This window comes from Pholcus phalangioides, unplaced genomic scaffold, assembly GCF_987345545.1.
Source record: "Pholcus phalangioides strain wild (caught in Gottingen) unplaced genomic scaffold, Ppha-v1.0 ptg000014l_1, whole genome shotgun sequence".
Classification (NCBI taxonomy): Eukaryota; Metazoa; Arthropoda; class Arachnida; order Araneae; family Pholcidae; genus Pholcus; species Pholcus phalangioides.
The window spans coordinates 6,589,265-6,821,500 of NW_028301607.1; the positions used below are offsets into that span (position 1 = coordinate 6,589,265).

Sequence of the window (232,236 nt, forward strand, 5' to 3'; positions counted from 1 at the left end):
TAGTACGCATTGCCGGTACTTTAAAAAGCCAGCGCTACATCTCCGAGGTGTTGGAGCCAGTTGTCCTTCCTTACCTTCAGGGCTTGCCCACAGCCATATTTCAACAGGATAATGCGCGACCACACGTGGCACGCATTGTCCAAAGGTTCTTCGTCAATCGCCAGATTGAATTGCTTCCCTGGCCAGCTCGCTCTCCGGATCTTTCGCCGATAGAAAACATGTGGTCCATGGTTGCTCAACGATTGACCCAGATTACATCCCCAGCTGCCACACCAGATCAACTTTGGCAACGCGTGGAAGCTGCTTGGTCTGCTGTACAAATACAACGCCACAACAGGCAAATTGCCTAACGAGGTGGCTGACTTAAGACATCATGGATCCCCGAGCCCCTACCTACTACTGCCACACCACACATGCACCCCCCCCCCGCGGAACCCCCCAACGAATCGGTACATGCGGGAATGTGCGTGTACGTGTAGTGCAACCTGACGTAAAGTTTGTTCCTGTGTAATGCTTGTTATGTGTAGTGCTGTCATCTGTCCCCAGTTTTACTAACTAAGAATGAAGTGTTATGGTTGAATGATTTACCGTTGTAGGACTGTTGCTCTCTGTGGCGAGACTTTTTAACGGGGAGATCAGCTCGCATTTTCGCCTTGAAGTTGGGAACCACAGAAAACCAACTTCAGCCGACCACCACTGTGGGGTTCGAACCCGGATCCTCGCATCCCCCCAAGAACACATCCAAAGTCTCTTTGAATCAATGCCGAGGCGTGTGGCAGCGGGGATCTCCAACAATGGCGGCTACTCTGGCTACTGATTTTGGCAGGAACCACACTTCACAGAAGTCTATAAATTTAATCATTTGATGCTTCATCAACATGTTATCTACAAAATAAATATTGTTGCGATATCTCTTGTCTTTCTTGGTGTTGCAATTTGGGTGGCCAGCAGTGTAATTTCAAACTTGAATAACTCATCTAAAAGTAGACATAGTGTTGCCATTTTCGTCTCGTTTTAAAGAGGAGAAATGAAAGTTTGTGGGGAAACTATTCTGTTTGTCGAGAAAGAATTCTTCTCGACATTCGTAGCAGTCAGACGTCGCGAACAGCGCACGCAAAGTAAACCCACGATTTCCAACTTTCCTGATTCGACACGTATCCATAAACGGGATCATATCTCAAACAGGGCCAAGTGATTTTTCTGAGGCCCTACCTATCGAATTCTCGAAAAATTCAACTACTTCTCATTTTTCTGAGGCCCCTATTCTCTTGAGGCCCGGGTGGCCCATGCGTTAAGACGGCACTGATCTCAAAGGCTAATTATCCGATTCGAGTGAATCAAGTATTGTCTCAAAGATGAGTGGATGTGTTTTAACCCATTTTCAGTTACAAATCTTTACACAAAAAACTCTAATTCGAAACGTTTGGAAAAATTGCGCGATTTCCTTAAAATGTCGCGATGCGTGAGGGCAAAGTACAACCAGAATTACAAGGTTTTTGAAAATTTAGAGGCAAAGCAAAAAATAATGGTTCTTACATTTGAAAAAAAAAAACTTATGCAAAAACTATGAAGTTTCACCAGAGGTGGGGGAGAATGCTCCTGATAAAAATACGGGGGAACATTAGGATTTGAGAAATGCTTTGATGAGGCATGATCTAAGGCCGGTATTACACTGTAAAAGTTTTGTAAAAGTGCTTTGATAAAACTTGAAAAATACAACCAATAAACTGATCGGTTAGATAAGCTTGAATGTAACCCATCAGCTTATTCGTTGTATTGTTCAAGTTTTATACGAGCACTTTTATAAAACTTGTATAGTGTAATACCGGCCTAAAACAGATTGGGAGAACCACTGGTTTAGACTCAAAAATTAGTCTTGATCTTATATATTATAACCACACACTTGAAAGAAACCTCACGGGAACCAAAATATTTGGTAACAGCGTAGGTCATTTATTCTTATTTCCGTGGGGATTTGCTTTTCAAAATAAAAATCGTGTTCTTTTAGAACTCTACATAGTCAAGCGGTCAAAGTAGAGGCGTGTATTACGTTTGCTCAAAAGATTTTAATTTTCATGGTTTGTAGAAATAAAATTAAACGGATATTCCTCAAAAAAAATCTAGAACTAACGGAGCCCCACGGTAACCAATAAATTAAGACAACAATGCAATTTTAGTTCATGTACAAACATGGATATCTGATGCATGTTAACGGAAAAAACTGGCGAGATTTTACATTTTCATTTAAACGTTTCGAGAGCCTAGGCAATCGCTCTCATGGCCACTTTAGTTTTAAAAGAGCCTGAAAAAACAGATTCTTGTTTGCATCACTGGATAGTCCCTTCCATACTAGGTTTAAAAACCTGGACGGCGTTTTCATTCGCTAGTCTGAACGGCAACTTCCTTCTCAGGTTGAAGAGCCTGCACGGAAACTTTCGTTCCGATTCTTAAAGTATTGGGCTTGCACTACAATACGCACATTGTTAATTGAAGTCTAAACAGCGGCACTGTTTCACCGGCATAGCATCGACAACTTCAAAGCGCTAAAGCGACTTCACGCGCTCGCTATTCACTCCTCTAAATTCACTCCGTCCCCATAACTAGCTTCGAACTTCATATCATCATCCATTTTAATTCCCTGTCTCTCCCCCACTACACCCTCCTTAGTTGCCGAGACGCCAGATCGACGTTCATTTTGATACGGATTGCGGTTCTTCACTCGTGTGACGTTTTGTTTCCATGTCTTGTTTCTATGTCACGGGTATCCTTCATTTTTCTCGCGATCGCACTTCACGAGATTTCGTCTGATGTGATGGTTTTGCTAAACTAATTAATCGTGTGAAGTGAGCGACATCTGTACGCTGTTTTGTTGTTTAAGCACGGGGATAACCTTGTATTTGAGGTATCTGATTCTAAGCAGGATTGGTATCAGGTCTATGTTCCTTCACCGCGGCATCACTCAGATCACAAATTTACCTCAATCTTTCAGATTTTGTCTCCTGCGTTTAACAAGAATTACAATAATTTCGAAGTGGTCTTCGAAAAATTGTTTCTCAGTCAATCAATAGTTATTTCTCATCACGGAACGTAATCGTTGCAGGGCCGCAACTAGATACTTTGCCATCCTGGGCAAGCCTTCATTTTGGCGCCCCTTGTAATGTAGAAGCAGTTAAAGGTGAGAATTCGACTCCCACTTCTGGTTGCGGCCCAAGTGGATCGTTGTGATCTTAGAACTTGATTCTCGTGGTAATTTAACAACTTGTCATATTCGAATGACAACTTCCGTTATTCTCGTGTTCTTAGAATGGCTAACTCTATTCATGTGGTCTTTCAAGGACACTAAATGTATTTTATTCATAGGGCCACAACTAGGGGGGAGCAGGCAGGTCTCGTGCCCGGGCGCTGAACCAGAAGGGGGCGTCGAATTCACCCTTTAACTGCATCTACATTACAGGGGGGGGGGCTAAAATGCCGGCTTTTCCCGGATGACAAAGTATCTAGTTGCGGCCCTGTTCATATAATACGAAAATACGATAGTTTCTCCTTGTGAATATGGGATGCAATTTCTAAAACAAAATTCTCAGTCTTCCTTAATCACGATTCTCATCTACTTTGGCCACAATTCCCATGGTCTTTGAAAACAAGAATTCTCATCGTCATAGAACTTAATCTGAATGATCTTCCAGAAAATGAATTCACTCGATAATATCAAAACTTGATCGTTCCACTTTATTCAGAACATGATCTGGAAAAGGAATGTCCTGTTGCTCCAAGAAATTTATTCTCGTCGACTTCCTAGAAATTTATTTCGTTCCGAATTTACTTATTCCCGTGATCATTCACGGCAGTCACCTAGAACTCGTAGTCTTCTTAGATATTGATGCTTGAGGTCATTTAAGAAAAAAAGGGTTGTCAGTGTCGGACACACTGCCGCGGTTATTTTCGTGAAAACGTAAATTGTTTAAAATGCTCTGATGGAGGTCACGGGAACAAAATTTCGCATAAATGAAATTTCGGAATCCATATCAAAATGACAAATCTGAAGCTGGCTTCTCGGCTGCTAAGGAGGGGAGAATGATGGAGGAGAGACAGAGAATAGGAATGGATGAGGATACGAACTTTGAAACTAGTGGTGGGGTAGAATACGTTTAAAAAGAAGCGCATGAAATAGCGCTAAGATATTTGAAATTGTCGGTGCTGCGCACAGAGTAATAATACTAAGTCTAATTATATCTTAAGTCTATGGTGCTGCGACAGTAAGCCAGTAGTCGTTGTTAGTCACGCGCTAACAAAGTGCGTACTAAAGTTGAAGTGCGAACCCATCACTTCTAAGATTCGGAAAAAATGCAGATCTTTTCACCGACCCATGAAAGTGGTAGTCTGCCCGCAAGCTTCAATAAAGGCCCGAGAACAAAAGCGGCCGTCCAGGTATGCAAATGAGAAAGGGAGCATGAGAAAAGCACGACTGTGCAGAGTAGAACGAGAGTTGGGAATGAAAAAAGTTTATTGAGACACTCGGCTTCCTAACTTTTAAGTTTGGTGCTTTTCTTTGGGTTTCGGCGGGCTCGGTTTCTTCTAATTTCGAGAAAATATTTCCCTGGTTTTCGTGGGGCTCGGTTTCTTGGGAAATTTAAGCGAACGTTCTACTTGCAATTGGTTCTCGTGGGCAATGCATGGACTCATCCAGGCGAGGTTTGTTGTGGAATTTAATCGAACGTTCTCCAACTTTTTTAAAATCGTTTCCGGCCAAAGTAGTTGCAATTTCAATTTTGGGCCCCGCCTGCGCGCCGCATTGGGAATGCCAAGTGGATCCAATGGGTCTGTGTCAACCTCCATTGTACTGTCCATTTCATCAGCAACGAAATCCACAGCCATACTTGATCCAGCCCAGTCAGATGCAGCCAGAGTTGCCCGAGTGCCCTTGTGTTGCTTATATTCGTGGCTGTACTGCGCGTTGATTTTTGGCACGGCGTTTTTGATGTCATTCTCTTCATTTCCTGTTCTGTGCATTCGTGCCCAATTTTTTTTATTTTAGTAGTACTTTGCACCAGAGGCGCCGACTTGAAAACATTGAGAGGGCTGAAATTTGCTGGTCGTCCCGTATATACGGGACTTTGACATGTATACAGGAGAGGGGAGGGTACATTTTTTTTCCCTATATTATTTTATTTACTTATTCAATATTGTTTGACCGATGCCTATACAAGAGGATGCGGAAGTTATGAATGACGAAAATGATTGATGGTACAAGAAAATTGATAGTACAATCTACAATATTTGGTTTTAGGTTGTTCCAGTCGATAATAGTTCTTGGGAGAGAAACAGGGATGCCGTGGTCACACACAGCATCCCTGTCTCTGATACCACTGCAAATGTCAATCGATTTTTGATTGTTTTTTTTTCAACTGTGAAGTAACAACTCTCAAGTAAAAAGAATGAAATCAGCCCATTGTATGTAACTTCATGTACATGACACTCATACGGCTCCAGTCAACGATTAGTAAAAATTTCTTCTTAAACAACACAAGTGAATTAAGAGACAATAAAGGATTATATTCAGAGATATATTTCCTGGGTGGGAAGGGGGTTTGCGGGCTTTATCCCTAGATGGACAAGTTCAAGTGAAAGGACGTAACCAAAATTGAGTAATTGGTGATCAACAGAATATGAGTTAGAAAGGGAGAAGGGAGGCAAGGTTTGAATATAGCTCACAGGTGGCAAAGCTATAAATCGCCTCTGATTATCGCCTACATTTATCAGGATAATTTTAATTAAAAAAAAAATTCATATCGTACACACATATAAACATTCCACAATATCTAAACCTTTATTTATTTTCAGTGCCTTTGAGTAACATTCTATTTAAACACTTATCTAACGTGAATATCGCAATAAAAAGCCAGATGATGAGTAATACTCGTAGAATAACAAGTGATGCTATTTTAAACTATCATAAATTTCTTTTTTTTTTTTTAACGATACGTAGGACAAGATTTCAATTTATTGCAATTTAAATTGAATCCAAGAAATTTAATTTAAAAAGTACTACATTATTTTTTGTCATCCGTGTAATCTGTATATACCAAGTACATCAACCTTTTGCCAAAAACTTAGACGCTAATGAAAACTATGTGAAAATATTCAAACAAGCCAGCCGAAGATATGCGACTGACTATAGACATAAGATTAATGGTAATATTATATCTATGCGACTGACCCATAGTCGTCTTTCCTATTGGTGATTATATGGCCTTTGTCGGTGCTCATCCTGTGGGCATTATGAAAGCTTCATCGAATCGTCATTCATAAGCACTGTACATTTCTACCCTTGATTCTGCGCCCAACTTCTTTCGCTGCGAGAAATCCCAACAGAAAGTGGGAAGTGCGGCTTATATGGTGAAAATTAAATATTACTTTCTTTTTTTTTTTAAATTGAATTATTAGTTAATTAAATATTTCAGGTTCTTATGGAGATACTGTAGTGGTAAATGTTGGCGACTCTCGGAAGGGGGGAGGGTAAAAACTCTCGAGCCCATGGGGCAGATAGAAGTTCACCGTTAAAGAGAGGCTCCACTCTGTAATTTGGGGAATATCATACAAACCAAAAATTTTTTTCCACATGATATTGATAAGTTTTATCACAGCAAAAATCAATTATTGAACATTGCAAATTTTTAATAACTGAATTTTCAAATATAATTAAATTTTTATAAGCAGTTAAATTTTTTAATGTAATTGATATTACACTAATAAAATATTAATATCAATTGAAATTTTAATTTCGATGACCTTTCCGCAATGACACAAAATAATTATTTTCATTAAACTGCGTGTACACTTTTGTTCATGTTTCTTATTTCACGTATAAGAAAAAACCTACATACAAGCTCGCGTGGAACATGTACAGCGAAGAATCAACGGTTCGACGAATTGATTATGCGATAAAATGACGTCACGACGAATTGACACTGCGACAAACTTGTACCGCGACGAATTTGTACCACGACAAACTGAGGTGCGACGAATTGAGTGCTACAAGTTGAGTGCGACAAATTGATCGGCTACGCATCTCTCCAATTGGTTAAAAACCCGAATTTCAACTTTTTTTAGCTTGAAATTCGAGTTTTTGACCAATCTTAGACGGACGCACTATGTCTTACAGTCCTAAGAAAGGCTGACAAGGCTCTCATATGTCTGAGCTCCGATATAAATGGTATTGTTTTTTTTTGCATTATAAATTTAGTATATATAGGTGGGCCTGTGGAAAATTCTGGGAAGGGGTCCACTGGAGATCCCCACCTATGGATCAAGACCCCCCCCCCTTAAAACTGAAGTTACTCGTATTCGTTGGAAGAATCTAACAAAAGAAATATTTAAAACGCTTTGAGAAAGAATTATCGAAAAATTCCAGCACATATCGGATTATCCGGAGCCTCGAACTTCCGAGACTCTACTGTATGAGGGATAATTAGACCATAATCCACAGTTAGAAGCTAAATGCAGATGCATGTTGAAAAGCTTTCCAAACCATTTCAGTGTATGAGTAATATTCTGTTCAACCGAACGTAACCAGCCAGGACTGTACTATTCAACTCCTCTTCCCTTTACGGGATTATTGAACAAGAGCAACAAATGAAAATTCAATAGTATATCCGAAGAAGTTCGAGAAACTTGTGCTATATTCCCACTTCTTGCATTTTGATGAGCTCTCTCGAGATTCGTCAACAAGCTGAACAGAAAAACCAGCAAGTAGTCTCTCGGACGTAAATATACATCGTCATCGTTTCTTCCCAGCATTATCATGCAGGACTTTTTCACCTACAACGATTACCTGGACTCGAAGCTTCGTTCCCAAGACATGGTGATGCTCGAGGACCTGAGCGTCGCTCGCAAAGTAGCGGAGCTGAACTTCACGACCTCCAAGAAAGTCGTCACCAGGGAGGATTTCCTGAGATTCAGGAAACGCGTCGATGACGACATCGTGAAGAAGTGTCGATTCATTAAGAAAGGAGTCAAGGAAGCCAGGGTCTGTCCGGAGGGTAGGGTGCTGATGCAGGAGCTGGCGAAACGCGAGCAGTCTAACACGGGCAACATCATTCTCACCCTGATATACTTGAGTGACGTCGATCCCAACGGGCACGAAGTTTCTGGATTCATCGACTACTCGCATAGGTTAGCGACCGAGAGCTGGGACGGCTACTTCGAAGGCAGGAAGAAACTCAGGCTGAAATTCACTTCCGACCTCAGCTATTTCAACTTCCACACGAAGAACGGTTTCTTCCACGAGACTCCGAATTTTTATGTCGTAGGTGGTAGCGAGACCGTCAGGAGTGGCTCGAGTTTAAAGTTCATTTGCAAGAGGGACCATCTGCCTATATTCGTGAACCTCGGTGCGAAGGATCCCGATCCATATACCACCTGGAAATTCGTCGACGACCAGAATTATCTAAAAGTTATCTTATACGACCACGTGGTCAAGCAATGAAGACATGATAGGGTGTTCGTGAACATGGGATCGGTAAACCTCGCGATTTATAAAATTTACTGAACTTTATAATGGTGAGAAGAAAACAATAAATACTGTATACATTAACTGTCATAGCAATCATTACTCAATTAGATACGATGGAAGCTCAGGGTCACATCATGTGTTGCAGGGAGCTCAGGTAAACAAACATCTGACGCCTAGATGGCAAAGGAACATTGATGGTTTTGCCGCCTGTGGGATCGAAATTTGCTGCCCTTCCCTCATTCTAGTCTAATTTTCTTGACTACTCTTCATGGGCGGAGATAAGGGGCGCGCCCCCCCCCCCCCAGCGTCAAAGGTGGAGTCGACTGATCTAATGTATAAATGTATATATGAATTAACATCATCATCATCGTGCCCCCCCCCCCCCCAGACTTCCAAGTCTATTTCCGCGTATGCTACTCTTTCCTCGAATTTCCCACCTTGTGCTATAACCAGCTTGGGGTTTGGCCTCCACCTACTCCTGTAAGTACACCTGCGTTTCCATGTCACTCTTTTGGTCACTCCCATGCTCATTCTTTCAGTCAGTCTTGCAGAATACGAAAAGGTATCGCCCTGGCTACCGACTGACAAGGGACTTCTTCAATCTCTCTCCTACACCTGGGACCAGTACAGAGCCAAGAGACTCGTCCAATGGTCTGCATACTTCAAGAATGCCAACTACGACATATACCGTTACGTAACAGATCCTGACAACAAACTCGTCGGCAGCACGTCTCTTCAAACAGTATACAGACACTCCAATCCTGTCATGCACGTCCTATGGGATAAAGACGGTACCGTACCTAAAGCTACCATTCAATACAACGACGAAGAAGGTATGTTTTCAAAATGGCAACTAAATTCTAAAAAACCTTTCAAGTACACTCTCCAAAACACACTGTTTTGGTCATGCTTGTATACTGTTCTGGTCACCCATATGGTTGCACATTCTCTACAGGTTGCACAGTCACTCTTGGTCACTCACGTGCTTGCACTCTTTCCAAGTCACTCTTTTAGTCATTCAGATGCTTACATACTACATATTTTGGTCACTCCCATGCTTACACAGTTTTAGTTACTCAGCATACTAGTTTTCATCGCTCTAAGTCACTATTCTGGTCACTCCCATGCTCACACACTCTTTAAGTGCCTCTTTTGGTCACTCCCATGCTCGCGCACTCTCCAAGTCACTCTTTTAGTCATTCACATGCTTACACACTCCCGAGAAGCGATTACTTGGTAGGGAGGGGGGTGCGAGCCGATCTCCCGTTAAAAAGTCTCGCCTCAGAGAGCAACAGACCCACAACGGCAAAATATTCAATCATTACACGTCACTCATAGTTAGAAAAATTGATGGCAGATGGCAGCACTACACACATAACAAGCATTACAAAGAAACAAAATTCGCGTTAGGTTCACAACACGTTCATGCACATTCCGGCATATACCAATTCTTTAAAAATTCCGAAGAGGAATGTGTGCGGTTAAGTAGTAGTAGTAGTAGTAGTTGGGGGAGGGGGTGAGGAAGAAAAATTTCTCAGCAAGAGCAGCGAGATGAAAAAACGAGGAATAAAAAATCTCAGTCCAAAAACTCAGCATATGCAATATTATTAACTTTTCTGCATTTGTGCCATCCTTTTGATGTAGGTCTTCAACTATACAATGAATCGAAAATTCTATGATTTTCTGCCGGATTCTGAAAAATATTTTGCATTAAAAAAAACAAACATTTTGATACCTTTTTGTTGTGCCCCTTTACTCCTGATGCCCCTAAGCACGCGCTTATTTTGCTTAATTGTTAATCTGGCCCTGACCACTGCCAGTCTCAAACTATATTAGAATGTGGTTTTATTTTATTTCTTTATTTCATTTTATTTAATTCCTACATTCAGTAAGGTTGGGATTATACGAGATAGGTCTGGTCGAATAGGCTCAGAAAATCGGGGTCCTATAGGGCTGTCCTGAGAGCATCCTGATCCCCCTCCGGGAAAGGATTTTTCTGAGACCCCTATCTGGCGAGAAAGGCTTCTCCACCAGTTTACATGCGCACTCTCGAAAATTTTAACCAGATCTCATTTTTATAAGGCCCCCCCCTCCTCTGCCCTTGAGGCTCCTGGGCCGTGTCCGGGTGGGCCCATGCGTTCAGACGGCACTGGGGTCCGGCTGTAATAGTAAACTCCGCGTATGGAAAATTAATCGTCAACAATTCACCGATACGACAGTTCATCAACAAAGTCGCATAGTAAGTGAATGATGAACAGGTGAGTAAGCCAGTCGGAAAGTCAGTGCGTCACTGATGCAAAGACGTACGCAAAGGGGAGGGGGAAGAATTTGGGGTTTCAACCCCCCCCCCCTTATGCAGGAAAAAAACTTAACCCCCCCCCCCCGAGGAGAAAAAAATTGAAACCCCCCCCCTTGAGAAAATTCTGCGTACGCCTATGCTCACTCATATGATCGTTCATACTCATACAGTTACTCACTCACTAACTATTTCACTAGCTCTTCGCCAACTCCCTCGATCAATCACTCGCTCACATATTCACTCACTCGCTATACGCATTCACTCCACTTGCTCACTCGTCACATTTTGTCACTCATTCACTCATTTGATCATTCACCAACTCTCACTCGTTCACTCATTTGATCATTCACCACCTCACTTGTTCACTCATTATGTGATTCACCAATTGACTCACTAGCTTATTCACCAACTCACTCTGTCATTCACTCACTTGCTCAATCACTCGATCACTCTCTCACTGACTCACTCGGTCACTCTCTCTCACTGTTCACTGGTGACGAACACTTGTCGATGAATTTTTCCAGCGTTGATTTTTCCGTTAGGGGTCATTCAGGTATTACGTCAGCATCGAGGGAGGGGTTTCGGAATTGCTGACTTTTGATGACGGGGGGGGGGGGGGGGTTTGAAGGTTGCTTACGTCATCAACCACCCATTTTTGAAGATATGAAATATTCTAAGCTGCTGACGGGGGGAGGGGGGGGTCAGTGTTTTGCTGACTTTTGCTGACAAGGAGGGGGGGGGGTCAAAAATGGCTGAAAATCTGCTTACGTAATACTTGAATGGCCCCTTAGTGAATAGTTTCTCTGTGAAATTGCATATCAGTTAATTGCTTGGAGGCGAATCAACGACTTCGTTGTCGGAGAATTTTCCTATCAGGAAATTGCATGTTGGTGGATTATTGTTGGTGAATTTTCCGTAAAATCACTAAACTTGGATAATTCTTATACCTTTTCAATTAGTACAAAAATTCACCACTAGAGTTTCGAAAATTACAGAAACGAAAATCAACACGTGTTTTTCTTTTTCTCCCTCCCGCACCAAGTCCTCGAAAAAAGACTGTACCGAACTGAACTTAAATGGCTCGTGACGTCAATCTGTAAAATTATTATGATAGAGAATTTCTTTTTCATTCTTTATTTTCTTTATTTCTTACGTTTGGCTCCGCTCTAGAACCGATTTATTTTCGCGTATAAAATAATTTCCGTTTTTTTTTTCTTCTAAAAAACTCGTATTCTAAGTCAGCGGCAATTAACCGTCGATCATCGTCATGTTTTTGTGTCGCGATCGGCTTTGTTGATGTTTTGGATCGAAGTCACAGAACAGACGAGAAAAACAAAATAGGAGTCGGTCGTTTGATCTGTGAGTTTTGGAATAAGAGCAGAAAACGACACCATTCATCCATCGATGGCCAGCGCGAGTGAGAACAGTTCCAGAACCGACTTCATCATCGGCGCCAAGTACAGGCTGATCCGGAAAATTGGTAGCGGTTCCTTCGGCGATATCTTCCTCGGAGTCCACATCACGAATGGAAGCGTGAGTAATCTTGCTCGATTATAATATTATATTTTATTCGTAAGTATCGTGTTATAATTTAACTTAAATATAATTAGACTCGCGCCTACCATTGACTAGGGGGGCGCGGCGGCTAGGTTCGGTTTTCGATTCCTCCTCTTTCTCCTCCAGGAGAGCTAATCGAGCTCTAAAAAAAAAAAAAACCCCCATAGGCTAGAGCATAGGTTCCCAAGCCCATAGGATCCTATGTTATACCCGTAGCTTCTACCGCCCCCCTGGAACATTACATCGCCCCCCCCCAGGGGGCATTAATGCCCACGTTGGGAATCACTGGGCTAGAGCATAGTTTGCCAACCTTTTTTTTGTCCCATCGCCACCTTCTTCAGAAATTTTTTTTCTGCCATCGCCTCCCCCCCCCCCCCCGCCGGAACATTCCATCTCCCCCCAGGGGGCGTTAACGCCCACGTTGGGAATCACGGCTAGAGCCTCATTGCATTTTACTTTGATATATATGGGGCCAAGGCTGCACCTAGGAGGGAACAAAAGTTATCGCGGGGTGTGTGTGTGTGGGGGGGGGGAGGTTACTGCGTAAATTTCACCCTTTAACCTCTCCAAGGGAGTGCCAAAATGCTTGCTTGCCCCGGCTGACATAGTATCTAGTAGCGGCCCCTGTTAAAATTCTTGGCCAGGATTTTCAGGGGCCCTGATCACAGGTAACATGTTAATTCTCAATATAGTGAAACCTGCGTATAACCAACACCACCTATAGAACAAGGCTTCTGCACAAAACTCATGACGTCAGTGAAGACCATTTCACCTATTGCCATTGGATATAGCAGGTTGACGCGTGCTATATCTTTATATTTTTTTACAATGGCAATAGGTGAAATGGCCTTCTTCATTGATGCACAAGCTTTGTGCAGATGCCTTGTTCTATAGGTGGTGTTGGTATAACAGTACTGTTTATAACAATGTTTTCTTTGATCCCGGCGGAATTCCTATTCAATAGGGAATAGCGCAAATGCTCAAACTGTTTACAATGATGACCTGTCAAAACTATATTTTTTCTAGGTCCCTACAGTATCATTATAGGCAGGCCACTGTATATGGTTTACCCTTTATTTGCCAAGTTATTCGGTTGTGCCAAAACTGATATATCGCCAACACCAGACTCTTCTATGCAGTTTCAGATGTTATTAGATGCCCTTCATTCTTATTGTCTATTTTATTAGATGTCCGTATTTCTCGCCAGTAAACCTACTATAATTTTTAATGGTACATGCACCTCATACATATTCCTCTATGGAATTTCTAGCAAATTGGTACATGCTGGAATGTGTGTGTACATGTTTTGAACCTAAAGTGAAGCTTGTATGGTATACTGCAAATTGGGAATTTTTCGGGGTTAAATCCCTGTAACAGCTATAATATCTCTTTTGGCGATATTTGTCTTTTGTATGAAAAACACGCGGAAGCATGATGAAAAGTCTTGAAAAGTGAAACAAAGTCATAGTTTTAGACATGTTTCTTGTGAATATTAATATTCAGATTTTTTTGAGTGACCCCTTATTCTGCTAATTTTTTTTAATATTTCTGTGCATATTCATATTCTGTGCATGAGTAGAATCAGTGGTAATTTTTTCAAAACTTTTCAAAGACGTCACCTTGGGACCCTTTTCTTGTCAGTAGCCCCGTGGACCCCCCAACCCTTTCTTTGGTAAAGTAACTGCCTAGCACACTTTATATGCTTTTGAAAAATTATAGTACAAGATCTCGTCATTTAGGACCCCTTCCTGATGTAATTACGTCCAGAATGTATTATTTGGAGATGGCGGTAGAGCATTATGAAAGCTAGAGAAAATAACTGGGATAATGGATAATCAATCGCCAAGTTACTGTGACGACCAATCAATACTCCTTTGCAATACAATGGCCCCTAAATTCTTCTAAGTAAGATTACTAAATTTTGAGTCTGAGGACACAAATTTTGAGAATTATGTGGGCATATCTGCCAACATATAAAAAGAAAGGTTCAGTCACGTACAAATTTCATTCGGACATATCCTAATGAAGTTGAAAGATAATTTTTTCAAAAAAAAAACTACAAAAAATTTGGTCCTAAAAAATTTGGCTGCCACCTACATTCTTTCCTGATTTGTCCCTGATGTATGCATGCCATTGCAGAGTGGCGTTTTTCATGTAAGCCTATATCAATGTTTACTTTACACCTTTTTTTGTCAACCCCTAGGAATTTGCAGTCAAATTGGAGTCAGTGAATGCTCGGCATCCTCAATTGGTGTATGAAAGCAGGGTGTACAAAGTTCTTCAAGGTGGAGTTGGCATTCCTCATGTACGGTAAGTGAAAGAAAAGATGTTGGACTCAATTTTTTTTTCCTTCTAGGAAAATGAAATTTCGCAGTTGTATTAATAAGTGAACTTAAGAAAGGTCCATACCCACACACGCTCTGGTTTCTTTGGGACTATGCCGAGGAAGAATACAGATAAGATATTTTTCCTAATGAACTTGAGGCAACCATCAATAAATGATACCTTCATTTTAAACCCGACTCATTAATGGCAGTAAATTGCAATGTAACAATATAGCCATGGTTAGTATTTAGTGAAGTAGTCTCCACAACAGCCTTCCACTGTGCAAGATTTTGGAGGCATGGTACAAATGTTCGATAACCAAAAGAAAAAAAAAAAATCCTCATGAGTAATGTTTCATTGCATGTCTTGTAAATCATCATAACCCGTTATCCAATCTACATTATCTAGGTGCTCAGCAAATCTCTCAAGAGCAATGTATTAATAGCATGTGTGGTGTGAACTCGCCGTTAAGACCGTATAGAAAGTAACCTTCACATGCATATTATTTGAGGATGATGTTTTGGGAGACTTCTACTTTCTAATTGGTTGAGAGATGCAGAGTTATTTTATCGGTTGTTGCCATTCTGTTGCCTGGTGTTGAAGGGAAAGATTCTGAGAGCGAGTATCCATTATCTGCTCAGCTTCGTAATTTCTTTTCTTGTGCTGTAGCTGTGTTTATGCTTGTAGATTTCTATTGTCTCCCTATAGATTCATGGAAAAAAATTTATGTTTACTATTACTTGGGTTTCACTGAACTTCATGCTGAGGGCATATTCCGCTACTGACGACCGCTCTCCTTAGCTCCTTAGCAACATTTGTCTTTTATGTTGGCAAAACATTGAGAAAAAACTTAAATGACTGCCTTTTTGAACCCATTTTTATCTTCCAGTATTCTATCATGCAATGACTTGATCTGTAAACAAGCGGCAGCATAGTTGTGTTGTCAGTGCATTTAACCTTAAATTTAGGTTTTAACCTTAAAATTAGGTCAAATAAAAAAATTGAAAAAGACGTGCTTTAGTTTCTTTAATTGTAAAAAGTATATAATGATGATCATCATGTCACCAATGACTTTTCCTTTACAGGTATTTTGGACAGGAGAAAGGGTACAATGTGCTGGTGATGGACCTTCTTGGACCCAGCCTCGAAGATTTGTTCAATTATTGTTCTCGCAGGTTCACCATGAAGACTGTTCTGATGCTCGCTGATCAAGTGTGTGCCATCTTTTTTCTTGTTTTTGTGATATTCATATACTTTTCAAAAAAACTATGCTGCGAAATAGCAAGATTTTTAATTTTAACTCTGCTGAAATTTTTTTATTTTTCAAAATATTTTCTTTGAAAAGAAAGCTGATTCTATGTTTGGTTGTTTGTATTTCCAATTAGTACCGCATGAACCAAGTTGTGATAACATAGTAACCATAAATGAACATTTATACTTTTTCTCTTTGCTGAAATGTCAAGAGATCTGCTTTTCTACATCAAATTGCATTTCGAATGGATCACAATTTTTGTTTTGCCTCAATATTCCCAGCTTAATGTTATAAATATTATAAAAAATATGTTTCACTCTATTAATGTTATGACTAAGACTCGGATTTTTATGACCTAAAAATGAAACGTTCTTGCCGATAGGTTAAAAAACCTGGAACCCAGGCTTTTTTAACCTATCAGCAACAACGTTTCATCTTTAGGTTATATAAAAATCCAAGCTCTAGTTATGAAATTTCTTCCTGCATACATTTTATAGCTGCCAAATCTCCCAGATTTTCCAGGAGGCTTACAAATTTCTAATCTCCCAAACTAATGAAAAACTTATACTCTTGAATTTCAACCATGATTGCAAAAAATCTATTTGGGGGAGGAGATGTTCCCGAAAAATTCAACCAGGAAAAAAGACATTTGCTTTCATTTTTGATTCCAAATGACACATAAGCATGATGTAAATTGTCACCATTGCATCAGAACTTAATTTTAGGGAGGAGAGACATAATTTACCAAACAGCCAGTGTCAGTTCAACCTTTCAACATTTGAAATTGGCAAGATGACTTGTATGAGCTTTGGCTGTATGTTCCGTTTTATGCACAATGCCAATTTTTTGTTGGCATGATTTGATTTGAGAGTAGTAATGGCATGCAGTTCAAAGCGCTGATTAGGGACTTGACACTAATCACTGCGCCTCGTTTTTGCAAAGGAGAAAAATCCCTACTATTATACTTTTATTAATGAAAAAATTTTAAATTGTTTTAAAAAATTAATTTTATATTTATTTGTGTACAGAATTTGGATTCGCACAAAAATTACCTTAATTCTCACTCTCCAAAGTTGGCAGCTATGACATTTGGATAATAAAATCCAGGTGCAATAAACACAATTTTGTCATCTGAGAACATCTATTTCATATTAGATAAGGAAATTTTATTGTATATGACACAGTTGAGTCATATTATTATGACTACATCGTCATAAATGCATTGTGCAGGTTATACAGCAACTAGATGTGCGTGTGTGGTGTGTGATTTAGAATTAACTCAGCAAGGCATTGCGTCACAGGTACAATGAGCTAGGTAAACTTCATTGGATTTGATACTTATTAAAAGGGTGCATGGCATATGATTCACACATAGTTTTCTGGGTTTTAGCTCTTTGCAATTAGGGGGTGTTGTGCACATGATCGACCTATGGTGGATTCACAAAAAAAAGGTTTAGGGGGAACCGTAGAAATTTCTTCATAGAAAATTTTGGGTTACTAACCTTCAAAAGGCATTTTTATATTCATAGAAATTATAAAATACCACATACGAAGGTATATATATTAGTTTTTTTTTATTCACTTCCTTTTCATGCGCTTCTGTTTGCTATAGAAAATCATAGTTTTGAAAACTTTCAGGGGGGTGCTTCGAATGTCCAATTTTCAAATATATATAAAATCCTATATCCTTCATAACAGTAATCGCCTATAGAGCAGCAGGTGTCTGTTTAGCCAAGATTCAGGTCCATTTTTCTTCGTCATTTAGAAAGTTCATATTAATGAACCATAAATTTAAAACTTCTTTTGTACAAAATGAACTGGAGTGCTCTGCTTTCAACAAAATTACTTTTCACCAAAACGAAGAACATTTTCACAGAAACAGGGTTCTATAAAAAAAGTATTAACAGACCCCTGATCAATATTACTCTCTGGTCCAGATGCACTTTTCACAGTATATGTATATTCAATCTATAACAATAAATTTCTCTGATCTCTTTGAGTATGATGTAAACATTTCACTGTATTTCAATCTCAAGTGTACTATGTGCCGTCTTTCTGAATGTTTGAATCTTGTTAACATGACAGAATTTTTCATTTTTCTTATGAAATATTATACATATATGGATGTTTTTCTTCAAAATTTCAGATGATTTGGCGCATTGAGTACGTCCATAACAAGAATTTCATACACAGGGATATCAAGCCTGACAATTTCCTCATGGGTGTTCAGAAGCTCTGTCACAAGGTATGTTTTTTTTTTGTATATATATAATTTTAATACTATGTGGATATTGTGCTTTACTTTTTTTTTCACTTTTCAAAGTTTTATAGATGAGATGATTTTTTAATTACCGGCTACAGACAAACAATCAAATTGCATATACAAGTTTTAAGTCTTATTAAAATCTTCTAGTCTGAAATAAAATTATTTTTATTTTTTGTATCTTTATAGAAAAATCCCAAAATAATCTTCAATTGTGCTTTGCTTGAAGGACAAATCTCTAAAGAAAATATACTATTTCAGTCCTTGCAATTCTAGGCTGACCACGTTTTCTCAAAAAAAAAAAACAAAAAAAAAACTGGGAAATCAGGATTTCAAGTACTGAAAATAAACAATTGTTGCCACATATGATGCCAAAAGTGAGCAAAGTTGACAATTATTGTTAAAAATTGTCGAAAAATCGCCAATTCGCTTCATTAAAATAAGGAAAAACTGGACATTTTTGTAAAAAAAAATTTGGATCACAAAAAATACTGGAACGTCCCAGGAAAACAATTCATGTAGTCACGCTATGACATCCCAAAAAATCCCCAGTTTTCCCTGTTATTTGCAATACATGTTTTTTTGTTTTTGGTGTGAATTATTTCATGTGACAAACTACAGATTTTTCAAGTCTGGGAATTGGCACCTGTGTTTTGAAAATCTGTGCTGTAATTGATTATCATTTAAATTTTTTTCAGAAATAAGGAATGATACCACGAAAAATGTTCTTTGAATCACTAAATTTGAGTAGAGTCAAATTGCGCAGGGAAAAAGATCCTCAGAATGTTTGAGCTTCATCTTCTAATCCACCTGCAGCCATACTTGATAATACAAGTATTTTTCTCACCCTAACTCAAAGGCCATCTGATATTGATAATTTTTTCAGTCGTCTAGATAAAAAACTGCTTCAGTATCAAAAATATAAAAGAAGATTCTTCAAGGTTCTTCTCGATTGTCAACTTTTAATTGGAGTACTTACAAGTATTTATAGCCAGTTGCGTCCACTTTCACTATCTCTTAGCTAGTTATTATCATCTGTGGCTGTCATTGTTAAGCAGCTAAACTTTATAAAGAGAATTATATGACTAGGTGTGGCCAATTGAAAGACTCTAACTGCAACACATTCATTATGTTGAAGTGAAATCAGTAGTTTTATTTGTGAATTATTTCAAAAGATCTCTTCAAGTTTGGACAAGATGTTAAATTTATAATTTTTATATTAAAGAACACTATTCTGGTGAAGTTGAATAAGAATTGGCAAATTAAACAACAAATGGATGTGTAAAATTTTGTTAAGGAAGTAGATGACAGGTGAAGTCAGAAGGATGATCAAACTCAATTCTTTGCTACGAGTAGTAAAAATTTTAAATATTATGTTGGATTACTGATATAGGAGGAATCAAAGTATCTAACATTTGATTGGTTAACAAACATGCTCTGGAAAGATCCTGTTTTGTTTTCCCTTTGTGGCCTCTGTCTCAATACGGTGAAGTAAAAAAAAACTGTTTTCATAGGATCTTGTCGCGAAGATGCTTGAGTCAGATAAGAAGACCGATTTCAATTGGAGTGAGGCTGTTCAATTTTGTGGAGCAGAGGTAAGATTCAAAATCAAAAGAGTCTGGCTACAACATTGAACCAACAAATCTAAAATTGAGTCCCCTAAGAAACAGATTACATTGTAGGATATTGAAGGTGGGAATAGATTTTTTGATTTTTGGCTGGAGCAAAAGAATGCAAGAATCATGTTTTTGAAGCAATGTGAAGTGAAAATTTTTTATGGAAATTGATTAGGCAAATGAAACAGAATTTTTGATTTAATTATAAGTAATTGCGATGTAATTTGAATGCAACACTGGATGAGTTAAGGAAATTTTTCTTTATCTGCTGAACCCCGATATTGGTCATACTGGGCCTTGAGATTGATCTCTTGGAATACATCATTTTTATCTATCCTTCCAATTCTGCATTCCGTGAGAATTCTTCAGTTATCTGTTGTGTGGCCCCCATTTATTGTTATATACATTACACTATGTAAATCGGGGGGGGGGGGCCTTCCTTCTTTACTCCTAGGGTAAAAAATACCCAGAATCTTATTAAAAGTATTGGTGAATTACTTGCCAATGGTATAACAGGGCTATAAACTAGTGTTCCGAAGAGTTGAGAATAAGAACTGCTTAGTTGGAGGGTGGTTACAGGGTGTCTAATTAAAGTACTTCTATTCTCTAAAAGTTTTTAGTGTTGAGTCAAAGTTTTTATTGAAGAGTCACCAGGAAAGCACGTTCTTATATAGGAGAAAAAAAACAATTTGACATTTAAATGACTGGATGTTGTTTCCCTATACAAATGGTAATGCATATACATGCTAATTTCTGGAGCAGGGAGATTGATCTGTTCAATTTTCATGGCTTTTGTAATTTTCTCGAATTGATACGAACTAAAATTTCATTTTGTTTAACATAATTCATTTCTGATGTACTAGTTTGTACCTCAAACCTATATTTATGTTAAAATTTATCTATTTTTACTGTATTGTCTATTGTGCTTCAGAAACATGACACAGTAGGACAAGTGTTTTATAGGTGTACTGCCACGTCAGGCATTATTGGGGTAATGGGAGAAAATCGTCCTGTGATATAGCTATATTTTCCACGGTTTCATGCCTTTTTATTTTGCTGTAATTTATATGTATATTTTTGCAATCTTTTAGGTTTACCTTATTGACTTTGGTCTCGCGAAAAAGTATAGAGATTCCAAAAGCCGTACACATATACCATTCCGTGATGATAAAAACCTGACTGGCACAGCTCGATATGCCAGTATTAATGCTCACTTGGGCATGGAACAGAGGTAATATGTTTAAAATATACATTTTCTAAATCATGTGTTATCATGAAAATAATTGTTTGTTTCCCCATGTTTTTTTTTATGCCATACTTAAATAAATGAGAGGGTGAGAAAACCTTCTGTTTGGAAGTGGTCACACTCTCTTCATGCAAAGTCTGCATTGATAAAGTAAAGTCATTTGCTCTTTTTTGACTTAATTAGATTCCACTAGTAGCTTAATTAAACTGAGATGAATGCTAGTCTCATACTATGCTTTCATGTTCGAAACCCATGTCCTACAGTAGTAATGTACAAACTACGGCCCACACAGGTCAGATGCGCCCTACTAAGTGGTTCTATCTGGCCTGCTGCAGATTTCAAAATAATAGTGTAGAAATTACCCATTTCAGTATTTAAAACAAAATTCATTCGAAGGGGTGTTTCTTTTTTTGCATATGGAAAATATAATTGTGAGAATTTAAATAGAAATTGATTTATTAAAAACTTTTGCATGTGCAAAAAAATGGAACACATACACAATAAATATGCATAAACTCAGACCTACCAACTCTCCCGATTTAGACGGAAGACTCTCCGGATTTTTCATCCTTCCTCCCACTCTCCGGATTTGTTAAAATTTCTCCGGATTTTGGCAGAAAATTAGATTTCACGTCGTGGCGTCAATAATTACCGTTGTTGTTAGGGAAAACACCCATAGAGGACAGCCGTAGTCATTTTCATCGAGCAGCTGTAAAAAAAAAGTCTTTGTGACCGCATTTAAGCAACTGGCAAAGACTCGACTTTATTTTCGTAGCATTTATCGGCAATCATTTATCAGGGGCATGACCTTCGTTGCCGAAATTCCTGTATAATCGTTATTGTATTACATTAACAGCCGCGCAGTAAACACGTTTTTCGTCCGCAGCTTTGTAATTTGAATTTTTTAAATTGTTTCTTCCGATTAAACATCTTCAGAAAGAAAATATAAAACTTTAAGCTATATACAGCTAAATATAAAGCTTTTAAAAATTCATATAACCAAGATTATCAATCACTGATAGCATCCACGAAAGGAAATACATACTTTATGAACAGTATGTAGATGTCATTTCTCTATTCTGCATGGAAAGAATGGCATAGAATTATATTCTTCTCAGGGGCAAATGCAGAACGTGCCTGGGGGGGGGGGGGACAATGTAACTTTTTCTTAATTTATAAAAAAAAAAAAAAAATTGAATTTTTTTTTGATCGAGTCTATGAGTGTCGAGGAGTGGGGGGGGGGTACCCCCCTCGGGAGAATCTCCAGATTTCTGGATTTCAAAAGTTGGCACGTCTGTAAACTTATTAAAATGTACTTATTTATTTTTTCACGGCTTTAAAGAATAAACCATTGCATCTCACTTGCAATGAAACCGTGGCAGTCCTCAAAGTATACAACACATCCTGCCACTTCTTTTCTAAGCATAAAAATTCCAATTATTAATCAATGTCAAAATATGTCCGCCCTACATTTTTTCTGTTTTCTAAAGATTTTCTGTTTTTTGCCCTGCTTCAAAGAAAAGTTTGCCCTTCGCTGTCCTAGAGCATTTTTCTGTGGGAACAAAAAAGGAATCTCTACAAAAAGGAAAAAAAGGTGAATTCAGAAAAGGACCAAAGAGAGCAGAAATTCTGCAAATTGTAAAGGGGTGGATCAAAAATTCAGGAAAAGGCATTTGAATGATTTCAAGATATAGTTAAGTTTTTGTAGTCCAAATGCTGAAAATGTGTTCATAGCACATGAAATATATACAAGTGTATTGGATAGGTGACAGATAATTGAAACCACAAAAGTGGAGATTCCCCTCTCCCTTGCAGAAAACCCCTTGCTTCTGGCATTCCTGGCTGAGCTTGAATTAAAGTTCAGAAGAATTTTTATATGAATTTTGTAACACATTGTCCTTGAGACCATGCAGTTGAAATGAAACATAGTAAGAGAAACTTGTATAATGAGGAATGTTTTGATATGAGGGAAAAATAGAATGGGTGGAAATAAGACTTCTTTAATGGGATCCACCATATTATTGCTTTTCACGATGCTATTTGAAATATTATTAAAATCGCCTACAGCTATTCAGTGAATAACCTACGGCATGATTTCTATTTTGCTCATATGAACTATGTGCTGGCAATTGATATTTGGATACTATATACAGTTCGCTAAACTGAATAAATCTATGAATTCTCCATTGATCATATAATGAAAAGCAAATAGTTAAATATTTCTCTTTTTTGCTTTTGATTTTCAGCCGTAGAGATGACCTGGAGTCATTGGGATATGTTCTCATGTATTTCAACCGCGGCAGTTTACCGTGGCAAGGAGTCAAATCTAACACCAAGAAGCAAAAATATGAGAAAATCAGTGAGAAAAAGATGTCCACACCAGTCGAAGTACTGTGCAAGGTATTATTATCATCATTTTTCTTTTCTGTTTTACTCTTGCATGATCATTTATGCATAAAAACATGCATTACTATAGAGTCTGTGATTATTCATGCTTAAATTATAACCAAAGTCACGTACTGAGCATCAAGTATTTTCTCAGAGATAACAAGGAGATAACATTCACTAATTCCTCATGAGATCATTTCGGGAAAAAAAGAGGTTATTCCCAAAGAATTTACTGTGAAAAAGCTGTTACTTCTGTTTTTTCTTTCAAAAATGATGTCACATGTCTAAAGTATTTCATCAAATCAGGAAGAAATGTTTTATTTTGGCAAGGAGAAGACAAAACTCATTCTGTCTCTTGACATTGGAATTGAAAAGATAGCTTGTCTTGAATGATCATACATCCAGTTTTGAATAATTGTCCCATTTTTGGCCCAAAGGCCATTTTTTGTTGAAGTGATTTTGGTTTAAGTCTAGTAATGACAGGTAATTTGACCTACTGCTAGATGATAGTTGGCAAATTTGCAGCAATCAACAATAGCTAGGTGAAAAATTTTTTTTTCTTTCATTTAAGAAAAAATCCATTCTTTGTTTTTCAAAAACCATGTTCATATTTGTCTTCGTCTGAAATTCAGGTCTGCACAAAACCCCCACCCCCACCAATTCTCCAAGGTTGGTAGCTATGATATATGTATGCAAATATTATCTGTCAATCACTTTTCATTACAGCAGCTTCTTGATTAATACTTAAGAATTTCTTTTTTATGTTCTCTCGCAGGGATTTCCTCCAGAATTTGCAGCGTACTTGAACTACGTTCGTGGTCTAAGGTTTGAAGAGAACCCAAATTACTTGCATCTGCGTCGCTTGTTTCGCGCCCTGTTGCATAACTTGAACCACCAGTATGACCGCACATTTGACTGGACAATGTTGAAGCAGAAAACACCGACGTCTTCTTACCTTGCAACAACAACGACCGTCGCGGCGAAGGTCAGTAAGTGTTTTTTGTGCAGCCACAAGGACGACAACAGTCACGACTGTAAATGCCAGTGCCACAAAGGTGGTGGTCACAAATGTGATGCGGTCTGATGATTGTATCATTGACTTGAAAAGAAAAAAAAAGATATATATAAGCATATGTATTGTGTACGCAACTACAAGACAGGCTTTTGAGCAGTCATTAAAAAAAAAGCAGTGCAGCAGCAGAATAACTATTGATTTTTATATATATAGATATCATTTGATTTGAAAGCAACAGAATAAAAATTGATTTTGTGGGATTTTTTTTTTAAAATTCTGAACCATACCAAAGGTTTTTCTCAATTGTGTCGGAGATTATTATGATGAGAGATATATGATTAAAACAAAATGACGAGTAATTTGATGTCCAATGACGAGATATTTTGTTTCTCATTTCCATGAACAGTATGTCGCAGCTCATTTCATTTGTTTCTTTATGGTTAAATGTTTTTTCGGTGTGTTGAGATGCAGCAATACACGTGCATGTGTTTACTACTTCGATATTATGAGCGATATATATATTTTTTCATATTTGATGTTTTTTCTCATTATTTGCTTATAATGTTTGGAACAATGTGTGCTGTGTTGTATCATTCCGTGCTCAGTATGTGACTATATGAATTAGCTCTTGTATTCTCATTTGTCATTAGTTCCTATGTTAATGAATGTTGAAGATGTAATATTTAATGGAGGAGAACCATTATCACATATTTATTTCATGAATTTCGAGGTTTTTTTTTAAATCACTGCCTGCTGTGAGTTTTCTCAAACAACCTGTGTTAGAATTGCTGTAGTCTGTCGAACCCCCCCCCCCCATGACTTTTGTTGCATGAAAGATGCTCACAGATGTGGAAAACTGGAGGGCTTTGCATGTAAGTAAACTAACTGATGCAGCTTCGGGAAAGGGGGGGGGGCTCTTCAATGATGAGCCTTTTTCAATGCTCTGTCACCTGTAAATATTGCAATATACCTTTGTGAAAGGCGAATAGTCTATAAATGGGGAGGGAAGCAGGTGGATCTGGCACCAGATTCGCTTTTACTTCATTTTGGGCTTTGTTCAACATTATCAAAGCATGCATAGTTCAGGTTTGTTCTGTTAAGTAAGTTTTTGTGTAGGAAAAGCTTTCTAGGAGAACTGGCCCTTCAAGAAGGTTGTTCCCTTAAATTGTGAGGTGATCCACAATTGGTGTGTAAAAATTCCATACCAGACAAAAATTATTCCTATAGATAGGTGACTCCCCCCCCCCCCCCCCCAGAGTTCTGGTCGCCTACAGATTTTGTTGAAATTTTAAATGTGGCATTCTTATGCTCAAAGGTATTTTTGATGGTGTCACTTTTACTGCCATTGTCAATTGAGGGACCGTATTTCCTGGCTGTAAAGCAGTCCTAAATTTGAACTTGTACTTTTCTTAATGTTCTAATGATTGGCATCTTCAGATTTTTTGTGAAAATTGCAAGATCTTAGCATGTATTTACAATTTGTCTTGCTTGTAGGGAACTACCAAACTGTGATTGATTGGGTGTGGTGGTAGAATTTTCTGATTGGCTTGGATAAATGGTGTTTGATTGACTGCTTTTGGCTGGAGAGAATGTTGGATCGTGTTTTTCTGAACCAAGATGCAAGTTTTGCATTCTTCATTTTCCTTTCCCTGTATTGCAGTGGTTCTCAGAATGACATCACCTTCGGCTGTCTTCCATAGTCATCTTTTATCTGTGGCTCTTCAGTTAATTTAGTAAATATTTTGTATTCATAAAAAGAACTAATTTCAAAGCATAAACAGGCACTGATGTCAATATATTCAAGGACACCCGGTAGCCCTGGTCGATAAGATACTTGCCTAAAGTACCAAAGGATGTTCAGAGTTGTCGCGAGTTCGCGTCTGGTTCGTCCTTGTCAGAAAACTTTGCTGGCACAGGGGTACAACAAAAACAGTGACATGACCGCAGAAAAAATTGCTACCACAGGGTGTCCCCCATCCAGGGGTTAGCACACCAACCTCTCGATGAGTATAAAAATCAAGCCTGCTGTTCGCAATCGGCAATAAAGTGTAGGTCCTGGTCTAATTAGCCCTCGTGTGCAGAAAATGACAGTGGTGCGACAAAAAAAACGATCAATATATCCAGCTCACCACAAGGCACACTTTTGAGAAACACTGCCTTATTGTAGCTATCAAGAATTTTGAATATTTCTATTGTTTCTCTGTACATTCATGGAAATATGATAGATTTTGTCTATCAACATTTGAATATTCAAAAACCACAATACCTTTTTGATTTCATGGCCAGAAACAGTGATCGCAAATAACTTGCCATCTCCAGCAAGGGCCATCTTAAGAGCATCATGCCGCCCCCCCCCTTCCAGGACAAAGTGATTCTTCTGATGCCACCTTTCTTTACCAGGCTAGAAATATCCACTTACCAATATACATACTTTTGAATATTGTAACCAGATCTTATATAGCACTAGTTCTCCCTCCTTGTGTTAACACAGCACTTTCTCTAGCCAATCTGGGTTTTCTTCCGTCTCAGGCAATCCTAATTGGACAATGATTGCCAGTAGTTATCAAGCAATTACCGCTGAACAGTTCTTACCGAGCCATAAATAGATGCTCTGATCTCACAATTTTTAAGAATGAACTCAAAGTCTGCCCCCCCCCCCAAAAAAAAAGTATTTTGGATGAGCTTTGATGTTGAACTAGAGGAAGGCAAAAATTTATAACATCTGGAGATGTGTGGTTTTTTTTGAATTGCATTTGAATTAATAGCATCATAGGATCCATTGATCGTTTCTAGTAAATATTTGCTTGAAGTTAAATTTCTTCATAGAAAGCTTCGATAGTATACATGGTGTCCCGTAAAGACTCATTAAATCCTGCAGAAGAATCCTTGCTGGAAGTGAATGAAAAGGATCCAAAGAACCTTCATCTTTATGACTATTTTCAGAAGGAACAGCTGATAAAATTTGATATCCCGTCAGGCTTACATAGTTTGCCTATGACTTGCCGACACAGGTTCAGATAGTCATGCTCCCTCCCCAATTTAGAATTTTATATGGTGGCACTTTTTTTTAACTAGCCTTCCAAGCAGCTTGGGATCCCTGTGTAGGTCTATGCATCAAGATGGTCCTGATCATGGCAAGTAGTAAGCCATGGTGTTTTGATTCCATTTGTCAGACATGGCATTGTAAATTTTGTTTTTCACGTTACTCAAAAGCTATGTCCATGGTAATGAACCATGGTTCTTTGGTCAATTATCATTTACTCTCAGGAAGGATTCTTTTCTTAGAGTTTATCATACTACTGCATTCAAAAAGTTGCGAGACTTATTTTATTATAGAAGAGTGTGAATACAGATAGAACCTGTTTATTTGGTGTTTTCTTCGAAGTGCAATAATGCATTTTTGCCATTGTTCATACAAAGATGTAAATGCGGATTGCAAGCCTTTTTTTGTCACATCCTCCTGTGGCTTTGTCGCTACTCTTCTTTGGAACCTAAGAATCATTGTTCCCTTAAGCAAATTCTTTATTCAAGGGAATAAATGGGTTGTGCAAGTATCGGAATGTGATGTTTGACTGATAAATCTGGCACAGGAGGGGATCTGTGAGCCATCTGCATAATTTAGTGAACCACTAGCGACCAGATCTTTGGAAGGCCGTCATAGGTGCTCCATCATGACAATAAATGCTCATAGGTTCCTCCTGGTGTCAGATTTTTACCTGCCAAAATATCACATTCCAATACCTCTAAAACCAGCTTATTTCCCTGATCTTGCCCGTATGACCCTTTCCTCGAATAAAGAATTTGCTTAATGGACAACGATTTGGAGGTTCAGAAGTGCAGATCATGGCACTGGAGGATGCAACAAAAAATGGTTTGCAATATGCATTTATAACTTTGATTTTAATGGCGGCAAAAATGCATAATTGCTCAGGATGGTTACTTTGAAGGAAACACCAACTCTCTGTATTCATTCTTCCCCAATAAAATGTCAAACTTTTTGTATGAATATATACAATATTTTTTATTATAATTGTGTTCATGCCATGTTTATGTAAAGAAAATACAATAGGGCCGGGGAATTGCATTGCATAGGTCTTGACCTGAGATTGATATCGTGGTCTGACTTCATACTCGGCAGAGTATGAGTTACAGACTTAATGATCACATTAAAAATCTTCATTTTGGTATTGAAGTCTCAGTATTTCCTTTTCTTATGTACTAGGTCGTATCTTAAGTTGAATTTTTCTTTTTCAGATCCAAAATATCTTGATTGGCTCTGCCAAAGATTTATGGTGTGTGTCAGTGTAAATAGTAGTCGCCTTTGTGTGCTCAGTGCACTTGTAATATGTGTAAAATAATCAGATCTTGGGTAGTTGGGGGGGGGGAAGTGATTTTTTATGCTAAAAATTTGGGATGTAAAATTTTTTCAAACGCCTCATTAAATTTGAATTATTATTTGATGTTCAAACACCCTAAGGTATTTACACAGGTAAATTCTGAAATTATATATTTGAAAAAAAGAAAATGGATTTTTTTGCATTATCTTTTGTGTGTTTGATCTCTCAGAATATATGATAGCTTGTTGAGTGTTTGTTTTACTTTGAGCGTGCTTTTTGTGAAATCTTACTAAATGTGACAACAGCTTTCTATTCAGTGTTATAGAACAAAAAAAAAAAAAACACGTGAGTGTTAACATGTTAAAAAATGTATTATTTTTCCTTTTTTATGTTTTTCCTGTCGATATTTTTTTAATAATTTTTTTAGATATATATATTTTTTCATTTAAAAAATGAATACACGAATTCATAACTGTGTGCGTATGAATGTACATACGAAATTGTATGCCCGGGTTAAAGAAAAATGTTGAAAATGAGAGTATTTAAATAAATCGAGTAATTTTTTCTCATTTAGATCACAGTGCAATTTTCAAATAATTTGTTTTATATTGTGTTAGCAAAGGTTAATTGCAGGTGAAATGGACGACTTCAGTGACGTCAAAGCAAGGCTTTCTGCTATAGGTGTTGTTTGTACTCGCTCCAGCAGTACATATACTAAAATTGAAACGATACAGAGATGATTAGCATGGCCCCTGCGCTATAGGTGTTGACATAGCACTGGTGCCTGATTAGCATATGAACCACTCTATTATGAAGTTATAGTATGAAAAATGAGAATCATCTCAGGGCCCCAACCTGGAGGACCTCAGTTGCACAGGGGCTTCCAGGATAAGATCAGGCAGAATGATGTATGACAGTAAATACATGAATTAAGAGGTGGTGCTAAGCCCTCTTTCATTTTGCCCTATGGCTATGATGCCATTAGTTTTCTTGGATCTATATTTAAAAATTCGAGTACTGCGGAATCGCCTCTTTGTCATCAAGGATTCTGCAGAACAGTCTTAAAACTATCAAAAGGTTCTGCAAGATATTTCACGTTGGAAACCCCAGCAATAGAGCTCAGATAACTTGAGTCTTGCATGTTCGATGTTCTGGATAATTCGAAGGTCATGGAATTTTTCAAAATTCCTTTTAAAAACCATTTGCTAAGAATGTGTTTTATTTTCTCTATGAATGCCAGTAATTTTAATAAGAAATAAGATTTTTTCCATGTTGCTAAGGACTAAAGGGGTCTTGTCCCTGAGATAGGATATTTTTTACAGGCATTCATACTATAGTAAATTTATAATGTAAAAAAAAATTTCATATTGGCTCACGAGGGTTCGAGCCCTTGTTGTAAAACTGCCTGAATTAAGCTGATGAATCAATAAAAATTCACGGTGTATAAGCCTAATTTCAAACAAAAAACTACTGCTTATTCACAAGTATGCAGGGTGATTGCTCCCTTGCTGGCGAAATGTTAATAGGGCAACAACTTTCTAACTGGGTGTCCATGTCTCTCCTGAAGCTAACAAAGAAATGTTCATGCTTCTGAGGACAATATTTGCTGAGATTTGAATTTGAAAAAGTTAGGGGGAAAATTCTTTCTCCCCCCCCCCCTCATTTATATGCTGCATAGGTGCAAATGCTTCCACTTTTTCAGCCTCACTAAAATCTTCCAGTCGGAAATCAGATTTTTTTACATCTTCAAGGAAAAATCCCAGAGTCCACAAATTGTACTTTGTTTCTATGGAAAATCACAAAAAATAAAATTCCTTCAGTTCTTGCAATTACAAGCTGACCACGTTTTCTCAGGAAAGATATGGGAAATCAAGATTTCAAGTATATGAAAAATCTAATTGTCGCTAAATATGACGCCAAAAGCTAGCAAAGTTGCCAATAACTACTAAGAAATTTAAACCGTGAAAATGAGATTTATCTATGGTCACCCATTGCTATTGCAAAAGAATCCCTGGGCTTTTATCTGTGCAGCATGTTTTCTTTGATGCGAAGTATATCGTGATAAACTACAGATTTTCCCAAGTCTGAATTGGCACCTACGATGTTGTCCCCCCCCCCCAATTATTATTCTTGTATCTCAACAAATATTGCATTTAGAAATGTGGAATTTGTTTTGTTGACCTCAGAAAAAAGACGGCAACATTCTGATTGGGTTTTTGAAGACAGGGTGTCTATATAAAAAATTTTTTTTTTCAATTAACTTTGTTTTTTCCCTAGCACTATTTCAGTCAAGCTAAAACAAAATTACAAATGACTTGGTTACAAAACCAATTTTTGGCCAAAACAGTGCACTAGCAACCACAGATAATTCTTTGCTGTCTCTCCTCATATATATTACATTATTTTTTGGAGTCTTCCTAAGTGACGAGCTTGTCAACTCTCAACTCCCTTCGACAAGGCACAGCAAATTTCGAAGACATACTTTTTTTTTTAAATGACGCACCTTCAAGACCACTTTCGGAAGCACAATGCAAAAAATGTGTAAATTACAAGATCCGGCGTATATAAGGCAAGGTGAACCAGATAGTTTTATTGCGTTGCTCATCATTTTTTAAATTTTTCTGTTTTGTTCACATTTTACTGTTCAATGCCAGTGTAATCATTTTTGATAAATGAAGCACTTCCATTTCTAGCTCTTTGCTGAGCATTGTAAATATTGTTTATGCCTGTTCATGCCTTAAAAATACAGAAGACAACTGAATGCTATTGGGTAGCATCAGAATCACCAAACCTAGAATAGGCCTATGTATCCAACTGCTTTGAAATGCAAACTGTTGTTTCACCTATTTGCACCGTAATTTTGAATGATGAAAGTTACTGTCCAAGACCACTAAGTAATAAATACAAAATTATTTTTCCATCCAGACAGAAGTTTTTAATGACTACTATACTTGTTGAACCCTCAAACTAAGCAAATGAAAAATTAATCAATCAAATGGTCCACATACACCCCCCCCCCAAATTACCTTAAAAATGATATAATTTCTGCTTTGGCAGAATCATTAATTTCATTCTCCAACATTTGTAATATTTGGCAATATATCAATAATTTGATATATTGCCTATATGCAATATTTGATATATATTGTAAAAAAGTAGGACAAAACCGAGAAAGTAGGACATTTTACAACAAAGTAGGACGAGTGGGAGCCCTGAATTTTCTCAGTAACTCCACGTGTGAGGGACACTTCGAGTAAATTGTTGTTTCTATGGAATTAGACAGATTTAAGTATCCCAGAGTGAGGAGGGCCTAAGTTAGGTGAATGTGAATAGATGCCAGTTCCCAGACTTGAAAAATCAAGTCTCTCACGAGATAAAATATACTGCCGTAGAAAATGTGCCATACAAATAAAAGGGAAAATTAGGCAAGGGATGATTATGACACGTATTTCCCCATAGTTTTGGCTTGTTCCAGTTTTTTTTTGTTAAAAATGTCCTGCATTTTCGATGAAGCCGCTATACAATTTTTTATTCTTTACTGAAATCTAGCATCAAAATTATTTTGTCAACCATAATTACGACTATAAATGTTTCTCACATATTTTTGTCATGTTAAACCATATTTTGTCTCTCTTAATCCGTAATTTGCAGAACTGCTTCATTTCTTGCCATCGGAATTTTTTTTGACGATTTTAACAACAATAATTTTAATTACTTTCAGGTTCCTCTTCAGCGATAATTTCTAACTTCCAGTATTTGGAATTCCTTGGCTTAAAACATGTTAATAAGTTCCGTGCAAAAACAATTGCTCTCTATGAAAATGATTGAAAAAAAAAAGTTATAAAAATTCACTCATTAGAACATAAGGTTCGAAAAAAAAAAATTGCCTTGATGTCTTTCAAATGATCGATACACATTTAGACTTTTATTGTAATTATTAAAGAAAATAAAACATGCAGCTATATACATCAAGCCGTTTGTCTTTTGAGAATTACAACGTATACACCAACTGTATACGAAAGTCAAAAAAACCACCACAGGTACCGTGGCATGTTCTTGGAAAACGAGAAAAATTATTATAGAAAGGGGGAAATTACAAAACACGTGCAAAAATGCAGAGGCGAATCCTCGTTACTGGCATTTAATTCCACTTTTACATGAAACCAATCATATATGTGTGAATTATGTTATTTATATATGCATACATATGGCGTGTAAGTAAATGGAAGAGGTGCCTCCTCGTAAAAAAAAACAATATACAATGAAGGTGGAAAACTATACCAAATGAAACATTAAATTACGATGCTTAAAATAATCTGTCAACAATGACACAATCTGTATTGAAAATGTTCAGTTTTTTTTAAAGAGGACAACAATCAATATATCTGCTCGTTGGAAGAATGCAAGGGTTTTCGCTGCGGGGCCAAAGACTGTGGCTTTGCAAATGTTTTCTTGCTGCGTGGTATTTTCCTCGGAAGCTTGGATCCGTTACAACTCAGCATTGAGCAATTCTCTTTGTTGGCGATGCTCGTCAAGCTTGCATCTGACTGTGTAGGGAATAAATGAAGATATAAATTGTTGATTAAATATAATCATACATTTATATTCAAAAGAATAAATATAGCAATTGCATCAGAACTTACTCGCACACCATACAACTAAACTACACTCGGGCACTTCCAGAAAATATACCTGTCAAATTTTTCTCACTGATATTAATAGTTAAGTCTTAGGCCGGGATTACACTATAAAAGTTTTGTAAAAGTGCTTGTATAAAACTTGAAAAATACAACAAACAAGCTGATCGGTTACATTTGAGCCAATGCAACCGATCAGTTTATTGGTAGTATTTTTCAAGTTGTATAAAAGCACTTTTACAGTGTAATCCCGGCCTTAGCCTAATTCTATCTTCCAGAAAATGGCCCAATCATGATTGGGATGTTTTCCCAGTACAGTGTCTCATGCCACTCTATACTAATTTATTTGAAAAATAAATGCAGCATTGTGCTAGTCATAGAGAATTATCGTCAAATGGTGGGGCAAATTAACGACAACTACTATGCTCAGATCAAGGTAGCCACTACAAAAAATAACCATTGAGCCAAAAAATAAACCGAGACTGGCATATCCTACGGGATGTATGGTCATCCAGACACTGCCTGAATCTGGCTGATTCGATTGTGAAAGGTCCTGGTCGTTTTCAAAATAAAACACTTCTTTGTGGCTTGGTGCAATGGCAACAATTTACTTTAGGCATGTGATGTCATTTTAAGGGAAGAAAACACAGGAAACAGTCTTTTCTCTGGTATTCTTTGGTAAAAAATTTCCCTGTTCCCCCCCTCCCAAAGTAAGGATTTTTTCACTGACAATCGAAATTCGGGAGATTTTGGGTGATGCCTGTTCCCTGAACACAGCTATATTGTGGAGCAGAGCAGGAATACGTCATCATCGGTCAGAGATTGAGAAAAAATGGTCTACATATGAATGATTTAATACAGTGAAATCTTGATATAATGATAGTCTATGGACCAAGAAAAAAACACTGTTGTGGAGGGATTGTCGTTAGATCCGGAGGCAGTAGTTTAACATCAGACTATATTAGGCATTTCCTAACAAGGTTTTAAAAAATATAGCAGTAAAGGGAATTTATCATAATATTGAGTGTCATTGTAGTGAGGTTTCACTGTAATTAATAAATCTGATCAAACACTTGAAATTCTAACTTTGCTGTCTTTAACGATAGTTGTGAATATACAAGCGTCCTTTCCAACTTCGAACTGCCTTTAACTGTATAAACATGGTGTATAAAGAGCCTTTTTTGAAAGCAAGGTACAGTCAATGCTTGATTTTACGAATTTCTAATTTCCAAACCACACGTTTTACAGAATAGTTTTTGGGTCCAACAGTTGTCGTGAACAATATACCATTTGTTTGAGAGAATGTCTTTCCCATTTTATACCTTTTGATTTTATCAACCAATTGATTATGTCCACACAGTTTCGTAAAAACAAATATATTGTAACAACCCTTGCTGCATAATTTTTGTTTTAAAATATTGAAAGCAGAAAATGAGTGTTCATCTCACCTGAGAGGAAATAGACGAATCAGATTCATCACAATATGAATCATCGCTGTTGTTGCAAGAATTCAGACGCAGAGGCGGTATTCTATCTGGGCTGCTTCCAGTTGTGATAGACCCATCAGAACTCTCCTGAAAAAAGATGATACCCTTATACACAAGTATTCATACAACAAATGCACAAGAAAAATTATTTGTAATCAAACTGAAATTCATCTGCGTTAATAACTGCAAGGCTTGCTGGTTGGGCCATTTAAGTATGCATAAAATCAGTCATGACACGCACCAAGTGATGGAATTGACTGCTCACCGTTAAACTTGAATTAAGAGGAAGATCAACAGCTTTGGCAGTATTCTGTTGCAACTGCGACCTGAACCTTTGTAGGATCCTGTCGTGCGGAGAAGTGGCATACAAGTATCGTGGAAATTCAAAACTTTTTCTTTGAGGTGTGGCTCCTAAAAAAAAGAACGCAAATACTAAATTTTCGACTTGACATTTTTTAAATTTTGCCATTAGCATTTGGAATTGTTGTCCTCATGGACACTTCCACGCACCTGAAAGAAAAAAATTAAATAAGAAAGTTTCCTTAATGAAATTTCACCTGTCGGTACGTCTTTTTGCAGATCTTCGAACAAGAACTTCTCTATCTCGAGATCCCGGCAGAGAATTTCCTTGCCCAGACAGTCTGTTTGCTGCTGTAGCTTAGTACCAGCAGCAGCCAATCCATTCAACTGAGTTTCAACATGTGTGGTGAGATGATCATTACATTTTTCGATGACGGAATTCACATTTTCAGCCGTGGAATGCATTTTTGCCAAGTGACCCTAAAAAATGGCAACAAATAAAATATATATATATATATGTCCTATATGCAACAGTTAAAAAAACTGTTGCATATAGGAAAAAAAAAAAACATTCAAGATTCTTAACCTATTTGTCACAACCTGAACTTGATTAGCAGGGGTTTCAGAAATGAATTGTTCAAATCCACAAACATCTAGGGATTCTCAAGCCATGGGTTACGACCAAATCTTGATTTGCAGGGGATTCTGAGATGGGTTGTACAAATCCACTTACAGGCTGTTATAAATACACATATTGTGTCACTATTACCAACTCTGGTCATTATCACCAACTGCCAACTCTGGTCATATCGCATATCGCTGCGTTGCAATTTACTACCATTAATGAGTTGGGTTGGAAGGCTTGAGTGGATGTATCGGGCTCTGATTGGCTACGTGTAGGTCTGTCTAATGTCGATCAGAGCAGCCAATCAGACTGTAACACATCCACTCAAGCCAGTCAATGCAGCTCTTCTGCTGCCAATCAAGCCTCAGTAGAAGTAGATAACGAGCAACTCAACAACACGAGATGTACAAAGCACTTGTCGCAGAAACCTACCCTCAGAAGATGCCTGCCACTGATGTGGGCGAAACAAAAGGAAGAAAATGTCTTAGACCATGTCCTAATAGCCCGAAACAGCTTGTAACTCACAAAACGCCAGCCATGAAATCCTCAGACAATACTTCTTTGGGAATAATTTCTCTTATCTCCTAATGAAGTAGTCATTTTTTAGAATCACTGTCAGATTTTGGAAGAAATTTTTTTTTGGGTGGTTTGGAGATGGATGAAGGGCTGAAAACATAATTCTCATATAAACACTTTACCCCTGTATTAGTCAGCATGACAGTTTTTTCGAATATATTTTGAGGTTCTTATTCATAGGTGACAATTTGCAGACTTGAAGAATCGGGTAGTTCATCATGTAATGAAATATTTTGAACAAAAAAAAAAAAAAAAAAAAAAACCAAGAATTTTCTGGGATTGCTTAAGGTGGCCATGACCTGTTTTCACAGGTCATCCCATTTTCCTCTTATTTTTAGCAAAGTTTGCACGAGTTTTTCATTCTTCACTAAAATCGAGGATTGAAATTACTTTGCCAACTTATAATAAAAGAAAATTATGACTATAAATATGAATATTGTATCCCCCCCCCACACATTTGTCATAATTAACGTTTCTCGTAGAATTAATTTCAATCCACAGTGATTTGCAGGAGGATTTCCTGCCATTCATGACTTTGTTTATTTTAGCAATAATTAGCAACTTCGTGTATTTTGTGCATAATATTTGGTGACTGAGAAAACATGGTCAGTCTGGGATTGCAAGGACTTCAATCCTTAGGGCCTTCAAATTTTCGGGGACCCATTCGGATGCCACAACTGGCATCTTTTGATATTTTAATTTGTTTTTTTAGAAATATATTAAATATTTTTAATTTTTGATCATCTGTGGGGCGGGGGAGGCTTTCCATGTGCCTCTCTTCCTGCGCATGCCTCTGCCTCAAAGAATGCTATTTATAAGAGGACCTGCCAAAAAAGTTGTATTTACCTAGGGCCCGAACATATGAGGAACAGACAATGCTGAGAATATTAGTTTCCAATCTGAATATTTTAATAAGGCTTGAAAATCAGGCTGCTTCTGGGTAAATCAGAAGCATTGGCGCCTATGCTTATTGAACCTCATTATGCCAGAAAAGGATCAGACTCAAAATTCACAAAGCTGGCGTTCCCAAATTTTGATGGCATGCTGGCTAATACAGGAAAATACTGTATACATGCAATCAATATAACAATTTTTCATAACAAATGACTGAATATACAAGCACCACTAACTTTGAGAATTCTGTTGACATCCTCGGGCAGAGAGTTCGCTCTCGATTTTTCCGAGTTCGTATCGCCCTGAAATACTTTGAAATTCTCTTCTTGCTCCTGAAACAAATTCCATTCACTTTAATTTTAAAGTTTATTCACATAATTATGAAATCACATTTGCAAATTATATAAAATCTAAAAGTAAAGTCCTGTACTAGTTGTTGCAATGCAATGTTCGGTATAAATGTTATAATATATTCTCACAAATAAAAATAGCCAAATTCGCTCTTTTATTTACTCGACTGATAAAACAATCAGTTTCATTTGGTTCCAAATGATTATTGGCAATAGGAATCCTGATTGCGTCTTGCCTAAAAACCAGATATTTAACAAGAGAAAAAATAATTATTAAAATGTCTTCAAGTAATGACAAGAAACTTACCTTGCGCATTTTCTGGAAAAAGACGACAACTTACCTTGCGCATTTTCTGGAAAAAGACGACAACTTCCCTTTCCATGTTCATCTTGTCATCTTTCAGGTTTCGTGTAAGTTCTTCAGCCTTTTAGAAGATAAACGGAAAGCTTTGCAATATGTAGTTTAAAATGAGGTCATCATTAAAGAAAGCATTCATCAACGTTGGTTAAAATTCACCATTTATTCAATTAAAAAAAACAAAAACATACATATGTAACAGATCATCATCACGTCTTTGGAAAAAACAAGATTATATACACTGAAGAGCCAAAAAAATGGTGCACCTGCCTAATATCGTGTAGGGCCCTCGCGAGCCCGCAGAAGTGCTGCAACACGACGTGGCATGGACTCGACTAATGTTTGAAGTAGTGCTGGAGGTAATTGACACCATGAATCCTGCAGGGCTGTCCATAAATCCGTAGGAGTAAGAGGTGGTGGAGATCTCTTCTGAACAGCACGTTGTAAGGCATCCCAGATGTGTTCAATAATGTTCATGTCTGGGGATTTAGGTGGCCAGCAGAAGTGTCTAAAGTCAGAAGCGTGTTCCTGGAGTCACTTTGTAGTAATTCTGGACGTGTGGGGTGTTTGTCCTGCTGAAATTGTCCAAGTCCGTCGGAATGCACAATGGACATGAATGGGTGTAGGTGATCAGACAGGATGCTTACGTACCTGTCAGATTCGTATCTAGACGTATCAGGGGTCCCATATCACGCCAACTGCACACGCCCCATACCATCACAGAGCCTCCACCAGCTTGAACAGTCCCCTGTTGACATGTAGGGTCCATGGATTCATGATTCTCCATACCCGTACACATCCATCAGCTCGAAGCAATTGGAACCGAGACTCGTCAGACCAGGCAACATATTTCCAGTCCTCAACAGTCCAATGTCAGTGTTGTCGGGCCCAGGCGAGGTGTAAAGCTTTGTGTCGTGCAGTCATCAAGGGTACACGAGTGGGCCTTCGGCTCCGAAAGCCCATATCGATGATGTTTCGTTGAATGGGTTCGCACGCTGACACTTGTTGATGGCCCAGCATTGAAATTTGCAGCAATTTGCGGGGAAGGGTTGCACGTCTGTCACATTTAATGATTCTCGTCAGTTGTCATTGGTCCTGTTCTTGCATGATCCTTTTCCGGCCGCAGTGATGTCGTAAATTTAATTTTTTACCAGATTCTCGATATTCACGGTACACTCGTGAAAATCTAAATTTCATCGCTACCCCGGAGGTGCTATGTCCCCTCTCTCGTGCGCTGACTATAACACCACGTTCAAACTAACTTAAATCTCGATAACCTGCCATTGTAGCAGCAGTAACCGATCTAACAACTATGCCAGACACTTGTTGCGTTATATAGGCGTTGCCGACAGCAGCGCCGTACTCTGATCGGTTCCATATCTCTTTATTTGCATACGCATGCCTGTACCAGTTTTTTTGGCTCTTCAGTTTATATAGAAAAAAAGTATGATATCTGACAAGTTCAAATTATTTGCATGAGCTTGTGCGCTCTCAATACCAACATAAAATACAATAATTAAATGTCTCCACCGCCAAGATGGCGGAAAAACAAAAGCACGCAAGAATGATTTTTTAAAAAAGACATACATTTTTTTTTAGTCAGCAATTTTGGATACAAAGAATAGGGAGATTTTATCATGTATACAAATTTCATATGAAAGCAAATATACAGTAAAACCTGTCAACCAACGGAACCTGTGTTAAGTGGAAACCTGTCTTCAATGTAAAAAAATCTATCTCGTGATTTTAAAGCCAAAATACATTTAAAAAAAAACCTGGATTAAATGGAACCTGTCTAAAGAGGAAATAAAAAGGAAAATTATACCTTTTAATGGAAATTTTTTTGTAATTGACAAAAGAAACTGATAAAAAATTTGTTTTTGTTATATGTTTGTGTAGGCGTTCGCAGGATTGTCTCAAGAAAGGGGTTTCTATTTTTTTTTCTTCGAGAAAGGAGGGTTCGTTATTCACTGCAAAAAAATTCTAAAATCTTGGCTTGAGGGAAGAGCCCAACCCCTTGCGTATGTTAGTGGGCATCTGCGGAACAATAAATAAGTGCTGACAGATGAATATTCTTTCGAGCAGATAAGAAGCCAGGTGAGATGTGTGGGTGGTACAGTTATTACTTGTATAGATCATATTCATGTTTGTACGTCACTTCACGCATGTTTTTCCAGAGGTCAACAGGATACCTTAAAAAAAAAAAGCCTTGCCACAAGGAGTTGATCTAGTCCAAGCATTGTTAGATCGAAAGCTTTACTGTGAGGTCTCTTCATTGTGAACTCCATTTTTGAATGCAGTAACAGCTTTTTTCAGCAAACTGGTCAGTTATAGAGTTTGAGCTGCGGTAGAATCATTCTAATTTATCGATTATTATGTCTTGTAAGACAAGGACAGTGCTTGATCTTAACAGCAAAGTAAGATTCATGCAAGTGCACATGACAAATTGTGTGTTAAATACATTGTGCGAATGTTCAACATAGGAGAAAACTCAAATTTATGAAATTTTAAAGAAAAAACAGGACGTTCTGAAGCAGTGGCAAAACTGTACTAATGGCAAAATAAAGAGAGAAGTGAGAAAAACTGTGAATGAAGACATCAACGTGATTGCGTTGGAATGGTCTGTAAGTGTGAGAGCAAAAAATCATTTTGTCTTGGCCCAATGGTGCAGGAGTATGCGAAACAAGTTGCTCAAAAGCTATGCAAGTCTGATTTCAAAGCATCAAACAAATGGCTGGAAAGTTTCTGGAAAAGGAATCTGATAATCTTCAATGACTGTGTGACGAAGCAATAAACGTGAATACCGAAAAATTTGAGGAGTGTGGATCCACAAACTAACTTCTTTAATTGAGGGTTATAAACCTGAGAATATAGTAAATGGTGATGAAACCGGACTGTTTTTCCACGCACTGCCTAATAAATCACTATGTTTGGGAGGAGAGAAATGTTCTGGAGGAAGACTCTGCAAAGAAAGGCTAACCGTTTTCTTGTGGTTTCATTTCTGGTGAAATGGAGAAACCATTGATAATTGGGAAATAAGCGAAACCTTGATGTTTCAAAAACATAGATATGCAGAAACTTCCAGTCACACGGAGATCAAATAAAAAAGCCAAGATGATGTGCCAAATCATGGAAGAATGGTTAAAGGCATTTAACAGCAGAATGGAAAATCAAAAAGTCATGTTTTGTCGTTTTTGGATGACGCCATATGCCACCCTCATATTAAACTCTCTAACATTCGACTGGCTTGGTTTCTGCCAAACACTACAAGTGTTTCCCAATTGATGGACCAAGGGATCATACAAAATGTTAAGGTGCACTACTGAAAACGTTTGATGCAATCTCTGCTTGCCAATACAAGTTCTACATCATCCGCCCCTGCATTAGCAAAAACTGTTTCCATACATACTTGATGCAGTGATTTGGATCAGCCATGCGGTAAAGCAGCTGCTTTCTGAAACTGTAACAAAATGTTTCAAAAAAGCTGTCTTTCCTCTGGAAGTGTTGGTTTTCCAAACAGTGTGCACGATTTGCAAAATTACATGCAGCCGCTGTGGTGGTCGAGTGCCGCTGTGGTGGTCGAGTGGTTATAGTAACGGACTCGCGATGCGAGGATCCGGGTTCGAACCCCACAGTGGTGGTCGGCTGAAGTTGGTTTTCTGTGGTTCCCAACTTCAAGGCGCAAATGCGAGCCGATCTCCCCGTTAAAAAGTCTCGCCACAGAGAGCAACAGTCCTACAACGATAAATCATTCAATCATAACACTTCACTCATAGTTAGAAAACTAGTGGCAGATGGCAGCACTACACATAACAAGCATTACATACAAACAACAAAAAAACTTCACGTCAGGTTTCACTACACGTACACGCACATTCCCGCATGTACCGATTCGTTGGGGGGTTCCGCGGGGCGGGGTGTGGGCGGGGTGCACGTGCGGTGTAGTAGTAGTAGGTAGGGCTTCCAAGAAAATGGCTCGGGGATCCATGATGTTCTTAAGTCAGCCACCTCGTTGGGCAATTTGCCTGTTGTGGCGTTGTATTTGTATTTGTATTTGTATAAACTACTTTCCATGATTGCAGTGCTGAGGATTATATGAGCATTGATGACAATATACAAACTGAACCTGACACGGTAGATATTGAAACTCTTGTTGAACATTTTAGAGGAAGTGAAAAAGAAGTGGATGAAGAAGAGATGAATACTGTCATTTCGGAAGAACAGTGTAGGGTGAAGACTTACATAGATGCTGTCAAAATGTTGAAAGAACTACAGCACTTTGATTTACAGCGTAATGACTCAAACATTTTTTGTATGATTTCTGAAGCAAAACTATTGGTAGAAAGTCCGGCAGCAAAGGGAATGAACTTCATAGAGAAAATGATTATTGATTACTGGAAAAAATTAAAATTTATTAGTTTGTATTTTTAATTTTTAACTGATTATTGTGCGGTGCAAATAGCTAGTATGTATGTATATTATTTCTTGTGAAATTTCAAAGTAAATGCGTGCGTAATTTGCTTTTAATAAGTAATGTATCATATCAAGTAATAAATATATATAGTGCAGTAATTATAGAGTATATTTTATGTATATTACTTTATTTTTACGTAATTTCCATTGCTTACAAGATTGTTGTATAATTTCACACATTATGTTAATTGAACCTGTATTAAGCAGAAACCTGTCTTCAACAGGTTTGCTTAAGATGGAAAAAAATCTTGGTCCCTTGTAATTCCATTAACGACCGGTTTTACTGTATAAAAGGGATTTTCCAAAAACAAAGTATTGATTTTTTTCCCCTTTAAAGAATAGTGATATTGGCTCAACCAATGCAAACTAGCGCAAAGACGCCAAATACTTAGATTAGAAAAAAATGTCTTGTCATTACTACACTCAAATATGATTACAGCAAAAAAAAAAAATTAATAAATAAAAAAAAAATAATTGTTTTTGGGCCTAAAAAAATGGGAGATGTAAACATAAAGGCCCCCCCCCCCTTATGATCACAGACAAAAAATTTCGTCCAAACACCAGTGGAATAAATTCAATCCAGTTCTCTGTGTTCCCTTTTCCTCTTTCTTCACCATCGAAAAGCTTTATTATAACCTTATGCACCAAAGTTTTTTATCCTCCCCGTTTTTTTCCCCATACTCCCGTCAGTGATTTTTTTCCCTCCACATATAACATATAATGTATCTTTCCACTGTATACATGTAAGAGCAAAAGGAAACACAGGATGAACATGAAAAAATAGATCTACTGTATACTCCCTTATCCATCTACCTATTATACTGTTCTACCTTTTCTAACATGCTAGGACAAGGTTACCAGATTTATCGCAAATTCATCACATAGAGATCTGTTGCTAAAAGCTTGTATGTGAAGAAATTAACAGGATGTAAATGCCAATTCCAGATACATGTTATTATGCTTGCTGATTTGAATGTCAAGAGTCTGGGCTGATTGCAAATTTTGCCTATTCCTTGCCAAACTTCAGTTTGACTTAATGGCATTTTTGGGAAGTAATTAGAGTAAAATTTTTCAAGAATATCCCCCCCCCCCCCCATCCAAAAATAGGGACTTTTATAACCATAGTTGAAACTCGGAAGGGATGAGAAATATTCAGGCATCCAGGAGATAGATTAAAAAATGCTGGAGCCTCCTGGAAAATCCAGGAGACTTGGCAGCTATGAAAAAGTATAACGCTTACAATGAAGATGACTTACGTTTTTCAGATTATTGCATTGATAAGTATATGTATCTTTTGTTGCAGAAAACAATTCATCACACAACTGATCTTCAGAAACCTTCATTTCCTCGAACTTTCTAAACAGACAAAACGGCACAAAAAAACTAGAGATGAACTAAAATGAACCAATAAATTAATGCAGACACGTCAGGAAAATAAAGAAATAAGGCTGCAAAATGAGTGCAGACAAAATCTGAAATAGCCAAATATAAAAGAAAGCCGAACAAACACTTTTAATCACAAATAGAAGATAGAAATGTAGCAAATTTTAATGAAAATAAATTCCTTAATGAAATCATATAGCAGAGAGCTCACCTCTTTATTTGCTCGGAATTTTCTTCTTGCGTTTTTAAATCGCTCTCCAGCATGTCTTGCAGCTGCAATAAATAAAGTATATAGAATGAGTTTTCCACACATGTAATCCAAACAAATTTTCATTTAAGAACTGCAACACAAACAACAACAAAAAAGCATACTTTTGATGAATCACCACTCATCTCAGTGAAGTGAGAGTTCAACCTGTCCTCGAGAGAGCTGATCATTTTTTTCATTATCGTTACATCTTCATTTGCTTTCTGGAATCAGCAAAAAAACATAATATATTGACAATACATATACAAGATAAGTTTCTTCAAAAAAGGAATTTGAGTAACATAATTCATTATTGACATTTTATTGATTGGGTGCTGAACTTCGTTTAAGCTTAAACATGGAATACTTCAATTTATTATAAGAGAAACAAAAATGAATAATTTACCGTCTTGAACGCTGTTTCTCTTTTGCTCATCCCAGACACGATTTCTTTGTATTTTTCTATCTGATTCTCATTAACTGACCAAAAAGCATCAAATTCACCACTCAACTGTTTCGATAACGTCAAGTGTTTCTCACATGAACTAGAGATAATCGTCTCTTGCTGCTGGCACTGGAAAGTAAGGAGAAGGCAGAAGAAAAAAATTAGCGCATTGAATATAAAAAAAGGTTATAAGTTTGTCAGCTACTACATTTTAACACTAGAAGACAAGAAAGATAATTTTGATCGCAAACCTACTTTCACATGCGATTACACCCAAACAGTTTATCTGAAGTACTTGAAATTTCACGACTTTTCTGATTTTGTTGAGGCTCTTAAATTTCTTAAGTATTAATATTCTAGGTTTCTTAGTTTAGTGGTAAAATAAAGTTCCATCTAGAACATAGTCTCCCAAACCTTTTGTTCCATCGCCCCCTTGGACCATTCCATCGCCCACCAGGGGGGGCGATATTTCCCACTTTGGGAAACACTGATCTAGAATGATGGTAGAGGTCATTTTGACTGCTATAGAGGTATTTAACTAATATGATTGCAAAACATGCTGAAATGGAGGGTTGTCTTATACAAACACTATTATTGGGAGAACAGATGTTCTATCATATTTGCTTTTCTCCAGTACCCATTTTGTACCATTTAAAGGTAAGCTTTTGAAAAAACTTGTTGTTGCACGTTATTCCATTCATTTAGTATTTTTATGGATCTTTGCATTTGTACTGCATCACATTTGCTGGTATGTTACATAACAAAAACAATCTTTATTTTTTACTGTTGTACTCATGGACGGGGTTCCAGCCCAGAGGCCGAGATGATTCCTATTTTTATTTTATTTGTTTCTTAACATTTTAAATTCAATATAGGGGGTCCTTGAGGCCCCTCTAAAAATCCCAGCCTAAGGGCTCTGCTGGATGATATGGGTAAGCGATTATTTTACAAATATCATACTTTTGACTGAGCAAAAAAAATAAATATACAGTTGGTAAGCAGAGAAAATGTGGGTCTTGAGTACCATTGCACACACAAAATTATAATTGCAGACAAAGGAAATCTCTGCCATAAAAATTATGAAAGTCTATCGCTATACTAATGAGTGTCGTTGATGTGTTTGACAAAATGAATTCATTCAGTGCACAATGTGATCAGAATCGAAAAACTACCTTATATACAAGGGTTTATTGTAAAAATGTTTCCTTTCATTTTTTTTTTTTGTTTTTCATGTAGATGGCAATAATTGAAACCTGGCAAAGATAAATTCATAATCTGGAAACCCTGTAAATGTTGTGGATTCTGGCATTGCCGGGCTAAATCTGGAAAGTTGGTAGGTCCATGGGATTTTTCATGATAAAAGTGAAATTGTATAGTTTTCCCTCCTTTTGCAGAAAAACCTGACATTGTGCTAGCCAACAATTGTTCCCAAACAGTAAGGCACTAATAAATTACCTGCAATTACACTCAAATCAAAACGGGACTTATGTTCATCTAGGACACAAATCACCTCTCCCATTAAACTATGGAGAGGCCGAACTGATGCTTGCGAATTTTTTCTTTTCTTTGCCATAGTGAAACATTTCTTTTGGATCTGGCTCAATGACAACATTTAAGCACGTGACATAATTTGGGGAAAAACAACCAATAGACTTTTTCCTGGTAAATTATTTGGGAATAATCTCCACCCCCCACCGAAAAGATTATTTTTTCAATCTCAGTCAAAAATTCAGGAGATGCAAGAATTTTTCAGAAGCCTCCTGAAAAACACAGATTTGGCATTTATGTGATTGCAATGCAGTGTGTGTTCCATTAAGCAGATGGGGCATGGTTATTTCTTAGCTAACAGCTTTTGGTTGAATGAAGGCACAATTTTCACTTTGTTCATTGCTGGAATCGAGATACATTCAATTCTCTGTCAATTCTTCCTTCTCGTTGGAGCAGTTCTAGTTTTGCGATGGCTTTCCTGGGTATTGCAGGATTATAATTATTGATTCGTGAATAACACTTCGGCATACTTGAGAACACTTTTTTTGTTTAGGTCATAGTTTCCTAAACTTTCTGATCCATCGCCCCCTTCTTCTTCTTCAAAAAAAAATGTTTCTTCTCATCGCCCTCCAATTCAACCATTGGATCATTTTATTAAACCCAAAGCTTCTATCGCCCCCCCCCCCAAGAGGAGTGATATTGCTCACTTTGGGAAACACTGGTTTAGGTGAAGGCTTATTCTGTTGTGACCAGTTAGCCCAGTCCAGATTTTCTTTCATATCATAATATCCAGATATTTTTACTGCACCTATTGCAGTATAAAAAAAATTGTAGGAGGTGTCAAACCAGCTGTAGTTAAATTTATATTGACTCATGACCAAACAAAATCAATGACATGTTCAGTGACATTGAAACTTAACCGAGAAACAATGATTTCTCTCCTCATATTTTTAAGAATGCCACAGAAACAACAATTGTTGCATCCACAATACAAATTCAGAAAATCTACAGGGCCTGAACTCGACCTGTAGCAGCAGCACCAATTGTACTATGGAGTACGTTGCAGATTTCAGCATACTCTGCTTTGGGGACCAGGACAAGATGAAAAAAAAATCAAATTATCATGCCTCATCTAGAGAAGCTACCTACTCAAGAAGGCATTCATTACTTCAGTGAGTGAAACATAGATCAAAAACTTTGAAAAAACTATGACGTAAGTAAAAATTAAATTGTTAACTGACGTATTACACACATAAAACGTATTTGCACAGACAACATACTTTCTTCAATAACTCCTGCTGCATATTCTGGACAAGACTCTCCAGGTTACTGAGACCAGTCATTAAGGAAATACTCAACCTATTGAACGTGCTTTTGAGGAAATCCTCCTGCTTCCCCAGACTTTCCGACTACATTATAATGATAACAAAATGAGGGATAAGTAAAATAATTCATTTCCATAAAAAAAGAAACATTTAACAAATTTTCTAAATATATTAAAAAAACAACAAAAAGTACCATTGTTTGCCATGCAGTGTTCACACTACCACTGAAAAAAACATCCCTTTTCTTCAAGTCTTGATTGAAAAAAGAGCTCATCTCGTCCATATGATGCGTGGAAGTATTTATGAACTCGTTCATACAAGAGAACAACTGTTCCTTCTGTTTCTCCCAGACTGACAAGGTATTTCCTAATTTCAGCAAAACAAAAGATGCGTGAATAAAAACAAACAATATTAATTCACATATATCATAAGAAGCATGATTCACATACAGACATGACCGCTGAATACCCAGAGACCATCTTGGTATGGGTTGCACTCTTTTCCAAAGGGATGGATGGTCTCATTCACATACAGAGGCACATGGCCTATACGTCACACAAGTTACAATCATGAAAGGCACATAGAAAATCCATCATTTTGTAACGAATGGAATGTCACACTTCCGGTAAAGCAATTACTAAGGATGGAATGGACCACTTCCACAATTTGACATTAAAAAAAAGCTCATGTACTCAAACAAGTCAAAAGGGACAATGTTGTTTGATTTTAATGCGATTTTTAATTTCAGTGTTTTTTCTGTAAACAATAAAATTTTTATTCCACATGAAATACAACGCGCTGAGCTATAATATTTAATTTTTATATGAATGAATTTCAAGAATGTTGAACAAGTATAAGGGGTTTCCATTGTTTTATACCAGCAAATTTAATACAAGTCTGGAAACTCATAAGTTGGGGTGTCACTGTGCAAACTTGTTGAATACGAGAAGCGGGGAAAAAACAAATGAAGCATTTAGATGTATTAATCATTACTTGTGAAATTCTCATTCATCTTCATTTAATATTAGAATAAATACAAGACAAAAAAGCAGTGTAGGTCAGAAACACAGCTGAATGCAAATATATACTTATTCATCTCTTATTCAAGAGATTTGCAATACACAATGGCAAATGGTAAACTGGCTAAAAAAGTTCATTCTCTCCTACCTCACAGGACAGAGTATATATGTTGTAACGTATATCTATAAACCTGTTCTCTCCCTCTTTCCTATGTCCCTTACTCCTCTCATCCTCTACTCTGTGCTGGAGGGGAAAAATAGAAAATAGGGCTGGGAATCGATAAATAAAATTTTAATTGAATATTTTTCTTAACTGTATAATATTAATTGATGTTATAAAAATGTAATTTATTCATCTCACGCACCTGTTTGCTAGATGTGAACAATTATAGGAGTAGATTAAGAAATTAAGGCTGTCACTTGAAGCAATTTAATACTTGTATGTATAACATATTTTGTTAAAATCTAGAATTTCTTCATTTGGATCTTGTAGGTTCATTTTTTTAAATTGATTATTTTAAATCTGTCAGACAGTTGGTGATTTCCAATCGGCCAGTCACTGATTTCAAAACTACTTTTAGTCATACTTAAAATGGTGGTTGTGAGAAGATCAACTGATACTTCCAAGAATACAAGGCAACTACTGCTCATAGTAAAGACAATAAATTTTTGTCCTGCCTTTTGAAACTTCCATGAAATTCAATTTGAAACTGAAATGATCACAATTTTTCATTGAATGGACTTGTATTTCCCAATGCTGAAAAATTTAATCAAAATATTGATTCAAATGTTTTTAAATATGACCACTTATCAAAAATTTTATATATTGGTACAATAATTTAACACATTTAATTGGTTTCGCTACATAAATTAAGTCAAATTATTTTTTTACTCAAATTCTAGTTCGAGTAGATTAATTCAACTGTAATTTTCAACTGTTATCAACAATTGATCGATTAACTGATCCGATTAATTGCACCAGCCTAATAAAAAGAAAAAGATACATCTGATGTGATTCAGTATTAAAACTTGTGTTTTGAAAAAATGAGTGTGTCCCTCATAATGTACAAAGTCAATGTATAGTAGTAATTAACAAGGAGAAACGAGTCTGAAATCATCTCAGATATTGACAACATCTGTTGATAGAAATGAGAGTATCCACTCTATACAGGGTGTCCCAAATTGTTTCTACAGTAAATATCTCTGTAATCATTGACTTAAATAATTTTGTCCAAGAGGGATGAGAGGTATTTGACACAGTGGGTGATGAAAAAAAAAAAAGAGATAAAATAAAAACTAATAAGTTTATTTCATTCCATTTGTGTACAAACCCTGAAAATGAGATTTTTTTAGCCAACAAAAACTTCCCAAGATATATAAGTTGCCAAAATATAGTAATTTTTCAATCTTTAATCTCTCTCTGAATATTGCATTAAAAAATATTATAGTTTCTTGTAAATAACTTTTCTGAAAAGGTTCTTTATTTCACTAATGAACTTTGTGTGCTGAATCTTTCAATGAGATTTAGCACACAGGAACTACATGAAAAGTGAATTTTTCTATGTTTTCATAAATACAACTCTGCCGGAAATTTATGGAACTTTAAGTACATAACTGCACGTCATTTGAAAGAATTTTGTAATTAAAAGTATGTTTCTGAAGTCATCGGTTGCGGAGCTATTCACCGCGTAAACAATTTACAATTTGGGACAGCTTGTACAGAGGTGAACAACTCATTCCCATTAGCCCTTGCAAATTAAGAATAACACTTGAAGTAAAATGAATTCCCAGAAGCTGTTTCAGTTGCAGATAGAACTGGAAAAAGATTAAGTTAGCATTAGCATTACATAGTTTTGAGGCAGACATAAGAATTCCCCAAAGATGACACAAATGCTTCCAACTCACCAACATCATCTTGTAGAACTCTATACGAGTTCATCTGATTTTTACCCAAGTTTGATATGATGTCGTTCATGGTCAGAAGGTTTTTCTGGAAACTGCTTCGAAACATCTGAGAACGCTCCTCGTTTGTCTTTTCAACATTTTTTTTCCTGTCAATCTTTGCGTGAAGAGCAGTGACATGTGATGTGCTTTCATCCGCAACCTCGATCAACTGAAAGTACATGTTATTTTGAATAACATTTTAGGTCGCTATTATTTTCAATGCTTTATGCTTATGAAGAAAAACTTCCAGATGAATTTATCCCGTAATTATCATATCAATACATTTCAATTCATGCCATGAATTTTTAAAATGAACTATCACATAACTTTTGTGACTATATGCTTTAGTAAACAAGAGACATAAAAACTGAACGAACCTGTTGAGCTTGATGAGTCAATTTTTTTTCTGTTTTACTTTGAATTTCTACAATATACCTATTCTCGTCTCTTTCCAAGGCTGTGTCTGCAAGGACCTAGAGCAATCACAATAACAATCAATGTTTTCACAAGAATTTCATTGTGAAATAGCACTTTAGACGCGAACATATTATTCTCAGATTCATCTTTTGCCTACAAAATACAAACTTAACAAGGATCCGATTCCTCAATCATTTAATGAGCAGGAGAAAATAATGAGTCAAGAACATGGTCAACGAGGCTGTTTCTCACCAGAATTATTCATTATCTTCTTGCTGCTTTATATAAAATTCATAGGGGAGAAAAAAGGATTTAGGTGGATAAAGGGGATAAAACAGTTAAATGGATATATTTTTGCATGACCAGCCTGTTCCCATAAATAAATACAACACTGCACATGAAAAGCACGACTAGCCTCAAAATACTAATCCATCGTGTTATTTAAATACAGTAGACTCTTGATAATCCAGCCATGCACTAATCTAACCCACCCAGTAATCCAGCATTTCTAACACAAAAGAGAGATACTTTTCATCACAAAAGTTTATATTATTCAAACAGACTATTTCAACAAACTTCCAGTCATCAAGCACACCCTGATCTGATTAATGGATTAATGAGAGTTTACTGTACTCTTGATTAGTTAGATTTAAAACCTAAACAACAAATTTTTGTCATACAATGCACGATCATAATGCAGGTGGTGAGTCACTGAATGACACTGACAGGCATTTTGCTAAGACACGATGGAATCGCTCAAAGGTTTTTATTTTTTTGGATCTGGCACATGTCTTGTCAGGAAAGAAAATCCATAGTCTTTCGGCTTCCAGAGCATTCCTGTCTGCAGCAGCAGTACATAGAATACATTTTCCTGATTCATGATACCAGCTATCCCTTCTTCATTACCCAATAGAAATTAATATAAATAGAAAACCCAGTGCTTTTTGTAACTGCGTGCATAACCGATCCTCCCACATCCCCCACAACTAAAGAAACACAACTTGATATAATTTCCATACTGACGATTATACCTGCTGTGTCATCGTCAGTTCCTTTGACTTCTCAGAGAGCTCCATGGTTGTCTGGTTATACTTCTTAGATGTCAGTACAAGCTCTTGGCTCGTTTTATTCAACTTGTCTTTAGTTTCGGTGAACAGCTCCTCAATCTTAAATAAAAAAGGAACAAAAAAAAAAAAAAAAAAAAGACGAGAGGGAAAAAAATAAGTAAATCAAACATGGATACAAAAAAAAAGTAACCTCTAATACAACTTTTTTTTTTCCCTCAATAACACACACACACACACACACACACACACACACACACACAGTTTAGTTTCTATTTAATAATATCAGAGTTCACCCCACCTTTTCCATTTGTGAAGTCATGCCTTCAATCTTATTCACAAGCTCTGTAATCTCGTTGGCTTTGTCAGCTATTTCTTGCTGCATCAAACTACAAAAAATAGTCACTGTTTTAGTTATAAGAAATGCAACAACACACAAGAATATGATTACAGAGCTGCCAACCCCTTCAGAAAATAAAAATCCTGTAACTTTCTTACAAATTGGACAAAAATATATTTTCTCACAATTAAATTTTTTTTATGGGCACACTAAGAAGTAAGAACCAACACAAGTAGGTGACCATATGGCCCCACATTTTAGGGGACGTTTCCGTATATTTTGTTATTATTTTCTGTCTGGCTATTTTGAAGAAATGTCCAGTGCTTTTAACAATTATTCCTTGAATTTGTGATATTTACTGGACATATTCATAATGTTAAATGATGAATATGTCCAGATGAACATGCCATTTCATGAAATCATTATAATTCACAAGTTCTTAATAATCCCCACCCCCAGTGGTAATTTTTATATAATTATAAGGGTCACAACAGGCAAAACGAGATGCCCATAAAAAATATGCATGTCAAACATAATAAAAACACAGCAATGAAGAATAGGAGCAATTGCTATGAGAAAAACATAATAAAAACACAGCAATGAAGAATGGGAGTAATTGCTATGAGAAAAACACATTAAACTTTAGCAATAAACTGGGATTTTTGCCCACAATTGGTGATACCATTTTATTTTCTGATATATATATATATATATATATCACTCCTGATTTTCCATAATTTTTTAATATTAAAATATGGAAGAAAATATGGCAACTGACTCATCTAACAGATGTCCTACGGTCAAACACATATAGAAAAATGTTTTCAACATCAATGAATCACCACGTTCGGTTACACTCATAGATTTTGTATAGTGTACCATCATTAAAAACTGAGTAGAAGTGATGTTGGAAAACATTTTTCATGCAAGGGGTGGATTGCTTTCTTAAAGAACAAAAAAGTGGCAGTGGAAAACCACAAACTCAATGTTTCTTTTCTTCATCTTTTAATTTTTTGATAATAGCAATAATCAAAAACGGGCAATAAAATAATCATAATCCGAAAGCCCTGTAAAAATTGTGAAATCTAGCATTTTAGGGCTACATCCAGAAAGGTGGCAGCTCTATAAATATACAATAAAATTTTGGTCGATTTCAGCAAAGATTCTATAATGAGATGGTTATTTGTATTGGACGGAAAAGCTCTTATCAGTGTTCCAGATCATAAGTTGTAAAACTGTTTCAAGCAGTTGGCACAACATAGGGACAAGCATATCGATGCAGAAGAATAAATACATTGTTAAAATATAATGTTCAGGATTGGAATGAAATAGGTTTGATTTCATAATTAAATTCATTTTTTTAAGAAAAATAATTTATTATTTTTTAATACCTCAAGGGTGCATACATTCATTTTCATCATACAGAAATAAATAGGTTAATAAGCATCTCACAGAATCAAAAGCCTGTTTCTAACAAAACGATGGATAGAATAAAATATAAATTACTTATAATTGTCCAAGTCTATGTAGAATCCATTTTTATCACGCAATGCAACCAAATCTTTGCGCAATCTCTCGATCTCCTCAGTATATTCCTAGTAAAAAAAAAATGAAGTGATTATAATGAAAAAATATATATTGCGACGAATTTGCCAAACTTTGCATCAGTCTTAATGTCTTCTCCTTTTATATAGAAATCTTTTACTATACCCCTTCTTTTACTGTCTGTTTTTCCCACTTAATTTCTGGGACAAATGTCTATTGAAATAAAAGTTGCTTAGAAACCTTCAATTTTTATTAGTTTTATAAGCAGGGCTCGGATTTTCATGGCATTTGCATTTTTCACTTTTGAAGCATTTTTAGGATATTTTTACCATTGTAAAATTTTTCCAAAATAAAAAGTAGACTGAATTTTTTTAAACAAGAAAAACACATTACTTTCATCACTCGACTTGTATCTTTCTTTATAGATGACAAAGTTTAGAATCAATTCCATGTAAGTTTAGTATTTAGTAAAAATTCCAAGAGCTGGCTACATTTAACCAAAGAATAAAGGAAAGTGAATTCAAGAAATTCCTACACTCAAGATCCTACATGGCAGTGCTTCTGAACCACCGGGGCCCTAACACTAGTCACACCGGAATGTAAGTGATTTGCATTTTAATTTTCCCCATTAATTTCTCGTTAGTTGTTCGTATGACAGGGCTTTCACTTACACAAAAGAGATTAACCAGGCCACAGGCTTCCACAGGTTGAGAACCACTGCTATATGGGATTTTGAGAGAGAGAATTTTCATTATACAGTATTAAAAGGAAATACGGTATAGTACTTGCATGTGTTATTACGGGGAAAATTTAGATACCTGCAAATTCACGTTGAATGATTCTGATCCATAAGAATGTTGCATGTACCAGGATTTCATAAGCTTTGTTTTCATTGGTAATATAAAAGAACTCATGACGTACATAAGATCAATCTTCAGCATCTTGGTTTCCACCATTCAGTCTTGCAGAAAAGTTAGAAGCTTACTGAGATGCTATCGATAGAGTCAGTGTGCTAAAAGTGGGATAGGCCAATTTGCTATGATGAAAATTAAAAAATGGGGGGAAAAAAGCAAACTCATCACCCGCAAAATTTTTTTTTGATGTCTTTACGAGAATGCTTAAAAATTTTGAGATTGAGGAGAAATTAACACCATGGATCAGATCCACCCTCTCCAAATATCCCCAACAATATCTGTTGTTGAGAGAAGTTCACCTTGTCTTTTTAGCAATTTATATTTTTATGTAGATTTCCTCACCACTCATAAATTATAAGTTGTTTATTTGAAAAATTCCATTGGCGATTTTTGATGAAACCTAATGTTGAGAATGAATATGTGTGATTTTTAATAGATACTATAAGAGTTTTATTTTTCTTTCACCTTCAGTCAATATAATGACTGGTGATGTTTTTGAAGAAATTTGTTATTTTAATAGCATTTTATCATTTTTGGGGAATTTTTTCTTATAGTTTTCAATGCCAATTTTCGAATTTTTAAGGCATTTTCCAGGCCTTGGTTATGAGCTTATGAGGGCTCCCACACAAACTGTCCGATTTAAGTGATAAAATAGACAAAACAGGAATTCAATTCACTCTATTGTTTTATTTTACTGACCACACTTAAAATTAACACTGCACTCTAATGGAAAGTGCCTTCTGAGATTGTTGTAAATAAATAAAAAGTAAAAGAGGTTGGAGGTCATTTTAGTGCTCCTACTTTACCGAAACTGTTTCAAGAACAGTGTGTACATCTCCAGCATTTCAAAGAAACCTTCCACATAGGTGAAGATTCCCACACTTGAAAAATCTGTAGTTCGTCACGTGACAAACTATTTCGTTGTTGAAGAAGACGTGACATACAAATAAGAAGGAAACATTAATGATTGCATAATTTTGCCATATACCCAGTTTTTGCGAGACATTTGTTTTTTCCTGTAGTTTTGGTCATTTTAACTTTTTAAAATAAAAATGTCCCACATTAACAACAAAGCCTCTTGAATTTTTATTCTTCACTGAAACAAGTTATTACTATATGTTTTGATAATTTTATTATAAATATGGATATTTTCCTCACATATTAGTGATTTAAAATTTTTTTTTCTCATAGAACTCATTTTAATCCACTGTTATTTGCAGTAGTGCTTGATTTCTCGTCATTAGCAATTTTTCAATGAATTTAGCAATAATTGGAAATTTTGTTACTTTTGGCATCGTCTGGTGACAATTGCAGATTTCCCATACTTGGAATTCCAATTTCCTTATTTCTCTCGAGGAAATATGATCAACCTAGGACTGCAAGAACTGAGAGATTTTTCATTTATGCGAAGCTGAAATTCAGAATTTTTCTACAAAGATACGAAAAATTAGAAGAATCTGGTTTCCGACCAGAAAGGCTAAAAATATTGGAAGGCTACCTGGTAAATCTGAAGAATTGACACCTATGCCTTCACTATATTTTCCTTGGGTATTTTGCCTGTTGTGGCCTTGTATTTGCATATCAGATCCCAGAATTGGGAAAAAGAAATGCACCAAACCTTATCGAAAATTTTTTTATGCGTGATATTATCTTATTTAAATGTTTTACTACTGAAAGTACTTAAAAGTACCAGGTTAGATAATTTGTTATGTACCATCTGATTGTTTAAATAAAATATTTTTTGGCTTTAATTAGAACTAAAATGACCTACCAAATAATTTAAACACTGATTATCTCATTATAATTTTTATTTCTATTTGATATCATTATCTTGCTATACTTTTCATTTGGTAGTCAAAGGATTAAGAATTTGTTATAAGAGACGTGTTTCACATTATTTTCAAACTCACAACGGAAAATTTTAGGTTCACAATACTTTTGCATAGCCGATTTCATAACAAGCAAGATCAACTGTATTTAAATAACATGGAAAAAAAAATATTAGCCAATGCAACCAGCGAGAATAGGCATAAAAAAAAAAAGTCAAAGGCAAATATAAACACACCTTTATGAGAGCTTTCTTCGTCATTTTCTGGTTAACTTCTGGTTTGATTGTTATGTTCTTTGCTCTCTGAGCATAGTCAAGGGTACTGATAGTTTCTTCAATGTTACACAATGCAGGAGAAACTGTTGCAATAATTGATGTCTTTGTATGTCCCCCAAGAGAGTCTTGCAATAATCTTGTAAGTTTGCTTTCTCTGTATTAAAAATAATAATAAATAAATCAAAATATAAAATGAGTAAAGAGGATAATAAAACAAATACAAACTATAGAAAATAACAATAAATGCAGATGACCTTCTATTTTCCTCTGATACAGGGTGTTCTGTTAATGGACCAACAAACTCAGAGGGTTGTTAGCAGGCATCAAGAGGAACGAAAATTGCAATGGAACATGGTGTTGCCAACCATGCTGAGAGGGTGAAAACTCGAAAAACGCACGCAAACTCTGAGTCCAGAACAGATGAAAGGTGGATGTCAGTTGAACGTTGAATGTGTTCGCTTACTATATCTGACGTAAGCAGTGTCGCGATAATCGTGTGCTGGGATAGAATCACGCGTTGCGGATGCCGAAACGGACATCAAAAGCATACCTGGTATCTCTGAGTCCAGGAATCATTTTAATGCCGTTGTAAACTGAGCAATGACATCAGCAGCTGCCACTTCCAACAACTCTTGCAATAATTAATCAAATAAATTTTGTTGTTATTATTGTACTTTTTGTTGTTCCAGTGTGACGTCGAAACCATTTGTGATGTGTTTTTTGTGATTTTTACCCTCAACATGGTTTGCAACACCATGTTCCATTGCAATTTTTGTTCCTTTTAATGTCTACTAACAACCCTCTGTGTTTGACAGTCCACTAACAGAACACCCTATATATATACAGGTATTACTCACACACAGTAGTATTACATACACCGAAGTGCCAAAAGTCATGGGATACCTCTTAATATTGCTGCACTTCACCGGGTAAAAGGAGATCCCACATGATATTAAGAGGTATTCCATGACTTTTGGCACTTCAGCACTGAAGTCATGGGATACCTCTTAACATCGTGTAGGGCCTCCTTTTACTTGGTAAAAAGTGCAGCAACAGCAAGAGGTATCCAGTGCGTTTTGGCACTTTAGTGTACTGTATAATAAGGGAAGAATATAGAATCCGCTCCACCCTTTTCTCCTCTTGGGAACAGGTGTAATTTATGCAAATTCCCATCACTGATGTAATAATGACACCACGTTGCTTTTTAAATAAAAAGTTTTTGTTAACAATTAAAAGTTTTGTTAACACAGATACCAGTTTAAGATTCACTACTTCATTTATACACTGATCAAATTTGTTGCAAAACGCCTGTACAAAAAAAGTTTATAAATAGGTTAACTGAAAAACTAGAGGCCCACAGAGGGTCACTAGTTGAAAAATATAGTCTTTGTGGAAAAGATTTATAGGCCCTGATTAACATCAGTTATTGTATTAAGCATCTGATTGCTTCAGGTACAAAGCAAAAATTGGCTTTTTAGAAAGTCACTGCGCTAGGTTACCACACTTATCACTCAGCAGAGCATAGTAGTGTGCTAAACAAGAATAATCAATTGTAATTAGCAGGCCAAATATTGTTTAAAATTCTCGAAGCATTGGGAAGAAAAATATCTCCTTGAGCAATTTATTTGACATTCACAAATGGACTCAAATCAATAAGCAAACAGAAAAAAAAATGCATACTCAACCTGTATGGTATATGTGGTGCTTTTTCCACCAATGATGTGATAACACGACCTAATGTGAGTAAACTCTGGTTTATATTACCTGAAATAAAATACATTTGAGAAATAATTTTAGTATCAATTCAAGATTATGGAAAAGACCTCAGTTGATATGAAAATAACTTGATTCACAAAAAGTTTGCATAGTAATAGCAATAGTCTTCAAAGGATTCTCATTTCTTCCTGAGGCGAGTGTAAAAAAAAATTGGTTTAATTGAGAATTCTCTCAAAGCTATATGCACCACACATGGTGACAGTGCTTTCCCACATGCATAATCATGCAATACACCATGGGGGTGGGGACAAATTACCTTTCCGTAGCACACAGAAACAAACAGCTCCAGGCAGGGAAAAAAAAAAAAAAAATCAGGGGAATGTTACCTCTATGCTCACAATATTAACTGTGTAAAAATAAATTGTAATGGTATAGTACACAGGGCTCCCACTCAAAAAATGAGAAAAAGTAGGTAAACTCAGGAATTAAAAGTAGGATGGGGGAGGGTAATCCCCTTAGACAACATAATCATAGCATAATGGAAAAAATTCCCTAAAAAATTTTTTTCGCAAAAAAAAAAAAAAATAAAATAAATAAATAAAAAAAAAAAATTTTTTTTGAATTTTTTTTTTTTTTTTTCATAGCACTATTTCAGTTTCCTATAAGATTGACTCAAGCCAAAGCAAAATGGTAAATGACTTGGCTACAAATCCAATTTTTGGCCAAAACAGTGTACCAGCAACCACAGATAATTCTTTGCTGTCTCTCCTCATATATATTACATTCTTTTTTTGGAGTCTTCCTAAGTGCAGAGCTTGTCAACTCTCTTCGACAAGGCACAGCAAATTTTGAAGATGTACGTTTTTTAAGAATGACACTCCTTCGAGACCACTTTCACAAGCACATTGCAAAATGTGTAGATTACAAGATCCGATGTAAATAAGGCAAGGTGAACCTGTTTTACTGCGTTGTCCATCATTTTTTAAAGGGATTTGTTCACATTTTGCTGTTCAATGCCATTGTAATCATTTTTGACACATGAAGCACTTCCATTTCTAGCTCTTAGCTGAGCATTGTAAATATTGTTTATGCCTCTTCATGCCTTAAAAATACAGAAGACAACTGAATGTTATTGGGAATCACCAAACCTAGAATAGGCCTATGTATCCAACTGCTTTGAAATGCAAACTGTTGTTTCACCTATTTGCACAGTAAATTTTGAATGATGAAAGTTACTGTCCAAGACCACTAAGTAATAAATACAAAATTATTTTTCCCATCCAGACAGAAGTTTTTAATGACTACTATACTTGTTGAACCCTCAAACTAAGCAAATGAAAAATTAATCAATCAAATGGTCCACATACACCCCCACCCCACCCAAATTACCTTAAAAATGATATAATTTCTGCTTTGGCAGAATCATTAATTTCATTCTCCAACATTTGTAATATTTGGCAATATATCAATGATTTCCTGATCAATTAAAATCAATTACACAAATTTTGTCGATAGGATTTGGTAAAAAAGTAGGAAAAGTAGGACAAGTGGGAGCCCTGAGTACATTATATTCTAAGCAATACAAAAATAACAAAAACTGTGATACAAGTAATTTCAAGCTATCCATCCCCCCCAGATTTGTGTGTGGCATACTGCCTCACATAGAAAGAGGAAGCACATTTACATAGGTTAAAAAAATTACAGGGATATATATCACATATATATATATATCACATATTTCCAAAGGACCAGCCTGATCCATCCACGGACTTGTGGATGGATAGTTACCATGTTAGTGTTAGTAGACATCTGTCTGAATCGTGATTCGAACCCAGACCTGCACAGTTGGAGGCTAGCTCCCTAACCACTCGACTGCCTAGGCAGCTTCCGTGGTACATATGCATGCTCAGTATTGAAATTTCTTGTTTATAACTGAATTTCAAAATTAATTTTGCTAACACCCAATGGGATCTGTGTACCACCTTTTGAAAAACCTTTATTATGGACTTACCAGCCTCTCTTGCAGTTTTTTGCGATGCACCAGATCGTCCAATATTTTCACTGCCAGCCAAGTCCACCTAAAAAAAAAAAAGTTATGAAGAATTGAAAAAAAATCACCTGAAAAATTCAAAAATATATTTTGACTAACAGGATGGCAAACTCTTGAATTTTCACATTATGTATGTAGCATATTGAAGGTCTGCCTGCTCTATGCAGGAAAGCTTTTTTCAAACGGGAGAAATTCTACGATGGCGACTTTCCTTCGGGAGACTGGGGAAAGATCTCGAAGAAAAACATTAGATTTTTGTTAAAACCAACAGGACATCAACTCCTAACATTTTTTTCTTCCCCCCCCCAAAATCGTATGAAAATTGAAACCCTTTTCCCTTGATTCAAAAATTTTGTGTTGTCCTCAGACTGAGTGCAGCAGTCAGGTGAGGAAGTACAACTTGTGGCCAAGAATGAGAAGAGTCAGACACCAGGTATGTGCAGTAGTCAGACGAGGGAGCACAACTAGATGCCAAGACGATGATCTTCAATAAATGATCAATTATTATGGCTGTGACCATAGATGACCTACGACTACTGACGATGACAACCAAACTGATACGTCTAAGGTGGATGACGATATGAAAACACAGATAACTAATTAGCTGATGCTAATTTCACAATTTTACATAAGATTCTTGTATGATGAATGGCTATATGCCATCACCTTATATTAATATTGATCGCCCGTTGCCATAGTGTTTATGGCCAATTGGCCGGATGTCATATGATTTCAGACTGATGAGTGTGGATGTTTCATGACGATTATATCATTTTTTCTACCTTCATGCATCTATATTCCTTTGTTCATTAATAAAATTTCCAGATACACCCATCTTTCGGGAATGTTTCGATATCTCTCTGAGATGTGAAGCAGGTTGAGTCTTATTATTCAATATCCTCAGACTCCATTCTTGTAATCTTACACAGCAGCACATTCAAGTGCCATTACTAATATCTTTTATTTGCCACAGTGACCTGGTACCTGGGATTTGTCTAGCCATTTTTAGGGATGTGTAGTTCATGAACGAACTAGTTTGGGAAAAAGAACTGTATGTAGCTGTCTTCGTTTTAGTGAACTATCGTTCTTTAGTTCTTTACCCCCCTACACTACTTATTGGAATGCGCACGAATGATCCTTCCCTCAGTCCACGCATTGTCACTCCAAGCTAAACGTTCGAACTATAGAAACCTTTCCCTTTCAGTTCACTAGTTCATTCAGTTCAGACTAGTTCTTATCATTCTTCAAACTACGTCGGAAGAAACAAAGTCGTTCCTTGTCATTTACGTTCTCGAGCCGTACACTATTACTGAGGAAGGGTTATTTTAGTTTTAATTAGGTTTTGTCTTAAGTACTCATAAGAAAGTAATATTTTTTTCCTAAAAATTTGTAGGCTGGTAACAAATCAATGATTATTTTAGATTTGAGAATCCGAATTTTTAAAAAATAATGTATTTTGCCATTTCTTTTTTTATATATCTTGAACAGATCCAGAATTTTGTTATATAAGGGATCGTTCAAATATTATGTCAGCAAATTCGTAGCCATTTTTTAACTCTCCCCCTCCCATCAGCAAAACTCTGACCCCCCCCCCTTCAGAAACATTTTGTCAGCTCTGCCCCCACCTCCTAACGCATATTAGCGGGATCAGTAACATTCGCGGGTGGGGCAGAAAAGTGCAAAGCGATTCTACAATATTTTAGAAAAAGCTCAAATGCTTTCACTAAAAACAAAAGAAATGGCCAGAGTTAAAATTAAGTAATACCAGCACGACGGAACTCCACTTATGAAATGTTTATGATTTAGTAATAACGACCCAATAATAAGCAGCCCTTAGCCAATCCTTAAAAATATTCTACCTGCCGTAAAAAAAATCTGTTCTTAGAAATAGAAAGGGGCTCCTTTCCTCCACTGGGTTTTTTCCCAAAGAGTGAAGACCATGCGATTTTCGTTGGCAATTAAATTTTGCTTTATGATCTATCAATTTTCCGGGTTTTTATAGGTGCTCTCATTTACTGGTAGCTTCACATTCAAAATGAACTATGTAGTTCACTGAACAAGTTCAATAAAAAGATCTATCTCAAAACGAATGGTTCCATAAAAAGAACAACTTTGCCCATCTCTACCTGTTTTAACAGGGCAACACAAATCAACGGAATGCATTTTCAATGAGTCATTCTTCCTTTTTATCTGATACATAGCTTCTTCAAAGGCACAAAAAATGTTCGAGTTGCTAGTAAAATTTAAAAATAATGTGTTATCGAAAAATGCTAAAAAACCTTTTTTAAATTACATCAGAAAACAAAATTCTCTGCTTTCTACCAATAATAAAATTTATGCTTGAGGGATGTTAAAAAATACAACTATTCAGCTATATACATACCAGATTCAATTTGCCAGTCTTTAATAATTCCTCCCCATCTATGGTATTTTCCTTGATGTGAACTGTAACGGAAAACACTGTGTGGCTTCTACTCGATGTGGCATTAAGTAATGTGGCCGCTTTCTGTCTCCTTGCAGTTCCCTTCTCTAGTATGGAATAAACTTCGTCTTTTGAATTCACTTTTATTTCTTCTAGTCCCTGAATCACAACTGAACCCTGAAAAAAGAAAAAAATGAGGCATTAAAATTTTAGTTCACAAAAAAAATGCATGAAAGTGGATAAATGATTATTTATCGTAAAAAATAAAAAACCTACTTAAAGATGTGAGGTGAGAATATTCTCCTGGTTGTAAAAATTGGAGAATAATCGAGGATATTCATTTTTATTTTAAATAATTTAATTTTTTTTTTACAAATTTTGTTTATATTGTGAAATATAAATCAGTTTTAATTACATGAAACATTTACAACAAAGCAATTTTCGGTATAATCACTCCCCAATGACAACTTTTGGTTCGAGAATATTCTCAGAATATTCTCCAGGTCATGATGAGAGGTTTTAAAAGTTCGGTTATGAAGATTTTAGAAACCATTAAGTTAAAACATTAAAAAATTATTTTAAAATTAGATAAATTTTCAGAAGTAAGTTCACATCAAATCAAAGTTGATTGATAAAGGAAGCAATTATACAATCACCTTCATTCTATGAAGATACAGAACTGTTGTTTTTTCAATGCACATACACTTAAATTCTGTATCACTAACATTTCTTTAAAAGTTGTGCAATTCAGCCCTGTTGGTTTAATTTTCTTGCTTTCGAACTTTAATATTGTGGTCTACAAACTTCAATATATCCATCTTCTTGACGGGAAGAGAGACAGGGACATTCTCCGGAATATTCTCCCAAAGGACTACTATTATAAATTACTAGAGAATATTCTTATCAAAAACAATTATTATTATTCTCAAGTTATTTATTGAAATTATTTATTATAATACATGTTATTCATATATTCTTGATAATACTCTCTGGAAAGATTTCTGTAACTGAAGAATATTTTCATTGAGGAGAATGTTCTCTGGAAGGACTATTAATAATAACTTCAGAATAATTATTGTTTTCTGTAAGAATATTCCCCAGTAATAAGGAGAATATTCTCAAGGATATTATATGTAACTATATTATAAATAAGAGGAGAATATTCTCCGAAAGATTATTCTCGAGAATTTTACATCTCTAAACCTACTAAACCCCTCATAAATTTTCCAAATTTTGTCTTAAAAAAAAAAAAAACATGCATGTGAGTAAAACAAACTTTTCGTGTGGAATCTTCAAACAGTCTGAGTTTTGACAAATCGTTAGGACTCAGCAGGTCAAACAATTCTTCATTGTAAAGTTCAAGAAATGAGACATGCACAGAAAACTCGACATTTTCTTCTTTCGTCAGCTCCTCAAACAACTGATGGAGAGAACGGGGAATAATACCAGCACTGGGATCCTAGATAATATCAAATATATATATATATATACAGCAGGTTTTAAAAGAAAATTCAAAAACAACTATTAAGCACTTCAAAATTAAATGAAACGACATGACTTGAAAATTTCAGTAGCATTCAATTGTATGTAAACAAATGGCCAAATTTAAACCAAAGCTTTATTAATGACTAGCTATAATACCCAGCGCTGGCCGGGTTTTCTGCCCGGGTTCTGATGAAAAGACACAATACGGAGCGGAGACATTAATTTTCATGCTTGAGAAGATATAAATATAAGAAGATGAAATCAATGTTATTGCATGAATATCCAACTCAAAAGTAGGTCCGGGGCTAATGACTTTCTATTTAATCTCATGGACTTTGTGTATCTCTAAGCGAACTCAATATTTAAAAAATCGAGAATTCAATACAATTTTTAAAATTATTGATGTGGCGGAAAACCCCATCAAATTTCCGCATTTCTACGGTAAAATCGGCAATTTTAACACTGATTTCTTTGGGGGATCATCCTTTGCCTGACCCTCAAAGTGATGCTGATAATGATTATAGCACCTATTCAAAAAGTCTCATTACTGGGAGGATGGAAAAAGTCGCAAACCATTATAAAGGCATAAACACGTCTGAAACGCATTGCTAGGGAACCACAGTAACCAAAGTAAACGTTCGGAAAGTGATTATTGAGGCCCAAAAACCATTGTTGCCGGACAGTTTTTTTTGCCCATTTGGGGCATTTGCCCTGGTCTGACGAAATTTTAAAGTAGCCTATCGTTCAAGTCGAGTCCCATTTGGTATATATGCAAAATTTGGCGACGATCGATCTAAAATTGTAGATTTGTATAGAGAACATACACACACACAGAAAATCAATTTTATATATATAGATTTCAATGGAGTAGAATTCATACTTAAAATTTCATGCAACAAAAAGTTTTTTTAAAATCAAATGCAGAAACACCCAAATTATTTTCACATAGGTACTGATTCCCAAGTTCAAAAAAATCTGTAGTTTGTCATATGAAAAAACGTTTCGCTGTCATAAAAGGGCGAAAACTAACAATTTTCCTGGTTGATCATGACCCATTTTCACAGAAAATTCCCATATTTTCCTGTAATTTTAGCCCATTACTCTTTTAAAATAAAAATTGTTAAATTTCTTCCAGTATTTTGAACGAAGCCACTTGAATTTTTATTCTTCACTGAAATGCCCTTTTAATGCATCAAATGCACAGTATTACTGTCGAATCTAGAAAGTATCTCACAGTTCTAAATACAGCAGTAGAAATTTTAGTGTAGCCAGAGCTTTTTTTAAATAATTTTTTATTTTTTGGAATTTCATTGTTTTTCTATGAAAAGTAGCTATTTTCTAAAAATGGTTTGCAAGACACACCAAAAAGCTCACAGGGCCACATTTGGCCCATGGGTTGAAGACCCGACTTACTTGAAAAACTATCAAGTTTTTTTGGTCAAATAACAAATGAAAACTTACTTCTTCCCATGAACAGCAAGCATCGCTACGTTCACCTTCCATTGTATATGTTTTTCCTGTGCCTGTCTGACCGTACCTACGTATTTAAGAACATAAATAACAATGGTTTGATTTTGAGAAGAGAACACAATAGAAAAAAAATCCCAAGTATCAAATAAAAACTAATTATATTCAATAAAAAATAATTTTAAACACTCATCTAGGTTTTCTAGCATAGAATCATGATGTCCTATGATCTATAGCAGGGATGCACAACCTTTACAGTCCGTGGGCCAGATATGCTGTATTTCTGCCACTCACTGGTTGGAAACTTGTATTTTTGTATAAGGGTCAAACAACATGTATGACCCTTAATTGTAAGGACATCACAGCAATTTTTACCATCCGATTTTTAAAAAAATAAAATAGCCAGTTTTTATCCAGAACTTTTTACTTGATTGAGAATTTTTATTTATTTTCCAGCAGGAAATATAGTCAGAATAGATATTTATCGTGGTATGCATTGATACTTTTCATGAGCGGAATGAAACCCATTAGCCGGACTGCAAATGGCCTGCGGGCCAGAGGTGGTGCACCTTTTGCTCTAACGTTATCATACCCAGATGACTGGTTAAAAACTTTAGCTCCTAGTTAAAACAATAAGACTAATGCAGATGCCTAGCAACATATTTAGTTCCTTACAAAATCACTTTCACCAAAATTCAAAGTCGCTGTGGCAAAGAAAATTCATACAAGTTTTTGTTTTCGAGAAAGAAAAATTGCAAAAAAACCAAGAAACACATACGCAAATACTGTGCAGTTATAGCCCATCATCACTTCACGAATAAGAGGGCCAACAACAGCTTTGTAAACAGCTATCTGAAATTCGAAAGAGAAACATGAAACAATCGTCAAAGAGCATTGCATTGATTTCTGTGTACATACATACACATACCTCTGACAATAAAACACAGTAAAACCTATCTTCAACAGAATAGCAAAGGACTGAGATTTTTTCTGTTGAACACCGATTTTCGTTTAATAGAGGTTCAATTGACAATGTGTAAAATTATGTGATGATCTCGTATGTATCAACAGCTAATTGAAATTCATAATTGAAAAACAGTACAATAAAAATAAATCAATTGAAAATAAACTAATTTAAATGTACATAAAATAAAGTAATGTACATTATTTACTCTATAATTACTAAATATTTAGGTTTTCATAGCATCGGTATGAGAAACTTCACCCCATACTGTTTTTCATCTGAAATTTTCAATGAGGTCGCCAATATCTGTTGTGTCAGGTTCAAATTGCACATTGTTGTCTTGTTTATGTATTCCTCAGCATCAGTGCCGTAACTAAGATTTTTGTGAGAAGGAGGGAGGGGCAACATGATTTTGCTGCCCGACCACTGTAAAATTTGATGATTTTCCCATGTAAAATTTCCCACCTCCTATATTTTGCTACACAAGCAACTGCTTCCCCACTTCGCCTCCCTCTAATTCCGACACTGCTCAGCACTTGTAATCACGGAAAACAGCTTGCATACAATTTTGTAGGTGTTGTAGCCTATATCATTTGGAAATCTAACCATTACATTGATTTCTCCCGTAAAAAAACCTGCTTTATCAAAAACTTTTGCCACATTTTCCAAAAGCAACTGCTTCACTACATCTGGCTTTTCAAAAACCACAGCATCAAGCATGGTAACTATTGTTACAAATCTAAGGGTGGGTGAAGTAATACACGCATTAGCAAGCAGTCATTGCATCAAAAATTTCAATAGAAGCACTAATATTTTGGTATGATCCTTCGGTCAATTGGTCGCGAAAAAGTCAAAGCGTTAGACAGGGTGTTTAATCCCGGGTTTTTTTAATGTGTATTTTCGCATTGAAATCATGATTTTTCCCCGTTAAAAACAGGTTTCCGCTTAATACAGGTTCCGTTAAAGACAGCTTTTACTGTATTTTCAAAATAATAATATTGCTCTTTTTGAATAATTAATTCTGTCAGTTTTCTAAAAAGCCCCTATCACTCAATTGTGACCTCTCAATACAGCGGAACTGGTCAGATGTCATCCACCAAAATGCCTCCCCTCCTCCATAATGAATTAGCGAAAAACCCTTTTTATATGACTCATTGTATCACGGGCAGGTTATAACCAAGGCTTGACAAGCACCTCTGGTCACGGTGCATATACATGCTGTGTTATCCTACAAATATTCTGACAGATCCAAGTGCAGTCAGTACATCAAAAGAGACTTGTGCCACGCCTAAGGAAATTTGTTTGGTGGAGACCTGCGATTAAATAGTCACAACAGGAATAGTCACACACTCGAATGAGCAGAAAAAAAGAAAGAAAAGTCAAAAACACAAGTATTTTATTTAAATTTTTTCTGAAAAACTGGAGTATTTTTATATAGATAAGGCATGAAAATTGATACAGCATAGCTGCCAACTTTTGAGAATGAGATTAGGGAGGTGTCAGCAAGGTTAACAAAATTCCATACAAAAATAAATATAAAAGGGATTTTTGCAAAATAGAGATTTTATTAATGAAAACAGTCATTATTACTCCTAAATAAAGTCACGGCAACAAAAATCGCCATCGGACTGAAAACTGGGCATATAGTCAAAGCAGGTACAAGTCATCTAAAGGCTAGTGTTGAAAGGTTGTATGCATGCTGGCTGTTTCAAATTTTGCCAAAAATGAAATATTTTTTGTTACTTGATGCAATGACCTTTTTCGGGAAAATTTTTTAGGAACAATCCCCCTCCCCCCGAAAAAAATAGAGAGTCCGGGAGATGGTGAAGAATTTCGGAAGAATCTGATACACTTGGCAGTTATGATATGTGGGAAGATCTATCTTGAAAAGTAATTTAAAAAAGAAGTCCCGAGATTTATTTTTTAATAAAATCCCTCTTCTTACTTGTTTGGTTTTAGGACCAAATACTTTATCGAATACGAAGGTTTTGTTGATCATTTTGTCATCTTTGACTTTGATTTCCTTCTTATCTGTGTTGGCATCCACAACAATCGGCGAAGCTTGTTTCTTTTCGAAACCATTGATAGGCCTAAAAAAATAATAATAAACAATAACATTTTTTTTCACCTTTTAATCACAAATAAATATCACATTCAGATTATACAATACAAAATAACAAAGTGTTTATGAAGGTAAATTTCAATTTTTACCAGAACATAATCAGGAAAGAAGAGATGAATTTCATATTTTAGGTGGGGTCTGTGTACAAAAAACCTATGTGTAAAGGAGTCATATCTGTTCAATTATACTTCAGTATAATAAATTAGTCCAGATGGGTAACTCAAAATTCCCTTTTTTTAAGATACCAGTGTTTTAAAGATTCACTTTGTATGGAACTTTATGGGAATTAACTCACATTAAATTGCAGTGGGGAGCTAAAAAGCAGAGTTGTTGGGGATATATAGAGGTGTTTTCCACCCTTAATAAGTGCATAATGCAAAAATTCAAATTTTTTGCCATTTTGATCCAGGCAGTCCATACATCTCATAGGTTGACTTACAACAAAGATGGTGGGGGACAATGGAAACACTTTCTTTCTAAAAAAGGGAATGTTATATATGTGAGATAGATGGTACCACATGCTGGAATCGAGTTGGCAAGTGTGTGTGTGCAGAGGGGACGAGGAGAATGAGTGACAACGCGGTGGATGCTATAAGGATAATGCCTGTAAAACTCTATATGTAAATATTATAGTTATGATTAAATCTCATATATATGACAAATAATTTTTGCATAACTGTTATAGCTGTTCCTAAAAATCATCTCAATATGACTCAATCATGCATAAATTTTTACAAACCAGTAGTTTTGGACCATTCACAGAACAGTGGTACCATACCACTCATGATTTGGCAAGTTTCGGCGTGGCATTCTATCGAAATACTTTAACAGCTGGGATCTAGCTGTCATACAGTGAAAACCCTATGTATATAATAATCTTTTATATCTTTAGTAATGATAATTGCTGTTAGTGGCATTAATCTACAGTCCCAATGCACTTTACATAGTGTTAATACAGGGCTTGACAGGTGCCAGGGTGACTAAGAAATAAGTATTGGTGCCTGAACTTTTCTGTGTGGTTACTAAATTTGAATCCGAGGACAATACAAAATTTATATCAGGATATCTATCAATAACGAAGATGGTAAACATGTTCTGAAGAAGTCAAAGGCAATACAAATTTCTACCTGTTTTTTTAAAGGTTTTTTTTGGACCCTAAAAAATTGATCTGGAACCTAGATCTATTTTTACAATTTGTCAAGCCCTTTGTTAACATTTTCCATCAAAAATGCCAACTCTTTTATAACGATACATTTCTCCAGTCCAATGAGTATTGTTGCACAGGTGTTTCACCGTACTCGGTAATCATATAATCAGTGTTTCCCATCTCTAGTTTAAAAATGACTCAAAATCAATAGCATTATGTAAAGACTGATATTATTTTGTTAGTACACTAGTGTACTTATTTATATTCATTTACACAACTGTTGTCAAGAATAATTGTCATGGAAGTAGTTTTTTAATCCTTAACTGGCGTTTTGAAAATTCTGTGCATAACCGTCATCTAAATTCTGTGCCATTTTAACACTAGCAAGTATTAAGGCATTTTAAAATCAGCAAAAGAAATTTTTATAAAAGCAATAGGTTTTTTACACGACTTCATTCATCTGTCAATTAATTCATTACATAATTATTCATATTTCTTTAATGATTTTCTCAAAAATCCTCTTTTATTTAGACACATTTGAAAGAAATGGAAGGATGCATGACATTTGAAAAAATTTTTTAAATTATATATTAAATTTTTTGAACACAAAATTTTCATGATTAAAAAATGAATTGATAATTAAAATATACTCTGAAAATAAAATTTACAAATGAAAATATTTACTATATTTTAAAAGCACCAAAATCAGTCTTATTCTAAGTTGGAAACACAGTACTTGCAAACAACATCATGACATGTTGATCACACAGATCTCACATACAATTCACTAACAACACTATCCTCATGCTCACCTTGGATATCCGATGTTTAACCATAATTTGAAACTGTTGAGAAAACTGGCGCCCTTCCGATATGCCATTTTGATCTGAACACTCCAACCCTCAGACAAAATAAGACTTACGCAAGTGGTGTGGCCATTTTGACTCCATGGAAACTTTCATAAATGATTTAGAGGGTAGAAAAAGTAGACCAACATCAAATTTATCATACACGTGTAAACCACCAGCTTGAAAGGTGCTGAGAATAAGATGGTCCAGATGAAGTTTTCTTAAGAGGTGGCAAGGTGAATAATGCGTTGGGGTGAAAATAACCCCATCCCGCCAGTTAAGGGTTGTCAAGAATGACGTTGGTTTAGAAAATCACCAACATTTCAGTGGTATAGCTATTCAGTCAACATTCTATAGTAATTTTAAACAATTTTCTCCGAAAAATGTATTCGGCTGCCCCAAAGCAGAATATGCCAAAATGTGTGATGTACGTCGCAGAACAATCTGGAAGAATTTTAAGAAAAGTATAGAAAAACGCTATTATGTATATGTGAATTTTTACCGCAGAACATTTTCAGTCAGCTGAGGGCTCGTTGCAGAACATCACAAAACATTCTGCTTTGGGGCTCGGCTGTACTATGGTTACATGGGAAAACATGAAAATAAAGACTCAAGACTAAGAAAAACACCTTTTTTTATAATCTTTCAATAACTATCTCCCCATGCATATACGGGATGTTAGACTTAAAAAAAAGAATTTTTTACAAGACTTAGTTATTAATAATCAATACCGGACAATAACTATTAAAACAAGGTCCACCCACATTCAATTGAAAGTGAGTGTACTCATCGCAATTGAAACATCAATCAAATTCGCAAATACAATAGAAATAATACACAACATTACCTGCATCGGGCGAATACTTGAATCCTTTGGTTCTTTTGATTGTCTTTTCCACCCTCATTTTTCTTAGACATGATGATGGTGGTGTCAACGGTTCAAAGTGGGGGAGCAACGAGGAAATTCGTATCAAATTAAAAATGTAATTCACTCGATACACGAATCAATTCATGAAATTCATAAACTAATGTTCTCTAAATATCTGATAATGAGAACTTAAAAAAAATCACGTAAATAAAAGACGAAATTCAAAATAACACAAGCAAATAAAAATCAACACCAACGACGAAACGGGCTTGATTCAAAATTCTTGATCTATCCAACTGTCCAATCAGAAGCCTTGATGAGACTTGACTTGACTCACTCTGAAAACTTTTCTCTCTCTATAGAAATCTCTTTTTTTCACAGACCATATTACCTGTATTATTTTTATATTTCAACAGTGTCCGGAAGTGAGCGATATCACCCCCTAGGAGGCGATGGAAAGGTCCGGGGGGGGGGGGGCGGTAGAAGCTATAGGCTAAGTATAGGATCCTTATGGGTTGGCTTGGAGAGAGGGAGGGTGACGAAAAATGATAAAATTTGACGATGGGGGGAGGGAAGGGCGATGGAAAATAAAAAATTTTGAAAATTGTCTTAATCATAGGCGGAATTGACTTGGAAGTCTAGGGGGGGGGCGCAAGATGATGATGATGTCGACTCATTTATACATATATACATTAGATCTGTCGACTTCACCTTTGACGCTGGGGGGGGGGGGGAATGCCCCCATGGTCTTAAATGAGGTAAATAAAATAAGGCCATACATCCCGAATTTTTACCTGACACTTACAAGAAATTTCTCGTATTTTCAGGCAAGCCATCTTGAATTTTTAATCTTCATTGAAATCGAAGATTAAAATTATCTTCTTAACTCATTATATTATGATAATGATGACTAAAATATGCGTAGTGATTTAAATCAGTGAAGTATATTTAATCAGTTCATGTGTTTCATTTCGTTGAATTCATTTCACCATTAGTAATTTTTTTATTTCAGTAATAATTGGCCCTTGCTTTTGGCAATAATTAGCGGTGAACCGTATTTTCAATTTAAATTTCAGTACTTTTCTCAATAAATATAGTCAGTCAAAATATATGCCATCCTTCTTAACTCTGGAAACTAGTCATATTATTGTGTTCAAATTTATCGTAACTTGGAGATTGTTATTTTACGATTTCTGAGAGGAATTGGGAGGTTGAAATCATCCGTTGGTATGGAAACGGTACCAAGTGTTTATGTGTACACACACGCCAGCCATAGTTCACAGGGCGATGGATTTCCCTCCAGATAAGCGTAGTTAACTGAAATCGTTTAGGTTTGTAAAATGAATGGGATCCATCCCCATTACAAAATAACTGATTGCAATAATCGATCGCTGCACGGGTTTTAATGCCATCTCGTGAAATTATTTTATAACTTTCAAAGTGATGATGGAAAATCACTCCAGTATGGAGAATGTATTCAAGCAAGACTTGAGAGATAAAATCGCTGTATCCTTTGGTGAAGTTATTGACAAGGAAATAGTGAAATACAGATTATTGAATCCAGATGCTACTCTGGAGACTATTGTGTCTGCTATAGGTCGCATCGTGTCATCCAGCGAGAAATTCTTAGCTTTCAACTCGACTTTTATCAGTGATGTTGCTGAGATTTTGTATGAAGAAAGTTGCAAATTTAGTGATGTTTTCAGCAGCACATGCCAGAATGAATCTCATTTCAGTGGATCAGTGTCCAGTGTCAATAGCACTTCAATCGATTTTTTGAGCTCTGACCAACTCGGCAAAGCTGTTGAATCCCTCAGTAGTTCGTCCCCTTTGAAGCAAATGGAGGCATTATCAATTTTTTATAGACTATCATCGTTAGAGCATATCACGAAGCAAAGTCTGTGGGCGGATATCAAGATGAAATTCCATAACTTGATGTTCAGCGATATAAGTTTGTTGAGAGCTGGTTGTTTGAAGATATACGTAAAGATGTTGTCGTCACCAGACCCTCAAGTTGTTTGTACTGGTTATAGGAGTCTCTTAGATTTCTTACACAAACTTGCATCGAGTAGTAAAAGCGGCAGGCATTTATATTGTTCTGGATTTGTTGAGAAAGTTGTGTTTTTGATCAATAGTTTCCACCAGCGGATCCCTTTAAGATGGCTAAGATACCCATTGAAAAATGTGGAAGATATAGTGAAAAGCTTTTTTGATGTCATCGATGCATGCTATTCAAGATTGTGGATGATAATTTCTCGTGTGGATCCTGGTGCGAAGTGGATGTCGAGTCTTATGCATGGCAGTGCACCCAGAACTATACTCTTGAATGCATTAGCGGGTCGTGCTGAAGTGTTTCGGTTAACGTTGAATGATTGCAGAGATTTTATCAAACTTGATTATGGTGGAGAGTTCCTCATTTGCTGCGAGGATCGAAACTGTAAGAAGATGGTTCATAATATATGTTTTATGTCTCATCTTATGACATATTCAGACACCATCACGATTCCTAATGACTTCAATTCCAATCACGAGCAGGATATTTTCAGCATTGTCATGATGTGTACTCTCAAACTCAGTGAAGTGACCTGTTTTTCATGTTTTTCTGTGGTGCGGGATGTGATGTCAAAATTATGGAATAATATTTTCTATTCAAATGATGCTGCTCAATATCTAACGAAAGTTTTTGAGTGTTTTGACGTTCATATCCGGATTTCTGATTCGGTTCAAGTTACGCGGAATAAGTTATGCTTGATCTATGGATGTTTTTCTGAAATTTTACGTTATAGTCGAGGTGTCGACTTTGCATTCGCTTCAAATAGTTCTAGCAGAGTTTCTAAATATGTAATAGGGAACATGTGTAGTCACCTCGAAAGCACAGATTTTGCTTCAGAAAATTCAATTGAAGCTTGTATATGCATTTTAAGTTCAGTAAAGTCAATCATGGCTATTCCTATGATTTTTAATTTTGACTTTGACATGACAAACATGTATAACGATATTCTCAAAGCATTATTACATATAAATGATGCGTTTAGTTCAGTGTGTGAAGGTACGTCATTAGATAATATAACGGTAAAACAATGTGTGAATGAATGCAGTTCTGCAATCGTGAAATACGTGACAAAACCCTACGGATTGTACAAGTGCCTTCATGATGAATGTTATTCTGCATGTTTCAGTTCTCTTATCCAACAAATACAAATGAACAAATGTAACAGCAGCAGTTGTAATATGTGTGCATGCGATGCTCTCTCACTGGCGACATTCTTGTATTACACTTCTGCCTTTCAGATGAATTCTAATGAAAGAGTAATTTCTGAACTAGTCATTGTTTTACGAGAACTCAAGTTGTATACTGACTTGACCGATTGTTCGGCTTCCGAAAGAAATATTCTCAAATCTCTGATATTAGTAGCCAACGAGATCGTATGCTTCAGTGACAACATTGAGCAACTGGATAATTTTACTATTTCTGAAATTAATGTGTCTCAAGATGCAGATTACACAGCGATATTACTCGAAACACTTTCAATACTATCATTCAATATCCACGTTGTAGCGTTTTTCCACATTAAATTTAACATAGCATCTCTTATGATGGATTTCATTTCGCAATATATGATGGACGATGGCAACGTGATAATAGACGATTTGTCATTGCTGTCAAATTACATCATTGTAAGACTTTATTCCATTGGTGGACCTTCTGAAATTATTCTACCCCCGAAATCGTTACAAACTTCAGGCAAAGCATACGACTGGCCATTTGTTATGAACTATCCCTTGCCTCCAATTCATCACAAACACGCCATTCACGAGGAAGAAGAGAAATGTGTTTTTCAGGATCTTAATGTAATGGAGAAAAAAGTGTGGTTTTTATGTTGTCTGAAGGAAGGCAAAAAAGCAAGTCTTAAGTTCCTATTTGACTCCAAAGTTCAAGAAACTAGTGTTTGTCGGAACTTGAATAACGATTCGAAATATACTCAGTCAGCCAATGAAGAATTGAAGAGTTACCGAGCAGGAGACTGTTCACATACAGGAGTCAGATTGGAAGAATCTGGTTTTAAAGAAGAAATAAAAGCGGGCATTCAAGCCTTTATTCGATTCGCCAACACCTTCGAGTTATGGACAGAAAACTCAACTCACAACTTCATTTCACTCATAGCACAATGCATTGGCATATTTGGCACTGATCAAAATTACATCTACTTACTTATCGGAACACTTTTCATGATATCCAAGTGCAATTTCACTGCTACGCTGTCATTCATGAAAGAAAATTACAAAACATTTCCCATGGTTGGGATGGACAACAGAACCGATGCTTGTCTAATGGAGCTATGCGATTCAATAGTTCTGAAGAGCTTACCAGACATATATTATGCATTTCGAATGTCGAACATGCAGCCATCTGTGATGTATCAGTATTGGACAAGACAGTTATATTGGAACTATTTAGATTTTAATGAAATATCGAATTTCGTGGCACTCGCTGTTCTTTTCGGCAAGGATTATACCATTTATTTCTTTGCCAGTGTATTGAATCATCTGAGACAAGACTGCCTCAAAAACAGTCACGATCATGGCTTACTACTTAAGTTGAAGAGTAATGGCATTCAAGATTTCAGGACAAGAGATCATATAGATTTCCTCATGAATCTGGCTACAGAACATGGAGTGCTGATGCATAGACTTGATTGAAAATGGACAGATAATTTTAAATCTAAACTGGCTTCCGAAAGTTAAGTGGTTTACTTAACATTCAGGTGTAAAGTCCAGTACTGACAGATATTGTCTTAGTGACGCTGCAACCATGCATGTAACAGTTGGGGAGCTTGCTCATTGATTCTGCTTGGCTACTATCGCAGTATACAAATCATTAAAGGGGGTGGTAATCTTTAGTCGACCGGGCACAGGTCTCCAATCAACTGTTTGAAATTGTTTCCATATCCAGTTGAACCAGGGTTACCCCCCCCCCCATGATTTGTATATTGCTATAGTTTAGTTGAGACAGAGCGGCGGGCCATATTCTGGTTAGGAGGCCCCCCCCCCCATGATTTGTATATTGCTATAGTTTAGTTGAGACAGAGCGGCGGGCCATATTCTGGTTAGGAGGTATATTGCTATAGTATCCAAGCAGAATCGATGGGCGACCATGGTTTTAGCATCACTTGGTAAAAGACAATACCTATTATTACTGTGTGCAGAAAGCTCCATATAAAAGAACTGTACACCTGAGTACCATGAGTTTGTGTACCACTGGGTGCACAACCTCCGGCCCACAAAAGGTATTCTGTTGAAAAAAGTACCAACACACAAAACAATAAACCATATTCCTTTAGGAAAATACGGGATCCACATGGGATAACACCAATTATTGCTAAAAAAGTCAAATGCAAGTATAGTTGCCAATTTACAGCCAAAAAATTATCAAATGCAAGTGAAGTTGTGAATTATACCCAAAAAATGTCAAAAGCAAGCAGAGGTGCAGACATTTGGGAGGCTAAAAATTACCATTCATCCCATATATATACGGGACTAAAGCCTGAACGAAGGAGACAAAATGACGATTTCCACTGTGTATTCATGAATTTTGGGGGGGGGGGGGGCCCTCAAATGGTCCCAGGTTATGGTACCTTTGAAAATTATACCCAAAAAATTGTCAAAGGCAAGTGAAATAGCTAACTATAGATAAAAATACTGAAAAATCACTAGTGGCGAGAGATAAATAATGCAAGATGAATATATATGAATAATTGATAGTCATGAAAATAATATTCTTGATTTTGAAAATTCAAGTACTATAAATACTCGTGTATAAGCCAAGTTTATCGTTGAAAAATTTGTTCCTTGATTTGTGGGGGTCAACTTACACACGAGTCAGTTTTCGAGGAGAATATTGATCCCACTTTACCAAATCATATCTACATGGCCTCAGCACGGCTAGCCTGAAAATCTGCAACGTCATTGGACTACTTTAAATGGGGGTCACTAATCAGTGAAGTAATTTTTGTTTCCATAGATGCATTGTTAATTAGTAGCGTTAATACCTGGTGGACTAACGTTGATTTTACAGCCTGTTATATAATTTCAATGTAGTGATATGGCCAGAGTTGATGTTTGGTGAAGTAGTAGACTTTAGGGATTTAAGAAATTTATGGACCGAATGGATGAGTTGCAAAGATGAAATAACAAAAAGCGGTGCCTTAAAAAACTTAAAATTGACCCAGTATGCCACTGGGTTCATCGAAATCAAATCCTTTAAAAAGTGTTGTATCAGTTACGCAATGGATGGAACTGAAGACGACTTGAGAGTATACAAGTTTTTCCACCCTCTAAAATGTGCTGACTTTCGGAGGGTTGGCTTATACATGGGTTTCAATTTGTTTCGGTTTTCATAATGCTGAAGTTAAGGGGGTATCAGCTTATACACGAGTGTATATACAGTAAGCCTTGTTGAAAATAAGGGAGAAAACCAGATACTTTATAAAAAAAAGTTGGGACATCTAAAATTATGTAAGTATCCCATAAAATACAGGTCATATGCTTGCCCTTTATATGTATATATGTTTTCTGCCCCGCAAGCAACAGAAATACAACATATCTGGCCTGCGGAATGAAAAGGTTAAGCACCCTCTGGTGTAGCTCTAACAGTCTCATACAAAGGAGCAAGATTAAAGTGATGTCATTATATTAGGCTATGTAAGTCATTGCTCATCGCATGCTTAGCTTTAGGAAGCCAGTGTATCTACTGAAACATAATCACTATAACCCTCTAACAAGGTCACTCATAATGGAACTGAAATTTTTTCCGATGAATGCCAGGAATCTTTTAAAGTTCTTTGTCTGCCGTATGAGAATGCTTTGTGCATTGACTGTGATGAGTTTTGTTTTAATATCTTGATCAAGTTTAATTGTAAATTTTTGGAAGCATATGTGCTGAAATTATAAATTTACTGTATAAATCTATATAGTAGCATGTTGTTCCACCCTTTAGCTTGAATAGCAGCTGCCATTTGTTGTGGTGATTCGATCAGGTGCTACAAATCAATGATGCGAGCTTCACATCATTGATTTGTAGCAAATGTTGTACTTGGTAAACATAGATATTTTTACTCAGTAACTTGGATCGAAGCTTCAATCAAAACTAATGCTATAAAAATCTATAATAAGAGTTTACGAAAACAAGAGGAAACTCATTATGGGGCCGTTCAAGTATTACGTCATCATTGATGGGGGGGGGGGTTTCGGATAATGCTTACGTCATCAACCACCCTTTATGAAAATATGAGTTGGATTCAGAGGTGCAGAGCTGATGACGAAATTTTGCTTACGTAATACTTGAACGGCCCCTATGAACTTGCCCCGAGGGAAAATTTTATGGGTTGCTGCCTGTGGGCTTTTGCCGCTTTTTACCCATCATAGTCTAATTAGTCTACTTTTCTTGACCACTCATTCCTCAAATTGGCCCCCTGGGTCACCCCCCCCCCCCATAAATATTCCTATTTTTCCATGTGAGCAAGTAGTTTGCTTAGATGCTTTTACACGCTAGACCACTCTTTCAATCACTCATTAACCTCATTCTTTTGGTCCCTCACTACCTGCTCCCCCTCTCTAAAATTTGGCTGCTGTGCAGTCATGGTGATAAACTTTCATCACAAGGACCTGGGTTCAAAACCCCATCAACAGCACAGTAATGGTGTTGGGGCAAAGTTTGTTTTCTGTGGTTCTCAACTTCGAAGCATGAATGCGAACAATCTTTCCATTAACAAAAACTTGCCACAGAGAGCAACAGACTTACAAGGGTACAAATATTCAATCATTACACTTCATTCATAGTTCAAAAATTAATGGCAGCATTAAAATTCACACACAATACTAGATATGCACAAACAGACTATTAGGTACATGCACACCTCCAGCACAACTCACTCGGTAGTAAATTACCATTGGAGATGGAACAGAGTTGTGCTTGGTTTGAAAGAAAAGCATGCATTTCTCCTACAGACAAATCAAAAGAAGCCTTAATGAAATAAAATTATAAACACATAGATCACAAAAAATAAACAGCTTTTATTGAGCACCAAAACATGCATAAATGTATAAAAAGCAACTAATCGTTGCATTATGAAAATCCTTGACACAAGGCATTAAAATCGTTTGCGATATTCCCCCACTACCCATCAAACAACACAAACAAAATAGTTGAGATAAATATGCTATAAAGATAATTTTTTTTTAAAGGCATGTCAAAAAACAGTCGTTAATGAACACCAGAAGCTTTTAAACAATAAGGTTGGTAACTGAATGATACAGGGGTTGGAGTATTTTACTGGACCCAACTCACAGCATGAAAATCTTGCTCATGCTATAGATAAGATTTAGATGAAATTACTCCAGAAAGGTTAAACAGATGTGTCTATGTTGGCTGTGGAATATCGTGCATACACAGAGTTCGGGGCAATGAGATTGCTGGTTTTTCATGCATGACCCCATACAATTCGGTATCATATAAATGGCAGTGTCACAATCAATATATTTACAACAACACTCCAACTTACAAACACTTTTGTTCTGGAAACGTTTCTTTCGTAAGTTAAAAAATATGATATAGAGAGGGTGTAGTTCTCCATGGGTCTTCACATCATTGAGCTGGGTCACTAGGATGGGGGATCTTCCCAGGGCTGCCAGGCCAGGATTCTTCACTGCTCTGTCTACAGTTAATTTACAGTTTAAGAAAATAAAATTCATCTCAGGCCCTTGCATACAGTGAGCAATGAGTATAACTGGCCTGTTGGTTCAGTGATTTTTGATGCAGCTTAGAAAAACTGACACACATAAGCAAAAAATAACCTGCTGAGATGTCTGCTTCTGAATTTGGAAGGATGGCAGGACTTGATAAACACATAACAAGCATTCCTCAGAAAGGAACTTCATGTTAGGTTCACATTACATATACACACCCATTCCAACATACACCCATTTGTTGGAAATTCCATAGAGAAATATAGGTAAGGTGTGTGTGTGTGTGTGTGGTTTAGAACAGGACTTGATAAATCCCAGGTTGCCATGGTGACAAACATCATGTTGTCACCTAAAATTAATTATGTGTGGTAACTAAATTGTTTTATGAGGGCAAACAAAATTTTCAGACTTTGTGAGAAACGTGCATACTAACGTGGAAAGGAGTCAATAAACCCTGGAAAAGAAAAATTATCTTGGACCAGTTTACTCAGGGAAATTATTATTTTTTGGCTCTAAAAGATCTGGCTGGCACCTGGTTCATTTTTCAGTTTGTCAAGCCCCTGCTTAAAAAGTCATTCTTCAGTTAAAGCACTGGCAATTCTATATTTGATTTGATGAGTAGAAACAATGTATGTGTTGGCCTTAACTGTTGCAAATTTATTCATCAATATACACTAGGGCTTGACAAATCCCAGGTACCAGATCGCCATGGAGACTGAAAAATTAGTTATCTACCATTTTCAATCTACTTATGGATGTAGGCCACCTCTAAATTTTTCTATTTTACTCTGAATGATGCTTTTGCAATCCAGTTGATTCCAGCCACTTTTTTGGTTCTCATCGCTCCATCTCATTTGGAGATGTCTTCTCTGATGTTCAACACCACATGTGTGGGGTGCCAATCCAGAATACTTGTATCTGCTGCAATATGTGTGAACGCCATGACCATAACACTTATGGCACAATGCAAAAACTGTATTGCAGTAATATAATAACATATTAACAAAATACATTTTTTTCTAAGACCACTACAGTCCGACCTCAATATAACATCACCCTCTCTGGAAACCCAATAAAAATGATTATATAAGTGGGGTGCCCATTATAACAAGTAAGCTTTCCTTCAATTTGCTAATTATGCCAGCAAGAACCTTCAAAACTGATAATATAAAAAGTGACATTAAAAGTGATAGACGTCAAAGCTAGTTGAAAGTAAAGTGCATCCACTCTACGCTGAAAAAAAGCCTGGTAAGTGACAGCAGCATCATCTAATGTTCCATAGGGTGAAGGTTAAAATGCAGTGGTCGCCAAATCCATATTCTTTTGCATTCATTATACCTACAATAAATTTTTGCATCCCCCCCCCCCCAAGACATATCTAATAAACATAACAAAAGCTGTGTGAAATGGAATAAATTAGAGTTGAATCGAGCTTCATAGCAAGAGTTTTAACTCATCCTCAAAAAGACCTTTCATAAACAATAAGCCTAAAACAAGCGATAGTTGATCTAACCTAAATATCCTCGCATGAGCAAAACAAATTGGTGCCAGCGTGCGTGTGAAAATGGATGCTACCAAAGTTGGCAGTCAAACACAGGCCCAAAAAGCCTACAATAACAGATTCTAGAATAGGGCAGCTATGCCCTCTCTGTGTCTTCATAGATAACCCTTAATCTAAATGCAGCTTTGATAGACATTGTAAAGAGGTCTGATTGTATAACACTTGAGTACTAAATCAACTGATAAATTCGACTCATTTTTGCTGTAAGTTGGAGAGTGCCTAATGCTATGAATACATATATATATATATCCACCAGTTTTTTTTTAAATACTTTCAAAAGCGATACAAACATTAGAAAAATAAAAACAATTTTCTTTAAAGAAAAATATAGATTATTCCAGAAACAACACAGATGGCACTAGTATAAAATTCAGTAGAATGCGCATCACATCTCACTGGTTATGGCACTCCATATCATTCGTGTAACACATTGTATCATCCGGATTGCTTCTATATACAAAAGAAATTCGACAACCCGAGTCTCGAAAGTTAGAGGTTCCGGATAATCAGAGGTGAAGTTTTCAGAAATTCTTTTTTTACCCCTCCCCCACATATGTTATTCTTGCTTCCCCCCCCCCTCCCTGTCAATTTAACCTTCTAAACGGTGAAGACTCATATATGAGTTCGAAGACAACTACCGTCATTTCGGCCTGAACTCATATATGAGTCCGAAGACAACTACCGTCATTTCGGCTCGAACTCATAAATGCGTTCGCCAAGAACCAGTTCCTTCCCCCGTCTCATTGTACGTTAAGTGACAGGTACACAGTGTCGTCAAACTGCCCCTTCCTGCAACAATACAGTCCTCTCCTCCCCAAACTCATCAATGTTTGAAAAGAAGAATAGCTTATTGAGAAGAGAAGGATTACTTGGTTTGAAAAGGGCACAAATACCCACGTTGTAGTTGAAAAAAAGAAAGAAAGAAAAGGAAAGTTTTTACCAGTAAATTAGAGATTGTTAATTTATTTGACAAAAATATTTATTATTCGTATCTGAATATTCGTTTGAATATATATTCAAACCTATGAAATTTAACCACTGTTCTGAGGTTTATTCCAAATCCAATAATTCATTCATCATCCACGCAGAAAGCTACAGCTTGTGCTAAGAGAACTAGTTATTAGTTCTTTCTCCAGTTATTACTAATTATATTTGAGCTAATTCACTCGTTAGTAGCTTGGTTAGGGCAGCGGTTCTCAACCGGTGCTCCGTGTGCATTTTCCAGGGCTCGGCGACCGGTCGAGGAAAATGAAATGAATAAACAAAATATGATAAATCAATTAAAATGAAAGGCCCACGGGGCTCCGTGAGTGAAAAAAAATTTAAGAACCGCTGGGTTAGGGTATCTTCGTGCATATTTTTTAACGAATGTTCTATATACCATTTGTTTTATGTACTATGATTTTTGTGTAATTTAATGTTCTACTGAAATTGTCACCAAATTATTGAAGCATCTCATGGAAAAAAAGTCTCCAGGGTGGCTTCGTTAACCTCTTGGGCAGGCCTGTCATTTGGGGCGTCGGGGGGGGGGCGTTGCCCCTCCCGGCTTTTAAAAATACACTAAAAATGGTATATATACACACACACATTGAGTACATATGATTTGCCCCCCCTCCCCCCGTCGTCGTCGTTCTCGTTGGTACGTTGCGTCGTTTTAAAAGCCGTCCGTTGAACAACGTTTTAAAGGGGTTTCAATCTTTTTTGCTTTGAATTAATTATTATCTACTCTATAATATAAAATCCCAAACTCGAAAAGGGCCTGTTTCAAAGCAACAGAAATTAGTGACGATTTTATGTAACGAAAATCTGTTACGTTTTTGGGTTACGGAAGTCGGTTACAACTTTGGTTCAAGTTTTCATTTAACTCTTGCATATTGGGACCAACTCTTGCATATCCCCCATCGGGACTAAGTTATGTGTAAGTACCGAGAGGCTCCTACTTCCTACAGTAGGGGCCCCTAGGATGGGAGAGGTAGCGGGCCCCAAACCAGCTTTTTCACGGGCCCCTCTGTGGTTAATTTATAGTGTGAAAAATCAAAAAGTGATAAGAATCGTTCCAGCCCCTGTCAGCCCTGCCCTTGTGGGGGTCATGCCGACATTGTATAATATACATAAATCACCGGTGCTCCCAACACACGGGATCTTGGTACCTGGGGGTGGCATTGCACATATATCTTCATGGGGAAGTTAAAAAGCTTAATTTCCAGAGGCCCTCGATGGACCTCATTGTTTTCTTGCTGCTTTAAAACTGAAAAATTTCCGATAGCGGAAGCCCAAGATATTTCCAGTCCAGCCCCCCCACCTCATAAAAATCTGCGAATTCGGTCCAGAGTGATTGCGTGGGGCGCTGGATTTTATTCGTTGGTAAAATGAATACAAATGAAAATTTGCCATGGCCCTCACAGGGGGTATACCCGATAAGCTTCCAAGTCCCCGTTCATTTGGGGGCCCCAAGGACCCAGTTTCATTTTGGGGGCCCTGGATGAATCTTATTCTTTTCTGGGTCCGGCGTATTTTGTTGGGGGCGATGGGTTTTATTCGTTGGTAAAATGAATACAAATTAAAAATTTTCGTGTCACTCGCAGCTGTGGAAGTCGGTAAAGCTTCGAGGTCGGGGACCAGGGCCGTAATTTAGCTTTTTCCAGGGGGGGGGGGGCAAAGAACATGTACTCAATGTATGTGTATATATATATATAAACCCCCCCCCCCCCAATGACGAGCCTGTCGGGGACCGATGTGGAAATTGATAGGTTTCATTTTGGTGGCCCTGGATTAATCTCATTGTTGTCTTTTGTTTAACATTGTGGAACTTGCAACAGCTGAAGTCCGAAATAAATGTATTTTGTAAACATATTTTGTTGGGGGCTATGGGTTTTATTCGTTGGTAAAATGAATACAAATGAAAATATTTCATAGCACTCGCAGCGGGGGATGACCGACAAGCTTCCAGGTCGGGGGCCCCATGTGGAAATTGACAGGATTAATTTTGGCGGGCCATGGATGAATATCATTTTTTTCCGTGGAATTTTGCAACAGCAGAAGCCCGAGATGAATCCAGTCTGGGTCCCTCACTAAAATTCAGCGAATTGGAGTCTGGGGACCCTCGTGGAGAAGTTTTGTGGGGTTACTTGATGAATCACATTTGTTTTTTGTTGCTTTATTATTGTAAAATTCGCTTCTTCAGTAAGCTGGTGCTTTCACGTGTCCCTTTCTATAGCACTCTGATGAAGTGGGACTAGATAAACAAAATATGTTGTGAAGGGAAGGGGGGATTGGCCGCCAAAAGCGGCAGGGGGGAGGGGCAGAGCCCCCCTAGTATTAAGATATTCTTATACAGAATGCATGTCATTTTACTTGCGAACCAGTAAATCCAAACTTGTAAATACAGCAAAATAACAGGTGCTTGAGTTTAAAAAAATCTCATCTCTGTTGCACTTTCAATTGTCTATTGTGTGCCAATACAACAGCTGTTTTATCGGACTTCTTAAAACTGGCTATTCTTCTAGTGCCCACAGTAGGTACAACAGATAAGTGTGCACAAAATGACCATGGTGCAACAAAAATAAATCGAAAATGAAAGAGAGAGAGAGAGAGAGAGAGAGAGAGAGAGAACTAGTGAACGCTTTTTCTCAGAAAAGGAACCTGTATTGTATCAAATAAATGCCGAGGCAAGTTGGCAAACCCTTTTTTTTTTTGTCAAAATGGTTGATGCAAAGATGGAATGTCCTGTTTTTTCTCCTTTATTGTGCTGTTACTAATAGTTTTCTTTGTAAAGATTCGCGATCCCCAAAAAAAGTTGAGGAATGTTAACTTCCTGGAAAAGGTGCAGAAATCTCTCTTGTGATAAGATTATCTGCCTTAGGCGGTGATAAACTTGGAAGTCTGGGGGGCACGGCCAGTATTGCTGTGGGAGCAAGGTGATGATATCTATACACATATACATTAGACTAGTCGACTTGACCTTTGACGTCGGTGGGAAGGGGGGGGGGGCGCAGTGCACCTCATGCCACCTCCCCGTATCTCCGCCCATGTGATCTGCTACTTTTTGAATTCGAATTCAGTCATTTCCTTGGATTCCATGCCATTTTTCACAAAAATAAAAAATACCAAACTATTACTCGATTCTCGAGTAAAATGACTTCCCCTCATTCAGTTTTTCGCTCGATATAATCAGATAACTCAATTTTTTTTTAAATAAAGTATTCCAACATTGACTATTGTTCATTTTAAGGCATATTTCTGGAAATTTTTAAATGCATATTTTTGCACTATAAATGCGTTTTCTTTTTTTTTAGCATATTTTTCATTTCTGACTTATTTCTGAATTCCGAAATGGACGATTTTTCTTTTTTTCCTAGGTGTATTTCCTCTCAGGGAAATTTCCCCACTTTAAATACATATATAAATAAATAAATAAATATATATATATATTTTAATTATACGTATATTTTTCAATACCCCCCCCCCCCCTACATATTCTGAGCCTTTAGGGCAGGCATATTAACGCATTTTTAAGGCACGTATTTTATATTTTATGCATATTTCGGCATTATAATATGAGTATTTTTGCTTCTTTTTTTGATTTGTTTGAACATTCCAATTCATTTTTTATCTCTTTCAAATGCATATATAATTTTTTTTTCAATTTTGCGTGCATTTTTTTTCATTTTTGATGCCATAATTCGGGAATATTCAACGATGGTTTTAATTTTTCGCATATATACATCCTTTCCAAAAAAATTAGAACACCCAGAAATTTACGAGAGCAGTTCATGAAATATTCAAGTTGGAAAGCGCAGTTCAAGGTTGTAGCAGTACAGTTTAATTTGCATTTTCCTTTTCTATCATGATCATATCATATGAGCATTCATATCTTGAGCATATCGGTGTCAAAAAATTTGCATAAAGTAGATTAAACGCGTCGTAAAATACAAAATTAATTTTTTCCTCTTTGTTTCAAAAAATTGGAACACTCCGAATGCTGTTTGAGAAAATTAGAACATTTGGCTTAAAACCTATTACTGTATTACATGAATTTTTTCATGCAAATTTACATCAACTTGATCGAATAAGAGTTTCATGTCTTTCCTCGTTATGTATGCAAACCTACAAGCATTCAATGTTCGCAATACGGGTGGAAAAACGGGAAATTTCTGAAAAACGCAGAAAATTACGCATGTATTTGCTAGGACTGTGGGGGAGGGGGGGGGACGCGTGCTGATATCGTACGAATACATTGTGCTGTGGCCATCTTTGGTCTTGGCCATGGATTTTATGCATCAAGACATTCAATTTATGAGTGTCCGGCACAGACCCGAATCGGGCCTCAGCTATAAATCCCATCTTCGCTATCGGCTCCCCGATAGCGGTTTGCAATTGATCAGTTTTTATTAATTTATTTATTTTAGCTCGAGTCCGCAATCTCTTGAAAAGACTAGTATCAGGTACAATCATCAGATATCACGAAACCATCGAAATATCGATGAGGTTTGATACACATTGGCGAATTCTTGATACTATCTGCGTTTTTCATCTTCAAACGAAGTCTTCAGAGGAAACAAAATTCAAACTAATTGAGATCTGTTAGGATCAGCAAAAAATTTGGATTATCTTATAGCTGCTAACTTTAGGGAATGAGAATTTCAGGGAGGTTTACGGATCCTAATTCCATAGAAAAATAAATATAAAAGGAATTTTTGAAAAAATGTAGAGATTTTTTGTTATCAAAGTAAAATTGTAGGGATTCTTCCCTTTGTAAAAAAGTGACATTGTGCAAGCTATCGCCAATCATTGCTAACCAGTAGGTTAAATTACCTGTCATTACAACTCTCAAATTGAATCACGCCAAGAAAAAAAATTGCCACATGGCCAGAAACAGGACATATGGTCAAAGCGGATAAAACTCATCTCACCAATTTCGAATGTTGAAAGGCCGAATTGACACCGGCTGTGTTGGTGAATTTTGTCTTCCCCCAAAAATGAAATTTTTTCGTGGTTTGATGTAATGGCAAAAAATTTACATAATGCTTGTAATGTCATTTTCGGGATTAAAAACGAAAGCAAGAGTTTTTTTGGGTAAATTCTTTGGGAATGATCGCCCCCCAAAAAAGTAGGGATTTTTTATAATAACGGTTGAAATTCGGGGATATAAGAATGTTTGGGAGAGTCCAGGAGATGAAGTAGAAATTCAAGCACCTTCCTGGATAGAAAACTTGGGAGTTATGATATAGACACAGACTTCAAAATGACATGGAAAGACCTTCAAAATGAGGGCTGTAATTACTGAACACAGAGAACTCTGGTAATCTTACAATACAATTTATGCATGGTTCACAGAGACACATCAAGAAATTCAAAAGAGAATATGTGTCATCCCATAGATTCTATATGTACTTTAATGCTAAAGCTTTGATGCATGAGCACTCCAAGTTTGAAAAACAACCACTGCATAGCATAACTTCAATGTAGAACAGAATGTAACAAAAAAAAATTAGCTATGCACAATGACAAAAATCAAACATTTATCTATTTATTATGTTTTAACGGATATTATAAGACCACATCTTTGATTGAAATTAGATTTCAGGGCATGTTTCTAGATAATACACTCAAAGGTGATTAAAATGTTCACACAAACAAGCTTATCTTTCTTTTCTTTAACGAGTACCAGACCCACATGACTAAAAGCAATAATCTCAATTAATAGTTATAAACAGAGAGTGAAAATATTAACCGGCCATACATTTAGTGCCATACGATTTTTGCAAAGCATGAATGCATTAAATTCACAATACTGTGAACTCATTAACATTCATCACGTGCATTGCCACATTAACATGACTCAATAGCGAAAGTTATGATTTTTGAGATCCATTTTAAGTAGACAAGATCTCATTTAAGAAAAAATCATTTGTGTGTGGACACCTTTTACCTCATGTGCAAACATGTGCATTTGAATATTTTTTTCTATTGCATCTCTGAGAAACAAGTGTGAAAAAATAAGTTTTTTCATGAAAAAAATTCATGTGTTTAAGGTTCTTGTAAATAAAATTTCAGCACTGCTCCCTTCGGATCTGATTCAGAGTCCTTTCACAGTCGTTGCTATAAATATCACCTACCAACAAGCGCTTACAACTTTGAAGAACTTTCCGTGGCAAAAATTCCCTCTTGTTTGAGCCTCATCAACATTGGCTTATAAATATCTGATGACATCGGGACAACCATTCCTTTAGTCTGAATCTCGTCTGGAAATGAAAATTTGCAAATATTAGATTCCTCAAAATTTAATACACCATGTTATAATGAAATTACTGTTCACTGTTTGTTTTTATCCATTTGTTGAGTACTGAGAAATCCCTAAAACCTTCTCAAAGAGCTGCAAGAACATAAAATTCGATAAAAAATTGGCATAAATAGCACAAGATGTTACCTCAAAATACAAGCATGCATGCATTCTTTGACTTCTGGTGGTACCATTTGTACTGGTAAAAACTGGCATTTCAAAACAGAACAGTTACAAAAGTCTATTGCTTTAGCATCTTGCTCTCAACTGAATCATATCCTAATAACAATATTCAATGTCATGGCAGTAGTATCTTTGAGTGCGAACAATAAGAAACGTTATTGTAACTATGTATTAGTGAGCCCCTTATACTTAGTGCCACCATATTCTATAGCCACAGACGTTTTGGAGAATGAGAATTAGAGGTTTTCACACCAACCCAAATTCTGTGCAAAAATAAATACAAAAATAATTTTTGAAAAACAGTATAGAAATTTTTCCACTTTGCATGATAACATGATATCATGCAAACCATCGCTGATTAGCACCAAGTTTTCAAACATTGCCAACCAGTAGGTTAAATTACTTGCCATCACTACTCCCAAATAGAATGAAGCCAACAAAAAAAATCATTGGTTCGGAACGGATTACATTATTAAAGTTAATACAAGTCACCTCATCAATTTTGGATGTTGAAAGGCCAAATTCATGCTAGCTGTCTGGAAAATTTTGTTTCCCCCCCCCCCCCAAAAATAAAATACTTCTGTTATTTGATGGGAATCTGGTAGATGGAGTAGAAACTCGGGAGTCTCCTGGGAAACCCTGTAGACTTGGCAGCTATGAGATTCTGAAACCTCAAAATGCAGACCCGCAGGCATGACCTACCCCTTTCCCCTCAAATGGCTTGCCTTGATTTACAACAGATAGCGCTGATATATTGCACTAAATGAGTAGTTATCTGGTAAAAATAGAACTCTTTCTTCATCCTTCGTCTATGGCCACTGGGACAAGAAATTCTAGTTCCATCACTCCATTTTTTGTTGACTGAAATTCTGTAACTTCCTATTTGCCCCAAAAAAAGTTAAAAGGACCCCACCCCCGGTTTCTCTAATCTAGAAATTAGACTTTGAGAGCGAACAAATTTACAACACAAAAACTGCACTGCTGATTTAATGAAGTACGATAGTGATAATGTCAATTAATGGAGAGCTTAATACTCCTAGATATATACAAAACACTCTTCTGTCATAACCACAAAAGGCTGACATAGACTAGCCCAGATATCTCAAATAAAAAAAACCCTTACTTTCTAGAATCATCTTTGATGCAATGGCAGCAGGATAACCAACAGTTTTAGCCATTGCGCTGTATCCGTTGCTCTCGCCATACACCACAAGGTTGATATGCCTTATTTCCTAGACACGGCAAAAAATAAAAATAAATATTAGAAGATAAAAATGGTAGGGAAAAAGTAGAATCCACATTTCATAAATCATTTTTTACTCACATTTTTATTATCTGGCCAGTGAATCCCAACATCATGTCTCAGTATAATTACATCTCGTTCTCCCGATTCTGCAAAAAAATAAAGCAATCACAAATCCAGTTATAAGGCAGCACAATATGTACATGATAGGATAATTGAGACAACATAGAGACAAACTAACTACATTTTAATATGTATAATTTAATATTATCCTACTTTTGTGGCATATTCCTGTTTAAGAGATCAATTTTCACACTCCGACACTTTTCCCCATTTCGATAAATTTCCTGGTTTAAATTCTACTTAATCTGGCTCGTTATGAATAAGAATTATATTAATAATTAATATAAATTAATTGGGAAAAAACTATTTATCTATACAGAATTTTTTTTGTTTTAAAAGAAATTAACCTGCACAATAAAAATTAAAGTGTAAAATTCTAACTATGCCATCTACAATATGAAATTAACCAGTGGACATAAAATATCACACATGTTAATGCTAATTGAGTAACACACATGGTTGATATTCAGTAGCAGCTTGTCACAAAGTGTTCTGGTGGGGGGGGGGGGAATCGTTATGATACCAGCAAGACTCAATTTCACATGAGCAGGTAAGGCATTTGCCATGGATCTTATGATTCTAGGCCCTCCCCAAAATTTGAGCATGAAAATTTACCACTGTTGATGAGGGATATGGAAAGTTGTTTTTCATTTGTCAAACATTGATCACATATTAGACATAAATAGGTTTATTTATTTCTGTATCACAATTGACCTCTGTGAACACCATTGTGTGGAGGCATGATTTAACCTCGTGTTGTAACCAAAATACAACAGAGTGCATAGTTTTTATAAATTTAATAAATAATAGCAGGACACGATGGTGATACATCACCATCATGTCCTTCAATGTGAACCTTTCAGACATTGCAGGCCAAATAAAAGGCTTTCAGAAAATTCTGCAGGATACGAACTCGTATCCTTCTATTTAGAATTGTAACGTTCACAAAAGCTTAATGAAACTGTCTTAAACTTAACAGATGGGCCAGTAGGGACCCCAAATAACTGAAACAATAAACAAACAATTCTCAAAATATAATAATTCTCAAACTACTTTAAATACTCTTGAAATCTTTTCTTTCAGTAACTCTAAAATTATTTTCTCTTATTCTTAAAATGATTTATTTAAAAAATTCTGAATTTTTTTCATTAAGGTGTTTATCAAAATTTCTGTAAATATATATATGTCTTTTCGGATGCCGAATTTTCCCTTCTAAAAGTAAAATATGAAATTAGGGGATCTAAAAAGTATAAATTTTTACTTCTGGTATCAGATCTAAAAAAGTATTTGAGCTCCAGAGCTATCCAAATCATTAAGACTTTCTTGGTAATGTATCAAATGAACATGTGAATTTGGAAAGCAACTGACAATTTTAAATGCCATAGTGTAGCTAACTCTCAGTAGCCTGCATGCCTCAAATATATATTTCTAAAAATTCAATAACTTTCCAATGTCTTTAGTCATTTTCTAAAAAAATATCTGCTGATTATGGGTTAAAACCCTTGTTCTACGTTACACTAAAAATGTGAGGGCACTGAGAATCGGCACACCATCAACATATTAAAAGCACATGTATATGCAACTTTCTGTTTAAAAATCGAGAGACAACTCACTATAGGCTAATTTATTTGCAAGGAAATGAGTCAAAGTATCAAGAGGAGAGCCACATTTTACAACAGGTTCTTCTTCCAGAAGACCTAACCTGGAAGAAAACATTTTAAGTTAGAATGATAGTCAAGAAGAAAAATAACCCCAGCTCATAAAAATTCTCAAATGACCCAACTCAAAAATTTTCTTGGGATATTAACAGCACATCTAATATTTACTCTACATGATAAATAATGAAAATAAAGTTAACAGAGCCCTGTATACAGTTGAACCTCTGTAAGTGGATACTAGATGAAAGAATAAATTAGTTAATTGGCTAATGTTTTCTAGTCTGGTACCAATTTCATACATCTATACGTGAAAAATTAGATAAATGGGAAAATCTTCCGAGTGAATAAAAGAAGGATTTGACTGAATTTTCATTTTCATTCCAAAATATTTAAGCATAATATAAAAGTATCTGAATTTTACTATTGATTTTTTTACCCATCTGTTGGCACAAAACAAGTAGAAAGTATATTTCAGAAGTTTACAGACAGAAAGCCATATTTGCATTATATTCAAATATGGTAGAAAGATAAAGCAATTTCACTATTTTGTATCACTAGATGTGGATAAATCGCTTGAATCAATATTTTTTATTCAAGTCCTAACAATATTTACTTAATGTAATACAGAAAGTTTGATTGTAATACAGAATCACATACATTGCAGACACTATCATGTTCCCTAATAGATTAAGTTAAACCTCTGAAATTTTTACTTTCAGAATGTAAACCAATAAATTCACTGGCTCCTAATACAAAAATATTGATGTTGGAACACAAGGATATTTTGAAGAAATATTTTTAACAAAAATTTATTTTCTAGCTATATAAATCTGGATTTTCATTTTAATTTAAACCCCAGGTCTTTAAATATTATTATTAGGTCGCAGTACCTTGAGTTAAGTGTGTAATTCACTCCTGAAAGTTACTTGTATCTTGTGAAGCATTCTTTAAAAAAAAAAATAGCAAAGATATATTTGATTTATTCCACATAAGAGTAATTTCCATAATACAAGTAAAAGCTAATTACCTTGGTTAACTGATTATTAACATATTTTGTACAGAATAGGAAATGGCTTTGATTCCAAATCAAATACAGTACGCCCAAAAATATCAGTCTTCTTTGACTTCGAGGCAGAACTGCTTTGTCTACCAAATGAGTGGGGGTTTTTTTCCTCCTGTGGCCTCAAGCTCATAAGTGAAATATTTGCTTGCAAGTCAAAACATTTTTAGCAAATTATGCTTGCTCATAACTTGTGTTAATTACAATTTGAGACTTGTAACTCGAGGAACCACTGTATATGGTATCAATAATGTTTTCCAGCTTTTACCCTTTTGACTGTCTGATGCCAAGGATTTAGACAAATTGTATGTGGTATTGCTAGAAACATCCAAAACTTGACTTTAAAACCACACAAAAGAAAGAAAAAAACAGGAAAAATATTGTTCAAACCTGAAAAAATTTATATAATAGGAACATAGATTAAAAAAACAACTTGCTTTTCTATAGCATCAACTCTAGCCTCACATTGCCCAACTTGCTCATAAACCATGTGCTTCAGATTTGGATGCAGAATATCTTGCTGAGCTTCATGACCAAGCAGAGTACACAAAAACTGTTTCTGTAAAATCAAGGATGATTAAAATTAAATGTTCCAAAATAAAACAACCAGTATCAAGCTTTCTACAAAGAAAAAAATGCTTGAAAATTATCATTCACACCTTCTCTTTGAATAATGATAAACATGCGCAAACAATTAAAATGACTGATATGCTGTGTTTTTCAAAAATGAGGACCCATTATTAAAATAAAATAAAGATGCATAACTTGTTTGTTCCAAGCACACAGTCAAATTCCATTATAGCATTCCTGATGTCACGCCAACCAGCATAGCACTAGAAATTTTCAGTGAACACATCTTCCATTTCTATTTGGGAGATTTACATGCGTTAAATCGTGATTCCATACAAACTTCTGCTAAATAAATGGTGGCCTTAAAGCAGCGTTTGAGTGTACATGGCATGTTCAAAAAAAAGTCCCAGAACCAATTTTTTCCCCATTATCTTAACACAGCTATTTCTTAAAACAAACAAGGCTTTCATGGCAGTTATGTACAATTCATAGTTTTTGGGTTTTTAGGCCAATATGACAGAAAGTTATTTTTCTATGTTAAATAGTATATCCTTGTTCCCATCGTTGCGTACTAATTTCTTGAAAATGTTCGTCACCTGTGTGAATGAAACGTCAAAAGATAAAAACTTTGTCATGTCAGTCTAAAAACAAAAAAACTATGAATTTTATATTACAGCTATTTCTTGTTTGCCAGCGAAATCAGTATAACTAAATATTCCCTGATGGCACTGTTTTTCTGAAGTATTGGGTGACGGTTGTTTGTTCTCAGTGTATGTAGAAAGGAAAATATATGTGCCTTTTTCAGGCATAAGCAGATCCAGGTTCTTCAAACACCTCCCTTGTAGCATGTAAGCACGTATGCAGTGGAAATCATGAAGAGCAGAAGGTTTTTTTTTTTGTCGCACATTATTAAAAAAAAATTACTTATACCTGTAAAGTTATTTGAAATCATTTCTGTTTAAGTGAAGATTATTTTTTTTACCTTTATTTTTATTCCAATTTCTATTTTAAAAAATATTACAGACGATATGCAGTGGTCTACAACACACAGTAAAATTTTGGATTTTGAAGTATAACCTGGGTATTTTAAACTGGAAATATTACTGCAGTTTTCTTTAAGCACTTCCAGTAGTTAAATAAAAGAAAATATGATTTTGCTGAAAAACATATACGCCTAATGCTTAAACAGCTTCCATTACAAATAGATAAGTTTTAATGACTGCTGAATCACTTATTGACAATTTGTGATGCCGATTAAAAAAAAAATCCTTATGCACAAAGAAAGATTATTTCCAATTATTTGTACAGCTTAAGGATTAAACTGAGGAGGAACTTACCCATGTCAGTTCTGGACCTTTTGGATGTAGTGATGGGTGAGGCTTGTCATCCAACAATCCCAAGGAATAAATACCTTTGATGATGTTTGAATAACCCTGTTGAGAAAAGTGAGCTATTTTAGAACTATGTACTTATACTTTTAAAAGAACGAGATTATATAAGAAAGATAAACTACACAATGACTTCAGCAGGGCTCCCACTGAAAAAATTAGAAGCAGGAAAAAGTAAAACTAAAAAGTAGGAGGGGGTATCCTCCATAGACAACATAATCATGTCATAATAAAAAAAATCCCTCAATCAATTCATAGCGCTATTTCAGCACCCTATAATTGACTTGAGCCAAAGCAAAATGACAGACATGACTTGGTAACAGGGTTGGTAAAAAACAAAAAAAACTAGTTTTTGTTTTGGTTTAAACCAGGTTTTTGGTTTGAATAGCATTTACTTATTAAAAACAATAAAATTTCTGAAAAATCATTCAAACTTTAATAAGTAAAATAAAAAGTTTATCGATGTAATTAACACAATTCTCATATTAATTAATATTTATAAATATTTTTTAAATTTTAATAAAAACCAACTTTTGTGATTTAATTATTTTACAGCTTAAATTATAGAATTATATTGAGTTTGGAAATTCTTAATGTTATTATTAACCCTATAATAAAGATGTTTTCCCCATTTACTTTCAATATGCTTAATTTTAGGAAGGCTATTTTGCAAAAATCGCAATTAAAAACTAGGCAAATACAATGTGTTTAATGAAGCATAATTATTTCAGATTAATTGGCAGTGATTTACGACATACAGGATGATTATATAACTAAAGTTCTGATTTTAAAACACTGTAAAATAAGAATTAGTCTGAATGATTAGAAAATTTACATGAATATTCCTGAAGCATTGAATTTTGTTTGATGAAGGAGGGGGGGGGGGACAAATACTTTGAAATGCAAAATACAGGATGCTATACTCATCTAGCACATGGGGAATTTACTCCCAGAACAGAAAAGTCGCAAGGGTTATAATAGCATTCGGGTATCGTGTCACCCTGTTATTGTCAAAATGATTCTTCAGCAGCTGTTTTGCTGGTGTTGCAATGTGCATCTTGATAAAAGTTGTGCTATCTACCAGGGCTGGACAAACCAAAAAAAAAAAATTTAGGTACCAGCCAACTTTGCTAGGAACAAAGCATGTTTTTCTTTTTCCAGAAAAGAAATAAATTTTGTTGTTTTTTTACTTTTCCAGGACTTTATGAGCTATTCCCATTTCGAAGACACATTATTACGAAATCAAAAAAATTGCGCCATACTTACAAATTTTTGGTGTCAAAACGAATTTTCTAGTCACCATAACGACCTGGCCTAAGGAATTTGTCCAGCTCTGCTATCTACACACTGATGCTGTCAAGTGCCAAATTGATGTGGTTGCACAAAATAGATTATACCGCTGGCCAAGTACAGCATCATCCACTTGTACATTTTAAAGTATTTTCTTTTGCCAAAGATTTGGTGAAAGAAAAAAAAAATAATTTTCCATTGCTTTCAGGAGTATATCCATGAAAGTTTGTTATTCTGACCAGTGGGTCTCATTGCATAGTGTTTTGGAATGAGAATTTTAATTACAATCATCTTGTATATAGATGATTATTTTTCATAAATCACTTACTATTGTAAAGTAGAACTTTGTGTAACTGGGGGTAATGGTGAAAAAAGCCAATAACTATGGAATATTAAACCTTGTGGTGATATGCAGTACGAGATGCATTGCTTCTTGTGTAAAGAAAATGTCTGTGAGGCAATGTAACTACTAATACACTGGTCTTTGTCCTTTAGGGGCAGCTGGTGTCTTTTTGGATTATAAGACTACCTGCCCTTAGCATGATAGTGAAGTCACTACTGCAGCTGATTCTTTGTGAAGGAAAAGAAACAGCAGAAGCCTGTGAGATAATACGCCACCACATATTTAAATGTATGATCCAATCCTCATTCACGGATTTGCTTAAGATAGAACATCAGAATGGTCCATCAGAAAAATGCCCTAACCAATTGCCGCCTGGCAGCCGAATGGTTAGGGAACTAGCCTCTGACTGTGCAGGTCTGGGTTCGAATCTGGGTTCAAGCATGGATGTCTACTAACACTAAAAAATTCCCTGGACAGATCGTAAGGATCTCTTACATATATGATAATCGAATATGTGATAATCACATTAAAAAAAATCTAGCCCAAAGTTAGAAAATGTGGTAAGAATGAGAAATTTTGGTACAGTATATAACTAAGAAACTAAGCTACTTTTTATATGAAAATATATAATTTAGGCTACTTTTATGAGATTTTTTGAAAAAAAAACAATTATACCATCTAACACCATTTAGAAATATACCATCAGAATGTACCCAAATGTGGCAAGAATAAAAATTTTGGTTAATAATGAACCAATATGATATTTTTCTAGGGAAAAAAAAATTACATTTAGGCCACTTTTATTCAGTTTTTGATGTACTAGTAACTACCGATAATTCTTTTATGTCTCTCCTCACAATATATATTACATTCTTTTTTTTGGAGTCTTCCACAGTCCAGTCTGTGAACTCTCTTCAACAATGCACATCAAATTATTGACGCATGTTCAATTTTTTAAGAATGATGCTCTTTCAAGACCATTTTCAAAAGAACAGTGCAAAATCTGTAAATTACAAGGTCAATGTAAATAAGCCAAGTTGAACCGGATGGTTTTACTGTGCAGTCCATATTTTTTTAAAGCGATTTGTATAAATGTTACTGTTCAATGCAAGTGTTTTGACAAATGAAGCAATTTCATTTCTAGCCTATGCTGAGCATTGTAAGTATTGTTTATATCTCTGTATACCCTAAAAATACAGAAGAAAATTAAATGCTATTGGGAAACATCAAAATCACCAAACCTAGAATAGGCCTATGTATCCAACTGCTTTGTTATTCAGATTATTGTTTCACCTATACACAAAATGTGCACCATAATTTTGAATGATGAATGTTACTGTCCAAGACCATGATGCAAAATAATTTTTTCTATCCACAAAGAAGTTTTGTAGACTGCTGCTCTACTTGTTAAAACAAACTAAGCAAAAGAAAAATTAATAAACCAAACGGTCAGCATACCCCCCTCCCCCAAATAACCTGAAAAATTATACAATTTCTGCTTTGGCAGAAACATTAATTCCAATCAACTACATTTGTATTATTTGACATTATATCAATGATTCCCCCTTCTCAATTTAAATCAATTACACAAATTTTGTTGATAGGATTTGGAAAAAAAGTAGGACAAGTGGGAGCCCTGCTTCAGCTAAACTGTATAAGCAAACCTCTCTGTGGAAATAAAACTATCATTTGGAACATTGGTCAAAATTTGCACACCCAAGCCACAGAAATTCTTTTTTTGAAATGTAAGCGTCATAGTAGATAGATCAAGAAATGCAACACAAAGAAAATAGGAAGCAGGAATAACAAAAATAACTTACTTTATACCTCAATGTCCCTCTCAAGAGTGTTTCTGCAGTCTCAATACCATAGGCAGTAGAGTATACTGTAGAATCTCTGTTTGGGAAACCTTCTAGATTGAAACCTGGCAAAAAATTAACATCTCTAACATAGTCCATCAGAGCTCCTCCACTGGGAATTTCAACAACCTGTATTCAGTGTGCACATCTTTATCAGTGAAAATTATGACATGGTTACAAATTTGAAAGCTACAAGTCTCATATATATGGGGAAAATCGTATATAAAAATTTTTAAAATACGTACATTTCCATTTTCTATGAATTTGGCCATAGACAGAGTATTTAATAAAACTCCTCTCGGATTCCAACTAAAAACAAGCAGAAAAAAAAGATAAACAAATTTGAAGTAAATATGAATAAGCTCATTTTATATAGTAATCATTTAGCACTTTTACTTATTAACCCTTTGAAGGGCAGATATTTTTCCAAAACCCATAGTAGAAAACAATAGAAGCCCATATCAACAGGTGGTCTCACTAAGGGACATGGTGCAGAAAAGGGTTAATAGTACTGTACAGGCTGTCCCAAATCATTGGCCAGTGGATAGCTCTGCAACCATTGACTTTAGAAATATCTCCCAGTTACAAAAGATTATTGAATTAAACTTGGTTTTTTTTACTTAAATTTTCGTGAATTTTTTTAACAGTTGTGAACATTGAAAAATTTTTTTATGTGAACTCTGTGCTAAAACTTTTAATCAGAGAAATGTAAATCCTCTTTTGATAGGTCATTTATAAAAATACTGTATTTTTAAATGTAATCATTTCATTTGTTCAACTTTTACTTCTTGCTTCATTTATTTACATCAATTCTATAGTTTCAACAAAATAAACGAAATCAAAAATTTTGAAGCTTTGTCAAGACAGAGAAGGTCTACATAAGAATTATAAATTAGGTTTTTTGTGTTTGTTTGTTTGTGTGTGTGTGTATATATATAAAACACCTAGAAAACTGATGGCATTTCAAGTAGTTGCACAAGACTTGAAAACATTTTCAAATTAGAATTATTGTTTTTAAAGTCACCAGTTACAGAGATATACATAGGACAAACTGTTTGAGGCAACATGCATAGTGATGCATACATGTTCAATTCAATGCAGAGAAATGCTAAATTTTCTTTCAGAGTTCCTCTTGGCAATAATATCCAGTCTCGTCCCTTGATGTTGAGTGAGCTGAGAACAACCATCTCTCTCTCTCTCTACTATTATCACATGAGGGGCCTATCGCTGAATTAAAGAAAGCTACTATGTCTCTACTCAGTTTGTATACTATACTACTCTATATACTTGTACACTGCTCTGCATGTATAAGGAACAATAAACTTTGGGTGTTCATGGAATATTGGTAAAAACACTTGGCCAGATTGCAAAGTATCTGTGATTCTATTCCCAGAGGAGAAAACTAACTTTTCTTTCTGAATTCATCTCAGCATTGATATTCAGAAAGTCTCTTTCATAGATGAGGTGTTTTAAAATATATTTTAAGAATAGAATAGTTCTTTTGTTACCCGCAGTCCTTTCGCCCTAGTAGTCAGAGTTGATCTATGGTGCCCCAGAATAGTCTAACAACCGCTTCAAAACAGGCTTCACAAATAGGCACACATTAATATTGCCAGCTCTTGTGCCACAAACTTTGAGAATCAATGGTATAATTAATAAACTTTAAATAAAATTTATTGGTTTGAATACAGAACTTTCTCACCTGAATTTATACATGAGAGCGCTATCTGAAAATTCTGGTGCAGGGAGCCCTCCACAATATGAAACAAAAGACACAACCTGCAAAAAATAAAGCAAGGTGATAAATCAAATGCTGAAATATGAGAATATATTCTAAAACCATGAATATTGTCAGATTCTTTTCTTAAGCAATAAGTCTTGATAAATCCTCTAATTAACTTATTAGTATACATGGTGTTCACTCTTATTGTTCTCCCACAGCTAAAATTTTTAGATCAATAGCCTCAGAGGAAACTTTCAATAATAATTTTTTTTTTTTGAATGTTATCACCAAGCAGTCCAAAGGCCATTCAAGTAAAAAAAGTTTGAGAAAATATACAATATTTTTTTTATGAAGTTCCAGAGTCCTATAAGTCATACACAGTAGAACATTTTCCATGCACTGTGAGACACATAATTTTCTTATACTATGAACGAACGCCAGAACTTTGGCACTGGACTTATTCCGTTGCCGAGATCTCTTCCAGCCCAGCTTCATGGCAGAAATTTTTCTTATACAGTGACATAACATTATTAAGAATTATAACTCAGCTGGTTTTGATCTTAAAATTAAAATTTTTTTTCTTTAAGCCATCAACGCCAAACATCCTCATTCGCCTCATTTGAGGACAGTAAGAATTTGGCTTTGTGTAATTGTTTAATTGTGTAATTGTCTTGCAGCTAGGTGCTATACATTTTAGCACGCGTAGATGACAACCCTACTCAGAGATTGGTATTGAAAAAATACTTGAGATGCCATTTCTTGTTCAGAAATGAACTCTTGAAGTTGATGTATTTTATTGTTTTGGAGTGGGTGCTTTCATGTTTTCCACCTTACGTCAAGCAAAGTAATTCTTTTGTAATTGATATAAATAACGCAATTCAATTTTGTTTCTTTTTCAAATATTTTTCAAGTATGTAGTCATATTTTGCTGTTCTTCAATTGAGAGCATTGTGCCATTCTTCCTGTTGATGTATTTAAAAAAAAATCGTTTGGAATATTTTTTATTGATGCAATTTCAACAAAATATCCCAATATCAAAATGAAATTAGAAGCACATAAAGTGGGTGTTAATGGGATTGACATATTGATGAATGAATTCTTTAACTGGTTATGAGATAGTGATAACATTTAAAACATTTAATGTGATTGGAAGTTACCACTAAAATTAATGGTTTAGGAGTTAGCTGTAGGAGATCTATAAGAGTGGACATGATGCATATGATAAAAAAAAAACACTGCAAAACATTTAAGAAAACGTTACAAATGAAATTATTGAAAATATGACTATCCATCACAAAAACAGCTTTAATTATTAACTTTATTACATCTTTTATATCAGGCATCTTTCACCTCATACTATAATATGTTCCTTCAATTCTCACAAAAGCACTTAAGGGTGCTCAAGGCTTCTACCTGAATTCATATTTGCAAGGTAATGATAAAAACCTCAATTAAATTAATGATTCAGAAATTTATATTTCACCAGCTCTGAGTTCAACCATATGTCAGAGTTGCCATAACGGTGCACTTCTGATGCTCCCTTATGCTTATATAAGCATAAATGGTATTCACAACATGAGAAAGTTTGAAGACACTCTGAATTATATGATTAAAGTTTGCTTACTTTTCCACCATTGAGTTTCACTTCATCAAAACACTCCATAGCAAGTAAGTGGTCTATTCCAGGATCTAAGCCAACTTCATTGACAATAGTTATTCCAGCATCAACTGCTCTATTTTATGAAAGAAACAAACAATTGTGAGGAAATTTATTTCACATAAAAATACACAAGAAATATCTCAATACAAATCATTTATGGTCAGAGATGAAATGAAATATTTACAGAAAGTCAAACTTACACTTCATGAAGTTTTTTCATTTCTGGTGTTAAATAACTGGCAGTTACCATGTTTGTTTTGTGTCTTATGCACCGCTCAGCAATAGTTGGATGCAGTGTATATGGCAAAAGGCTATTAAAAAAAAAAATAGAGAATTTTAATAGAATTCAATTCAAAGAACAAGAGACAGAAGGCACCCATTACACATACAATGATTGTTTTGATCAAATATAGTGATCAAAACATACACTGATAATGTCTTAGATAATCTTAGTAATGAAGTCATCCTTTATGGATCAAATATCATATCTCAAACTTCTGATTTTTTTTTGTTGCATATTTTATACAATTCTGCATTGAAAACTTGCTAAATATGTTTAGTGTGGGTGTACACTCTTTGAGATAAAATTAGATGGAAACTTTCAGACACACAGGATGGTCTAAAAATTTGCATCTGTGTTGAAAAAATTATTTGAAAAAAGCTATATTAAGGAGAGCAAATGGACCAAGCATTTGAAAGAGAAGGTTTCAAGTTTTTTTTACTTTCATCCATTTCACTTTCAACCTTATTTCCATTCTTTGCAACATCTGTTATAAATAATATGGCAAGAAATGCTATACAGACTTGACGTCCTCTGCATCAATAAAAGGTATATGCATCTAGAATTTTTGAAATAAGCAAAAAATAATAATTTGAAACTCTCTTTCAAATTCTTTAAGCTGTTTGTTCCTGTTGTCTTTGACAGCTTTTTTAAAATATTATTTTCAAAACAGGTTCAGACTTCTAGACCACCCTGCATAAACGTGAAGGATGGACTAGACGAATCATGCTCCACGTTTTCATATGCATATAGATAGATCTGTTTTTTAAAAAACATATTTGCATTCACCTGATCACAAGTGATGATTCCTCGATTAATTTGTCCAAAGGCCCTCTTCCAGTCGTAACATCAAGTACAACATGGTCTGCATTATCAGATTGGACCAAAGCCTCACCTTGGTTTTGCAATGAAGATCCTTTTAGGGAGAAAAAAAATACAAGTTATTCTTGTATACTTATTATACTTATATGCTAATTGTTCTTGGAGGAGCATTTGAATTTATCTGATATGGAAAATGAAAATGATTATAGTAGGGAAAAAGAAACCACTCAGCAATTGGTTCAGGCCCTTTAATGGATATCTAAAATCTCAATTAAAAAACAACTTGTGACCCAGATTGGTGAGTGTAAGCATAAGTGCAAAAATCTGACCCATTCAAAAATTTCATCCAATACACAAAGAAATTCATAAAATATTACATTATTTTGTAATATGAGCAAGACGAATGAAGTTAAAAAAACCCAATATAAACCTGATTTGATAATGCTATAGCTGTATTTGTTTAGCATATTAAAAAATTCACTCATAATTTTTATTTTTTTCTTGTGGAAATTCCAATCCTATTCAATCATAGTTTGCTTCTTAATCAGTGTATAGCATTGTTTTACGAAATAGAGAAAGAAGATATCACCTCTCTGGGAGGGGAGGGGGAAGATGATGCATTGGAATCTTCATGTGATAGTTCAGTCAATGGGGAAAAAAATTTGAGAACTGGATGGGGTGATGTGGCAAATAAGTTTGGCAAACTCAAGTGTAGAGTATATTCATCAAAATTGAAGGTGAAAACCCTACACGGTACTTGTTTCAAACTTCACTTAATATTTACTACCACAATAAATTTCATTTTTTTCTTTCAACATTTAAAGTAAGTAATGGGTGAAATTAAAAATCACATTAATTTTGATTCATATTTACTTTCCATATAATTTTAAAAATGGCAGACTACAGCTGGATTTAAGCACTAGAGAATTCAAAGAAATGTGCCTTAAATTTTCAGAATTATGTAGGAAAATAGCATTATTTTGCAGAATGCTTTTTTTGGGATGGGTTGCAAGATGCTTTATATAAGCATTAAGTGTATGAAGTTCCATAAGTTTTTCTAGATTTAAGAATACAATTTTAATTAAATATTGTGGCTGCAATTTTTATTTCAGAATTTTTCCTTCGAGAAGTTAGAAGCATAAACATACCAATAGTTACATGAATGTTTTTATCCCTGGTAAGATACTGAACAAGTGGGCCAGCAACATAACCAGCTCCAAGGACTAATACATTTTTCTTTGTCTCAACAGCTTGAGACCTGGCTTTCATTCGTGACCTAAAAACAAGCATTATTTACTGGAATCAATGAAAACTTGGCATTTGTCAGGGAAATGTCATTTTGCTACATACAGTAAATATCACAAGAAATACATGATAAAGCTCACTTACAGATATTTTTAAAGATATAAAAATAAAAATTTAAAATATGTATATATATTTCAAGTTAATATTTTTCATAAAAACAATTATTATCAAAAGCAAACAATACAAGAGAATAGTTACTTTGATGTCTTCCTGAGTTCTGAAATGTATTCAAAAGGAGGCGTCAATCTGCCATTGCTAGCAATAATAGCCTGAAAACAAAATTTATGCAAATTATCATAAATGTCTCTTCACACATGAATTTGTGTGACTCAAATGATTATCTCCAAATAACATTTAGAATTCCATTTCTAACATAAGGTAGAAACTTAAATTTAAAATATAGTGTTGATAACAATTGAAGAAGGTGAATACATGTGAATGAGTTTTTGAGTTACATGTGAATGAAATTTTGAGTTATGCAATTAGGTCACTCATTTAAAATGAATTTTTTTCTGTCACATGTAATGTTCCCTTTAATTATTTTTACTTGTGTGAACTTATTTTTTCTAAGTGCAGTAAGGCAATGTGCCCTGTACATCAATAGTGCAGTTAATGATTTATGTGAGCCAAAACATTTTCACCATGAGCAGCACTGCTCAAGTGGAATATTGATGCCATGTAATTATCATCTGAGAAAAAGAATAAAACAAATAAGATAGCTGATTGCTTTTTGAACAGATATATGTTCTATACATTAGATACTGACTGACTCCATACATTGTGACGGTAATATTGATAAAAAAAAGAAATTTACATACTAGGTTTATTAATATATTTAGCCTTTGATGCAAACATGCAGATACATGGAAAACCAATCTTTTCAACAATAAAACATGAAAAAAAAAATTCCAATAATATGAGCATAAACAACTCTAGACCAAGCGTAAAAATTAAAACTAAAATAATTCATGCATGATTAATTATATTGCCATATTTTATTCTACTCTTTCTTAGTAATGGAGTAATATATAGAGATAATCGAAATTTTATGAATATCCGATTCAAAAAAAATCTATGAAAATATTCTTATAGTAATATTGTATTGTATATAGTTACAAGCTCAAAAATATTTGTTAATTAAATCTATTAAAACATCCTTACACACACACAAAAAAAAAAACTTTTCTTACCCCCTCTACGACAGGGTCAAAATTATGACTTTCAAGTGGTTTCGTGGCATCTGAAGATAGCTTAAAATGAAAAAGTAGTACCATTTAACACAAGAAACAACATCACTTTGAAAAATGAGATTTTCATGTTGAGGAAGATATATTTCTCTCAGTAAATCAAGCTAAATTATACAAATATTCATTACAGATCATTCTTTCATACATGTATTAAAAATTTATTAAGACAGTCATTTTATTTACACACATTTTTTTCCTCTATGCACATTGGGTTTCACTCTAGCACAGATCAATCAAGCATGCACCTGGAGGAAATCACATATCTCCCATCCTGTGGTGTGTGTGTGGGACAGAACTAAACCTCCTTATATCTGGAGGATTATCATAAACCAAATTAACTACAGCAGAGTTTGTAAATATTTCATTCATGGTATACAAAATCTGATGTTTGTACATTTTAAAAATAAGTCTTGTCCAACGATTTTGATTATCTGACACACCCCTGAGTCTGTAATCTGGAATTCACTTTAATAGACTATGTATATTCAGTTAGTAATTTAAATAGGTAGTGACAGTATTGGAAAATGATTAAGAAGGTACAAGATTGTCAAGTCTACATAAAAGTCTTCATCACTAATTTTGGTTGCATGAAAGATGCGGGAAAACCATGAGTACAGCAAATATGAAAATTGACTTGGTAAAGGACAAAATTGTTACAATATACAAAACCTGATAATGATTTCAAACTTTCTAAATTTCAAGAAATAAAATTTCCAAGACATGAGAAAGAATGCGTGGATAATATTAGTGAAAATGACATTCACACAGCAGTAGCCAGACAATAATGACCGTGATCTAAGTTATCAAATTATACAAGCCAAGAAGGGATAATATTGTGTCCTGCAGTGTGGGAATCAAAGAAGTGTTGGATGAGTTTTTCAACTTTAAGGCATGAATGCAAGCCGGTCCACCATTAAAAATGAAAAAAAAAAAAAAAAATCTCCCAGCAGAGAGCAGGCAGACCTATGATACGATACTTACATAAATTAAAAATTCAAGCATTTGCCATATTTATTTCACAATATGGAAGCCAGAGGGCAGCACCAGCAAGAACATGAAACAAGCCCAATGCTGATAACATAAATACGTTAGGGCTACTCATACAAACAGAATACACCTTCTGGCATGTACTAATTTGTTAGAAATTCCATAGAAGTATGTGTACAAGATACATGCATGATTAAGTAGCAGTAGTGAGAGGGTAAAAGTGATGTTGATGAATGTGTTTCCCCTTGTTATAATTGAAAAAAAGTGCATGAAATTTTCGTAATATTTTTGTACATTCTGGGTTTGAACATGCTGTTACACTGCTGATATTGTCCATATTTCTTATCAAAGATAATATAAGATTATATAAAACAATAAGAATATCTTAATATAATCATATGGACAATGCCATCTTGTGAGTAACAGCATGATCAAACTCAGAATGTGCTAAAATTTTAAGAAAATTTCATGCAGATTTTTTCGATTACAAATTGAGACACAAGATGTAAAATTTTGAGGAACTGAAGCAATTACCCATTTCTGGTAAAATTTAATTATCAAACCCAGTAACCTTTGGTTATTTTGTCAATGTTAATGATTTCAGACTTCATCAGAGACAAACTAAAATATAAAAGATTAGCTATAATACTACTAATACCCAAGTTTTCTCAATATATTGGAAGCATTAAAAAAGCAACAAACCATTGCAAAAGCATATACACGTCTGAAACACATTTTTAGGGAACTACAGTAACCAAATTAAATTCAAAAGCCATTATTGAGGCCGAGAAGCCATTGTTGACCGACAGTTTTTTGCCCATTTCAGGCATTTGCCCAGCTCTGACAAACTTTTAAAAGCTGGGTCCTGTTTTGTATATATGCAAAATTTGGCAATCACTCAAAAATTGTAGATTTGTATAGAGAACATACACAGACAGAAACACACAGGAAATCAATTATATAGATTTCCTTGTTCAAAACGGTTTCCAAAACTGTTTCTTTGCCCTCTTCAGAAATTTTTTTCTCATCTTCCCACCTCCAACTCCAGCCAACCTGTAAGACCCTATACTAAACAAAAACCTTCATCTGCCCCCCCCCAAATCCTTCCATCGCTCCCCCAGGGGGTGATATTGCCCACTTTAGAAAACTGGTTTAAAACTACTACTAAACCATAAATGCACTTCATTCCTCTGCAGAGTTTAATGCCTGAAACTGTAAAACAATTTTTTCTCAGAGCAAATAGTTCATAGCACTGCAGTGTGATGTTACTGGTATTTTCAATCTAGACAAAAGGCAATTTGACAGACTTATAAGAAATGAAAAATCAAGGGTCTAGTAAAGAAAAAAAAAGGGTCTGAATCTGCTGTTCACACACAGTTTTATTTCACACACGAATACACAAAAAACTATAATCTGTCTAAAATAAATAAAAAGGAATATATAACTGAGATTAGTGAACGAAACACTGAAACACTTACAACGCTGGCCATGTATGGAAACAGAAGACTGCCAAAAGAATCTGTAGCTTCCAAGGGTAGCTGTGTTGGCATATTGTCAATAGAGCAGACCAATACCCCTGGACCTGAAAAACTAATGAAAATTTCTGGTTCATTAACATGTTGTCTCTCATCAACATCTACAAATATTTCATTTTTTGCAATTAACACTAGCTCATTAATGGCCACAATATTATAAATTCTGACTATTTATTATTTATATGCATCCATTCATAGAAGGTAACTAACAATTACAGTGAATTAATCTTTTTTTTTTTTTTTTTTGCTGAATATCAATACTGTGGGGTGGATCTTTCTCAGCCCAATGCATCAGGAAAATAGAACTTTTCTGGATATTACAGTGAAACCTGTATAAAACAGAAGGTCAAGAGACTGAAATTATTTTCAGTTTCAGACCAGTTTCCATTTTACAGAGGTTTACATAAAAATATATGCAGTCATTTATTTCTATCATTTACGAAACTTGAGGTTTTCTAACAAAAGTCACCATTTCCGTCATAAATGAAATGCTAAACAAGCTTCTACTTTTGAATAGTAAATCCTCTTTCTCTCGAGCCGGACCCCCAGAATCAGTTCAGATAGATATTAAGCATTCATCGTTTTTCCCAGAAGTGGAAGAGTTCGCCTAATAAAAGGAGGGGGGGGAGGAGAATCAGAATGACTTAACTTTCCTCCCGTCCAAAAGACAAAAACTTGCAATTGGCCAAAAATTCTTTCAGTTTTAGCAGGTTTTGTGTCTACAAATAGACTAAATATGTCTTCCGTTTCCGTGTTACAGTTTTTCTTAAAGAAGTTTCCTATTATTGAAAAAGCATTAATTATTCACAAGACTATATATTTGTTCCATTTAAGACAAGTTTACGTCTCATACAGTGTCTGTCTTAGACAGGTTTCACCGTATTTTAGAGGTGAACTGGGGGGAAAAAAGTTATCTGGTCTCTGCCGAGAATCAAACCCAGGCGCTCTCTCTACAATCCTACCAAGAGCTATTCGCTGAAGTTAAGGGAGGCTACCAATGCCTCTTCCACAGTGCATGAAATAAGGAAGGCAGGGCCATGTCTCCAGTAATGTATATGGAAGCATATTTGCCCGGTTTGCAAGAGGACCTGCCTTCAATTCCCAGTAGAGACCAGATGACTTTTCTTTCTAAGTTTGCTACAACATAATATCCAGAAAAGGTCTATTTTCTTGACATTATATTGTGTTTATGATTTTAATTTTTTACACAAAGAAATTATTTAAAAGGTGATAAAAATATAAATTTCAACTTTTTTTTTAAAGAAATGAATATTAATTAGTCCTAAAAAAAGTGTCTTTGATGCAATTAATCTTCCATAGGTTTTAAAATTTACAAAGCTGGGGTTTTCAAACTTTCTGTTGTAGCGCGCACACACACACACACACACACACACACAGCTTCCTTGTCTATAAGGGCTTTGCCACGCTTCGTTTGCTTTTCTCTAAAAAGCTTACCTCTAAGTGGTTTTGGGAATTCAGAAGTTTGGCATCTCCTTAGAAATATCTCCCCCATCCAGTGTCAAAATATAAAAAACACCGATATACAGCAGGGCTGGACAAATCCTAGTTGCCAGGTCGCCATAGCAACTAGAAAATTGGTATTGGCATCTACAATTTTCTAAATGTAGTTGCAAAATTGAAGTAAATTTCTAAATTTTAGTCCTAGGGCAACTGATTTATTTGAAACAATTTAATTTTCTGATTTCATTACGCTACATTTTTTAGCATCCGAAAATAAAAGAAAACATTACTTACGACTGTTTTTCTTGAGTAGAATACCATGCTTGGTTCATTTGATCATTTTTATTGCACCACTGTCATTTTCTGCACATGAGGGCTAATTAGACCGGGACTGACAATTTATTACCAATTCAGAATCACAGCCTTTTCCCTTTTCTTCTTATACCCACCGAGAAGTTGGTATGATAGCCCCTTGGTGTGGGACTCCCTGCGGGAGCAATCTTTTCTGCAATCATGTCATTGTTTCTGTTGTACCCATGTCAGCAAAGGTCCTGACCAGGTATCGAACTCACCTCGAAACATCCTCTAGTACTTTAGGCAAGTATCTTACTCACCTGGGCTACCACACTAACCCCCCCCCCCCCGGCTCCTGAGAAATTGGACTGACAACTAAATACCTAAATATTATTCTGACTTGTCAAGCCCTGATATACAGTATAATACTACCTACATAGAAGCTGATCATTTTTCCAATTGATCATTAGAAACAAGAGGAAAAACCTAACTCTCATGAATTTTACCTCTCACTGTTTTTGTGCTGATCAGCATCATACAGACAAAAAGGAGTATCGATAGTAGTGCATTCACTCATAAACTCTATTGAGCCACCTGGATCAGCGCTGATGTCGCAGATGGCAAGAAGGCGATGAGGCAATGATGGAGACCCTTCGTTACTGGGCAGCCAAGGCGTATAACTTGGTTGAAGAAGCTGTTTTGCATCTGGAATCGTCAGCAATTTTGGTGAATTTAAAGCCCAGTATATTCCATTTATTATGACAGAAGCATAAGGTGCTATCTAGAAAACAAACAAGAAAATCACAGCTTAAGAACACAGTGTCACTTAATGCATTCTATTAACATTTTATCATTCTAACAAAATTGGATGAAAAAAATGAACAAAAAATTATCAAAAATAAATGTCAACGAAACAAAATATTGTGACACTTCTTTACGAGCACATGAATAAGATATAATCAGCAACAAAGTTAGATCAAAGTTCATGGTTAAAAAACTTATTAATGATTGCGCAAAATTTGTTGTTCATGAAATTATTCAGGGTTCATACTCATTTTCATAAAAAATTTCCCAGATTTTTCCAGGTTTTTTAAATCAAAAAATTGATATAAATTAATAAAAATTTGCAACAAATTAATTATATTATAAAATTAATAATTTTAATTACAATATCATAATGACATAATAGTAGATTTTTTTACACGCATTTAAACTTTTCAAATACGCCTGACGGAGAAGAAAAATGGAACATAATTAAGAAATTAAATATTTCCCTTTTCTACAATTTCAATTCCCACAAGATTTAAACCGTTACAGTTGTTTCCTTTGTGAAATAATTAGTCAAAGATGTAGTTGGTTTCACTGCATCAAAATTCTTTACTTTGCACTCGCGTAAGCGCTAAAACTGAGAAGTTTAGCAATTCGGGGTTGTTCACTGAACTCCTTTGATTTCACATGCTTGGCATGGTTCTGGATAAAGTTTTGCCGCAAAGCTGCCACCATGCTTTATACAGGCCATTTTTGACTGCTTCGATCCAATCAGCCTACTGACGATTCAGGTTTTTATCTGCCCACACAAGTTTCTTACAACACATTGTTTTCAAATAAAAATACCCACGTGGGAAATCCAAATATACACGTGCGTCATCTGTCGTTCCTAACTAAAGTCAACTTACAAAACTATTGCAACTGAGCTTTGTACCCATGGCTTTCTGCGTATTTATGGTGTTTCTGGAAACACTAGAAAGGCTTACGATAAGGTCATAGCAATACGCTTTTCCAAGCGGACTTAAGAAATCAACGTTCCTCCTCAGCAGTATCTATAGTTTTTGTGATACATTGCGATATTTTATGGATTATCAATATTTACGATGTTATCAGAATTAATTTTTTATATACTGACGGAAATTTTTTTTATCGATCTTTTTTTCCCAATCAGACGACAATCGTGACGATTTTCCAGGTCGTCTGAAATTTCCAGGTTTTAAAACAAAAATGGGCCATTTTGCCTAATTTCCCTGATTTTTTTTAGTAAAAAAGTTTTTCCTGACTTTTCCAGGTTTTTCCTGACCCGTACGAACCGCTATTTCTTAAATTTACTCAAGGTTAGTAACCAAAAGTTATTTTCGGAAGAAATTTCCTGTGGCCTACCCTTCCCACCCCCAATTCTCCAATAGACTAGCGTGCCTTATCAAAAGGTAGATCCTGTGTATGTCCCTGATACAGGTTAGGGATTTACAAATAAAATGTATAAAAAAAAATTTAGGTGCCAGCCAAGTTTTTTTAGTACAAAAAGCATATATATACATATATATATATTTCATTTTTCCCCCCAAGAAAAACAGTCCAAAATTATCTTTTTTTTTCACTTTTCTGGGACTTCAAACTCATTATAGCAGAACTCTTGTTAATGTTGATAGATACAATGAAATAAATTCTGAAAATTCTGTACTGTCCTCACAGACTCTGATTTAATACAGAAAATTTTAGGCACCAACAAATTTTCAGTTATCACTATGACCTGGCACCAAGGATTTGCCAAGTCTCAATACAGATTGTGAGTAAAAAGTGAACAGCAAATTTATTTTGTCAGTTATCAGTCTAAGACGTAACCAGACATCTACAATATATCGATCCAACAACATATTTAGAAGCCATATGTTAAGGAGAAAAACGTAGAGAGATTTATCTTACTTTTTTCGCGAAATTTGAATAATAAAGCTCAGGGTGTTCTGCATATTCTGTGGAATCAAATCCACCACCATCTTTCCTACGAATATGATCATCTCGACTGACAACAGTTCCATACACCTTATTCATTGCTAAAAAAAAGGACTTTGTATGATGAAAATAAGCTATGGTATTTTATGATTAAAAGAAACAATTAAGAGTATAACACTGGAATAATGCTGGAGAAAATAAGATTATAAATACAAAAATCTTTTTTTACAAAAAAAAATTGTTAAAGTAATTATTAAAACTCTAAGATGGCAGGGACAATTTAGTTTTACTTAGTCTCAATAATTTGAGTCTCCAGAATTTAGGGTTTATTATAATTCACCAAGTAGATATGTTTCTAATTTCCTTCAAAGGAACCTTTGTCTTATTCCACCCCTTCCAAGAACATACTTCTTTAATTTTTTCCAAGAATGTAATTCAAGGGTGAAAAATGACTTGGCAGTACCTGTCCGAGATGAAGACTTCAAACTATTCTTTCATCAAATAAATTACTTTTTTTATTACAATTTCATTTAAATGGCCCATTACTTCTGCATGTTTTTTTCATTCTTTTTTTTTTTTGCAATAAGGAACGATTAAAGTATTATGTAAGGAGAATTAAGGACATTTTTGACCTCTTCCTCCTTGTCTGCAAAATTAAGTAAACTGGGCTATATGCTAGTGGAATAACCACCTACAAAGCATGTTGGCACAGGATGCTTGCATACCCATGGCATGCAAAGGGCACTTGCTTATTCCTAAACTGCATGAGACCTGAGTATCCTAGACTGCATAGGAGACCTGAGTATCCTAGACTGCATAGGAGACCTGAGTATCCTAGAAATGCATTGGATACTTGCTTATCCCTAGAAATGAGGAGGGAACTTCTATATGCCTCAGACATACGTAGGAGAGCATCCCTAGACATACAGAGGAGGTTGAATTCCTAGAAATGTGAAAGAAGCTGAGATCCTTTGTATATTGTGGCACAAGTAATGCTCTATACTTTTCCTAACTCTTGGACTGATACTGGTGAATCTAGGAGGCTTTGGCTGCCCCCAAAACTTCCGTAATTTTCTGCAAATTTGAAATGTTTCTGAAAGCTAATTAAGAAGTTTTAAAACATGAACTTAATTTACTACAACATGCAATCATTTTCATACTTACAGCCATGTTCAGCTACTTGAGGCAAATCAGAAGGATTCACATATTCATATGGAAGCTCTTGGAAAACTTCTTGTGCACCCTAAATAAACACAAATAATGGTATATGAAAAAATAAACATGTCTAAGCACAATATTCAACCTATATGCAGGCACTTCAGTTTTCATTTAACCATTTTTCGAGAACTCAATATATGACTTTTCAAATACTTGTATTTGATTTTATATCAGTGATTTAGATATTTTATTTATGGAAAATAAGTAAGTCCTGTACAATGAATCTTTTTTCTAACAGAATGACTAATGAAATTAAATAATAAAAGATTGTACAAAGACCATTAGCTATTACAAATACAACACCACAACAGGCAAAATGCCCAACGAGGTGGCTGAGAAAAAGATGCCCATAAAAATATGGATGTCATATATTTCAAAAATACAGCAACCCAATTAAAAATGCAATTAACAAAAATTATAAACAATATATACACATGACAAAATATTATACAATGCCCATAAAGACTACTTATGGTTGTCTTATTTTAAGTATGGATAGCTTCTCGATTTACCCCAACATGTTTATAAGGATTTTATTGAGATATTTCACAAAAAAATTAAAACTTAAATTCATATCAATCATTTAATCGAATTAAAAAATTTTAAATTAAACCAAAACAGGTTTTTCTTTTCTATACCTGGGAGACATTGCCAGATCCAGTGAACACAAAGGTAAGAGGCCCGATAGATCTTGGCATCATACCAAGAGCTATCTCATAACCACAATCTCGCACGGTTTGACTAGCATGACTACTTGTTCTGTAGTTGTGTGCTGGTCCTACATGCTGAAATATTCAAAAGAAGAGAAGCTATTATGTTATTCAACACTGGTATAAGTTCTAAAACAAACTTTTAATATTGATTATTAATAATACAAGATATACAGAAGACTGGATGTTGTGAAGATATTTATTATTTGAGATGTTAATTTTTTAAGGAAGGAAAAAACTCATCTCTGCCTCTACCGGGAATCGAACCCGGGTCCCTCGATTGCCGGACGAGTGCTCTGACCACTAAGCTACAGAGGAGATAGAGATTTTCCTTCGCTAGATCGTATATATGCCGAACAGAAGTATCTTCACAACATCCAGTCTTCTGTATATCTTGTATTAACAAGTGGAGAGCGACATTCATGTCAGATTATTAATAACTCGGTACAATGAATACTCTGCTGCTTCGTGATAAACACGATGGCTTGATATGTCAAAGAAAATTATCACTGATCAAACAAAAACAAGTTTTGACTAACTAATGACAGACATGCATTTGTTCCTATGGAGCAAGGTTGGTTCCCAGTAACACAAATACTGCGGCTGTGATGGTTGAGTGGTCTTAGTGATGGACTTGCATCGCAAGAACCTGGGTTCGAACCTCACAGTGGTTGTCGGCTCAAGTTGGTTTTCTGTGGTTCCCAACTTTGAGGGGTAAATGCGAGCTGATCTCCCCATTAAAAAGTTTCACCACAGAGAGCAACAAGCCCTACAATGATACAATTATTCAATCTCATTGCATTTCCCTCAGAGTTAGAAAATTTGATGGCAGATGGCAGCACTACACAGAAACAAACTTTGCGTCAGGTTCATCATACATACATTCCAACATATACCAATTCATTATAAGCGGAATATGGGCAAGGTTCATGTGTGGTTTAGTAGTGAACACAAATACTAAGGGATGGTAAAGTCTCATTACACCTTGTGGAGTCTGAAGTAGAAACTAAAGAATGCAGTTTTGCTATAGATGTAATAGTTGTATATCCCAAATAAGAAAGATTTCACTCACTACCAATGTTCTCCCTTTTTTTCACGTGAATGGATCTGTTTTTCTCTGCACAGTATGACAATACAATAAGATTCTAAAATGTGTGTCAATGGTGTATGTAAAAAAGTCTGTATGCTTGGAGGCATTTCCTCATGTGACAGTAAAAATAAGTAACTTAATACAAATACAACGCCACAACAGGCAAATTGCCCAACGAGGTGGCTGACTTAAGAACATCATGGATCCCCGAGCCATTTTTTGGAGGCCCTACCGACTACTGCTACACCACACATGCACCCCGCCCCCCCCCAACGAATCGGTACATGCGGGAATGTGCATGTACGTGTAGTGGAACCTGACGTGAAGTTTTTTTTTGTTTCTCTGTAATGATTGTTATGTGTAGTGCTGCCATCTGCCACCAGTTTTTCTAACTATGAGTGAAGTGTTATGATTGAATGATTTATCGTTGTAGGACTGTTGCTCTCTGGGGATCATTGTTCATAACTAGTAATTTATAAAATGAATAACACATAGGTTACTATAAACACAAAATGTTAAATATTGTTCGCATACAATCTATTAAACTCTGTCACAACAATCTTTTCACAGGTGAATGTAGTATATTGCTCCCTTATAACTGACCAGAGCTTTATGCAATTCATAGAGAAAGCAAATTTAGTCTATTGAAGTGCAATTATGTGCTATATACTTTTTCGATTCAAGTACCTTCAACATAAGTATATTTTCTTATAGTCTATTGCATAAACATTATGAAGAAAATATTTTGTTAAATACTAGAATAATGAAATATATATACTGCATTAGCCAGAAACTGCCAGGGTAGACCAGCAGGCCAAGAATTCAACTGATTTCGAAAAACTCTTAATACAGTGTTTTTATTCTAAAAATCATTGAATTGGCTGAGTGCATACTATGATCCATGTTAAATCTCGCTTATCTTGGCATGCCAGGAATGGACCACACCCCAGCATTCAAAAAGCCTTTGTCACTCGAGTTTTACGGCATGCTGGCTAATGCATAGGAATACAGTATTCACAAACTCCCTCCAACAAATATAAGTTCTAAATTTGGCATTTTTAATTGTTAAAGATGAATAACAATGAGAACATTCTATTTCAAACCAAAGAACATACACAACTAATAGTAATGAATCTTAACACACAGCAAATTATATTGTTCCATGCACTCGATATATTTCTTACCATAAATGGTGTGTGATGACCGAGAGCAAGAAGACGCAGGCCCAAACCATGCATGATATTTATCATTCCAGCTACACCAGCAAATCGTCCAAATGCAACGACCCTTTGATTTCTGGAGTCCACTAACTTTTCATAGTCAATCAATCGAATATTCTGAAAAACAAAAGTTTGAAATTCAAGCTCATTTAAATTATTGAATCAGCATTAAATATAAGGAATGAAATATTTGATGCAACACACGCATTGAATATGAAACAAATCCTATAAATTTTTCTCCCCACCCAGTAAAGCAAAATTGTAAAACTACTATACCATGGAAACAGGTAAAATTACTAAAAACATGGATGCAATTTTAAATTGCAGTTAAAACAAGTTGAATTTCACAAAAGCAAATTAAGACTTGGAAAATAAGAAACATGATTGCAATACACATGAAAGTTTTTTCAATATGTAGTTAAGTGGCTTCCAAATGCTATCAATTTTGAAATATGTTTTTTAAGTTTTTGAGTTATATATAGAGAAGCTAACAATGTATAGAACATTCTGTGACATCATCGATCAGTCAACAAGAATTCAAAAAATATTTTATGCGAGTACAGCTTTTTTTCTTAAAAGCTTTTAAGGAAAAAAAGTTATGCAGAAGAGAACTCGTTTAAAGCCAGCATTTATGAAACCTTCTTTAATTCAGTATATAATTGCATTAGACATTTTACACTTTGAGCACTTGAATAAGAAGTTCAGTTAATGTGAGAAAATTTTTTCAGACCTTTTTTTTCGGTAAATGGTCTCAGCATCAATCATTATTCTAACTTTTTTGGGTCCCTGGAACCCACGTTACAGTAGGATCTCGGTCATCAATGAGTAAAGTATATACTACAAGATTCATTAAATTTTTTTCTCCGAAATTTCAGGTATTTGACATGCTATAGAGAGATCACTAATTATTTAAACCTAACATAAAAATCCAAAACCAGTAAAATTAAAAAAAAAATTGTCAGCATACAATGTACAGTAGAAGTTTTCAAAACTTCTAGGATGGAGCTAACGGTTCTCCCCCATACATTGGGCTATAACATAATTTAACATGCATCATGCAACTTCCATAATCAGAGACATCTTAACGAATGGATCCAAATCAAACAAGGCAATACCGAACTAAAAACAAGAGACCTTGAACTGTTAAAAGGTTTCATTAATGCACCATATATGGTATGTTTTTCAATTTGGCCTTTCATTAAAATAATAAAAAAATGCTCTGAAAAATGCTTGAGTCTGGCCCTTGACTCGTTGAGACAACCTTGCCTGCGAATGAGAGAAAAAAACATCTGCGTTTCAGTTGTGATCAACACCAGACAAGGTGAATACCCTAAGCCATAATGCTAATCAATGAGTATTCATTATTTATTGCTCGTATTGCAAAAAATATAGCCAATGCTCATTATAACGACCCCATGTTATAGTGACCATTACATTATAATGACCAGTAGGATAAGTCTCAAATGTTTTCATAGAACGCCTACCATATATGTTTTACTTTTTCATAGAACGACTACTATATATGTTTTACTTTTTCATATAATGACCCTCCAAATATAATGTCAGTTTTCATCTGGACAAAAAGGGAGTCATTATATCGAGTGCCAACTGTATCTTGTTTATCAAGCCAAAATCTTAAAATTTTTTTATATTTTTGCTCATCTTGGGAGATATTGCTCATGTGTCAAATGAAAAAATTTGTTAAAAATCTTTGTTCATCTTGCAAATCACTTACAAACAGAAATTCCACTGTTTTATGCAAATGTAATCACCACACACTATAATTAAGAAAAAAATACTAGCCGATTATTTTACTCCGAGAGGTTAACATTCCATAAACTAAACAAAAATATTCTTAGCAACTAACCCTCTCTAATATGCAATCTAGTGCAGGCATATTTTCTTCTTGAGCTTTGATGGTGTGCGAGAAAAAACAATAAGTCTTATTTGGCAGGAGTGAATCAATAGGGATTTGCTTGACTCCTATGATGATTGGAGCCTCGCTGATATCCTCTTGGATTATCGCACCTACGTTGATATATGCCTAGAGAAAAACTTGATAATTAAAGTTAACACATTCATACTTTACACAGAATAGATTTTTTTTTACATTATATATTAGCATTCATTTGGATGTCAGAAAACAGTGTTTAGGATGTCAAACAGAATTAACAAACACTTATATATTTAGACCATGCAGTTTCTTAACAAAAATATCAGACTTTCACAAAAAAAACCCACCAAAATGATCTCTTGGATCGATTTGTACCACGGTTGCAAGCATCAAAAACCTAAATGAATGCTTCTGGATAATGTTTTGAACACAATAGGTATATAACATGATGAAATACTTACTTTTTTGCATATTACGTTTTATTTTTTAACATTAATTTATTACAGTAATTAAAACAAAATATTAATTATAATTTGCAATTTTGAATTTTTAAAAAAACATAAGAGTCGAGAACATATAAAATATAATTATGGTTTATTTATCTAAGCTACTCATTACCTGTGTTCAATTTGCTAAACGGAATAGAGCTGCTTATTCAAAATGCGTATGATAGGGCATAAGGGTTAGGTTTTTGATTTCATAAACTAAATCAGTATTAGAACAGTTAAAAACATATTGTCATGTTGTCAAATAGTTTTTTTTAACCAGATAGATATGTTAAATAACAAAACACTTTTATGTAGATTAAAGGTTTTATATTCAGAATTATAATTACTGAGAAAAAAAAAATCTATTTTGATATTTTAAATTTTCTGATCTGCCCAAAATTTTATTCCATATAAAAACTCTCATGCAGCATCTGTTAATACACTAATTACTCATTTATTTTCACCAAAAAATTTCTTAACTAAGGTGTATAAACTCACAGTTTTATAGAGTATTTTCAACCAAAGCAGAGCTGACAGGACTTGATACCCAACGCACGTTTAAATACAGCTTCAATTGGAAAACCATTGCATTGTAAATGATAGTAAATATACCATATCACAGTACAAAAGAAAGAATAACTAAGTTTGACTAAGGATAAATTACAAGAGTTTCTTAAGCATAATATACAAGCTAGAATTGTGAAATTAAGTGACATTTTAGTCCTACAATTTAGTATTTCGATTGCTAGGTATATGTCAATGTTATGCACAATAAGAGTATCATTTTAAGTATCAGTGTGATTATCTAGATAATGTAATAATAATAGAAATTATTTTTGTGAAAAATGAAATTGTCGCATGGCAGTCGAGTGGTTAGGGAACTAGCTTCTCACTGTGCAGGTCTGGGTTTAAATCCCGGTTCGGACATGGATGTATACTAACACTAACAAATTCCCTGGATGGATCATGCTGATCCCTTGAGAATATGTGAAGATCACATTATTATTAATAAATGAATGTTACATATATGATGTAATAAACTTTTTTAAACACTTATATGTTATAAAAAAGTACAGCAGATGGTTTATATCAATGCACATATTTAAGCAGTTGAAGAAATTTTGGATGGCCAAAAATCATCTTGAATCAGAGAAAGTCAAAATCATACAATAGTTTTCCCTTCAGTGTTTATGCTATGCTTTATTCAAATTGTATATTTTATAAGAAAAAAAATCATATATATATTGTCCAAAATAATTCTGTAGAGTAGAAAATTATTTTACAATCATATTAAAGATTTATTCTTTGTATAACATAGTCACTTTAAATGTTATATGTAATTAAAGTGTATAAGGGGACGTCGAGTAGGAGGTGCGTCTCTTTTCCGTGAGGTGGCGGAATATCCCCAATCACTTGATATTGGAGGGGTGTCCAATGTATACACGAAACTACGGAACTTAACGAAGAAACCTTTATTTCGAAGCACACTCAAAACAGACAACCTTCCAGGACGGAAGCCACATTCCAACTCACGTTCTCTTCTCTTGGAAGATAGATTTTCTCTTCTCAACTTCTTTTAACAACGTATAAACAAACAAAACGCATTAGGTGCTGTAAGGCCACAGAGAGTTAGTAAAAATATCCATACTGGGAAAATAGATTCGTTACAATCTCCCCCTCTGGCTCCGACGACGTCTCGGCGAGGAGCCAGTAACAGCCATCTTTCCTTTAGGTGTAATTCCTGACGAACAGAACGGGAAGCTCCGGGCAACTGCTGACACTCTTGTGTCAGGTCGAAGTTCAGTTTTCGAGTCACACCGGTTCTGGGGACGTCGACTAGGGTTCGGATGCACTTTTGAAGAACGCCGCTCTCTTGGGGTCCGGGAAATCGCGGTTGGGGTTTCAGCATCTCGTAATGGAGTCAACTCCCTTTGGAATCGGTACTGGTTTACGGGATTCACGACGAGTTCTTGTTTTTTCCCGTTAAGGAAATCTTCAGATTCCTGAGTAGGCTCAACGTTTTCAATGATCTTATCCAAAACATCATTCCCACGTTGGGACTCGCGGAGAGTCCGTGAACTCTTCTCCACTACAATGAAGTTCAACAGCTCACATTGCTTGGCTCCTTTACCCATTGGGCTGGATAGCTTATCAGCGTGGCGGCCTGGACAGTTACGGGCAATATGACCACGATTTTTACACTGATAACACACTATCGGATCCCAACATCTTCTGGCAACGTGTCCACGTCGACCGCAGTTATAGCAAGCATGCCTTCCTCGCAAGGTCGAGCGAGAATTTGAAACACGACACTTTTCGTAGCCTTCTCCAGGGCCACCTTTACAGCGGTATACCCTGTCATCACCACTCTTGTTGATCTGGTGCTTGAGGAAAGGTCTTCCTCCCCCTAACTTGGAACATCTATGAGATTCTTCTGAGAAGGAATAAAGTTCTCGCTGCTCGATGAAAGGTATCGGTCCTCCCCCTGGCTTGAAGCATCGCTTGAACTCCGCCGGGGATGAATCAAGTTCTCGTTGCTGAGAAGTAAGGTGGGTACCTTTATCTTCACGAAGTCGACACGATTGTGACTCAGCAGGTAGTGCCAGGAGGGCACTGCTTTCAGATGGGCCTTCGACGAACGGATGTCGCTTCTCAGGAGCTTCAGAGAAGTACCACTTTCCTTGCTGAACATCCAGGACGATACCAGCATCACTGAGAAAGTCGGTACCGAGAAGGGTTCGGTTTTCTCTGGCCTGTGGTAGCACCATCACCTCGGTGGGAATCACTTTACTTCGGACTTTAATGTCCACAGTCGTAGTTAGGACTTCGGTTCTACGAGCATATCCATCGGCTAGTCTCATAACGATAGTCTTGCGGGAAAAGGGCAAACCATGTTCTTGTAAGAGATGGTATAGCTTCTCCCCTGCCACCGAATGTGTGGCACCCGTGTCAGCACACACTGCTCCGCGCCTGTTACAAATCATCACTTCAATAGCATTTTTTTGACGTCTCTCAGTTGAGAAACTGTAAAAGTCCAACTCGTCGGCACTAACTTCTGGGGTGTTCGTGGCAGGATTGCACGTTCGACATCGGGACTTGACGACACCAGGTTCTCCGCACCCGTAACATCTTAGGATATGACTGCTACTGTCATCTTTCGATTCCGTATTAGGATGGGATGATAAACTATATAAGTCCAAAGCGTTGACACTGGGTCCTGGTCTATCCGTTGGAGGATTACACGTTCGGCATCGGGACTTGGTAACACCAGGTTCCCCACAACCATAACATCTTAAGACATGATGACGTCCTGCATCTTCCGATTCCGGATTCGCACGTTGATTAGAATGAAAGTCTCTTTGTCGCACTGGGGACCTAATGGGTTCATGTTGCTTTGACTGCAACTTCTTCCTCTCACATTGGATCTCGCTCTTTTTGTTTCGAAGGTTATCATAAGCATCAAGCTTCTCCACGATTTCATCAGGGGTAGTCCACTCACTCCAAACATCCAGAAAATGTTCTTTTACTTCGGGTGGAATCCTCTTCTTCATCTGATCCGAAATCATCAGATCTTTCAGCTCGTCAAAGTTGCTAATGTTCAGTTCGGACAGCCAGCCTTCGAAATAACTTTGGATCTCAAAGTGATAGTCCTTCCAGGTACTTCCAGGTGCTTTTCTGTGAGTAGAAAAGAGCTGCCGGAACCTTTCCGCACTCAGCTTGAAACGGCGTAAGAGAACCTCCCGGATGTGGCCGTAATCATGGGCCTTATCTTCAGGTTCTCGAGCAATGAGCTTAGCAACTTCATTCGGCAAAACTCCCAGCAGATACGCAACCCAGTTCACCTTCTCCACTTTCAAGAATTTTAGCTGTCTTTCAAACAACTTTAGGAATAGCGACATATCATCTTCACTCGGATTGAAATTCGGGATCAACCTCTTCACGTCGAACTTGGGTTGATCGATGAGAGCGACGGATGGCTCTTCTGCCGGTTGCGAGAGTCGTTGAAACTCAAGCTGCAACCGCATCTTTTCAAGTTCAAACGAACGTTCTCGTTCCTTTTCTTCTGCGATCCTAGATTGTTCCTTTTCTTCGGCGATTCTAACTCTTTCCTCAGCTATTCTAGCTCGTTCTTCTTCTCCCTCTCTTTCACCGATAATAGTAGCCAGCAGGGATTTCACGAATTCTTCCTCATAACCGGAGGACTTTGTTATTATGTGCTTGAGATCTACTACACGCGAATCATTCGGAACTTCCTCTCCTAATTCTAGAGCGAGTAGGATCAAATCACGTTTCTTACCTTTGGCCAAGTACGCCATTTCGATTTTAGGAGCTATCAGGAACCTCACAGTTGATTTCGAATGTCCGTTTCGTACTGCCTTGAGTTCGAGCCACGACGTTGGGCGCCACTTTTATAAGGGGACGTCGAGTAGGAGGTGCGTCTCTTTTCCGTGAGGTGGCGGAATATCCCCAATCACTTGATATTGGAGGGGTGTCCAATGTATACACGAAACTACGGAACTTAACGAAGAAACCTTTATTTCGAAGCACACTCAAAACAGACAACCTTCCAGGACGGAAGCCACATTCCAACTCACGTTCTCTTCTCTTGGAAGATAGATTTTCTCTTCTCAACTTCTTTTAACAACGTATAAACAAACAAAACGCATTAGGTGCTGTAAGGCCACAGAGAGTTAGTAAAAATATCCATACTGGGAAAATAGATTCGTTACAAGTGTTTTTTTCAATGGGAATTTTTATATTGAAAAGCAATATTTGAGGTTTAAACTGCAGTTTAAAATGTCAAAAACTGCCATGTGTCAAAAACCTGCCAACCCTGGTTTGTACATAAGTTATATTAAATTATTTCAGTTTGCAAAAAAAAAAAAAAATTCAGCCGGAAACTACCAATAAAAGTTTCAGCGTATAAAAAAAATATGCTTCAAAAATCTTAAAATGCAGCAGAGCATCAGTATAACGGACTTTGCTTATATATAATGGTCAGTTAAATAAAAATTATAATAACAACAATGTTCATTTTTATCTGACAAGTTTAAAACTTGTTTAAAGCATTTAAAAAACCATTAACTCGTTTAAAAAACATTTTCAAGAAAGCAATTAAACATTGATCATTGTGTTATTTTGTGTAAGCATGGTTGTGCTTGCCAGCCAGAAAAATTAAGATTAATGGAGTGCATACATACACATCTCAATCAATTCAACCTATGTTGAAGGATGTTTTTTATAGCTAGCTTATGTAGTTTCATTGGCGTACACTCTGTTACATTACCCCCTATGAGTATTATTTTTATAAACCAGACTTTCATTAAAACGGACAACCTTCAAAGTCCCTATTAGTCCGTTATAATGAGATTCTACTGTAAGTGAAACCTTAACTATGTTTTCTTCAAGTTTCTTTTTTTAGGAGTATTTTCCATTCAACAATACATGTGAAATATTTTAATCCAATATTCCATTAAGGAATTTTATAAAACTAGAATTTTTTCAGCCGATTTTAGATTTTTGCTGAATCAAGCAAGATTATCATTTATTGATTAATTAAAACTAATTGTGATCCAATAGAGGTACAAAATTGATGTTATCTTCCCATTAGTACCTGCATAGGATAAGCTCTTCTGTTCGACGGTTGAATGATAACCTTAACTCCAGATTTCACCAATTGCTTGACTTGAGTCGGAGCTAATGGTGCTCGCCTCTCCCAAACCGAAGCATCTTCACGTCTTATTGCCAGCACCTAATAAAAGAAATGAATACATTTACATAAGATATGCTTGGTAGAAAACAAAACTAAAGATCTTTAAGGAAGTTTTGGCTCTTTAACCAGGACAGTCAATACATCAGTCTTCAACTAAGATGGTTCATATGTCAATTCTTGTTTGGACATGTATGCCTTTCAAGCAGCAGAACTCCGTTGTAAAGCTTTTCTTTATTTTAACTGATAAAAGAGCTACTCCTATTAGATGAATTAAATCTGGGTAGTTAATTTATTCTGAACAGTAAATAAAAGCTAGTATGCCTTTATTCTCCCCTCCATTAATTGGTATTTAACGATAAACATTATAGAAAATTCTGGAGCTTCTGCCATGTAAGAAGAGATTTAGTTTTTTTTTAATGTTTTTTCATTGGGGGAGTATATGCAAGTTTTTTTCATTTTCTCAAATTTCTTTCGTTCCTTCATTATTGTTCATTAATTTCGCCGCACTTCATAGCAGGCAACCATAGTTGTTATAGACCAGTGTTTCTCAATCTTTCTTAATACAAGGATCAGTAAAATATCTGAAACAATTTGGCGGGACCACTTATGTCTCGTATTACAGGACATTCCTGTAATTGATTTTTTTATACATTTGTCTAGTTTTTTCAATGACAATAACTTATTTGAATTTTAAATATTTACTAAAGTACACAGCATTTTCATAATTAAATTATAATTATGGTATAAGTTATAAATATTCCCCAAAGCAGAATGTTTAGCACTGTTCTGCGACGAGCCCTCTTTACTGGAAATGTTCTGAGGTAAAAATTCCCATACATGTAATAGTGTTTTTTTGCACTTTTTCTTAAATTCTTCCAAATTGTTTTGCAGTAGCGCTAATTGTTCTGCGACATGCTGCGTAAATATTCATCTCACATAATTGTCAGGTTTAACATCTTTTTTTTTCTTCTTTTTTTTGGAATGCTAATTACAATTGGGGTAATTGTGTCTACTTCTGACAATTTTTTTGATGATAATTGATGTACAGTATTTTAAGAATTATTATGCAAAATCTCAGTTTACCATATTTTTCTCAATGAAATAGGTCATGAGAGATATTTGAAAATTTCTTACCTCTGAGAAATACATTTCTGCTTACTGCGATTTGTAGTAGCCTTTTATTTCTACACTCTTCAACAGTTTTGATAATAATTAGCAAATTACATTTAAAGTAACAAATTGTGATTTTTTTTGCAAAATTTAGTGTCATCTAGTAGATTAAGGATTGCAATTGCCTGCATTCTCCTTGATGATGCATGGTGAACCTGACATTATTAATTGCAACAAGTGAATAATTTCATCAAGTCTGCTAGCGAACCACTTTTGGTCCATGAACCAGATTAAGAAACACTGCTATAGACAAATATACTTCTATCAGCAACCTGATTATGGCCATGACTGTTTGTATTTGTAGCAATACATTGTGACAAAGTATTTTTCATTAAAAAATATTTGTAGATAAGACCCGATAATTGAACCGAGTCTGTTATAAGCAAGTGCAACTGTATAACATACCTTCCCGGCCAACGAACTGCATCTTCTACATTCCCCATGTATTTTGGAAAAACTACTAGAAAAATGTTTCAATTCACTTCGTATGCGCCACATGATCGACCTTATAAAATAGTAAAGAAAGAATATTAAAATTACAAGCAATTCATACACTTGTTAATTTAAATTCGAATTTTGCAATGAAACATATTTTTTGTCCTGCACTGACTAATAAGAACCTAAAGACTTATTCCCGTAAAGGACACTTCAGGTCTGCTAAACCATAAGTTCCAATTTTCATTACAACGACCCATACGATAATAAGTGCACAGAAATGTGAGCATTTCATAATGCAAATTATTAAAACAGAGATAACACACAAATAGTACTGGAAAATCTTGATAAATTTCGAAGCAATTGTAAAAATTTCATAAAAATATTCTTTTAATGGTGAAAAAAAGATTTTCAAAATAATAGAAGGTAGACCTATCGATCAATTACTGGAGTTACCACTGGCATGCTTCTATTAAACTAATAAGGATGCCAATAAATGGAATAGCTTACCTCAGGGGACTCGTGAGCAACACTTGATACGTTTAAAAAGAAATAAAAGCATATTAGGATAAATAGAGGAGCTATCCGTACTTAGATGAGACAACCATAATTTTTTTATGGGCATTGTGTATATTTATATTTTATCATAATTATTCGTTTTTTTATTGCTCTTATTGGGTTGCGGTATTTTTATGATATAATTTGGGTATATATATTCGACAACCATATTTTTATGGGCATCGTATTTCAACCACCTTGTTGAGCAATTTATCTGTCGCAACCTTTATATTTGTACTTAACTAAATGTTTGGCCAGCCAAAAAAATTCACAAATTTTAATACCACACCCCTTTGTAATGTCGATGGAGAGATTAAAGGGTGAATTTGTGCTTCCCCCTTTGGTCTGGCACACTGAACCTACCTGATCTCTTTAAGTTGTGATCCTGTTCTGCCCAACATCACTTCCGCCCAGGGCCCATGGTTTTGTTAGGATCGTCCTGCCTGAAGAATACCCATGTCAGGCACAGATCCAGGAGACGATGTGATGTGAAGGTGGAATTGCATAAGTTTGCTTGATTGTCCTGCATCTTACGAGACAAACTTTCCACCCATACCATTTGGCTCTTGGGAGAGGACGGTTGCTGTCAGACACCCCCCCCCCCCCATTTGCACTTGAGCAAAGGCAGAAATCTTCAGCTACAAATGGAGTGGAGGCAGTCATCTTCAGCTGCGAATGAAACGAAGACAGCCACCTTCAGCTGCGAATGAAGCGGAGGCAGCTGTTTTCAGCTGTGAATGAAGCTGAGGCAGATATCTTCAGCTGTGAACGGAGTAGAGGGAAGCGGATCCAGTGCGATGCATCTGAGACTTATTGCATAGATGTGTTAGAAGCTTTTATGGGACAGATAAATTTTCTCCTTATTATTGGGCTCTTGGGAGGGGAAATCACCGCCTCAGCCCCCCCCCCCCTGAATTCATGCTCGCCTCTCATGGCCCCCACAAGGGTGAAGAAGCTGACAGGGCTCCAGCTAGACAGTGGTGGGGGCTGAGAAAAATCTTTGTATTTCAGTTTCTTTTTTTTACTTAACAAATACATTATGGTGGGCAGGGTGAAAATTCCTGGCCTGGAAGCCCGGCCATAGGATGTGAGGAATCATGAAGGGCCCCCCCCCCTCCCATCAAGACGCAAATGGCATCATAAACGGAATATAAATGCATGAAATACTTACAAGCATTAGCATATACAAGGCACCTTAAAGAAACAATTCTCTCAATCAGATTAAAATATGGATCATATTTCGTCGCGAGATTTTTTTCTCCCCCTTCACTTAGGTATCTAAAAAGAATAATTATCTATGGAGATAACGATAAAAAAAGATAATGAAAAACTTTCTATCCACGACACGGAGATAAGAGAGAGATAAATTCTTTTTTTTATTATTAATATTTTCTCTATCGGGTACGCACTTGTAATGATTAATGTTTTTCTTTGGTTCAAGGTCGAGCACTTGTTGATCCGCATGTGTTACTACGCTCTCTCTCCAGTCTCTTTTTTTCCCGAGTTAATAAACACATGAACCGGCTTCCCCAGCATCAACAACGTGCTTTCGATTTGCTCGGCATGTTAGTAAGAAAAATTACATAATCATTTACATGCATGATTGATATATATATACATAATATTTACCTTATTTTTCGGTGGGAAAAGGATTCACCAGTTGCGTAAACTCAAAACAGCCGCCACTGGCGAAAAAGTAACGTGGTCGTCGTGGCGCGATGTTTCTTCCTTCTTCTGTTTTCTTTTTCAAGGCCTTTCTTTCTTTATTTAATGAATGCTAGCGCCATCTTCTTAATATGTTAGAAACTAAACAGATATCTGTCACGGATTGTCAAACCGAGCGCCGTGGCTCTGTATCGGGCGGGAACCGAAAAGAGCCTAGGTCGGGTAAGGGCATTTACCAGGAAGGGGGGGACGCAAGGGCCCCCAGCCTGCCAGCCTGTATGGTGGTAGATGGCCCGCTTTAAGGGCCAGGCATCCTCGTAAAATTCTAATTCTGGTTCTGGGTAAGGGCAACACCTTCTAGAACAAGCTGTTAGTTCTGCTTTAGAAGGTATTGGTAAGGGAAACACCCCCCCCCCCCCACATAGATAAGATCATGGCCCCCACAAGGGGTGGGGTGGCAAGGCTCCAGCCCTGGGGCCCCCAGGATAAATTTTCATTATTTTTTGTTTTTCACGCTATAAATCCACCATAAAAGGGCCCGTGAAAGTCTGGTCGGGGGGGCCTGCAAAAGATCCCAGCCTAGCGGCCCTACTCCAGGATGTGGGGGCCATGGGTAAGATCTTACATACGGGGGTGTTGGTGGGGGGGGGGGAGATGAAAATTCGAAAAGAAAAATTGACGCAGAAAGATGGAGACAAGTTCAGGAAAAGGGACAAAGATCATGAGCGGATAATACGGGGAGGGGGGCACCCTGTGCAGTGCCGTCTTAACCCATCACTGAGTGTGACGCATGAACCCACTCGGGCACGGTCCGGGGGGGGGGGGGCTTAAGAGAAGAGGGGCCTCACAAAAATTAGTTCCGGTTGAAATTTTCTAGAATTTACCAAGTAGGGCCTCAGAAAAACCACTTGACTGAGGGACCATGATGCTCTTTTCAGACGGCCCTGTCCCAGCGTCAATATTCCGTCGACTGTATATGCATTATATATATACAGTCGAATCCTGTTATAACGAACCCCAAAAGACCGGAGGAATCACTTCGTTAAAACGAAATTTCGTTATAAAGGAATTCCAGGTTACCTACATTGTTCCTATGTAAACTTATTTGGGGGATTAGAAAAGTGTTCGTTAAAACGAGATTTTCGCTATAACGGTATTCGTTAAAACGGGATTCGACTGTAGACGAATTTAATGCTCCTTCCATCATGCTCCTCCCAGCTTTCATTATTGTGTTCCCCAGCTTTATCAGACACAAAGGGTGCTCAACCTTTAGGAGTGTGTGGGTCACTTCATTGGCATGAGAACGTGTCGTGGGCCACTTAAGTGATCTGGAACAGCGCTGCAATCTGTAGATGTACCGCGGGTCACTCAAGTTATCTGTAAATGTGCCGCAGATCACTTGAGTGATGTGTAAATGTGCCACTGGTCACTTGAATGATCTGGAACTGTGTCGCGGGTCACTCAAGTGATCTGTATATATACATACTGCTGGTCCCATATTGATCCAGAAATGTGTCGCGGGGGCATGGGTTGAGCCTGTGTATGTCCTGAGGCAAGGATAGCTACAGGGGCGGCTCTGGGGCCGTGTGGGTGCCAAATCTGAGATGAAACGACGAAAAAAATTAAGAGAAATTACTAATTCTGTCCACTCTAGAAGGGGCACCAAATCCAAAGTGAAAGGGCAAAAAAAAATTTAATTGACCAAACAAAATTAAGGGAAATTATTATTTCGGTCCCCTGCAGGAGGGGCCGGTGAAATTTTTTTTTAAAATTAGGAATTGTTGGGATCAGTGTTCGCCGTACGCATCTAGACGCGTGATCAACGCATTCAAATTCAATTTCACCCCTCCAAATTTCGTTGAGGAGTGAAAATACTCCTCCAAATTTTAGGTTATTTTTTTTTAATAGAGTTATTTCCCACTGGTAAATAAAAAAAATACCCCTCTATTCAACAGAAACACCCCTTTAAAGTTTTCAGAGGAGTGAAAGTACTCTTCAAGATTATTTCTTCACTGGTTGTGGAATCAGCATGAATTGGGAGCGGGTGTGGGCAGAGGCGGATTTAACGACGGGCGCACCGCGACATCTCTCTATAAAGCGCCCTGAAAAACCAAACCTTAAATCTTTTTTTCCAATTTAAGGCGTCCAATATTTTCTTTTGCGCCCGGGGCCTCGACCGACTTTCATCCGCCACTGGGTGTTGGAAGGGGGCACCGTGAATAGGTTCTGTACGTGTCTGGATGTCGGGCTGCTCGAGACCTTATTTTTTACACTCATCGAGACCAGCGGCGTCGGAGCCGGGGGTGCTGTGGGTGCTCCAGCACCCACGGTAATTTGTGACATGGATCCGAGCACCCCCAGAATTGATACAGAAATTAAAAATTTCCGATATAAAACTAAAGACGAGCACCCACAGTTTCGAAACACTTCCGACGCCCCTGATCGAGACTTTATAAGCCGCTTCAGAGGGAAAAATGCAATACGTTGCCATTCGCGCAAAATGTCATAGGGCGCAAAATGTCACACGTGTTTCCGTGTTGTGTAAAAATGTCATAATATCACAACGACATTTTTACAGCTGTCTATTGGTCAGAAACAAATGACGAACGGCAACGAACCCCGCATTTAAGGTAATAGAAATAAAAAATACACGCACACACATCAAACACATTTTTTGTAGTAAATAAGGTGTCAGCTTCAAAAGTATATTTCTGGGGGGTGTTTCTTCCCCGTAAATTTTGAACTTTTTATCAATACTGGAATTCTGAATTCTCATTAATTTTATATAGAACTAGCTATAATACCCGGCGTTGCCCGGGTTTTCTTCAATGGAGCTGTTAGAAACACGTGATATCTCCCTCTTTCTTTGAGGGACCATGCAAACCGTGTCTAAAGTTAACCAATATGGCGACTTCCTGCGCGACTCATGAAATAACCAAATCTAGATTTAAAGAAACGTGGAAATGAAGAGTTTCCCCCCCCCCCTTTTTTTTGATGGACGCTAGGTATTTCGATTCCCTCCCCCTGAACTTCAAGTTATCCCCGTCTCTGCCTGTTTCAGCTTCCAAAAATGCTTAATTAAAGCTGTGGAATTTTTTCGATGTACTTTATGGGCCCATAATTAATTTTAAAACATCCTAAACTATGAATTTATGCAGTTGAATATCAAAAGACAATACGGAGACATTAATTTTCATGCTTGAGAAGATGTAAATAAAAAGTTGAAATCAGTGTTATTGCATGAATGTCCAACTCAAAGTAGGTCCGGCTAATTAATTATTTCATATTTAATCTCCTGGGCTTCGTATATCTATAAGCGAACTCAATATTTCAAAAATCGAGATTTCAATACAATTTTTAAAATTATTGATGTGACAGAAAAAGCCACTAAATTTCCGCATTTATACAGTAGAATCGGCAATTATAACACTGATTTCTAGGAGGATCACCCTTTTCCTGACCCTCAAAGCGATGCTGGTGATGATTATGACATCTATTCCAAAAGCCTCATTACTGAGAGTATTGAAAATGTGGCGAACCATTATAAAGGCATAAACTATTATACATAACTGGCAGCATTAAAGAAATGACAAACCATTGTAAAGGCATATGCATGTCTGAAACGCATTGCTAGGGAACTACGGTAACCAAAGTAAACGTTCGGAAAGTGATTGTTGAGGTCCAAAAACCATTGTTGTCCGACAGTTTTTTGCCCATTTGGGGCACTTGCCCTGCTCTGACGAAATTTTGAAGTAGCCTATCGTTCAATAAGTCGGGTCCCATTTGGTATATATGCAAAATTTGGCGACGATCGATCTAAAATTGTAGATTTGTATAGAGAACATACATACACACAGACACACAGACAGACAGAAAATCAATTTTATACAGTATATATAGATTCGGAATTTTCATCAATTCTGAATTTTTTCAATTGCTTATGGAATTCTGATTTTTTTCATCGGTTTTGGAATTCTGAGTGTTCATCAATTCTGGAATTGAATTCCGACATTTTTCATCAAGTCTGGAATTCTGAATTTTCATCCATTTTCTGAATTTTTATTAATTCTGGAACTTGGAATCTTTGTCCTCCTACAATATTCGGATGTAAGGAGCCCCGAAATTATCAGGACGCCTCTGGTCCCGCACAATATTTTTTCGCTGGGACCTGCGTCTGGTGAGGGCGACCCTGGTGAGGCACGATGATGATGTTGTCAACTTACAGTGGAACCTCCCTTAACCCCTTTAGCGGACACCTCCAACATTTAACAAAAACTTCTGATCCCCGGCTCCGGTGGAATAGGGCTTTAATATATTTTACTCCCCGTTCGCGGACAGTAAAATCCCTTCGGGACCCTAGCCATGTTTTGGTTTGGTGGCGGACAGTAAAATCAGGCAAACTCTAATTTTATTTGAATTTTTGTTCATAAATAGGATTTTTATGTTTTGTTCATAAATAGGATTTTTATGTTTTGTTCATAAATTTATCATATTCAGTGGTGATTAGGTATAATCAAAAGCTCGTATTGGTAAATACTGTATGATAATCCGTCAATTAATTACTTGATTAACTGAACATAACTATGGTCCAAGAATGATGCTGATTCCGAATGGTAACGTTGGATGGTTTTGTTTGCAGATGTTGATATGTGTGAAGAAAGCCAATATAAAAGTGTCAATTCTAGAATTCTGAATTTTCATCATTTCGAAATTGAATTCTGGAGTCTTTATCAATTCTAGAATTCTGAATTTCCATCAATTCTTGAATTCTGAACTTTAATCAATTTTCTGAAATATGAATGAGAATTAATGAACATTTATTTCTCTTCTTCACACTTATTTTAATTTAATTTAATGTGTAGTGCATGCACGTATCATGTACGGGGAAAAAAATTAATTGGTTTAATGAAGAGAGAAGAAAGGTTATATTTTTTTCCATATTCATCAGACTTTACTTGGAAATTATGCATAATCACCGGTAAAAGTGATAAATGTAGTGAAACTTAATGAAACTTTTTTTATCGAGACTATTGATGGTTATGCACAACCACCGGTGTATCATTTTTACGCGCAGTAGAATATAGGAACCAATTGCCGCCGAAGCCAAACGTCGTATAAACGAGGTTCTGCTGTATATCGTGCCTCCCCAATAGCGGACAAAAGTTTTGGTCCCATGGGTTTCCGTTATCGAGAGGTTTTACTGCATATGCATATTCACTCAGTCGGCTCCGTCAATGACGCTGGGGCCACACTTCTTCTCCCATGGTTTTGTGAACTGTTCACCCCCTGATTCAGCACAATTAAAATATCGAAAACAGGTGCCAATTTAGGCATCCAAATGGGCCCAAAAAAATTGCGTGCTCTTGGCGCGTGCCCGTTTGCTCATGCGAGAAACAGCTCCTGTGTAGAAAATGTGGCATGTATCGGAATGTGACTTGATCTCATTATACATTTAACAGACAACTCTGTCAAAGCCTCGCGGTCTACTAGGAAGCTCTGGCTCTGCCTTTGCCATCAGGGAACAGTAATTGCCCCCCCCCCCTTCGTCCCTTGTACAAAGATTCGCAATATTCTCCCCCTTTCCCGAATATTCTTTTATGTATCTGGAATTCCGAGTGGGGAGAACCTGCGGACACAGAAAAAAGAAGAAAAACCTGAGCATGTAGGTTATTTTATTAAAGAGCAAAAGAAATCGAAATTCTCTCGGATGAATTTAAAAACTACAGCACATTCAGACATTGATATACTCAAGAATTGCAAGGCGGGGTTATTAGACATTAGCAATGGAAACCTATCTTATCACGTTCCGAATAAGCCAGGGTCATCTTTTAGCGGTTTCATATCAAACAGGCATGTTCTTTGAATTTATTTTATTCCATTCCGTCACTGTTTTATCAGGTTATCACTTCATGGCCTCCTTATGACGTCAATAAAACTACGGGAAAAATATAAAAAAGACAAGAATCTGCCGATTAAGCATTGAATGGGGAAATCTAAGAACGGGCAGTGTATGTTAAAACTTTATCAAAAACGAAACAGATACGTTCGTACGCAAGATACTATGAGCTGTGCGACGATTGAAAAAAAAAACAACTATATTTTTATCTCTTGAATAAAATAAAATTGACTTTTTTTTTCACCCGTTTTAACAACAATCACAATTATTATCTAAGCTATTTTCAGAGATAATCTGAGATTCAGATCTAGAAATTGCAATCAAGAAATCTAGTAAAATGATAATCTCACGTAGTTATCTGAGTGCTTTAATTCTATCAATCTATGTACCGAAGATTCTTGCTGGGCGCGGTAGGCCATTACCTCCTAGATACAAACCTCTAGGACAGCGGTTCTCAACCGGTGCTCCGTGTGAACTCCCAAGGGGCTCCGCTGTAGCTCGAGAAAAATACCAAAAAAAAAAGTAAATTCGGAAAAAATAATTATAAGTATTTTTGAATAATAATATTAAATCAGTAACTCTTTGATGAATGAATGAAAAATAGGCCTAACGGGGCTCCTCCACAGAAATTATATACCAGGAAGGGCTACGCGAGTCAAAAAAGGTTGAGAACCGCTGCTCTAGGAGGTACTGGGTAGGCCAGGTCGATAAGATACTCGCCTAAAGTACCAAAGGTTGTCTCGACTCTTCGCGAGTTCGATACCATTTTCGTCCTTGTCGGAAGGAAACTTTCCTAACACACGGGGGCAGGGCCGCAACTAGGGGACGCAGGCGGATCTCGTGCCCCGGGCGCTGGACCAGAGGGGGCACCTCTTCATTACAAGAGGGCGCCAAAATGCCCCGGGTGACCAAGCATCTAGTTGCGGCATACAGCAGATACGGCAACATGACCACAGATAAAGATTGCTACCGCAGGGAGTCTCACATCGAGGGGTTGAAGCATCAGCCTCTCGGCGAGTATATAAAAAAAAAGACTGCCGTTCGGAATCAGCTATTAATTGTAAGTCACAGTCAGCCGCTGTGGTGGTCGAGTGGTCAAAGTACGGACTCGCATCGCGAGGACCCGGGTTCGAACCACAGCGGTGGTTGGTGTTCTGTGGTTTCCAACTTCAAGGCACGAAAATGCGAGCCGATCTCCTCGTTAAAAAGTCTCACCTCAGTGAGAGCAACAGCAGGCCTACAACGGTACAAATATTCAATCACTATTCACTCACAATTTGAAATATCGATGAAACAAAAAAATTCACACACAACATATACGCATGAGTATATGTTGGAATCATAGACTGTTAGGTGCACTCCACTTCTCTCACTGGCACAACTCAATAGGTAGTAAGTTGTCCATGGCGATAGACTGGAGTTGTACACGGCTTGAAAGAAACGAAAAGGTCACGGTCTAATGACTCTTGCGTGCAGAAAACGACCTTGGTGCGACAAAAATAAATAATCAATATAATTTCTTGCCCATTTTCTTTGGTGGCGTATAATAATTATTTTTTACGCCGCCAAAGACTAGTTAATTAATTAACTGCAGATTAATCTGCAGATGCAATCTTGAACAAAAAAAGTAATCACTCATTCCCCCATACCTGAGAGCCGTCCTGAGAGAAACAAGTGGTCGCACCGGGCCCCGCGATTTGGGAATAATTGGTTGCTGCTCTTAAGCCGGGTTTTCCTAGGAGCAGGGTTTCTATGCCGCGTGCAACGTGAATCGCCCAGTGCGACACGCCATCCACTCACCAATAAGAAAAGCAGTATGACTGTTCTCCTCAGGGCCGGATTAAGATGTTTTAAGGCCCTAAGCACATAAATGACTTTGGTGCCCCCCTCCCCCTCCTACTATCAATGGGAAAAAAAAACCATTGAATGAAACTTTATATTTCAGATGTAACTAATCTAAGACCAGCCGTGGATCCAGGAGTAGGGTGGGGAGTAATCACCCCCTCCCAAAATCCGGATAATATGGTAAGACTTTGCCTGTCCCGTAAAATACAGGACAATCCTACAATCTTACACACAATTAGCCACCCCTCCTGACTCATCGCTGTGAATCCGTGACTGTGTCTAAGGGTAAATATATGATCTGGATATCTCTGAGCACTGACTTTATTTATCTAAAAGCTTTCTCCTACTTTTTCTGGTTCAAAGTCTTTGATGACATCTTTAAAACTAATGCTACCTGCCACATTTGTGTCTATACTTAGTAGAGATATGAGCCATCATATAGTTTTACATACTTTAATCGCGGAAATGCACCCTCAATCTAAAAGTGTTTTTTCCACATTATTTACTTCTTAACTCAACGCATCTTGAATTTTCCTTTCAGTGTTTTGATTCTAGCTTTGAAATTACAATGTTAAATTTTATTGGTTTTTCCATCCCCAAATTCAGCTTTTGATCTCTCTGTACTTTTCTTGATTAAAATTTCTTATGAAAAATTTGTTAAAAGATTAATTTTTAAAGTTATGCAAGATAGAGACATGCATGTCAATTTTACCTTTTTTTTTCCTTTTGAATTGCCAAAATACACGTTTTCAAACTTTTTTTTCATTTTTTTTAGATAGAACATGGATTTACTATATGGGGTGGCCTCTTTTAATTCGCCCTACATCTCATCAACTATTTGTCGTAGAGGTAAGGTTCCAATTTGAAAAATGCTAAAAATGTGTCCAGAAACCACTCTGTTTCAGTTTTGAGAATGAAAATACAGTGTGAGACAAAATAAAAAAAAATTGATTTTACATGGACACCCTGTCCTAAAAAACCCAATTAGAAAGCTGTTTCAAATTCAAAAGTCTGCGAAAAGTTGGGAAAGAACATCGTAAATTGAGGGACAACGCCTCTTTCCCTTATTTATGCTGTTCTTTCCCAACTTGTCTCCGATCAGTACTTGGGCCCCTTTCACACGGATGCGGATGCGAGTCCGCATGCCCTTTCACGCGAGCACTAAAGGTGCGGAACGCCCGCATCTTTAGTTTGAAATTCGTGCATAAAAAATTTTTTTCGTAATTTTTGTAGTTATTTTCTCCTTCACCACTGGAATTCAGTGCCCATAGGCAGCTTAGAGCCATTCTTCGGTGGCTTAATCTAAAGCCCCATAGAATATGGGTATAAAGATGCCTTCATTCCGATCCTCAAAAGTAGTCGATGGGAGAAAATATCTTAAAATATTTTCAAAAAATTTTGAAAAAAAATCTGTTTTTTCGGAAAAATATGAAAGAAAATTCCCAAAACACCCAATGATGTTCCAAAAAAAAAAAAATCAGGGAGAATGTGACTTTCAAAAGAAACCAATAACATCACCGGTTGCATTCGCTTGAATGCATTTACTTATAGCTCAGTGACGACAGGTAAGATCGTAAAAAGTGAATTTTTCTATACTCCACTGTATAGTAATGTGCTGCCATCTAATCTCAAATTTAAAAGTGACTCATGTGGTGATGAAGTTTAAATTAGAAAAACTATATTCTTTATTCCGCTCAGTTCCTTATAAACAAAACTCATAAACTGAACTGGAAATTCAAACTGAAAGTTCGGTTATTTTATTTGAGGATAAGGAGACGTCCAAAGCAAAGAACCTCCCAATGAGCAGACGACAGACGGTTTGTTCGGTTCCCTACAAGCTAAGCTCACAAACAGAACTGGCAGTTTGAACTTCCAGTCCAGTAATTTTTTCAGGACACAAGGAGACGTCCAAAACAAGGAACCTGGAGGGAAGCAGACGACAGATATTCTGAGGCTTGATTTATATGCTGTTGGTACTGCCATAAGCTGACCATATCTCTTCGAGGAAAATACGGGACATTGGGAATTCAAATACGGGAAAATACGGGACATCGCCAATTATCGCCAGAAACGACGCCAAAACCAAACAAAGTTGCTAAATATTGTTGAATTGCGGAAAAATCACAAAGCGGGAAATGATGCATTACTGCAAATTGCAGTGAATTAAAATGTATTCCACGAAAAAAAAAAAAAAAACGTTCACCAAGGCAAATGTGGGAGATTAATATTCTCATATATAGTTGTAATTATCATAAAATAATTTATGAGTTGAAGAACAATGTCAATCTTTGACTGCAATAAAGAATAACAATTCAAGTGGGCTTCATATAAAATACGGGAAAAACCGGGACACTTTTGGCAAAAAAGTCGGGACGGCCAAAAAAAAGAAAAAAAATTCCGGGACTGGCCCGGGAAATACGGGACTAATCTAATCCAGGAATTTCAGGCAGCTCGTGCGATGATGAAAAATAAAGAGGGGGGAGTTCTTTGTTAATTTTTAGCATAAAATTTTTTAATGAGACGGAAATTTCGGTAAAAAAATTTATACAATATGGATAATCGAACAAATAAGTGAAAATACGGATTATGTGGTCTTCAGATAGGGTAACCAGATTCAAAACTGAAAAAGGAAGATGCCTGGTGCGAACCTTAGGCAGTGCCGTCTTAACGCATGCCTTCCCCCCCCTTTCCTCCCGGGCCGTGCCCGAAGGGCCTCAAGAGAAGAGGTGCTTCAGAAAAACGAGACATAGTTGAATTTTTCGAGAATTTTTCAGGTAGGACCTCCAAAAAATCCCTTGGCTCGGGGGCCCATGATGCTGTTAAGACGATCCTGCCTGTCACCCCCCCCCCTCTTCCGCCCATTGTGGGGGTCATGGAATTCCAGTACTTGATTCCTTTGCTTCTATTAATTAAACAAAAACAGCAATTACAAATTCGAAAAATGATCAGTTATCAAATTGCAACGTATATTTGATAGAGGGATGATGAAGCGCTTCAAAAGTATGACAAAAAGTTATGTCTGTTCAATATGATTCGAGCCACTATGAATTGTCAGCAGGTAGACTACGTTAATTATTGTTAATAATTTATGAATTTTGTAAAATTAATTTAAATGCCATTCCGTCTCAATGGATCGTGTTTGATTACGATCCATACTATCAGCGCCTTCCTGAAATAATGAAAGAATGAGTGTTCTTCCTGAAAAAAATTTCCCCTTCAAGATTTATGTTCCTTACTCGAAAAGTTTGTAAGTCGGGGAGCAACTACATAAACTTTTTTTAGAGGGGCCGACCGGACCTGTCTCAGATTTTTGAATTTAAATATCTCAGGGAATAATTTTGTTGGGCTGGGAAGAGAAAGAGCAACAACTGTGTCTAATTGGAAGTTAGAGGACGGGGGGGGGGGGGGATCGTATAGAAATTTAAATTTTTTTATTTTGTGCACACTGTATTTTCATCCGCAAAACCCTCACAAGGTGATTTCTGGTCACATTTTGAGAATTTTTAGAATTAGAGCCATACCACTACGACGAACAGTTGATGAGATAAAGGCTGTAACGACACTCCAAGGAGAAACAAGGGTCTGGTGCCCCGGGCGCCGGGACTACAGGGGGCGCAAATTTCACTCTTTAACCTCTCCTTCAACATTATGAGTGGGGGGGGGGGGGCGCCAAAATGCGTGCTTACCCCGGCTGACCAAGCATCTAGTTGCGGCCCTGCAAAAGGGGGCGCAAATTTAACCATTTTACCTATCCTTCAGCATTACGATGGAGGTGCCTAAATGAGTAGTTATGCCCCGGCTAACCAAGTATCCATTTGTGACCCTGCCAACAGGTATCTTATTTCAGATGAATCACCGTTATATTGTGTATTTTTTCTTTTAGATACATTCTCAAGTTTGTAATTTACACCTGGTAGAATTTCTTTCACTTCTATAGATCAAACTACACAGTTGATATACAAATATCATGTCCTTATTCTGTAGAACTTGGTTGGCCTAGCATGGGCCCATATGGGCACTTGTGGCACCGGGGTGTCAAAAGTGACAATTAGATCTGGTTCCGATTTTCAAGAGTAAATACACAAACAGGTAGGTAGGGATTTTTAGCTAGGTGAGTAATGCCTCTCTCAGAAAAATCGCTTTGTGTGTGTGGGTGTATGATAATGTTAAGACAGCCCTGGGCGTACTTTATGAAAATTGTGGAAAGCTAATCAAAAAAACTCAGCAATAATGTGTGAAGTCTAGTTTGCAATGTTATTATTTTCTCATCTTTCGTGCCATTCTTGTGATAATGATCTTCAACTATACAATCAAGTGTTCTTAAAATTTTAGGATCTTCTATCGGATGATCGATGTTGAAAAAAAATTTCACATTAGAAAAAAAAAAACCCTTTGATATATTTTTGTGGTGCCCCTTTTGTACCGATGCCCATAGGCGGAGATAGACTTGGAAGTTTGGGGGGGGGGGGCACGATGGCGATGATGTCAATTCATATATGCATTTATGCATTAGATCAGTCGACTCTACTTTTGACGCTGGGGGTAATGCTCCCCCCCCCCGTACTCCGCCCATGCTGATGCCCTAAGCACGTGCTTATTTTGCTTAATGGTTAATCCGGCCCTGCTTTTAGCCACTCCCAAGCTCTTTATCACTCTTTTGGTTCCTCACTGATCACTTGGCGTTCGTTATAACGGGATTCGACTGTATTATTAGTTTCTCATCTTTTGTGTGATAATGATCTTCAACTATAAAAATCAAGTGTTCTTAAAATTTTAGGATCTTTTCTATCGGATGATCGATGTTGAAAAAAATTGTACATTAAAAAAAAAAAATACCCTTTGATATCTTTTTGTGGTTCCCCTTTTGTACTGATATGCCGTAATAATATTTGTAAAAAAAATAATACAAATATATACACATACATTGAGTACATGTGCTTTGCCCCCCCCCCCCATCCCTCGGAAAAAGTTGAAATGACGGCCCTGAACCCGGCTTTATGGTAACAATAATTGCTTTCATAAATTCTGAATTTCCAGCCATTCTTGAAAATTGGTTTGTTACTAAAATATAAATCCTTTTTCGTAAAAAATTTGGAGTATTTTTTTTATTACTGTTTTCACTCCTCAACGAAATTCGGAGGAGTAAAAATATGTATTCTAGAAACCTTGAGAGTGAAATTGAAAATTTTGATGCGTGAATCAAAGATGCGTGAAACACGCTGCTCAGTAGACTTCCCCACAACCAGTCAGCCAATCACGCCCGACAAGAGAAAAAAGTCATCGGACGTGTTGCGCTCTGTAGGAAAACAGACATGCGTGCTTTTTCTTCATGAGTGAATGGACGGCGTGGCGCACTGAGAGTTTTCACGTTATATGCGACGTAAAAGTCCTATTCCTACAAAAACACAAATAAAAGAGAGGGGGGGGGGGAACTCAATTTTTATGTTATATATTTATAAATTATATTTAGCCGTCTTTCGCCGTGCCACCATAGCTCAGTGGTTAGAGCACTGGTCTTGTAAACCAGGGGTCGTGAGTTCAATCCTCACTGGTGGCTTGTGCGCTAAGTTTTTTTTCCCCCTCGCTAAAAGATCACATTCAAAGATCCAATCCTACACGAATGCAAGTACGGACCAATTTGGTACTGTTCCCGAATTATCGAGAAGGTTTTTTTTGGGCCCGCCACTTACTTTTGTGAATACGTCGACATTCATTTTTGAATGCTCGGTGTTTCCCAACTTTTATTATGTCGCAGAATCCCCCCCCCCCCCTCAAAGTGTTCAATGCTCCGCGGACCTCAGGCCCGTAACCAGTGCCGTCTTAACGCACGGGCCCACCCGGGCACGGCCCGGGGGCCTCACAAAAATGAGATCCGGTTGAAATTTTCTATGATTTACCAGGTAGGGCTTCCAAAAAATCCCTTGGCTCGGGGCCAATGATACTCTTAAGACTGCCCTGCCCGTAACTAGGCTGGGGCAACTGAAGCGCTGCCACATGGCCACCGAACGGCCAATTTGTGCAAAAAATGTACCCGAAAAAATTTCGCATAATAACAATAATCCTTTCAAAGGGGGCATCCAAGAAAAAATCTGCCCCCAAGAAGGCACGCTGCGGTCCTGCGGAGGCCCTTGTAGCGAAGATCAATTTCGATAATCTGCGGCATTGCCACTAGGCTGTGATCTCTGGCAGTCCCCTCGGACAGATTTTTCACGGGCTCAACTATAGTGAATTTTTAGTGTGAAAAAGAAAATTATAAGAATCATCTGGGATCTTCTGGCTGGAGTCAGTGTCAATCAGTGTCATCAATGTCCCTTGAAAGGGAACGTGCCCAACCAACACCCCCTAAAGAAGAGGGGTGTTGGCCCAACCCACATGAAATCCAAACATAGGCGGAGATAGATTTAGAAGTCTGGGGGGGGGGGCACGATCATTATTGCTGGGGGGAGGGAGGGCACGATGATGATGATGTGAATTCATATATACAAAAAAAACATTAGATTAGTCCACTCCACCGTTGATGCTGGGGGAGGGGGGGTGCAATGGTGCAATGCCCCCCCCCAAGCCCTCCCCCCCGTATCTCCATCCATGAATCCAAAATGTATTGTTTACTATGAATTTGCATATCGTAAAAAAATTACAATTTCATAGCGCTAAATGGGTGATTCATGCAGTGGTAGTAGATGAAAATCATCCCGCGGGGATCCCTTACAAAGTACATACTTACAGATTCCAAGGGGTCCGTGGACCACAGGTTGAAAAACACTCACCAAAGCCAAGGGTTTAAAACCTTTAGGAGAATGCGGTCCAATTCGTTGATTTTAAAAACGTGCCACGGGCCACTTAAGTGACCCGGAAAAGCATTGCAGATTACTTATAAATGTACATTACTTGTAAATGTGCCGCAATGATCTGTAAAAAGGCCTCGGGTCGCTTAAAATGATCTGTGAATGTACCTTGTGGGACACTTGAGTGAGCTGAAAATGAACCGCGGGCCATAGGCGGAGATAGACTTGGAAGTCTGGGGGGGGCGGCACGATGATGATGATATCAATCCATATATACATATATACATTAGATCAGTCGACTCCACCTTTGACGCTGGGGACGCCCCCCCTCCCCCCATTTAGAAAAATTTATGTCACTCGATGCTTATGATCCCACAGCTCGGGAACTCGAATGCTGGGGTGGCCTCATCATGACGATCTGATCTGGTTAAAGTTTTAGAGAGAATAAGTATGCAAATTGATATAGGCAGGTATTAACGGGTGGTCACCAGATCTGACGGGTGGTCACCATAAATGGGCCGCAGGGCGACCAAGTGCGATCTGTAAATACACTGCGGGTCACTTAAAATCCTTTGTGAATGTACTGAGGGACACTTGAGTGATCTGAAAATGTGCCGCTAGTCACTCAATCGATCTGAAAATGTGCCGCGGGCCCCTCAAATGATGTGGAACTGCACCGTGGGTCAGCGATTTAGAAATGTGCCGCTTAGTTTACGTTTACAAAGTTAGGTTAGGGTTTTTTTGGAAGTTTTTACCCTTTTAGTGTATACCCTTTTTAGTGTATTTTCAAAAGCCAGGGCCCCTCCTGACCCCCCCCCCCCCCAAATGACGGGCCTGGGTCACGGGACACATCAAATGACTCCGAGGGCCATATTTTGCCTGCGGGGTCATGGGTTTAGCATACAAAATCAAACAAACAAAACATGAAAATTTATGTCGATTGGGGTGGAAAAAAACCCCCCAAATATAAATAACCCCCAAACTAAAGATTAAACTAAATGTAATTAATCAATCAATTAATGAAATACTAGGTGGGGGTGACACAGCCTAATATAAGGGACGCAATAGTTACATACTCTTTATTAGAAACATAGATGACGCCACTGAACCCATCTCACTCGTTGATTGTTTACAAATTCTCAGTCGCAGGGAAATAGCCCTCGTGACTAGATTGACGTTGAGTGCATTTTTGAAGATTTTTTCCGTTACTGAAATAACCATTGTTATTGTACCCGGTACTGTTTAATTTCCACTCTACAGTTGAATACTGTATTTGTTTAAGTATTTTTCGTTGGTTGTATTCTTTTTGTAGCAACTGAAAAATATCATATAATTTCCAGTAAAAGGTAGAGGTACATTTATTATTAACCTGAAACTTGTTTGTGATGTTATTGGTGACATTTATCAACACAGGGCCCATTTGTTGAGTAAGCAAACAGGGGGGGGGGAAAGCACCTGTTCTGGGCCCCATAAATTTTCAGGGCCCCCAAATTGTCTGCCTTTTGTATTATAGGCATGAGGGGGGGGGGGGGAAGAAACATCACATCAAAGGTGGAACCGACTGATCTAATGCTGTGCCATCGTAAGGGCATCACGGGTCCCCGGACCAAGTTATTTTTCTGAGGCCATACCTGGAGAATTAGAAAAATTCGACTACTAGTTTTTCTGAAGCCCCGGACCCAGGGCCGCAACTACATGCTTGGTCACCCAGGGCAAGCGTGCATTTTGACGCCCCCCGTGTAATGTTGAAGGAGAGATTTCAGAATGAAGTTTGAGCCCCGGGGCACGAGACCCGCCTGCTCGCCCCTAGTTGCGGCCTTGCCCGGACCGGTTGGCTCATGCATTAAGATAGCACTGATCCAGTGTATATGTGAATTGACATCTACATCGTGGGGCCCCCTCCCCAAACTTTCAAGTCTATCTTCGGCTTCGCCTATGGCACAAGCCCCTTTTCCATCCTCCATTCTGTCTTAAAGAACACTACAGCGAAGCCTTGCTACAAAGACATCCTTTCCTGAAATGTGCCCCCGTTTTCCTGTTAATTCATTTTCAGAAACTTAAGTGATCTGAAAATGTGTCGCTGGCCGCTTAAATGCTCTGCAATTGTGCCACGGGTCACTTAAGCTATCTATAAATGCATTGCTTAGTTCATTTCTACAAAATTAGGTTTGAGGTAGCTGGCGACATCATATAACTTGAGGGTCACGTTTGCCTCTGGCTATAGGTTTAGGCATATGACTTGGAGGGTGGGTTGCAATGAGTTTCTTAAAGAGAAATTTTGTATTCTTAGCCTTCAAATAGCAGTGAAATTAACAGAAATGGATTATAGCATACAGAGGTATTTTCTTACGAAATTTGAATGTTTTAAAATATTTGCTTAAAAAAAGGTTTTTTTTATAATGGGGGAAGGGCATATAGCAGGGTTCGTGCTCCCCGCACTCTGCTCCCTGTCTCTGATCCCAATATGCATTAAGAGGGGGGGGGGAAGTGCTGACGAAAATTTGATATAACGATAACTTCAGTACAAATACAAATACAAATACAACGCCACAACAGGCAAAATGCCCAACGAGGTGGCTGATAAAAAGATGCCCATAAAAATATGGATGTCATATGTTTCAAAAATACAGCAACCCCATTAAAAATGCAATTAACACAAATTATAAACTATAGTCTAGAGCGCTCGCCCTGGCTAGTGAGAGAATGTGGGTTCGATTATTTTCAAGAGCTGTTGAATTTGCTTTCTTCCCTGAGTTCATCTTCGCATTAGCCAGCTGTTGAAAACGTTCATGTGGAAAGTGACATGATCCTTGGATAAGTCGCTATCTGGTGGCAATGTCAACAGTTGTGAGCTCTGGCCTGAGTTAGATCTGCCTGTCCATGTACAGTCCCCTTTCAGCACACACAAGCTCTAAGGAAAGATTAGGATTCGTTGCCTTTGTAGCCTAGTGGTCTAGGACATGCTCACCCAGCAAGTGAGAGGACGGGGGTGTTTGATTCCCCTCCCGCAAGGGCTGTTAAATTTCCTTTTTCTCCAGAATTCATCTTGTCAGCCAGCTGTTGATAACCTTCGTAACGATAATCTGTCTGCAATAATATTTATTCTTGGTTCATGGAGTATCGTTATATCAAGGTTTCTTTGTATATACATCAACACTTGTTATAATGACCCTGCGTTATAGCACCCATTAAATTACAACTACTGGTAGGATGACCTAAATGTTTGAATAGAACGACTATTATATATGTTTTACTTTTGATATAACGATCCTACCAATACAATTTCCATTTTCCATGGGATGGAGGGGGGGGGGAGGGTGGTGTTATATCGAGTGTCAACTGGATAAGGCAGCCTCCCAAAAAAAATTCATATTTGCCCATGGTCAAAAACTTATGAGAAACAAGTCCTGTTTATCAACAGTGTATGTTGAGAGGAAAAAATATATTGAAATATGAATTTGAATAATAATTTGACAAATTCCATGGAAATCTCATTTCATTCCTTATGAATAAAGTTGTTTTTCCTTACCTTTACAGGTTTTATTATGAATACTTTGTAATCAGAATGATGGAAGAAGATACCCTATCTGTGAGCAGCGCTGGTTCAGCTGCTGCAAGAGAAGCATCCAATAATTGTGAAACGTCTATGAATCAACCTGTAGGTGTCTCTCCTCATTTTTATATTTAAGGTTAATTAGTTGTTTTGAATTCTTGAACATATGTGTATTTATTCTCATTACACATTCCAATGCATTTTGTCAATTGAAAATCATAACACAAAACAGTAAAGAAAGGCAAAAGATACGTAGGCCTATATGGAGCCGGATGTTTATTTGGTGTACAGCAGAAGCCTTGCCAGAAGTAATGTCATGCTCCTTGTTGGATATTTTAGAGACACATGACATGGACATTTATTCACAGATTTGATTGAGTTGCATCACTGGCTTGCCTTATCGTTCGATGATAATAAGACAAATAATTATCACATCTAAATTATAATAAGCATGATGCTTTATAGGTGTTATTGCTTTTATTTTATCATCGTGGCCAGTGGGCATGCTTTGCTCGCTGATCTCACATCTCATCCAGCAAGGGCACGGCATACATAATGACTCTTCACCCCTCCCCAAATATAAGTACAGTAGAACATCGATTATTCGAACATCAATTTTCCGAACAACTCGGTCAATCGAACACTTTTTCAGTTTTCTATAGTCAATGATGCTAAATACAGTATTTTCTGGGAACTTGAATCCTCTCATCTCCCAACTCGATAGCCTCGTTCTATTGTACAATAATTCACTTCCAAACAATTGTACATACCGTACCTGTGAGCTATAGATGTAAACAATGGCAGTGTGCAGAGTACAGTGTATGTAGTTATAAACGATTGACAAGCAAACAAACGCGGGAATAGAAGCAGATTTAGCTGTTGTGTTTTCTCTCGTCTACATCCAAGAGTTGTTCGGTTTATCTGTGAAGTTTTAATTTTGGGGGACCCTGAAATTATGAGGCCCTGTCTGCATCTGTGATTAATTATCATGACCAATGGTGTAATATATTCAGCCGTGAATATCCACAGTTAAATGTCAGCTGCATGAATAATAATTATTTTCCATTAGGCACTGATATTTTATTTCTTATTGTTATTAATATGGAAAAAAAAGAAACTATAGATTAAGTATGTTATTTTTTCCAAACAGATGCCTCTGGTTGGAGGTCACAACAAGTACGAGTGGATATATCTCTTGCTTTGTGTGCCGAATGCAGTGGTTCTTATTTGCCTCTCAGCTGGGGCCATCAGCCAAAGACATTGCATAGATGATTACTCTTTGAATCAGAATCCATATTTGCGAACAGAAGTGTTGACGTGCATCATAGCTGGTGAGGGGGAAAGAAAGCATTCATTTATTTTTTAAGTCTACTATTTTTCACTGATTAAAGTCAAGCAAAACTGATGACTCAAACACGATATTGAATACATTTTACAGTACTAACCCAATTATATCTGAGCCTTGATTTACCAAGTTATTATCCGAGACACTCTTCTCAAATTGATTTAAAAAATTGGTTGCAGTAAATTGATTTGCGAAACACCTTGAGGTGCACCAAACTGATGCATAGAAAGTCTACATTAGTGTTCTGAATAAGGGCGATATCGCTCTTTAAGGGGGGGGGGAGACTAGAGTGGAAGGGCAGTATAAATTATATATGCATTCAACATGATATATGAATATAACTGTGATATATATAAATATGTGTTAATTTAACAAGGGTGTTGATAGAATATATTATTTTTGCAGCATGGGAACAGATAAGATAATTAAATCAGCAAGACCCTGGATATTGGACAAATATGTCTTAAACCTGTCACTCACAAGCACCGTGTTGCTCTCTCAAGCATTTAAGAGTGCTTTATGAAGGAAAAAATTGAAAGACCATTTTGTAATGTACTGTCTGTAAAGTAATGGCCGCTGTGGTGGTCGAGTGGTTATAGTGCCGGACTCGTGATGCGAGGATCCGGGTTCGAACCACACAGTGGTGGTCGGCTGAAGTTGGTTTTCTGTGGTTCCCAACTTCAAGGCGCAAATGCGAGCCGATCTCCCCGTTAAAAAGTCTCGCCACAGAGAGCAACAGTCCTACAACGGTAAATCATTCAACCATAACACTTCACTCATAGTTAGAAAAACTGGGGGCAGATGACAGCACTACACATAACAAGCATTACACAGAAACAAACTTTACGTCAGGTTGCACTACACGTACACGCACATTCCTGCATGTACCGATTCGTTGGGGGTTAGTTGGGGGGTTCCGCGGGGGGGGGGGGGTGTATGTGTGGTGTAGAAGTAGTAGGTAGGGCCTCCAAAAAATGACTCGGGGATCCATGATGTTCTCAAGTCAGCCACCTCGTTGGGCAATTTGCCTGTTGTGGCGTTGTATTTGTATTTGTAATCTTTGAAATGTTGTAGCTGTGCTGTGTGGTCATAGTGAACCCAATCAGTGTTACAGTGGTGGTTCGCTGAAATTAGGTTTTTGTGGTTCCTAACTTTGAGTTGCGAATATGAGTCCACCCACCATTAAAATCAGGTTTTTGACAAGAAATTTGTGTATCTTGTTCAGTTTTTCAGATGATGATAGTTTGAATTAGGCCTATCTTTTACATCTGCTTATATGTGTGTGTATCTATATTCAACTTATTCCATTTAACTGGCAGGTGTTTCGATCATTTTTGCGCTGTATGGATTATTCGCAGAACACCAATATCATTTGTATCTGCATTCTGTGACGATCACTTTTGCTGGGTACTTCTCGTGGATCGGTTTCGGAATGAACCCATCTTGCTTGAAAAATTTCAACATAGTAAGTTTATTTCTCATATGATTTTTAAATGATAACTTTTTTTTAACCTGGTTAATTGCATTGTTTGAGATTCTTTTTCCTATAAATTCACTGAATTTGTTATTACTGTTTTAGATTTGTAATACAATTACATTGTTATTATCATCCATTTGCTCCATGCTCGCATGGAAAGCAACACACGTACCTGATTGGGTTGAATTTTGGATAATTGGAGTTTCTGAAGCTTTAACAGGTATTTTGGATTTATTGTAGATTTGCATTTATTTTATGCACGCACACAATAAGTTTTTGATATACTGTCTCAATATATTTTTTTATATCATGTTTAGATATAGGTTTTGATTAGAGTATGGAATGATTAGATTTAAAAATAATGCAATCCCTGTATAAACTTTTTATGTACAGGGTACATATGTTACAGTAAATGTGATAAATTGATTATTATACATAGTAACTGGTTATTATGCATATTTACCAATCACTTTGGTAAGTTTGATAAGTTTATCACTTTTACCGGAGATTATGCATAGTACCCAAGAATTGTTGCTAAATTTGATAAATACTTGAAATTTATCGTCTTTATCTGTTGTTATGTGTAATACACTCAAACTTGTTTTTGTGAGATTTTTTTTAGTGCGATTTTTTTTTGTGCGGTTTATGAAAATTTCAATCAAATTCGAACATAACTGACGAAGTTATCAATAAAAAAAAATTAGTAGGTTTGATCGGCCATTCAGTTTTTTCGATTTTTGATATTTCATCACATCGTTACGTTAGCACATGGCATCGGCGGAAGTTTTAATACTTTCAGTGAAAATGATCTTGTCGAAATGATTCAGGATGAAACCGTAAGGGATGATATTATAAATTACGTAACAGATGTTACTGATGGGCAAGAAGAAACCGATTATATGACAGCAGATAAAATCTATGCAGGACTCCAACTTTGCAGTAAATTAGAAGGTAATTTTCTTGCAATCAATGCCAATTCTGAAAGAACTTCAAAATTCCAAAAGGAGCTTCAATCTTGTATATCTGGCTACCGAGACATATACAAGCGTCTAGTGAAACAACAGTCGTCGCAAAAACTGATCACAGACTATTGGGTAACTGAAAAAAAAAGTCAACTCTAAACGAGTGCGAGGTAGAATCTTCAAGTGACGAAAGTGATTTTGAACCAGTTTACCACAAGAAAATTCGCGTATCGTCAGACTACGAAGGATAATGGTTATACATTTTGAACAGTTTTGTATGTGTAAAATAAGTACATATGTAAATAAAATATTTAAAAATGTTCGCATGTGTATTTTCTAAATCAGATTCCAAAAGGTTTGGCGAGATTCCAAGTAGCTGCCCAGCCTCGTGTCTTGATTTCGTTTAAAAAAACAATTTATAGTTATTTCTTAAGATTTTGAGTTATTTTCTACGTGAGACTTTTTTTATGCGGTCCCTATCCACCGTATAATAAATATAGAAAAATATTTTTTAAATGTATTGCGAAAAACATTTTTTATAGCTACTCGAAGTTTTGTGCGATTTCTTTTATGCGTGTTTTTTTATGCGGTCCCTATCCACCGCACAAAAACAGGTTTGAGTGTACTTCAGTTTAATTGGCAAATTTTTTTATAAATATGAAAAAAATTCCAAATGAGTCTAGTATGTGTGATGAATCTAGTTGGACCCCGGTATAATGATACAATTAATGTATGAATTATCATGTATAGTATATCATATGCTATGATTTATCATGTTTACAACACTTGTGTATTATGTATAATCACTGGTAAAAGTGATTAATCTAGTTACATTTATCAAATTTACCAATGACACTTGGTTACTATGCATAATCGTCAATAAAAGTGATTAATTTAGAGAAACTTTGATCAAACTTACCAAAATGCAGGGCCGTCATTTCAACTTTTTCCGGGGGGAGGGGGTGTGGGGGCAGGCAAAGCACATGTACTATATATATAACTATTTTTAGTGTATTTTCAAAAGCCAGGGGAGGAGCAATGGCCCCCCTAAATGACGGGCCTGCCAAAATGCTTGCAGTTATGCATAATAACCAGATTTATCACTTTTACCGTAACATATATAAAGTTAGATCATGGCTGGGTGATTTGCTGGGGCTGTCAGTGGTCATAGGTTGATTGGTATCTATAAAGTTCCCTTGTTCTGCAACAATATTTTGGAAAGGTTTCAATGAAGTGAAAAAAAATTTGAAGGAAAAAAGAAGTCCAAATTTTCCCCAGAAGACGTGGCAGAATTTTCCTGTTCAGAAACTGACAGTATTGTTTGTAACACAAGGTGTAACCACCTTGTAACACAAGGTGGGGGGTGGGGGTAGCTGCCTTGGTTCGCAAAAGAAATTTGCCACCTGTGAAGGTGGCAAGTTCTAGAAAAGAACAAAAATACTATAAAAAGTCATCAAATTTTTGCAGTAGAAGGGGGGGGGGGGTGGCAAAATATGTTTGCCTCCCACCCCTATAGTTATGACTGTTGTCACAGCAGAAGCCTAAAAATTATGTAGGTAAGGATAGTTCTGATAAGGCGGACTGCTGATCATCAGGCGGCTGTGAATGTTTTTACCTGAAAATAATATCTTTGCAGTTGATTTAACATGACTGACTATGCATGAAAGAACACAATCATCAATATTGTTCAATAGCAAAGAATAGTCTTTCTGGTTTGGAATGAAATTTTTGATGAAAGGATTTCTTCAGTAAAGCACATTCTAGTCAATCTAATGTCCTAGTCATCACCAATTTCGCCCGAGTGGTGTGGTGGCAAAATGCTCGCCTGCCACCGTGAATGTTGCCGTTATGGTTTCAAATTCAAACCAGGGGGAGGATATAGATAATATATTTTCCCTAACAAGCTTAAGGCGACCACTGATAGACAGCGCCTTCATTTCCAACCCATCTAATTAATGGCAGTGAATTGCAATATAACAATATGGCCAGAGTTGACATATGGTGAAGAATTTGGAAAAATTATTTCATCACCAATGAAATAATTCAAAAGTTCTGTTGAAGATGCTTTAATATAATGCTCAAGCCAACAGGCCACTGTTAAAAATTAGTATGTATTTAATGAAGGCTTATTAACTTTATTTTTATGTATTCTGTGATTGTGTATATATTTATAAATTTTTTTATATTTTGTATAGATATGTACAAGCAAGTCTGTTATTTCTTAGCGCTTTTGAAATTGGATTCAGCTTTCATAGTGAGTCTTTTGTACATTTGAATCCCAATATAACAAGGCTGCTTTGTTCCATAAAAAAGAAAAAAAAAATTATTATGCTGTAGAAATCCTGACTGTGTCCATGTGCCTATTATACAGAAAAGAGATTTTTTGCCAAAAAATTGTAAACCTCACAGAAAGTAAAACGTTGTTGATCATGAAATTATTCCATATATAACATACAGTTGATTGAAGGTTTTATTATATTATGTGATAATTAGCAGAAGGTATTACATAGTTGCCAAGTCTACTGGATTTTCTGTGAGGTTTCTACTCTATATCCTGGATTCCCGAAAAATTCTTATATCTCTTGATTTTTGACCATGATTGTAAAAAATCTTTACTTTTAGAGAAAAATAATTATTCCCAAACAATTTATCCAGAAAATTCCCAAACAATTTATCCAGAAAAAAACACTTTCATTTATTCCTTTTTGATCCTTACATACATTTCCACACTACGTTGATGTCATCAGAGGTAGAGATGACTCACAATTGACCATATTATCCCCTTTTACATGCATTCTCTATCAGGATGCAGGACGACCTCCATTAGCAACAGGCCTACAACGTTACAAATATTCAATCATTACACTTCACTCACAATTTAAAGTATAGATGGCAACACTGAAATATCATACACAACACTAGCTACACACTCAGACTGTTAGGTGCACTCACTTTGTTCCAGACTCTGCCATGAAGCTGGGCTGGAAGAGATCTCTGCAACGGGATAAGTCCGGTGGCAGAGACCCTGGCATTCATTCATTCAGGACCTCTCCATTGTTTCGACATTGAGGTCTGACGATTGGGAATGTTATCATTCTGTCCACTGAACAACCCAAGGGGAAGTGCCGGGTGAGTTCTGATTAGGATCCAGTTTTCAGAGATCATAAGATTGATTGTTAGTTGCTTCTTTCTCAAAACACAGCACCCAAATATGTCAAAATGCGCGCTGAAATTATAAACTTATTATTTGCCATTTCCATGGGCTATATTGTCAAGACAGTAGTAACTAGCTTTATTCTTGCTCTATTTATCATTATATTTTGTGATTTAAAAATATCATTTTTTGTTTCAATTTAATGTAGGTCTTTTCTTTCTTTGTTACAGATCATATTTGCTGTTCACACTGTAACAGCAGCCTTCCCAGAATCAGTATATTCAGATAAGTGGCGCTGGTGGCTTGGTTATCAGTTTGCCATGACTGCCTACGCATTTCTTAGTTGGACATTAGGAAAACTTACAGTAAGAGAGTGTGTTACTTTACAAAGTGGATAATAGTTTTTTAATCTCTGCAGCAGGTTCTTATAGGATCAATCATTGTTTGAAAAGTTTCTTAACATCTTTATCAGTATCATGATACTTATTTCATGATTTTTTTTACAGTAAAAAACATGCTAATCGTGGTATATTGCATTTGCCATTGGTTTCATTTAAACTTTGATAAAAATTGAGAATGTTGTTTAACTTTCAGAAGAGTAGAATGTGTTCAATATTAGAGAGGTGTCAGAGAAATTAAAATGTTATGACGGGGGGAAATTAACGTCTCCTGAATGTTATATTCTGTTGTATCTGTAGTTGATTTCTTCTTTGTTTAAAGGTTATGAAAGAAGACATGTGTCTTTGCAAATCATTTCAAGTATTAAACATGGCATATGCTGCTTATTTAGTTGCCCAGGTTAGTAGTATTTATTATTTTTCATTAAATTTAGTTTTGTCCACAAAATTAATCTACAATGAAATATTCTCCTGATAGATTTTCATGGCTGGTCCTAAGCAGAGATATACTTTTAAGGTGGGGGGGGGGGGGCGCACAAGTCCCAAAATTACTGGCAGGGTTGTTTGGTTTAAATCACATTGGTTTAAACCTTGGTTTTATCTTTGGTTTTTTTCTAAAAATCAGATAAAAGTTGCCTAAATATAATTTTTTTTCCTTGAAAAATATCATATTTGTTCATTATTAGCCAAAATGTTTCATTTTTACCACATTTTATATCCTTGGGGTACATTCTGATGGTATATCTTTAAATGACAAGATTTTATAAGTGGTTTTTTTCAAAAAGTCTCATAAAAGTGGCCAGAATATATATTTTTCATATGAAGTATCTTAGTCATTTAAAGTTATATATAAAAGCCAAAATTTCTCATTCTTACAACATTTTCTAACCTTTGGCTACATTCTAATGCTCTCTCTATCTTAAGCAAATTCATGAATAAGGATTGCATCACACATCTAAATGTAGTGGTGTATTATCTCACAGGGTTTCTTTTTCCCTTCACGAAGAAGCAGCTACAGTAGTGACACCATCATGCTAGGGGCAGGTGGTCCTATAATCCAATAAAGACACCAGCTGTCCTTAAAGGACAAAGACTAGTGTACTAGTTGTTACATTACCTCACATACATTTTCATTTTCTTTCCCATAAGAAGTAGCACATCTCCTACTGTATATCTCCGTCTTAATATTCAATAGTTGTTTTTTTTATACTTTCACACACGCACTGTTAAGCCTAGTTAATCAAGGTTCTACTGTATAGTAGTAACAAATTTATGAAAAATAATCAGCTATATACAGCGTGATTATAATTTAAGTTTTGATTCCAAAACTATACAATGAGTACTGATCAGAATGACTTGAAAATTTGCATGGATACTCCTGAAGCAATGGAAGTTTCTTTCGCAAAAGAAAAAAGTGCAAAATGTGCAAGTAGATGATGCTGTACTTGGCCAGCAGTATAATCTATTTTGTGCAACCACATCATTTCGGCACTTCTACAGCATCAGTGTGTGGATAGAACTTCTATCAAGATGCACATTGCAATACCAGCAAAGCAGTTGCTGAAGACCCATTTTGACAGGATGCACCTTAACCCTTGCAACTTCTGGCTGTGGGGGTACCTCAAAATGTTATAAACAGTGGTCAGATTGCAAACTTTGGTGAATTGCAATCTCCAGCACATTCCCTATATGTTAGAAGTTCCTCATTCCTCAGAAATATGAATGGGGGAAAGGGGGCGTGTTTGGTTTAATAAAGCTGAATTGCAAGCACATCCACATTATGACCATGGCATACTCCGATTCTGTTGTTGAACAAGAATTTTTGTGCCTTCAACCTCATAGCCAGACCATGCGGTGGACAACATATTTAACATTTCTTAAGTAAGTTGTAGTTATTTGTTCAATTTATTCGTTTTTTGTGATGTTTCCATGAATTATCAAATCATGAAATGCTATAATTAAGGTATCATTCTGCCATGACTGGCTATCGTTTCCATTCTGCGAGCAAATTTCCCACATGTTGGATGATGTCATTAATTTTACATTTTTAAGTATTTTTTCCCCTTTATCAAATAAAATTGAATTTTTTCAGGAATATTCATGTCAATTTTCAAGTCATTCTGACAATCGTTCTTTTTTTACAGTGTTTTGAAACCAGAATCTTAGTTATAATCACCCTGTATATTGTAAATCATTGCTAATTAATCTTCATTATTTATGCTTCATTAAATACATTATATTCACCTAATTTTTTTTACTTTTTGCAAAATAGCTTCCTAATTAAGTATACTGAAAGTAACTGGAGAAAAACCTTTATATATTATATGATTAATAATAACATTAAAAGAATTTTCAAACACACAGTAATCCATTGAGTTAAGCAAAAAATAATTAAATTGCAAAAGTTGGTTTTTGTTAAAATGTAATATTTATTGATTAATTAGCATGGGAATGGTGTTAATTACATTAATAAACATTTTATTTTAGTTAATTATTGGAAGTTTGAATGATTTTTCAGAAATTTCATTGTTTTTAATGTTAATAAAACAAAAAACCGGTTTAAAACAAAAACCGAACCAACCAACCACCTTTTTTTACCAACCCTGATTACTGGTGAACTGATGATCTTTGAGATATACTAGCCTCTGTGCAGTTGTGTGGGAATCGTGATGGACTCTCGTCCTTTGATTTTCCAGCTTATGAGGCTCAAATAGGATCTGGTCTTCTATTTGAAAGTCTTTCTGCAGAAAGCAGGCAGATCTACAACCAGTGCCATCTTAAGGCATGGGCCCACCCGGGCCTCAAGAGAAAAAGAGCCTCACAAAAATGAGATCTGGTTGAAATTTTCAAGAATTTGCCTGGTAGGGCCTCAAAAAAATCACTTGGCCCGGGGGCCCATGATAATCTTAAGATGGCCCTGTGTACAATACGATACTGACATAGCACGGAAATTCAAGTATTTCCATCTTTACTTCAGAAAATGGAAGACAGATGGCAGCATGAACACAAAACAAGTGCAACTTTACAATATAAATACATTAGAGCATAGTTTCCCCAACCTTTTTTGTCCCATCGCCCCCTTGTTCAGAAATTTTTTCTCCCACCGCCCCCCAACGCAATCTAACCCATAGGATCCTATGTTATACCCATAGCTTCTACCGCCCCCTGGAACATTCCATCTCCCCCCCAGGGGGTGTTAACACCCATGTTGGGAATCACTGCATTTGATCCTCACGCCGCACATTCCGGGATGTGCTGATTCATTAGAAATTCTGTATCGGAATGTGTGTACGAGGTGCATGTATGATTAAATAGTTGTAGTAGAGGCATACTTCTGATTAGAGAAAGTATCCAAATAACGTGTAGACCACAGATATGTTTGCTGAGCACACACATTCTTTCAGTCCAAACCTCTAGGAGTTTATCTTTTCCATTTGCATGTATGACACACAGAAATGAGCTAATCAAATCACAAATGGATGGGGTACATCTATGAACTCGACTAGGTACATGGTGTAAAATAACACTTTCAATATCTTATTTTCCTGTAAATTCTGATTTGTCCAATTTTGAAGTTGTTTATTTTAGCCTTCGGTTAGTTTTTGTCTTTTTATAGCGCTCCCCTATGCTTTAAAAACCTATCTTTAAATTCTTTACAGTACCTGGAAGGAATTAAATGCTTCATCATAGAAATCTATGCAAAATTATGTATTGGCTAACAAAGATTTTGGCTCGTATGTGAATGTGGTTCGAAACAAATTCTCTTTATTAGCCAAGTCATCACTGTATTTTTCCCAAACTGACCCAACAACCCAGAAGATTTAGCTTCTATGTATTATTGAAATTAAAGTTTGAACAATGTTCTGAATTTGATTTGATCACATCTTTTATATTGTTTTTAATGTTTTCTGAGATTTAACGTTTTATGTTTTTCATCTGTTAAGGAAGTGTTGCTGATTTTATGCCTTGCACGAGGTGATGGCTCTCGAGATGTACCTACTGTTTTTCTGTATGCTTCATCTATCGTTTTAGGTAAACAAATGCAAAACACATATCTAATTCACAATTTCATATTTTTTGCATGCACTTTATATTGTATTGTTTTACTTGTAATGGTGAATACTTTGTTGATTAATGTGAAATGTATGTAATCAGTGATTGTTTTTGTGTGAATACAATTTTAAATTGTGTAAATTATGTCCTCAGGAGTTTTCTGCATAGTTGTAAGATGCCAGATGATGTATCATATGAGCAAAACGACAAAAACGTTTGGACATGATCTGAGTTCTCCTTGTAAGTTTTTTAGACACATTTCTGAATTCAATAAAGCTGAAGCAGTTCAAACCTCATTAATCTTAAAAATTGCACATGAGAGAACAAGAGAAAGTTAGAGACAAACATTTTTACATACATACTACTAAATGCAGAGCCAGAATTAGAGGGGAAGGGGACAAAGTAAGTAGCTGCCCCGGATGGCAGATTTTTGCCGCTTGGCAGTCGAGTGATTTAGGGAGCTAGCCTCTCACTGTGCAGGTCTGGGTTTGAATCCTGGTTCGGGCATGGATGTTTACTAACACTAACAAATTCCCTGGACAGATCATGCTGAACCCTTGGGAATATGTGAGTATCACATTATTATTATTATTAAATACCATTTTAAGAACAAAAATATCATGATAAAATCATCAAATTTTGGAGTGGAGGGGGCAAAATCATGGCCACTCTTCACAAACATTCTGGTTATAGTCCTTCTAAGTGCATGGCTACCTTATCACATATTGCTTGCTTGATCAATGATTAAAAAATACATTTTTTGTTTGCTCATTCATCATTGAACTGCATTTTTGAGAAACTTAGATGCAGATTTCTATCTATTCTTTGTCATTGTTAAACAGAATCAAAGGTGTATGTAATTCTTGTTCAACATACAGGATCATCTACTGTCATCACTTTAACCTGTGTGTGTGGGACTACACAAACTCCAGCCCTGGGGCCAATTTGGCCCATTCAAGAATTTTATCCAGCCCATGAGAGATGCAGTTTTGAAAAAATATATTGTCTAAAATATCTTTAGGATGTGCATATTGATGTAGTCATATGTTCAAAAAATTGGAATATATGATGCATTTTTAATTTGGATGCAATATGTTAAACACCAAAAAACACCTTTGTACCAATGGATAATTTTCAAATTAATTTTTTAGGCATTTTTCATTTATATTCAGTTTAGACAAATGCACAATAAAATGCAAACAAAAACACAATGCAGGAATTTAGCTCTTACACCGCCCCTCTCACCAAATTAAACTTGAGTGAAATACAGCCTGTGAGTTGGAAACATTGCGCACTCATACTCATCTTCGCTAATCAAACACTTTTTAATACCAGCCGTGCACCTTTGCTCAAACACACTCATACGATAGTCTCTAGTCACTGGGATAAATTTATTTGGATCAGTGGAGCTCTACTATTTTTTTTCCTAGGTTTAAAAAAAACAAACAAACCGCAATTAAATTGATTAATTAGAAAATGAATTAATAATTGGTAATATTAACTATAATTAGTAAATGAATAATTGAAATAATAAATTACATCTTTAATGAACATCAAAATATATTTGTCACAGGTGTTATTTATCCTTCAATTGCTGTGATAGAATATTATGTTTTTTATGATATTTTGAATCAACTATTTCTCTTGACTTCACACATTTTCATTATAGCTTTCAGTGAACTTGTTTCGAGGAATTCCAACAACCTTCTGGCACGTACTAGGTCTGATCTGAGATTTTGAAACTGGTCTTGTGCCTCCTTTTTGTTTGTTTGTTTTTAGTTTCGTTGTATTTCTTTTCAGTTCATTTTAAACTGATGTTATGTTGAAATGTTCGTCATTTTCTATATGCTTTTTAATTTATGGATTAAAAATATATACACATTTATGAAAAAAAATGAGCAAATATGAGGGAAAATTTTTGATTTCCCCTTTCTTGTTGAATGCGTAACTGTTAAAAAAATCATTTGTTAATAGTCAGTTTTATTCTTTTTCAACATAGAAATTTAATGTTCTGTGTGAGGATTTGTTGATGGTTTAGATTCTAAACTTCAGAATCTATTGAATTTAAATTGTGTTATTGATTACAAAAAAACTAATTTTTTCCATTTTTGTAATATCAGAATATGGCGAGACCAGTTCTATATCATGCCAATAAATGACAGCATGTGAATGTTTACGCTGTGCTAATCAAGCAAGATTGATCATTGATGCTCAGTATGTTAGGGAAGATGGGAAGGGGAAGGCACCACTTTGTAAACTGGAAATGTACTGCATGATTGTGACCATATGTGCCCCCTTCACAATTGGGAATCCAGTATGATGAGGTCTGAGCAGTAAAAGCACCTTGAGGAGCACTTGTAAACAGGGTTGATTCTGGACATTTTTCAGGTGTAAGCAAAAAATATTTTGGTAATAAAAAAATGCCCCATCAGTCCCCTCACATGGTGCCTTTTGTGGCTGTGCAGCTCACAGAATCTAAGGTCTGGCCCTGCCTGTAAAGCACCTTGAGAATGTCAAGAACATTGTCATTGATGCTGTGTGATCTATCTTTAATGTCACTGTGGATAAGTGTTGAATCTATGGGTATGAGGGCATAATTCCAAGACTGTAACAGATTTGTAGAGTTTTATGAAAAATTTTATTTGCCATTTGCTTTCCAGTTTTATCTTCATATTGGAATCACAAGGTTGAGGTACATATGGTAATAAACATTTGTGAATTTTTTTTAAAAGAACAATTTTCCATTGTTCTTACAGCACTGTCTCTGGCACAGTGAGTATCAATGATCCCCACTTCCCAAGCACAGGTAAACATTCATACGTTCTACCATTTGTTGGTTCAGTATAGAACTGATTTCGAAATCTTATGCTTATGTAAGTGTATAAATTGGTGCTATACACACACACATTTTCTGTATTTTTATGACAGATAACACAGCTTCTATAATTTTATTGTTAATCCCTTGCATTTATGGTGCTTCAACATGGGTTATATTGAACACTGAAGGTCTGTTTGAAAAGTATTGTGTCTGAAACGTTTTCATTTGGTATGAACTAGTTATCCAAACAAGCTGGAGACATTCTCAGAGTTCTACTTGGCATTTATTATTAGTTTTTACAACAAAAATTATGTATGGGAAATTGTTTTTTTTTTCTTTAAAATTCTAGTTGAAAAATTATAAGGTTTAAATTAAATTTGTGGCACTCAGTACAAAAATTTCTTAAACAATTTATAAATAGGTTAAGAGAACGCAGCTGGGCAGGAAAAACATGAAGATGACTTAATTAGAAACAATGTTAGGCAAAGGTGGTGCCATTCACATGTTTGCACGTGCTGCTCTCGATTCTATATTTGAATTCGATTTTGTGTCAAATTGAGATTCTATGACTCAACCAAACAGAACTTCCTACATTTAGAGACAAAACTTGAAATTCACATGACATTTTCATTACTTTGTTTTTCCTTCCAGTTGTTTTACTATGAATATGTGATATTGGATCAAATATTTAATGCAAAAGTGGGAGAAGAAATTCATGTTTCTTTATCCATATATATAAAAACCCTCCCTTCCTCCACTACACACAGAATCATAATTAATGCTTTAGGCCTCTAGACTATGCAAATGAAGAGAAATTCCACTGGTATGTCAACGCCCTTGAGTGGCTATTCCGCATAAGCACACTTGTTCTCTTGTGAATGGTACTTCAACCAGTTTGCATTAAACAAGAACAACTTGCCAAATCTGTTGATGACATTGGAGAAGGAAGCTGTTGTTTTAATCATCTACTTGTGTATTGAAAGAAAAATTATTTTGATTATTTCCGTGCAGATTTAATATTGTGTTTGTAGATTTCATTTTCTGTGGGTAACTAATCAATCAGGATTTCGCTTATATCACACAGTTGAACATAAGGAAACATTAAATTCTCATATTCATATCAGTGGGGATATGGGTTACATAGATCGAGGTAGAACAGTGGTTCTTAACCTTTCATCCATCCCGCACCCCTAATGCAATACGATTTACCTTCTTGCACTCCCTTGGATGATGTTTCCTTTGTGTTATAAAATTTAATTTTTTTAAATTAATTATGTTAATTACCTATTTATAAATTTGTGTGTATATATTTATTGTGTGTGACTAGTTGATAGGTAGTTTTGGCTCTTTTTTAAAAAAATAATTCAAAAAATAAACTAAGAAAATTATTTTTTAAGATTTTCCAAAATTTGAGAACATCCATATACAGATGTTGTTTGACACTTGATAAAATTTTGTAACATTTCCCCTGAGGCATGCTTTCGACAGAATCAAATCCAAGCACAGCATGGATGATATTACATTCGATATGCTAATGTAACGAACCCTCAAAATATTTTGGGTATTAATGGTATTTTTTCCAAAATCAAAATGAAAAAGAAGAGTAGGATCATTAACCAAAAAAGAAACTTTTGCGGCATGATTCATATTTTTTAAACCATTAAAAAATTACATGTCGATTTTCTTGAAAAATCAGTCAGATCAGGTTATAATTTTTTTCCCCCGTCTCACACCCCCAGTTAAGAACCACTGAGATAGATAATAATCATTCAATACTGAAATTTAAAAAAAATTGTATATCATACAAATGAGTTTAAAATTTTTTAATTTGTAAATCCTGTATTTTTTGATTGAAACAATTTTTAATTATTCAGAGATTATTGAATGTTGAACGTAGAACAATCATGTTTAGCTGAACACATTCTCTACATTGTGTATCTGTTTGAACCGTATTTCTTATAATGTAAGAATTGTATGTCTGCGTTGAATTTCATTTGGCTGCTTATTAATGGAAAATTGCCTGCGGTTTTTTTTTGTTTCCATTCTGTTTGTAAATAAACTTTTTCTTTTTTATGGAATTATATTTTTTATATTCAGCTAGATCATAGTTTTTCAAATGTTTTGTTCCACTGCCCCCCACTCAAAAAAATTTTCTCATCGTCCCTACCAACTCAAGCCAATCTATAGGAGCTTATACTTAACTAGCTTCTACAACCCCCCTCCAGGACCATTCCATTCCCACTTCAGGAAACATAGATGACAGGCTTACTGGGTAGCTTAATCTCGTATCAATGGTTTGAGAATGGGATGTTTCTAATGAAAAAGGAAATTTTTTTCATTTACCCGTATAGAAGACAATCACAGACTATTTGCACAGTCTATAAGGGTTTATTGATTATGCACAATATACACGGCATAGGCAGTTACAGGGGATTGGAGGGGTGGAATTGGCTCCCTGTTCCCCAAAATATTTCTATCACTAGCATAGGTGGGAGGGTGGAGGTGGGAAAAAAAAATCTGCTCTTCCATATTCACAGAAAACAACTGTCCCCATCGAAGTACCTGTATCCACTTATGGTACACAGGCGAGTCTGTTGTTGAAGGAATGTAGCGGTTGAAGACAAACACTTCCTTCTACAATTCAAAAATATAGTTAATATTTATTGTACAATTAAATTTACAGAACCTACAAGAACGAGCGGCCGCATGACTATCTCGTTTGAGCGGCAAAACGTAAGTTCCACCATCGCAACAGGCCAATACCTTCTAAAGCAGAAGGCCTGCCCCCGAGATTCGTGACGTCATCGAATTCCGTCCTACGAAACACATCTTCCCTGTAAGATCGTTTTCCAGCACCACACTAACGCCGATGTGTTATAACACATCGACCCACGTTGCTATATTTTTTCTTAATGTTATATATAAAAACTGTATATATAAAACTGTTGTCACTTGTCAATATGGCGGTCAGGGAAGAGGGAAGAAAAGCTATCGACGGGGAAAAAACAGGCCGGAGTGTGATGACGTCACAGCATCGAAAAATCGCGAGCGAAGGCTTCTTGCTCTAGAAGGTGTTGAACACGCGCGCTCTTTTCCCTTTTACGCGGACAGCGCCATCCAGTGGTGGACGCTGTCGCCGGTCGCTCTTAAGACGGCCCTCCCTCACTCTCATAGATTCTCTGGCATTTGTAAAAGGGGGGGGAGGGGAAATCGGTGCCACACTTGCCCCAATTCAAGAGATAAGTGTGACATGCCAACTGACTTTTCAAAAAAAAAATTGTCAAAACTATGACACATTTGTCCCAAATTGAATTAAAAATTATTTGTCAACTATATTTTATATTATAAAAATAATAAAATAATACAAAAAAATGTTTCGCAACAAGATGGTCTAGAAGTGACGCGAGCTTGAATGTTTTTTGCACTTTTCTAAATCCAAGCAGATTGCAGTTCATTCAATAGCTGCTGGAAAGTGCGTGGCGGAACATCAAGTAGAGGTCAAATGCGCTTGATTGAGGCAACAGAAGGACTTGGATACTTGGATGTCTCAATCATGTTGATTCTATAATTTTCTGAAAATTCAAGGGACATTTTAACCAGGATTGTCTCCATTCCACTGAAAGTTTCGAGGGTTGGCAATTTTGAGGAATGAGTGATAAAAAAAACTGGACTAGACTGAGAAGGGTGCGAAACCATAAATCTGTCTTTACCTAGAGAGAGGGGAGAACTATGTCAGTGAGTGACCTAGATCAGTGTTTCTTAACCTTTTTTCAGCTCGTGGCCCCCTATGGATAACATTTTTTCTCGTGGCCCCCCCTGTCCTATCCAGGGCCCTCCCTACCCTCACCCAAGATTGAGATACTTTCTATTTTTTTTTATTATGAAAGGAATTTTAATAAATCAAATCAATCTCTGGAATCCTGGCTAGGCACGGACTCAAATGGCGGATTATCATCTCTCCCAGGAGTCAAATTATATGTTAAAAAACGGTCTGTGTAAAATACGGTACGATCCAACGAACATGCACGATAAATCGACCCTCCTAACACACCAACCGTAGCTCTGGCTGCCCTAAACACTTAGCTGAAAGTAACAGCTTACATATGAAAATCATAGTATCAGATTCCACATAGTGCAGTCCCCCCCCCCTCCATTATAGACATGAAGACCCGGGTCATGCCCACACAGACCCAAGGGTTAAGATGACCCTATTTCTATGGACGGATCTGATGAATTCTGAAAGTAGTAATATTTTTCGACCCTGTTTCACTTTTAAAGCTTTTTTCTCTTCACAGTTCTCTGACTCCCTTCACCACCTGTCGTGGATCACCTTTCTTCTGATTTTCTCCCGTGGCCCCCCCCTAGAATATCCCAGGACCGCAAGGGGGCCATATGGCCCCAGGTTGAGAACCACTGACCTGATGGTTTGCAAAAATGCGAGTGATTAAAAATAGTGACGTAGAGAGCGACCTACAGAGCTAGGAGCTAGGTCAGTGAGCGACTAAAAGATTTATTCAGAGCAGATTGATTCATGACCATAAATGACCTAAAGAGTGAGTATTGGGGGGGGGGGGCATTAGGAATGCGTGGAGGGTTATCAAGGGTGCATATTTTAGTGTTTTTTTCGCAGTTAAAAACGATTCCCATCTCGAGAAAATCTTGTTTACGCCTTTGCATGGGATTGACCTTGAGAGCGAGGCCAGTGATCGACCAAAAGAGTGACCAAGAAAGTGTGGAAGCATGTGAGTGACCGAATGAGTGACTTCCAGTCATGTATTTACAGGAGCAGAGCCAAGCGGGCCATAGTCCAGGGCAACGAATTTCAGGAACGAGTGGTCAATAAAATTAGACTATTATGGGAGAAGGGCATTAAGATTAGTGCAGCCCACAGGAAGCCAAACCATAAATCTGCCGCCTCTGCTTTCACTACCAGGGATTTATAACGTAGAGTCGAATTCGAACGGCAGAGCAAGGATCTATGCCCCAGAATCTCGACACGGCGAAACACTGAAACGTGTGACATCAATGTGTGACATGAATGACTATCGTCCGTATGCCACGATAACCTATCGCTCTTTTTCAAAAGGGTAATTCGTCATAACGAAATTCGTAAAACAATCACTGTTTGAGTAAACATTTTTGACGTAATCATGTTGGAATCTGCATGTGTAAACGTGTTTATACTGGTGACGAGAATAAAATCATCATTAGACAAAGTCATTCTTTAATAACTTAGTTGCTTTAGGCCATCGTTGCGACATTCCATATAGGTCATGGGTCATAAATATTAGAAAAATAAACGAGTCCTATCAAGAGGCATTAGTTTGTATCACAAAACTGGTGATGGCTTCCAGGTTGCCCATGGGTGACTCATTGTATTTAGAATGGAAAAAAGAGAGGGGGGGAAAATTAATGAATTAATGATCGACTGGTGAGTAATGGACATAAGATTGATGCAATATGGGTGAAATTCTTTATCACCGTTACGCCTATTTGTTTGCTAACATAGTTTAATGGCCGTTTCGTTCCGAAGAAAGAAATACGTGGGAGCCTATATAGCTGGCATATAAAGTATATATTATGACTTTTCAAAACCTGCCATATAACAAGGTAGAGCACAAAGAGCTTTGTGGTTTATTTTTTGGCGTTTTTCCAAGTTTGGGTTTCAGCGATTAATTATGTAAATGTGATTACAAGTGCCTTGTAGTGAAAATTGTTTTTAATCAAAAAAGTTTAAAGCTGCCCAGATCACAGAAGAATTGGAATGAGTGCTCATGGGAACTCTGCGACATCATTAAAGATAATTTATTTTTGGATCAGTGAATTTAAACGGGCCACGCATCCAACGAAGAAGAAGGGCGATCGGTTTATGTCAGCAGCATTGAAAAGTCCACGGTATCATCACGGGCGATCGCAGATTGAATGTGCTTGAGATAGCTGATGTTGTGGCATTTCAATAGAACAGGTTCACAATATTCTCCATGAGAAATTGGAAATAGAAAAGCTTCGTTCAAGATGGGTGCCTCGATGGTTGACGATTGATCAAAAGAGAATGAAAAATATGTTTCAAAAGAAAATTTATGATGTTGGCTCATAACCCCGAAGAGTGCCGGCGTCGATTTTTGACCTTGGGTGAAACCGGGCCCATAACTAGGCTCGGGCAACCAAGGCAATCTTTTGGGCTCCGAGCAGAATGGGGGCCCAAACCCCTCTTTTTCTGAGCTTAAATTTTTAAAGCCTCCGAGAAGGCACCCTACGGCCTTGGGTGGAAACGAATTCACTAATATATACACCAAAGTCAAAACAGCGGAAAAGCGTGGTGAAATGACACCAAATAAGGCAAAGGCTGTTTTTTTTTAGTTTTTTTTTTTGGATTCTCAAGAAATAGTCTATATGGACAACTTCCAGGAGGGCCAGACAATAATTGGAGAGCATTATGCGATACCTCTGGGAAATTTGAAAGAACAGTTGCACAGGTGAAACGGACGAGATTGACGCACAAGAAAGCCTTTATCTCATCAAGCCAATTCTCCATCTCACAGACGCTACATTGCAATGGTCAAATTGCATGAATATTAGCCACCTCTTATCTACCAAATTCTACGGATTCGGTCCCACGTGACCTTTCCTGCTCCCCGATAATGAAAGTTTCGCTTTGTGGAAAAAAATTGTTCACCAAATGAAGAGCAAATTACTTTTTTTTTTTGAATAGTTAGAGAAAATGCAACTTTCTGACGGGATAAAGAAATTTGTATATCATTGAAAAAGGGTGTGAGGAACTTGAAGGAGACTATGTTGAAGAAAATAATACAAATACGAATAAAATGCAAAAAAAGTAAACACCGTTTTTTTATCTTCCTCATCAAACGACCCTCATGCAACGCAATAAAACCATTGTTAACAATTATTTGTCCACGGTCAGAAACCCAAAGTCGATTTTTAATGAAACTTGACACTCTTTTTATTCTTATTCAAATATTGCTCGAACATTTACAACATTGTATTGCGTTTTATCACCTTTTACAAAAGAAAGGGGGAGTGCAATAATAAAACAAAAATCAAGGTTTTTTTGGAAAGCCGCAAGTGAGACCGTCCTCCATTATCCTCAAGTCGACATCAATTAACGTTAATCTATGCTGAAACTTTCAACACGAGATAAAATAAAATGGGCAAAAAGAGAATATTGACTCTTTTTTATTAGAAAAGAACGTTTGTGTGTCATTTCCTTTTCCGCCGCCATTTTAGACAATTTTTTTTTTTCCGGGAAGTCGGGTTTTTAACGTTTTACTTGAAATGTCATCGACATTCACAATAGCTGTTTTTACTTATGTGTAATGAATGTCTTCATAGGGATTATCAATACAACTCCCATTCAAAAAATTAGAATGTAGGGAAAAACGCAAATTTTATTTCAGATTTTTATTATGTTTCGATGAAAAACAAATACAATACAAAACAATACAAATTTCAAACAAGTGCAACAGACTCTACATAGTTTGTAGATGAATATATCACAAAAGAAAAATTATACATTAAAAAAACAAAAACGGAATGCATTTTCCGGAAAATCATAAAATTATAATACTGTTGAATTTGGAAGGGTAGATCAACTTTGCACAATAAGTATTAAGAAGTTACCAACCAATAAGGCGAAAAATACAAGAACTCTGAATGCATTTCAATACACAGTGGGTGCGGTCTTCAGAGGAAAAAATATTTAACCACCAATCGAGTGACCGAGGATCCCACTAGGGTTCGATACCAAATCCTAACTCTGAGTTAGGTTACCTCTTAATACTTTTGAACTCGATTCAAAAAATTATAACAAACCTCAAAGAAAAATTATAGGTTTTTCAAAACAAACGATACAGAAACACTCAATACTTGGTGGCATTCCTCGTTGAGAGAGAGAGAGAGAGAGACCACGTGCATCCGACAGTACCATTGCTTTTGACTTGCGTTCTTTTTGAGAACAGAATTTAAAAACTTGTCGATTTTTTGTAGAAAAGTCTCGTTAATTCAATACGAATTAGACAATAGCTTGTTAAATGTCTTAAAACAAATGAACCAAATTCGAAACATAATTTATGCAAAAATGCAGCGCCAGATGTGCCCGTTGATGAATCAGATTTCCTCCTTTCCGGAAATAAATATTCCAATTTTTAATGCGTATTTCCTTGTGGCTTTTATTGTCAACAGAAAGAAATGGTACTGAAAATGGGAAATACGTTATTGCATCTGTGAACACAAACAGATGTTACGCGAGTTTCATAATAAGCCACGCGTGAATGGCGACAATGTCTCATATAATCCCTTGCGTATTATTCTAAATACCGTAATAAGGTCAAGGGGAAGAGAAAAAGAAATCGGTGGTAATAATAACTATTACAATACTCGTAATAACAATTGTAACAAAATGTCCTTTTACAAGGCTGATTTTTTCTACTTATTTATTTACCTTATTTACTTTTCAATGTAAATATTTTTGCATGGATCGCTTCTCACTTGTATTTCAGTTATTTGAGACATATTTACAGATAAATATGGTAAAAAAACGTCGGCTTAAAACAAAATATTTATTTTAAAAATGTTATAATTATGTAATAAAATCAGATTCTCTCTCAAGAAATTAAGATTCGGAAATCGAGCCCTCGTCATCTCCTACAGAATGGGTCTTCAACTTTTCAGACGTTGCGGGCCAAATTAAATTTTCCATGAAGTCCGCGGGCCATCAAGTCATAAAGCGGTATTCTCGGTTATTAAACAGGGTTCCCCGAATTTATTGAACACTCTTGTTTACTCTGAATTCATTTCTTTCATAAATTTGAATTTTTCTAATTAATTAATTAATTAATTAATTCCTTTTCTTTTAATTAATTAATTCCCTTTCCTTTCATTAATTAATTCCTTTTCCTTTCATTAATTAATTCCTTTTCCTTTCATTAATTAATTAATTCCTTTAATTATTTCTTTTACTGATTATTTCTTATTTCGATCGAATTTAATAAGAAATTTTCTCGATAAGTCTGAAGTTATGTTTTTCATTAATTTTAAATTTTCATTAATTATGAAGTCATGTTTTTCATTAATTTTAAATTTTCATTAATTATGAAATTATTTCTTTCAAAAATTCGTAATTTTTTTCATTAATTATTACTTTTAACGATTCTGATGAAATTAATCTTAACAATTCTGAATTTTAGTCTTGACAATTCTGAAATTGTTTCTCTCTTTCATTAATTCTGTAACTATTTTTTCATTAATTATAGATTTTCATAAATTATGACATTATTATTGTTTTTCAATAATTCTAAAATTTTTTCTTTCATTAAGGTGTTTTTTAGCATTTCTGTAATTTCTATAATTATGTATACCTTCAGGACGCCGAATTTTGTCTCTCGAAATGCGTAGCCTATATGAAATCACAGGCCTGAAAATCTGTGTTGAGTCCATCGAATTCATTACGACGGCCCTTTTAAATGCATCAAATGCGCAGCCCTACTGTCGAATCCGGAAAGTATCTCGCAGTTCTAAATACAGCAGTACAGATTTCAGCTGCCCACAGAGCTCTTTAACGAATTTTCTTTTGGATTTATTCGTTTTTCCATGTAAATTAGCTATTTTCTAAAAATTGTCAGCAGGCCACAGTAAAAAAAAAAGCTCGGAGGGCCACGTTTGGTTCGCGGGTCATGGGTTGAAGAACCCTCTGTCCTACAGCGAGCCCACCTTCATACATTTTTGCGTTATGTGCACAATAGTATGTAAAAGTGCATACAGTATTATGTAAAAAAAAATGTGCTGATCCTAAACTAAAGCCCTGCGAGCCTTCTATTTGGGAGCTGGGAGAGGGAGATAATGTTCGGGATGGATTAAAATGAATTTCATGTAGGGCCAGGACCGTCTTAATGAATGTAGGACCCAGGGATCTCAAGTGCATTGGAGGCCTCGATAATGAGATTTTGCGCTATGAGTTTTGAGAGTAAGTCTATAAATTGGTAGATAGATACTTGCAGCTGCGCTGGACCTCAGAATAGTTACTTTGCCCGGTGGCCTATGGAGCTGTTAATACGGTTCTGCGTAGGGCTGTGTGAAATTTCGATAAGAACTTTCTCGAAAGATTGTCAATTTGTTTCAAAATTGTTGTTGCGCTATTCAGCAAGATATCGTCAGCGTTCAAGCTAAAGTCACTATGTCCAGTTCTGAGATTTTGTCAATTTCAACTTTTGAGTCGTTATGAGAAATAGTAAAAATTATTTTAAAGATTTTTCTAACTCCTATACAGTAGATTTACTGATATTCAGATAACTGGTTCGTGGTTTTTAGAACTGTTCATATAATGAAAAAATTGATTGGAATTTTTAATCAACTGCAGTGGTTTAGTGACTTATGCTTAAACGTCGACGATATATTTCCGGTAAAAAACTAGAAACGAAAATTTACACAGTTGCCTATACCAGGACTAGTGTTCGTTCATTTTGGCGCTCCCTTCCCCGTAATTTTAAAACGAGGAAACAATAAATTCAGCGCTCTTCCTGTGATTATTTTGATATCGCTAGAAGAGATCGTTGAGTTTATCTTATGAACATATTGTAATGAGTCTCCCCCAATATTGTGCAAATGAGCGAAGATACGTATCTAATGCTATATGAGAGTAGTGCTTGAGCATAACACTTGTGCATGATGTCAAAATTAACAAACTGAAGGGGATATTCAAATGACTGAAAACAATCGAAATACTAAAGTTTGTGTTAAATCCCTTATATCATTCAGCTACTTTCGAAAAGTTACGGGAATGTTCGCTCATATCACACCGCACATAACGCTGATATCTTTCTGAATTTTCACGACATTCAATTATAAAAGTACATTTTACACAAGGTGGATGCTATATGGACCGTCCAATAATCACTCACGTTATTCCTTGGGAAAGACTGACGTGGAAAAGTTTTTTCAATATATCGAACGAAAGCAATACTTAATAACAAGGTTCTAATGTCTTTCTACATGAAGAGAAAAAGTGCCAATCGTGAAAGAAGACGATCGAACTTAGCTTCTGATGGGGTTGAATGTATTTCAGTTCATTTTCAAAAAGTGGCAACCCGTTGCTGGGGGAGAAATTTACTTCCGTTGATTGTTTGGTGCATAATTGACCGTTAACCATAGGCGGAGATGAACTTGAAAGGCTCGTGAGGCACGATATGAAAGCTGGGAGTGGGGAGGGCAGGATGATATATCAATTAACGTATATATGAATATACGTGTATAATATGAATATACGTTATATCAGTCGGCTCCTCCATTAATGTTGGAGACCCCCCTTCTCCCCCCCCCCCCCAATGCCTCCCGTATCTCCGCCTGTGACCGTTACAAAACTGACACGTTACAAAAATTCAAATCCTTATAACTCCCTAAATATTCGTTAGATCCTAAAACGGGAAAAAAACATTTTTCCATATTAGTTTTTCTCAAGTAATCACGTGTGTAATCATTGAACGGTCGATAGTATTCACTCTATATATCCCTGGCAATCAAATTAGGGAAAAAAAAAATAAAATTACCGAAATTACCGAACGCAATTAGAGTAGTGGTTCTCAACCGGTGCTCCGTGGAGCCCTTGGGGCTCCTTGTGCACTCTCCAGGGCCGCTCGAGAAAAATATTAAAAAAACAGTAAAATTGAAAAAAAAAAAAAAAATTATAAATATTTTTAAATAGTAAAAATAAATTAGCAGCTTTGATGAATAATTAAAAATTTGGCCTACGGGGCTCCGTCATAGAATTTTTTACTTAAAAGGGCTCCGTGAGTCAAAAAAAGGTTGAGAACCGCTGAACTAGAGATTAGTGTGACGCCATAGCTCATATGCTTAAAACTGTATGGTGGTCATAATAAAGTAGCCACTCAGTGAATATATAAAAGCAAAATGATCCTGTCACACTTCGACTTTTGAAGCAAATCACCTTGATTAATTGCATGCTAATTCGCAGTCATTTTTTCCCCCATACTCGGATGTTGATTTATGAAAAGAGAAAAGGACTTCTACGAAATAGAGATCCCGTGGGGAAGGGTGATTAGGTCTCTATAGGAAAAGAAGAAAATCGTCGCTGTTTCCTGAACATCTCATTGGTTCATTCCGGATGACGTCACTGTAGAAATTCATCAGATCTTAAGCTGTTCGGAGATAAAAAAAAACAACAACAAAAAAAAAAAAAACATGAAAGAAAGTGAAGGTGAGAGGAAAAAAAACAAAAACAAAAGATGAGAGAAAGTTTCAGGTCAGTCTGTCGACAGACAGTAACTGATGCAGGGCACCAAAAAAAACGACTCCTTTCCGTATATTAGTTGTTCATGAAAAAAACAAAACAACAAACATCCGTTTCTAGATATTTCAGTATCGTCAAGATGCCATCATCAAGGTATGTTAATTATTAGACATTAATCATTATAAAAATTCGTAGATATGGCCAGACTTCGGACAATTACTGAATGCCCAACATCCGCGAACACGCGGTTTCTTTGCATAGAAACTATTATATCCACACGCGAACGGTGATGAAGAAAAATTATTATTGATTACCAATTAATTAAGCCGTCTAGACAAGATGGAATACTTACCTTGTTTATGTGATGCACGTATTCTCTCTACCTCTTTCACGTTTCATGTGCGTTTGTTATCTAGAAGTCTCTAAAGATCAAGCTGACACTTATCAGATAGATGTAAACATCATTAGAGACTAGAAAAGATTAGGAAATCTGACTCTCACATCTGAAAACGGATGAACTAATATTAAGGGGATCGCACTCCTCTTCAAATGATGAATTCCGTCAAAATTTTAAAAATTGTTTTTATTTGTTCATTGGAAAGGGCGATTATTCTGGAATCCAAAAATTGTTTCATTTTCTCTCTGCGATAACTAGAAGCGAAGTTATTGCTAATTAAGTAGAGAATGACTAATAATCTTAGTTTGAAAATAAAATCGTTGAATTCGTTTTATGAAGATTTAAGTTTTTTTTGCTTTTTCACTTCATGGAAAATTGATACCTGAAGAATTTTTTCGAAATACCTCTATGAAACTTTCCCACAGTATTTTAAACAGTTCTGACTAGGCAATGAACTAAAAACTAAGCAGTATATTCGAAACTTTTTGATTTACATGATTTTGAAGTAAGAAAATCAAATATTTTAAACGAAAAATGTGTGTACGTTTTCTCACGTACATACAGGTAGTAAGGAAAGTCCCTGGGTCACATTTTACTGGGGGACCCTTGATCCTAGAGGCGTACTTTCAATTGGAAAAAAGTATCCAAATAACGCGTAGACCTCAGATACGTCATTCATATTGCTTGGGGTGGTATATTTATTACATTTAAAAAAAAAAAACTTTTTTATACTGACATCCTGTGCAAAAAAACCCCAATAAGAAAGTTGTGCCCTGTCTCTTCTGAGGCCAACCAAAAAAAAGAGACATTTGAATTCATAAAACCGAGAAAAGTTGGGAAGGGACAGCATAAATGAAGTAAAGAAGCGTTGTGTCCGCGCGTTAGTTTTTGCTGTCCTTTCATAACTTTTTCCAATTTCTGAATTTAAATACAGTCGAATCCCGTTTTAACGAATAACGTTATAACGAAATTCTCGTTTTAACGAACACTTTTCTAATCCCGCGGATAAGTTTACATAGGGATATTTTTAAATAACATGGAATTTTCCGTTATAACGAAATTTCGTTATAACGAAATGATTTCTACGGTCTCTTGGAATTCGTTATAACGGGATTCGACTGTATCTTAGCGAATATTGCTCTTGAAAACGTGTAATCTTTTCTGTTAGCTTCTGAAAAGACAAAGCAACAACTTTCTAATTGGGTTTTTGAGGACAGGGAGTCCGTATAAAAAGTTAGTTTTAGTATTTTAATAACTACACTACCCTTAGAAATTTTTACTACCCTGTATAATCATATCTCAAAAAGATTTGATTGCACAGAAAAATGTCCTAGCAATCATCTGTGTGAAGAAAATGTTGATACAAGCAGTAGGTGTTAGTGTATAATGGCCTAGCAGAAGTACTAAAAAAATATGCTAATTTTGCATATATAATTGGCAATATAAATTTTAAATTGCCAAAGTATTCATGAAATGACACACACAACGCAAGCATTCATTTATTTTCTAAATTTTATACCATTTCCAAACCAAAACCACGTGCGTTTTATACAAAATAACATTTCTCTTAAAAAAGATCACGGAAGACAAGGCAGTCACCTTAAAAGAGGATAATTATGGAACCTCACTGTGTGGAAACGATAACTTGCCTTACGAAGACACTTACCTGGATTATACTATAAAAGTGTTACTAGATCAGTGGTCCTCCGAAAGTTTTTAGGGAATCTGCGCGTGCACTAACTGGGATGAGCTAACAATCAACTTTTATTGCTTTACATTAACCAGGTGCTGAACATCCTTCATTTGTTGAGAATCATCTCTGCGTCTCTTTTTGAGCATTGGGTCACTCGTAATAGACTTGAACCCAAAATCCTTCGATACAGTGCTGAAATATAACTGTTCTATTATTTCTAGGTTTTGTGGATGGAAAAAAAATCGCAGAAAAATATAGGGAGCTAAACTTAGATAAAATTACACTAAGTATTTCCAATATACAATTGTAATTGGGCACTAGGACTTCCCTAATAAAAAACTGGGAAATTAGTTTTTGCACAAAGCATTGAATTCTATGCCCTGTTTGTTGATTTAAAATAATAATAGAAGTTGCACCAACATATATAACGTTACATACAGGGTGTCCCCTGTAAGTGCTAATGCGGCCTCTATCTCATCAACCGTTTGTCGTAGAGGTATGGTTTCAATTTAAAAAACGCTCAAAATGTGGTCAAAAATTACCCTGCACCAGTTTGGAAAGTGAAAATACAGTGTGTCACAAAACAGAAAATCTAAATTTGTATACGGTCCCCCTGTCTTCCAACATCCAGTTAGAAAACTGTTCTGTCTTTTTTGAGTCCAACTAAAGAGATACCATGTTTTTAACTGCAATATTTGCAGAGCTATTAGAATTGAAAAATTGGAGAAAAGTTGGGAAAGGACAGCATAAATGAGGGAAAGGAGCGGTGTATCCGTTAGTTTTTGCTGTTATTTCCCAAATTTTGAGTTAAAATATCTCAGTGAATACTGCAGTTGAAAACCTGGGATTTCTTTTTGGGCTCTGGAAAGACAGGACAGCAACTTTTCTAATTGGAAGTCAGAGGACAAGGGGAATAGTATAATAATTTGAATTTTTTTATTTTGTGACACACCTTATTTTCACTCTTAAAACTGGTAAAGGGTAACTTTTGAGTGCCATTTAAGCATTTTTATAAATTGGAACCCATACCTCTACGACAGGTGGTTGATGAGATAAAGGCGAAATCTGCGAAAGAATAAAAATGTGTAAATTATCATGTGTATAACATCATGCAAGTCGGAAAACATATCATAATAAACGGCTCCACCTTGCACAAGAAACAATCTTGTCAAAAGAATGTTTTTCATTTAATTGATGGGAAATGATTCATTTGGTTGTACATCGAGTGAATCGACCCTCGTGAATACAAGCATTTCATTCTCTGCAAGAAAAATGAGAATCCATGGAGTTAATTTGGTCTCAACGACCTTTCATCTTGAACACAGATTTTTGGTGTTCATATCTCTTGTTCTCGTTTATTAATTTGTCCATTAATGCTGAATTAAATTGATTAAGAATGCGAGTTTTTAATGATTAACGGGATTTGTTGTAATTAATAAGCAGTCAGTTAATTTAAATAAAAAAAAAAAATCATGATTCTTTCATACCCTTCTCCGGGGCTGTAACTAGGATTTCTGCCGCCCCCACAACTTTAAAATTCGATAACTTTATAACGATGTTCTTTGTTCTCACGTAAAACTGCTACCCCTCTAAAGTTTGCCGCCCGGGACAGTTGTCCTCCCCTGCCCCCCTCTAGTTCCGGTCCTGCCCTGCTCGTAGATCCTTCATTTGCCGAGAATGCGCTTTGCATCCCTTTCCGAGTTGTAGATTTGGCATGAATATTCACTTGTGTAAAGAGTTGGTTTTAAATATTCCTTTCGAGTGTTCAATTAGTCACAGATTAAGAATGATAGCCGGCTTGAAAGCCCGTGAATAGTTTGATAATTTAAGAAATGCTTCGTATGAAAGGAAGCTTCTGAGAATCTTCTCTACTTGATTCACTGGGTATTAGCAGCATTCCTACCAGTCACTGTGGTGGTCGAGTGGTCATAGTTACAGTCTCACTTCACAGGAACCCGGGTTCGAGCTCCACCGTCGCCACAGTGATGGTCGGCTGAAATTGGTTTTCTGTTGTTCCCAACTTCAAGGCGCGAATGCGAGCCGATCTCCCCGTTAAAAAGTCCCGCCATGAGAGTAACAGGCCTACAAACAGTACAAGTATTCAGTCACTCCACTCCACTTACGTCACTTCTGAAATATAGATGGTAGAACTGAAAAATCAAACACATCACTAGATACGCACTGAGACTGAGAGGCACACACAGTTCCAGCAACAACTCACTAGGTAGTAAATTGCCCATGGCGATAGATGTGAGTTGTGCTCGGTTTGAAAGAAAGAAATAGCATTCTTATATCAGGCGGGAATGCGAGTCGATCCAGCACCTCCTAGAGATACAATGTCTCCTCCGGTTGCCATAAACGTCATTCAGACTACCTAGCAAGTTTGCCACATTTTGAAACACAGAATCCTATTTCGATTTGAAAGAAAGAAAGAATTCATATCAAATACAGTACGGTGTATGTCTGTTTTGAGCTCACTGTGTATAGAAGTTATGGAACTGGACATATAGACAAAATCAAGTGCTTAAATACATTTTTTTACAATCTAAAACTTTGAAAAAAAAACAAAAAAAAACGCAACCTTTGGTGAAAGGTATTACAGGTATCCTTCGCTTTATGCGTTTTCGCTATAACATGATTTCGAAAAGTTAATGCAAGAAATCGGAACCGGCAAAATTCAGCCAGTTTGTTTTTATACAAGGATGACGTCACTCTCCGCTACTCCGGGTTCCTTTCACTTTCCGGGTGAAGGGCGTTCACCCGGAAAGTGAAAGGACGTGGGTTCGATTCCCCGCAGGGGCAGTTGAATTTTCTCTCTTTCCAAAATACATCTTCGCAATAGCCAGTTGTTAAAAAACCTTAGTTTGTTTTTAGTTCTGAAAATATGTTTGAAAATCAAAGATATCACCTCTTCTTTATGCATGAATGAGCAAATTTCAAAAATTGGGGGAATGTGATATTTGAATATTTACTCTAACCACGTTACTCTATGAATGTTATTTTACTAAAATGTTTTTTTATCGTGTTTTTAATAGGGGGGATATACAGTTTAGTTTCTGGCAAAACTTCGATAGCAAAAATAGATTATCCCCAACCCGAAGCTGATAAACCAAAAGGTTAAAATTTGCACATTGATGTCTCTGGTATAAGGGGCACAATATTATTGCGAAAATTATGTTTTCCATTATGTCATTGTCCACCTGTAAATATCGGTAGTGCAATTTGTATAAACCCCTCAAAATGCCGTCAAGTTGGAGCAATACCAAACCGGAAATGTGAAGATATACTCGAATCTTCTAGATTGATCTAGAAACTCTCGTATGACCTCAAGACGGTGGCGCCACTATTTCTGAACTATATATGGTAGGATTTTCTCGAAAATTCCCCGTATCTTTTTAAAAACGATGTGAGGAATAGAGAGGGTGGTCAGGTGTTGGACTTCACGCTCGATGAGGCTAGAACTTTATCTGTCGTGTAAATAGATATTAGATAGATGTAATAGATAATTTCCATATATACTATGCAAATTACCTTATAAATTGCATTAGAATGGGAATATGATAATATACATAATATTAATATTAATACATAAATATTCATCTCACATATTTGCTAAGTTGTTTTTTCCCGTGAAATATATTTTGGCAGACTTGCTGTAGCACTGTATTTCTCGCCAAGGTTATTATATATAAATACTAGCTATATTACCCGGCGTTGCCCGGGTTTTCTTCAATGAGGCTTTTTGGATCACGTGATATCTCCCTCTTTCTTTGAGGGACATGCAAACTGTGTCCAAGTTAACCAATATGACAACTTCCCGCGCGACTCATGAAATAAACAAATCTAGATTTAAACAAACGTAGAAGTGAACATTTTTTTCCTTTTTTAAAGGGCGCTAGGTAGTTGGTTCGATTTCCCTCCCCCCTCCCTTTTTAAGCTTCAAGTTATCCATCTGCCTGTTTAAGCTTCCAAAAATGCTTAGTTAAAGCTGTGGAATTTCTTCGATGCACTTTATGGGCCCATAATTAATTTTAAAATAACCTATAAACTATATCAATTTATGCAGTTGAATATTGAAACATTTATTTTCATGCTTGAGAAGATATAAATGGAAAGTTAAAATCAATGTTATTGCATGAATATCCAACTCAAAAGTAGGTCCGCCTAATCACTTCGTATTTAATTTTCTGGGCTTCGTATCTCTAAGCGAACTCAATATTTCAAAAATTGAGAATTCAATACACTTTTCTAAAATTATTGATGTAGTGGAAAGCCCCACTAAATTTCCGCATTTCTACAGTAAAATCGGCAATTTTAACACTAATTTCTATGAGGATCACCCTTTTCCTGACCCTCAAAGCAATGCTGATAATGATTATGACGTCATTCAAAAAACCTCATTACAGGGAGAATTGAAAATGTGGCAAACCATTATAAAGGCATAAATATTATACATATATTGACAGCGTTGAAGAAGTGGCAAGCCATTGTAAAGGCATAAACACGTCTGAAACGCATTGCTAGGGAACCACGGTAACCAATGTAAACGTTCGGAAAGTGATTGTTGAGACCCAAAAACCATTGTTGCCGGACAGTTTTTCGCCCGTTTGGGGCATTTGCCCTGGGCTGACGAAATTTTAAAGTAGCCTATCGTTCAAGTCGGGTCCCATTTGGTATATATGCAAAATTTGGCGACGATCGATCTAAAATTGTAGATTTGTATAGAGAACATACACACACACACAGACACACAGAAAATCAATTTTATATATATAGATAGATGTTCGTCCGTCTCGCCTTTACAGGCATACGGCACGGTGGATTCGACGCAGCGATCACAATTTCACAGCGATAAAAGCAAACTCTATCGACAATACACTGAGCTTAAAAGAAGTTAACAATAAAAACATATGAAACTTCAAAGTAAACATAAAAAGTAATTGTGTTATTTATAAGCAATATTTTTCAGTTTCGCCGACATTTGCTAACATGTTTGGCGAGAATCGCGATGCTCCGTATGAATTATCCCAATTTCCCGCATTTTTCTCGATAAAATATGATCACCCTAGTCATAAAGAAATAAAAAGTTCATATGCAGTTGTATTTGATTGTCTCTGATTATATTTTTGTCAAAAAAAGGTCTTAGAAACATCAACCTAAAAATGAAAAAAAATTCGTGTAATTTTCGACGTCGTTATAGCCGAGTTTGACTGTAGCTGGAATCTGCTTGTCAGGCCCGGACTTAAGCAGGTGCGAAGGGTGCGGTTGCACCGGGCCGCAAAATTCATGGGGCTGCAATTTTTTTCCCTGAAACTTACATTTGGTGGGAAAAGCAGCTTTCAGTTCAACCCCAATAACATCAAAGCGCTGATAGGCATTCCAATTAGTGGAGCAAGTCCGATGTGCATATGCGTAAACCTGTATTGGGATCACCCCCCCCCCCTAATATTTGTAATACTAATGGAAACATTGGGTTTTATAGGTCCCTTCCTCACCAATATTTTTTGAGCCCTTCCAATATTTCCAATGAGGGCCGCAACCAGATGTTTGGCCAGCTGTGGGAAAGCACGCATTTTGGCTCTCCTCTCTAATATTGGAGAAGAGGTTAAAGCAGTGATTCCCAACGTGGGCGTGAACGCCCCTTTGGGGTGATGGAAAGTTCCAGGGGGCGGTAGAAGCTACGGGTATAACATAGAATCCTATGGGTTAGATTGTGTTAGGAGCGATGGGAGAAAAAAATTTCTGAAGAAGAGGGCGATGGTTGGGAAACTATGGGTTAAAGGGGGAAATTTGGGGTCTCCCTGGTCTGGCACCCGGGACACTAGATCCGCCAACTTCCCCCCCCTCCCCCAGGTGGCCTTGTTTCCGGTATACAATGAAAAATAATGTAATTAGAGGCGGATTTAACGGCGGGCGTACCGCGCGCACCAGTTGCCCCGACTTCTAAAGGGCCCGAAAACCCCAAATTTCACACTTTTTTCTAATTTAAGAGGCCCGTTATTTTATTTTGCGCCCGGGCTATGGCGGGTGTTGCCCCGACCGACTATAATCCGCCACTGAATATAATAATAATGAAAAAGACTTCTTTGTCAAATTACTTTCCCTTCAAAAAATCCTGATTTTGATCTCCATCACACTACTTGTACAATTTTCGTTGCACGCTGCAAAACCAAGACTGCAAAAATATTTCAGTTCGCCACTCGGGAAGTTCGGAAATCGGGGAGTGATGATATAAAGTTTTTTTAGAAGGGGCCGCAATTTTTTTTTTGCACCGGGCCGCGAAATTATCAAGTCCGGTCCTGCTGCTTGGTGATAGAAAGGTGTCCGAATTCAAGTTTTGCGTTGGATTCGATTTCTTGTTTTTGTAAAACTAACTGACTCTTCGTCAAACACAACAACAACATTCGCCGAAAAGAATTGACCATCGAAAAATTGATGAAAAAAACAAACAAAAGGTCTCGAAAGCCAAATACGCCAATTGTTTTCGTTTCGAAAGACACGTCTCCGTCGCGCTCTAGATTTATTTGCAGAAGCAGCTGGAAAATCCAAAACCCATCTATTGGAATAGGCTACGTTTGCGTGCATAAATAATCCCAGTGCCAGGTCTTCAGATGACAAACGCTCAATCAAATACACAGTTGTTGGTTCTTTTATCCATTTATTTTTCTTCCTTAATTGTAAAAATGGTGAAGGTGTGCCTGGAATAACAATGTGTTTGCTTTTAGAACGGAGGAAAAAGAAATGAAAGTTGTGAATTTTTTTGTTGTGTTTCACAAATGACCTTGACATCTTCATAGAGCCTTTCTTTTTCCACTTTCTTTTCCTCTGGAAATCCGGTTCCGTGCGTGTGGAATGGAAAGAGAACAAACACATGGAGATATGGATGGAAATTTCCAACTTCGCTTTTCTTGGAATTATTCTGTGATATACAGTAAAACCTCGATAAGTCGTCACCTCAAGTTACCGGAAAATTATGACGGGGCTTAAGCGGAGTGACGACTTAACCTGAGGGCCGTCAGTTTCAATGTGCAATGTTGTGAAAATCGTATAAATTTAAAGTGATATGAAATTTTTATTAAAGTATGAATCAAAATAACGATATTAATAAATTTTATAGATCGCGAAAAAGAGTAAAAAAATAGCAATTTTTTACCTTATTATCTCTTATTACTTAAATTATTGTGGTAAAATGTACTGTACACTTTTATTTATACTAGTAATTTTTAATTTAGACTAACAGAGCAACTAGTAGTCTAAAGCTATAAGTAGCTTGTCTTCATAATAGAACTCTCTATTGCACGTTAATTTTACATAGACATCAAATTTAATACATATTTTAGTATTTTAATTCTTCATCAGTAGTTCATGATACAACTACAAAGTAATCTCGAACACTTTTGATTTGGTGGAGGGGCCCTGGGCAGGAAAAAGTAAACAGAAGACCTCAACTTGGGAAAGAATGTCTATAATTTTTTTCAACAAAGATATTTTGTTTAAATTTCAAGCCCTAAATTCAATCCTTCCAGTAATAAGAGCTTTTTGAATAAACGTCATAATCAACACCAGCATCACCTTGAGTGTCAGGCAAAGGATGAAACCCATAGAAATCAGTGTTAAAACTGCCGATTTTACTGTAGAAATGCAAAATTTAGTGGGGTTTTCTGACACATCAGTAATTTTAAAAATTGTATTGAATTCTCGATTTTTGAAATATTGAGTTCGCTTTATAGATATACGAAGTCCGGGAGATTAAATATGAAGTAATTAGCTGGACCTACTTTTGAGTTGGATATTCATGCAATAACATTGATTTAAACCGTTTATTTACATCTTCTCAAGCATGAAAATTAATGTCTTCTTATTGTCTTTTAATATTCAACTGCATAATTTCATGTAGTTTAGGTTGTTTTAAAATTTATTATGGGCCCATAAAGTGCATCGAAGAAATTCCACAGCTTTAACTAAGCATTTTTGGAGGCTGAAACAGACAGATGTGGATAACTTGAAGTTCAAGGTGTGGGGGGGGGGGAACAAAACACCTAGCGCCCCTTAAAAAAGGGGAAAAAAATATTTCCATTTTTACGTTTCTTTAAATCCAGATCCGTTTCTTTCATGAGTCGCGCAGGAAGTTGCCATATATTGGTTAACGTGGACACGGTTTGTATGTCCCTCAAAGAAAGAGGGAGATATCACGTGATTCATAAAGCCTCATTGAAGAAAACCCGGGCAGCTCCGGGTATTATAGCTAGTATGAACATGAAATAAATGTAATTAACCATCGTTGTAATATATTTTGCAGTAAATTTTAAATTAACAGTTACCTGATACCCTGATTACCCATAATAATGAGTAATAACTCATTATTAATGTTTACATTAGATGAAAATTCAAGCGTTTACCATCTTTACTTTAAAATATGGAAAACAGATGATAGCAGCATCAGGAAGAATACGAAACAAGCACAACTAACGGCAGAAATACTTCAGGGTCCCATGCATATTCATACGCTTGCAAAACACGTTCCGACATGTACCGATTCGTTAGAAATTCTACAGAGGAATGTGTACGAGGTGCATATACTGTTAAGTAGTGATAGTAGTTGAATTTCCTTTCCTGAATTCATCTTCGCATAACGCCAATTGTCAAAAACCCTTGTATAAACTATCCTTAGTTGCCATGTTGCCTCAAAAGGCCAATCAACTTCGGTTATAAGCAGTAGTTTACGGAATCTTCGTTATAACCGAGTTCGATCGTGTTTTTTTTCGAACTAAATGAGAAGCGGTTGTTGCCCTTCACCTATTTTGGTCGAGTTTTATGAGCTCAAATCTCTTTGGTCAAATGAAAATGGTGTCAGTCTGTCGATGAGAAATCGATCAAACTTCTCCGTGACAAACCTAATTTTTTTTTGTTAGTTTCTTGAGAGAGAGATTCGATGTTCCAATATAACTCCCATAGTTATGATGTTATCGCTGTTTGTCATCGGTGTTTTTTTTTGGTTTACCAAATTTCCGCCTTTGCAAAGTCTTCTTCCCGTCATCCAAGGAAGTTCGAGCGGATGAATCGGTGACAGTTGAGCAACGAGTTTCCACCACCACCGCTGAAACAAAAACCAAAAAAATTGAGCTCGTACCGAAAGTTGTTTCCTATTCTATACCATACTGTACTTTGTGGTGCTAACAGCGGAGGTAACGAGTGGGTGGAATACAGTCAAACCTCGTTTGTACGTACCTCCGCGTATCGGGTCAGTTTTTGAAAATTCCAATTGCCCTCTATGGGTTTCTAATGTTACTGAACTCTTGATAATACGTCACCCCACTCCGCTTAAATGAAACAACTCTTTCGAAAACTGCCATTCAAACCCAAAACTCTACACGATGAGTTCAACGTTCACTCTTACCACGTCAACGATTTACCTAGCAATTCAAGCGGGCCATGGCATTTGTTGAAGACCACTGGCTTAAGGGGATTACTTTTGTGAAAGTATGACTTCGGAAATTTTCATAGAAATCAAAAACTTTTCATACAATGTACACGATTAGATCACACACACGCACACAATGGTCAATTATTGGTGGTTTTCCTGCCGTTCGATAGAGCATTGCTTCCCCCCCCCCTTCCGCCATTTAAGGCAACCTCAGCCCAAGCATTCGGCATAGGAAGAGGCCCTGCAACAGACAACCCCCCCAAATTCAATGTTCATGCATGCATCCCCTCCCATTAAAGTGCAATTGCCGGAATCTTCTACGCTGTAATAAAATTGAACTTTTCAATTTTAGTCTCATTTATGAATAATTGACGAGGTCCTTTTGTGCGCCAGGGACCAATGAACTATTGATGAAAAATGTGTTGATTTATTAACAGACAGACATCATATGGTGGTTAATCCGTTGCACATGCACAATTGAATGGGGGTGGTTGATTTTTGGTACATTACTTAAATGCTCTGGAACTGTACCACAGATCACTAATGTGATCTGTAAATGCACTGCAGGGTCACTTTAGTTATCTGTAAATATGCCGCGGGTCATTCAAGTGATCTACTTAAGTCATATGGGAAATGTGGCGTGGAGTAACTTAAGCGATATAGCTTAACTGCATCGCAAGCCACTTCAGTGCACTGGAACTGTTTCGCAGGGCACTCAACTTATCTGTAAATATGCAGTGGATCACTTGGATTATCTCTATATGTATATGCCGCGGGTCACTTAAGTGATCTTCTTCTTCTTACCAGGCAGGGACCTGGCTCTGTCCCGCTAGGGATATTAGCCATTTACTCGGCTGAGTTGGTCCGTGCTGGAGAGTGCTGAAGGTGTCCGACCGGGAAGCCCTCGAGATACATTCGAAGGCCATCCGGTCCGGCACATCCAGCCCCCTTTCCTCTTTTTATCCATGATGAGGGCACTATCCAGTCCCCCCCATCAAGCAGCCTAGCATTAGTGGTGTCCCTGTGGGCCGCTCGTTCCGCCCTGATTTGATGCAATCCTGCCATCTGGCTCCTTACCAAGCTGTGGCTCCCGATGTTGCACATGCGCACCACCCAGCGAAGCCCTACCTCTCCAAAATTTCTTCATCATCAAATATCATATTTAACAATTATTTACAAAAATGTCAGAAACTGCTTCGCGAGCATTCGCCTCCTCGGGGCGCAGCGTTTCCTGTGTGCAGTTCATCTTCTGCCTCGCGACATTGTGCCACTTCGGGGGCAGATGATGTTGTCGGTGCTTGTCGTTTGCTTTCGTATCTAAGCTGAGAGTTGAAAACGTATCTTCGGATGTGTTAGAGGGTGGTTCACTGGCGATGTCCTTTTATCACTTTATTCCTCCACCTCGTCTGAGTCTTCCTCTGACGAAGCAGCCATCGAGGGTTAAGTGATCTAGTAAGATCCACTTAAGTGATCTAGGAATGTACCGCGGGCAACTTAAGTCATCTGGATATGTGGTGTGGGTCGGAATATAGAACTGTGCTGGATGTGGGTAACTTCGATCATATGAAATTGCACCGTGGCCACTTGAGTGCTCTGGAACTTTGTCGCGGGTCACTCAAAGGATATGTAAATATGCTGCTGGTCACTGGAGTTATCTGTTAGTGTGTCACAGGCTATTTAAGTGACCTGCCAATGTGCCACCTAGTTCATGTACAAGACCCCCGTTGTACTTTGGAACACATTTCTACACACATTTTATCCTAAAAACCCATATTTTATGATTGCAGTAAGAAAGAAAGGTAATTTAAATGTTATATGATGTTTCATACAACATGAACAGGTACTAAAAATCAATTTAGTGAAATTTTACGGCAAAAAGCTGAGAAAGTTCTGTTGAAAAATAATGTACTAAAGTATAATAGTCTTTCTCCATATAGTTCTCAAATTTTCTTTTTTTTCGACTTTTGCAGCACATCTGTGATCTTCTTATCGTGCTTATTGGGTTACGCAATATGCCAGTCTTTCAACCCGACACCACGCAACCAAAGACCGAGCGTACAGGGGCGTACAGTGGCGATGCCGAGGACGCTATCGGCAGAGGCAGTGGCGGACGCTTTCGCCGCCGCAGACCAGAACGTACGGGATCTTCGGCAACGGATTTCAAGCAGAAGTAAGTCACTAACAGGCATTGCATATGCTGCGGCAAAAGTCCGAAGTGCGGCCCGCTCGCGCGAAGTGGCCGAGAGTTTTGGCCAAAGTCCGCTTTTCAGAAATAACTAGTGATTTTTCGGGCTTTGGCCAGCCAATTCGCGAAGTGGCTGGAGGAGATCCCTGGCTCGATGTGCTAATGTAAGACAGACCAGTAGGAGCCAAATCCATTTTTTTCTGTTGCCAACTTGTGATAAATGGCTATAGTATATAGTAGCTGTATTGGATTAGCGATTAAGAGAAATTTGAGAGAGAAAACTGCTTAAAAATAATACAGATGTAGTTTTTCTGTCAAATTTTGGAAACAAAATGATTACCGCATCGTGACCGGGATATGATGGGGTGCCATAGCTAACGTGGCCATAATTATCACGAAAGAAAACGCCACTTGGTGATGTTCCCGGATCATGCCTTTTCATTCCGGACTTTGGCCAGGGAGCTCCAGCCACTTTGCGAACTTGACTTGCTGGCCAAAGACCGAAATTGGCCGGATCAATTCACAACAAAATTGGCTAATTCACGAACTGGCCGATTTTGGGCTTCATTTACCATAACATAACGTATATACTGTATATGTTATGTTAAATGTGATAAACCGATTATTTTACATAATAACCGGTTATTAAGCATATTTACCAATCGTCTTGGTAAGTTTGCTAAATTTATCACTTTTACCAGCATATGCGTAATACCCAAGTGTCGTTGGTAAATAAATTATCTCTTTTACCGGACATTATGCATAACACTCCAAGTATCGTAGAAATTTTGATAAATACAAAAATTATAATGTTTTTAACATTATCGTTTTTACCGGCAATTATGCATAATAAAACCTAGTGTCGTTGGTAAATTTGATAAATAATTGAAATTTATCGCTTTTAGCTGTGATTATGCATAATACCCTAGTGCAATTGGTGAATTTGATAAATATGAAAAAATTCGAAATGAGTCTGGTATGTGTGGTGCATATATAGTGTGATCGATATAACGATATAACGATAAATTTTACTTACAATACATGTATAAATTATCATGTATAGTATCATACAGTACGATTTATCACGTTTAAAAACGACGCGACGCTTGGGTATTATGCATAATCACCGGTGAAAGCGATATTTTTAGTATGGTTTTTTAATTTTACCAACGACGCGCTTATGTATGCCTTTGAATGTTTAGAGAAATTTATCAAACTTACCAAAATGCTCGGCCATTATGCATAATAACCGGTTATTGTGAATAATAACTGGATTTATCACATTTACCGTGACATATGCTTAAAAAAAAGTTAACTGTTTTACATGATTTCTACGCCCTACTTTTCTTTGTCTCTGCTACCTTATTACCTTATTATTCAAAGATAGGTCACACCCTTTCTGTGAAATTCAGTCATGAAAAAAAGTAGGAGGACGTCAAATACGCAATCACTTCCCTTCTCGTTAAAATGTAACATTAAGAGATTGAACACTTATACGCATGCGTATGAGGTCGCAGTAAAAGAACTGGGGGTTGCATAATCCCCCCCCATGACATGATGACGACATTGTAAAATGATACGTCGTTTTTTGTCGTTGGAAACATTTTAATAGCCATCGACTTTTGAAACGTCGTCTTTTCTCTCGTTTCTTTAAATGACGCGATATGGCTCATTTGTCATCATGCCAATTAGATGGAGTAATTAGACTCGGTAGGGAGAATGACAAAGATATTTCAATATAGTATATTTAATAATGAGCAACTATGTATTTTACAAAATACATTTTATACAAGTCATTGACAATTTGACATTAATTTTGTGCTCAGATGGCGAAATGTCACATTCCCATACGTGCCAATACTTCCGATTTTTCAGCCTTATTAAAATCTTCCAGTTGGCAGGGGCTGCTTAAGCGAGGGTGCAAGGGGGGTGCGGTGCACCCGGGAGGCAGATTGTAAGGGGCGACAGCGTAGACTTTAGTTAGACTCCAAAAATTTTAAAGGTTTCACACACAGTAAAAATTCACATGACATCATGGGTTTGAGCTCTACACTCGATAACGGAAATGGTGAGAAATCTTGAGGGAATAGACAACGCCTAAGACCGTGATACCAAAAACAAGATTGTAAAATCTACCAAGAGGTGGTTCGAGAAGTCAAAGAGTGTGCGGCTTTCTTCTGAAATAAATCGGGTTTATACATGGGGTTCGAGGTTTCTACGGAAATACGGGACATCATTATAACAAAAGGAAATTCTTATAACAAAATTATTTATTTCGGTAATTCTGAAAAATTATTTTCCTTCACAATATATCAATCATTTCTCAAGTGTAAACGCTTCAAGAGTTTACCATGTTGGACACGATCGAATGCCTTCTGGAAATCAAGGTAAACAACATCTACATTTTTGTTCTTACCCAAAGCCTTAGTCACGTGATCATAGAAGCAAAGGAGGTTAGTTACACATGACTTTCCCTTCCTGAATCCGTGCTGATTATCCGACAATACATTAATCTCGTCTATCCACAAACTGCCTTTTGATGATAATTTCCAAAATTTTCGAGTTTGACGAGCTCCCTCTCGAAAATTTTGGAAATTACCATCAAAAGGCAGTTTGTGAAGTGGATAGACGAGAATAATGTATTGTCGGATAATCAGCATGGGTTCAGGAAGGGGAAGTCATGTGTGACTAACCTCCTTTGCTTCTATGATCACGTGACTAAGGCTTTGGGTAAGAGCAAAAATGTAGATGTTGTTTACCTTGATTTCCAGAAGGCATTCGATCGGGTCCAACATTATAAACTCTTGAAGCGTGTACACGCGATTGGAATTGGGAGCAACTTGCTGAATTGGATAGAATTGTGGTTAAGGGATAGGTCGCAACGAGTTATGGTGAACGGGGAATTCTCTGGTTGGACAGGCTTCACAAGTGGAGTTCCTCAAGGAAATGTTCTTGGCCCCCATACTTATTTCACTTTTTATCTATAAACTTGATCAAAGTATCGATGGGATTACTAGCAAATTCGCAAATGACGTGAAGCTAATGAGGGTAATCAGAAATCAAAGCGATAGGGAGTTGCTCCAGACCAACTTAAACATGATTACAGCATGGGCAAATGAATGGAGCATGATGTTTAGCATTGAAAAGTGCATGGTCGCTCAATTTGGTTTGAACAACCCACGGTTCTCTTACGAGTTGAATGGTGTCACTATCCCGGATGCAACTAGGGTCACCGATTTGGGAATTCTCATTGACGAGCAGCTTAGGTTTTCTGAACATTGTTCAGCTTTGGTCAAAAAATTGAATAGAATGCTTGGTCTCATTTTCAAAAAGGTCTCTTCGCGTTCTCCTAAAGTCATTCTTCCGTCTTTTTGAGGCTTAGTTTGTCCTGGACTGGAGTATGCTGTAAGGTTTTGGAGACCATACCTACAGAGGGACATAGACTTGGTTGAAGGGGTACAGAGAAGAGCTATGCGTGTCCTTATTGGCACACAGGGCTTCAGTTATGAAGAGACACTTCATTTTTTGAATATGTTTACATTGGATGAACGCAGGTGTCGAGGAGATATGATCGAAGTGTTCAAAATTTTCAATGGGATGGATAGGATGGACCATGAACTTTTAGTACACCGCCAATCGACTGCTTTCACAAGGGGAGACCAGTATCGATTGGTGAGGGACAATGCGAGGTTATGGTGTCGCAGGGAATTTTTCTCTAATAGGGTTGTTAATAAATGGAATAGCTTACCCCCGGAGGTAATAAATTGTAACACAATTGACACGTTCAAAAAGAACTACGATAAACATGTTGGGGTAAATCGAGAAGTTATCCATTCTTAGAATAAGACAACCATAAATATTCTTTATGGGCATTGTATAATATTTTATCATGTGTATATATTGTTTATAATTTGTGTTAATTGCATTTTTAATGGGGTTGCTGTATTTTTGAAACATATGACATCCATATTTTTATGGGCATCTTTTTATCAGCCACCTCGTTGGGCATTTTGCCTGTTGTGGCGTTGTTTTTGTATAATATATCTTGAAATCATTTCTTCCAATAATTATGCAATTGTTATTGAAAGAAAGGAATTCAATTGTGAAAAACAATTTCTATCAGAAATTACGAAATTATTTTTCTCTCATTAATTTATGTTTTTTTTTCACTAATTCTGAAATTATTTGTTTCAAAAATTATTTCTTTCATTGCTTCTAGAACTATTTCTTTAAAAATAATTTTTCAGAATTAATGAAAAAAATAATTTAAAAATTGAATGAAATTTATATTTAATGAAAAATAAGCCAGAATCAACGAAAATTCATGTTTAATGAAAAAAAGTCTCGCAAAAATAAAATTAAAAAATAATATAGGGCCCCGGTTTTTGGCTCGAAACCTTGGGCCCCGTTGGATTCATCCGTCAAGACACTACAAGCTACCGCATACCACAGTATGAATTTGTGGTCCTCGAGCTTCATGGAAACATTTTGGCCCGCAACGTTTATATAAAAGTTTGAAGATTCCCACCGCTTGGTAGTCCAGTGCTTAGGGGCAGCCTCTGGCTGTGTAGGTCTAGGTTCGGCCATGAATGTCAACTAACAAATTCTTTGGATAGATCATACTCAGATCTCTTGGGAATACGTGAGGATCAGTGCCGTCTTAACGCATGGGCCCACCCGAGAGTCTCGAGTGCAGAGGGGGGCTCAGGAAAACGAGATGTGCGTGCAATTTTTGACAGCAAGTATGTAAATTTTATTGGTAGGAAAGTACAGACCTGTCAACTCTCCGAATTTTTAATTTTACGCGAGCTTTCACGTTGTCGTGACGTCAATGACTGCCGTCGTCGTTAGGGAAAACACCCATAGAGGACAGCCGTGGTCATTTCCATCGAGCAGCCGTAAAAAAAGTCTTGGTGACCGCATTTAAGCAACTGGCAAAAGACGTGACTTTGTTTACGTAGCGTTTATCGGCAATCATTTATCAGGGGTAAGCCCTTGGTTGCCGAAATTCCTGTGTATAATCGTTATTGTATTCCATTAACAGCCGTGCGGTAAACGCAAGGTTTTTCGTCAGCAGCTTTGTATTTTGAAGATTTTAAATTGTTTGCTCCGATTAAATATGTCTTCAGAAAGAAAATATAAAACTTTAAGCAAAATAAAGCTGAATATAAATAGGCTGACCGTATTTGCTCGAGAAAAATACGGGAAATTCAGCTCGAAATATTGGAAAATACAGGACATTGCCAAGTCTCGCCAAAAACGATGCCAAAAGCTAGCAAAGTCGCCACAACATGCTGAAATCGAAGAAAAGTCGCCAATCGCGTAGATCAATCTCCACTTCAAATTGAAGTGAATTAAAAGAAAATCACGAATGTGTTAGATGTATGGTCACCCTCAATGTAAAGCTTTTAAGAGTTCATATACCCATCGAGAAGAAAATATATAAGCATATTTCTCTATTTCTCCTCTAAGCATATACCCAATATTATCAATCACTGATAGCATCCGCGAAAGGAAACACACTAATGTTTTATGAACAGAATGTAGATGTGATTTCTATATCCTGCATGGAAAGACTGACATGGAATTACAACTGTATATTCTGCTCAGGAGCAATGCAGAACCTGCCTGGGGCGGGTATAATGGAACTTCTCTTAATTGATTAAAAAAAGTTCCCCGGGGGAGGGATCCCCCCTCGGGAGAATCTCCGGATTTCTGGATTCCAAAAGTTGGGTAGGAGGTATTTTTCAGGCAAGGGGCTTCAGAAAAATCACTCGGTCCGGAGGGGGCCAATAACGGCCCTAATGAGGATTGCGTTATTATTAAGGGATAGTTCAGATTTTTTTTTGTCCTTTTCGCTTGATAGTATTGTATTTTCCATTCCACAGGGAGACGTCCCTTCGGAAATAACATACCGTCGGTGCGTCACAACGTGTTCCAGAGAAGCAGGTCGAGGTCCACCATGCTGCAAACAACTCAGGAGAGGTTCGAAGAAGCCACAAGGATACTCATGCAAGAGTACGTCTCACATTCGTTTTAGCCAAAACGTAACGTAAAACTACATTTACGACAAATACTTGAGCAAAATGTTATCTACCTTTAATTTACAATCTTGTAATTTACAAGGTATGCCATAAACTCTTAAATAAGTTAAAAATTCATAAAAATTGAGTAAAATTGGTTATGAATGTGGTTGCCGGCGATTCGTGGCTAAGGTAAAACAACATCACCAATAGTTCTTTATCCACTTCACACCATAGAGACGCACTACCTCCTGTCCACGGGCCAAATGTGGTCCGCGAAAAGTTATTCCAGTAGAAAAATGATGAATACCCTCGCTGACCATATTTCTTTCATGTAAATATACGAGATATCACCAAAGAAAGTTCTCGGATGCAGGTAAAATTAACGGTTACAGTCGGAAAAATTATAAAAGGCAAGTAAAGTTGCCATTTACGGCCGGAAAATTTAACAAAGGCAAGTAAAATTGGCATTCACAAAAATTACTTTTAAAGCAAGCAAAGTTTAGAATAATAGTCAAAAAATTGTCAAAGGCAAGTTAATTGACAATTACAGCCGAAAAATTGTCAATGGTAAATAAAGTTGCCAATCACCATTGACGAAAAATTCTCAAAGTTGCCAACTATCACTGCAAATCAAAATGCAATTCGCCAAAGAAACGTATATGTCTGGCAAATGTGGGAGATGAATGTGTGTATGTGACTATAATTAATTATAGTCGCAATTATCAAAATATAATTTACAAGCCACAAAAATAATCTTAATTCTTAGTTCAAGAAATTTAACAAAACATTGTTAAAAATGGGGGGGGGGGGAAACGGGACATTTTATAAAAAAGTTAGGACGGCCAAAATTTCTACAATATCCCGTAAAAGACGGATCATATGGTCACTTTACACAAATTTCTGGCCCGCGAGTGGCAGATCTACCGCATATTTGGCTGGAGGACTGCTACAGGAAAATTCAGGAATGAGCTGTTACTCTTGTCAAGCAATGGCCATTGTAACCGGTCGCCCTGAGCTGTTAATCGTACTCCTTGCATTTTATAGGACACTGATTTGCATATTTTAAAAAAAAAAAAAAAAAAAAAAAATATATATATATATACATATATATATATATATATAGTGCGTCACCCGGTTAACACGTCACTCCGCTTAACGGGTCACTTTTTGCAAGTCCCAATTGGCTTCAGGCAGGAATTGACACAGCTATGGCTTACTCCATTTAACGATTTAACGAGTCACTGCGCTTACTAAGTCATATTTTTGCTCTCCCAAGAGTGACTCATTAACGAGGTTTGACTGTGTATATATATATATATAATAAACCACACAACAACACACACACACACAAAAACAAACAAACAACACTAACTTAGTTACAAAATAATTTTTCCACAAACCACATACAAAAATAACCAATTTCCTTCTATTTTATGGATTTTTTAACTATTTACGAATTTATGTGACACCCTGTACACAGTACCAGATTGAAATTGTAATTACGGAGGTACTCTGCACGAATTGGTATTCAAACAATGCTAGAGAGAGAATTTAGTTTATAAACAATGCTTCAAGAAAAAGAGTTTATTTCGAAACAATATTCCCCGCCCCCCCCCTTCTTATTAAAATAATGTATTCGTTCTAAAAAAAATAGTATATTTTCTGAGTTTTATTAACAATGCTCCAAGGTACAGTTTGTTTTCTAAGCAATGCTTGTGGCGAAGGGTGCCCAGCACCGTCTTAACACATGGGCCCGGGGCGGAAAGGCGTCAAGTACGGGGGGGGGGGGAGCTCAATGGGAATGGGATCTGATGTAAATGTTAGAAAGTGAGCATGTAAATTGGTCATTTGGCGGGCATTTCTAGCCAGGCTGGGTCTTCAGAAAAATCCATTTGCTCGAGGGTGGCGGGCATGATGATCTTAAGACGGTCCTGAGGGTACCCATGCGAAGAAAACAATCGCTGGTGAGTGGGGTAAGGTTGCTGTATGTCCCGTATATAAGGGATTTAGGTGCTCACCATGGGGTATTAGATCCGCTTACGACAAACAGCGGATTGCATATCCAAGAATCATTGAATGAAAAAAAATTCAGTCTTTCGCTCAAATTTCAATGTGTGCGGAGTGCCAGGTACCGGCACTTACTGTAGTAGGTGTTCAAACGATGCACGAAGTACGTGCAGCGGTCATCAGCTACGCTGTGGGTCAAGAGGTTTTCACCCTTTAGGATAGTGCGGGTCACTTCATTGATTTGAAAACGTGTCGCGGGCCAGTTAAGTGATCTGCAATGGAACAGCAGGTTACTTAAGTGATCTGTAAACGTGTGTAAATCTCCAAATGTGCCGCGGATCACTTCTACAGGTCACTCAAGTGAAATGTAAATGTGTCGCGGATCACTCAATTGATCTGTGAATGTGTCGCAGGTCACTCAATTGATCTGTGAATGTGTCGCAGATCACTCAAGCGATCTGTGAATGTGCCGCGGTTCACTCGAGTGATCTGTGAATGTGCCCAATGTACCGCGGGTTACTATCTATGAATGTGCCACGGGTTACTGAATTTATCTGTGAATGTGCCATGGGTCACTTCCGTAGGTCACTCAAGTGAAATGTAAATGTGTCGCGGATCTGTGAATATGCCGCGGGTCACTCAAGTGAAATGTAAATGTGTCGTGGATCTGTGAATATGCCGCGGGTCACTTAATTTATTTGTGAACGTGCCGCGGGTCACTAAATTTATTTGTGAACGTGCCGCGGGTCACTAAATTTATCTGTGAATGCGCCATGGGTCACTAAATTTATCTGTGAATGCGCCATGGGTCACTTCCGTAGGTCACTCAAGTGAAATGTAAATGTGTCGCGGGTCATTCGAGTGATCACTGTGGATCACTTAAATGATCTGGGAATTTGTCGCGGGATACTTGAGTTATGTGGAAATATGTCACGGGCTATTAAAGTGATGTGGAAGGGCACTGCAGGTCACTTAAGTGAACTGCAAATGTGCCGGGATCACTCAAGTGTGTAAATGTGTGTAAATCTCTAAATGTGCCGCAAGTAGCTGGGTGAATCTGTAAATGTGCCGCGGATCACTCAATTGATCTATGAATGTGCCTCAGGTCACTCAAGTGATCAGGAAATGTGCCGTGGGTCATTTGAGTGATCACCGAGGATCACTTGAATGATCTGGGAATTTGTCGCGGGATACTTGAGTGATGTGAAAATATGTCACGGGCTATTAAAGTGATGTGGAAGGACACTGCAGGTCACGTAAGTGAACTGGAAACGTGCAGGTTTTATGTTTTTATGAGTAGACTTTGTGATTGGTTGTCGATTCTCTAATTTTGCTTTTCCGTTTCCTCGCAGTTTCGGTCTGACTCCCGAGCAAGTGCAAACCGGCTTGGGCTCGATGAACCTCCAGAACATCCTGGCAGACAACTCTGTGCAGCAGTGCCAGAACCTGTTCAATTTCACCTGCAACCGAAACGGTCGCTACAGGACTTACGACGGAACCTGCAACAACCTGCAAAACCCATCCTGGGGAATGGCGTCTTCTTGTTTCGAAAGGCTGGCAGACGCTTATTATGCTGATGGTACGCTACTGGTGCCGTTGAACCCTTTTTTTTTTACTCTCTTATACAGGGTGCATAAGAAAAGGGGCGTGTGACGTTCTACTGGCGAACCGTCTCGAGGGGCCGCGGAGCCCCTGGAAGTTCACACGGAGCACCGGTTGAGAACCGCTGCTTTAGGACAAACGATTCACCAGTAAAATGCCATACGCCCTGTTACCTATGCACCTTGTACATTTCTTTATATTATATTTTTCTTTATTTTCGCTCAGTTGCAAATACCTCCACGCACGTCATAAGACCCACAGCGTAAAAAGTTACACGCATTTGCAAATTAACTCACGTAGTTATATACAGTGGCGTATTTACAGTTCCAGGAGGGGGGGGGGTTAGCGGGCTATGACCCAAGTGACAGAAAATTTGAGGAATCAATTGCCGAGAAAATTAGTAGAATGATGGAATGGTGTGCAAAATTTCTGTATGGCCCACAATTGATCCGCTCAGAGAGTGAGGTACTAGGTCGGTGAGTGACCAACGAGCGACCCGGAGAGTTTTGCAAGCATGTGAATGACAAAAACTTTCAAAAACACTTTCACAGTCAGAGATCACTTAAGTAACCCGCGACACAGTTCCAGAGCACTTAAACGATCCGTGGCACATTTAGAGATCCCCTGAGTGACATGTGGCACAGTTTTAGAGCACTGAAGCGGCCCCCCAGTGCGGTTCTACATCACTCAAGTTACCCGCGGAACATTCCCAGATTACTTAAGTGATCCGTGGCACAGTTAAACAGAGCACTTAAGCGGCTCGGACACATTTCCAGAGCACTTGAAGGATCTGTGAAACATTTAGGGATCACTATAGTGGCTCTGTAGGGGACTTATCAATAGGGGGAATGTTAGATCAGGTGCCCAATAACTATCCAAAGGGTTTTTTTTTCCGTTTTCGGGGCACCGAATAAGATGCTATTAAGAATATTTCATATTTTCACACAGGGTGGTTGATGACGTAAGCATCATCCAAACCTCCCCCTTGTCATCCAAAAGCAGCAAATCGGAAACCCCCCCCCCTCCCCCACCGATGCTGACGTAATACTTGAATGACCCCTTATTATAAATAGTGCTGAAGTATGCAATTGCATATGCACATACGCATATAATTCGGGCTCTCGTTATTATGCATCTTGGGGACCATTGACGTCAATGGTTCATTGCAATTGGCAACGTCTTCATGACAGTGATCAAAATCGCATTTTTTCTCGCGAATGCCATCAGGACAATGACAGTCATAAATAGTTATTAGTTATAAATTGCTATATTGTCATCACTTAAGTTACGTGATGAGTGTTAATTTGTGATGAGTGTTAATTTGTGATGAGTGTGAGGAAAAAAATGTTTCAAATACGAAATACATTTTGAAACATCGCGACATGACTCGTCAAAACATTTTTAATAAACTGAACCAAATTAACACAAAGTTGCCGTTTCACTCAAGGTAGGGATTTCGAAACTTTTAATGTTCGCGATACCCTTGATCATGGCCCCCACATCCTAAAACAGGGCCCCTAGGCCTGTGATCTTTCACGCCCCCCCCCCTTTATGATGAATTTACAGCGTGAAAAAAAAAAAGATTAAAATCCTCCCAGGTCCCCGGGTCGGAGCCTTGTCAGCCCACCCCTTGCAGGGGGCCATGCCTGTGATAATGAGATAAGGATTTTTATCGAAGAACCTTCACCCGATCACCGGTCCCTACAGTGGCGCCCAAAAGTGCATCGAAACACTTGGTTGACAATCACATATCTAAAACTTTTTGGCATAATTTTATTCTCAAATGGATTTCAATACTTACATGACATGAAAAATTCCGCCATCCGCTAATTTCACTTTAAAATTTGTAAAACAGGTGGCAGCACCAGCAGAGTACGAAACATTCATAACTCCGGCATTCGTTAGAAATTCCTCAGAGGAATGTTTGCGAGGTGCATGCACCGTTAAATAGTGTTAGTATTAGAGGGTACGGCCTATCATTGAAGGGGGTACAGATGAAACCTTGGTCTATCACAGAGGGTAGAAATTTCGGTATCAATGCGCTGCGGTCTTTCCCAGATAATCGTTACTGAGAATCGTTCCGTCTACATCGCAGAGTGTGCGATTTAACACTGAGCCATATTTCTTAATTGACAACCTGGAGGTGGGCAATTGTTCCCGTTCCAAGAGTCTGTATCGATTTGTTCAACGACGATACTGAGAATCGTTTGGTGTACATAACCACTGTCTATCAGAGATCACAGAGTATTCCTTGGTCAATCAGAGGATACAGCCTATCGCTACGACCAAGGATTCCTATGGGGGAACCCTTGGTTTATCGCATAATATATATCGCATAAATCCATTTGTCTATTAACAGGGCCACAACTGGGGGGGGGGGGGAGTCTACTACTACGGGCGCTGGTCCAGAAGGAGCACAATTTTCAAATTTTTACCTCTCTTTTAACATTACAAGGGGGTGCCAAAATGCATGCTCGCCCCTGCTGACCAAGCTTTTATTTGCGACTCTGTTTATTAATGAGGCACGGCCTATCTATCTCTGAGAGTACTGAGAAATCCTTATGGTCTGCCGTAGGGTTTCTCAGTATGCTCGGAGATAGACCATGCGTCAAGAGTTCCCTGCCTAGAGTTCACAGGCTATTAGTCTATAAATGAGAGTGCTGTCTGTCACCGAACATACTGAGAATCATTTAATCTACATCACAAATCAACCGTCCTAATCAATAGCACTGATTCCCCTTAGTCCATCAGAATGTACGGCCTACCATTTAAGGTACAGGGAACTCTGTGCATCACAGAGGGAGTCCTAGACCCATTAGCCTGTCAGCAAGGTTATGGTTTACAACCGAGGATTAGGGTCGGACTTAGGCAGGTGAGAAGGGTGCGACCACACCGGGCTGATAAATTTTAGAGGCTGCAAGGGATAAAAGTACTTTTACTTCTTAAAAAAAGCAATAATTTAAAATTATGTTCAAGATAGAGAACCTCTAGCATATTCAGACGTTGAACCTCTGACCTAGGGTTTTGTCAAACCCCTCCATTACCACTCCCTCAGGGTGCTTATGATCACTGCGGAACATCTTTTTAGAGGGGCGCAAAGCCTTTTCCTGCACTGGGCAGCCAAATACTTGAGCCCGTTCCTGACGAGGATCTTGATCTACATCACAGGTCCAAGGAAGATGTTCTGCGGGTTCAAAACCACGGTCCCCGCCAGACTTTTTTTTTGATACAGCGCTCTTTTGTTTGACATGATGGTGCTGTGATCCAAAAAGTGTATAACATAAGATATCCATTTAATGCCTCTTCTTTTGCAGGAGTTTCGGCCCAACGAGTCGCTGCTTCTGGCAGACCGTTGCCTAGCCCCAGGACAATCTCTCTCGAGATCCATAATCACATGGATAATCCCACGGATTATGTTACGCACATGTTTATGCAGTGGGGACAGTTCTTGGATCACGACATATCTTTGACACCAATCAGCACCGGTCGTAAGTGCAATTAATAATACGGTTTTTTTTTTCATCGCCTTGTTATCGAGACCGTAAATTTTCTCGACTCTTAAGTTAAGTTTTTATTGAGTATATAACACATGACTTATATGTGCATCTCGATCCTAATTAGCGAATGGTGAACCGCTCAACTGCTGTCCCGACGAAGATGAAGAGGATACTGATAATCCACCGATGTGTGATCCGATCCTCCTCGACGCTGACGACCCATTCTACTCTGCTTTAAACATCCCCTGCCTGAATAATGCCAGGTCGACGATCTGTTCAACATGCACGATGGGTAAGCGCATCATATTCTTCACAACATTTCTAGCACCCGTAACTTTTAGACGCACTTTCTAGCGTACGTTCACATGCTGATTTGGCTTTCTGTACTCCTATTCTGCTGCTGATTCAGAAATCCTAAGTATTGAATTTCCTCGAAGGAGCCCCTGAAAACCAGTATAGATGTAGGCTCTTCTCGAATTATAAACATGCTAACTTGGCTTTAGTTCTCTCTGATGATCCGAAAATCCTGAGCATTGACTTTAATCGAGGGAGCCCAAGGAAGCCTGATCCAGTGTGGTTGAAGGTTTTTCCGCAAACTATGGTCATGGAAACATGAATTCAGTGCTCTCTCTGTTGATTTGAAGATCCTGAGCATTGACTTTAACCGAGGGAAAGCAAGTAAGACTAGTGCTGTTGAAAGCTTTCTTGCACGTATGCACATGATAATTTATCTTTGGCGCTCCTTCTGCTGCTGCGACGCACTGACTTTAGTCGAAGGAGCCCAAAGAAGATCTGCGTGGTTGAAAAGGCTTTCTTTCACACGTATGAATAAGTTAATTTCGCTTAAACCCTCTCTCTGATGATTCAAAAATCCTTAGCATTAACTTTAGCTGAGGAATCCTCAAGAAAGATTAGTGTAAGTGAAGGATTTTCTTGCACGTATGCGCATGGAAATTTGGATTCAGTGCTCCCTCGGCTGATTCGAAGATCCTGACCATTGTCTTTAGTCAAGGGAGCCGAAGAAAGATCAGTGTGGTTGAAGGCTTTGCAAATTTCTTTTGCACGTATGCGCATGCAAATTTGGATTTAATGCCCTGCCGATTCAGAGATCCCGAGCATTGGCTTTTGCAAAAGGAGCCCAGAAATAAAATCAGTGAAGTTGAAAGCTTTTCTTGCGCGTATGACATACCAATAGGAAAGTTGGCGATAGCCTTTTTCCTCATTTCGTTCAGGAAAAAGGTTTTTGTGTTGATTCAAAGATTATAGCCATTCGTCCAGCCAATAGGGCTTGGTTATAGCTCACACTGAGCTGCCATTGCCACTGCGCACTTCTTGCGATCATTTCATACATTTCTGCGATCAGGTGATATTGCTCGCTGACATTTCATCATTTCTCATAGCATTATGATCTTTTGCAGGTCCAAGACAACAAACCGATCAACTGACGTCTTTCATCGATGCTTCTCAGGTGTACGGAATTAGCACGAACGAATCAAGGACTCTAAGAGCATTGGATGGATCAGGTAATGAGGCGGACGATCTGATCTTGGCACTATCGTTAAACTTATAGAACTAGTATGATAAATAATGCTAATCCAATTACAATGTCGCATTTCAGGCAGGATGACGTCCGTCACTAATCGAAATACCGGAGAGTTGCTCCCTCCCAGCAACGATCCGCAGAATGACGGTTGTAGTTTCCAGGTGCCCAATCAACTGTGTTTCCTCGGAGGTAAGAGCGAAGTACGGGTGGCTGCATGGTGATTTTTGTATTCGCTTGAGCGTCCAAAAATTAATTACCACTATTATACAATTATTACCAACTGCTGTTCGTTGCAGGTGATCCCAGGATAAATCAACACCCAGCGCTGACATCATTCCACACTGTATTCCTACGAGAACACAATCGTCTCGCTGGTCGCCTCAGGTCCTTGAACCCCCGATGGAATGACGACAGGATTTTCGAGGAAGTCAGGTAATCATTTTACACTTACAACTGAAAAGAAGATGAAAAAACGAATATCGTTACACATTGAATGTAACCACGGATATTTTTTTTTTTCGTAGGCGTATCGTAGGAGCCCAGATGCAAATGATCACGTACAACGAGTTCTTACCACTCGTGATCGGTCCCGAAAGGATGCAGTGGTTCGATCTGACTATACAGAGGAACGGTTACACTGCGTACGACCCGACTACTCAGCCGACGCTCGTCAACGAGTTCTCGACGGCAGCCTTCCGTTTCGGGCACTCCATGATCAACTCGTTCTTCCCTCAATTGGGTGACAGTAACGAGGCCGACGCCGTTAATAGGCTGAGAGACATCTTCCTGTTCCCTTTCGGTCTCTACAACGGTGAACTCGATGGTATAATGCGAGGGATGACACAGTCGCCTTCTCAGAAGTTTGACAGGTAAGGCTCCTCCTAATGAAGCAGGTGGGCATAGCCATGTATGATGGTGATTATAACATAAGTAGGATATAGAATGATGCTCCAGGCACCAAGACCGTCTTAAGCTGAGACCGCATTCGTAACCAACCTGGCCCAATACGTTCCAAAGTAGTAGTGCTGCCGCTCCACCATTGACTATGATTGTCAAATATCGGAGGCTGGAAGGCTACTACTTCTATACCGCATACAGAACTACAAAACTCATATCGCCATACAGCGACTTACTACCGATAGAGTTATGTCGGAAATAAAGGCGCCATCTATCATCGGCCGAGCCGTCTTAAGAGCATCATGGACCCCCCCAGACCAATTGGTTTTTCCGAAGCCCTACCTAGTAAATTCTAGAAAATTCCAACCAATTCTCAATTTTGTGAGCCCCTGGGTGGGCTCATGCGTTAAAACGACACTATCTATCGATGGTTACCTCACGTTCGTCGGAAAAGAACTTGAAGGGAAACGGCTTGGAAAGCTTCTACTTTGCCCCACACGAACTCCGGTTATACCACCATAAAGCAATCTATTACTGAACTAGTAGGGTTGGAAATGAATGCACCATCTATCGGTGATAGCCTCGGGCTCGTTATGGAAAAGACCTTATTTGTGTTCTTTCCCAGGATCGAACATGAAGGCGACATCCATGGTGATAAACGAGCATGTTACCACTTGCATCACTCTGACGAAGGCTTAGAAGGCTGGTCGAGGAGAACGACCAGGACCACCTTCCAGCCCATAGCACAAGTCAAAGGTGTCGTCTTTCTTCCAAGAGTCGTCAACACGAGTAAAACATTGGGGTGGGCAGCTGAAAGTTGTCAGTCATCTCGTATATACGGGACTCGTGCTCATACGCAGGAGGGACAAAGCATGTTTCGGCCAAGAGAGCCGAATGACCTGTATAATAGAGCTAGAGAGTTTTCATATGGAGCCATGTGGCTGACACGGCCAGCGGCAGCTCTCTCGTATGTTCGCGATGTATAACCACCTTTTTTGTCTTCGTCGTAGTAATTGTTCAAATAAATATTTTATTATGTTCAATATATGAACATAATAAAATATTTATTTGGGAGATTTAAATATATTTTTCAACATCATCGACCACCCTTCTCTCTCTACCGCGACAGGATCCCGGGCAAAAGTGCTGTTCTGGCAAAGTGGTGCACCTACCTAGCTAAAAGTGCCTGCCTAAAATATGTGTAATAGACTCTATAATCCGGCCGTGTGCTAGTCTGGTCCGTCCAGTAATCCGGATTTTGATAGGTTGGCTTAATTCATTTGTGGGAAGAAGAAAACATGCACTGTGCATCCAGGGGCCCGCTTTGACACAAAACGGCTCCGGCAAAGGAGAAATTATGGAGGTTTTTGCAGCTCAGGTCAAAGATGTTTCTATACTAAATGAATAAATGTTGTTATGGCCGAAACTAGGAACGAGACTTTATTCTGTGACCTAGGGAAAGTATTCATTTTGGCGCGTCCCTCAAGTGAACTCAGCGCTTTCTCTGATACAGTGCCCGTTGCACCAGACCCCTCTCCCCTGTCCTCCCTTAGTTATGGCCTCCAAAATCATGGTGCCTTGGGCAAATGTACCTCGTGCCCATGTGGAGATCGGGGCCCTGTGTGTATCTATGAACGGAAGTTTATATTATTAAAAAAATTGGGTTTTTTAATAATATACTCCGGCATAACCATAATCTGATATGTGCCGGATTAGTGAGAGTCTTTTGTGAACGCTCATTTTCGAAAATCATAGCATCGAATATCATTATCACAAGGATTATGCATTTGAGGCTACCGGTTGAGCCCCCATTCTTCAAGACGGCCATGTCAGGCCGTTTTTTCCTTTAGACCTGACGCAATCATGTTATTTAGCATAATAGATTGGCTTTAAACGAAATTATTTTTCGATCAAGGCAGTCATGATAACGCAGTGAGGCTTTTGACAGCTTATTCTAAGATTAGCATGGGACATTCCATGCATATGCATGGTATTATGTCAACCTGGTATAAAACCTTTAAAGCAACCTTTCTCAAAGTGTGAGTCGCGGTGACTCGGACCGCGACTCACCGCGTGAATTAACTTTGCTTTGAGCGGATGGTGTTAGACGAGAGTGATTTTGTTCCAGATGAATGCAGCTTGTGTTAAAAAAGCAGAGGAAAATTATAAATTTGTTTCCGCACAGGCTGCACATAATATGCCTCAAGCAGGCACTGGACTGCGCTATATGTGTATAGTGGATCGATGATTGTCCCAAGAGGTTTTGAATTGATGTCATAACTCACACAAGGCGGGGTAGGAGCACACAGGTTCTGAGGCCCATGGTTGTTTTGATTTTATTTTTTGCACCACATAAATGCTCTGAAAAAAATCATGGCTATTTAATGATTAAACATGCATATTTAGTATTCGATTAAATTGACAAGAGTAGTCCTCAGAGGTGTGTGACAGATGCGGCCACACAAGGCCCCTCGCTGGAAGAAGTCCCGCATGCAGGGCCGCAACTAGGGGGAGCAAGCGGGTCTCGTGCCCCGGGCGGTGGACCCGAGGGGGGGCGCAAATTTCATTCTGAAACCTCTCCTTGAACATTACAAGGGGGGCGTCAAAATGCTCGCTTGCCCCGGGTGACCAAGCATCTAGTTGTGGCCCTGCCCGGATGCGTGGTAATATGAAAAAAATATAACAACATAGCCATGTTTCAACTATAGAAATGATAACGATTGTTCCAAATAATACAACAAATAAACGAGAATTATTCGCAACTCGAGAGAGCCCCCCCACAGATAATTTTCTCTACCGACTCCGCGTCTGGTAATGGTGGCCCTGGAATTAGCCTATTGCTGAGAGTCTAGTAAAATTTTATTTTGGACTTGAAATCAATGTAACTTGGATAATAATGCAGTTATTATAAACTATAATTAAAACTATAGGTGGCTTAAACGCAATCGATTTTTCAGCTAGTTTTTGGACCCTTAATACCATTATGTTTAGTTATTTTTTCTTCCTTCCAAAAAGTATGCTTTTAGTGCCTTTTTTGCCTTGCCTATTTCGACCATTTTTACTGCCTGAACATCCGGGCTCTAGTCATCTCTAATTTTGAGACTACATGGTAGCACCAACAATTTAAATCAAACAGTGGAAATACCCATTTTACGACTTCAAGCTAGGGTCAGTGCCGTCTTAACGCATGGGCCCACCTGGGGGCTTCAGGAAAATTAGAAGTAGTTGAATTTGTCGATAATTTAACAGGTAGGGCCTCAGTGAAATCACTTGGTCCAATACAATAACAATTATACAGGGCTCTCGGCTAAAAATCACTTGGTCCGGGATCCCATGCCGATCTTAAGACGGCCCTGGCAATCGATTTTATCGATAATTGCTGAAAATTGATGATAGTCTGCGCTGACGATCGAAATGAATAATCAAAACATCTTACACAACAAATGTATCTCGAAACAAAAAATAGCCATCGAGTATAAAAAAAAAAATTTGAATTTTTACACCTCATGCTTGATTAAAAGAGAACAACTATTCTCGCCATCTATCGGCAGAGTAAGAAAACCGAAACTAAAAATTTGATATGTTGCCAACAGATGGCAGCGCAGAGTTCTCATTATAATTTCGGCTTTTGAAATTGTATTTCAGTCAGTTACAATACGGTGACCATGTTAACACGTATTTTTCACACTTTTTTGTTGGGTTAAAAATGTCCCATATTTTCCTCGAAGCCAACTTCTATTGCATGTCATTTAAGTCACATATTTGTCGCTTGCGTCGTTTTTATACTTCATTGGAATTAGAATCGGGACAATTGGCATTTTTTGACAGTTCTTACTGCAATTGGAAATTACCTTGGTGGGCAGGTTGGTGTTAAGTTTTATTAATTCCATAACAATATGGAAGCATTTGCAAAACATGTAAACTTTGCCTAATGTGGAAAAAAATTGCTATTTATTGCTAAAAAAAAATTGCCTTTTGTTTGGAAGGGGATCATCAAATTTGCAGTTAATTAAAATTTATACACATTGAGAAAAAAAAGAGTTGACGTGACATTTCCCCGATTTCAGTGGAGATCCCGAATTCAGGTAAGACTTGTTAAGAAAAGAGACATACAAAAAGTCGAGATGATTGCTCTCACGGTAGCCATTACAGACTTATACTACACTTACTATAATTTGAAACATGCGTGCGTGTCTCTGCATCAAATAATAATAATGACTTTGTATTCAATTTTATCATTTTTCAAGGTGGATGGTAAGAGACGTCACCAATCACTTGTACCAACTGCGGGGCAACGAGAGCGGCCTCGACTTGGCTTCACTGAACATCAAGCGTGGAAGGGACCACGGAATTCCACCCTACACGGAAATGGTCAGGTTCTGCGGCGGCCCGGATATCCGGACATTCAGGGATTTGGACAGACTCTTCCAGAGAGGCTACAGGCAAATATTCCAAAGAGTTTACGAGTAAGTTGTGAACTACCTATCAATGCAGACATTACTTTCAGAAAGATATTATATATAGATATAGAAGCAGATTAAGAGGTCGGTTGAGAAAATACTGGGTCCTCTTAAACTCTTAAATTGAGAAAAAAAGTCTAAACTTGGGGTTTTTTGGGGACCGGTGCGCCAACCGTTAAATCCACCTCTGCATAGATAGTAACGCCATTTGCTTCGTGAACGAATGAAATTTAAAGTGAAGCGCACATTCCTTGTGCATAGAGGAACCTCCCATAACGGACATTTCCCCATTAACCACTTTACGATCAAGGACGTAATATTACGTCCAAATGCCTGAGGAATAAATTCAAACAAGCTCTCTGTTTTCTTTCCTCTCTCCTCATCATCACGAGGCTTTGTTGTAACCCTACGAAGTTTCCATTTTACCTTCCTTTTACTTCTGTACAATAATTAGTGATTTTTTCCCCCACATCTGATGTATCCTTCTACTACGCACATATAAGAGAGAAAGATAACAGGGGTCTCAGGAAATGGATGAAAAGAAAAATCTACTTCGTTAAACTTGCACTCTTACCTCTATCCTTTCTCTTATCTATCATACTGTTTTCCTTTCATTTGTTTTTTTCCCTTTTCTTCTACTTTTTCCTCCCTTCACCTTCTTTCTCTTTTTCTAACGTGCAATGAGGGTTGGGTTAGGACAAGGTTTCCATATTTATCGCTCATTCGCTAAATAGAGATCATCCGAATTTCTCGCCAATACCTTGTAAGCGAAGGGGTTAACAGAAACTTTTTTCTGAATTATGTCTGTTAATGGTCTATTGAAAATTCCTATCTACAGTATTATAACGGACACTTCGCAAAAAAATTTGGTCTCTAAAAGTTCCATTATCGGGAGATTGTACTGAAAACAAGGAATGTTAAAACTTTAAAAATTAATTAAAAAAAGAATGACAAAGAAAATTGTAGTTTGCGCGAATAGGATCAGAGATTGGACAGGACCAGTAGTTCTAAATTGGTTGTTCTAAAGTTTGTGTTTTTTGGAGCGCCCGCCGTTAAATCCGCCTCTGCCTACAGTGTGCACAAGCATGGGAATAGACAAAAGAATGACCCAGAGAGCAAGGGATCAGGTCAGTGAGCAACCAAAGAGTGACCTCGAGAGTGTGAGTGAGCATCTGAGCAACAAAAGCAGTGTGCAAGCACGTGAATTACAAAAAGTGACCAGAGAGTGTGAGAGAATGAGTGACCAAAAAAGTACATAAATATAGGAATGACCAAAATAGTGACCTAGAGATCGTATGAGCAAGGAAGTGATCAAAAGAGTGACCTTGACAGTGCATGAGCATGGGAGTGACCAAAAGAGTGACTTAGAGACACAGTCTAGAATGGGAGAAGGGTGGAAAAATTCATGTAGCCGGAAAAAGCAAAACCGTTCGAATCCGCTCATATATCCTTCTCCTCCTAACCAGATCTTTGCCCACTACTCCGTCTTAATGAACAGCTTTTATCAGGTTGTCGAAGGAGACCTGGGTCATGCTCGAAAATATGCACGCATGTGTTGTGAACTTAATGTGAAGTTTGTTTCTGTGTAATGCTTGTTATAGTGTTGCCATCTCCGCCATTGCTTTTTCAAATTATCGCCTATCTGTCCATGCAATTCATCTTAAAAGGTTAAGAATTCCTAGTGGAAGGCATATTAGCCTCTATAAAAATGCTAATGTATGTTACACATTGGAAATAGCAAAACTACCCACCAGAAACAATGATCTTTGTCTATTGGACACTTGCCCAATATAAATATTTGCACATGGTGAATAGGAAAGCCGGAAGTCAAAAATGTTTGGTATTGCTCGAGTAACGAACATAATGTTCATTTGGATATATATGTTCACTTTTTACCATACATCACACATTCAACAAAAATGTCCCGTTTTTGGTAATTCTCCCATCGCCTGAACTGAGGGGAGTATGAGCTATATTTGAATGATGATTGGCGTTGCTTAACAACATGAGCATATATGTTCCGGCGTCCATGATGGTGAAATAACATTTCAAATTTTCTTACTATTTTCAGGTCTGTTGAAGACATAGATTTCTTCTCTGGTGGACTAGGAGAGAGACCGAACCAAGGAGCTGTGATCGGTCCGACCTTCACCTGCGTCGTTGGCATACAGTTCTACCACCTCAAGTATGGCGACAGATTTTATTTCGAGCACGGAGGGCAAGCTGGCTCTTTCACCCCAGGTGATACACTCATTTCATTGCTTTTATTGTCATAATTGTACAGAAATGAAACACAGATTTTGCTTCAACTCTTGGTATTGTGAATTGATAAGAAACGGTTCTAAGTTGCCATTTTATACTTCCAGAACAACTGCAACAGCTGAGGCGAATATCGTTTGCCAAAATAATATGTGAAAATACAGATATGAGTGAGATTCAACGATCAGTCATGCTGTATCCTAATAATAGGTAAGTTCTATTCAAACAACTCTTCAGCTCTGAGGATAACAAAGAACAAATCACATGGAGACCCTTGTCAGATACTCAAGCTAGAGTTTTTATTGGATGTGAACTTGATGCTAAAACTTCAGTTGGTGACGTTTGGTTTGCTCAAGGCGCTAGAATCCGTATATAGCTGAGAAGTAGAGGGAACAAAGTCATGGGAATCTAAAGCCTGCATCCCATCAAAATAAGTTCTGCAAATAACAAACTTTTCATGCATCGTCCCCACCCTCAAGGCTATCAAAATTACAGTTAGCCGAAAGGGGGGGGGGATAAAATAAATTTAGCAGGAATGACAAAAAAAAAGGGGGGGGGAATTCCACCATTTTGAAGCGAACACCGAAAACGACATAATTATGTCAAGAAGGTACGTATCCGGAATGATGGGTTGGGAGGAGAAGGACCCTCCCATGTTGGGATTTTTAGAGTGCCCTTCTATAATGAATTTATAGCATGAAAAAAATTGTTCCAGGCTGTCTGTGGGGCCATGGGGAGGGAAAATTGTGTGAATTCTTTGAATCGTCCCACACTTTATGGGGCAGAAAATTTGAAATATTACTCGGTTCTTGGAAGGGACAATTGTTACAATTGTTCCCCCAATGGATCTGCGCTTGAGCAAAGGCAGTCATCTTCAGCTGCGAATGAAGCCAAAGCAAATATCTTTAGCCACGAATAGAGTGGAGACAGATATCTTCAGCTTTGATGAAACAAAGACACATGTTCAGCTGGGAATGGAGCGGAGGCGGGCGGATCTAGGATGATGTGTCAGAGAAGTGAGACTTATTGTGTAGGTGCATTGAATCATCCCATATTTTACAGGACAACCAAAAGAGTGAGTGACCAAGAAAGCACGTGAATGACAAAAAGTGACCTAGAGCATCTGTAAGCATGTAAGTGCATTTGCAGGCATGTGAATAATCAAAATAGTGCCTTTTTTGGAGTTTGACCAGATCAGTGAGGAACCAAAAGAGTGGCATAAAGAGTGATAAAGAGCTTGGGAATGGCTAAAAGCAGGACCGGATTAACCATTAAGCAAAATAAGCACGTGCTTAGGGCATCAGCATGGGCGGGGTACGGGGGGGGGGGCATTACCCCTAGCGTCAAAAGTACAGTCGACTGATCGATAAATGCATGCATATATGAATTGACATCATCGTCATCGTGTCCCCCAGCAATAGTGACCACGTCCCCCAGACTTCCAAGTCTATCTCCGCCTATGGGCATCGGTACAAAAGGGGCACCACAAAAAGATATCAAAGGCCATTTTTTTTTTTCTAATGTGAAATTTTTTTTCAACATCGATCATCCGATAAAAGATCCTAAAATTTTAAGAACACTTGATTGTACAGTTGAAGATCATTATCACAAGAATGGCACGAAAGATGAGAAAATAATAACATTGCAAACTAGACTTCACACATTATTGCTGAGTTTTTTTGATTAGCTTTCCACAATTTTCATAAAGTACGCCCAGGGCTGTCTTAACATTATCATACACCCACACACACAAAGCGATTTTTCTGAGAGAGGTATTACTCACCTAGCTAAAAATCCCTACCTACCTATTTGTGTATTTACTCTTGAAAATCGGAACCAGATCTAATTGTCACTTGACACCCCGGTGTCAGAAGTGCCCAGATGGGCCCATGCAGTAAACCAAGTTCTACAGAATAAGGACATGATTTTTGTGGGTCATTAGTGGATCAACTGTGTAGTTTGATCTATAAAAGAAATGCTACCAGGTGTAAATTACAAACTTGATATTTGTATGTATCTAAAAGAAAAAATACTCAATTTATAACGGTGATTCGTCAGAAATAAGATACATACTGGCAGGGCCGCAACTGGATACTTGGTTAGCCGGGGCAACCACTCATTTAGGCAACCCCCCTCATAATGCTGAAGGATAGGTTGAATGGGGAAATTTGCGCCCCCTTTTGTGATGCTCCCATGCAGGCCGGGCACCAGACCCGCCTGCTCGCCCACTAGTTGCGGCCCTGCCTATTGGTAATTTTATGGCCATACTAAGATTCAATGGTTTCTCCTTGGAGTGTTGTTACAACCTTTATCTCATCCACCGTTCGTCGTAGTGGTATGGTTCTAATCGTAAAAATTCTCAAAATGTGACCAGAAATTACCCTGTACGAGTTTTGAGGATGGAAATACAGTGTACACAAAATAAAAAAATGTTAATTTTTATACGATTCCCCCGTCCTATAACTTCCAATTAGACAGTTATTGCTCTTTCTCTTCTGAGCCCAACAAACAAATTACATGTTTTTAACTGCATTCAGTGCCGTCTTAAGGCATGGGCCTACCCGGGCACCTCACAAAAATGAAATCTGGTTGAAATTTTCAAGAATTTGCCTTGTAGGGCCTCAGAAAAATCACTTGGCCCGGGGGCCCATGATGCTCTTAAGACGGCCCTCACTGCATTAATCCCTGATATTTAAAATCATAAATCGAAAACAGGTCCGGGCTTAGGAGAATTTTGCGGCCTCTCTAAAAAACTTTTATGTAGTTGCTCCCCAACTTACAAACCTTTCGAGTTACGAACATAAATCTTTAAGGGGAAATCTTTTTTCACAAAAAACGCATTTTCTATTACACTCATTTTTTTTCCTTATTTCAGGAACGCGTTGATAGTATGGATCGTAATCAAACACGATCCATTGAGAGGGAACGGCATCTAAATTAATTTTACAAAATTCGTAAATTATTAATAATAATTAGCGCGTCGTCCACCTGCTGACCTGACACTTCATCGTGGCTCGAATCATATATTGAACAGACATAAATTTTTGTCATACTTTTGAAGCGCTTCATCATCTCCTTATCAGATATACGTTGCAATTCGATAACTTTGATCATTTTTCGAATTTTTTTATTGCTGTTTTTGTTTAATTAATGGAAATTAATAGAAGCAAACGAATCGAATACTGGAATTCCATGATCCCCACAAGGAGGGGGGGGGGGCTGACAGGCAGCAGGATTGTCTTCAGGGCATCATGGGCCCCCGAGCCAAGGGATTTTTTGGAGGGCCTACCTGAAAAATTCAACTACGTCTCGTTTTTCTGAGGCACCTCCTCTCTTGAGGCCCTTCAGCCACGGGGAGGCATGCATTAAGACGACACTGCCTAAGGTTCGCACCAGGCGTCCTCCCTTTTTTCAGTTTTGAATCTGGTAACCCTATCTGAAGACCACATAATCCGTATTTTCACTTATTTGTTCGTTCATCCATATTGTCCGAATTTCTTTTGTGGAAAGAAATAATTATATTTTGTACATAAAATCGATTATTGCAAATGTATTGGTTGTATCGATTATTGCGAATTTTGTTACTGAAATTTTCGTCTCAAAAAATTTACGCTAGAAAATAACACACAAGAACTCTCTCTTATTTTTCATAATCGCATGAGTTGCCTGAAATTTCGAGATTAGATGGCAGCACCAACAGTATATAAATTAAGCCTCCATGGAGCTTATATTACTAAGGTGACTATAAGGCAGTGGCTCTCGGTGACAACACACAATCCCACGTTATTTTCTTATGGCATCCCCACAGGAATTTAAAACAATAAATGAAAGAAACAATTTCAGCATCGATGAGATAATTCCAGAATTAATGAAAGAGATAATTCTAGAATTAATGAAGGAGATAATTTCAGAATTGATGAAAGAGATAATTTCAGAATTGATGAAAGAAACTATTGCACATTAATGAAAGAAATTATTGCACATTAATGAAAGAAATTATTGCACATTAATGAAAGAAATTATTGCACATTAATGAAAGAAATGATTGCACATTAATGAAAGAAATGATTGCACATTAATGAAAGAAATGATTCCAGTATTACTGTAATAAATAATTTAATCTTTTTTCACCTTTAGATGAGTTCTCCATATTTTTTTTTATCTTTAAAACCCAATATATAGATACCGAACTGTACATTTTTATGGGCAAATTGCCCGGCGGGAACTTTGTTTTCGCCGAGTCCCGTGATTCCCTTGCTTTCGATGTCGCTGCCTTCGTGGCGGCTGGATGCTTCCTCCAGTAATATAACCTCGATGCTGTCGTCTGCTTCTCTCAAGGTACGTTTTTTGGACGTCTCCTTTTGCCCTGAAAAAGTTACTGAACTGGCAGTTCGAACTTTCAGTTCTGTTTGTGAGCTTAGCTTGTAGGGAACTGACTTCTTCTCTGTCGTCTGCTCATTAAGAGGTTCTTTGTTTTGGACGTCTCCTTGTGCTCAAATAAAATAACCGAACCTTTAGTTTAAATTCCCAGTTCAGTTTATGAGCTTTGTTTATAAGGAACTGAGCGGAATAAGGAATATAGTTTTTTTACTTTAAACTTCATCGTCACCACATGAGTCACTTTTAAATTTGAGATTAGATGGCAGCACATTACTATAAAGTGGATTTTGGAAAAATTCTCTTTTTACCATCTAAAGCCGGGTTTTGGATGTCTCCTTGGGTCTTGAAAAAATTATTGAACTGGAAGTTTGATCTTTCAGGTCAAATTATAAGCTTTGTTTATAAGGAGCAAAGCTGAATGAAGAATTTAGTTTTTTATACCTGAGCTTCGTCATCACCACATAAGGCACTTCTGATTTTGAAAGTAGATGACAGCACGAACAATATTTTTAAAAATGAATGTCTTGAAGTATCCTAGAGTATTAAATTATTTTTAATTCCCTTTAAATTGCCATTGTGAATTCGCTGTAAATGCTACAAGGCAAAAAACAAAACAAAAAAACCTGCTATTGGCGGACGGTGTAACGTTTCGAGTCACCCGGTATATACGGGACTCATTACTTCCTAGATACAATATCTATAGGACGTACTGGCCTAGCGGGAAGACGGGATGCATCTATCGCACCCACGTCCTGCAGCAGGGGTCGCTAGGTTGGGTCCTTAGAGGCCAGATTTGGGAAAGAAGCTGAGACAGACATCTTAAACTGCGAAATGTGTGGAGGTAGAAATATTCAGCTCCAAAATGAGTGGAGGCAGAAATATTCAGCTCCGAATGGAGCGGAGGTACAGACATCTTCAGGTGCGAATAAAGCCGAGGCAGAGATCTTCAGCTGTGAATGGAACGAAGGCAGGTATCTTCAGCTGCTAATGAAGCCGAGACATATCTTTGGTTGCGAATACAGTCGTGGCAGGGCCGTCTTAAGAGCATCATACGCCCCCGGGCCAAGTGATTTTTCCGAGGCCCTACCAGGCAAATTCTTGAAAATTTCAACCAGATCTCATTTTTGAGAGGGCCCCTTCCTGTCTTGAGGCCCCCGGGCCGTGTCAGGGTGGGCCGATGCCTTAAGACGGCACTGTCATGGCAGACATCTTCAGCTTCGAATGGAATGAAGGCAGGCAGATCCAGGGCGATGTCGGAGAAACGACTTCCTGTCTAAGTGCATTGGATCATCCGTATTTCACGGGACAGATAAATTTTTCCCATATTTATTCGGTTCTTATGAAGGGCGATCGCTCCCCGACTGGATCTGCATTTGGGCACTGCTCTAAGAAGAGTACGAAATTCGAGTTGAAAAAAGAGCTTTGTCGACAAAAAAAAAAAAAAAAACGTGGGCAGGGGACACCAAAAATAGGTTCCTCACAAGTACAGATTTCTTCTTCAGTCACCTTTGTTCTTAACGCATATTGGTGCATCCGCCCCCCCCCCCTCCAGAAGCAGGGCCGCTGTGTCAGTTTTTTTACCGGATATGAATTTATAAAAATTATGGATCCCATATCCTACAGCATGGCTCCTAGGCTGGTATCTCTGGTACGCTTCCAGGCCAAACTTTTCATGCTCCTTCTCTGTAGTAAGTTTATAATGTGGGAAAATATACACAAAAAAATGAGAATTATCGTCCCGTGTCTGCTCCCCTTTAGTTGTGGCCCTCGGGAGCAGCGTGTCTTGTGACCCGGATCAGAGGGGTTGGTCACCAAAATGCGTCCTTGCCCCGGCTGACTAAGCATTTAGTTGCAGTCCTGCCTACTCCTGTGGGAAGGGCCGCAACTAGTGGGGGTGGGCAAGCGGGTACCAAAATGTGATCTTGCTCGGCTGACCAAGCATCGACCCTGCTTGTGGGAAGGAGCCTATGGATGTCCACCCAGGGACGTAGCGTGCCTTCTCGAGGGTCCCGGGGCAGACTTTCTTGGAGCCTCTTGAAAAGATTTATTATCATGCAAAATAAGTGTATATTTTTTTGTAAGCTCCCCTCATTTGCTTGAGGCAGGACTCGAGGGGGGGGGGGGGGTGGGCTCAGAATAATAGGATTTGGTGAACTTTTTTTCGGAGCATTTCCAGACAGAAGGGAGGGGGTGGGGGCTTAGATATATCCCTTTGTTCGGGTGCCAGGGCCGTCTTAAGAGCAAAATGGGCCTCGGGCCAAGTGATTTTTCTGAGGCCCTACGAGGCAAATTTACATGTATGCTCCTCGAAAATTTCAACTATATCTCATTTTGTGAGACAAGTTGGGATAGAACAGCATAAATGAGGGAAAGAGCCTTGTCCCTTAGTTTACATGTTCTTTCCCAACTTTTCGCAGATTTTTGTATTTGCAACAACTTTTTAATTCGGTTTTTCAGGACAGGGTGTCCATGTAAAATCAATTTTTTGTGACATCGTATTTTCATTCTCAAAACTGAAACAGAGTGGTTTCTGGACACATTCTTAGCATTTTTCAAATTGGAACCATATGTGTACGACAAATAGTTGATGAGATGAAGGGCGAATTAACAGAGGCCACCGTATAGTAAATCTATGGTCTATCTAAAAAATGAAAGTTCGAAAACCTGCATTTTTGCAATTCAAAAAAAAAAGGTAAAATTGACATGCATGTCTCATCTTGCATAATTTTAAAAATTAATCTTTTAACAAATTTTTCATAAGAATTTTTAATCCAGAAAAGTATAGAGAGATCAAAAGCTGAATTTGGGGATGGAAAAACCAATAAAATTTAACAATGTAATTTAAAAGCCAGAATCGAAACACTGAAAGGAAAATTTAAGATGCGTTGAGTTAAGCAAATAATGTGGAAAACAATCCTTTTTGATTGAGGGCCCATTTCCTCGATTAAAGTATGTAAAAATATATGATGGCTCATCTCTACTAAGTATAGACACAAATGTGGCAAGTAGCATTAGTTTTGAAGATGTTATAAAAGACTTTGAGCTAGAAAAAAGTAGGAGTAAGCTTTTAGATAAATAGAGTGCTCAGAAATATCCAGTTCGTATATTCAACCTTAGACATAGTCATGGATCCACAGCAATGAGTCAGGAGGGGTGGCTGATTGTGTAAGATTGTAGGATTGTGCTGTATTTTACGGGACAGGCCAAGTTTTACCATATTATCCAGACTTTGGGAGGGGTGATTACTCCCAACCCTACTTCTGGATCCACAGCTGGTCTTAGATTAGTTACTTCTGAAATACAAAGTTTCATTAAATGTTTTTTTCCATTGATAGATTCAACATTGTGTAAAATATACGTATAAAGGGAGGCTCCCTTTATACGTCACCAAAATCATTTAATTGCTTAGGATCGAAGGGTGTTCAAACATCTTAATCTGGCCCTGGCTAAAGGGAATGTGATAACATACGAGTGTCAAAAATAGTGTGTAAGCATAGGAGTTACCTAGGGAGTCAGGAACTAAGTCAGAACAATCAAATGAGTGACTAAGAAAATGTGAAAGCATGTGAGAAACTAAAACAGTGTGCAAAAGAAGTATGTAGGCATGTGAATGATCAAAAGAATACCTTTTTTAGAGTTTGACCAGATCAGTGATGAACCAAAACAGTGGTGTGGAGTGTGGGAACATGGAGGAGATCTAAAGAGTGACATAGGGTGTGTGTAAGCATGAGAGTGACTTAGAGAGCAAATTTAACAAATTTCACCACTTTAAATGCTCCTTCAACATTACAGAAAGAAACGGGCAAAGGGGACACCAAAATGTGTGCTTGCCTCTGCTGACCAAGCATTTATTTGTGGCCCACAAGCAACAAAGCCACAAGTCCACCTCTGCACATGAGCACCAAAATCTTACAAAAAAAGAAAAAAAAAAAACGGGTCCTTTTCCAAAGAGAGAAATACCAGTTACAAAAAAATTTGTTTATTAACCGCCATCTTTCTTTGTTCTGATTTCAATCAATTCCTATAATTTCTCCATTTATATTCTAGGAATCCAATCAGAAGATGTGAAGATTTACCCGACATAGATCTGAGGTATTGGCGGGACTAAAGTGCCGACAACTTGTCTTTAATAGCTGGAGTTTCACACTCAAGAAAGACATACAAGGTCAACGAAATGAAAATAAAAAATGAATGAATACATATTATATGCCAATGCACACATTCATAGACGTCATAACAGACGAGCAGTATTTAGTGGATCAAAAGACTGTGAACGGACAAAAACCGTAGAACTAATTTTAAAGGGAAAAGAATCTTTGCATCATGATGTACTGAAATAATCTGTGAATTTATCAACAGCAAACTGGCAACCCGTTTGTATCAACTAATAAATATTCTTGATCATTTTTCAGATATATTATATTTTCGTTTTGGAATCCTGATTATACGTGTATAATAAAATCAAATATTATTCAATCATTGAAGGGTTGGTTATTCATTGAATCAAAAACATTTTGTTCAGCGTTTTCGGAATATTTTCACACTTGATTATTTTTTTTTTAAAACACAGTCCATTTCAGATTCCTGAATTTAGAGGATATGGGCCCGAATTAGTCATTTTCACAGTTGTTATAAATGCTCAATGAACAAAATTATTCCGTTTTGCAACAGTCAAACTTGGTTATATCAAAGGTTATGCAATATTTTGTCCGAGGGTGACATTTCCAAGGCCTTTTTTTGATAAAAAAAATATTATAATCAGATGCAAACAAATACTGCACGTTATGATTTGGACAGTGGCGTCAGAGCCAGGGGATTTACAAGATGCTTGAGTACCCACAGTATTTTGTAGCACCAGTCTGAGCACCTCCAGAATTGATTCAGAAATCAAAATCTCATGCATAAAGATCAAGTTGAGCACCCACAGGTCTGAAACACGTATGACGCCTCTGGATTAGGATGACTACATTTGATTGAAAAAAAAATGGAATATTGGGACCATGAATAGGCCTATAAAAGATACAGTAAAACCTCTCGACAACAGAAAGCATGGGGACAGAAAATTCCATTCATTACAGGGAGTAACCGATAACAAGTAAAATATATTAAGGCTTATTGACATAATTCTAAAAAAGTTTGTTAACGGGAGGAGTGTCCGTTATAGGAGGTTCTACCATGTTGCCAATGCTCACCGAAAATGTTGCTAATTGTTGTCGAAACTGTCTGGTATTGCTTATACGCCTATATGGTCATTGGCGAGAAACACAATGCTACAGAAAGTCTAAAGTTGTTCAAAATGCATTTCACAACGAAAACATTCAGCATACAACAAATATGCGAGATGAGCATTCACAGTCGTATTTATTATACAGGGTGAATGTGACCTATTCCGCCACGCGAAAAAAGGCTGATCATGAAATGCCCTACCAGCCCTGTCCTATTTCAAATCGCTTTCGAGTTATGGTGGATAACTGATTGTGGGGAAAAACCCTGAATCTGTGAATAATTTCTGGAAGACTTACGCACAAACCAAGTTCCTATTTAGAAAGAGCAGAAAAAAAATCCTATAATATGACAACATTTGCATCGAAACATATGGATTTTTACCAGCGAACTACCAACACTGAAAGATTGGCGAAGTTCAAAATCGAATTGTTGAAAAATTTTTTAATTGCCAATTCCGCAAACACCCTTTTAGCTACAATCAGTAAAATTTACCAGTAAACTTGTCTATTGGACCAGTTTTTGAAAGAGCTCCCAACAAATCATAGCTTTCTGGATCAAAAGAAATTTCGCCTTAGGTTTGTAACGCATCACTGAAATCAGCATTTGTCAAAGCAGACACCTTATGGATTTTGATGAAAATTCAATTTTAAAGCATAATGGCAACTGAATATTTCGCGCTGATCACTGTTTAAAACCATTTTAGCGGCACACTTTGGGTGAGAGAAACTGAGGTTATCCACAGGCGACAAAAAAGTTTTCTAGTCTGGTTGAAGAATGTTCAACGAAAAAATTCATGATAACAAGACTAACGCTGTAGATAAATAGGAATTGAAAATGCTGATAAAATAGACGAACATAGCATTTTGACTTGAAAAGCATTGCTGATCCCAATGACAACTTTTGAAAAAGCCAAAGTAATCTAGGCGACAAAAAATTGCCACGGCAGTGTAGGCTATGATTCAACTGGAAAATTTTCTCAGAGATAGTTTTTTCCCTAACAACATAACTTATCTCTACACTGAATTGCTTGATGCAATGAAGTTCTATTATTGATGTTGAGATGAAGTGTCAGCTAAAGGTGTATTATCTTCACCTGCTTTATTACAGCTTTAATTTCAGTGGTGCTGGTTAACATTCCGATAAATTTCATTTTTATACCATAACGTTCTTGCTAAATATTGCGTTAAAAAGCCTAGTATCATGGCACAGACGTACAGAAAGAATCAAGCTAAAATGCACCAATTTGGTGTTGAAAAAAATGTGTGGATGGTAATAAAGGCAAAATACCTTAAATGCTAATTACAATTTGAAACTAGGGTTATCTATTGGTGACAAAAATTTTTTTTCTGTCTTATTGAAGAATGTTTGTCAATGAAAAAATCGAAAAATTCATGATAACTAGACACATACTGGTGATATTGTTTGAAAATGAAGTTAAAATAGATGAATACAGCATGTTGGCTTCAGTGGCATAGTAGTAGTAGCATGTTGCCATGAAAAGCAATTCTTGTTGCTAATGACAACTTTTGAAAAAGCCAAAGTTGCCACAACTTTGTTTACGGAATCGTAGCCAATTACCTCTTGCTCTCATCATGCGCAGATCCAGAGAAAAGCAAACATTCCTCTCAAGAGCCAAATAACAGCAGGAAAGTCAATTTGTCACGTAAACCAACAGGCGATCCAATGGATTTACATAGTAAATCGCCCCCCTCCTCCCGACACATTGTAATACAACACCAATACTTAAAACTCGATCATACACATGGAAAAAGAACCAATAATTCGCTAGAAATAAGAATCTCAAAAAATTTATTCTTTTTTTTTTTCACGAAGGAACTGCTCGTAACATTTCGTCTCAGACATTCAAAAAATAACAAAGCTAAACTTGTCATCGATTTTTTCCCCCTCGTCTCGCGAAATACAACACAGCAAAGACATCAACGGGAAAATGTTCACAACCCCTCCCACAAAATATTATAATGAAGTTCACCCGTTAACACTGAGAAAAAAAAATAGAAAAAAATTATTAAAAGGGAGTTATCGTTAACATTATCGTCATTTTTTCTGTTTCTTTTTGTCGGCCTCCTCGGCTTTCTCCTCCTCGACGGCTGCGACGTGCTTCTCGACGACCTTCGGATCGAGCATCTCCATGGGGAACCCTTGCCTCATGACAGCGACTTCCATGTTCTTGCCCTGGACGACTTCCATCAGCGCCCTGATGGCCAACTTGACAGTCTTCTCGTCGCCTTCTATGTTGGCCTCGTTGTAGTTCTTCTCGAGGTACTCGCGGACGGTGCTGGCGCTGCGACCCGTGGCGCAGGCCTTCCACTCGTGGTAGACGCCGGACGGATCCGTCTGGAACAGGCGTGGGGTGCCGTCGTCGTCGAAGCCGGCGATCAGGGCAGAGATACCGAACGGCCTGCGGCCATTGCTCTGAGTGTACTTCTGCTTCAGCTGAGAGATGAACCTAGTGATGTATTCGAGGCTGACGGGATCCTCGACCGTCAGCTTGTAGCTCTGGCACTCGACCCGGGCCCTGTCGATGAGGATGCGGGCGTCGGCCGTCAGGCCCGCGAAGGCCATCACGACGTGGTCGTCCAAGCTGCATATCTTGCGGACGGTCCTCTCCTCCTGCAGCTTCGCGACCGATTTCTTCTCGACGGCCAAGACGACTATCTTCTTACCTCGGACGCCGACGGCAGTCGATCCTTTCTTGACGGCCTCCTGGGCGTACTCGACCTGGAAAAGATGGCCGTCTGGAGAGAATACAGTTATAGCGCGGTCGTACCTCGAACTGCTCATGGCTGATTTGGATTTTGAATTGAGTAACTTCCAACGGCAAACTCGCAAATAAGTGATTTCACAAACAAAAATATCAAAACTCGCAATTCACTCTTTGTTCCGGTTACAGTTACGATCATTGATATCGTTGCCAAATTCTAAAAGGATAACTTTATCTTTACCGCCCACTTCCGAAAAACAGCCAATCAGCAGCGACTTCTTGTCGAAAATGAATCAATTTCTATTCTCAACTGCTGTTCAATTCGACAACGCTGTCGAGTCGAGATTCCAGACAGTTTATCAGATTTAATTTGGTATAACTTTATTTCCGATTTTGTTGAAAATATTTGACTTATTTATGATTTTTGCAGTATGCAAAACATTTGAAATATGATAAAAATTTTAAAATTATTTACTCCTTTGAAAGGGGGAATAAAGTGTTAAAAATAAACATGGTATATGTGCTGTCATCTGTCAAATGAAACAGAAACTGTTATTAAAATACTAAAAACAATGACCATTTTCGGATATTTGACCATACATCTGTATTTTCCCGGGACATTACCGTGTTTTCATGCAATTTTGGCAATCCCTACTATTTTTTTTGTAAAAATGTCCAGTTTCCCTCGTATTTCTAATTGAGTCAAGTTGAATTTCTATTCTTTATGGAAATCAAGAACTTAAATTATTTGTCAACTCATAAATTATATTATGATACAGTTAAATTTCTATATAACAATATTCTGGGAAAGAAAAATGATCGTTGTAGAGGTATTATCGTTATATCGAGAGACAGCAGTTTAACATTAGAATATAGGCATTTCCAAACAAGGCTTGAAAAATATCATTGTAGAGGGATTTATCGCTATATCGCGTTTTTCAAACACCGTCATGAAAAAACGTTGTAATCAGAAACGCGCTTTAAACCTAATGGGAATTAGAGATGGAACCACGAAATAAACCGATTTTTTAGTGATTTTAGGCAACTTTTCTTGCCTTTGGCATCATTTTTGGCGAAACTTTGCCAATTTTCCACATTTTCCTGTATTGGGAATCTCAAACCATATTATTTTCACGGAAATATAGTGAACATACATATGACCCGTATTGCAGACCATCTTGAATTATCATCAAAATTTTGGTTGAAGATACTTTGCTCAGTTAAGTATCGTATTGAAAGTCTGCCTGCTTTCTGCGGTGAGCCCATAACTCGTGCTGCCACCTACATATATAATCCTATTACACGCTAGTTTTACGTTGTTAAACACTATTCATATTCGCACACCAAAAAGTAATTGCTGAAATCCTGTAAAAGAAAGAGTAAAAACATAACCAGTAATACGGCTTATAGAATTTTTACTGGTATTGTGTACCATTTGTTGTTCATTTTAAGCCAGAACAGATTTGCTTCAATAATTATAACAGATAATTTTGTTTTCATTTGATATGTGACAGAAAGGGACCCAGCTCAACGCGGTTTCTTTCATGTATAGCAATCGAGTATAAATATGGAAATAGTATAATATGTGTCAGAGAAGTTAGGAAATTTATTTTCCTATTAGGCTCCTTTTTCTTCCCCAGTTGGCAAGGCTATTTCTACCATTTATGCCAGTCCACGAAATTTCTCATTTTGTTGCATCGGTCAGTGAGTAGAAATATTTTAAAGAATACTTATCTAGGCAAAGTATATGGTATGGGTTTTTCCCAACCCTAGAACCATTCGCAACCGCTATCAATTAAAATTTTTAGTGCTACCTAGCACAGAAACTCAGCTTCAGTAGATAAAATTGACGAAATTATTGATATAATACTCAAACCTGGTGTAACAAGGAAAAGGTCCCAAGGTGACATCTTCGAAAAGTTTTGAAAAAATTACCACTGATTCTACTTATTTAAAAGTATACAGAAATATTAAAAAAATCCGGCGAAATTATTTTATGGAGTCACTCAAATTTTTTTTTATAAACTTTAATATTTTGAACGCCAATAGAGGCCAAGAATGAATTTAATAATCCCGCAACCCTAGCCTTAGTGTGACGTAATTCAAACAACACAAGATCAGGTACACAGAAAAAGAAAGAGGAGAAAAAAAAGGAAGAAAAAGAAAAATGAGAGCTGTAAAGTGTATAAAAACAGTGAAAAGAAATTTTTTGTAGGTATTGCTAAGAAGTGCGAGAGACGATGAGTAGGCAAGTTTTGTCATTATATAATTAAAAATAATAACTTTGCCCGAAACTATAGAAGAATATTGACAATGTGTTAACGACAAATAACAATTTACTTTTGCAAGTTATCCTCATCACGTTGTCAATATTCTACTAAAGTGGTGTCATTTTAACCATTTTTCCCATCTTTAATAATTGCATTCCGCCGCTAATTTTTTTCGTTTTTACGTGTTTCAAAGTGAGAAGCATGTGCTTAAATTTTTTCATAATTTTTTACGCACGACACCTTGGGACTCTTTCCTTGTAAATAAGTTTCCACGATTAACAATTACGTTATTTTGTTACACCTCATTGAAATCACAACACACACAACATAATCGCATTCAGATTTTTATTATTGCTACACAGGAAGAAAAAGGAGAGGAAAAAAATATATAAACCCCATACATAGTATATATATATTTTTTGGTGATGTACATCCGGGCCACGAAGTTTAATGTTCCACCATTGGTCGGCAGGAGGTCATTGAAACACATCGGAAAAAAACACTCGGTTTTAAGTGTCCATAATTGAATTTCTATATAGTATATAGTCTCCTTCCAAAAAAGAAACACCGAAATATATACTCATATTACACAGTGAGCCAATAATAATTTGAATATCTTTCTCTTCTTCATCAACATCAGATTAGTTATGTGGGTAATTATCATACATATGCTGAAAATATCGGGACAGCTGTGGATATACACACACACAAACACGTACACACAATTACACACACGCAACGACATAAAGATGTTTCCTTTTTTTTTTTCAAATATATATGAAATAACATCTCAGGAAGGGCGATAATAAAGTTGAGAAATTATCTATACGAGGGTTGTTTTTTTTCTCATGGCAACACCACTGTAAAAATGACATGCCACAGAGCCATGCAAGTTGCCTTAGAGAGAAAAGGGATTTTTCCCTTCCCACTATATGCGTATGTTCAATGATGATAAGTATAAAGATTACTGTGAGCGGGCGATCTAAGGTGGTACAGGCCACGGCTTTTTCGAAACAGAATTGGGGAAGCCTGATAAAAATTGAATGCGTTAACGATCGCATAGCATAGCAGTTTCATCAAAGACTCCAAATAGCTAGTGTGGTATTTGCATTACTTTACAAAACAGTGGGAGCAAGTAGAAACTTTCCACGAAGGACACTCAAGAATACTCGAGTGCATGCAACACAAACTTGTGAATTGTTTTGTTCTGGTGCTCGAACAGGAAAGTGTTCTACATTCAGGGCCGCAACTGCGGGGAGTAGGCGGATCTTGTGACACGGGCGCTGGATGGAATAAGGCGCCGAATGCACTCTTTAAGTTCTTCTGCATTACACATGGGTGCCAAAACGCGTTCTTGCCCCGGCTGGAAAAGTATCTATTTGCGGCCCTGTCTACATTGTCCATAGTTTCCACACTTGGGTTCCTGTTGACTACTTAGGAAAGATATAAGCGCCCTCCCAATACTAACTCATAAGTTTCGACCGAAGATAGACGAATCACATTGAGACATTCGTTTCATAACAGTTACAGACATTATAACTGTTACAGACATTAATTAACTGTTCTCTTCAGAACATTTGCAGACGTTCATTTCAAAACAGACATTTCCTTCGTAGTACTGCAGTTGCCTTTCGTATTGAGTACATTTCGTCTTATGTTTTCACCGATCTTGCTGCTGTTATGTGGGGATGATGCAGCTGCCACTGGGGAGTCCTTGCTGACACAGTAAGACTGCATACTTTCTCGCGAATCCAATTATTGCCCAGCTTCACCCAGGAATGGATCAAGGAGCGATTAACTGTCCCAAGTTTTAAAGCTCGTAAACGAGACAGGTAATTTTTTTCGGTTCTTGGGAGGGACGATCGACCTGGCTCATTGCATGGCATCTCTATAGCATTGTTTGCTCCATTTAAAAAAAACTACCCTCGTATTATCAATTCAATCATAAACACTGAAAAAATTTTCTCATCTTTTCCACATTTGCTATTTAAATAGGCATATACATAATTAGTAAAGACAACGACATCAAAATATAGATCATCGTAGAACCTCTGTACAATGTTCAAAAGTTGTGGAGGATAAACAAGATTTCGAGCTAATTTTTCACTTGCATATCGCGCTACATTAAAGTTATACAAACCTCATTAATAACAATTTAGTTACTTAATATCACACGCTTAATCCAACAGAAACCATATCGATGATCGTTTATGAATTATTTGTATAATCCGCAGTGAAGTCTTAACGCATGGGCCCACCCGAGCACGGCCCGGGGGCCTCGCGAAAACGAGAAATTTTCGAAAATTTGCTAGGTGAAGCCACAGAAAAATCACTCGGCCCGGGGGCCCATGATGTCCTTAACACGGCTTCGATAATCCCTATAAAAAATGAAAAGAAACCATTTGAGACAAACCAAAATCTGCATATTTTTGTGGTTTCTTTTCTTTCTACTAGATGTCACTGTAAGTACGTTTAATGTCACGCGACTGCTCCAGAACAGTCCCGTGATTGGTTGAATGTAGGTGATAAAAAATGACGTCTGTTAACGGAGGCCATCATTACGGTGCGAGCCTTTTGAGAAACTGAGCTGAGAATCATAAAAAAGGATTAAAACGCCAAAGTTCAAGGAATACGTCAGAAAAAGATTAATTCAAGTAATTTATTAAAATAGGTATTTTTTAATTTATTTAATAAAGTATTTATTGCATTATACTTTATTAATTAGGTTCATTGGTTTTAATAAGTTGCATAGTTTTCTCGCGACGATGGTTGAAGTTTTCTTGTTGAAACATTGCTTATCTTTGTTTCTCGACCTATCTCCTACTGCCTAAGCTTAATAATTACAGGTGTTTCGAAACCCATAGAAATTTATCAGACAGTAATTGTAAATGATTCGCCAGTTATCGATCAACAGGCAGTTAGTATAATGAAGATTAAGATAATTCTGTTTCACAGTGATACGTAGGCTTAGGCTTACAAGAACGTTAAGGGGTTTGGTTTGTTTGTTTTTGAAGGCATAATAATTTAAGGCAGATGTTGATCACACGTTCACACCCACACGCACTCAGAACAATTTGACTGGAACCACAAACATTCTATAATGTTCCGAACGATAATTTCTATTGAATCAAACGCAAGAGAGAGTGATGGCCACATGCCAACAAGGATTCTGTCTCGAACTGGAAGAAAGGTCACGAAGGCTATAATTTTGCAGGGGTCTGTAAAGTCGGGGAAAAAAAAGAAGGGGTGGGGGCATGAGGAAATCCGTTCGATTCCCAAACGTGTCTCATTTGTGACTTCGACTTCAGAAGACTGCGAAATTTTAAAGCACTGATATCTAACTGTGGTTTACGTGTTACCTTAGAGGTGATAAATGATACATTAACTTACCTCCATATCGTCGTAGAAAGGGGGTGAATCAAAAACTAATACTCATTCAAGATGCATCAACGCAAATTCATCACTCATTAAAGAAGTCGAATCGACCTCAAATTAACAAGAGAGCAAGTTCAAGTCTTTCTGAACACACCTAATGAATTCCTCTTTCTCGTCTTGTTTTGTACACTGGCTTCCAAAAGTTAAGTACGCGAGATTTTTCATAACATTACGACAACACTCTAATCTGCCCCTCTGGATTGGAGAGTGAGTTGAACACAAACTCGTGGTACTCGGGTGTGCAGTCCCGTCATTAGGAATCTTCAGTGCACGGTACTGGCAGAAATTGATATCAAGTGACGGTGCAACCATGTATGTAACAGCTGGGAAGGTCTCTCGTCAATTCCACTTGGCTATAATAGCAATATATCGATTATGGAAACGATTCCAAATAAGTCAAACAGTTGCCCGGAGACCTGTGCCCGGTCGACCACCAACCCACCCTCTGAATATCAGTATATTACTTTAGTAGTCAAGCGGAATCGATGAGCGACCTCCACAACTGTTACATCCATGATTACGGTGGTGACACTTTGTGATACAATATCTGCCAGTTCTACGTGCCAAAGGCTCCGCATGAACTGATCGTACGCCCGAGTACAACGAGTGTTTGTGTCTCACTAACCGTTTAATCCTGAGGGACAAGATTGAAGTGGTGCCGTTATATCATATAAACCATCACGTGCTTAACTTTTGGAAACCAGTGCATTAATGCTATAAGAACCTTCTTCACATGACCTCATTGACCATCAATTTGGTGACGCTTGGTGTGTAAACATATTTACACATTTTGCTCCTTCGTAATTATTCACAGACAGAAGTAATTCCTCAGGATGGCGTTCGATGTGCAACATTGATTTATTCAGTGATTTCACCCGCATGGCGTGGTGGTCCAGTCAACGCACATTCATTCTCACTATTATTTCTCGACACCGATTACACATATAAATGACTCGAACAAAAAGAAAACGATATGTTACAATTAGCAATCACAAATATTGTAATCATGTTAACGTCATATAAAGTTTTCGAAGCCATTCTCAGTCCATACGTCCCCACATTGCTTCGTAAATCTTTGTTGACGTCGTGTTCACAGTGCCGTCTTAAGGCATGGGCTCACCTGGGCACGGCCCGGGGGACTCAAGAGAAAAGGGGCCTCACAAAAATGATATCTAGTTGAAATTTCAGAAAATTTGCCTCGTAGGTCCTCAGAAAAATCACTTGGCCCGGGGCCCATGATGCTCTTAAGACGGCCCTGCGTGTTCGAAAACATTTCTAGCACACCACATCACATAGACATTAATTCACAGTCACTAAATACAATGACAATAATGATAATGAGAAACGTTAGCATGCAAATACAGAGGAATGTCCAAATAACATGTCCTTTAACCATTCAAGTATTGCTTAAAAATATCAGCAGTCGTTGTTATTGCGTAACCACATGAGCATGCCGGGAGAAACAACCTCATACGGGGTTGGAATACATAATCCCACGTTTGATATTTAAAGGAGAAAAAAAAAAAACCACACTAATAATAAGTGCTATGATGACGAAAGAAATCATGATATTTACAAAATACATTATCAATCATCAAAAAATCACAAACTCCGATCATAGTGTATAATACAGAATTAGATAAATAATGTGTATCATACAGACCTCACATGCTAATTTCAACATGGAAAAATCTCTAGTTTTCTCACAATCTCCCCTGATACATTTCATAGTTAAATTAAATAATAATATCTTTTTTCCATAGTTAATAATAAATCATTGAAAGACCAGCTAAATATCACATTTTTTTTTAAATATTATTTTAAAGATTTTTTTTAATGATATGACTTGAAATGCAGTCCACGTGGAGAAAAACAAGGACTGCGAAAGTGAAACATTTGAGGCATTTTCTCTGGAAGATTTTTATTGTTCTTTTAAAATCAAGCTTGGTGAAATCAATGTTAACATGCGTAGGCATCGATTTGGAGCATGGTTAATGGATTATCGAGGCACTGATGTAAAATGTATGTATATTAATATGCTGTATCACATTTATGATTTTAAGCATCAAAATTTCACACGTTGGTTAATTTGAATATCATAGGAGCAATCACAATCACAACTGGCATTCATGCACTCACAAAATGAGTAACTTCAGGCTTATTCAATGATACAATGAGTTATGAGGTTAGGTTTCACTTTTTGTGAAATCTGTGCTACGTCTAGTCGATATTCCGGCTATCTTCAGTTGGATAGTGTTATTGTTGTTTTTAGATGTGTTGCGTGTTTTTTAATTGTCTTTGGGTATATGTGTTGTTCCTGCTGTGCCTTTATGTGCTGGTTTTCGAACTGTCTTCAGTTGTGTGTGTGTTGTTCCAGCAACCTTTGTGATAATGTTTCACATGTCTTTAAGCGTCAACGTTCCGACTGTCTTGAGGCATCTGTGTTTTAGTTGTCTTTAGGTGTTAGGGTTTCAGTTGTCTTTAGGTGTTAGGGTTTCAGTTGTCTTCAGAGGTCAGTATACCAGCTGTCTTTAGGTATATATGTTCATCATGTTTTTTTTTTGCCAGTGTTTCAATTATTTCTAAGTGTTAAAGCGTTTTTAAGTGACAGTTGAAAAATCATTTTCAACCTGTCTTTAGGTGCGTGTGGTATCTTTGTGCTAATTTTTCAGATGTCCGACTTTCTTTAAGCGTCTGTGTTCCAGTTGTCTTCATGTATGCGTGTTCAGGCAGCTTTTTTGCTAGTGTTCTAAATGTTTTTAGGTGTTCATTCTTCAATAGTTGCGAGGTGTTAATTTTCCAATTCTTTTTAGGTGTCCATTTCTCAGCTGTCTTTAGCCTTTCAGTGTTCCAGCTGTCGTTAGGTGCATTGTCTTTTGGTATGTTTGTGTGTATGTCTGTTCATACTACCTTTGTGCTAATGTTCCAGTTGCCTTTAGATTTCAATGCTCCGGCTGTGTTTGAGTGTCATGGTTCTCTTTTAGAGCCAGTGCTTCAACTGTCTTTGAGTATGTGTTCCGACAGTTTGAATCATCAGCGTGTGACTACTTTTAGGTGTCAATGCTATGACTGTGTTCCCGTGCCTATTCTGGTTGCATTTATTGTTTCCAGCATGCCACAGGTCTTTAACCACCTGCTTATATCTCTTCGTTGAGACAGGGCGGTGGGCCATGTTTTGGTTAGGAGGAAGAGGAGGTTGTCTTTATTGTTGGTGTTCTGACTGTCAAACAATTCAGTGTTTCATCTGTAAGATTTTCGCTGGTGATTTTCACATGCTAGTTTTCTGGCTGTCTTTGAGCAGGTGGTCCTACTGTTTTTAGTAGTAATCGGTGTTTAGACTGCCTCAATTGTCACCTTTTCTACTGATTGTGGATGTGTATTCCGGCTGTCTTTGAGCGCGTGGTCCTACTGTTTTTAGTAGTAATCGGTGTTTAGACTGCCTCAATTGTCACCTTTTCTACTGCATGTGGATGTGTATTCCGGCTGTCTTTGAGTGTCGGTGCTTGGCTGTCTTTGGGAGTTAGGGTTTTAGTTGTCTTTTTTTAGTATCAATCATCCTAGTTCGAGAATTTTCTCCAAATGTTCGGTTTTTTTCCTTTAACTCTAAAATATGCGGTATTTTAAGCGTCATTGCTTTATCTTTCAACTGCCTTTAATGGATGATAGCGTCTCTAATGTGTCCTGGAGATGAAAAATAACCATGGGGAGTGTCAAATCACAATTGGTGACACACAAGAAAGAAATAATAATAATAATATTATATCTCGTCTGCAACCACAAATATTATCGACAGCCGAAACACCGCCTAGACACAACATATCTCAACCTGAAAACTACGTCCATCCAATCAAAACAAGTCAAACAATCTAAATGTTCAGACACCGCTCCACTACAATCTCACACAATATTGTCTTCAAATTTGCTCAGATTTCTGGCTGTTCACGTCAAACACAGATGAAATATCGAATAATTCTCAAACTTTTTAAGGAAAAAAACAAAGATACAACTCTCAAAATTGAAAGTTTTCACTGACAATTCAATCTCTCTCCAGTACGGCAAAACCTGCCTAAGTTGGACACCTAAGGTTCCATTAAAATCCGTCCAAGTTAGAAAGGTGTCCGAGATATAGAGGTGCAGTATTGTGGACATTCTAGGTTATACGATCATGGTTGGTTCTATTCGAAACCGTCCAATGTATTGAGGCTTCCAGGATACAGAGGTGTCCAAACTAGCAGGGTTTTACTGTATTTGAATTTAGTGCCTCGATTGTAGATCGTAATAATGATAATAAAAATAATAATACAACAGTCTAAGTACACCGTATGCATATACA

The 232,236-nt window shown here is 37.1% G+C and overlaps 8 protein-coding genes, 2 non-coding genes and 1 pseudogene across 13 annotated transcripts; 7 read left to right on the forward strand and 4 right to left on the reverse strand.

The window, feature by feature from the left end:
* Positions 1-7,801: 7,801 nt before the first annotated feature.
* LOC149078045 (cilia- and flagella-associated protein 299-like) lies at positions 7,802-8,485 on the forward strand. Its single transcript, XM_089242092.1, has one exon. It carries the CDS (start codon positions 7,802-7,804, stop codon positions 8,483-8,485), a length of 684 nt encoding a protein of 227 aa, XP_089098218.1.
* Positions 8,486-11,859: 3,374 nt separating this feature from the next.
* LOC149078046 (casein kinase I-like) lies at positions 11,860-26,293 on the forward strand. The gene is made up of 7 exons (XM_089241617.1): positions 11,860-12,344; positions 14,572-14,678; positions 15,779-15,905; positions 18,092-18,190; positions 20,916-21,055; positions 23,317-23,470; positions 24,234-26,293. The coding sequence occupies exons 1-7, from the start codon at positions 12,216-12,218 to the stop codon at positions 24,540-24,542; spliced, it is 1,065 nt and encodes a 354-aa protein (XP_089097743.1). The 5' UTR covers positions 11,860-12,215; the 3' UTR covers positions 24,543-26,293.
* Positions 26,294-29,500: 3,207 nt separating this feature from the next.
* LOC149078047 (U6 spliceosomal RNA) lies at positions 29,501-29,570 on the forward strand (annotated as a pseudogene).
* A 3,367-nt stretch (positions 29,571-32,937) lies between these two features.
* On the reverse strand, positions 32,938-72,139 carry LOC149078048 (kinesin-like protein KIF11). 2 transcript variants are annotated; one of them, XM_089241615.1, is made up of 26 exons: positions 71,814-72,139; positions 68,795-68,939; positions 66,664-66,737; positions 65,880-65,955; positions 64,210-64,392; positions 62,895-63,110; positions 60,473-60,539; positions 58,431-58,509; positions 56,707-56,899; positions 53,689-53,777; positions 52,144-52,231; positions 51,810-51,944; positions 50,739-50,834; positions 50,323-50,530; positions 47,592-47,764; positions 47,354-47,482; positions 44,547-44,714; positions 44,266-44,364; positions 44,105-44,166; positions 43,767-43,866; positions 38,021-38,104; positions 37,566-37,661; positions 35,492-35,714; positions 35,200-35,345; positions 34,896-35,021; positions 32,938-33,357 (listed from the first exon to the last, which is right to left on the reverse strand). In XM_089241615.1, exons 1-26 carry the CDS (start codon positions 71,882-71,884, stop codon positions 33,187-33,189), a joined length of 3,297 nt encoding a protein of 1,098 aa, XP_089097741.1. In that variant the 5' UTR covers positions 71,885-72,139; the 3' UTR covers positions 32,938-33,186. The 2 variants fall into 2 exon arrangements, with proteins under 2 accessions (XP_089097741.1, XP_089097742.1); XM_089241616.1 differs by lacking the exons at positions 32,938-33,357; positions 34,896-35,021; positions 35,200-35,345 and having other exon boundaries at positions 35,553-35,714; positions 37,987-38,104.
* Positions 72,140-73,076: 937 nt separating this feature from the next.
* On the forward strand, positions 73,077-78,803 carry LOC149078049 (uncharacterized). Its single transcript, XM_089241618.1, has one exon. The coding sequence runs from the start codon at positions 73,278-73,280 to the stop codon at positions 76,533-76,535; it is 3,258 nt and encodes a 1,085-aa protein (XP_089097744.1). The 5' UTR covers positions 73,077-73,277; the 3' UTR covers positions 76,536-78,803.
* Positions 78,804-88,655: 9,852 nt separating this feature from the next.
* LKRSDH (lysine ketoglutarate reductase/saccharopine dehydrogenase) lies at positions 88,656-129,418 on the reverse strand. Of its 2 annotated transcripts, none has more exons than XM_089241619.1 (25): positions 129,300-129,418; positions 127,083-127,182; positions 125,409-125,546; positions 119,280-119,456; positions 117,377-117,529; positions 115,031-115,177; positions 114,339-114,417; positions 113,148-113,275; positions 110,960-111,234; positions 108,642-108,753; positions 106,120-106,179; positions 105,128-105,198; positions 104,773-104,900; positions 103,592-103,718; positions 102,723-102,833; positions 102,487-102,595; positions 100,842-100,918; positions 99,385-99,448; positions 99,101-99,268; positions 95,597-95,692; positions 94,127-94,248; positions 92,585-92,673; positions 90,930-90,997; positions 90,729-90,837; positions 88,656-89,384 (listed from the first exon to the last, which is right to left on the reverse strand). In XM_089241619.1, exons 2-25 carry the CDS (start codon positions 127,173-127,175, stop codon positions 89,269-89,271), a joined length of 2,817 nt encoding a protein of 938 aa, XP_089097745.1. In that variant the 5' UTR covers positions 127,176-127,182; positions 129,300-129,418; the 3' UTR covers positions 88,656-89,268. The 2 variants fall into 2 exon arrangements, with proteins under 2 accessions (XP_089097745.1, XP_089097746.1); XM_089241620.1 differs by lacking the exon at positions 129,300-129,418 and adding an exon at positions 128,842-128,978.
* On the reverse strand, positions 115,349-115,420 carry TRNAA-GGC (transfer RNA alanine (anticodon GGC)). Its single transcript has one exon. It is a non-coding gene; the product is annotated as a tRNA-Ala (tRNA).
* A 13,142-nt stretch (positions 129,419-142,560) lies between the features above and the next one.
* On the forward strand, positions 142,561-142,633 carry TRNAT-UGU (transfer RNA threonine (anticodon UGU)). Its single transcript has one exon. It is a non-coding gene; the product is annotated as a tRNA-Thr (tRNA).
* Positions 142,634-144,988: 2,355 nt separating this feature from the next.
* LOC149078053 (uncharacterized) lies at positions 144,989-163,699 on the forward strand. 2 transcript variants are annotated; one of them, XM_089241622.1, is made up of 11 exons: positions 144,989-145,096; positions 147,399-147,519; positions 148,565-148,745; positions 150,079-150,224; positions 150,339-150,456; positions 153,394-153,452; positions 154,583-154,717; positions 155,073-155,150; positions 158,695-158,782; positions 158,957-159,043; positions 160,473-163,699. In XM_089241622.1, exons 2-11 carry the CDS (start codon positions 147,427-147,429, stop codon positions 160,541-160,543), a joined length of 1,056 nt encoding a protein of 351 aa, XP_089097748.1. In that variant the 5' UTR covers positions 144,989-145,096; positions 147,399-147,426; the 3' UTR covers positions 160,544-163,699. The 2 variants fall into 2 exon arrangements, with proteins under 2 accessions (XP_089097748.1, XP_089097747.1); XM_089241621.1 differs by having other exon boundaries at positions 145,001-145,207.
* A 10,068-nt stretch (positions 163,700-173,767) lies between these two features.
* LOC149078054 (immunomodulatory peroxidase-like) lies at positions 173,768-218,734 on the forward strand. The gene is made up of 14 exons (XM_089241623.1): positions 173,768-174,033; positions 187,365-187,564; positions 193,468-193,597; positions 196,965-197,191; positions 200,529-200,702; positions 200,836-201,003; positions 202,130-202,234; positions 202,330-202,443; positions 202,551-202,686; positions 202,779-203,123; positions 207,399-207,617; positions 209,683-209,852; positions 209,978-210,080; positions 218,298-218,734. Exons 1-14 carry the CDS (start codon positions 173,966-173,968, stop codon positions 218,356-218,358), a joined length of 2,220 nt encoding a protein of 739 aa, XP_089097749.1. The 5' UTR covers positions 173,768-173,965; the 3' UTR covers positions 218,359-218,734.
* Positions 218,735-221,268: 2,534 nt separating this feature from the next.
* Positions 221,269-222,397, reverse strand: Prosalpha4 (proteasome alpha4 subunit). Its single transcript, XM_089241624.1, has one exon. The coding sequence runs from the start codon at positions 222,276-222,278 to the stop codon at positions 221,532-221,534; it is 747 nt and encodes a 248-aa protein (XP_089097750.1). The 5' UTR covers positions 222,279-222,397; the 3' UTR covers positions 221,269-221,531.
* Positions 222,398-232,236: the final 9,839 nt, after the last annotated feature.

Bases quoted from the DNA above. Each gene is read 5' to 3' on its own strand.
- LOC149078045 (XM_089242092.1), top strand. From the start codon at position 7,802: ATGCAGGACTTTTTCACCTACAACGATTACCTGGACTCGAAGCTTCGT.
- LOC149078046 (XM_089241617.1), top strand. From the start codon at position 12,216: ATGGCCAGCGCGAGTGAGAACAGTTCCAGAACCGACTTCATCATCGGC. The intron at 15,906-18,091 runs GTGTGTGCCATC...TCAAAATTTCAG, and splicing joins TTCTGATGCTCGCTGATCAA to ATGATTTGGCGCATTGAGTA. The intron at 21,056-23,316 runs GTAATATGTTTA...TTTGATTTTCAG, and splicing joins CACTTGGGCATGGAACAGAG to CCGTAGAGATGACCTGGAGT.
- LOC149078048 (XM_089241615.1), bottom strand. From the start codon at position 71,884: ATGTCTAAGAAAAATGAGGGTGGAAAAGACAATCAAAAGAACCAAAGG. The intron at 52,232-53,688 runs GTAATTTATATT...TATTTTTTGTAG, and splicing joins ATAGACTTGGACAATTATAA to TTTGATGCAGCAAGAAATAG. The intron at 43,867-44,104 runs GTGAGCTCTCTG...TTGTCTGTTTAG, and splicing joins AATTCCGAGCAAATAAAGAG to AAAGTTCGAGGAAATGAAGG.
- LOC149078049 (XM_089241618.1), top strand. From the start codon at position 73,278: ATGATGGAAAATCACTCCAGTATGGAGAATGTATTCAAGCAAGACTTG.
- LKRSDH (XM_089241619.1), bottom strand. From the start codon at position 127,175: ATGTGGCGCATACGAAGTGAATTGAAACATTTTTCTAGTAGTTTTTCC. The intron at 113,276-114,338 runs GTAAGTATGAAA...CCTTTTTTTTAG, and splicing joins TCAAGTAGCTGAACATGGCT to CAATGAATAAGGTGTATGGA. The intron at 103,719-104,772 runs GTATGTTTATGC...TCTCCCTAAAAG, and splicing joins AAACATTCATGTAACTATTG to GATCTTCATTGCAAAACCAA.
- LOC149078053 (XM_089241622.1), top strand. From the start codon at position 147,427: ATGATGGAAGAAGATACCCTATCTGTGAGCAGCGCTGGTTCAGCTGCT. The intron at 153,453-154,582 runs GTGAGTCTTTTG...TCTTTGTTACAG, and splicing joins AATTGGATTCAGCTTTCATA to ATCATATTTGCTGTTCACAC. The intron at 154,718-155,072 runs GTAAGAGAGTGT...CTTTGTTTAAAG, and splicing joins GGACATTAGGAAAACTTACA to GTTATGAAAGAAGACATGTG.
- LOC149078054 (XM_089241623.1), top strand. From the start codon at position 173,966: ATGAAAAAAACAAAACAACAAACATCCGTTTCTAGATATTTCAGTATC. The intron at 187,565-193,467 runs GTAAGTCACTAA...TCCATTCCACAG, and splicing joins GCAACGGATTTCAAGCAGAA to GGAGACGTCCCTTCGGAAAT. The intron at 202,235-202,329 runs GTAATGAGGCGG...GTCGCATTTCAG, and splicing joins AAGAGCATTGGATGGATCAG to GCAGGATGACGTCCGTCACT.
- Prosalpha4 (XM_089241624.1), bottom strand. From the start codon at position 222,278: ATGAGCAGTTCGAGGTACGACCGCGCTATAACTGTATTCTCTCCAGAC.